General features: G+C 36.8%; 10 protein-coding genes and 2 long non-coding RNA genes across 60 annotated transcripts; 4 read left to right on the forward strand and 8 right to left on the reverse strand.

Moving 5' to 3' along the window:
* The first annotated feature begins 1,766 nt into the window (after positions 1 to 1,766).
* Rpe (ribulose-phosphate 3-epimerase) lies at positions 1,767 to 4,121 on the forward strand. The gene is made up of 4 exons (XM_022061029.1): positions 1,767 to 2,006; positions 2,160 to 2,267; positions 2,540 to 2,761; positions 3,899 to 4,121. The coding sequence occupies exons 1-4, from the start codon at positions 1,767 to 1,769 to the stop codon at positions 4,019 to 4,021; spliced, it is 693 nt and encodes a 230-aa protein (XP_021916721.1). The 3' UTR covers positions 4,022 to 4,121.
* On the reverse strand, positions 3,747 to 7,002 carry LOC110828366 (28S rRNA (uridine-N(3))-methyltransferase). Its single transcript, XM_022061028.2, has 3 exons — positions 6,649 to 7,002; positions 5,572 to 5,813; positions 3,747 to 4,725 (listed from the first exon to the last, which is right to left on the reverse strand). Exons 1-3 carry the CDS (start codon positions 6,937 to 6,939, stop codon positions 4,155 to 4,157), a joined length of 1,104 nt encoding a protein of 367 aa, XP_021916720.1. The 5' UTR covers positions 6,940 to 7,002; the 3' UTR covers positions 3,747 to 4,154.
* Positions 7,003 to 12,018: 5,016 nt separating this feature from the next.
* Positions 12,019 to 31,863, reverse strand: Capr (Cell cycle associated protein caprin family member). Of its 3 annotated transcripts, none has more exons than XM_087360874.1 (12): positions 31,704 to 31,863; positions 25,168 to 25,410; positions 23,816 to 23,977; positions 22,599 to 22,766; positions 19,868 to 19,979; positions 18,911 to 19,158; positions 17,533 to 17,721; positions 15,936 to 16,190; positions 15,278 to 15,527; positions 14,045 to 14,179; positions 13,327 to 13,473; positions 12,019 to 12,673 (listed from the first exon to the last, which is right to left on the reverse strand). In XM_087360874.1, the coding sequence occupies exons 1-12, from the start codon at positions 31,818 to 31,820 to the stop codon at positions 12,582 to 12,584; spliced, it is 2,118 nt and encodes a 705-aa protein (XP_087217000.1). In that variant the 5' UTR covers positions 31,821 to 31,863; the 3' UTR covers positions 12,019 to 12,581. The 3 variants fall into 3 exon arrangements, with proteins under 3 accessions (XP_087217000.1, XP_087216999.1, XP_087216998.1); XM_087360873.1 differs by having other exon boundaries at positions 14,042 to 14,179; XM_087360872.1 differs by having other exon boundaries at positions 14,036 to 14,179.
* Positions 31,864 to 32,447: 584 nt separating this feature from the next.
* ATP8A (ATPase phospholipid transporting 8A1) lies at positions 32,448 to 128,410 on the reverse strand. Of its 26 annotated transcripts, none has more exons than XM_087360846.1 (25): positions 128,210 to 128,409; positions 112,521 to 112,681; positions 95,180 to 95,397; positions 94,001 to 94,099; positions 92,751 to 92,911; positions 92,109 to 92,306; positions 90,749 to 91,023; positions 89,659 to 89,768; positions 88,376 to 88,471; positions 87,667 to 87,792; positions 85,834 to 85,960; positions 83,534 to 83,756; positions 81,558 to 81,678; positions 80,628 to 80,765; positions 78,089 to 78,241; positions 77,316 to 77,513; positions 75,304 to 75,462; positions 73,065 to 73,250; positions 70,103 to 70,366; positions 69,079 to 69,197; positions 68,154 to 68,288; positions 67,961 to 68,062; positions 67,215 to 67,286; positions 44,521 to 44,618; positions 32,448 to 42,139 (listed from the first exon to the last, which is right to left on the reverse strand). In XM_087360846.1, exons 2-25 carry the CDS (start codon positions 112,588 to 112,590, stop codon positions 42,042 to 42,044), a joined length of 3,546 nt encoding a protein of 1,181 aa, XP_087216972.1. In that variant the 5' UTR covers positions 112,591 to 112,681; positions 128,210 to 128,409; the 3' UTR covers positions 32,448 to 42,041. The 26 variants fall into 26 exon arrangements, 21 of the variants coding, with proteins under 21 accessions (XP_087216972.1, XP_087216983.1, XP_087216977.1 ...); XM_087360857.1 differs by lacking the exon at positions 44,521 to 44,618 and adding an exon at positions 49,012 to 49,043; XM_087360851.1 differs by lacking the exon at positions 128,210 to 128,409 and adding an exon at positions 125,418 to 125,822.
* A 316-nt stretch (positions 128,411 to 128,726) lies between these two features.
* LOC110828374 (uncharacterized) lies at positions 128,727 to 131,908 on the forward strand. Its single transcript, XR_002542645.2, has 2 exons — positions 128,727 to 129,194; positions 131,662 to 131,908. It is a non-coding gene; the product is annotated as an uncharacterized LOC110828374 (long non-coding RNA).
* Tdrd3 (Tudor domain containing 3) lies at positions 129,929 to 155,011 on the reverse strand. Of its 3 annotated transcripts, none has more exons than XM_022061060.2 (13): positions 154,708 to 155,006; positions 154,278 to 154,362; positions 153,670 to 153,735; positions 150,482 to 150,642; positions 150,028 to 150,172; positions 149,723 to 149,833; positions 146,744 to 146,869; positions 146,115 to 146,228; positions 143,540 to 143,735; positions 138,237 to 139,309; positions 137,389 to 137,499; positions 136,100 to 136,193; positions 129,929 to 133,403 (listed from the first exon to the last, which is right to left on the reverse strand). In XM_022061060.2, exons 1-13 carry the CDS (start codon positions 154,740 to 154,742, stop codon positions 133,270 to 133,272), a joined length of 2,451 nt encoding a protein of 816 aa, XP_021916752.1. In that variant the 5' UTR covers positions 154,743 to 155,006; the 3' UTR covers positions 129,929 to 133,269. The 3 variants fall into 3 exon arrangements, with proteins under 3 accessions (XP_021916752.1, XP_021916755.1, XP_021916753.1); XM_022061063.2 differs by lacking the exon at positions 129,929 to 133,403 and adding an exon at positions 135,500 to 135,872 and having other exon boundaries at positions 154,708 to 155,008; XM_022061061.2 differs by lacking the exon at positions 129,929 to 133,403 and adding an exon at positions 135,856 to 135,994 and having other exon boundaries at positions 154,708 to 155,011.
* Positions 155,012 to 157,188: 2,177 nt separating this feature from the next.
* On the reverse strand, positions 157,189 to 176,253 carry LOC110828343 (dymeclin). 4 transcript variants are annotated; one of them, XM_087360871.1, is made up of 15 exons: positions 176,111 to 176,253; positions 173,777 to 173,940; positions 171,763 to 171,909; positions 171,045 to 171,175; positions 169,876 to 169,960; positions 168,344 to 168,448; positions 167,191 to 167,330; positions 165,804 to 166,028; positions 164,322 to 164,506; positions 163,901 to 164,026; positions 162,986 to 163,099; positions 162,041 to 162,259; positions 160,477 to 160,659; positions 159,611 to 159,724; positions 157,189 to 158,815 (listed from the first exon to the last, which is right to left on the reverse strand). In XM_087360871.1, the coding sequence occupies exons 2-15, from the start codon at positions 173,914 to 173,916 to the stop codon at positions 158,654 to 158,656; spliced, it is 2,076 nt and encodes a 691-aa protein (XP_087216997.1). In that variant the 5' UTR covers positions 173,917 to 173,940; positions 176,111 to 176,253; the 3' UTR covers positions 157,189 to 158,653. The 4 variants fall into 4 exon arrangements, with proteins under 4 accessions (XP_087216997.1, XP_087216996.1, XP_087216995.1 ...); XM_087360870.1 differs by lacking the exon at positions 176,111 to 176,253 and adding an exon at positions 174,119 to 174,615; XM_087360869.1 differs by lacking the exon at positions 176,111 to 176,253 and adding an exon at positions 174,059 to 174,614.
* Positions 176,254 to 176,883: 630 nt separating this feature from the next.
* On the reverse strand, positions 176,884 to 186,177 carry LOC110837034 (uncharacterized). 6 transcript variants are annotated; one of them, XM_022078780.2, is made up of 6 exons: positions 185,995 to 186,177; positions 183,762 to 183,982; positions 183,284 to 183,435; positions 181,215 to 181,402; positions 180,384 to 180,572; positions 176,884 to 178,340 (listed from the first exon to the last, which is right to left on the reverse strand). In XM_022078780.2, the coding sequence occupies exons 2-6, from the start codon at positions 183,980 to 183,982 to the stop codon at positions 177,636 to 177,638; spliced, it is 1,455 nt and encodes a 484-aa protein (XP_021934472.1). In that variant the 5' UTR covers positions 185,995 to 186,177; the 3' UTR covers positions 176,884 to 177,635. The 6 variants fall into 6 exon arrangements, with proteins under 6 accessions (XP_021934472.1, XP_021934467.1, XP_021934468.1 ...); XM_022078775.2 differs by having other exon boundaries at positions 183,762 to 183,993; XM_022078776.2 differs by having other exon boundaries at positions 183,762 to 185,363.
* Positions 185,430 to 190,904, forward strand: LOC110837036 (methionine aminopeptidase 1D, mitochondrial). 3 transcript variants are annotated; one of them, XM_087360879.1, is made up of 6 exons: positions 185,430 to 185,675; positions 187,244 to 187,464; positions 187,548 to 187,735; positions 187,847 to 187,997; positions 189,585 to 189,695; positions 190,361 to 190,904. In XM_087360879.1, exons 1-6 carry the CDS (start codon positions 185,584 to 185,586, stop codon positions 190,558 to 190,560), a joined length of 963 nt encoding a protein of 320 aa, XP_087217005.1. In that variant the 5' UTR covers positions 185,430 to 185,583; the 3' UTR covers positions 190,561 to 190,904. The 3 variants fall into 3 exon arrangements, with proteins under 3 accessions (XP_087217005.1, XP_087217007.1, XP_087217006.1); XM_087360881.1 differs by having other exon boundaries at positions 189,585 to 189,718; positions 190,361 to 190,405; XM_087360880.1 differs by lacking the exon at positions 185,430 to 185,675 and adding an exon at positions 186,210 to 186,739.
* Positions 190,905 to 193,019: 2,115 nt separating this feature from the next.
* LOC110837035 (F-box/LRR-repeat protein 20) lies at positions 193,020 to 211,496 on the reverse strand. Of its 10 annotated transcripts, XM_087360876.1 has the most exons (12): positions 211,132 to 211,496; positions 210,448 to 210,543; positions 210,066 to 210,133; positions 207,500 to 207,629; positions 207,199 to 207,362; positions 206,159 to 206,316; positions 202,060 to 202,199; positions 201,271 to 201,462; positions 199,341 to 199,442; positions 197,893 to 198,105; positions 197,601 to 197,723; positions 193,020 to 196,814 (listed from the first exon to the last, which is right to left on the reverse strand). In XM_087360876.1, the coding sequence occupies exons 1-11, from the start codon at positions 211,159 to 211,161 to the stop codon at positions 197,631 to 197,633; spliced, it is 1,386 nt and encodes a 461-aa protein (XP_087217002.1). In that variant the 5' UTR covers positions 211,162 to 211,496; the 3' UTR covers positions 193,020 to 196,814; positions 197,601 to 197,630. The 10 variants fall into 10 exon arrangements, with proteins under 10 accessions (XP_087217002.1, XP_021934474.1, XP_021934473.1 ...); XM_022078782.2 differs by having other exon boundaries at positions 193,020 to 197,723; XM_022078781.2 differs by lacking the exon at positions 197,601 to 197,723 and having other exon boundaries at positions 211,132 to 211,492.
* A 1,592-nt stretch (positions 211,497 to 213,088) lies between these two features.
* On the forward strand, positions 213,089 to 214,466 carry LOC147871518 (uncharacterized). Its single transcript, XR_015538742.1, has 3 exons — positions 213,089 to 213,192; positions 213,602 to 213,728; positions 214,354 to 214,466. It is a non-coding gene; the product is annotated as an uncharacterized LOC147871518 (long non-coding RNA).
* Positions 214,467 to 218,157: 3,691 nt separating this feature from the next.
* On the reverse strand, positions 218,158 to 243,299 carry LOC110837038 (acyl-CoA-binding domain-containing protein 5). The gene is made up of 8 exons (XM_022078791.2): positions 243,200 to 243,299; positions 242,949 to 243,102; positions 226,314 to 226,507; positions 225,218 to 225,380; positions 224,566 to 224,729; positions 223,818 to 224,118; positions 221,957 to 222,192; positions 218,158 to 220,685 (listed from the first exon to the last, which is right to left on the reverse strand). Exons 2-8 carry the CDS (start codon positions 243,052 to 243,054, stop codon positions 220,536 to 220,538), a joined length of 1,314 nt encoding a protein of 437 aa, XP_021934483.1. The 5' UTR covers positions 243,055 to 243,102; positions 243,200 to 243,299; the 3' UTR covers positions 218,158 to 220,535.
* Between the last annotated feature and the right edge of the window lie 7,057 nt (positions 243,300 to 250,356).

The raw sequence follows: 250,356 nt of genomic DNA on the forward strand, positions 1-250,356 counted from the left end.
TGCGTTGCAGGCAAACTTCAATAGCGGAAGCGACATCTGCAGTTACAAGTCAACGTTCAGTATTGTTCTGTTTGCTCTGATCGACACGAATTTCAGTTTCATATTTGTAGGCGCAGACTGTAAAGAAAGAATTTAAGATGAAAACATCTTCAGGAATTCTGAACTGAAAGCAAATGAGCATAAAGATTGGTTCTTTCGAAGATGGCTGTCTTTTGGGTTGTTGCGCCGTGTAGTCTGGTAGAAGTATACACAGCCCAATAACCCAGAAGACAGGCAACTTCAGACTCACAGCGGCGAAAACCTCAAATCCTACAATGGTTCTTTCGGTTTTCTGCCACCAGTAGGTTTGACAGGAAGAAAGAAGGCGATATCATATTCCTTTGTTCGTCATTTTTTACAAGAAAATACAAAGAAACTTTTCTCAGGAATGTATTTCAGGGTACCAATCTTAATAATTGTTATTTATAGTCAATGTAGAGCACATAAAGTGGTAAAAAATCTACTTGAACTCACTTCCACTATTTTCCGAGTATTACGAAAGTCACTGTTACTGCAGAGGGAAGAATATGAACTTACTGTAATGACCATAACACATATTTACAACTTTCTGAGGAAAGACACTAGTTCCACAGATGAACATACACCACCTGGTGCATTTAATTATGATATCGTAAACTAGTTGTAAGCTGGAGGAACACGGACAAAGGAACTATGGCTACGTTACTTCCTATTTGAAACAAGTCATGCAGGTGTAATTCAAATTGAAAAGAAATTGCACTACATATATATATATATATATATATATATATATATACATACATCTTTATTACATTCCATGAATCCATAAGATAGTCAGATGACAACAGGATGTGGAAAAAGTCATAATAATAATTACAATACATATAAAGTACAATTCATACTATTATATAAATTTCACATAATACAAAGGGTTCACCTAAAGTAATGATAAGTTACAAATAAATCTACCCATTACATACAAGATAAATTTTCACTTATTTGTAAACAATAGAAATTTATCCACAGAGTAATAGGAATGTGTAATTAAGTATCTCTTTAACGCTACATTAAATTGTGCCTGCAAAATGCAATTGAGGTATTTTTATTCATTGTGATAAATGCAATTTAACTTTAGAGCTTATTACAAAAATGTGTTTTTTTTGCATGTAAATAAAACTGTCATAAAAATATCATTCGTCAAAGTGTGGCTTTGGAAAATATGTCACAATGATGTCTGTCAAAATTACAACAGGACGTACATTCCGCTTCTGTTACCATAGCCCTTCTGTATTTTTGCTTTGTTCTTACAGACGAAAGTAGACTGGTCATCTTTTGGAGTCCTCTTAAGTAGTGTCCATAACTTAGGGAACCTCATCCTAAGGGTCGTTGTTGTAATATTTGGAATTTTTATCCCACAGAAAATGATAGGTTTCGTACAGTTTCACTCCATTGCAAATTTGCACTACCCAAAGAGTAAGGCACGAAAGATAACATTAGTGCAATTACGAAGTGGATGCGACGATAACAGTTACGCATATAGACTTACGCTTACACCTGCTACGTTAGTGTAACGTTCACCAAAGAATAAAAAGACAGCAGCGTGGATCACGGCAGGTTTAGTTATCCTCGAGCGCGCTGCAAACTGTGTACTGCATAGTAGGTTGGTATGTCATCTATGGTAGTTCACGTCTTATACATGAGCACAGATAATACCAAAGTGTTAACAAGTGCACACCGATTTAAACACAATGGCGAAAACCGGCGTGATATGTAAAATTGGACCTTCTGTTTTAAATACCGATCTTGCGGAACTTCACAATGAATCGCAGAGGCTCTTAGATAGCGGAGCAGATTACTTACATTTAGATGTTATGGACGGACATTTTGTTCCAAATATCACATTTGGGCATCCTGTTGTGAAATGTTTAAGGAAGAAAATCTCTGATGCTTTCTTCGAGACACATATGATGGTAACTAAACCAGAACAGGTAAATATTGCAGTTCATTATATTAAAGATAATTTTCAGAATTTTTAAGATAGAATGTTTTTTATATAACCTCAACATTTTACTGTTCCAGTGGACTGAGCCAATGGCTGATGCTATAATTTTTTATTTAACCTCAACATTTTACTGTTTCAGTGGATTGAGCCAATGGCTGATGCTGGTGTAGACCAATACACTTTTCATGTGGAGCCTTGCAGTGATGTTTTGTTTGTCTGCAGAAAAGTAAGAGAAGCGGGAATGAAAGTAAGAATATTAAATCAGTTTATTCTTTATAAACCATTTATGCATAAGAATTTAAAAGGTAGCAAGATAATTCTTTTCACAGTGGGAAAAGCACTAACTGATTTAGGTTTCATGTTGAAAACAACTATAATTGTGTTCTGCTTGTAATTAAACCATCTTTATTAGTTTTTACTTTACTTAAATTATATATCAAGGAAATAAACAGCAAAACATATTGGATACTACTTAAAAGGCAATTTTGTGAACAGTTTTGCATCATTTCTGTGTTCTAGGTTGGCCTAGCTCTTAAGCCTGGAACAGGTGTAGAAGCAGTTCAACAGTATATAGATCAAGCTGACATGATTTTGGTTATGACAGTAGAACCTGGTTTTGGTGGACAAAAATTTATGAAGGACATGATGGGGAAAGTTCAGTGGTTACGACAGAATTATCCTGACTTAGATATTGAAGTTGATGGTGGTGTAGGACTAACCACCATTCAAGACTGTGCTGAGGTATGTTTTTTGATGTCCTTGATAAGCTAACTGTAGAGACATTATATTGCTTCCATATGATATATTTTTCAGGTGGTTGTCAGACTTGTTGATCTGTTACTAAATTGTTGCCTTGTCACATGCTACAGTAGAACATTTTCACACTATGTGTTTCTGCTAGACTTAAAAATTGGTGAATCACTGGAAAAAAAAGTATTGGTTGAAAATGAATAGCATGTTATAGTTAAGTATAGTGCTCTGGAAGTAGGTCTGTTTGTTACAGACAAAATGCAAAAATAGAAATGATCAATTATGTTATGATTACATTCCTGAAAACACAACATTAACAAATTGGGTACCTCCATAAGCTGTAACTTAAGTAGCTTTGATAGAATTACTGCATATGCAAATCTTTAACAATAAAATTTAATGAGGGAACTAATATTAAATAATAGAGGTAAGTAAATATAGGCTTAGAAGTCATATGTAATACCATATATTAATTTTTATCTTTTACAAATTGAGTGCATCCTCCAGCTGCATGTCCACACTACTCAACATTTGCAAATATATTACTATGCTGGAATATATCAACCATATATCTGGTATTCGTGGATGACACAATAGGTTAATCCTAATGCATATGCAAAGTGGTGGTTGCAATGAAAAGTATCAAGAAGAAATATGTATTCTCTGGTTACTCCATTGCTGTATGGAAATATGCCACACAAGGTGTGCAATTCAAGCAACTTTGGAAACATATGATCAAGTTGATTGGGTGTGGAGAAAGCCTGAGCCATAGAGGGTAGAAGATTTTCACTGGATGACGGCAGTGTGAAGCTGCTTGTTTCACCTATTGCATTTCAGCTTCATCTATTTTTCTTAACAGGCCATTGATTTTGGCATCCATCAGAAAAATGTATTGTGTAAAATGGGCCTTAGGGTAGAAAAGCACCTTGCATGTCAGTTTTGGTAGTTTCTTATTAGAAATTATGGATGCACAGTATTCCAGTTTACAATATTTATTAAAATTAAACAATGTTTTAGGAGCTGTATATCTACAACACATACTATATAACCTGAATATGGTGAGCCTTGCTAGCCCCAAAACTTGGTTATATTAATTTTGCTTTATGTGAGATAATGTGTTTCTTCCAGGCTGGTGCAAATATGATTGTCTCAGGTACAGCTGTGGTAGGAGCAGAGGATCCAGGAAAAGTAATAGCAACAATGAGAGACATAGTGGAAGGATCAATTCAAAAATGTCAGCTTGAGAGGTGAAATGTATGGATCAAGATTTCTGTAAAAATATTACCGAGTCTGAGTGAGAACTTAAAATATTGTGTATAGCTGAAGATAAAATAAATATTTTTGTACAGAACACTTTATTGTCCTAAACACTCCATGAAAATCACTACTTTCCCACAGGACTGTTTAATTTTGGAATTAATTTTGACCGCAATTCTGCAAGACTAATCAAAATAGCCTCTTCAGTTCTTATAGTCCTTGACCCTTGCCCAGAACAAGTGTTAAGATAATGGTCAAATACCAAAGCTGGGTCATCTACTGTCAATACTTCATCATTATCCAATGCTGCTTCAAGACCATGGAGACCTCCAAATACAACAACTGCATGACTGTATTGAAGACTTCTCTGGGGAATGTCATCTACTTTGTTTCCCCTCTCAGAAGTTCCAATGGTGAGGTCATATCCTCCAGTGTATGGGGCTTGTGAGAACACTTCCCCTAGTGACTGTGCTATCCGGACTGTGTAACCCCAGTACACCCCTGTCTCTGCTGATGGCAAAGATGGTGGTACAATTATTCCGTGAATTTTTTTTGAACCTTCACGAGATTGCAAAAGCTTCACTGTCACACGGATGCCTGGTGTTAAGTTCTTATCCACACTTACATCTTTGAGGAGACCACAGTTAACAACAGAACCTTTGCCTGCTTTCGCTGGCAGGTTAGTTGTGACACCTTCCCTGAAAATCACAACAGTATATTACAATAACTGGATATGAGGTTTTCACAGTGGTGAAAATGTGGAGTGTGGTTCTCTGAGTTGTGATGCTGTGTAATCTTGTAAATGGTGAACAACATTTTGTTCAAACATTGCCTCCATCTTCAGGACAGAAGTAGAAGATAGTGATACATTCCTCCAAAATGTTAGTAGCCACTTACAAGATGTTAATGCAACTCAGAAGACCATGGTCCAGAGTCTCTAGAATAGTGTGTTAGATAAAATATGTACACCACCATTCTATAAAGCATGATTCATACCAAAGCAATCAAAATGCTGGTTTGTGAATGAAATCATTCCATACTGCATATTCTACATTTTTTACAAATTTGGTCTTTCATTGTCCTTCAGTTGCCACATCATTATCTAGTATGATGCACAAAATGGTACACTGGATGATGCAATAAGTCACAGTCCTTTCCCGGGGGTTACATGTGGCTGGGGCATGATGCTGACCATTCACCCCTAACTAGTGCTGAGGTTAAGAATGAGTAGGAGCTATGCCTTCTCTCTCCCCAAGCGACTACATGACATAGAGCAGGGCAGCTTTACTTACCATAGTGAATTCAGTGTTCCACAAAAAACAATTATTTGTAATAGAAAATAATATTAACAGAATTATGCAGTATGGCAGTATACACCTTGGTATGGCAGTAGAATCAATCCTCTTTTATCAAACTGAGATCTCAGGTTCTCATGGCAGTGAAGATGTCAATTGTGGTCCTCTCTTTTATGAAGAATATAAAGATTCAAATTTACTTTTAGACCAACAGAACTAAGTATAGGTATATTCTCTCATAAACCACACCTGTAAGAAAATTTGTCATTTTGTCGCATGTGATGAGGGGCATCTAATGGATTCAAGAGGCCTGCATATTGCAAGTCTTTATGAATAGGAAAGAAATATTTCCGTAAGTACTGTGGGCATTCAAGATACTGCAATATCCTTGCCAGCTGGATACAACAGTGTCTCACAATCCTTCCTTCCATATCCTCTTGTATAGAATTATCAGCAATATTTCTATTACCCAAATCATCAAACACCACAATCTAAAAAAAAGAAACAAATATTTAATGTTAACTACTTTGCTCATTACCTAGACGTGTGTGGGTTCATGTGTTTTATGAAATTAATCATAACAGTTTACAGCAATGTTGAAGTAATATTGTGAAGAAAAAAATATACTGGACCATACTTTCACCAAACAGTCTCATGGGAATAATGTTGTTTAGCTCAACATCATGTGCTTTACTAAATGTATTTAGAATGGCAATGTAAAGTGTGTTAGATATATTTTAAAAGTGAAGGAACTATAGTAACATAATTCCAACATAAGACATGCTTTGTGTACCATGTTAAGTAGGAACAATATGACAAAAACTGGGCTTAACAATTTATATTACTGAATGCACAATTAAATATTATAACTATACAGAATTAGAAGTATGAAGGCCGATGACCTCATATGGCATAACATTCATAAAATTTCATTGTACTATGTTCAGAAGTTATTCAAGGCAGACAGACACAATATCAGAACTCAATAATTTCAAAATTGCACTACTGCTAATAGCTAATGCCACTCTGAGCTGTCCTGTCCCTAGAGGTAGGGAGCAAGAAATCATGTGAGTCTCCATGTCCCACAATGTCTGGTTTGGAAAAGAAGGCACAAGTGAAGTACAGATTTGAATGCCACTGCAACCCCACTGTTCGAAAATTAAAATTATAAGTAAATTCACTGACCAAGAAGAAACCAAAGTGACAAATGCATATGTAAACGTTCAGTAACTGAGTAACGTAAGATAACTTCGTATGTGTAAATAAACAACGCTTGAAGATAATGCCTGCACAATTTCAACAGCGCAAAATTAAATGTAACCTTACTTCGTCAACTTTAAAGATGCAGGCGGCTCGTGCAATCTGTCCACCGAGATATGTACGAAGTTCTGGAGACTGTGCATTGTCAATGATAGATCCTGGTACTGCTATGCTAAGTGTAGACATGGCAGGGATTTTTGTTTCGCTGTTTTCAATAGTACATTTCGGATCGACGCTTCCATCGTCCATAAGTTTCAGCAACTTCTCTTCTTTCAATTTCTTTTTGTCCTTCTTCAGCCGTTTCAGATCAGTAAACGAATGATTTTCACCTTTAATTTTCCTACTGTGTGGTCCCATTGCAATAGTCTGAACAAAACACACAACCACATATCACAGATATAACACAGGCATGCCTTTGACACACAGATAATATAAACATAGACACCGATATATAACTCAGTCTAACTATGCAAGGTACACAGTTTATTGCGATTCCATTACCGTTATGGATACCAAATAGAAATGATGAACTGTTATACGGCTCCGCATTTAATATGTGCCCACGGATTAGAAACATATAAATTACAGTTTATTTAATATCAGAAATAATTCGCAGTATTAGCCGAAGATGTGGAACACGTGCCTCCACCATCGCCCTGATGATGGAGGCAGCAAGGACCTCTGAAACGTTGGAAACTTCTACCGGACCACACGGTACAACAACCCAGAAGACAGCCATCTTCAAACTCACCACCATGAAAACCTCAAATCCTACTTCTGAAAAAATGTTTCAGCATTTTATGTTATTGAAACATCTTTCTCAATAGCAACGTTAGTGTCACTGATGCCAGAACCCCTGATATTTGGCATTTAATGACAAAAATGTATCAGAATAGGAAATTTTATTCTACATTTCTTTGTTGATGCCCAAACAGAAATATGAGGTAAAGCTGCTACAGATGGTGACATGCCAAATTCATAGATTGGTAGCATAGAACTCTTCACAGATGGAAGCCCACTTAATTCTTAAGTATTCAAAGAGAAAAGGATCATACATACACAAGGGGGTGATTATTAGGCACTGCATGTTGAAGGATGTAATTTAGTTTGTCTTACATTTTTGTAATAGAAGATATACCAAAACCACCACACTTGTGGGTTGGCATGTGGAACATATAACATTTACTTTAATTTTACCTTTTTTAAAATCATTTTCCTTGGTGGTAATTTGTTCAAAACCTGCAGTAATATAAAAAAATCAAAATATATTACATTTTGCTGACATTAAATGTCTCCAGTCTGGACTTACATTAGACATCTGTCAGAAACACTGTGAAGTCCAATTCCTCACTTCAATACTTAAAACATAACTGTATGGAATCTGCATAAAATTATACTCTTTTCTAAGGACAAACTGGAACACGGAACTTTACGTCTGGAAACACAATTTATATCCATGGCCAGATGTAATCACAATGGCTGGACATGATATGCATATTAGAGTTAAGCTTAGTAATTTCAAACATCAGTCTGTTTTAACAGTTCAGAACAATGGCATTTCTTTAATATTTGTATGAACCATTGTTTATCATGCAACATATCCCACAATTTTATTTTATTAGTGTGTTGATTGTTGAATACACTGCACAGTGACAGTTAAACAATGTGCAGATCAAGAGCTAAAAACACAGTTACTGTGGAATGTTTTCTTGCAAGTGGCAAAATTAACACACCAAATGGAAACACCAAAGAACATATAATATTGGCCACTTATCTCTTACAAGATGATAGACAAAAGTTTTTTGTAGCAGTCATTTCTGCAGACTATATACGTAATGTTTCTAAATTGGTTGATATGCTATGTCTCTCAAATCCTGTTGTTAATTATGCAACAATAGTGCCAACCTTTTAGGCACAACACTTAAATCCTACAGTTTATGCATACGTATGGATTTGATTGCAATTTAAACCATCTCAAAGTGCTGCATATTATAGAATAGAGTGTATTTATCACATTTCTAAGCTAGAAATTCAAAATACAAATTATATTATTGAGAATGAACACATTGACCTGCACATAAAATTTCTTTATACACACACCTACTTGACACTTATTTTCAATTATCCAGATTTCTTCCCACATTTTAATAGATTATTTTTTCAATTTACCCTCATAGTGCACATTTATGGCAGTAGAAAATCTTGGAGTCAACTGTATTAGGCTTAATACTGTTAGACATGTTTGTTCAGTCTGCCATTGCTTATTATTATTATTATTATTATTTAGAGTTCTGTCTTACGACAGGTCCATTGCTCTGCCCAAAAAGAGCTCTCCAGTTTTCCCTATTCTTGGCTATTGCTTATACTGAAATGAATACAATCTTTCTCTTTGGTGGTGGTCTGATTACAGAACAATTTATCAACAATGAGAAGTTTCAAATAAGAAAAGTAGAAATCGATTACAGCATACAGGTTCATGTTTGGAATAAACCCCTTTAACATATAATAGAGAAATAAGCAGTCAAAAAGATTATTTAATTTGTGTCAGAGTTCGCTATAGTATGTGCCATATGACACAGCAATATATTTAAGGCTTTGTTTCAATTACAGAAAGCATATTTAATACCCATCCCTCAAATGATACTGAGTCCAACTGAGACTTTGTATCAGCTTGGAAAGAGTGAAGTCTGCAGTGAGTTGACAGAAGATTACAAGTTAGTCATACACAGCTATGCAGTCAGTCTAAAAGTAACTTATGTGTTGAAGCAAAGAACAGTTTGGTTACACAACAGCTTAAGAGTTCAGACTAATAAAACAGATCTGAAGGAAGAAGACCTGATGAAGACATTTGCTAACCACCCCAAGGGGTGTCTGAACAAGGTGGTCTGAGGCCTGACCTATATCTCCACAGAAATGTGATTATGGCAATAAGATGATGCCAAACCGCCTTTGCATTGGTTGGAGAGTACAAGTGATGAGAACCCACAGACAATCCACCAGTTCACTGGTGACACACCTGGCAAGACAGAATGAGGCACTCCACTTCTACAAGGAGTGTAATCCATGAAGCATTTTCATGTATTCCTACACTTCTCAAATGGCAGTGCTGCTGACCAAATAGATCCAAACTATGAAATTTTGCAACATGTAATCCCAACCCAGAACATGCAAAACTTGATTTAAATTTCTGGGAGTTTACTGTTTCCTTTGTCCCAGCTGTCACAGAGAGAAAACTTACTCAAGGTAAATTTCAGTAAACACTGGCCAATTTACTTTTCCAGATGAATAGATGCACTGTTTTTGCACAGAAGATGGTCCAAGTAAAGTACAAGGAGAGTTATGTGGGGTCATGTATTGGTGTTTTTGAAGAGTTAAAAAAAGATACATATTGAGGAGTGCTGGTAGCTTTTGAAGGAGGGGGGAACTCATCAAACATTTATGTGGAACAAATTTTCATGTATTTTGCAATGTGCCTGGCTGATCGAAGCACAGCAGTAGTGAAATGCCTGAAGCCCAGCATAATAGTATATGGGTCACTTGTAAGATACAGGCTAATTTATTTGTTGGCAAGTTTGCCTGTTTCTCTCTAAGTGTAATACTCTTCCTAGATCTGATGCTACTTGAATCTCTGCTGCATGCTTAAGTCAAAGCCCTTACATAAGTGCATCTTCAGAAAGAGGTGAGTTCCTGCAGCAATCTGGTGACTGATGTTTCATGGCACTGCCATGCACAATATTATTTTCAGCTGCCTACATTCTGGGCTTTTTCAAATGAAATGACTCCCATAGATGAGCATATCATTGTTCTGTCTGCTGCAAATAATTCACAATTGCCATTGAAGGACCTCAGATTGGGACAATTTCCTTCACATAGCCTTAAGCATTTGCAGCATTTTCATTGCGTATTTTTCCTGTTGCTGGCCTCCTAACACCAAACTTTATCTTTTTCTCATTTCAAAACCTTCCATTCACTACTCACCTGTGACCCACTAGTATCATGGCAATTGAAGAGTTATGCAGTGTATAAGGGATGTGCATGAACAGGCTTCATCTTGTCTGTAACAATGTTAATGTATTTATTTGCCCCTTAAGTATCTGAAGTTTCCACACGTATATCAAGTAATATTGGCCGGATATGAACACTCCTACTTTTTATTTAGGAGGTCCCAAGTTAAAATCTCAGCCCGCAGTCCAGCCATCCTGACTGGGATGTTTTAGTTTTCCTCAGTACCTCCAGGCAAATATAAGGATAGTACCTTAAATGAGGCCATGATGGCTTCTTTCCACATCCTTTCCAATTTATTATTCACTACCATCCTGTCATGACACTATAATCTGAGATACTGAAAAAGTGTCATTAAATAAACTATAAATAAATAACATCTCTGAAGTATATATATATACATACTATCAGCTGCCTTTCTTACAGTTTTCATACTATGCGTGAGGTTTAACAATAATTTATATATCCCAAGTGTTCAGGCAGTCTCCTGAAGTTTCTGTAACAAACCAGGGTCAATTTAGCAGATGATAATTTATTCAGGTTCATATAGTTTACGATTTATTTAATGACCCTGTCCACGACTCATACTACATAGCATCAAGTGACAGGACTAATGAATAATTATATGGTAAAGATATCAAAGGAAGAGGTCATGACCTAGTTTAACATAATATGCCAGCACATGCTTGGAGGGTCTGAGGAAAACAGAAACAAATCCTCAGGTAGGAAAGCCAGTCTTTGGAATGAGATCTGAACAAAAGCCATCTTGAATTTAAAGAAGGGTGCTAGCCACTGTTCAGTGGAATTGTAACAATATTCTATGAGGTTCATCATTAAAAAAGACTACAAGACCATATTTCAAGATAGTTCAGGTCTTCAAAACTCACCTATAATACATTTTAATATTATCCATTAAAGCACAAGTTTCACCATGCAACTGAATCTAGGTACACACAATTTATACACTACAGTTAAAAAAATGTCTATGATGAGGGACAGGGCCTAAGCTTCTTAAGCATAAATATAATTGTATGAACATGTTACCTAAAGATGAGTTCTCCCACAATAGTACTTCACAGCCTTCATATTACATTCAGTTACATAGCTGTCTTGTATGTATTTTTATTGGAAGATTCAAGAGCTTGTGGGCTGAGATCCACTATAATGGAACTAAATGTGATACTGTTGTGGGGATTACAGCAGCAAATTGTAAGGAACAAATTCAGAAATTATTATGAAGTTCTTGTGATAACTGGGTAAAATAAAGTAATGATAGTAATAATCAGTTAATAATATAATGTGGCGATGATAATGATAAGAGTAATATAATACTAATAATAACAGTGAAAATAATAATCATAACTGTAGTTGGAATAATAATAGCGATAATAATCACAAAGAAACTGAAATGATATTCAAACGCAGAGAAAAACAAACAGTTTTTTTTACATTTAATGAAGAAAAATAAAACTGCACTTACGACATAGGAAACAGTCACTTTGTATGTATTCAGTTGCTTTTTCAATACATATGTTCTCTTTTTTTGGTATTTTATAGTAAATTTTTTTATTTAATGCTTTTACTCAGTTGTTGCCCTGTGAAAACTGCCTTCTGACACTAAACAAATTACTTAATACTCAGAAATTGGTATGAACTTGATTTCTCACTTCTCACGACCAGAACCACCTTCAAAATAATTTCTTGCCACATTCCAACCAGTCCACAATATGTAGCTTGATATTCACAGGACTGTTTGCTCTGCATGATTAATAAAAATACTCTAATGCTGCACTCAATACATTCGCATTACTGAAAAGTGGCTAAATTTTAAAATTGTTTTGCAAATTGGAGCAAATTAAGGTGGAGAAAAAATTCACACTCATGTGATCATCTTTCGCCATCACAAGCTTGGTCAACCACACATTCATGACCACAGAACTTGGTTCAAATGACACAAGCTTTAGCTTGATGAAACATTGCTTCACTTTAGCTACTGACTATTGCTTGTTGCCTCCACCACGAACAAAACTACTGCCACGACTTCCTCGAGGATTGCTGCCACCACGGCCACCAGAACCTCCCCGGGGGCCTGGAAATGGGGAAAACAATTATCTTTTAACCTACAGCATTTATATTGAAAGTAGAGAAAAGAATTCTACATGGCAGTTGAGGTAAATATGAGAATTTGGTCATCAAAACCTCAGGCACTCAAAATTTCAACACAGTTCTTGAGAACCAAAGCATTTAAAATTTCACACCTTACTCATAATGAACAATAAAACTGGAAATGATAGCAAAAGAGAACAATTGCATTACTCTGTTACAGAAGTTCACTCCACAGGGTTGTGAACAAGCCCCAAAACACAAACACAGTGGACGTTGCTGCCATTATGATAACACACCTGCAAATCACTTATAAATTTCCTTTGGATCATGGACTTTGCTCATGTCAGATCTTTGAGAAACTGTCGATGTGACAAACCTCACAAGTGCACATACAGAGCACAAACAATCCTGAATGTAGCTAATGTTCATGCATACTCTTTTAAATTCCCAAAAAGAAGTGACCAAATTTATATATGAAAGTATGTTAAACTGTGTTTGCCAATACTTTGATATAAAAGAACAGAAAAAATGAAGTCAAAAAACTTTGTAACAAATTTTTTTATTCCCAAGTTAAAATTAAACTCATGAACAGTATGACATGAATCCTGAAGAGTCAAAATTTTTAAGAATACTCACCTCCACGGTCCATGCTTCCTCTGGAGGATCCACGAGTACCACGTTTATACCCCCCACCATAACCGCTACTTCCAAAGTTATCACGTTGCTGGTAACCATTCTGGTAGTAATTGTTGCTTCCGCCTTCATTGTTGCGGTAACCATAAGCTTAAAAAATAAACATTTATATATGGCCATGCATTATATATGAAATATATTACATACAACTTGAGTTTACTGATTAATATTAGTAGGATTGCTTTATATAAATTCTCTATGTGAAGCAGACTTAACAAGTTGTTTTATAACATATCTTCATGATAGAACAGAGCAAGAGATGTTAAAAGTATATTTAACACAATGGATGCCAAAAACCAGCACATTATGAAAGTGACAGCAAAGGAACTCTCTTCTCCGTTTATACTTTTTCTAACGGCTTCACAGTTTAATTCAGTTATCACCTTGTCACAGGTTATTATCTAAAATGTAACTATAACAATAACAATAACATTTCGAACATTCATAAATTACCAGTATATACAGTGCTTTAAACATGGTATATGTGGCTTTAATTGTATTACATGATACAGCAGTTGCAAGTTTGACTTTATTATGGGAATTTGTTTGGGAATTTTGATAAATTTTAAATAAAATAATATTAATATATCCTTTGCTTGTTACACAGCACACATCTCATATATGCAGTTTGGAAAATATCAAATGAATATACATTTACCACCTCCTCCACGACCATTCTGGTAGTTGCCACGTCCTCTATTGCCAGAATAACCATTAGATGAACCTCGGCCACTCCCCCTATTCATTCGCCCTCGCCCACTTCCATAGACTCTTGTATTGCTTTGAGTTATGAAGGCTACACAGACACAAGAAAATTAGGTTGTTAGTATCTACATAAGTATATATAATTATACATAAACAGTGAAAACACAGCTGTTCTATCAAAATGTTAAACATCTTAAGCAGACAACACCCTTCATTGCTGAAAAGTAAATCCAAAGAATATATGAATGAACAAGAACTTAAGCAACTTAGGAAACATATGCATCATATAACAACTCTAATGTGTTCACCAGATACAAAAAAATTTTCTGTGGCTACCAACATTACACAGCTGGTAGGCCACGAATTTATTATACTTAGTCGCCGTGAAAGCTTCAGATCATGTTCACCAGAATTTGACCTGCACAAATAACTGTGAATTCCCACCATTAATTCATCATGCAAAATACAAACACGTCTTCATGTAAAGTGCCAATTTTTGTTGACTGATTTCAACCAATACAGGGTATACACAAAAGAATGGTGCTGTTTCAAAAGTTAATAACAAATGTATTTCTCACCTTACACGGGCACAACATACACTGTCAGGCAAGAAATAATTTGTTTATTAACTTTTGAAATCGCACCATTCTTTTGAGTATACCCTTTATTTGAATGTGCCAAAACATTTTAGCACAAGTTCCCAATAAGAAATTTTCAGAAAATCCACTTGGTGTTCCTGAGTTGTTACATGCTGAGACATGGCAAAAACAACAGGTACAATGTTTAGTTGTGAACATATCTAAAATGAGGTTTGACACATTAGGAACTAGACTGTTGTTGGTTAACATGCATCATAACACAAGCAATAGCTCAAATTTTGTTTATTCTTGCACAAAGCGTTATACAACTAAGAAAGAACATGGTTCTCAGAACCAAAAAATGTAGACTGCACTACGCAAAGCTTGTGGTAAACTGAACATTTCTTGTCCATGAATGTGGAATACTTTCCTTTTGGCTTTTCAAATTGTGAGAGTAGGGGTCTAAAATTTTAGTCTATCTTATTTGTGGGCAACAATACTCTTGCACTGCAGCATTCCAGTACCATAGAATTAGCATGAGGCATGCTATTCCTGTGTGAAAGAGTATGATTGGATGTCCTCTACCTGACAGAAAATATTACTGGACTTACAATCATTCTGGTTGGCAGGTGAGGAATTCCATTCTGCCTGTGTTTCAGTCTGCTGATTCCAATCTGCCTGTGTTTCAGTCTGCTGATTCCAATCTGCCTGTGTTTCAGTCTGCTGATTCCAATCTGTCTGGGTCTCTGGTTGCTGACTCCAGTCATTCTGGCTGTTTTCAGTTTGTCCCCAATCACCAGCGGAATCGTCTATAGTCACACTTGTCATCTGTTCAGCCACCTGCTGATGATCAACTTGCTCCTAAAACGTAACAGTAATTTGGCTACAGAGGATAATCAAACTAAGCTCAACTATTATGCTGAAATTAAATTAAACTGTAAATACCAGAATGGCAGCATTTTACTTAAATGAAGATTAATTCAAAGAAAACTTATTCATTTAAAATTTAATATTCTTTAATGCAGAAAATATTTACCTGCTGAAATGATAGAGACAAGTTTCAAACAAAGCCATTACCAAGTCAAAAACAGCACTTAGATTTTGCACAGCATTATATTCATGCATACCATAGGTGTAAAAACAGCGACTGAAACATGAATCCCATCAATGCATATTTTGCGTGCAGCCATGGTGCTTTGGCAGGAAAACCTTTTCTTTCATTAATTAATATCAATCAGACAGCCAATAATAATGTTTGATGACACGTACCTGAGGCTGTTTCTGTGTGCTGTATGGATTTGGGACATTGGCTTGAGGCTGCTGGGCCTGAGACACATAAGCAGAAACTTGTGTTGCAGACTGGTTGTAGGTCTGCTGCAATGTTGCTACAGGAACTGCTGGGCTAATTGAACGATGCTGATGATGTGATGGTGGCATTGGAATTGGTGGTGGAGGATTTGGAGTAGTTGCAGCAAATCCTGGGATGTGTGACTGAGTAAGTTCACTTCCTGATTGATAAACTACCTATATCAGAAATACGATGAATATTGAAATACATCAAGTATTACAACTGTAAAACCATCTTATTCATATAATACCTACCTATGTGGCTGCTGGTTCATTACGCATAATCTGCTAGTTATAAGCCACACATTTTATTTCCACGTCTGCAAATCCTAAAATTATGGAGCAGCACAGAATTAGAATATTTTATGGTGAAATAATCTGCCTGTATTGTGGCGACAGGGAAATGGTGAAAATGCCAATTTCATTAACATTGTTGTTTTGGCAGTGGAGCACGTTGTTGTCCTCGAGTGGGAAACAGTAGATGGAGTACAGGGATGAAAACATTTTAACACAAATTTACCTTTAGTAGTAGCAAGAAATAATCTACACAGGCAAATGTTTTATACCTGGGGGGGGGGGGGGGGGGGCACATGACAGACAGAGCTATATTTATGAATAATAACTCTGCATTCTGAGGGGGGGGGGGGGGGGGTCCTAAGACTGACAAACATGAGCAGACTCCAGTGGTTTGTCACACAAACCAATATTATTCTCATGACTAACAGATGTTGGTGCATGCTCTGTCTCATTTCCTGATTGTCAGCCACAGATATTGTGCGACTACATTAAAGTGTATTTGCATCAGAATATCAGGTAACATGTGAGAGTATGCTCATTGCAAAAGGTTATTACAAAACCACCACAACCATCTTTTTATCTTTTCCTCAACTTCCACCACTGCACCATAAAACATAAGTGCAACATCTACATGTCATACTTAGTAGGTATTTTTTTTAAACTATTTTCAAACTGAACTAGAAATATGAAACTTGAATAACCTCTTCTGTTACAAACAATGACCTAATTATGTTTTATCACCTTTAATGACTAGGTATCAATGCACATTGTATGATGTAAATATGCAATGGTATGTTAGATTATCTTGATAAGAATATGCCACAAGAATAACACAGCAAAAATTTGTCTTCTTTTTGCAGAGGACATGATCTGATTATCTTGAAAACCATCCCTGCAATTTTGGCTTTTAAAGTGATTTCACAAGCTTTACAATTACGTTATTCATTTATAAAACAGCATCTGTTGTTTTGACGTTCATATGTGTAGTAAGCTATCTCTCTCTGAATCTCAGAAATTTCACCACTTTAAATCCTTGGAATTAAAAACTGGACACCTCTTTCATTTCTGAACACTGAATCATGGCATCTTAACCAAAAAGTTCACAATACAAAAGAAATTAGTTTTATGTTTTTGATTTCAACAAAACAAAGCACAAAAATTTCTGCACACCAATATTCATGGTCTCCATAACTGTGAAAGATTATGCTGTAACAAAACAAACCTGTTGTGCCACATTTGCAGGAGGTACAGATGCAAAATTCTGATTTGTGAATGTCTGTGTGGGGATAGGTGCAACTGGAACAGGTCCACTTGGAGGTGGGGTTGGTATTCCTCTTTGTTGAGCCTGTTGACTTGGCTGGCTTGTTCCCGTCAGCATAGCAGACAAATCTGGAGAATCCAACTCTGACTCCTAAGCAACATGGAACTCTAATGTACTATTCACTTTCCTGTCTGGATAATAATAAAGGTAGGCAGGAATTTCAGCTACTAAGGAAAACACAATTCAACACATTACTTGTGATTTTACATCTTGTCTTTGAGTTAATTTATCACAGATAAAAGTTACTGTTGAAAAAGCAAATAAGGAGTAATATTACATCACATATATCCTTTGTCACTCTTTGCTAAACACACATCACATAAAAATGTTCTTGTCACATGAAACTGCTTCATACAACGAATCATCATTTACTGTAATAAAAATCAATAACAACTTTGAGAGGCACCACAAACAAAAATAAAAAGTTGATTCATGAACTGCTCAGCCTTTTACGTGTTTCGAAACCAAACAACAACACCATGAAGAATTTTATTGCATGTTTATAGCATTCACATGGAAACACTTTGTGAGAAAATAACACAATGGACTTATGAGTAAAGCTAGTAAAATTGAGGAGAAAATAATAGCATCAGAGAGTATCATCACTATATAATGTTTACCTCCACCTGTGTGTGCACTGATGATGGCTGTATACCATACTAACTAACTTGATGGCTTACCGAACCCAAAGGTTCATCACCGAATTAACCAAAGCCCTCCACCGAACCCTGTCTGGGGCCAGCAAAATCCAGTCTCCTTCAACTCCTATCTCCCATAGATCACGCCTGACATTATCCTCCCATCTACGTCTAGGTCTCCCCAGCAGTCTCCATGCCCCCCGCCCATCTCATTCTTCTTGACTTAATCACCCTGACAATACTGGGGGAGGAGTACAAATTTTTAAGTTTGTCATTATGTAGTTTTCTCCAGACCCCATAGTCTTCTCTCCTAGGTCCAAATATCCTCCTGAACACCCTATTCTTAAACCCCTGCAATCTATGTTCCTCCCTCAGAGTGAAAGACCGTGTTTCGCACTGCAGGATACCATAACTTAACAAAAATATACCTGATCTGTGGTGAATACTGATGTCATACTTGATAAAATATTCTACTGTGCTTAAAATGTGTCCTCATTCAACCACAACCAAATACTTTACGCATCATGATTCATGGCTGCAGCAAAATGAATTTGAATCAGACAATCACCAATTTAGGCATCTGATGTTACTGTAATAATAATGTTTAATATCATACCTGATTTATACAGAAAATGTCATACCTGCAGGAAATTAAAACTACTATTAACAGAACTGATGACCTCATTCAGAGGCCGGGACTGTTGCAGGGCTGATGCTTGAGCAGGGACAAATGTTGGTGCTGCTGTACTGAAGTACGAGCTCTCAACAGATGCAACAGGTGTTGGGACTGGTGCTACTGATGCAGTTGGTTGTGGCACCATAGGACTTGAAACTGGCATTGCTGCAGTGGACTGGCTTCCTGTTGTAACTGACTGAAGCTGTGCAACAGCTTTTATAAACACAAAACAGAACAGTTTTGTACAGAAACAATAAGAAATATTGAGTTTGAAGCGAACAGAAATAGGTTTAATTACAGCAGCTGCAGATCATTAACAAATAAAATTAAAAAAATATATATATAGTTCAGCAACTGGAAACAGTACCATGATATCACATAATGAAGACAATTATTTTACCTCTTACTTAATATTAGGGTGATAATTCATTAAGTAGGATCTGATGAAAAATTTGTCCAATACAGGTTCCTTTGTTTATTTCTTTTAATTTTTACTATCACATGAAAGCTATGGTAAAGCTAGGATATTACACATTTCTATTTCAGTGAGTTTTTGGACCACTGATAGTTTGAAAATTGCGTTGATACAAGTAACTTTAAAAAATAAGAAATTTTAAATTCTACATAATTTTATCCTTCATATGCCAGTCAGCGCCCGAGACAATTGACAGCAAAAGCGTTAACTTCTACTTTATAACAACAACACCTCATTTGTGCTCTTGCTCACAAGTATTAACCACTTCCATAGTGATGAAACTTTGATGCCAAGTATTAAACTGGAGAAACCTTTAAACACAAAAGTCCTGTCAGTCTTTTGGACTATAAAAACCACTTACCTGAATAATGCACAGAATGTAAACAATTATCAATACTTCTTTTCCAAAATAACACTACATCTTATGGTCACCACTCTACAAATTACCTTGAGGGAATGTTGTATCAGAAGGAGCAACCATCTGTGTCTCTCCAACATAGTTTTCTTCATCTACTACAGCTTCCTGTGAATTCTGTAGTTCCACTTCCGTATTCACCAACTATAAATACAAAACAAAGATAACCACAACAATTACATACACTAAGACTATTATGCAATCCCAAAGGTGGATCAAAAGGCTAAAGATACTCACACATACAATCACTAGGTATACCTCAAACTGCAAAACCTTGTATCTAGTATTCTTGCTCTACTGAAAACTGTAATTCTCAGGGAGAGTTCAGTTTGGTCCATACACAATGAGAGTTTATGAAACAGAAATAACATACACCTAAAACCACTCATGTTATTTCAATGTTAACCCCTCAATGGCAAGCTTGGGTCATATAAGATGTATGTCATAGAGTATTTCCATATACCACAGATTTCACATTATGATCACTTTGAACATGTATGAATGTACACATACAAGGTGTAACAAGTAAGTTCTCAGAATGCCCCCATAAAAGCTGTATTTAATTACATATACATTGTTGTTGCCACCTTCCAAGTTGCACACAAACACACTAAGTCAATGCTCAAACATTTCTGAACTCCTCTTCTGGAATGCTCTTCAGGATGGTTGTCACAGTCCCTGAATGTCAGCAATGTCTGAAAATCCGCGGCCCTTCAAAGTGGTCCTCAGTTTTGGGTACAGCCACAAGTCACATAGGGCCAAATCTGGCGGATGGTCCAATTTCATTATTGGTGGGTTTTTTTTTTTGGGGGGGGGGGACATGGACAGCAAGCATGTTATGAACAAGGGCATTGTCATGATGCAAGATCCAAGCATCAGGCCAAAGTTCAGGTTTACTCTGATGAACAGCCTCATAAACTTGCCAATATTTAACAAGTGAACTCACATATGCAAGCATTCAGGGAAATTGTCACACCTTGTATATAATGAGCAGCATTAGGAGGGCAGAGGGTGTGGATAAAATATATGAACTACACATGCACTTATATCTATACAACAAAAACATACTGATGCAGCATGAGATTATTGTAATACAATGCATCGGCCAGTGGCTCTGCCAATGACAGTTACAGTTAGGACACTTAATTCTGCTGGTAGATGACTGCCAACATCATAATAAAAATGAAGGCAGACAGTAATTATGATGCATGAGATTATGCTAACAATAACAAAACTGAGTTTTTGTTACAACTGTGGCATGTAGCAAATATGAATGAAACTTACAATGGGCTTATCAATGTGCAAGTAATACAAATTAAGCTCAGAGCCAGTGAGCTACTCAATGATGGGGACAAGCTACTGGATCTACTGAAGAAAACGTGTCTAATGAAACCGAAATATCATTAACAGGTGCATCATGTGAAGTGTGTGATAAATGTCGGGTTTCAGAATTTTTAAAACTGGAAAAGTATGAACTCTTCTTAAATGCTGTCATAAAGGAAAGATGAAATCGATGCTTCAACAGCCACATCACCAATAAGTCTGAACAGAAAACAAAGAAGAATACAGAAAATAGAAAAGAATTTCAAGAATACTGAAAAATATTAATTATAACAAAGATTTTGCACTCAATTTAACATGGAAAAGATCATTTTACTGGATGTATACCTGCTATTCATAAAGATGATGTTTCAGCCACATTTTATCAACATGGACTACAGATAACAGTATGTACTGTCTATGTGACAGTGAAATCACCATGTCTTTGAACATGAACGAACTGATGCGATCTGTACTGACAATGGAAAGAAATTTCTGTGCACAGAAATAAACAAATTTATACAAACCCAAGACTCCTTTCCTTAACCTTTTCCAATTAAAATTTTGTTTGCACCCCCCCTCCCCCCCGAATTGGGACCATAGAATCTGAACTATAAATTTAGAATCTAATGTTTAATGTTATATGGAGATTACAGTAAAAATACATGTTCTTGCTACAACAGTCAACAAAAATGGAAATAAAATCAAAAGGTTCCATATCACTAATATTAAAAACCGTTAGGACAAGACCTTGAGCTATCCTTAAAACCTATTTAGTTAATCACACTTAAATCATATCCCCCCACATCTCCATCATTCATCCATGACTGCCATCCAACAGTCAATGTAACACCCACAAAATTCACTGCATTCCCTGACCCCTAATTAATCTTAAATCCTCCCAATTTTATTACCCTAACAATACTATGTGCACTGTATAGATCACAAGATTCCTTGCTATCTCAAATGTTCCATTTCTTACTCCACCTATGTCCCCGAGCACCTCTCATATGTTCCAAACATACCAAAATCATTTAAGAAGACTCAAAACATTTCCCTACCTAAATCATTTAAAAATGCTGCATCATATCCTTCCTATATGATTAAAAAATGTTTTAGCATTTTCTAAAATGCTTTCCAATGAAATAATTTCCTGACTGAAAAACAAAACTTACCTTCATTATACCTGCATAAAAACATCAGAGAATTATGTTTAGTAACAACCAACTAACCAACCAACGAGAAACAAAGTTTCATGTGTGTAATGTTTATCCTGTTATGAATGAACCTGCAATTAAACTACCAACTTCAAATCAGAATAATTTTATAAGTAAGACTCATTTTTAATCCAGGTACTGATTCAATACAAGGTTTACTGTGCATGCAACCATTTTTATATAATAAAAAGTGATGGGAACTCTGTAAGAATGGGGAAACCCATACTTCTTCAGTTTGTTCTTCACTTGTTTCCTCCACCGACTGATCAAAGTAGCCACAGGCATGGATTGCTGTAACTAATTCCTTCAGCTTCACATATGTTGTTCCTAAAATCTCTTTGCTCTTCCCCTCTACAATGCTCAGCAGATGCTCTGCTGAGTGCTGAACTTGTTCCTACAACACAAAATGCAAGACATTATTTTCCAACCGTTTTTTAGGAAACTATATATTCAATGCACCTACAATACCAAGGCAAGCAAGAGAAGCAAATAAAAAGTTATACCAAACAGTTAGTATATCACTAATATCACTAAATTGCAGCCTGACACAGGACACTTCCTCAGTTCCACACTCAATTCTCCTAAAATTCATCGTAATGTTATCCTGCCACTTCCTCCTCCTTCCAAGTGGCTGTCTTAAAAAATGTCCCTTGCAGGGAGACTCAATCCCTGTCTGAAGCAAGCCTTGGGGAAAACCCTGGGATTTTCCCAAGAGGATAAAGGCCTTAGAGGTGGCCTAGTACCATGGTTAGTCAAGGCCTTGAGAGGAACAGTCCTGGGAGCGGTCCAACCTGTGATGGCAGAAACCTTGGGTTGTCTAAGCATAATGATAGCAAAGCTATGGGTTTTCAAAGCACACGAGAGGAAAGTTAGGGAGGGAAAAGTCCCTGTAGTGGCAAGCACCGGAAGCTAGGAACAAAAATGCTGGATAGTTAAGGCTTGGGTGGCAATCCCAGTTAGAAGCAAGTTTGGGAAGGACACTAATGGGGTGCCAGCCCCTCAAGTGGTCTATCTGCCACTGTGGCCAAGCTCCTGGGGGACGGTCACAATGTTGCTGATGCTCAGATGATCTAGCCTGGGATGGTACAAGCCTAAGGATGTCCAAGCACAGTGAGGGCAAGCTACATGGAGCAAGGTCATAAAGCAGGCAAGCCTATGTGGGCAGAGTCCCACTGGGACAAATCCCAGGTGGGGAAGAACCCAGGAAGCACAAGTCCCTGGGTTCACTTCACCACCAGGGAATGCCCTGGGGATTTCCATGCTCTTAGGGGGGCTGCCTTGATACAGGATAGCTGAAAGTTGAGAGACATGGATGAACCTATAAGGTGTTCTTCACTTACACTAAAGAACACCTTAAAAATACAACAAATGGCGTGATGTTATCATACCCCAATAAACTCATGCTGGAAGATATATATAAGCATACAAAGCATTTCCACAGACCTGGAAAGGAAGAGCCCCATCCTCCCTTCCATGTTTTGGCAATACTTCAATATACAGGTCATCCAAGTGTTTCAGATCTTCATCATCCAGCTGCACTGCTCCATTTCGGCCAGCAAGAAAATCCTCACGAACACTCTCCTGACCCATATTATGCAGAACATCCTACAATACAGTATGACAACACTTGTAACACTTGCAATTTGAAAATCAACTACAGTAAACACCAATTACCTGTGAGCAGATTATCAATGCATAACTGTTTGCATGTTACATCTGTGAACAAGGCTTACAACCTTTTTGGAAGTTGGGAGAAGGGTTGGTTTTGGAAGGGGGTACAGACGATGTGGTTGAACAGTACCATTTCTTGTTGCTTTGCAGTCACAAGTGGTGGTAGGGTGGAAAGGTTTGCTCCAATGGTCATGACAAGTGGTTGGTACTGGAAAGGTTTATCAACCCTTGCACTTGAAAGACAGACATGTGCTCCTGGGCATAAATCATCTAAAGAATATGCTATGGTCATGTGTTGTGGAAGTGCACCTGGAAACCACAAAATAAAACTTGCAGTGACTGGAAATGCAAAAAAAGAAGAAAACACGATCACTCAAGGGTGCCAAAATAAGCTGCATCCCTGTCTATTACAACCAGAAAGGAGCATGGAAGGAGAAGGAGTTTTTTTAAACTGGTTCCACAAACAATTTCAGGTTTTCTGAATGATTATCACAGAAAGCAGTGCTGCTCCTAAAAAATGTCTCTTCTCATCCAGTACAGTGCATACTGACTTCTGAAAATGGCCTCACCATTGTGAAGGTTTTGTCCCCCCCCCCCCCCAAATGCCAGATATTTTACAGCCTATGGACTGAGGAACAACTGTGTCCATGAACCAATGGTACCTACTCAGAGCTACCTTCCCAAAACACCTGCAGAAGACAACATAATAGCATTATTGGGGCATTTATGGGGGGGGGGGGGAAAGAGAAGAAGGGTGTTGGATTTTATATACAGTGTATATTGGGCAGTGCAGGACCTGGGGCACAAAACTGAAACTGCCTCTGCTGCTATTCCACTAGCAACACTGTAAGATAAGAAGTACACCACTCTACTGCATGCCATCAACAATGCAATGGGCTTGGGGGTGGACATTTTGAACATATGTGAATTTAATGTAACAATAAAACAATGGGTTAACACCTCAGAGCTTTATTTTTTAAGAAGCAGGTGAATGAAGCATGAATACATTTTTGGCACTCTGTACATGCAATTTTAAAAGAGCATGTCAATTTAATGGTACTCCTGGCCTCATGAACTATTAAGCCTACCACAATGAAATGAATGAAATATACATATAAGCTCACCTGCACCAGAAGAATTTCCTTGACTTTAGCAACTTCCTGCTGAGTTTTCTCCAAAGCTTCTTTCCTTGCCTGCTTCTTATGCTGTTTGGCAGCATCTACAGCAATCCCATTAAACTGCTTACAAAGATCACGAGCAAATTCAAGTGTCTGTTGGACCTCCTCATACTTTGCCACAGCTGCAAGCTGGTCACTGTTCAAGTCCTTTCCATTTTTCTGCTCTTCTCGGTATGATTCAATTTTCCTCTATTGAAAAGGAACAATGACTAAAAGTTTCATATTCTTCTACCATGTTAAAGAATTGACACTATAATATACTCTGTCACTTAAAAAAAAAAAAGTACCACATTTGCAACTTCAATTACTACGAAAAGATGTTCAAGTTCCACACTTACCACTGTCTGAGGTGTACGAGCAATACCAAATATAATACTAGTAAATATAATCAACCACTGTCACAGACTTTTATAGAATCACAAGAGTAACCCTTTCCTTTTTGAAACTTCCTCCATTGTGACATCACAGATTTCACTGCTTCCCCTCCATGCTTTGAGCAGAAACACCACAGCAAGTTTTCCAAATGTATTCCACGAGTTCCTAGCCTTCTTAATGTTGTCATCTGCATGCTCATAAAAGTTGTGCACACCCTACACTGAACACATGTTTCTTACTTATGTTGCTTTGGCACCATGACAACCTCTACCTCTCTTCCTATGTTGCCTAGCATCCCTCAGAGCATGTAAGGGTAGCAACAAAAGGACTGTAACTCAAAAAGGTGTTTCCAGACCCAAGTCCATAAAAATGTTTCCATTCTTCAGATTCCTAGAACTTGCCCTTTTATGTGAGACATTTAAATTACACCCCTAGGTCATTCCATTCACAGCACTAGTATTTCAGCTAATTTCATAGTCTAGGTATCCACAAAATGCATAAAAATTTCACTAGTGACACCTTTAATTATTGCAGTATAATTATATTTTTCTGTTAACAAAAATGCATTAGTGGTACTAGGCTAAATAATTATCACCCCGCAGAAAAGCATTAAGCCTGGCAATTTCTATAATCTGATACTGTATGATGGCTGTTATCAACTTTCAGTAATTCCATGGTTATAAAAAGGAACTCTGAAACAAAAGTCTAATCCTACCATGACAAAAAATAACATACATACATTCTACATGAACAGATCATAGAACTCAAATACCTTATGTCAAATAATGCAGAATTACATTAAACTTGTTTCAAAATTTTGCAGGTTGTGATAAAAGTTGTTGCTTGAATTTACAAGCAATAACATAAATTTATGTATTACTATATAAAAATGTAATGAACAATACTGTAATGTTGCAGAAACAGTACTAATTTGGAGAAAAACCAGGAAAGTGTAAAGACAATTTTCCTGAAAAATATTATGATCAAACAAATTTCAGAGCGCTGATAATAAAATCTAAGATTTGTGGCTGTTATGGCAGTGAAGAAATTGACTGTGGTCTTCTGGGCTGTAACACTGTATACAGTTTTTGGTGGTTATCAGTGTTTTAGAGGAATGAATCATTTCAATCTTCACGGATGAATCATAAATGTTTTGCAAAAGCACTGGTAACTAGCTACTGGACTGCATGGCATCACACCTTAGAAGCCCACACAGATGACAAAAGATTCAAAACTTTACAGTTCACACTATGTCTCAAAGTTGTGGTTGCCTTAACTGGTTGTAGAGATAAAAAGTTTCTTGGCTTTTAGCAATCTTACCTCAAATACATATTTTAGCAGTTTTTATTTCACTTGAATTTATACACAATCATAAAATATTCTTTTAGAAAAGATGGTAAAATGATCTGTATGGTATATTTCAAGATGATCATGGCTAAACTATCTGCAACTGTATCAAGTAAGTCAAGATTCTAATTCATTATCTCACTTTAAAGAATGTTTCACATGCTACTGGCTTATGTACAACTCACCCTACATAATATGAAGGTTCTCAAAATCTTTTTTGATTCATCTTCTAGAGACTTTCAGCCCCACAACTAGGAAAACAAAATAGACAAGAAAAGTCTACTCCGACCTAAACTGTCAATGATCATTCAATGTATTGTGCAGAAAAAGGCTCCTGTCCCTTCAGTAAAAAAACTGTACTGTACTCAACATGTCAGCTGATATCAATTTGATGAATTTTAATGAGATCAAAAGATAGGTAACAAATGTGTAGGGCTAACAAGTGTTACTTCTAACTGAACACTTTTATTTGAATGTAAAATTGAAGAACACTTAATCCTGTAAGATGATATCCATGTAGCTGTTTTGCAAACACATAATTCCACCATCTCTTAAGTAGGAGCTGGGATAGCTCAGTCACTATAGTGATCAGGCTGAGCTGGATGACTAGGATTCAAATGCCAGCAAAGGCAGACATTTTTCTTATCAACTTGCCTAGGGCCCATTAACATTCTATTTAATGGGCACTGTTGTGGTCTCTTTCCCCTGGCAAAAAATATCTAGTGTACAAAGACGACCATTTACCTCCATCAAGTGCTTCAAACTGTACATCTTAATGACAAGGTGCTTACTTCAGCACCAGGAACAATATCTTGCCACTCTAATGTGTAATTATATGAGGGAATACAACACTGCTGGGGCAACATGAATGCTTTGGAAAATGGCACAATTAGTGGTTCATATAAGAGTCTCAGTGCAAAGTTAACATTTTAAAATATAAGAGTATGCTTTCCATATTATTGAATTATTTTCCTCCTTCAAAACACAAAGCTAATATAAGAGGTGTGATCGGAAAGTTTCCAGACTGTGTCAATAGAGGGCGAACCGGATGTAGTACGAGCTTCTGCCGCTAGGGGGTGCGGCCTACATTCATAGTGAATCAGTGTGCTAATTCAATGATGCCATTGAATTAGCATTTGTTTCTTAGTTACGGGCGTTTTGGTAGTGCATTACACCGACCCTCCTGCGATTTCGGAATGGCGTGTGCATAAAATTTTGCCAAAGACTCGCAAAAACGGCTACGGAAACCTATGAAATGCTAAAGCAAGCATTTGGGGAGTCCGCAATGGGTCGTGCACAAACTTTTGTGTGGCATTCACGTTTTAAAAATGGCCGAACCTCTGTCGATGATGACGAGCGTTCTGGACGACCATCTTCGAGCACAACGCCCGAAAATGTTACGAAGATTCGGCAGGCCATTCACGAAGATCGACGTCGTACCATCAACGACTTGTGCGACATTGTTCGGATAGGCTATGGGACCTGTCAGCTGATTCTAAAGGAAGAACTCCACATGCGACGCATCCTGTCTGAGGACCAGAAGCAGAATCGACTTCTCGTTTGTCAGGAGCTCAAAGATCTTGCAAGAACCGACCCCAACTTCCTTTCCAAGCTCCGTGTGACTTCTTCCTCTTCCCAAAGATGAAAATTCAGCTAAAGGGAAGGAGATTTGAGACGATAGAAGAGATTCAGGCAGAATCGTAGATGGTGCTCGACAGGCTGACAAAGAAAGATTTCCAGGGATGCTTCCAGGCTTGGCAGCGGCGCTGGGATCGTTGTGTTCACTCCCAGGGGAACTACTTCGAGGGTGATGGATAAATTTAATACCTGAGATAAGTGTACGGGTTTTTATACGCGCAGTCTTGAAACCTTTCGATCGCACCTCATATACTCTACCAAATACAACAAAACACTTGCCATCACAAAATTACCTGAGCTGAACTAACATCTGATTCCACACAATTTATGTGAACTCTCTTGGAAAATTTCTTGGTCCATTGACAAAAATTGCCTGTTTTGAAATCATTACCTCTCAAGTCCATGCTATACATACTTAGCACTTTCCAACGTGGGGAAGGGAAGTAAAAGAAATTTCTGAAATACTTGTATGCTTATATTCTTCTACCATACCATCTTATTCACCTACTAATTACCTCAATGAAGCAGAGCAATTCTTGGGAAAATAACAATCACAAATATGGTCAAACATTCTATGAGACTTAAGGGTTCATTATGGTCATTAAAAGAATATGACAATGGACCCTACCCTGAGCCAGGTGAATTCATTCCTCATCATAACATCTTACTTTTTTAAGATATGTTTTCATACTATTCATTCATTATGTCTAGGTCCACCATGTGGTTATTTCCCTTATATGCACATCTCAAGACCTGCTCATCTCATTCTTCTTTGATTTTATCCTAAAAGGTGAGACATTTTCTTGACAAGCTGAATGACTGTCAGCTTCTTCAAAAGTACTCTGCTCCATGGGTTTATTTCATGTCCAGTCAATCTCATTCTCCCCAATTTGATCACCATAACACCAGTGAACAGTATCAATTAAGAATGCAATTATCTCAAATCTCTAATTTCTCTTCCTTAGGTACAAATATTCTCCTCAGCACCCTATTCTCAGAGACCCAAAGTCCTTGTTCATTATTATAATTACAAGATAACTGATGTTCAATAATTTTAGCCAAGCAGATATAAATACATATATGATGGCAAAATAAAACAGAATAATGTTTCAGATACAAGATACTGTGGAGTCTTCCTGTCACTTAGCTGAGCAAATAGTTTAATTAAGATTTAAGAAATGTTTGAAAGCATTTGGAGGTACACTGGATTATGGTTAACTGGGACACATCGGGACTAGAACACAATTAAGCGGCTGCCCCAAATATGTGAAGTTGCATGTAAAGAGTTAAAAGATTTGTTCTTTAAGATTTGTCCAAATAAACGGCTGCCCCGATTAACTGATGTCCAAATTTGCTGGAATCTACTGTACATTGACTTCTTGAAGGTGATTATTAACATTTCAGAGTAAAATGCTGCCTCCACATTCTGGGCAGTAATTTAAATAAATAAATAACCACCTACATGACTACATGGTGTCAGAATCCTGAAGACTACTCTGTTTCCAGTAAATACAGAACCTCATCCATTAACTAGTGATGTGGATTTTCTGTAGCATGAACAGTGATGTGGGGTCTGACAACCTAACCTTTTGCATCTACTACTACAAGTTTCACATGTATACACCACAAAAACTCTTTCATAAGAAACCATTTAGTATATTTGCTCAATGTTTTTAAAAATGTCTGCAGGATTTGCATGAAGAGAAACACAAATTTAGGAAATAGAATATTCTTTTTTAGTGTTTCATTAAACAATCCGAACAAAGTGACATTTTGATAGCTCACAATATGTTCTGGTATAATACTTAAAGAAATGATCAAAATGATTGTCTGAGATCAAAATCTGCAATGGATAAATGTCTTGGTGTTGTCACTCTGCATCAGCACATTCCATGTTGCAGTCACTTTCAAATGTGCATTTACTTTCACTCTCAATGTCACTTTAACATTCTTTTAAGTACCCAAACACTTATCCAAGATTGGGATCATGGTATAACTCATTTCAAAGCTCAGGCATGCTTACTCATGGTACATGCAAATGCAGACAATATGTCCTGATATAAATAGCACCAAATGATTAAGGAAGGGAAGGAAATACAAACAGATTTATAAACAAAATACAAAAACATATTGAGAACAAGAAAACACTGCAGGCCATATTCTCCAAAAAAGAGAACATTGCTTCTGCTGCAGTCTCACAGACTGCAGGTCACTGGTGAAGAGTTAAGAGACTATTTTTGTTTGCTCTACAGAACACTAATTAATTGTCTGTGTCTGTGTTCATATACTAAGACAAAATAAAAATGCCTCAGATTTCAAATGGAACTTTGGGTGGGGCAATCCCTGAAGGTCTGATTCCTACTCTAGAAGGGGACCCCTCCCCAAAGAGGGAGAAGCAACAATGATGTAAAATGTGGAAATATACATAACTACCAGTAAAAAAAGCAACATGATTCTCTTGTGCCACACAAATCATTCCTGAATATTTTGATGAATTTGTTTGTACTTAATGATCTCGAATTACTACAGAAATAAAACTGCGACATGAACTAGAATAATAGAAAATGCACATGGTAAAAAATGGCTTTCGCGTGTACTTATGCTTAGCCGCATTATTAACAATCGCTACAGTCTACTGTCGGATCGTGTTTCAAAATCACATCCACGGTTAATGTGATCAGTAAGACAAAGCAAGTAAGCGGTGTCTGAAGAAAGCATAAAGTATTATATATAACTGAAGCGTTTACCGTGCAAATTTTTCGCGCAAACTCCGGACCATGACGACGCTTCATATGCAAGTACTTAGATTCTAAATAAAAAGCATTTAATCGTAAATAAATCTGAAAAGCACAACGGCCATGTTTCCAGTTTCACTGCTATTTCGAACGTTTACGTTACTCCATATACTGGAACCAAAAGTTACCTACATTCCGAAGCAACATATCAATATTACCTATAATTTCATGAGCGAAAGTGATAAATTTTACTAAATTTATTTGTTCATAATTATTACAAGCACATGGTACAGTAAAATATGGCGGAAATCACTACACCAAAATGACAGTTGGGTCTTATTCCACTTGTACGTGCACTTAAACATATAGCTGTAAATTAATACATACCTTTCTCTTCTCCAAATTTCTTATTTTATGTTCAAGTATTATAATTGCCTGTCGGAAAGAATCAACAGCCTCCGTAGAGGCCTGCTTTTCTAGTTTCGCAGTAGCTGCAGAAGGCATCTTCCACGGGCAACAACTCGGCTGAAGTGGTAGTTTCGGTGTATTGCCACTAGAGGCTCATACAATTGCCAACAAAAAAACAATAAACTATCTAATGATCACCAAAGATTATCGTCAAGTTCAACCACGGACTAAACCAAGATGTGAGAATTTCTTGGAAACCATAAGCACCACGTGGTAATCAAGTGCAACTGTGGCATAGATAACCTGTAACGCCATTTCAGTATCCCACACCAACAATGGAGCAAACCTCCCCTCCCCTTCGACTTAATGGCGATCAAAATCGCTTAAGAAAAGGATGACCCTCACAAATCCAAACCCCTTCCCATCCAACGAAGTGGCGCGAAAGCGCAGTACGCACTTGTTTACATTTCTCTGAACATTGATCATAGATACGTTTATAATATGGAGTTTATGGTATATATTCCCATTCAAGGGACACATTATCTGAGGGACTAGTCTTATCTGAGACTTGTTTGATGACATCAAGCAGGCTGGCTATCTTACCATGAAACCATGTACTATAGCCAGTACATTTTTCTGTTTGTCAGAATCAACAATCTGTTGGTGAGACATTGCAAAATATTTGGAGGAACGGTTTGCTGCAAATGAAGACATTAAGCCATATCCTGTATTTCCATTCATCCCGCTACATGTCGTTTTATTTTCCAACATCCAACATACAGGTACTGAGAGAGCCACAAAACTCATATATGACATTTATTTAGAGCCTTTTATAATTGGTGCATTGAATTCCAACAGTGATATAATCTTCTGACATGAAACACAGTTGAAAACACTCAAAGAATATATAAAATGCTCAGTTACTGGGAATGGAATGCACAAAAAACTTACAATGAAAGATTAAATGACAATCATATATACTATACAATCACTAAATTTCAAACAAAATTTTACATATCATATTTGGTGTTCTCATTTAGTTCTTCCTATCACTCAAAATGACTAGAAGTCGGAGGTATGCAAAACCAAGAATCTTGGTTTGGATCAGGAACAATGGAACTACATTTATAATAAAATAAAATGTCAGTTTCCGTGATAATTATATTAGTAAATTGCAAACTAATTTAAGATTGTCTGTAAACTCAATTCAGTCTTAAAGTACTGTTTCCATCATTCTTATGGTTGAAAACTCATTCAGTTTAATAATTTTCACTATGTTGATGTTCTGCAGCTAAAACAAGGCATAACAAAAATAAAAATGTAATGTCCATTCATATCCAAAATTATGATCTAGACAGTACACAAAGGGTTTCAAAGGACATTGCTACTATTTCATTTAGTCACTGTGAACATAAAATAGTACACTGTCTCCAATCGAGAAATTAAGCATGTTCTTAAGAAATCACACATTACACACACACACAGTAATGAAATCATCTTTGAACCTTATACATTTCATACACATTAACATGAATTAGTACATATAGAGTTGTCCAAGCTGAAGTTTCCAGTAATATAATTGATAAAGATTATTATGTTCTGTGATGCTATGTGATGTAATTCTGTAGAAACTGTCATATTTCAGAGTGCTTACTGCCATTTTATCAAGGCAATGGAATGTCAGTCAATATCTGCGAGACTACATGGCACTGCATTCCAGAAGACAGTCATCTTCATACTCAGTGCTGTGAGAACCTGAAATATCACTAAACATAAAGATGGCTGTCTTTTGGGTTGAGTGCTGTGTTGTCTGGTGTAAGTTAACTGACATTTCAGACGTACTTGTTGCCTCCATCAACAGGATGATGAGTCTCATCATCCTGGTGATTGAGGCAGACTACCTCGGTGCTGCAACACAGAAAAGAATCATCCTCATACCCACTGCTGTGAGAACCTCAAATCTCATTTAATATAGTTCATTATAGTTAGAATAAAACTAGATTAACAGTCTGCACAAATATACTGGTACTAGAGATTGTCTACATTACATACTGTAATGAGCTCAGATTTTCATGTCTTAATTTATTTGTTTTATACATGGATGCAATATATAGGGACATGGTGGAAGAAAGTTCTCGAAACCTTAAATAATCAGAATTCAGCCAATTCACCCACATTTTATCATTGTTCCCTTTTCAGAAGGTAAGGCTCTCTTCATTTTGAATTACTGATGCCAAATCAGGACCCTGCTATCAAGTTGTTATGCCTACATTCATTTTAAAACTGAAATATGAATTACTTTCCATTTCCTACTTTACTCCTTGAGAGAAATATATTATTGATGAGCAGATATTGTATACTTGAATATCACGAAGGGAAAAGACCATCTAGCATGGCAGTTAAAGGTTCAAGACAAGAAACATGATATATTCTTTGTAAACATTTTCCCATTTTCTTAATGCCTTCAGAAAAGTAGGGTGTTTTGACTTTTCTGGCCTCTTCCCACCTGGAATTAACTTCTGGGGTTGAAGAACTCATAGTACTCTGAACTATGGCAAGGCCCTCGTATTTCCTGTATGCCCAAAACTGTATAATAACACCACAATTATCAAGAGTGTGTAAAGGGACTTAAACCACTGTGATACAGCTTTCATGGTATTTAAAGCAAACTGCCCAAGTTCATTAAGATGTGTTCTTGTAAACTTTCAAGTTCCAAGTAAATCAATAATATGCTGTTGTGTAAATCATTTCTGTGAAATAATCTTAGAAGACATAAAGATCATGGTCAACATTTGGGCAGTCTCCTTTTTTCAGAGATGTTGTAGGTACTGAACACCATCACAAACTGATAATGTTCATCTCGTTACTGGATGCCACTGATGATAATTATTGGTTACAGTCTTGATGATGCAGCAGTGCATACAGCAAACTGTACAGTGGCAACAATGAAAGAGTTCTTCAGCGAATGCATCATTTCAAAGAATTTATGGTTATAATAACTCCAGAGTTGTCTTCTTCAGACCTACTGTCGGGTAGGGAACTATGTTAAAATAAAAGAATAGAAAACAGTCACTGAAGAACTATATGAAAACAGTGAAATGGGTCAGCAATATCTCTAGAGACTCTATTGTCTCTCAGCAAACATAATAAAAAGCATAAATCTGTGTTACCATGAAGGAGAAGGTCTTTTGTGAATAATTAGTCCCAAATCATGAGTTAAAGTTACAAGTTGCATAACTTTTTGCTTACTTTTTATAATAAGTCTGAAAAAAGCTGTATTAATAAGAACACTACATAAAATAAGCACACACTGGGCAGATTTATATCATAGCCTGAGGATGATTATGTAAGTTTTAAAGAGACACCAATCACTGTTGGTACAGACACAGCACTTAGCATCTTACACATTCAGTGTTGTCTCCAGTCCAGTAATGTTGGACTTGAATTTCTGCTTTATTCAGTCCTTTTCATACCTCATTGTAAAATGAAAAACATTGCAAGCATGAATTCTTTGTGACAAAGGAAATAAACTGTATAGCTATTACACTGCAGAAAGGCATAAATTGTTTTGTCATGTGTTTTTCATTAAATATATATTAAAATGTTATAAAAAGTTGTAGAACTTAATATTTCATGTATCACGATTGCTTGTCAGCAGTTTCAATGAAGTTCAATTTGAGGTTAATGCAAAGTAGGTTTTAATTAAATTAAAGTAAAAGTAAAGCTGTCCCACTATACACCATGTAGGTGCTTTGGGGGAGAGAAAGTATAGCTCCTACTCATTCTTGACCTCAGAACTAGATGGGGGTGAGTGGTCAACATCACAGCCTGGCTGCTCTTTACCCCCAGGAAAGGACCTCGGTACCCATTGGATAAGAGGCTGGGTTCACCCTAGAACTGGTCTGGATGCAGAGGCTAGAGGAAAAATCCTCTGCCCCAGTTGGGGATCGAACCCTGGTCATCCAGTTCATTTTTTTTAAGTCTCTATGGTCAAGATTGACCGTCGTGACCCCTTTCGGGGTTTTCTTGTGAAAGTACCACGGTGGTTTTTCCTTTGCCTTCTGTGGCAAGTATTTACCCACCAGACTGGAAGAGGAGACACAGACAAACATTCATGCCTTGAGCGGGACTCGAACCCACGGCCACAGCGGCCAGGCACACGAGGACCATGCCTCGGACCGCATGGCCACTGTGCCGGCATCCAGTTCATAGCCAGTCACTATACTGACTAAAGTAGGTCTTAATATGGATCAAAATAAAATTGCCTTGTAAATCCATAGTATAAACCTCAAATACCAAGTTCAAGTGAAAACTGTTCAGTAACTCTGGAAATGAACCGTGCAGATGGAAGACAAATTTGATCTCCCAATTACACCAAAGAGAGCCTAACAACAAATATGCTTCTGCTGTGCACACATGATAAATGTGATTATTTTATGACATTTACAAACTCCTTGGAAGGTACAACAGTTGCAAGAAGAACAAATTAACATGAAAATTTAAACGTTTTGGCATACCTGAACTATGTTAATAACGACATATATATTGATATTTCAGTTGATTCTGTAAATTGTCAGCTGTGAGAATATGAAAATATAAAAGTTAAAATATTACTTCTTCGTCGTATAAATAACTATCCTTGACTTTCACTGTTAGCATGTGTGCTTTTTCCAATATGCAGAGTGATTCAGAAGGTTAGGGCCAAACTGAAGGAGCTTATAGAGGGACTCAGACAGAACAACTTTCGATTAGGAGTCCATGTCCTCCGAAGTTATCCTGAGTCTGTCAAGGCCGTTGAAGCTAGGGAAGTCTGATAACATACAAAAGTTATTGCAAAATCGTGTGTTTCCAATATTCAGCATCAGAATTTTTCACATAGGATGAGCTGTTACAGCGCTACACTTTACATTATTAATAGCAAAAATGATGCAAATGTTACCACATTGACATGACAGCAAAAGAAGAACTTGATTTCTGTAGAAACCTGTTTCCTTCACTGCCACTTCTCTTTACTCCAGAAACATATCTTGCTTTCACTGTCATGTCAATGTTGCAACATCACATTAACTTTTTATCACTGATAACAGAAAAAGCCTAGTGCCATAACGGCTTGTCTAGGTAAAAAAATTCCAACACTTATGATTGGAAACACAAAATTTACAACATTTCCCTCTTTATATTTTTCTGTATTTTTCCAAATAACAAAGTTCTCCTATGGCCCTGTACTTCTCTACTGTAGAACTTCTCAAAATACAAAATCTATTTTTTACCACTCTGAAGAGTTCTATCCACAATGGTCCTCACAAATCATAACTTCGTACCTTAAATTTTTTGTATTCTTATGGGATTGATTTATCAATATTTAACCATAAGAATGTAAGATGTAAGCATAATTTCAATGCTCTGTTATAAATGTAGGTTATACATGTATGTCCAATTAATAAGAATGGAACAAGGAATGAGAATTTACCACCTACAAAACTTGTCACACCACATAATGTTGTATAAACATTCAAGTTCCTTCCATTAACTTATATAAATTGTAATATGAATACCTGTACATCGGTGAATAAACCATATCTTCTGCCAATGTTTCAAGAACAATCTCTGCTCTCATCCTCAGGGCTGCCGAGTAACAAATCAGATCCTTTGTTGCACACTTGCTGATGGTAAACTGATGGTGGACGGCAGCAACATTATACTACCTGCCATCCACCACTAGTTACCCATCAGCAAGTGTGCAACAAAGGATCAGATTTGTTACTCGGCAGCCCTGAGGATGAGAGCAGAGATTGTTCTCGAAACATTGGCAGAAGATGTGGTTTATTCACTGTTCAGCCACATGGCATGGCTTGTAACCTGAGAATCTTTAATCAATTTCAGTCACTGTGAAAGATTCACTTTATACACCTGTACATCACTTAACTGCAAACTCCATTTACATTAACAAAATCCTTCTTTTTTTAGTTCCTGGATACTGCAGTGCAATACTGTTTATCATCTTCCTTGGCTATATACTGAATCTGAAGAATATTACTTTAAATTCATAGCATAACTCAAACAATTTTAATGGGCTTCTTTCAAATCCAAAGTTCTGAAAGTGAGTTAAATAGCTTTCTCTCAATTATTTCCTTCACAGGAATGGGCTATTCAGTAATGAACCAACATGTGTATGCAATCACAGGAAATAAAATTACCACTCATTTGTATGCATAATGATTACATGAGTAATTTGGAGAGAAAGAGTGTGTAGAGTTTAATGTCCTGAGTTGCAAATCATGAAAAGTACTAGAATTATAAACTTTCTACATCAATAAATTACTGTATCAATAAAACACCAATCAACTACTATGTTAGCCATCATCCATCTAATTAGATTTGTAACATCCAAGTAATATTTAATCCTTGTGCATATAAATATTTTCATTTACTATTTTAATCTTTAGTGTATAACAGGGGATCAAAACCCCTGTAGTAGAAGATTGCCATCTAGCGTTAACTATTTAACAGTATGCTAGTGTGACATTAGCCAGCTAAATCATGTGTAAGAAGTGATGCATGAACAATAAAGGTGAAAAGCTTAATATGTATCTAGACCAGTGTTCCACAACCTTTCTTCACCTTTATATGTCAAAGGCACATGATAGCACACCACAAAATTTCACCTCACAAACAGGGGGTACAAAACTACACATGGTCATAAATTTTTATCTACATATAATCCCTTGTTCCATAAGAGTGCAGGCATATGAAAACCAAACATAACCCATATTGAAAGAAAACTCTATCAAAGATGAACCAGTGTGTTTGTGTGTGCGTGCACATACATACGCATATTATGAATTATAATTACGAAAGATATTTCCTTTGTCTAACTTTCAGATGCGAATGTACAATTTCTTAAAAAAAATCCACAGCACACCTGAAACCTTGTGGCAGCACACTGCTTGCAGAACACTGATCTAGACATTATTTTCATACATTTCCTGTTGTATCATTTCTTAAAACACAAAAGCAATTAACAATTTATAAATGATTAGCACATAAGAAATAAGTTAGCACACAGACATAAAACATCAAGGAACAATATAGCTTCAAGAACAAAGGATCAAGAGTTGGTTTAACCTTCACAATGCAAAAAATGATTCAAAGAAAGTGAGCATAAGGACAGGAGATTATGGCTTTCATTTACATAAATAAAGCATATGGCAGTCTAAATACAAGTAACATTTGGTTTCATATGCAAAAACTGAATGTAAATGAACACAAAATCCAGACATTGAAACACGGTTTTTGAAATATAACAACTGATGGTAATAAAACATTTTAAAAATATTTCATGTAACAATGTTATGAATGTAACTGGAATATTATCTAATGAAACTAACTTCACATTTCTTGGATATTGGCATATTCTGCTAAAATGGATACGTATAAAGATTAACTTGTAACACTTCACATCCACCTGATCATTATATCCAAGAAGGAAATTTTCAGAATAGTACCTTAACACATCTCTCATAACAAATTTCACAGTTTGAATCATTATCATTATTATTTTTGAAGCTTTAATTGTATAGAATTTTCAGTTACTTTGTTCATCAAACCTTCTTAAAAAAAGATATCTTTGTTTTTACATAATGGATAACTGATTTTCACATGTATGCCAAGTTTAGTTAGTAGCAGCATTTTGTTTTATTAACATTTTATTACACTTCTCTGTGAATCTGGGCAGCTATATTTCTTGTAAACTTAAAAATAAAGTAAGGAACATGGTACTTTCATCTTTCTGACGTATTATAGATACAGTGCTTACTGATTATAATATTGAAATGTGTGACAGCTACTAGATCATAATCTCATTGGAGGGCTAGAATAACTGCTTTTGGTTTCAGTTTCAAGAAAACTTGATTGTCATTAAAGTTCCTTTCTTTGGGCAGAGATGAATATCAACACGTGTTTTACCAAAAACAATTCTAAATGAAGACACCTGAGAAAGTTACAGTTAGATAATAAATTTGATATCTGCTCCTACTACTATAATAGAATGATTGTTCTAAGTCAGGCATTACACTTTAGAATTTCCTCTTTACTTCACAAAACATCAGATAATAAGCAGCTGTATTCATCTTCAGAAGGTGAAAAACTATTCATTGCACTATCTCAAAGAAATGGAAGAGAGCCTCTACATTTAACTAGTTGATTGCCAATGTTCATCAAAATAATATTTAAAATTTCAGTTCCCACTTCAAGGAAAATAACTCCATTACAGATATCACTTGGGTAATGCTGTTTAGAAAAATGATTGCCATTTATTCTGATAATTATAAAGAACACATAAATACACTCTATGGGTAAAGTGAAGAGTTACTGAATATTAAAGCATGAGGCACATAGTTGCAACTGTGATTTAATAGGTTAACGAATTATGAAAAGTGATGGATCACTGTCAGTATAATCCCACAGCTGCACAGAAATCAGTCTAAAAATCACTGCTGTGAGATGGTACTTTAAGCTATAATTCCTTCCTTTCACATCCATTAATACACCTTATGGTTATCATCTCATGAATCAGTCAATGAAAATCATTAAATAACCTAAAAATAATAAGAGAAAGGTTAGATTGTTTGATATAACTGACAGATTTTTTCTTACATGGTTTCATAAGAAATATATTTATTTTTGGCAGTTAGTACACATAATACTTCTTGTCACAAATTACAATAATAAAGAATATGTGCATAAGTTGATGTAGCAGACCATCACTTGTTATGTATGGAAGTATCAAAGAGAAGAGCATTTCCTTGAAGAAAAGTACATTTTTAGGTGTTCTTTACTATCTAACATGAAACATGAATACTTTATGGTCCCGTCCATATGTCATGTTTTTCACAGGGGAACTGAACCTGCATGACTGGGGGTCACTGTTCCTATAGAGTTACTAAACCAGCTTGGCCAAGATTTACTGTTCGTATGGAGGCAATCAACCTGCTTAAGTTGGATGGGGGAGTGAGTATACCTGGAAGTAAATAACCCGCAAGACATTTTTGAAAGAATGACCTACAGGATTTAGTGTGAATAACATTTGAAATGTTAGTGTACTCCAAAGAGTACTCCTTTCCAGTATTGCTGAAACTGTGTACACCATTTGTCATAATCATAAAATCGATATGATGAAAAGTTCAGTTAAATGATTAATGGAACACCAAATTAAAACATGATAAATAAAGGAAGTCAAATTACAAGATACACAGATGCCACAAATTCACCGAAGAAGTTCAAAGTGTGAGGAAATATGTCTCTGCATTATCTAGCTTTCTCTAAATATACCAAATAAGTGTTTACTGCTCTCTGGGAAAGTACACACTGCTTCTGGTAGGATCTGAAAATAGTCCTCATATCCTTATTAATAGTGAAGATAAAATTAATCATACACACCTAAGTGTAAATTGTTTCACACAAGCTTGAACACTTTTACATATACAAATTCAAGTTTCAGTACTTTGTTAAGACCACTTCATATGCTGAATATTATACACACATAATGTGCAAGATAATCTCATGGCTGCTTACTATAAAAATTCACATCAACATAATACTAATATACATCAATAATATTTCAATCCTCAGCACTGCACACTGCACTGAACAGTAATGTACCCATAATAAAAATAATATATATGTAAATATTTTTGACATTATTTATCCACATCTATCTCAACAGTCTTAGTTTAGAACTAATACTGAAAATAAATTTACATTTTTATTATCTTCACTCCTAGAAGCAGATCTAAACAAGTATCAATCCTACTATCACGCTCACTGTAATATTCTTAAGATGCCACTGTGGATGACTCAGAAATGATCATCAATTCTAGCAATTATTCCCATGTTTTTAAAATCCTGTAATACAAACAGGGCACAAGTAATAAAATTAAATATGTGATCGCAGTAAAACATTATTTAAATACAACTTAAAGTCAGATTACTGTATTTCCTCCAAATCAACAACAGAACATTACATAACTTATACACAATTTTTTAAACAAAATCATTATAATGAAATTACTTTCTCACCATTTTATAAAGTATACTGGCACAATGAAAGGATTAAAGAAAAGAGAAACATGTAAAGTGCAAAGTGTGGCCTGAGGTTTAGAGCTGTATTTTGAATGCAACCCTTCCCTGCTCAAGGCAAGCATGTGGGTGGCTGTATGTGACATAGGCACTTCTGGAAAACTAAAAAGACAATAGGAAGCTAACTAAATGAATGTCAGACCTATGCTCATGCAGTACACCTCCATTCCTGTTCATATTTCACATGCCTCCAGGTTTGGGGAGGTTTGTGTTGTATGCACGAATAACCTCTGACTGCGTCACTGCTCCTCCTTCCTCTTGTGAGAATGCAAATCCATCTGTAAAATTGTAAGAATCATAAAGTCACATGTACAACAAAGGGAATGGAACAAAAACACAAGTACACTAGACTGTAGGAAGTTACAGTACAGTGTTATCACAACTCCAGAGTTTTAAAGAACTCATTAAATTAAAGTGAGTGTTAGAATTAACCACAAACATTCAAATGCTTTTCAGCATATTTAAATATGCACTTCATTTAGAAATCCAACAGAAACTTTATTTCAATACACATGTGACCCAGAATTTTGATTCTTGTTTCTTCTTTCCTGTTGCTTTTAAAACATGTCCAGATATAAATCAAATTTGATCAAGAGACCATTAAACTGGGTAGCCTAATCAATCACATTTTATTAAGTGTATGTTCAGTGACAATGTTCCAATTTAAATTTAAATTCAGCAAATGTAAAAATTAAATGTGGCATGAATGAGAAGGTATGTTACATCAGTAAATTTTCAGAGTTTGGAGATGCTGTGGAAGCTTCTTTACACTTTTAACTTCATCCAGATTCACTCCCTTATAGTTGGGAGGCTCCAGGTTCAAATCTTGGTTCGCAGACTGCTATCCAGACAGAAGAGTTTTGTGACTTTCTTCAGTTCCTCCAGGCAAATGCCCAGATAGCATATTAAATTAGGTTATAACCATTTCCATCCATATCCTTTCCAATTCATTATTTATTAAACATTCTATCACTCAGTGATATATAGTGTGATCTACTAAGTGTCATTAAATAAACAATGAATAAAAATAAATTCATTCACATATTCCAATAGAGATGTAGCAGTTTTAGTCAGTTAATTTTCTTAACAAGTTCCATTTGTGGTGGATGGACATCCTAGAACTTTATCTAATTCATTACCCACCTTCTCCTAGCCTGATCTAACAAATTTATTCAAAAGCATACTAAAATGATCTGCCAAACATTAGTACTTTCATACACCCATCTACATGATCTTACAAATAACAATAGCAAAATTTTTCTGCAGCAAATGGCAACTGATCAAACTACTGTCAATCTATTATCTATTGTCAATCACCAGGGCACTCCATTCCGATGATGGAGCTAGTAAGCACTTCTGAAACGTCAGTAAAGTACTTCCAGACTATGCGATAAATCAATGAAGAAAACATCCATGTATAAGGTAATGTTTTTGAAAAGGACAAGAAAAGTGTGAGGTGCATGTGCAGTGTGTATCACCTTACTCCTCACTCCACACTAAGAACTTACAAGTAATTTGGTCCTTGGTCCCATGGTATATAAACATCTATGCAACAGGCCATTCACATCTAAGTCTGTACACCTGGTTACTTCAAAATAGGTAGTACACAGCAAAACAAATTTGTATAAATGGTTATTTATATACTTTTAGTTATCTTAAATACACATTATGATGCAACCTCTAAAGTTAAAATCTAGACACACACACAAAACAAAACAGCATGCAGTGTACTGAAAAGCTTGAAGTTGTGATGCAGCTAAATTATTTCTTTAGTATAAATACAAACATGAACAAAATATCTTCCAAAAAAGGCAAGGGTGAGCTAAATAGATCTCATTTATGAAATGTGCCAGTGCAAAAGACAGAACTTAAAGGGCCATGAAAGAATCTGGTTATACAGCAGTACTAACTAATTAAGTTGTGAATAAATGGATAATATGTTACTTAATGCTGAGCCAACTGAAGATATTACATATCATAGAATAATATGTGAGAATGACTTATCAGGGTAAAGATAAAATACATTACTCAGCAAAATATTTAATACAACTTACGGGAATCTGCATTGACTGATACTTTTTATCCTGATATTATGTAATACAAATACAGAGAATGCAAGACTGGTTTTATTTTTAATAAAAGCAGACCAAGAAGCAAGCACTTTTGCATCAGGTAACTATAATGGTTATAATTGCATAATGTGTAAGGAACTGGTACTGCCAGTTATAGATTTAATATACAAACTCAGTATAGGGCAATTACATGATCATTGATACTTAAAAAAGCGTTATGAAGAAGGTTTATATCATTAGAAAAGCAGAAGACATTGATAAGAATTTATTTTTATATCAAGGACTTAAAGTCTATTAAGCTTATGTGAAGTGCAGGTTTTTAATCATCATTATGAAGGAAATCTTACAGTTCAGTCTGTAAAACATATCAGCAAGGTATAGCAGTGGATGAAGATACGTGCATATGGCTAATTTTAAAATCCAAAAAAATCTCCTACTACTTCTGCCACATATTCACGTCTGTCTGCATTTGGTGGCAACATGAAATTATTTGAGAAATTACAGGTTTAACTTGTCACTTCCCTTACAAACATTTACCATTGAAAGTGTTAACATTTATTTACAGAACACAAGTATGACATACTTACGAGAGAGTTCCACCTCCATATTTACCCGTGTGGCAGAGCGTCTGGTGAATGTAAACACATTGCGCACATTTTTCAGAAGTCGTGCAGTTTCCGTCAATCTGGAAATATGATGACGAAGTGGGATTTCCCCCAGAAACAAACAAAGGGAACCCATCTTATGTCAGTCTCCAAACTGATGATAATAAATCTGCTGGTGCATTACATTGCTGGCTAGTCACAAACATAAATTAAAAACAAGCATTCACAAGCTGATGTTCAAAAGCCTTTTGTATCTACTATTCAGAGATATTCATTATCCAAGAATATACTAATAATGAAGTTAAAAATAAAACCTTCTCTTGATAATCAGCCATGTCAATTGGTTAAAAATCACAGACATTTCAGGGACCATCTCGGTCTCTATTATTAGGACTGTGATGTAACTGTATATCCACTCTGTCTCATATACGTACTTGCACATAGCATGTGTTTGAATCTAAGTGCAAGTCAATGAGGGGCTAATGTGTGTGGAGTCATGTGGAAGCGCGTGACTCCACACACTGGTTCATACTCAGATTCAAATAAAGACTCTGGACAAGCGCATATAAGGGAGGGTCAGGATACACAGTTATATCACAGCCCTAATATCAGGGACAGAGACTGTCCCTGAAACGTTGGTGATTTTTAACTAAGTGAAATGAATGATAGACTGAGAAGATTTTTTAATGTTAGTTCATACAACAAACTTGTTTTTCAAATCTTCCTATGTCTGCAAATATTTAGAATGTTTGCTCTTCACTACTACAGTTTATACTTCTAACACATATTATTATAAGACCTCCAAAAAATGAAGAACAACAGCTAGTTCTTAAATTGGACTGAGTAAGGTGAAGCTACTGGAACCATATATTTCAATAGTTAAGAAAATAAAGTTCAAATTAAAGTTGACTAATAATTTTTGCAGTTATCCTTTGATCACATTATATACACTAAAAATATACATTATCTTGAAATGACTGAAGTTCAATTTAGTAAACTTTTACTTTATGAACTGATGTGTTATTTTTACAACTGTCATGCTTCTTAAAATGATCTGTTTAAGACATCACAAAAATTCTAAAATGACTATGCAGAAACAACAGAAACAAGAAATGACAGTTTTTGAAATGTATTGTGTTACTTGCATGACTGACACTACCTGTGGAAATGATCCTTAATACACAGCACAATGGTTACGATTATGGGAATATATTGTCAAGTTTTAGATTATTTTACCTCAAACATTTGCTACATATTGCTTGGCTTAATTCAGAAATATTTTCACATAGCTTCCAAGGTACTTAAAATTTCTTATAAAACAATGAATCCCAAAATAAAGAAAGAATGCAAGAAATAATCTTGGGAATATCATGTATGTGAAAAATTATAGTGAATAATATAAGATACACAAAGTTCCTGAGGTCCTGTTTTTTTTTGTTACTGATAAAGAGTACTATTTAGTTTTTTGATCTGTCTTTTTCAAAACACTTCCAACTTCTATGAAATGCCACACTTTATACTAAGTTTTACTTTGGACAAGTTTTTGGATCACAATTTTTATTATTTGAAAGGTGAAAATACATTTTCAGCTGAGTTAACCTCTGATAAGACATTCCTCATGGAAACATATATGATGATGACCAAAATTTCACCATAGGCAGTATGACTTTTTTTTCCTGCGGTAGACAAATCACATTCGGCTAATCCTACAATATTGGAATAAGTCTGTAACACATTGATTGTGACAGTGTACAGAAGTGTTAAGAAGTTGCTGATGTGTACAAGATCAGTACATACTGACAAGTACCATTTGACATGACACTCTGAAGAAGGAAAAGTTCCATTCATATAAACTGCAACTATTTCAACACTTCACACAATAGGAAAGCCTGAATAGCAACCAGAACTTTGTGGTTTCCCAGTAAAACTAAAAGAATTTGGTGAATGAAAGAACTTGAGATACACGTGAAAAAAGAATCCACATTGGTTCTCTGAAAGCAAACAGCCTAGAATTAGATGAAACTGGTGTGGCTTATGAAATATGAATTTCAATTATACATTCTGTAAATGTACTCTACTGTAAATGAAGAAAGTTATTTGTATATACTAGATGGGATAATGCCACATGCCGATGAAACTGGAGATAAACCAGAATCCTTCACACAAGACACACCTCACCACATTATTTAGTCCATTTTATCACTAGCTAGATAGGACATTTCCAAGACACTGACAGGTAGAAGAGGGTTGTGAAATAGGTTCTCAGATCACCTGATTTAAATGCATTTAGGTTAGTTTCTGGGACCAAGTCACAGGTTTACACCATAAAAATTAAAAATGCATCTCATATCCAGCATTTAATTAAAGAAGTCTGAAATCCATCAATGAGCTTGTAATTTGTAAACCTTTAGAAGTAGCAAGTAAAGGGCCACTTTGTACCAATATAATGTGGGATAATTTTAAATGACAGCCATCATGTATGGTGGTGACCAAGTAAGTTGGCTCATCACTTGTGCACCCAACTCATATTTTGGAGGAATACAATTTGAATCTTGGCCAAGAATGAGGTGTAAGAGGATTTCTCTGGTTTCCCTCAAATGTTTCCAGTGAATGACACAATCAATTCCATATACTTTACACTTAACTGTGCATAATCATGGATTCATTTCAATTGATGATGCACATCTCAGAATATAATACAATAGGATTAAATATACTTAAAAACTGAACAGTCACACAACTCTCTGTCTGGATATACAACTATGCACCATGACTTTGCTGGCAGAAAATACATGTAACATGAAATGTTGATAATGAATTGCAAGATGTTTTTTCAATTCAGAACAGTGTATACAGTACTTCAGATGCCTCTGTTCTTAATGTAGCCACACAGTTAAACAATCAGAGATGATCTGGTTACAGAGGTGTGTCACAGAACTTTCTGTTCACCATGTGTGAATGTTCTGTAAATTTATGTACCTTGAGCATCGTAAGTGTATAACACAATAATACTGTCTTTACCAGCAGTTATGGGCTTGTCTATACAATCTAGAAAGCAATGTGGAAACAGAAAGGCAGGGGTCACCAACCTTAAAATTTAGTATGGGCAAAGTTATTAATCTAAAAAACAACAACCACAAACTGAAATAATTAGAATACAAACAGATTTCTGCTTGTGTTCTTAACATCAAGACACTTTTGAGAACATTGCTTTGGCACACTCCATCCATAAAAATAACTTGCCCAAAGTACAGGTAATAAATAACTGTCTTAGAAAGTGTCACACCCAAACCCAATGATTAATATAAAATCTGACCACATCTTGAAGATTTTTAACTCCTCTGCTATGAACAGAGATTCAGTTCATATAGCAGAAAACACCACACATTTTGTGATCATCAATGATTATTCAGTATCCAATTATGAATATTTTTAGATTTTTGTAGGCTCCCACAAATCCTTCACATGGCTCCAAGGTGTCTGTAAAAATATGGCTGGTGATCCCTGCTATACGGCAATGCCCGTAATCTCATTACAGCTTTATTAATAAGTTCAACAAACAATTCTACAATTATTTGCTTCTACACAGTTCTCACTCAGATGATGATTACACTTCAAAATGTGCACATTTAACCAAAGATCTAACACTCCTAATGACAAACCCCAGTACTTAATTTGACCCTGAGCCAATTCAATTCAGCTCTCATCCTTACAGCCACGTAAAGAAAGAAGTACTATGTATCCAAAACCTCTTTAACAGGGGGGAGAGGAAGGGAACTCCATCCACCCAAAGAAGGCAGTTTCAACATAAGTATTGAAGATATCATCTTGAAACTCTGACACTAACAACAGCACAAGCTATCAGAACATATACACAATTATTCACTAATGGCAGCAGCAGTAATACAACAAGTTCCATATGATGGCCAAAAAATATGGTATCCAGGTGCAGCACCTAAAAGGTCTCAAAATGACCTCTTGACACTTTCTGTAATACCAATCAGCTTTTTTACCTGATAATACAAACAATATTACTCTACCGAATAATATGTAATTAAGCAGAAATTTAATTCCAGCTCAAACACTGGAATAGCACAGATTTACTTTTTTAAACAGGGTACTTCAATATGGGACCAGAAATTCATGTGACAGAAACATTAATGTATGGAATTAAGACCAGATGTCTCAGTTACAGTTCTGCTTGACTTCCCAATAACTGAAGTTTAAAATCAGATCACTGAGTAGTACATATCAAGGACTGGACAACCAAAAATAGCAACACAAATCAACAACAACACACCACAATCTACATAACTAAAACTAAAAATATAAAACATATGCACACTGATTTAAACAGTAGCAGTGCAAATAAGTAAGCATATGCATTAAACTTGCGCACATTTCAAACAAAAAACATGCTTTTTCTTCTCTCATTCTGTAATTGTGTTGACTCATTTGTTCATTAATACTTACACCTTGAGAGCTGTCCCAGAGCATGCAATGGGCTGAGGAACAATGATGAGAGGGAGAGAAAAGATATGACAAATTACAAACAAATCAACATTACAACATGATAAGTATGTATATTTATGTTGCAAAGAACAAATTAACAAATAAATTTCTTTATTTCAAATAAATCTAAGTTCTTCTGAAAGTCCAAAACTCTGTTCACTTTCTACTCCTAGTATTTCTAACTTAAATGGAACTTACCCTGCAACCAAAACAAAGTACTACATTCTGTAAGATTTGAAGTTTTCACAGCGGTGAGTATGAAGATTTCTGTCTTCTGAGTTGTTGCGCTGTGTAGACTGGTCGATGTTAACCAACGTTTCAGAGGTCATACTGCCTCTGTCATCGCCCTGATGACGGAGGCAGTATGACCTCTGAAACGTTGGTTAACATCGACCAGTCTACACAGCGCAACAACCCAGAAAACAGAAATCTTACTACATTCTGTTTCATATTCTTTTTTATTCTTTGTGTTTCTCCAGACATGGTTAATGATTCAGAGAAATACACTCACAGAAAACTAGGAACTGAGGAAAGGAAGCACATTAAAGGAGTGTCAAATGATTAATACTTGTAAATAATCAGCTTCTTACTATGACTGATTAATTTACAAATTAAATGGTGAATCAATCAGTTAACAGGAATGTAATTTTCCATAAAGAATAATAGCTAATTTAATATTATGTGAACTTGAAACATGTATTTTGGAAACAAGCTATGGTAGGATGGTTGTGGGAACTATCCTATTATGCAACAGAAACACAAAATTATGGTCAGTGATGTTGACTCGAACAAATGTTAGGTTAAATAGTTACAAAAAATAAATGACAATATAAGACACACATATATATAATAAGAACAATACTGTATTAGTAACTGTATAACAAGTTTTATACAAATAATTCAGACTGTACATTGTAAAATATTAATCACCAGAACTACATAACCTATAAAGAATGTAAATTAATCTGGTTCTTTCAATAATTTTCAGTAACAAAAGTTCAGTCTCTGAACTGTAAGATACAGGAAAGAAAAGTCCAAGTATAAACACTACTACCATCCATTCCATGCCTGGAGAGGCACATCTGTACAATTTTGACATGTAGACTAACTATAACTACACTATGGAAGAATCTTGCAAATCCAGTGTTGCAATAAGGCACTTTAAATCCACAGTTCTTGTAAGTATTTACAACAGAAACAAAGCAAACTACTATAGTAGAACTAAAATTAAAGTAACTTACAAAAACATTCAATCAATCCAGGCAAGCTTGCTATGAAACAAATACACAAAGAAATGCAAATCTAGGTTACATTACATAATGCATTTAATAAAGCTACAAAGCCTGTATTACACTGTCCAAATGCAACTGGCCAATAAAATTTATTTGGACAAAATATGTGTATGCACAGTTTGTGATGCCCTGCATGCTATTCAAATGCAAAAGACATGCTTTGCTTGGCCACAAACAAAGCTTCCCTGAATATCACAATGACCAATACAGAGTACAATATGGTGACAGATCCCTCTTCCATGAAGATTTTGTGTATTTATTGTAGTGAATTAACATATATGCTAGCAACACATTCTGTAAACATTTTGCTGTGCTCTAGAAAATGAGTGAACAGTGTGTCAAGAAATAACACACACAACAGACCTTACAGCATTAATATCTTACTGAATACAACTTGAGAAAAATAAAGTACAATGTTGGACTAAGAAATATCGAACATTCATCCAAATTCATTACATGGCCACAGCATACTTGATTAGTATTATTTACGGACTAGAACACCATCCTGCTAACCTGAGACCTAAAACATGAATGATGTATAAAAGTTTTATCTTATTGTTTTGTTGTGTCTCATTGTTCTGTTGTGTCTTATTCTTTTTGTTGTGTCTTATGTTTTTTTCTGTCTCATTGTTTTGTTGTGTCTTATTGTAGGACCACTGCCACCGGGTAAAAACCCATTTGCAGTCAAAATAAATAATAATAAAAATTTCTTTAATTACAAAATTGTGAATGCCTGTCAGTGATGCAGTTTTATGTAACTTTGGAGCCAGTTACTCAAATGGAAACACATACTTAGGACTTAACTTCTATGCTATAAATTAAACAGCAATATTCTTAAGAGTTTTGTTAAATTCACAGTCAAAATGTAAATTACTTCAATTAATAACAATTTTGCACACATTACAATTCAACCAATGACCTTAGTGCAGAAAACTGAAAGATAAAAGACCTTATAATTTGTGCATGTTTCACATAAATAATTATTAATTGTATGTATTGTATGTTAATAACCATGTTTACAAGAGCCTGCCAGTAGTACCTATCCTGAGCCAGATGAATTCAATCCATGTTCACTCACAACTTGCAAGCAAACTCTAATGTTTAAATAGTGTTAAAAATGGGGCCAGTAGAAAGAAATGCCACTTTCTTGGAATTAAAATGGCAAAAAGTGAACCTAGACCTCTGAAATTAATAGAAAAAGTGGAGTCAATAGAATTTGTAAAAATAATGGTCCCATATTAATGTTATGATGGTTGGTACCGATAACATATTTAACTATGGATGACTACATACCAGCAGAAACACATTTTTTGTGCACAGTATAAGAGGTAAATTTAAACCCATATAAGACTGTAAAACTCTTCCATCATTCCATCATACTTCAATCCGAATATGCAATAACTCTTTGAATAAACACACACACACACACACACATATTAATGGAGTTCATAACTCACAAAATTCAGAAAACATTAAACTTTAGGTAGAAGTCATATATGGGTTCAACTAAAACCTCATGATTGTCAGAAACCTAAAATTATGGCAGATGAACATGGCAGTTTTTTTAATAAAGTATAATTGATAGAAGTCCAACAAACGTAGGATATTTATGCATGTACAAAATTTTATACTTTTTATTTCTTTAAAATAATTTTGCATAAACCTAACATCAATCTATACAGGCTATCAAGGACTAATCTAGAGCTGTCTGGAGTTGATATGATTTTCACCTTGTTACAAATATACTGAAAATATATAAATTATGGCATAAAACACAGTATCCTACTTTTCTTGGTCTTTCTGTCCATCACTTTTTACATACTCTGCTCACTGTCTGTTCACTTGAACAACATGTTTCAAACCAACGTGGCCATCATGTTAAATTCCCTGCTTCTGTGTCATTGAACTGAGGGTCTCCTCCCTGATGTCCAGAAATAATGATAACTATACATCAAAATGTTCGCTAAAAATTACAATCATTTTAACATTTAACAAAATTAAATACTTTTTAATATATAGTTTTCATTATTTCTGGGAATAAGGGAGGAGATCCTTAGTGCAATGATATAGGAGGAAACTGAACCTGATTATGGCCACATTCGTTTGAAAAATGTTGTTCAAATGAACAGAGAGTGAACAGTGTGTGTGAAAAGTGACAGACAGAAAAACCAAGAAATCAAGATAACACACCAGGATGCTATACTAAAGGCCTGATCCTGCTTTTACTGTGAAGAAATAAACTTATTTAAGAAATACAAAAGTTTTCATACTCATCCCATTCAAGGGCAATTCATATGCCTGCAAAATTACTTATAAATTTTTATTATATTTTACACCTTCATAGGGATTTATATGAAGAGGTAACAAACTAGTTCAATCCCACAACAACAACAATAATAATAATAATGGTGATGACTATGACTATTTACTTTGAAGAATCCATTTTATAAAATAGTGTTCACACAACTGTCATATCTAAAAATTGTATTATAAATAAAACAATATCATATGCCTCTTTAGACTGAATAAAAAGCATAGAAATTATTTATAAAAACAAAGAGAGGAAATTTACTCTGAATAAATGAAGAGTTACCTGTTTACATTTACTTGTAAATGTACAGAAAAGACAACATAAAATAAAATTGAATTAAAAATATTTTGATATACATTAAAAATACCATATAACTAAACTTAAACATGCATGCAAACATGCTGCCTTAGAAGACCTCCTCAGGGGTCATGCACCAAGCACTGACAGCAGGACGGGTTGTGGTGATATCCAGTGTTCTGTGGTGTGATATCACTCGCCGGAACATAGCCCCATAACTGTTCAACATGCAGCATTCCATTCCGCAAAACACAGGATTTTAATGGACATGTTAAAAGAAATCTAAAGTATTACGTGATATAAAATTTTTTTTAGTAAGCTACTCCAGAGATTAAATGCATGTACAAATTATTTCTGCACCAGCATTACAAGACTGAAACAAACTATTCTTTCAAAACTAGTGTCTGTATGGAAGTAAAAGTCATTACCATTTAGAGTATAATGTAACTACATGGGATTAAAATAAAATAAGGTTGTGACTTATGTACTCATGGGTTTGAAGGAAGTATTTTAATGAAAGTATCAGAACATGTCATAAATGAAGTAGATAAACCAATAGGATTTTGCATCTACCAGACATTACCCTCACATTGAAGTAGGACCTCAATGTAAAACTAAAACAAATAAAGAAAGACTACAAAAGAAATACAATCATTTTCAAATGACTAGTGCAGAGTTGTGGATATAATCAAAACAGTTGCTCCTGGAGCCAAGTTGTTCCATTAGCTATTCAAATAGCTTCAGAATGTGGGTTTGTCACTTCACACTGACATTGAAAGCAGCATCAGTTGAGTTGAAACAGATAGCAACCCCACGAAAAAGAAGTTCTAGCCCTTGCTGTCTGCAGAAAAGGTGTTCTGGCACACACATGGGTCCCTCCTTGGCTTGAGTACCTGGATCATGAGACCACTACTGTGCAAGACTTAGAAAACCTGAAGAATGCTATCTGGATTAAATGCCCTGGTTTGCTTACAAAGGTTATTCATCTCCATAACAAAGCACACCAAGTCAACTGGAATCACAATGCAACTACTGAAGAAGTTTAATTGGCAATATTTTACCCACACACCCCAGCCCTTGCATTTAGTGATTTCCTCCTCATTGGACCACTCAAGAAATACTTCAAAGAAAAACACTATGGACGAGACAATGCGGAGAAAACCGACATGCAGCAGTGGGTGCAAACACTGAGCCCTGATTTCTTCTCTGTGGGAATTTAACTGGCTAACTGCATTACAGCAACAAATGTCTGAATTAAATGGGGAGGCAGGAGTTTGTCTAAATTTATTGTTCTTAGAGCATCTATGACAAAGTAGTAAATGCAAATGTAACACCCCTGGAAATTACTTATCAAACAACCCCCATAAAGAGGTATTTCACTTTGGAATCTAGTGCAGGCTGATGTATGTATAAAGTTCCATAGTTATGCACACCTGGACAGACATGGTTGGAAATATAAAATTGAGAACGATTATATTCTTAACACTTTAAAGTAATATGCTACATACAATCCTAAATGTGCAAGACTTAAAAAGGAACACGTTTAGATTACATTTAAAGCCTGTATGGTGTCCACAGTCTGAGAAAATATTTCTTGAACCAAATTTGGAGAAAACTGTTGTTAAACATAACACAATTAGGATTCTTTAAAAGATATTGAGATAAGTTTATATTTATTCTGATGGTGATAAAGATGCCACACATTTTAACAAAAACTGTTACGGACATCATGATTTTATCTTGTTCAATAATTACTTTCCTTACTGTGATGATGGGTTTACTGCTTTGTATCTATTAGAGTTATACAATCCCTACATTTACTATCAGTTATGGAGTATATGAGCTATAAAAAATTCAATCAATAGGACATACAAAGATAGTGTTGTAAATCAGAGTCGGGTGAGGATATTTCATAATCTGTCACATACACATGTTCTGGTAGCATGCATCTCAAATCTAAATGGCAGTTCAGATAAATCACCAACAGAGAGGAGAATGTGTAATAACTGTACAAAACCAAAGGCTGATGCAACTAATTAAAGTAAGTGTATAAGAAAATAGCATAAAGAAATGCATTCACAATATGCACAGGGCAAAGCATTACACTTCAATTCTAATTAACATTTATCATTTAGCAGTTTAAACACTAAAAACAGGTTTGTGTGAAGCACAGTAGATCGACAGATAAATAAGGTTCATCAATTTTTGTACATGTAATATCTCTGTAATATATTGTATGTCTATGTAAAAAGGCACATACAAACAGATAGTGTCTTTAATGACAGAAGCACTGTGGCCAACTTTATATGCTATTACAATCTCTCCAACTCTAATAACACTTCATTAAAAATTGATGAAAGAACAGTACAAAGAAGAAAAGATGAAGGATGAAAACTGATTTAATTAACAAGATGTAGAGAAAAGAACTGTAAAAAAAGTCTAGATAAATTTTAAAGAACTTTATTATGTTTTGGTCAGTTCAGGAGAGTGGAACTGGACGCCTAACATCCCATAAACAGGTGTCACTACAAATTCCCCTATTCATTTCAAAACTGTCACTTGAGCTCTGAAATTCATAACACAGTACACAGTAAGAAACAAACCAAATGTTTTATTGGTTTTCATTCTAAATTCTATTGCTTATACTGACTTGTTACAGCTATGATGAGTGGGTTTCCATTCTCTGCAGGGGGAAGGAGCTTTCCCTTTGTCACAGTGTACAGATTAGCAATGAGTCAAACCCAGCCTTGTATCCAAAGAGTACAAAGTAATATTTCGCCTGGCATAAAGTGAGTACTACATGAAATTGACTACATTCTTCCTTCATTATCTCCTCCATCCATTTTTTACCTCAAAGCAAAGTGTGTACAATGGAACAAGTTTCCTTTTGTAGAAATTAAAATGTTAATGAGATAAGCCAACAAACTCTCCATGGTGATAATCCGTAATGTGTGGAAATTACATGACAAAACATGACTATACGGACAATGTGAATCCATGAAGCTACTAGAACTTTCTGGGAATAGGGGGGATATCAAAATGACAATATTAATAGGCTTGAAACAAATATAACAGTAACATCAGAGATTTGTACAGATGCATACACACATTTAAGAAGGGTTACAAATCGGGAACTAAGTTTTTATCAGACCGGAGTGATCTGCTAGCAAATTCCCACACTATTTTGAACTGGTGGAAGAATTACTTTTGTCAGCTACTGAACGTATGTGGGATTAATGATGTTAGGTAGACTGAAATATATACAGCCGAGCTATTAGTACCTAAGCCTAACTATTTTGTGGTTGATACTACTACACAGAAGTAGAAAATATACAAACTGCCAAGTACTGATCAAATTCAAGCAGAATTTTTCCAAGCAGGAGGCAATACATTTGTTCTGAGATCCATAAATTTATTCATTCTATTTGGAATAAGAAGAAAAAAAAGACAGTGGAATGAATCTATTACTGGACCTATTAATAAAAAGAGTATATAAAAGACAGCAGTAATTATTGAAAAAAATATGTTATAAACTACATACAAAATCTTATCCAACATTCTTCAGACAAGGTTAACTCTATATAGAGGCAAATTTATTAGCAGCATGGATGTTGACATAATGAATAACCTACTAATCAGATATTTGGCATTCAACAGATAATGGGGAAAAACTGGGAGTACAATGGGACAGTACATCAGCTATTTGTATACTAAAAAAAGTATATGATTCAGGAAAGAAGTATCATACATCATTCTAATTAAATTCAGTATACCAATAGAACTTGTTTGGCTAATTAAAATGAAACCTACTGCAAAGTTCATATAGGTAAACATTTCTTTGATCCATTTCCTATTCAGACTGGTATAAAACAAGGACATGTTTTATCATCATTGCTCTTCAAATTCACTTCAGAATAAGCCATGAGGACAGTCCAAGAAAAAAAACAACAATGGATCGGAATTCAATGGGATACAGCTTCTGGTGCACTAAAGTAATATTTACATATTAATATCAAATTTAGTAACACTCATACTGTTTGTATTGTAATTAGCAAACAATTTGGCATGTGGGTGATGTCACAATTGTAGGAAATTGATAGTGATTCTATTAGTACCTGAAAAAGAGTTTGACTTTGGACTCAACTGCATGACTTGAACTGCTATCCAGAACTAAACCGAGATATACATTTTCAGAAAGGCATGGTCAAGACTTGCACCATGATCTTGCAATCCACCAGTAATTGTTATAACAACCAAACTTACAGCCATTTTAAAGATGTTTGCTACTGGTATTCTGTTATTTGTTTGTAAGAATGGTTATTAAGTGATCTTCATGCTACAAAGTAAAGAGCACCTTATGGGGCAATCTATATCTGTCTCATATTTTTTGTGATAATGGGGATGGAGGTCCTATCATTGCACAATGGGATCCAATGGTTCCCACTGCTGTGTCAACAACCTGACATAACACTGGTGCAAGAATGACCTCAGACACATTAAAGCCCTGGGGACATATTTGCACAAGAATGACCTGAGGCATAAAAAATACCTTGGATCACGTTAGTGCAACAATGACCTAAGTGATGTGGCAAGAAGAACTCTTTCAGAATGTCAGTATACTCCAAAGAGTACAAATTCTGAATCTTGCTCTACAATGTTGTGTCAACTGCTGGGGTTATGTAGCACACTAAGTGAGACATGGCATGTTGCTGAATCAGGAGATATGAGAAGTAATGGTGGTGGCAGCTTATTTAAAGGTAAACTTCTGAAATTAGACTGAACAGACTAAATAAAACCACAAAAGATATCAATATAAATGCAAGTTCCTGGTGAGATTAAAACTGAGAGTATCTTGAATTAGGTTATCAATGTTTTAATAGTGAAACAATTTTGCAGCAAAAAAAAAAGTTTGATGTTAAAAGGTAAGGGCTGATTTCATGTTTCATTCCATCTTTGTGATGAACTTCAGCTCATTGAGAGGCTGAAATCCACCCTTTCAAATGTGCGATATCAAATGTGAAACAGATGTATGTAATATGAATAAAGCATAACATGCTAATAATGTTAAGACTAATACACTTGGCACAATTACTAGACAAACACAACATGAAAGTGAACAATAATGATCAATTTTATCCTTACAAAAAATGTGCCATACAATGAGACCATTTGTGAACATCACAGAGTACTATGATGCAGATTGTAAATGCCAATTAACTACCAAGATATAGTGAGATAAAGAGAGACTTCTTCAGAACAGTAAAACAGACTTCAGTGTGAAACAACAGCTATTTCCACATACCAAATTGACTGCCTTCTTTTCTGTGTCTGATGTGAAGAACCAAGTATCATCACACCATGAGTTCACCACTTCTTACAAATATAACATCAATCTGAAGATTCCAGTCCAGTGAAACTAGATGATTCAATTTCACCACTGCAGTCTGAAATGAGGGGTCTCATTCTGACCCATTATGGAGTTTTATTGTAAACTTAATACTGGTCTCTTAATATTATGTTGATGTAAGCCTGTTTCAACTGCTATACTTGTATATGAACTATGTAACTGAAAATGTCAACAGGGTGGTTTAGCGTGAAGATGATGAGAATATGATAGCAGCTTCATTACACAAATTACCTAAAACCCATCATCTAAATGGTAAAGAGAACTTGAAGTATCAACACTGCTAATAACAAATTATCCTGAAACATTTCTGTCTATGTAATAAAGTAACAAACCAGGCAACCAAACAGCCAGCCAGTCAGCCAACCAACCAATAACTAGTTAGTAAACAGAACTTGAGAAATGCATACATAGAAAGAGGCCATGTGGGAAACATAGGCATAGATAGATGAATAATATCAGAATGGAGCTTAGAGACATAATTGCAAAAGAGAAGACTGAAATGAAGTGGCTCAAGACAAGGTCCAATGGCAGTCTTTCATGAACACAGCAATGAACCTGTCGATTTCTTGACTGGCTTGAGTAACCACCAACTTTACAATGAAAACCCTGCAAGTGAGTTAGATTTAGGTTCAACACTGCTAATAACAAAGGCTGCTAAACATGATACTGAGCCAGTTCAGTCCAGTTCATAACCTTACAACCTATTTCTCTAGAATCCACTTTCACCCATCCAATGCTAACATGACTTAATAAAACTGTACAACTATGATTCTTCCCTGTGACAACTAACATACACCGAGACATTATGGACAACACTATATAGTTCAGTCAGTATAGTGACTGGCTATGGACTGGTCGACTGGAGTTCGATCCCGACCAGGGCAGAGGATTTTTCCTCTAGCCTCTGCATGCAGATCAGTTGGGCCCACCCAGTCTCCTATCCACTGGGTCCCGGGTTCATTTCCCGGAGGTAAAGCATGGCTGGGGCGTGACACTGACCACTCACTCCATCTGGTTCCGAGGTCAAGAATGAATAGGAGCTATACCTGCTCTCCCCCCAAGCACCTACATGGTGTATATTGGGACAGCTTTGCTTTTGCTTTACTTTACTTTTGTTACTTTTTTAAAACTCTCAGCATATCTTGACAGCTACCAGTTTTATACATAGCACACTTCTGCCTTCTGCAGTCATAGTTTGTAACTACTTTCACTCATATAATCAGAGATAATATAATTTGCACAAACTGCTATATCTGTACAAATGGCCTCTCGTAGTAAGAAAAAGGGGCAAGTAGCTTCTTTTACAAAATTTTTGTTCTGATGTACAACAAACACTCTTTGAAGCACAGGGGCAAATATCTTACTTAAAAATTTCTGTCTTAATAAATAACAAAACTTCTCCGAACTTTAATTCAACAATGATGTTTTGTAGTAGTGTTTGACAGAACAAAATTATAAAAGCAAATTCACCTGATGCCTTCAAGAACATGTGTTTCATTTATGCATAATGTCTAGATGCTCTCTAGGAAGCCAAATAAATTAAAATCACACACTGTAATACTCATATAGTTCCATAAATAAAGTTTCATAAAAATCTCTCAAAGGGATCAAAGTATATGTGCATAAGTTAATTTGGCATCTTAAAAAAGTGACCCTTAAAATAAATTATGGTACATGAAATATGCATATCATAATTAGCATATAATAGAAGTACTGTATAAAAAGTATCACTACAGTTTACCAAAGTATTCAATAGATACATGTTAAAATTCATTTATACTCTTGAAATTAACCAAACCAAACCAAACATAAATCAAAACAGCTTACCAAAATTTGGTGTAGTTTTATCATACCAAGTTTAAACAAAACTGATCAAGGAGTATATATACTGTTACTATTGGGCAAATGGACACAGATCTAAAAGGAGTTTTGCAGTCTTTCTTCTTGAAATGCACGTAAGTGTCCTCAATTTAAATGTAGTAAGCAGCATTAAACATTTTGAGTGCTGCACCAGCAGTTGATGCATGCATCTCCTTTTGGTGGACATTTTCCAAGGGATTTCCTACCAAAATAGTATATGCATTTCTCTAATCCAAGCTACATGTCCAGCTACATAATAAGTTCCTTTATTTAACTAATATAAATAATGAGGTTCCATATTATGTAATATCCAATTACATAGACATTTACACCCTAACAACCAAGACCTATGGTTCATCCAGCTTTATGTAAAGCTGCAGGTCTTAAAAGCTTTCATTCCAATGGCAAAGAATGATACAAAGCCAAATTTGCTATCTGTTTCCTCTCAGTGGCCTAGATGGAACAGCATGTCTTTGCTGGAATGTCTTTTCACACGAACAATCTGGCATGCTCTGTAAGACTGTTAACAGTGAAAGTTTTTATGTTTTATGTGATATGAATGTATGCTACTAAGGAATGGCTGGAGCTACTGTTGTAAACCACAGAATGAGACAAATATTTAGGATCAAGATGTAAGTTGGGCTTCAAGCAAAACTAGTGATGCTACAGGCCTTTTCAAAGCTTCAGTTCGTATAGAAATCATGTTTCTGCAATAAAATGTAAAGGCAAGAGTAAATTTACCACTGTAGGCAGACAAGATTAACGCAGTCAGTAGCCCCATAGTACAGGGGTTTAAATCTGTAACACTGCAGTTTATTTTCAAATTACTTCTGTTGTTTATTCTGAATTTCATTATCAGATTCTTCTACTGATTGAAAAGATGAAGAGAAATGTTTGGTTATGATAAGGACCACAAATTTTATTAGAGGTGATAAACAATACTGAAAACTAAAACCACTAGCATATAGCCACACCAGAATATGAACTGTTTATATGAGTTTTGTGAAAGGGTTTGGATTCAAGCTAAATTTATTTTTCTGTTATTTCCCTTTGAAGAAGCTTTTATGAATCTTGTTGTGTTTATATTTTTGTTTAGCTATTATTTTACAACAAACACAGGGATATTGTGTATATGTATCTGTTACTTGTTGTAAAACTGCTTTAATCTTGTATTCTTCTCTACATTAATGGCAGAAAACTTACTCATATTACAAACAATTTAATGACTCTACCATCTTTTGATATTCAAGTCTACAGCTACTGGAATCGATGGTCCTACACGACAATGAGCTTTTGCAGGGGTTCTCAATTGTGTTTGATTACTGATCCTGCCAGAACTCATGATTCTCTTCACTGTGATGAGGATTTATCATATTAGTTGCAGTTAAGCATGTAAAAGGAACTACAAACATAGCAACTATCTTCCAGCTTTCTTCTTGTGAAAAAGTTCATACAGTCTGAATTTTGTTTTATAATTTTAAACACTCAGATATATAGTTTTAAATGATGCATCCTGTTGTGTGTTGATCGTTAGGTTGACAGTCCATCTACACAACAATTTCTGATTATAGTTTCAATGTTTATTAAAAATTCACTACATGTTTTGACCCTCAGTCCAATTATAGCTTATCACTGATAACTACATTTACACAGTCCTGCTTAAATAGGTAAGCTGCTTAAGACACAGCCCATTATATGAAGTCAGCAACCAAAAATATGTATACAAATTAGCGGTCATATCTGTTAGTTTTGAACATGTAAAGAGAACCTTCTGAAGATGACCAGTTAAGGTTGAAACATGTAGTGGATTCTTAATAAACACTGAAACTATAATAAAATATTGTTGTGTAGCTGGTCTGTAAACCTAAATAATAACTCAGATTTGTTATGAGATTTTTTCTTAAATTCTCCATACTTTTCATACATCAAAATATACACCTAGCTTCTATGTGTTTAATTTCAAAACAAGGTTACTTTGACATTTTAACCAGAGCCTAATCACTTTAAATATATATATTTCATTATAATTAAGTATATTTTCCACATGCCCACCACTAGCACAACTTTTAAAAATATGATTCACGTATAAATATATGAGTATAAACCCTGTTTTCTCATTACATAATGACATACATGGAAAGGAAATGGGGAAGAGAGGGTACTGTCTGCACTAAGACACAAAAAATCTGTATGAATGTGTAAGGAGTTATGGTAGGCCAAAACTGTTAATGAAATAAAGGAATTCAATTTCAAAATTCAAAAGAAGGTGAACTGCATGCACATGGAATATTTACAACTTATCAGGATATGTGTCACCTTCTGCTACTGTGAACTAAGTCTACCCTTGGAACAGTAACATCACACGTAATACCACATATGTTTGGATATGTACAATATTCATGCTTATTTTCAATGTTATGATAAAGTTAGGAAATTTCTATAGAAAAGGTAACATTAAAATGTCCTACATATGTTGACATCACTCAGCAAGAACCAAAATGATGCTTTCTTCTTGCAGAAACTGAATTCCAAACATTCATTACAAATTACAGATGGCAAGGCTGGCAAATCACTAATCAACCTAGTCTCTACCCATTCTTAAACCAATATAACATTTTATTATTGCCTGCTTACTGCAAACTGTCATGAAAGGTACACTGTTTTCAAGCCATTTGTTTTCTTGCTTAATGTTTCGACAAGGACATTCATGTTACTGACCATATCTTTTTCTGATATCCATATAATCTGACTTGAGTGGCAACAATGAAATAACATACTTTCACTTTGATTATGATCACTCCACTAGACTACCTTTGGCATTAAAACTACCTATTATATCATACACATGAAATAAACTGTTTATACTTCACTAATTCCACAGAAACCAAGTCAAATTCTGTGGTACAAATGACTAAAATAGATTAACACATACAACTGGTTATGAAGTGGATAATAAGTGTTAAAATCCTGTTCTCTACGTGTTTTTCCAACACCATGTCAAAACAGCTTTGGATCTCACTCAATACTACACACTTACTACCAAAGGCTTATTCCAGCAATGAAGTAGAATGAGTGCGACAGCACCCACATATTTCAACCCACTGCAAAGACCTAGAATGTATGGCATGTTCCATATACAGTGAAACCTCTATCCATCGTTCCCGGAACTATCGTTTTCCCGGATGCATCGTCCGTTTTGTTCGGTCCCGAATACATCCCATATAAAATAATGTTACATTTTCCCGCTTCTATCGTTCCTCGAACTATCGTTTTATCGCATCGATCGTTCAAAAATCTTAGTCCCGTCCCACAATTTTCCCGCAATGATCGTTTGTGAGAATTTAAAATGCTGGGTTTTGAGATAAATTAATACCGAAAGACGCACAATGTTTTTGGAATACACAGTAGCGGTAACCTGTTATGTCGCCCAACCAGCACAGATTCTTTTGGAATGAGGGGTCAGCGGTGCAGGGGTGATAGTTGGAGAGAATGGCAGTGCCCATTGTCAGAAATTTTACGAGTTTAATTAGGGTGCACTCATATTTCGTTCCAGCGATGCCAGATGGCATGTGCAGTGTGAATTTCTTCACAAATGCTTTTATTACAAGTACAAAGGAAAGGCTGGCGGCACTTTTCATTCTTCTGGTTCATCTTGTTTCCAGCGGTTCAGGGTCTTCTACAGCTACGTTTCGTTGAGTTCGGCAGTAATAGTATTTCCATTCTTCCTGTTATTGTCCGCAAAGGGGGTTGGAGTGGTGAGGAAGACGAAGACGACGAATGCGAGCCCGAAGCTTTGCCGAGTTTTGCCGAAGCACACGCTGCATTGGCGAAAGTGAAGTCGTTCTTTTATGCGCGTAATATTAGTGAACGTGACGAAGAAAACATTTTGAACGTGGAAAGTGCTCTGTTTGGTCTAAAACGTAAAGTTTCAACAAACCAGTTGTCCATTAAAGACTTTTTTGGTAAAAAGAATTAACTTTGAAAGAGAAACATTGTTTTTTTTAAAATTTTAATGCTTTCCCGCATCTATCGTTTTCCCGCATTCATCGTTTTTATTTCCCACCCCCGCCGAAAACGATGCATCGAGGTTTCACTGTATATACCTTCAAGGCATACTGCTCAGGCAATGAAGACACTTCTAGATGGAGCTAATTTACAGGGTTTAATAAATTAAATAAATAAAGGCACCAAAGCCTGTCCCAAGACAGGTTGTGAGAGGGTGAGGGGGAGGAGTATCAACCTCATAAAAGACCAGGGTTCAGCTGGCCCAGCTGATAGCACCCTGTAAGGGACCCCACCAGGGTATGAACAAACCTGCTGCCTTGCAAGAAGGCGTTGAATCACCAAAGGCTACAGGAAGAAACCCTTATCAACATTTTCATGTTTTTGGTTGGGAAGATGGGCCTGCCACCCACTTTCCACAAAATATAATGAAGCACAAAAAATCCTAAGAATCATGCAACTAGGGTGCAAGAAATGACCATAACGGCTGTAAAAAACTTGCTATAATAAAAAATTAAATACAGTACAACCTTCATGTCTGGACAAGTGGTTGTTCAAAGAACTAGAAAACATGAGCTGTTGGATGGCTGGCAGACAGACAGACAGACATCACCCCATAAGACTATCTACGTGTGCATTATGTAACAATTCTGGTACAGTCACCAGAACTAGACCCTTGAGCTCTGTTAATCATACCAGTGACACCAGAGTTGACTGGAGGCCAATGACCTCTCCCCTACATGGTTGGATGGCTGGGGGTTCCCTAGGTAAACATCATAAATAAAGTAACCTTGAGATTTCATACAGTCATTTCTGAATGCAGGTCAACATATAAAGTACTCAGTACTGTTGTCTGATTTTAATCAAAACTTGAACATGTTGAAGAATTTTAGTGAAACTCCCCAATATTAAATTTCATAAAAATCCATTCAATGTCAATATGCCTAAAGTTAAATATCAGACCCCACATTCCTTACCTTAAATGTATATCATTCTGACTGCTGTCCCTATACTGAACAATTCCTTGCCAGTTTAAGATATTATATTCCTTTTTATCTGTTGATACAGGCTATTAAATCTGCATTCAGAATACATCTCTCAAACAACTTCATTGTTGTTCTGTGGTATACATTTACAGTTCCCATCCCTAATATACAGGGCTATTCAAAAAGATTGTCAGGGTTTTGTGAATTTTTGTGGGGTAATGCATTAAACATACGACTATTGTCATTACACTGGTGGATAGAGAAACTCTCAAAGTTTTGTTCTGTACTGCCCGCCATCCAGTAGTTACGTGTTTGGCCGCCAGTTGTCAGCTTTTGGAATCTGGCGGCTAACGGTAAGGAGAAGGCATTTTGTACTCTCAAATATCATCAAAGTCGGTCCGTTACCATTGTCCAGTGGCACTTACACACAAAATTTGGGAAGGATCCGCCCTCTGACAATTCCATTCGCAGGTGGTATGCACAATTTGTGGAGACGGGATGCCTGTGTAAAGGAAAAAGCAGTAGGCGTCCCTCCGTGTCAGAAGCGAAAGTGGACCAGATCAGAGAAGCTTTCCAATGTAGCTCTAGAAAATCAACTGAGAGAGGCAGCAGGAAACTCAGCATACCGCAACCCACAGTTTGGCGTGTGTTACGGAAGCAACTAAGAATGAAGCCATATCGCCTAATGCTGCTTCAAGCTTTAACACCTGATGACCACCACTGAAGGGGGGCTTTCTGCACTGCACTGCAACAACTAATGGAAGAAGATGGCTTCTGTGACAGGCTGATTTTTAGTGATGAAGCATCCTTTCATTTGTGTGGATAAGCTAATAAACACAATGTTCGAGTTTGGGGGACGGAAAATCCCCATTGTTACGATGAACATCAGCGTGACTCCCCCAGTGTGAATGTGTTCTGCGCTGTTTCCAAAATGAAGGTATACAGCCCGTTTTTCTTCACTAAACAGGCAGTAACAGGACTGGATATGGTCACTGAATGGCTGCTACCCCAGCTGAATGAGGACAGAGCTGATTTCATACTGCAACAAGATGGCGCCCCACCTCATTTCCATCGAGAAGTCAGGGCATTTTTAAACCAGCACTTACCGCAGCAATGGATCGGACGCGGGACTGACGTTGATCAGAAGCTCCTGTCTTGGCCACCTCGTTCACCGGACTTAACACCATTTGATTTTTTTCTGTGGGGCTACGTGAAGGATCAAGCCATTGTCCCCCCTCTACCTGCGACTATCCTGGATCTGAAGGTGCGTATCAGAGCCGCCATTCTAAACTTCACCGCTGGGACGTGTGTGGGAAGAAATGGACTATCGTGTAGAGGTCTGCAGAGTGACAAAAGGCGCACATATTGAGCATTTATAATGCATGTAAAAAACTTTCAGATTTTTCCTACACAATAAAATGAGATTCGTATTCCTACCTCAATTGTACTATATGTAGTGATTTTTTAAATCCCCGACAATCTTTTTGAATAGCTCTGTATATCTCATATTGAATTGTACAATAGCACTAGACCATGCCTGAACAATTCACACTAAGTAGGATTTGAAGTTCTCACAGTTATGAGTATGAAGATGGTTGGCTTCTGGGTCGTAGTCCCATGTTGTATGGTAGAAATTTACTAACATTTCAGATGTATTTGTATGGTGATACAACCCAGAACACAGCCATCTTCAATTCTTATCAAAATCAAAGTGAAAATATGACTTCAATGACACGTTTGTGAATTTAAATATCCTTCACACTGGGATAAAACTGGTGAAATGACAAGAATGTTTTCCATCTGACATGCACATACGTTAATAAACAGTTAGGACCTATATTGACAAAAGAAGCTACATGCTTGCTGACAGCAGGTTATCCCCACCTACATGTGCAAACACACAGACATGTGAATTACTTATTGTTACACATAGGACACACAATATGGAATCTCTTAATATTATTTGTTTGTTTTACTCTGTTTTATGAGGAAAGTGCAAATGAACTTGCCTGAACACTGTGTTAATCTCTGGATGGATTCTACTGCCCAGGTGCAGGAAATTGATGACTGAGTTTGCTGGACTGTAGAGGTGATACAATGACATAATACTCCAATTTAAAATATTTGCTATCTTTCATATAAAGAAATTGGTCCCACTGATACATCCAAATAAAATTATTTTTTAAATCTATTTCCTCCAGAAACTGATGATATATAAAAATAAACTAATACTTTGATATAACTCATAAAAATACAAAAAAGGCAGATGATATGTTTGTGTAGTTGTTTCCCTGATATTTTTTATGAAGATACTGAGCAAGAAACATGAATGTGTAAGTATTATTTACAAAAGCACGGCTCCATGTTCCAACAAAGCAAAATTTTTAACATGGATATGAAAACAATTTCAGGGAAGGCAGCTGAGAGAGAGAGAGAGACACACACACTAGTAACCCTTTCACTTAACAACCTTATGATGAATTAAGTTACAACTGAAAAGCTGTTCTAATGTTTTAAATTCATATTATATAAATGAGGAAGGCTTATCAATTGATCTCCTTCAAAGTAGGAGATGGGGATCTGAAAGCTGAATATTGCACTAAATAATTTACAGCTTACTTCATGCCTGTATACATGATAATCCTACATTCACAGCTTCCATGGCTACCTTTTTACATGAGGAATTTTATATACCGTAATGCTAATGAGACTGATTCTGTCCTAAAATGTAAACTGGAATATGTTTAGTACTCACGAGTGTTTAGTTTCTTTCATGATGACCTTTCCTGGATCGGCTTTCCGTATTTCACTTTCCCGTACCATCTCTGTTACAGACTTAAATGCTGTTGCATGTACTCTGAAACACGAAGCAAAGTAGACATTACACATAAAACACAACAAAACTCTCATTTACACAATCATATAACCTTTCCAAGGTAGATACTCACACTTTATATGTTATATCTGCTATTAAAGAAGCAAATGGAATAAGGAAGAGACCAAGCCAGAAGACAGGAGACGTATACATCATGCGATCCATCCCCAACATCACTGCTCCCACTGGCAATGATGGCCAAAAATTGCTGAAAAATGGAATATTTACAATTCAAAAGTGAACATTTACTGTTTGGAAGATGTGTTAAAATGGTGTGGATGTGATCATGCAATGAGTTAGATAAAGGTGTCAATATGTCAAGAATTACATTACCTTGACTCTCAGCACACCGCAGCACCAATTAAATTTTGTTCACACCATCCTGTAAGTTCCTGCTATCTACAGCAACTGCACATAACAACTTCTGATTCATATATCATAAAAAGACCCCTACTTAACTGGTGTAAATGGGGCTGGGTGGTATGGCTATTAGTCAAAAAGATGTTTAATATAAACCTACATTCTTAAATTGTAGAAACAATAAATAAATAATTAATAAACAGAAAGTAATGAAAACTGAGTGAAAAATCATCACTATCATATACTAAGTATAACAATGATTTATAAGACACTAGAAAAGCTATAGAATATGTACTTCCATAAAATACTTCATAAAACTTATTTCAGAAAAAATACACATGCCTGTCATACAAAAGACATCAGTAGCCATAGCTAATATATCACACACTTAAACTCTGCAAGTAAACTACAAATAACAATAACAATGATGAAAGTATTGTGTTCTCCAGTTTTGGTTTTAGAAGTATCTTCTTTTGAATATATGAACCCTCTTGTCACATTCTCTCTTGGACTTGAAGATTATAGATGATGGGCCTGTGTTATTTTACACTGTTTGCTTCAACCATATTATAAAATGTAACTTCTAAAAGTTGTCACATAGCCCAGACTGAACAATGCATTTCACAACACCAGCTCACCTGTACATGACTAGGACGATAAACCACGTGGCTATGGAGCCCCAGATAGCAAGATGTGTAAGCCACGTCCATGCATTAGTTACCAGGCCTGCTTTCAGGCACACAGTCACCACCACATACTACAGGGAACATAAAAAACATTACATTACATATAGTGTCATGACCATGAAAAAACTCTGTTGTCTCAAAACAATAATAATGAAACCCAAAATCAAAATTTTGGGTCACAGTTATAAAAGGTTAGAGAACAGGGCAGTTTTTGTACAGCACATTACACAAAATAAAACTTTCCTTACCTTTGGAATTTAGCCACCTTTCTTTTATTCTATAAATTTCTGGGCATTATTATCATATAACAGGTTATTCTGCTAAATCTAATGATATCCAAGACTCTATCTTATAATATAATAGGCAATATTTAATGCATTTTTATATTAATGTTTCATAAGCCCTTTAAACTAGTAAACTAATCTGAAATGTTAATCGGTTACTTTTTTTAACTTCTACATCAACAAATGTTTTAATATATTTCTCCACACTAAATATCTACTGCAGTTGCTTTGCTTTGTAAAAATCTTTAATTCTGCAAATTATTGGTGATCAGTATCACAGTCAGTCAGCCTTTCTATAAGATCTGATATCTGTCATATTTTATCCACTAAAATATGATGAATCTTGATTCTCCCATTTGCAAATATCAATATGTCACAATTTTAACATCAGAATTTTGGATGTGCCAACATTTCGCAGCCATTCTTTGTTTCATCAAGGACAGGTCCAAAGAATAATGTATGCAGTTAACAATGTAACTAGACATAAAATATGAATGCTTTAAATTTATATATATTATAAGAAAAAAACCAATGCAGATGAAGAGTGCAGAGCAAATTTAAGATAATCAGGCTAAATTGAAACTTCCTCATATTAATTACACACAAGATAATCATGAAATGAAATGAATAATGCCATTGGGTTTTAAAGCATGTGTTATTTTCAATGGTTGGTATTAAGAGTGTAGCCTTACAGAGTAAACAATGTCTCCAAGTAGAAGATAGCCTCCTTCCCTGCCATTACTCCATATTACATCCTTCTCTGCTGCTAGAAGAGGTAGCCAGTACAAGAGAATTGAATGACCCAACGCATTAAGGATCCATACCCAGAACACCTTCACATTGAAAAGGTCTGCATTCTGTGATGGCTTGTACAGGGCTGGGTATTTCAGCATTGTTTCAGCAGAGCAAACCTTGTCAAACAAACCCATAGCCAGAGGGGGTGCTGCAGTAAATAACTGAAACACAACACAAGGATTCACAAACTCACAAATACACTAAACATTAGTAAGCTATCATATCATGTTGACATATACACAATGACTGCAACAATTTCAATGTGCAGTGTTCTTATAAAAATTGAGATATGATGCTTTTGTATTTCTGAGTAAATGATCACTTCACACAAAAAATTTAAAATTACTTAGTGAAATCATAAAACAATATATACATAATTTAGAAGTGTATTATAGTTATCTTCCTGTTTACACAAATAAAAAAAATCCTGATTCTGGATTTAAAAAACCCTGATAAATTGGAGCTTTAAATTCCTAAACAACAATTTCAAAGAATGCAATCTAAATCACAAACATATCTTCATTAAATCTGAAAGGCTTAAACACTGGAGCTAAAACAGTACCCTGAACTGGAAATGTAGCTAAAGATGAGCAAAGGACAAGTACTGAAAGTGACCAAGGAGATGCTCATTTGACTACGGTATCACTAGACAGGACAGACCCTTTAAATCACAGTCTATTTAATTCCCATCATTTAACAGAAGCAGCAATTTTAAATTTAAATATTTTCAGATTCAAGCACTGTCCTACTAAGACAAATGCATAGTTTTTGGGTCATAACCAGAGACTCATGTTCAACACCTGTTACAGTTTCCTTTAAAACATTTTCATCATTGTCTACACATTCAAGCACATCAGAAGACACAAACAAGCAGTTTTCCTTCTACTCCTGTGTCAGTAGTTGTAGAATGATCTTGTTTGACACATAAATCATTCCCAAGTTCTTGGTTACAATTACCTCATATGATCTATTAGAAACACCTACCTCTTCAACCGTTTCATAAATAGTCAACCTTGTCATTTCATACTACATCACTCACTTCAGATATCAATTCACTGTTTCTACTTGTTGGAGGGTGTCCAAGACACTTGTCACTTTTGACAGACATTCATCCCCCTTTAAAACAATGGAACTTAAATCTTGTGCTTCGATAAACGTTTCAGAAATGCCAAGTTTTAACCCTTGTCTTTCTGATCACCTCACAAAATTTAATACACATTTGTTGTTCTGTTCTCTTCAGCAATGTTAAATCAACAGGGACAAGAAGACTCAAGGACATGTGGTAAATTTGAATTTAATCCAGTCCAGAGACCTTTTGTGATGCCCCATATTGTGTATGCAGAATCTCAAACTTTTTCACCACAAAAATTATTTTCAAGTTATATGGCAATGCTTTACATAAAGAGTGACTTTATTTTGTAAAAACTGAGGAATATTCTTTAGGCCTGGTTATATGCAAATCAAATTAAGAAATGTAAAAATATTTATCAGAGTGTGTGAGAGAAAAGGACCTGGACTGAAGGCAATACAGCCTACTGCCATAGTCAAACATATGCTAATGCCACTCAGTTAACATCTTTAAGGGTACATTCCCTGGTAAGAGCTTCAATTTGCTTCTCATCTATCTAATGTGAAGATTTGTATATAAACATAGGGAACAGTCTCACACATGTCTGACAAAAGACCACAATATAGGAGATAGCAATGGCTAAAGATCATAATTCAGTACATCCTGTGTTGCTTTCTGGAGGTCCTAACAGTCTATTGAAATTATTAATGTAAATGCTATTTCTGTTCTGAAGTAACCCTTTATTAGCAAGTGGGAACTAGCACTAATCTTCTTTCAATAAAACAGGAAGAAGGGCTGACTTGTCTTTTTTTTCATGTATTGTCATGAGAGTACCAACAGACACAGGTTCTACACCCTGATACTGTTTATTTAACAATACTGAAAGGAAGGATCTTAAAAGTGATGTGGATGTTGGACTGAAACTACAGGCCTACAACATTTCTTCTAATGCAAAATACACATTTATATATGGGATTAAAATTCACAGCAGTACAAATCTCAGTGACAAATTCCCAAGCAAGTACAAGATGATCTTCACAGCTTGAAAGTGGTTGAGTCAGCCAGAAAACTTGAAGAAAATCAACTAAAACAGCATCACTACTTCCAGTAACATTTACTTATATTTTGTGTTAGAACACAATTCAATATTTTATTGAAGAACATAAAAGAACTCACACACAGAATAGCCATGGACATTAACTTTAACCACACTTAAAATCCCATGAATATTCTTAAACCTTTTCTGTTTCACAGTGAATTTGATTATTTGAATTCACAACATAGGGTATGCTTTATTACTTTAAAACTGCATAGATTAAACAGAACATGAAACAAAAGATAAAAAATCATAAAGTAACATGACACAGTGATATAAATACAAATTAACGCAACAAATAAAGATATGAACATAATCCATATCTGGATATAAACAACAACAGGTTGCTAACTTATAAAAGAAGTAAAGAAGAGTTATTTATAGCTTCTCATTGCTCCACTACTCAAAATGTTAGCATTGCACTCTCCAAAATGAAGTCTAAAAAATTCATACTCTGTATAAGTATGAAGAAAACTATAAAAACCTCAGGACAGCTATACCCCAGCAAGACTCAAGCCAGGCACCTTCTAAACTTTAGTAAAACATGTTATTGCTATCACAGGCAGTGTGCAGCTTACATACCATACTTAATATTTATGATACATAGGTAAGCAAGCAGACTGGAATTGGTTAAGATCACATTCAGTTTTCAAGAACAGTTCTGATAGCATGTAAACTTGAAATTATAACTTACCACATTATACAAGCCAACTGTCCACCTCTCAAATAGAATCTGTCCAGACCAGCCAGAATAGATTGCAAACCACAGCTCAATAACATAGAGACAAATGTTTTTATAGAAGCTGTATAGAATCAGTTTGCACATCCGGTTGTAATTCCAAGCACCATGCACAAAGAGGAGCTTCAGCAGGAACCGGAACTGAAAACATGCAAGGGAATGTCATGTTATTTCAATCTACTGCAGCAATATTTGTGACAACATGCAACTGCTTCAGGATGCTAACAAGCTTCCTACACAGAATCTCACAAGCAGTTGGCAATTCTGAAAACTAAGGAGTACCAACTGAAAGCTAGTTAAAATATATGTTACTCTCTCAAGCCATCAATGGATATAGGACACAGAAACCTTTGTATGCTATCCATGTTAGATGTATAATGGAGATATAACGTTCAGGTACAGAGTAACCTTAAATGTTGAATAAAGCATTTGGCCAACAAATGGTGGTCCTCCAGCATCAGGCTAACAACCTTTACCTTAAAAATTATCCTGTGACATTTAACTTTAGTCAAATGTCCATGCATTGCCATACACTGCAAAATTCAACTTGGACTACATCAAAAAACAATCTTCTCATTTTGCTGTGATATACAGATTTATTCTGTGTAAGACCACTTTTTCACCTTACAATTACATTTTTTTATGAAGGAAGAAAAAAGCATAATGGTTAAAAACTTATCTGTTAGCCCTCTGAAGTAAAAGCTTGTCTAAATAATATTTAAAAATTCAGTTCTTACCTCAAATAAAACAACACTTCTCCATTACAAAGATCAACTGGTTAATGATGTATAAGAAAATAATTACTGTTTACTCCAAGAATCATACAAAACAAATTAATACAATTAATAATAGGAAAACTGCAGATAATGATTATCAAAACAGGTGGTAAATGTAATTACCACTGAAGTTTAAGGGGGTTAAGAAATCCACTGAAGTGCCTTGGTACTGGACAGGATCCAGTGGTACATTCTGTGATCAAAATTGTGAATATTTAGGTTTTGTAATAACATTAAATTTATTGAGCAGATGAATTTATACTCACTGTTCATGGAATACATTGCAAATAATAAATTTGTACACAATACAGGAAATAACAAATGTCAGTATGTTTCTTCATTTTTACCTCATGACAAAAGCATATAGGAAAGCTGAGCAATAATTAAATGAAAGATGAATTGAAAACAATGAAGTGATGCTGTATTTTCAACATGGCTATTCTGAAGTGGGTGTGTAGAGAACATTTATTTAATTTGTTATGGTAGCAATGGTTTCCCAGTGAATATTCTAACAAACTAAAACTGTTGTTGTGGTGACATGGGACCCATCTAGTCTTGAACTTTGTAATTTGTTATCAGTAACAACAATGTGGCGATTCTGCTAGCTGGTAAGATCAGAGCAACACCAACACCATACAGTAAGAAATGTTGAGGATTTTGTGTGGACATGGATCTGTAATCTATTTTTTGGTTATTTTATGGAACTTTTCTGACTACAGTGATAATATAACACTGAATAGCATGATGACTGTATTGAACTGAAAAAGATTTGGAAGGACGTTTGCATGGCATGCTTAACGACACTTCCCCTGGTAAAGTCAAGAAAAGTTACAATAAAACTGTTCTCTGGGCTGAGATTCAAGCCTAAACCTTATAGATATAAAAGAATGTTAACCAATCAAAATTACATTTGGTAATATGTATAGAAGAGGTGTATAACTTTTATTAAGGGCATTGTTAAAACAAAATAACAACTTGTCAAGAACATAAAATATTTTGTGGTGAAGACAATAACTTGAACTACTGAAACATAATACTTGAAATTTATATGCTAACACATTATATAAACACATTTACTAGTAGCATGAATGGTATTAAAATCTTCACAGAACTGTAAAATGGATGGCACTAGTAGCAAATCCTTTTATTACTTGAAGCTGGCTGCCTTCTGGAAAGTTGCATGTTAAGTCATTCACTGCCTGATGGAGGATGCAATAAGCACTTTTAAAACATCAGTCAATATCTACCACACCACCTCAAGCAGCATCTCAGAACACAGCCATCTTCAAACTTGTTGCCATGAGGACTTGGAATCTGTCCTCTTAATACTTTTTTTAAACTATTTGAAGATTAAGATTTAATCCACCTTTCATACACTAAAGCTTTAAGATCAAGAGTTTTGAATAAATCCCACTCACCTGTGCTATAGAATAGTCTGATGCACAAGCTGCTTGGAGGCCTTCTACACCTGAGATACCTATTCCAACATGAGCCCTTTGGATCATTGCTACATCGTTGGCTCCATCACCAATTGCAAGCGTAACACTCTTGGTATGTGACGTTACAAGCTCGACTACCTACAATCAGATTAATTAGCTAGGACATCAGTCAAGTCTCATTTAGAATTAAAACAAAATAAAACTGTTTCTTCAGTTTTGTCTTCCCAAAAGGTTATGGTGGAGGTGTATATAATTCCACTGGAAATAAAGATTACAATCTGCAAAGGAACACCTATAACACAGTACAATAAGAAATGTAAGCTTACCTCTATAATTAGTGTCTGCAACAGGCAAACACCAAAAGAAGCTATATAATAATATAATAATAATAATTCATTCACCGTCCATACACAAACTTAAAATGTTGTTAAAATTACTTAAGATTACATAAAATTACAACATTTTTTAAAATTAGATCTTGATACATTTCACATTTGACGACATGTTTCGGTGTATTACACCATCATCAGGTCAATCAATTTAAAAACTGTTTTAAAAACTGTTGTACATCCTGCTCCGCGTATATTGATACGTTTGATTGTTTTGATTTTCTTCCTTTTAATGCTTGGATGTTTATATCGGGTTGTAAGTGATGCGTTGTACGTCCGATATTATGGGGCAGTAGATTGCAACTTTTTTTTTTTATCCATACATCCTTCCATATGTTTGCAGCTTCTAAATGTTTTTTATATGTTAATAAGTTTAATTTGTATTTCTTTTTGTATAATTGTTTGATTTCAGCTTTTATATATAATGTTTCTGCCTTTTGTTTAATTATTTGTATATTAGGATTATTTCCTTGTATTTTTATTTTTACATATTTTGGTGTTATTCTTTCTTTTAAACATAATTTGTTGAATCTAATATTCGCGTTGCATTTCAGTACCTTTCGTTTCAAATTTAAAAATTGATACACGCAATTTATTTGACAATTATATAATTTATATCTTAACTGCGTCATGTTTGTGTTTAATCAATATAATAATTCATTCACCGTCCATACACAAACTTAAAATGTTGTTAAAATTACTTAAGATTACATAAAATTACAACATTTTTTAAAATTAGATCTTGATACATTTCACATTTGACGACATGTTTCGGTGTATTACACCATCATCAGGTCAATCAATTTAAAAACTGTTTTAAAAACTGTTGTACATCCTGCTCCGCGTATATTGATACGTTTGATTGTTTTGATTTTCTTCCTTTTAATGCTTGGATGTTTATATCGGGTTGTAAGTGATACGTTGTACGTCCGATATTATGGGCAGTAGATTGCAACTTGATTAAACACAAACATGATGCAGTTAAGATATAAACCAAAAGAAGCATACAAACAAAAAATACTAAACTAAAACAATCAATCTAGGTGAAGATTGCTGTCTTCTGAGTTGTTGCGCCGCGTAGTCTAATAGATGTCAACCGTTTCAGAGGTCCATGCTGCCTCCATTATCACCCTGATGATGGAGGCAGCATGGACCTCTGATCTAATTCAAGAGATAGTGTTACTCAATTTACCTCTACAGTCATTACACAAGAAACCCTTGTCATAACATGCCAATGTCTACAAAAACTTATAAGTATAGACTGCATAAAGTTACAGAATCAATATCCAATTTTTACATTCTGTTGTGGTTCTTTAAATGCATAAAAGAAAAATATTCCATCACATACAACAATATTCTTAATAAAATAAATGTTGTTGTGTGTGACAGAATTTTTTCCCTTTCATACATTAACAGAATAATTCCATACACAGCTGTGTCAAGTCCGTCTCTTTACCGCCAGCATTTTTTTCTGAAACTCTGAATAACAAAGAAATGTTATAGTACTTACATAGCTATTTCAGTAACAAATACCAATTCTTTGTTCTTTATTTTTAAGACTAAAGCTCTGCCTCTACTGAATATACACTATTTATTCCTTACCTCTGCTTTCTGAATGGGAGACACACGACAACAGATCACTACATTGCAGCTAACACAGAGGTCTAGAAAGTCTCTGCGCACATCACAACTTAGTGCATATTTAAGTGTTTTTCCATCTATCACCAGAGCCACTTCATTTTGTTTCCGCAACTGGTCGCCAAATTCTGAACTGTGCCTTGCAATCACCTCACGTGTGTTCTGAAAAGAAATACCATCAATTGAGGAAATTCAACACTGAGGTAATGGGACAGAAAATGAGTCCCAAGTAAGGAATAAACATGAAATGGAGGTTTTTCTTCCTCTGTTTAGCAAGCAGAATGTCTTCCATTACTTCCAATTTGAGGGTCACAGAGGAGTTCTGACATACATATGAATCTGAAGTGTGAAGGTATGTAAATCTAACAATTAATATGGGAACAGCTTTGGTTTAATTGAAGACCACAAAGCAAACCTTCAAATCTAACAAACACCTGAGACTGACACTGTATTACATGAATTTATGGCAGGTAACTTCATTAATCACATTCTAATGAGTGAGAAAGGTATGATGACTCTGCATTACTGGAAACAATCTAAACACTTTACAACTCCTGTAGTACACATGAATGGAAACCAATTAAATGTGGTATAATTTCACACTTCAAATCATTTGATTTTGTGGAAAGAACAAAAGACATCATATATAGAGATCACTGCACATGATATTTTTATGTGAGAAGTTGGTTGAACTGAAAATGACATAAACTGCATAACTAAAATGATATAAAGCTAACATCGAGACTGTCTTCATTGATGATAAGTAACGGCATCCCATGGACTATCAACTTGCAAGAGTAGCCAATATTAATTGCAGTCTCTTGCTTGTCACCTGTCAGAACCCACACATGGATATCAGCCTTGATTAATGCGGCTATTGTCTCTGGAACCTGGAAAAAGAAAGAAACAAATTTTAATAATCAAAGAGCATAAAACAAACCACATTATAAAATACAACTTATTCAATTGTTTTGATGTCCTGTATTAATCACCTTTGCCCCAAAGTTTTCCAATATTTATGGTAAACATCAGAAAAGTAGTGAATTTTTCTTTAGCCCAATAGCCTTATTTTATAAAGACAGGCTTCTGACATATTTATACCTTGCTCCAGGGTCTCTCTCTTGAACACGTCTAAAATAACACAACTGCTCTAGTTTTTATCAGTATACTGGGCTCAATCATTTATTAAGTACGAGGGTCGCTCATTAAGTAATGCCCCACATTTTTTTTCTCAGCCAATAATGAAGATAGAAAAGTGTACTTTTACATGCTTGAGATTTGATGTTTCCCGCGTTCGTGTACGGAGTTTCAAATGATTCCAACCGATAGCGGAGCTGTAGTGAACTGTTAAAATGGCGTCTGTGAACGACTCTCGTTACAAGCAACGAGCTGTAATTGAATTCCTTGTTGCTGAAAAAGAAACGGTGGTGAACATTCATAAACGTTTGTGTGCTGTGTATGGAAGCTGTGCAGTCGATAGGAGCACCGTTGGTCGCTGGGCTAAGAGAGTTAAAGCTTCAGGAAGTGAAGAAACCGAGCTCCGTGATCTGCCGCGCTCTGGGCGTCCTGCCACAGCCACCACTCCAGACATGTTGAACCGCGCGGATGCCATTATTCGTGAGGATCGGCGCATCACAACTCGACAATTGGCCCAACAGCTTTCAGTCAGCAATGGAAGTGTAATTGCAATTATCCAGGCTCTCGCATATTCGAAGGTGTGCGCAAGATGGGTTCCACGAAGTCTCACAGCAGACCACAGGATTCAAAGGAAAACGATTTCTTCTGAATTGTTGGAGCGTTTTAATGCTGAGGGAGAGGTCTTTCTGTCCCGGATCATTACAGGTGACGAAACCTGGATACACCACTTTGAGCCAGAGACAAAAAGGCAGTCAATGGAGTGGCATCATCCTCAATCACCGAGAAAGAAGAAATTCAAGACAACTCCCTCCGCCGGAAAAGTCATGATGACTGTCTTTTGGGACAGTGATGGGGTCATTCTTGTGGATGTGATGCCAAGAGGTGCGACCATCAATTCAGACGCGTACATCAGGACCCTGAAAACCCTCAAGAAGCGTTTTCGACGAGTTCGGCCTCACAAGCATCCAGCAGAAATTTTGCTCCTGCACGACAATGCACGCCCTCACACAAGTCTGAGAACCCGGGAAGAAATCACCAAATTGGGTTGGACGGTGCTACCCCATCCACCCTACAGTCCAGATCTGGCACCCTCCGACTTCCATCTCTTTGGGCCACTTAAAGATGCTATCCGCGGAACAAGATTTGAAGATGACGAGAGCGTGATTCAAGCAGTGAGGACATGGCTACGTGCACAGGACAAGAGCTGGTACCGGCAAGGCATGCATGCACTTGTTCCACGCTGGCGTAAAACCGTACAAGTTGATGGGGACTGTGTGGAAAAATAGTATGTGTAAAGGAAACATTGATTTATATTGTCACTAAATTTGAGCCATCTTGAATAAATATGTTCCGAGGAAAAAAATGTGGGGCATTACTTAATGAGCGACCCTCGTATTATACAAATGCCAAGTAATTTCACATTCCAAAGTAACTGCATTTGGATACAGGTACTGTTAATACTTGTAGATCCCTGTTACATGATGAAATAATCACCTCTCCCCAATATAAACTGTTCTTCAGTATATTTATTGCAATCTACTTGTCACAGCAACAGATATGTTAATTTTGTTAACCACATTGTTTCCATAATGCCCCACACCATATTACTTCCAGTTTTGAAGTTATATAGGCTGTCCATGTACTTAACAGTCTTCACTTTATTTGGAGACTTTAGGCTAAAAAGTTCAGTGAATAGACTGTGATCATATGATTCTATCTGCACTTTCAGCACTGAAATGCCAATTTAAACCAGCTGTGAGGCTGCGCAAACAAAATTTAAGTCCTGTATCCTAAAGGTTAACAGTACACAGCACAATGAACTCTATAATAAATTATTACATTTAAGTAACAATCTTTAAATAAGACTATGACTTGTGAAGTTATGAAATACAATAGTTACATTTCAGTTTTAAAATAATCCTTGCTTTGAATTAAATACATGCAAATGTGACAATACATGTGCAAGTTTGTTTGAAAGTTACGTGTTTTAAGTGATAATGGTAGCTGTAGTCATGGTGGTACTAACAGACATCACAGTGGTTGTGATGATACTAGCACCATCACCAATCCTAATGCTACTACTACTAGTACTGTCTCCTCTGCCACTGTGACCATCTCTCAATACTTTAAATGTGATACCTGATCCTGAAGTTTGTCTTCAATGGCAGTTGCTCCCAACAGAATCAAGTTATTTTCTATAAGATTTGCAGCATCCTCCAGCTTCCTTTCTCGGTACTGTAAAGATGTACTAGCTTTGTAATATGTATCTTTCCATTCCTGGAATGTAACACCATGATTCAGTTTATTAAATGGGACTGGTGGCTTTAGCCAACATAAGGTGGGGAAGACAATATTGAAATTCTATGCATAGGACAGCACAGTGAGTAAGTAAGCTTCTACCATCCACTGTGATTTTCCAACTCAGGTCCAAGTATCATGACTGCAACCATGCACTTAAGAACCTTTTGTCTTCCTGTCTATCTAAAAATATAATATAATTTAAAATTTAAATGGCTTGACAAATTTTTATAAAACTATTATCAGTTGTGTTAGTGTAAGGGTGTACCATAAACAGCATTTTGGGCGGGGATGTAAAAAGCAATGTCTGAATATCTGGCAGTAAACATTTATCATGGCACCATTACAAGGACAGAAATGTGAATGGAAATTTTTTCCTTTTATTAACAAAAATTGAAAGCTTATATATTATATTAGGAATGTCAGCAACATATAATTAACATCTGTTAACAACTAAAACAGTTTCATCTATGTACTGCGATTTTAAACAATGCAATGCCTTTGAAACATAAAAAGCGTGGAGATTTGCATACAGTGCTTGTTACCTCGTTCTTCACCCAGCACCAAGAACTCGCATGTAACCTGATTCCTACAGTATGAAGTCAAAAGCTCACTTCTCTCTACAACTGTGATCAACAATGCATACAACTTTACCTCATTACTCACTTTATACCTTCTTGGTAAGACGCATGGCCACAGAATCAGCTATGGCTATGCCCAGTAACTCAGACCACACTGCTCAAATCTTAGCAGAAAATCATTCTAACATACCTCATAAGCATCATCAGATACATCTGAAACTGCACAGCAAAGTGTTCGAAGGCCTTCGGTTGCAAAGTTTTCCAAGTGCCTCAATGTCTCTTCTCTGAACAGTTGTCCATCTGGAGCAAGTCTGCATTTTTAAAAACATCCAATATATGTGGTTTCATATAATATTTCTGTCTGATATCACTGGGTATAACAAGTACACACACCTATCAAATTAGTCTTTGAAAATATGAATATAAAATATGTTATCTTACAGATTCAAAACTAAGTTTTCCAGAAAAGTGGTCTGCAGATACAGCCCTGAAAGTTCATTTGATCATATATCTTCAAAGAATAAGCAAATTTTATTAAGGCAGTTTAGGTACAAAATGTAAAATAACAATGAGACAACTATATGAATCTGCAAGTGCCTTTCCTGTTGACAGCAAGTCACTTTTCTGCAGATGATTATGTAACAACATGATGAACATATGACATATATATCCTGGTATATACTTTCTTTTATACCAACACTTTAGGAACAGCTGTAGCTACACAAATATAATTTGGTATGGTGACATACAGAACTGCAGATTCTGTATTGAACATTTTTAGGTACACTTAAAATTACAAACATAGAGACAGCCCAAAACTTCATGTTTATCTCTAATAACGTCAGGTTCTAGTAATCCCTAGTACCAAACCTGCAAGAACATGGACAGACAAGAGAAAGCAACTGTTTAAATTCTTCAAAATGTTCTCCTTCTACATCTGTACAATTCTACAAGAGTGTTACAATGACAGAAACAATTTTGTAAGTCTTCTTCAGAAATCTCTTTGAGTGCTGTCCAACCTTCATTTAAACAGTTCTCGATTTTTGGGAATATGAAGATGTTAGAAACTACTAAATCTCACATATTTATGGGGCTGAACAGGCATATGATGTTAAAAACCTTCATGACAAAGTGTGTATGGTTCACAGACGACTTACAGAGAAGAATCAAATAAGAATGAAATGTAGTAGCAGTAGCAATGGTAATAATGGTAGTGGTCATGGCAGGTGGAAAAGGGTTGAATTCTCACTGCCTGCTTTAACCTGCAGTTTTCCATATTGGTGTGTAGTTCAGTGTAAAGAAAGATACTAAAATGGCATTTCTTATCACATGAATCAGGGTGGTCCAACATTTTTATTCCCTTGGGCCAAGAATAGTTTTCCAATTGTACCAAAGGGCCAAGAAACTCCTCCTGGCACTACTTTTGAAAACTAATAGCCAGTTTTTGTTATCCTTAACAATACTTATTCTCAAAAGATAATTCACCTTAGTATATACACAAATATACACTTTACTGAAATGTTCTCAAACTGCTATAGAGTTACACATTATTTTAAATTATCTCCTGCAACAGCTTGTATCTGACACAATTTTCACCTGGAAACTGGCATTTTATGATAAGGTTTCAAGTCATTAGCAAGTGTGGAACTTCTGTGTCAAGCAGCAGATGAGTTAGGAATCACAATTTCTTTAAATCCTTGCTTGTACAAATCAGTAACAAATTAGTAAATAATTTTGTGGGCCTGATTACATATGGTCTTTGGCTGGATGGGCCGCCAGTTGGACCACAATGAACTGCAAAATTATCTACTCCTGGATAAAGACCCTCCAGTATGGAGTTAATAGGTTGGTAGGTAGAAAAATAATATGGAAAGTGGATCACAGATGAAAATTACAAGTACCGGCATATTTGACAACACAGAATTTCATGAACAAAAGATAAATCTGACATAAAGACAAGAAGCATGAAAGTAACAGATTTGTATGACTAAGCCACAAATTGAATAATCCAAGCATAATAATCATAAATATGCTGTAATATTATGAGGAAACAAACATAAAGATTACAATATATGATAAAGGGGAATAAAAAACAGGATTTATGTTTTACATAAGGCTCTACAAACTATTATTAAATTAAGATGGATGTTGACACGTTGCACATACCTCTCATATATCACTGTATCAGCTCCTTTACAGTAGAGCTTTATCTGGCCGTCAGGATTACGAACAATGACCGACATTCTCTTGCGAGTGCTTGTAAATTCAAGAACGTTTAATATCTCATAGCGCTCACGGGTCCCAAGTGCATCAATCTCAACATGATTAGGTGTCCGTGTGTCAAAAACATAACCAAATTGGCAGGCACCTTTGACTAATGCTTGTTCATCTGTTAGAAGAAACAATGAGTGTTTAGTGCTAATTTGGAAAAGTCACTAAATATGACAGCCGTGATGATAAAGATTAATAATGAACAAGAATTCATCATATAAACCTCCTATATTTTCCACAGGATTTACCCTTTCCATTAGAAATTAAACTTATAATCAGCCCTCATGTTTAATTTGCAGTACATTAGTCTCGTGTTCTTTGAACCTGCAGCTGGAAAGAGCGAACTGGGCTCAGACCATGATGCTGCTGCTAAGGATGATTATGTCACAAATATTTTGGCTAAAGCAAGGCCTATCACCAAAATATCTAACTAGTAAAAGAACTGGTGAGAACTTATAAGCATGTTTTCCTCAAATGTTTCCCATCTGTATACAAAGACTAACCACATGGCTTACGGAACCTGAAGGCTCATCACCGAACTAACCAAAGCCCTCCACTGGACCCTGTCCTGGGTCAACAAAATCCAGTCTCCTTAAACTCCTATCTCCCACAGATTCACCTGAGATTATCCTCCCATCTATGTCTAGGTATCTGAAGCAGTCTCTTCCCCAGGCTTCCTGACCAATATACGGTGCACACCTCTTGTCCCACCCTCTCATTTTTTTGACTTCATCACCCTAACAACACTTAGGGAGGAGTATAAATTTTTAAGCACATCAGTATGTCATTATGCAGCTTTCTCCACACTCCATCATCTTCTCTCCTAGGCCCAAATATCCTCTTCAACACCCTATTCTAAAACATCTATGTTCCTCCCTCTGAAGGAGAGACCATGTTTTGCACCCATACAAAACAATAGGCAAAATTATTGTTTTGTATACTTTAATTTTCAGGTTCTGAGAAATCAGACGGGAAGACAAAATATTTTGAACTGAGTAGCAGCAAGCATTTCCGGAAATTAGTCTCCTCCTAACTTCCTCATGAGTATCATTTTGATTTGTTATTGTTGTTCCCAAGTATTTGAACTCTGTCACACTTTCAAAGGATTTATTAGCCACCCTAAGATAGTTCTGCCCGCCTGTCTGCTGACGACGAGATACTAACATGTACTAAGTTTTTTCTGAAATTACTTCAAGCCCCACATTTCTACTAGCTTCTAGTAAAACTTCTGTGTTCCTCTTTATTGTATTTATATTGTCACTCAATAAATTAACATCATCAGCATATGCCAATAGCTGATGTGTCCCATTCAATAGCAAACCCTCCTGTCTATCTTGGACTTTCCTGATAGCGTATTCTAGCACAATGTTAAAGAGCAATGGAGACAAAGCATCTATACAAAGACTAACAGAACACATAAATTAATAATTATACAGATCAGTGATCCACCTGTGTACAAATATTGCAGTAGCATAGATTCCTACATCAGAGTTTTCAGGCACAACTTGTTGTCATGTTTGTAATTTTGAAGCTACAACTAATGTTACATATGTGGATATATTTTATTTATCTGTATACCAAACTGTTGTCTTCATTTGTAAGTACCTCCTAATCAGGGATAAGCTGACTTCAAACTGCTGTTCACTGTTCTCATTGATAACATAGTCAGACCCCTAAATGGTCAAGGTGGTGGCTAAGACACATGGAAATTGCTTCTTCATGAGAATCCAGCATTCATTTCCTTCATTTCCCAGAAACATCTTTATCCACAATTTTCTTATGGTAATTAATAGCCTTTACTTATTCCCACACCTTTGTTATTTCATGTATAATATCTAAAATAATCCAGCTATAGTGAGTTTCAGCCTTCTCACATGTGATTCACTACTACACCTGTTACTATGAATACAGAGTGCCCCCCCCCCCCCCCCCCCACAAAAAAAAGGATACACAGCAGCAATTTTGATGGGTTTCTGTCAGTCAGTTTCTCATCGCTGTCAACTGTGCCACATTGCTAACAGTGGTCATTCTGAATACCTTCACTAGATTCACTAATTCACTAAGTGCTAATATTGACATATGTAATGGATTAGTTTATTAAAATGTCTTTATTTCATTTATTAAAAGTGTGTATAGGTCTCTTTTGGACACTATGTATAAGTTTAAATTTATTCTAACTCTTACAAGCATCCTACCTGGAGAAGCAGCATGGTAATGGATCTCATTATCATATGCCTTTTCTGGAATCACTGTGTGACACACAGACATAAGGATGAGGAACTCTCTGATATACGGTGCTGTGGGGTGACCTGACTGGAGATTCTGTTAAACAAAAATGCAACACAATCTATCAAGATTTGCTGGTTCTAACGCAGCCTTCAGTAGCTCTGGACAAAAGCAGGGACAGTAGCTTGAAGGAAATACTTTTTAATCACTGTCTTCTGGGAAGCTGTGCCATGTAAGGGCAGCCAGGGCAATCATCCTGATGTTGGAGGCAACAAGTACCTCTGAAATGTCAGTAAACTTCTATCAGACTACATGGAGCAACATTTCACAAGTCAGTCATCTTTATAATGAACACTGTGAAAACCTGAAATCTCACTGATTGTTTTTTTAACATACACACAAAGATGATGAAAAGACAAACATAATAAACCTTGCAGTAAAAAAGTATAATATTTACATATAAAAAAGCAAAGAATACTGTAACATGTAAAGTTAAATGATGGTTATGTATCTTTAAATGGTATATGATGTATAACATTACCAAAGTCAGATTTCAAAATTCTGTGTCTCTAGTTTTGCTTGGATCAAACAATGGGATTCAAAAACGTGTGGAAGACAAGGAAACTGTCTGATAACCAGTTTTTATTAACATAAAAATTCTATAATCAGGATCATGCGGTAACTTTACAATGGTCTCCGTAACTCATTTATATTTTGAATAACAAAGCCAGATTTCAACTTAGAGATTACATCTCTGCTAGAGTAGAGGGCACATTTTGTTAGCACTTCTAAGTCACTATAAACACACACTGTTCATGTTTAATTTTACTATGTATCAGCTATTATAACCACTGATTCTCAGTAGACTCAATTTTCATAAAACACTATGCATATGAACACCTTAAACTGTAACACAATACATTCTGAGGTTATCACAGCTGTGAAGATGTCAACTGTGGCATTCTGAGTTGTAATGTTATGAGTCTTGTGGGTGGTCACCACGGCATCACAACCCAGAATATCACAATCAACATACATACTTATGGTAGTTATGCATTTTACCAAACACACTAAAATTGTATGCCCCTTGCCACATTTAATGTACATACACAAAGTTTTAGAAAGGGCATTTAAGTTAAATGGCATCAAGAAACAGTAAATTTACATGGCATGGTAAGGGGTTATATGATGAGCACATGTGACATGCAGGATGAGTGGGTATGAGTATGTATATAAACACTGAACCTATGACATGCAACTGCTTATCCATGTATGTAATTTTGGTTTGTTACTTATCTATGGATATTTTTCCCCTGAATCAAATAATTATTGAATTTATTGAAACTACATACTGTCATACAAGCAGATACTTGTGAACAAAGTTTTATCTCTCTACACTTCCCACATTGCGCTTTGCCATATTTGTTGGGGGATGCACTAAATTAGAGGAGATACAGGGTTTCTCTTACTTGAAACATACTAAACTTATTATTATAACATGTGTGCAAATTGGTAAGAAGAAAACAATGGTTTATCCATGCTTTTAAATTAAATAAGCTACTTTTCCCTTGAAGATTGCTGAATCCTGGATATTTGCGCCATGTAGTCCGGCAGATTTCCACACCGCAATAACCCAGAAGACAGCAATCTTCAGACTCACCACTGTGAAAATCCTTTTTTTTTTCCCCCCTTCCATTAGCATGGAAAATCAAAACTGTATTATGTAATGAGGATACAAACTCCAAAGTGCATTCTCATAATGTAACCATACAGGGCATGCAACAATGCACATTAAACATTACCTTAACTAATTGAGTCTCATATGGTGTCTCCTCTAAGGTATAAATATTATCAGCTATTGAACATTTTTTAAAGTCCATCACATTCCTTGTCAATGTTCCAGTCTTATCTGAAAATATATATTTCACCTAGAAGCAAAGTTGAAAGCAAATTAGGAAAAAATCTACAAAATCTTAAAAAGGGATTGAATAAATAGTAACAACATATTTACACATAAAATGATTACACTCTTAAAAAAATTCTGAATTCCAATTTAAATCATTCCAAGAACTCCTGAATTTGTCCATCTTCTTGCACTAAGATAAAAATATTGACCATAACATCACTATACCAGTGGTTCGGTATGTATGGTGCCAACAGTAATATCATTCACTTCAAAAAGAAGCATACCAATTAACCTGAGTAACAATAACATTAATAAACAAAACTGAACAAAAATATTATACAAATCAGTGCACAGAACCAAAAAATACTCATTCCATAACATCAAAGTGAAATGTAACCACTGTCTGAGGATGATAATTAAGCATGTAAATATAGCACACACCATTAAAAATTGCACATAAAAACAATTATTTTACAAAATTAAAATAAACTAATAAATATTTATTAGGTCATAAAATATAAAAAATAATTTAATATCAACTTTCATATAAAGCATTCTTAGCTTTTTTAAAATAATATTTTGATCTATACTCTGATAAATATTACCTGTCCTAATTCTTCATTCAAGTTGGAAGTTCTTGCCATTGCTGGAGTGTCACTTTCTTCATGATACATATCAGTATCCATATTTATAAATATAGCCTGAAAGATAAAAAAACAACAACAAAGATTTAAAAGTTGTTATGCACAACATGAAACAAGAAAACAAATTTATCAAGTACATATAAGTTTGTGTACAGGTGGTTCAAATTTGACCTGGAATTTTGATCAAAACACGACAATAAATCATTTTACTTGTTTCATATTAAGCACTCTACTCAAAGAACTATAACTCTACATCTACACTTATACTATCCCTTGAAATGACTACATAAAAAGATACTGATCTGCATCAAAGTTTAGGAGAAACAACAAATCTTGGTCACGTCTAAACTGGTCTCAAACAAACATGCACAAGAAGTTGTAACATCATTTGGTCATGATGTCCTACACTAATATGAGACTAATTAATGCAAGTAATTCTTTCTCACACCTCTAAATTATAATTATTTACACATTTACAGGCCCATAACTAGGTAACTCCATGAATGACCTTCTTCAGAAGCCAACAATCACTGAGCAAATGAAGAAATTCTGCACCATTTACGGATCTCAGAGTTTCATTAACGTGTTCGTAAAAGCTTGGCATGTATCTCTAATGAAAGCCAGATGTATCCAGGCCACAACCTGTTTCTATAATATATAGTTAGCTGCTATCCTACCATTTATACTAATGTCTTCCCAGGTATCTCCCCACTTCAAGATCTTTACAAAAAAATTTATGCATTTTTCATCTCTCATTTTAAAACTGAGATTTGAACCCAGGACCTCCTGAATATGCAGCTGGAGAGCTAACCACTCAACTATAATATTTGGTGAGACAATGAATATTGTAATTTCTTTGGAATAGTGCTTATTTTTCTGCTATTCACTATTAGAGTGTGTGATAGAAAACAGCATGCTTCTATTAATACTTTTGTTTAAAATAATAACATGTATTTTCCTTGAATACTAATCTTCCTATACCTAACAATATATTATTTAAATCTATTCTACAATTACACTGTGTGTGTGACAAAGAAAGATGATCAAGAGGATCACAGCAAGAAAATTCTGGAAAATGTGCACTTTTGTCAACTGTCAAATAATTTTGTTTTTAACCCTTTAAGTCATGGGTAAGAAAGTTTTACTTTTTATGTTTTGCATATTCTTGAATCGTATAAGCACCACACTTAACATGAAACCAAAGACTTGGAAATTTCCAACAAACAAACTACATTGTGTCTCACCTGAACAAATCGCACAACTTCCAACGACACTTGCAGTGAGATGGGAATCAGATTGTTATATAATATGATAAATGTCAGCAGATTGTATCCAAAGTTTGCATTTATTAGGTCTGAAACAAATTTGTAACAAATTAAACATTCCTAAAACAAAAGATAAAATATTAAATATACAGAAACTTTATTACTGTAAAATACAACAAAATTCCAAGTATCACAATTATCAATTCCAAAAATTATACACATAACTCCACTGAAGAAATTTCTTTAGTCACACTAACATTCAAAGTTTATTATGGTTGAGTTGTGGGATTAGAAAAATAATTCAATGCATCGAATACAAAATTCCAGTGATAATGTTTTTAATCAAAAGATTTTCTAAATGATAAATTCCCAGGCAAATAAATTTAGTGAGGTGGACCAACTGCATGGCCTTTTCATTCATCACAGGACTTACAAATAACGGAATCTGTCACAGAAAAACGTTCAAATCATGTATATTAAATGTGAGGAAACTACAAAACAAGATTACTGAAGTCATCAAAGACATCATGCCTGACATGTTTTATCACAAACAAAAAGATACCGAACACAGATAGCAGTTGAAAGTAAAACTTTATATTTCTGAATACAATACTTTTATTTTCCGTCGTTACACAAGCTTATTGTGTAACGACGGAAAATAAAAGTATTGTATTGAGGAACACAAGCATGATGCAATTAAGATATAAAAAAAAAAATTTATATTTCTGGTTATATTAGAATGGTAATTGATCACACATAGTGTCAATAAATTTGTTAATGCCCTAAAGATGTAAAAGTACTTTGTGCTTACTGCACCTAATAAATATCACCTGTAAAACAAACAGATGAATCACATAAAAAATAGAAACAAACAAAACTGATATTTAAATCACCACACATATAATCATCACTACAAAGAATTAATACCAGTTACTACTGTGAAGCGCTTGCTGTTAGGAATTTCTCACTAATTTAAATTACATCAAGTAGTTTAGGAAATTATGAAGTCATTCAATATTGAATAAAAGACAAAAATAAAATCTTACCAGCTTTTCCAGATATACCTTACCATTTATTCCAATGTACCAATCATTGGGGTGACTCGTACTCCACAGTTCACTAAAAACTGCTGATAGGAGGCAAAGAACAATGAGAATGATGAAAAGGAGAAGTATCTGTCTATTGGTCATCTTGTCTACTGTCGATCGTTTCAATGGAGCTGATGTTGAGTTCTTCATCAACTTTGTCTCATGGCCAGTATAAATAACAATACCAAACACCCAACTGGTGTTTCGAAGCATGGCCCCACGCAAAAGAAGTTGATCTGGGCCTAGTGGGAGTGTCCTGTAATGATTTTGTGCAGTGTTTAGTTCCAATCATAACACGTTGAACTCTCTGATGAGATGCATGTATGGATATGTAAAACACTGCTTTAGTTAATATATTCATATTTTTCAGGTGCATTCACAAATAAAACTTGTAATAATGTGCCTACTAACTTCGCCATGTGTCTCTCTGCTGCCCACTTGAAAAATATGAGAACTTCTAAATGGATATTCAAGAAATATCATACTCAGAAGTTCTACTAAAATCTGTCAACACATCAACACATTCAAACCAGACAATAATAACTGGCACTATCCAAATGCAAATCAGAGAGAAAAATTACAAAGAATAAAGTCTTCGTTGTCATAAGCCTGATTTAAAAGCTCTAAGGTATTTAACTGCTTCTCCATACAAGTCACGGGGTGCTGACAAATATGTGCTACATAATTATATTATTTAAACTATAAAAAAATGGAAAGGAGTAAAACTGAATGGTTTCATCCACTAGTCTCAGACAAAAAGTAATTGAACTGTTAAACTTCAGAATGCCATATGATCTGAACAACAAGTGTCCTTAAATGAACTACAATACTGTGTATCATAAGCCGCAGGATACCTTGGAAATGTACTCATAAGAAACTTACCTTTTCAAACTGGTGCCACAGAAACATACACCATAAGACAGAAAAAAAATTGAAAGAATACTTTCTAAAAAACAAACAGCATTCTAAAAATTGTAAATATGGCAATTAGCAAAAAAGGACTGTGGTTCAGGCTTTGAGTTCTTTATGCTCTCAAATACCTAATGGAAACAAAATTAGAACAAGGTACAGTGCCATGAAAGGTGCATTTCTTGGGTGCCTATATCCAGTGATTAAACTCACAAATGCAAAATGAATTTAATTTCGATTATATGGCATACTTTGTGTATATAGTACAAACTTTCACCAGTGAGTTACTTTCTCAGCTACTGGATGTGCTCTGCTCCTGCAGAACAGCATTAGTGTTCTCTCAACATGTGCATGTCAAAATTTTCTAATCCCTTAAAACATTACACTATTACTGGGTCACTTTTTCAATAAACAACAATCTCTAAAACATACTGTTTATTTGTTTCCTTCAAGATGCCACTGAACTCATAAAGATGTCTGTTGGGTAGTTCACACTCTAGAGTACCAGTGAATTGGGTGAGGTCTTTAATTTCAAGCAATCTTGCTGTTTCAGGTATCGCCTGACGAATTTTCAGGTTTGTTTCTCCATCTAGATTTGATGTTTCAATATAACAAATTGCTTGAGGCTCACTGTAAAAAATACAATACTGTTAAAACTGGCAAACAAATCTTCTTTATGGCTAACCACATGACCCCAATAATCAACAGAACCATTCAGATAATGAAGGCAGTTCTATGGTTGTTATTCAAAGTAACAGGCGGAAATATGTATGTTACTATATCCAACAGAAGAAATATTGTTCCTATATAGTAAATATAATGAGCATCAATATATTTAATGTAGAAAAGTAACACCCAACTCACATCTTGCTGTTACTTTAACCAACTTTCTGACAGAAGAATCTGAAACTTCAAAATTACTAAAACAATAGCCTGTCACTAGAGACAACCATGAACTAGTTCCAACCGCCTCCAATTCTTACAATCTCTTCTATTCCTTCTCATTCTTTCAAGATGTTTCTCTATCATTATTCTGTAATTCTTCTCTCATAAACAGAACTAATTGATTATTACCTAGAGGACAGGATGGCTAAATCTGCTGGAAAGAAAGTGTTGTTGTGGACCTTAACAATATCTCCAACTGCCACATTTAGCCACTGCACCCACAGCCAATGACCATCTCGTAACACTTCAACTTTACGGTGGTTGATTTCATCATCTGCTCGATGCCGTTTCTGTTAGATATACACACAAGTTCAACAACATACTACCTAGAAAATTAACTCTAAATAAAAAAGTACATAAATTATGCAGTGGTTATGTTCCTGCACACACTACATACATTTAAATCATGCAAAGGACAAGAGCAGCGCATGGTTTAGGTCACTCCCTTACAATACATGATTAAACATGTCAGGAATAATGTCTGTGGCAGTTTCAGTAATCTTCAGTTTTCTGACATTTCTAGGCAAATCTGTCTGTCCATTTGAGCCAATTCTGATAAACAAGAGAAGAATGAAAATTGCCTACCTTCACAAATTCAGTAATGCAATTAAACATCCTTTCCCTGAAAAGTGTAGTCATTGAAATTGTGTAACACAACATGTTCCACATCATTCTGATTTTGTGATTAACAGCTGAGGATCCACAAACAATAAAACAATGGGACTATTTGTAAGTGACCATCTCCTTGGATGTTGCATCATGTAGTCTGGTAGCAGTTTAATGACATTTAAAAGGTGCTTACTAACTCTATCATCACTTATTACCCTGATGATGGAGGCAGTAAGAACCTCTGAAACAACATAAACTTCTACCAGACTACATGGCACAACATCCCAGATGACAATCTTCTTAATACTTGCAGCTGTGAGAACCTGAAATCTCACCACAATGAGACTATTTGTTACAAACTATGCAAAAGTGCAAACATTTTGGTTGTACTTAAATGTTGCTATACCTAATAAAATTCTGTCTTGCTTAACAGTGCTATCTGAAGTTCTAAGGATATGTAACCACTCTCTACATGTAGTCCACTTTTGAATATCCTACGAGCAGTTATAATAAAATGACGAATGAGGGAAGTTATGAGGTTGACAATGAGGTGCTGCAACCTGATGGCCAAAGTAAGAACTGTTGAACAAGGCAAATTTAATACCTCTAAATGCATGCTGCAGATAATGCATGTGGATATTACGTGTATTCTGGTAAGGAATATGCCTTATTAGTTTGTTACACATAAGATAGACATAATATAAGAACAAAGTATATTCGTCACATCAAAAATAGGAAGACAATGAAAAAGTGAATGTTTTAAAACTCACTATGTCTTCAACAACCTCCTTGATAGCTGATACACTGAGAATGAATATGAGAGGAACCAGAGTTGTGTACCGACCAGTTGGGGAGACATCTGGAATTTGCTAAAAAAGAAAGTCTACATTAATATAGAGACACCACTTCCCAATTATGTGTTCACTTTATGCACACACTATCTAAATCTGATACAGATAGTAAGATTCCTTCAATCAATCACAAGACCTCTTTAACTTAGTACGACAGCACAGAAAAATACGGACAAATACCCAAGCCCTGAACAGAAATTGAACAGATGTGATGCTCACGTAAGACTGCTACTGGAATCAACACAGATCTCAAATATATTAGGTAAATTAGTTAATTGTATTTTATGATTTACATCATGTTAAAATGTCTTAGGACGTAGAAGTTGCTCATTACCTTTTGTGGCAAACTTTTCTCAGTTACTACAGAATAGAACATTTTTTAAACAAACCAAGAAATAGATATTTATGCATTACCATCTTTTTAAACCTTTATTAGCCATATATCATGGTTCATACATGTTCCAACTGCCTGTGTGTTACAGGATCATAATGCTAAACCATTCACCTTGTAGCTAAATTCCAGCAAGCAGCCCATAGTATGATTTAAATCCCACCATACATTAAGGGTTAAATCAACTATCTTTCTGTCAAGAAGACAAGACTTTTTGGACTGGCCAGAACAAATAATGTCAGTACTCGCAATCTTGTTATACTCTTCATTTATACTGACGCTGACACAAATCTCCATGATTGGAGAAACACTTTCCAATGTTTCAAGCACATACTTCAATGCACAGACAATGATTAGAGTCTGGCCATCAAGCAAAGTACATGTATCATCCACTCATATATCTGGTCTAATATGGGAAAGAATGAACGAAAGGCGTTGACCCAGTTCACTGTGCTCACTAACACTGCTGAGGGCTCCCAGTCTGTATAAGTCTCCAATGATCTTGTTCTTATTATGTGTTGCAAGCTCATTAATTTTGTCGTTCAGACATTCCCTCTTTTTACTCCTGAAATACATTGTATAGATTCTCTCCATTTGAATTAACTAATTGATCTAAATATTAATTTGGCCAACGACACCAAAACACAACAGAGCACTTCTACAGTTCCATTTTAATACAAATTTAGTCAATGTATAACAAAACTAACCTGCAACAGTGCTATGAAAAGAAAGAAACAGTTTGAATATCTCCGAAACTGCTCAAAGAGGAAGCTTGGCACAAAAGACAGGGCGCTGTATTTGGCAGTGGAGATGTGGTTATTGCAGTACCGGGTAGGCTGTAGGTGATTCACAAAGATGATACGATGTTCTGTGGTAGTCTCGTCTATAACTTCTGTGACCACAGAATTTGTTTCCACATCTTCATCTGCAAACAGAAGAGATGTAAAACCCTTTCAATATCAATGCAAGCACATACTGGCATTATTTATGCTGTCCACACGAAGCATGTAATGAACAAAGCATATATTTTATTTTAATATTTGCTTACAACACACTACTGTAAGCATATGTTACCAAACACATACCATTATAACTAGGAGGTATTTCTAAGAAATTGTAGTGAACAAGAAAATAGTAATGAGTGGTCACTTCATTTACCGTCTGAGGCATCGTGCTTCGGACCGGTGATACGGAATGCGCGCTGGTTCAAGTCTCCGGGAAAGAAATTTCTCATGAGATTTTCGACCAGTGTATGGGACCGGTGCCAACCCAGCATCATGAGAAAATTGGGGAGCTACAATGGGTAGCGTAATCCGGTCATGGAAATTAGCAATGGCTGGGGGTTCGTCGTGCTGACCACATGTCACCCTATATCTGGTTGGATGATCGTTCACCTCTGCTTAGGCATGTGAACATGAGGCCAGCAGCCAGCTAGTTGGCTTTGGCTCTCAGAGGGCTGTTACGCCACGGATTATATATAATCTAGTTAGTAGTTGTGATCTTAATCCATGACAATCCGCGCCTGCACACAGCAGGCATGACATGGCAATGACTATCAACATTTGGATGGAAGGTCCTACAGCACCCTCCCTATAGTCCAGATTTGTATCCAAAAACTTATACAACAGCGTTTCTTCCAAATGGCTTGTCACAGAAAAAAGGGCAAATAAGAAGGGGTTCCTCTTGGAGAGACAATACCAGGGAAAATAACTGATTTTTCTGTTTTCATAATTTTGCACAGATGTGTCCAAAGTACTTACACAACAGTGTGTCACAGAAAAATGGCAAATGAAAGAAAATCCCTGGGATTTTTTTAATTTTTATTTATTTCATTAAACTGTAGATTTCTTAACGGAGTATTGCAAAAAGAAACATGTTTATTTTTTATTCCCGTTGAATTTCAACGGCACTGCTAGTGACACCGAGAATTACGCAGATTTTAACGAAAATGCTGATACATTCAACGATCAAGTAGACAATGTGTAATGTTTACTAACCATTGTCTGGCAAAAGAATAAGGATAGCTGCTTATGTTGTACATTTAAACTCTGCAGTGAAATAGGCTACACAGATCACTCCTGTCTGCACTGCGTGTCCGATTAACAACCCCTCAATTTTTGCTATCAACAAGAAGTTACCGAAGATGTACGGCCTCTGCTTGACGGGCCACAGGTGAGGGAATTTGTCACCGACTCCTCACAGTGAAGGCCCGGGTTTGCTACTAGGGCAGTCAATGTAGGATTTATTTCTTCCCCAGAGACCTTCGGTTTTACATTCGTTATCAATGCCATCAAAGAAAAACAACGAGTTTTGACCAAGAATGTTCCTGGGATTGCAAAACACGCTGGTATCGTGAATGTTGCTGAGGAATGATAAAACCTTCTCTCTTTTTACGCAGCACAACTGTCTCAACAACGAACAAACCGAAGACAATAAGACTCTGTGATCTACCAAAGGAGACTGTGGGCTTCTTGATAGCGAGAAAAATACAAACATCCGCACTGGTAATAGAATTCTGGTCGATAAATCCAGAGCTAGTAACTTTACTGACTCAATCATAACGATGATGATGATAACCCCATGAACCAGAGACCTTCTTGACAAGCTAATAGTCGCTCAGCTACTTAGGAAATCGCTGCTTTTACGGAATCCGTTCATTACCGAATTCCCATCAGCCAGCCACTGTTTCCTATCCTGAGCCAGATAAATCCCATCCACACCCTATCCTATTTCTTCAAAATCCAATTTAATAATATCCTCATATCTATGTCTCGGTCTTCCACGTGGGATAATCTTCCTTTTAGGTTCTCCGACAAAAATCTGACACGCGTGACGCATCTCCCTTGCGTTCTACATGTCTTACCCATCTCATACTCCATGATTTGATCATCCTATTGATATTTTATGAAGAGTTCGAGTTATTAAGCTCCTCAGTGAGCAGTTCTATGACTCAAAACTTCATTACAATGGGAATAAACCTGATATCCTCGTACGTAAACGTAGTCAGCTCGTTAAATTTGTTCCCGAATTAGGCAGCCACTTCAAGTTTTATCTGCGGGGTTTAACGACGTTACCAGTAGCTTATACTATATAGCATAGGATGATATGGCAAATAATGAATCGGAAAGGATAAGTAAGGAAGTGGTCGTAGCTTTTTTGTGTACACCGGTATTTAACTGGAAAGACTGTGGAAAAAAACCTCAGGCGTGGTAGCTGGTCTCCAGACCAGGATTTGAACCCTGGCCCTCCTGAATACGAAGCAGAGCTCTTTATGTTGTTGTTGATGATATAATAAACGACTCATCTGAGTCTTCAAATCTGCCATAGACAATATGCAATATCAAGTATTTGACAAAATACTTAACATTAAAACAATTAATTATACGGTCTCCTCCAAAAGGAATCGGTTAATCGAAATGTCGATTTTCGGTAACGGAATCTAAGCAATGCAATCGCCTCAAAATGCGTATTGCAAATACCACAAGGTTACTAAAGATAAAGCAGCAGGTAAGGCAGCCAATTTATATGAAGTCACGACAATTTTAAAACCATTTAAGACAAGCACGTATCACCAGCCTTACCATATGCTTAACTGTTTCACACCTACTTACTAGTCCGAGACATGTTTGCCCTGCAAATCCTTATTAACGAAGCAAATCTCGAACCCATGCTGACTTCAAGTGCAAATAACTATTTCAACACTAGGCACAATTTTACTTTTCAACGGCACATTTTAGGCCGTGGAGTGTAGGGATTTCTCAGCGAGACCCCTCCATATTGGATACTGACATCACTTAACTCTCCAACTTGTTGCCAAGCTCGACACGTACGGCGCCGGCGTCCCAGGTGGCACAGCAGCGTCGAAATATGACGTCACATTATCGATATTTATACCACTACACAGCAATGAATACAGACCGCCATTTTCAAACTTGAACAACGTAGCGTCTGTTCCCGAGAATAAAAAACGGAGAACGAGTAGCTAATGAGGGTTAATGCAATTCCCTCGTTCTGTGATATGCTCAAGGTTGATTCACCCCCTCCTCATACTTCCTGCTGATGCGAGATCAATTATTATCTCGGCAACACGTAAACACGTTAACTGATCAAATGTCTGCCTCGCTTTCTTTCAACGCATTTACAGTCGGCGTAGCAAGTTAAAAAGGTGGCCATAAAGCTTGTGTTCTTGAAGACGGGCAGAAGAAACCATATTTTATGTCACGAAGTTTCGTTATAGCCTTCTAACTCCCAATCTCTCTGCAAACCCTGAATCAACACAGCACCCAAAGACCCACTAGGCTCCGCAGAAATTTAACGATCACTTAAGTTTCTCTACGTAGTCAATGTTGAACTTAGGTTGTTCTTTAAACCAGTGTTACGCAACCTTCCGCTGCACACCCTAATTTGGCAAAAATTCGTGACGGGACACCACAAATTTCATCTCACGAAAATGGGGTACGAAACTACAGATGCCCACAAAAATTTATCGCATATAATTCTTGCCCTATAACGATGACAGAATAAGAAAATATACCGTTGAATAAAATTCGGAATAATGAATAAGTCTGTACGAGTATTTTTTTTTCTGTCTGACGACAGGTCCAGGTCCATATGAACAGGATCCTTCCAGCCTTTTCTCGGACTGGGACCTGTTCATATACGTTCTTGGCAGATGATCCAGAAGTGGTTTGCCATTGCCTTCTTCTGTGTGTGAATGGAGTAATTGTTGGGATGCCACGGAGAAACCGGGGAAGCCCCCGGAGGAAAACTCCGTGTTGCCTAGATCACGGCCTTGCCCAACACAAGTTATAAATTCGGGCACCGCCGGGAATCGAACCCGAGACCCCAGGATTACAAAGCTAGTGTTCTGTTCGTGTATGAGTAATAGGGATTCTAATTACGAAAGATAAGATACTGCCTTTGCTGTGACCTCGCGTGTGGTCTTCTAGGTGTAACACCCCAGCGTCACAACCCAGAAGGCCACAATCGACATCTTCACTTTCGCGACAACTTCAAATCCCACCGCACATGCGTTCTGTGTCATTTTGTCCATCCCTTTCATTTAGGCCTAATTCGCTGTAAATAGTTAATCAACAGTACCAACAATAGATTGCACTGAGATACGAATTATTGCTTCCTGTATTTCATTAAACATATACAATAACGATAATTTTTCCAAATAAAATTTCACGCCTCAGTAACGCATATTTTACTATACGATCCCAACTTTTAAGATACAAACAACTTTGATCTTGAAGCTGTTCTTTTGTCGTGTTTAGTTAATTAGCTACAGAAACCTTCTTCGCCGGGAATCAAACCCAGGAATTTGTTGGGGATTGTGGCCTTTGTTTCTATAATCTCTTCTTCGAAATAAAAGTGATAGTGGAACCACGGTTCCGGATAATTTGACGTAAATATGTCTATACGGAAAGGAAGTTTATATATTAGCTTTATTCTAAATATTTCCTTTATACGTGCTTTACTTTTGAGATAAGTTTGATTAAGACATTGCTTATTTAACTTGAATTAGTTACGCTTAAGATGAGTCTGTGGTAGATGAATGTAATGTAAAGTAATGTAATGTAAGGTAAGGTAAAGTAAGGTAATGTAAGGTAATGTAATGTAACGTTTCCTAGGTAACAAAAATTCTGAGTAAACAGATGAGGTTTCCTAAGTAACATATCAATGAAGTTACACTTTTTCGTTTCCCTTTTTCGTAACACATTTTTGCGAATGACACTGACCCTAAAATATAGACGTATTTACGTCAAAAAAACTTTGGTCTAAGAGCCGTTTTTCTATCGTGTTTAGTTTTCAAGACACAGGAATCGAGCTCAGGACATTTTACACCGAGTTTTAACCTGTTTTCTTCCTGGTCTCAAAGAATAAGAATGTCACGTTTGATGCAAATCGGTACTTCATATTCACTCAGGCATTCAGTACGTGGTCATCTGATTTCGAAAGGATGACGTTTCGATGTGTGATTATAAAATTTTGTGAAAATGGTCCATTATCGTTATATAAGAAATCTGTTTAACCGTTGACCACTGCATCATACAACATTTCGGAGGCTGAATGTCTAGGTATTCAGGGAAGACATCTGCGAGACTAATGAGGGATAATGAGAAACTTCCTGCTACCTGAATACGGAGACTGAGCCAGTGTCTCTGGTATTTGAAACCAGAAGTGTTGGTATCACTTCGGCTGAAGGCCTCCATGACTGGTGAAGGCAGACCCTGTGCCCCCCTTTCGATCGTATAGAACTAAATTTTTCCTTTCGTTTTATACAATTTTAAGGAAACTCTAATGCTGCATACATAATCACCATGACTTGTTCTGAGAATTATCTATTATTGGTAAAAGCAGTTACATTTATTACGCTTTCCCTATCGATCTGTAGTTTTACCTAGATAGCTCAGTTCTAAATTTAACAGGCAACGTGGGTGGAGGCCGACCTAATCATCTACATGAAGGAAATTTATACGTTATTAACTCGCAATTAAACAACATAAATATGAAAGTAAAATAGCACACATATAAAATCAGATAATCTTGTCAATACAACGGACAAGTGAAGGTGATTATTTTTTTAAAAATCATTATTAGACTGCATAAAATATAAAAACATTGGTGTATCTCTTCAACATAACATTTATTCACGACTCTTACCTATCTCATTATTAACAGAGACGAGATAATTGTAATTTAATGTGCATACTTTCGACGAGATAAATAAATGAATCCATAGGTTATTCCGTACGGCTAGTACTTTTTACGTAAAACTTGAGATTTTCATGACGATGTGATAGCTGAAGATGAGAGCTGAATATTCTTAGGAAACGTTGATATTTCGCCAAGATTCCCCCTTCCATCTATGGTATATTTCTTACTTAAGAAGGAAATCGTTTCAACGAAACTCCTGGGCAAAACTGCGAACCCTAAAAATATAAATCACGTGCTCAGTGGGCGGCTGCTGATATTCTAATCAATCTTGAGTTAAAGGAACTTGCATCGTTCCACACTTGTCGGGCATTCGTAACTTCGGCTTTCGGGGATAAGCCGCGTTCCATGTTGAGGATCTCACAACGTTTGGGCAAACACTGCCGTTCCCATCTTCATGGTAAATGTTTTTTTTTGGACCAATCAAATCAATGAAAAAAAAGTTACAGTGGAACTACGGTTCCGGAGAATTAGACGTAAATACGTCTACACGGAAAGGAAGTTTATATATTGGCTTTATTCTAAATATTTCCTTTATACATGCTTTACAACTGAGATAAGTTTGATTAAGACATTGCTTATTTAACTTGAATTAGTTACGCTTAAGATGGGTCTGTGGTAGCTGAATGTAATGTAAAGTTTTATAGGTAACAACAATGCCGAGTAAACACGACGTTCCCTAGGTACACTTGTTACACTTTTTCGTTACACTTTTTTGCCGAATGACCCTTCCTTATAGACGTATTTACGTCAAAAACTAACTAAAGATGGCATCCCTCGCTCTCTAAAACCAATACTCCTTTCGAACAGAGCCTTCTAAACTTACAACTGAGGATGTGCTTACGCTAACGGGATTGTTATTTAGGCTGAAAGCCTTGATGTGTTCATAGTAAGGGATCTCGCTACTAGTGGCAGGAGACTCCCATCAGATATTATGTCCTGTGGGAAGAGAACTTTTGTTTGATTAATGACCAGATGACTGAAACCAGAAAAATTGGTACCGCATTAGCTAAAGACGTCTGCAAATGGGGGCAGTCTAGAAGGGTATCTGAAATGTCCGGAACTGAAGGCATAAAGATATGGTTTTTACCAGATCAGACGGGAAGTTTAGGACAACGATTTGGTAAAGGATCGAATGCTGTATACACATCTAGAAAAACCTCGCCGGGTAGCCTGTTCTCGTCGACGTTCCTGTTGACTAGTTGCAACGTCGTGTTATGTCTGAGTCGGAACCCAACTGCTCGTCACATAGCAGACAGCGCTCGTTTACTCCTCTAAGAACCCTCGTGAGTTGGATCTTGTGTCAAGTAGACTAATGGGTCCATAGGAAGACAGAATAGTGGGGTCCTTTCTTGGCTTCAGTATGGATGCCACGCAAGTGAATTTCCAGTACTGCCTGAGGAGGACTGCGTCAAAGACTTTCGTGAGGAAGATTATGGCGCATTTTGGGAAATGTCCCAGGCCCTGGTTCGGAATACCATTTGGATCTGTAACCTTGTCAACTTTGAGTCCCTTAATGGCCCATAGGTCCTCTGAAGGGTTGATTACTTTCAGGTCAGGTTTAAGAAGCCTTATACACACCAACCGGCCAAAAGGGTAACTAAGGGTGAAAAAGTGACGGAAGAAAGTTAGAGCAAGCACGAGGTTTTAGTGACTACGTGGTCACTAAAACATCTGACAGCAGTGATCAAGAAAGTGGCGAAGAATTTTTTTCACGTGGTTCGGAAGAGGTTTAATCTGAAAATTAAGTTTTAATTTGAAAACAACCAATATCTTTCTACAGTTGTTGACGGACCTTGCATACAATTGTACAATACGATATACTCGTAAATTTCAACGCACGGGAAAATAAATGTCATGGATTGAAAGTACGCATATTCAACTGCTGTCTTGGCATCCCGAAATAGAAATAAAATTGAACTTTTCGAACACCGCAGGCCGATACATGCAACTTATGAATTCTTCACGAGATCGATTTAGGTAACTGTAGAAGGTACGTAACCTACTCCACCAGGGTTACACAAACAGGTGTTCGCAAGATCACTACAGAACACTTATGAAACGTTTTAATTCTTCAACAAAACTGTTTCCCAAGAATCCAGTTCCAAAATATGACCGCTGAAATTCCCATCTACACCTTACGAGTTAAAGGCGATTCAGGTCGTGTATTGTCTTCGGCTGAGATGTGTAAATGGCCTAACGAGGAGACAATTCAAGTTCGCAACAAATCATACTTCAATTTATTCTTCGAAATGTGCACCTAATTAATATTTCAAGTAAACAATTCAATACACAAATTAAATTCAACCAAAATTTCCGCAACTACAAACTTGACAAATGTTGTAAGCGGCCAGACGGAGAAAAATGAAAAGTTTCGCTGATGGTTCTGTCTGTGCTGTTGGAAATGTTTATTCGAACACTCCCACAACAACCAGTCTCTGAAGATTTACAGACGCCTACAGTCCTCTAAACCGCCACGGTGGTCTAGTGGTCAGAACGCTAGCCTTGTAATCCTTGTAATCCTGGGGTCCCGGGTTCAATTCCCGGTGGTGCTCAGATTTATAACTTGTGTTGGGCAACGCCGTGGTCTAGGCAACACGGAGTTTTCCTCCGTGGCATCCCAACAATTACTCCATTCACACACAGAAGAAGGCAATGGCAAACCACTTCTGGATCATCTGCCAAGAACGTATATGAACAGGTCCCAGTCCCAGTCCGAGAAAAGGATGGAAGGATCCTGTTCATATGGACCTGTCGTCAGACAGAACACTAAATAAATAAATGATGGCCACGGTGGTCTAGCAGTTAGAACGCTGGCCTTGTGATCCTGGGGTCTAGGGTTCGATTCCCGGCGGTGCCCGAATTTATAACTTGTGTTGGGTAAGGCCGTGGTCTACGCAACACGGAGTTTTCCTCCGTGGCATCCCAACAATTACTCCATTCACACACAGAAGAAGGCAATGGCAAACCACTTCTGGATCATCTGCCAAGAACATATATGAACAGGTCCCAGTCCGAGAAAAGGATGGAAGGATCCTCTTCATATGGACCTGTCGTCAGACAGAACACTAATAATAATACAGTCCTCTAAATGACCCCATCTGAATACAAAAGTAGCTCAGCCTGAAAGGGGACCCAAGCTTACAGGGGAATACACTACAATACACGGAAACAAACTTCCGGGTTCCATAAAAGCTGAACAGCTATTAGCGTCACTGCTTTCTGTAATCAGTTAATGAAAGAACCTTGCAAATAAGCGAAGTGTCACTATTCAAAACCTGATGATTAGCAGAATACGAGGGCAAAAACGTAATTTAAACAATCGGCACAGACCGTAGTAAATCAGCAGAGGTTTGCACTAACCGATTTTTTTTAATTTCATCCGCTACGTCACGAGAAACATTTGGATCGAGCCCGATGTTTATCTCAAAATGTGTAACCGACACACCATCCAAGTCCGAATCCCGATTTATACACAATCTGCCCTGACTATCGTATAATAAATATACACTTCTTTTAATGCATAAATGCAAAGTATTCCACGAACAAACTATTTAACGAAACTCTTTCAACATCTGGGATTATCTTGGCGTTTGAGGAATGATACAAAGATATCGGATGCGAAGTTTATAAGGTGTTACCTCGAACTATTTCTGTACGAAAATCGCGGAGAAAATCAAGTCGGCCGGATATGTTTTTGGGGCCCCACAAAATCACGTGCATAAGATAATCGAAACTGTAAATACGTTTTTCTGCGAGAAAAATAAATGGCCCGAGAAAGCCTGAAATGTTCTACATAAAGTCGGATTTCTACTATTATTACCAGACCGGAAATCGGCCCGGACCCGAACACTATCTGTGCTACGAGGCCATTAGCAGCAGTGTTTTCTGGGTCATACACAGTTCTCAAATTTCGATCTCCTTAATACACAGGAATTCTGTCGTCTGGTTTGGCCTCGTTGCCGTTGGCAACCGTTCCTTAGACTGACGCTTCTAGCTGCTATAGCTAATTTCGTATGTCTGTACATTTCATAGCACGACAGGCCATGCAGCTGTGCTATGAATATTCTTTGCGATATGTTCTCATATAAATGTGAAAAATCTAGGGAAATTTATCCTACACGTGTATCTTATTCTGCCTTGTATTTGGGACGTCCTTCCTGGCAAGTGACGATAGAGTACTCGCAACGATCTCTGCGGCTTCCTTACCTCTTAAAATTCGTCGTACAAAACATGTATTTGAGAAAACATACTTAAATAAAGCACTGAACACGATCGATGGTCTGAAGCTTTCACGGCGACTAAGTATAATGAATTCTTCTAGGGCTATCAGCAGTGTCAGGTGGTTGAATGGAGAAAACACCTAAGTTTCGATAACCATCTTCGTCCTCGAGGAGAAACAAGGTTCTCGATGGTGTTCAACCATCTGACACGGCTGGAAGCCCGAAAAATTAACTACGAGGTGCGATCGGAAAGTTTCAAGACTGTGTCAATAGCGGGCGAACCGGATGTAGTACGAGCTTCTGCAGCTATGGGGTGCGGCCTACATTCATAGTGAATCAGTATGCCAGCCGGCATCATCGAATTAGCATTTGTTTCTTAGTTACGGGCGTTTTGGTAGTGCATTACACCGAACCTCCTGCGATTTCGGAATGGCGGATTTTCATGAACAAATCAAATTTTGCCAAAGACTCGCCAAAACGGCTACGGAAACCTATGAAATGCTAAAGCAAGCATTTGGGGAGTCCGCAATGGGTCGTGCACAAACTTTTGTGTGGCATTCACGTTTTAAAAATGGCCGAACCTCTGTCGATGATGACGAGCGTTCTGGACGACCATCTTAGAGCACAACGCCCGAAAATGTTACGAAGATTCGGCAGGCCATTCACGAAGATCGACGTCGTACCATCAACGACTTGTGCGACATTGTTCGGATAGGCTATGGGACCTGTCAGCTGATTCTAAAGGAAGAACTCCACATGCGACGCATCCTGTCTGAGGACCAGAAGCAGAATCGACTTCTCGTTTGTCAGGAGCTCAAAGATCTTGCAAGAACCGACCCCAACTTCCTTTCCAAGCTCCGTGTGACTTCTTCCTCTTCCCAAAGATGAAAATTCAGCTAAAGGGAAGGAGATTTGAGACGATAGAAGAGATTCAGGCAGAATCGCAGATGGTGCTTGACAGGCTGACAAAGAAAGATTTCCATGGATGCTTCCAGGCTTGGCAGCGGCGCTGGGATCGTTGTGTTCACTGCCAGGGGAACTACTTCGAGGGTGATGGATGAATTTAATACCTGAGATAAGTGTACGGGTTTTTATAGGCGCAGTCTTTAAACTTTCCGATCGCACCTCGTATATATTAAACACGATGTTTCTTCGATTCTGGATTGTTATGTTTTTGGACCTAGTTCGTCGTCTATGACTGGGATTAGCTCATTCTAAAGGACCCCCACACAGCAGGTGCCCCCTTCACTACAACCATCGGAAGACGAGGATAGATCCAGTCCTCGAAACGTTGTGTGTTTTATAATATCATATGATGGGAAAGGCCCAAAAAGCCAACCATCCACACTTTATTTTTTGTTTATTCTCGTCGCCAGAGCCTGCTTTGGGTCTCGGTGCACCAAGAAAAGACACTCAGTCCATTCCTGGCACATGTCCTATCTGCCAAGAAGTAAATTATGCTGAAATATATTAAATGTTGGAAATATCAATGGCGTTCACTATTTTCCTCATGTTTGATGCAACCCGGTGAGGCGTTGTCGATTTGTTTGACACAGGAGAATCGGGAATTGTATCCCAAAACACATGATAGGATGTTAAGTAATAAGGACCTAACTTTCCAACAGGGCCTATATAGCCAAAAGGGCATAAATGACACAAAGGCCAGTTTTGTAAATGTACGTTAGGTTAGGTTACATTAAGTTGGGTCATGTTACGTTGGGCGAGGTTTGGTTGGGTTAGGTTAGGCTAGCTTAGTTTACGAGGGCTTGGCGGATTGATAGGTTGGGCTGATTGTTTCCAAGTACAGTGTGGGCTTCAGTGGCCGAAAGGGCATAAATGACACAAAGGCCAGTTTTGTAAATGTACGTTAGGTTAGGTTACATTAAGTTGGGTTGGGTCATGTTACGTTGGGCGAGGTTTGGTTGGGTTAGGTTAGGCTAGCTTAGTTTACGAGGGCTTGGCGGATTGATAGGTTGGGCTGATTGTTTCCAAGTACAGTGTGGGCTTCAGTGGCCGAAAGGGCATAAATGACACAAAGGCCAGTTTTGTAAATGTACGTTAGGTTAGGTTACATTAAGTTGGGTTGGGTCATGTTACGTTGGGCGAGGTTTGGTTGGGTTAGGTTAGGCTAGCTTAGTTTACGAGGGCTTGGCGGATTGATAGGTTGGGCTGATTGTTTCCAAGTACAGTGTGGGCTTCAGTGGCCGAAAGGGCATAAAATCCCCAATGGGCCGAATGGTCAAAGGGGCCTAAATGGTCAAAAGGGCTTAAAATGTCCAGAGGGCCTAACCGGCTCAAATGGGCTAAAAGGGTCGAAATGGGCCAAAGGACAGTTTTGTAAATGTACGTTAGGTTAGGTTGGGATAGGTTAGGTTAGGCTAGGTTAGTTTACGGGGAGTTGAGTTAGTTTAGGTTAAGTCAGGTTGGGTTAGGTTGTTAGGTTTAATTGGGTTACGTTAGGTTAGGTTAACTTAGGTTGGTTTAGTATACGTTAGGTTGGGTTAGTTTAGGTTGCGTTGGGTTAGGTTAGGTTAAGTTATGTGAGGTCGGATCAGTATGGGTTGAATTATGTTAGGTATGGTCCACGAAGTTGAATTTTTAAAATCACATTTTGCCCATTTATTGTTGCCCACATTTCTTCCGAACTATAGGTATCTTAGTTAATATACTCAAGTCACGTTGAGGTCACTGATAAACGAAGGAGAGAGCAGGGCCACCTCAAAAAAGTTCAAGGTCGTTATTTCTCACCCCTCTATCTGCCGAACTGTAAGAATCTGATGTACCATATTCATGTCAATTTGAGGCCACAAATAGATCAAGGTCTTCTATAAGCCACGAAGAAATTACACCAAGGGTTTGCTGGATAGAGGCTTCTAAAATATCCACGGTCATATCTGGTTAATTTTTTCTCACCCTTATATCTGGCGAACCGTGAGCACCTGAGTTACCATACTCACGTCAATTTGAGGTCTCGTATCAGGTAAGCTCATGTCAAGGTCACGACAAAATCAGACCACGGGTTTCCGAGATAGAGGCCTTCTAATTTATCAAGGGCATCTCATGATGTTTTCCACACGCTTATATCTGCTAAACTACGAATACCTATTTGCCAATATTTATAGAATTTAGTTGTCAAATAGAGGACAATGTCGTGTCAAGGTCATGACCAAATGAACCCAAGGATTTGCAGAGTAGATCCTACTAAATTTTTGTGATCATTTTCGGTTATTTTTTTCTCACGCGTATATCTGCCGAACTGCAGGTACGTGACTTACATTACTTATGTATATAATAGGTCAGATATAGGTCAAGGTCGTATGGAAGTCACGACAAAATCAGTCCTACTGTTTGCGAGATATAAGTTTTTTTAATTTCTCAAGGTCATATCTTCTCACACTTATTTCTGCCAAACTGTAAGTAACTTGTTGGCCATACTCATGTCATAATGAGGTCGCGAATAGGTCAAGGTCATTTCAAGACCACGACAAGATCACGCAAACCGTTTGGGATGAAGGCCTGAAATATTTCAAGAAGTAAAATTCTTTCACGCATATACTGAAGGAATCTGAGTGACCTTCCTCAAGTCATTTAGAGTTCACAGATACTTCAAGGTGACGTGAAGGTCACATTATAAACAGTGGCTAACTTAGATTGGGATAGATTACGTTTGGTTACGAAAAACATGTCAGGATAACCGGTCTCTGGGCCGAGATCTGATTCTGTGGCCCCTCAAATACTTGGGAGAAGAGCTAACCACTCGACCACGATGTTCGGTAAAATACAGGAAGGGTAGAGATTATGGAAGCAACTTCGCAGGAATGATCGTATGAGTAGCTTGTAAAACTTAACCACAGCAACTCTGAACAAAGTTTTGCGTGTTTTACTAAATTACACTGGATAAAAAAATACTCAAACACAAAACAGCTTCCTTCTTTCCGACGATCGGTTTACAGTCGTATTTCCTGGTAGTCAGTATCAAATCCACTCTATTTATGGCATAATCCATGATTCATATTTGACAATGCCACGTTGCGTGCGAGAAGATAATATAAGATAATTTAATTTGTATGGACGTCACTCTCTGTCGTCTCTTGATGTCAAGCCAATCTGACAGGACCCATAATACACCGTCAGGATGTTGACTCCGTGGCTGAAACACGGCAGGTTGCTGTCCAATCAGAATTAGACACTGGAGAGAACAGGAAAGCAAGATAATACCTGCTAAAACATGGCATAGGAATGAAAATAATTTGGGCGGAACATCGGCTTCCTTTACCCCTAGCAATACCAAGGCATTTTTCATTCCGTCGTTTACCAACGGGAGGGATCATTTGTGACCAACACACAAAAATTAGTTTTTCACCCCAGCTTCTTTCCATATCTCTTCCAATTCATTACTCACTATCATCCTCTCATTCGACGCTAACATACACACACAGCAGTCGATGATCGTGCTTCTTATTCTCGTCTAAGAAACTGAGGGCACTGTGGAAGATTTAGTGCCGCAAAATCAATAAGAGTGTAAGACAGCCAACGGCTAACCTACAGTACTCCGTTTCGATGAGCAGTTCCTTACGATCTGATCTAATCTTCCTAAGATTTTATGAGGAACCAACAACTGAACCTCAGTGCCGATTTAACATCAGAAGTTTCTCTTTGGTTTGTCATGATGCACGTAACAAACAAGTGAAAAAATTATTTTTGGACTTTGTCCGTCGTCTAAATTACAAGTACAAGTAGCCCTCGATTTGCGCCGGTTTAGAATAACGCCGATTTTGAAACCAACAAGTCAAAAAGTAAAAAAAAGAATTTACTATTATTTATAACGTTTTACAATGTTTCTCGTACTGATTCTTATACTAAATCGTAATTCCTACATCGCTGATTTTGAATAAAAATTATAAATGCAGTCATCTCTGCAATTACGTAAGTTTCGTTAACGCGAATTTGCTCCAATGAGATCGATGAATCGGTAAAAGCTGTTTGTGAAATGCAAACTTTTGAATATGTGAGTTTGCTCTTATGCAATTTCATTCCTGGCGCTTTAAACTTTCAAAGGACTGATTTACGAGGTGCGATCGGAAAGTTTCAAGACTGTGTCAATAGAGGGCGAACCGGATGTAGTACGAGCTTCTGCCACTAGGGGGTGCGGCCTACATTCATAGTGAATCAGTGTGCCAGCCGGCATCATCGAATTAGCATTTGTTTCTTAGTTACGGGCGTTTTGGTAGTGCATTACACCGACCATCCTGCGATTTCGGAATGGCGTGTGCATCAAATTTTGCCAAAGACTCGCCAAAACGGCTACGGAAACCTATGAAATGATAAAGCAAGCATTTGGGGAGTCCGCAATGGGTCGTGCACAAACTTTTGTGTGGCATTCACGTTTTAAAAATAGCCGAACCTCTGTCGATGATGGCGAGCGTTCTGGACGACCATCTTCGAGCACAACGCCCGAAAATGTTACGAAGATTCGGCAGGCCATTCACGAAGATCGACGTCGTACCATCAACGACTTGTGCGACATTGTTGGGATAGGCTATGGGACCTGTCAGCTGATTCTAAAGGAAGAACTCCACATGCGACGCATCATGACAAATCGCCAGCGCACACCGCCCTCAAAGTTCGGCAGTTTTTGGCCTCAAACACTATGGCCGTCATCCCGCACCCTCCTTATTCGCCGGATTTAGCTCCGTGTGACTTCTTCCTCTTCCCAAAGATGAAAATTCAGCTAAAGGGAAGGAGATTTGAGACGATAGAAGAGATTCAGGCAGAATCGCAGATGGTGCTTGACAGGCTGACAAAGAAAGATTTCCAGGGATGCTTCCAGGCTTGGCAGCGGCGCTGGGATCGTTGTGTTCACTCCCAGGGGAACTACTTCGAGGGTGATGGATGAATTTAATACCTGAGATAAGTGTACGGTTTTTTTTTTTTTAATATAGGCGCAGTGTTGAAACTTTCCGATCGCACCTCGTAATCTCTGCGGAGGTACCGGGGTTATTTTTACTACGCGATTTTCTATAGGTCGGCGTCTTACATGAATGCAACTATCGCATAACAGCAGAGATGACTGCACGCATCAATCACATGAAATAATCGCAGTCAATCGCGGGGACCAACGAATTGCCGATTGTAAGTGTATAAAATATATTTCTTAAATTCCCTTTATTTTATTTACGTTATTTCAGAGCTTTAAACGTAATGCCATTATATTACTCGTCAATGTCATTGACTTCCCATTGATTTACATTATAAAAGAGTTTCAATTTACGCCGGTTCGTCCAGGAACACAATGTTTCGGAAGCTTATTCTCCTTCCGTCTAAAAGTAAAAAAAGGAAATCGGCAGGCTGTAAGGCATTTCACTGTAAAAACCTTATTCTTCCAGATATATCTTATGCGGGTGATTTGATATCGACCTCATCGAATTTAATCGATTCTTATCGAATTGTGCTCCTATCTCTCTTCCGTCGCCGCCGTTGTATTCTTTTCCTGTTTCAATTGCATTCCTTATCGACACAACGGATTTTAGTCCCAACTTTGTCTTCCATTTTATATTTTGTCACTGATAATTATAAATGTTCACTTGGGAGTATCCTTATTTTCCTGGTATTTCTTACATCAAAACGTTGAAGGCACATCTCCCCTGAACAACGACATTTCATCAGCATCAGTATACCATCAGAAACGCATTACGACGCCTCATTCATTTTCTTAAAGTTGGCTAAACATGCAGTGGTTCAAAATAAGAAACTGTTAATTAATAGAAGTTGAAAAGACGAAAAAAAAACCTTATTATAATTTTAGTACATTGCACAGCATTGCGTCAAACAAAGACTGACAAATACACAAATAAATAAATCAAAGCTTGAGTCTTGGGGAGAGGGACCTCAAGCAGAAAATGCTCATGACAGAATTAAGTTTCGTATTATAAAGCTACTACAAACTAAACAAAGTCTAGCAGGACGACTCACAATGTGACACAGCTGTGGGTGTACAAATGTCAGAAATAAATTACGTTTTGAGTGCAACCGCTACTACTGGACAGAAAAGTCATTGGTGTTGTGTATACAGCTCAATAAAAGCGAAAAATCATGGGAATCTTACCTGTTGTGTCCGCGTCGAAGTAATTCGCCTTGAAGTTACCCAGTTCAATTTGCTCGTTATCACTGCGCATGTCTCGTAGCGCGGCTCGGTCATGTGACAACGGCACAGCGGATGTGGTGATGAAGTGTTGCAGCGGTTGGGGTCAGGACCAAGTGGTTCGCCTGAACACGGGGTCAGAAAAAAGCATAAGCGAGCCACCCGCTAACCCTCAAAAAGCAAAGCACACAAGCAACATAATCCATAACAAAATCACATGCTTATCTACAAGGGAAACAGCGGTTTAGTTTAGCTAGCAAACAGCTTACAGCGAAAATAATCTACACATGTAAACTGTTTCTTAATCACACATTACATGTTCACTGAGAAGATCATGAATTTGAAAATGGCTATCCTTCTGGGTTGTTGCACCATGTCGTTTACCAACGTTTCAGAGACCCTGATGATGAAGGCAGCAAGGACCTCTGAAACGATGGCAAACTTCTGCCTGACCCAGAAGACAGCCATCTTCGGACTCACCCCCAAATCCTACTTAGATCATGAATTGATTTCTTATTCACTAACATGGTTAAAGACAAACGACACGATCTTTATAAAGAGCCAGTCTCATTCTAATTGCAAATAATTACCTAATTAAATGGCAAGCATCTATTAATTTGGTGTCTTCGAGTTCAGTGGTCTTGGGAGAATGTGCTGCAGTTTACAATAACAAAGACGCGCACACAATCGAAGAGTTGCAATAAGAAATGTTGGCAGCAGTGATCAGCGTCAGTGAAGAAAAACTGACTGTAGTTGTGCGAAATTTACGATGTTGGCTCCAGATGGTGTTGGCCGTCGATGGTGCACACAGTGAAAACGTTTTAGAGTCGCTCTCAACCAAGACTACTGAACTCAAAGTGATGTTTGCTGTGTAGTTAGGTAAATGCATCCTACGAAATCAAAACCGGAGTGTCTTATTACAGAAATTCTGTATATAGCATACAACTGCTCGTTTTAATTCATTTATATGTACAGCTTTCGCAGATAAGCCGCATCGAATGATGAAAATCAATCGTTTCGAAAAACATTGCAACCGCCTTCTTCAAAGTGGGTAATGGATGGCCAACGAACCAAAAAGCTAACTAAGGGCGGAGTCCTGCGCAAGCGCAAGGCATCGTCCCTTGCTAGGTAACACCATTCCTGCGTACGAAACGCATTGCTGGAAATGGTAAACAGAGCCTTGTAACTAAAACGGGAATTTGCTTATGCTAACGGGGTTCTGTCGTGGCGGAAGCCTCGACCATTCAAACTTGGGTCTGTCGCTGCTGATGGGAGGTCATCCCGTCAGGCAACTTGTCCAAAAAATTTGGTTCTCTGAGGTTTGAACCCAGAGTGGTAGGGGACGTTTCGACTGAAGGCCTCTGCGGCTTGGGGGAGATCACTTCAGCTGAGGGCCTCCGCGATCGGGGGTGGCGGTCCGTGCCCCTATTAAGTTATACCCTGGCATTCGCCTTACAACTGAGGAAAAGCACGGAAAACCTCGGTCAGGGTAGCCGAGTGGACTGACCACTCGTTGCGCCGACTTGGTAATGGATGGGTGTTTCTGGCAGCCTTATACAGAGTGAGTCAGAAGTATGTTTACAAACTTTGTGTGCGCGTTCCTGGATCAAAAATAAGAAAAAATGTTCCTATGAAAATAGGGTCGCAAATTTTTCATTTTCGAAATAATAGCCAAAAATAATTTTCAATGTATGCCTTTATTGCCATCGCTGAGGGTACTCTTCACTGAGAATTGTGCTGGAATTCCGTCTTGTTGTCTTGTTGTATTCAGTGGTGCATCTTCAAGGAGACGTGGCAAGTGTCTTCTTAAGAATCGCCGATATGAAGATCCTCTTAGACGCGATGGAAGCATGTGTGGACCAATAAGCATGTCGCCAACAATTGAAAATCTTTGCTGGAAGCTGGATTCACTTTGATATAAAGTCAATTCATTGAAACTTATTTTTGGCTATTATTTCGAAAATGAAAAATTTGCGACCCAATGTTCGTAGGAACATATTTTCTTATTTTTGATCCTGGAACACGCACACAAAGTTTGTAAACATACTTTTGACTCACCCTGTATAGGTGCGGCAGAGCGGGCTATTGGACAGCAGTCCGTTCTTCCTCTCCATCAATCAACAACATCAAATACCAGCTCTCTTGTTGCCCAGAACACCCAACCATTACATACTCACTCTGATAATGGAAATTGCGATGTTTGCCGAAACGTTGAGTAAAATTCGACGCGGATCATCTCTGAATGCCGAAGGACCTCTGAAACGTCGGCAACAGCCCAGAAGACAGCCTTCTTCATACTCGCCGTCGTGAGAACATAAAATCTCACAAATTAACAAAAATATTTAATTACATGAACACCTTGTAATCGGCAAATGCGTGCTCGTTGAATGGAATGGCGGTTCTAATTGTTTTATCCCGTATAATTAACAAATAATACGCACTTAATGCATGTAACATTGGAAATAAACACACCAACTGTGAGATATAAAAATCAATTAACCAAAGCCTTCACATAGGAGGAACACGTCAGCACCAATAAGAGAATATAAAAGACTCGATCGATTAATTTCAAAACGAACATCATTTCCACAAACCTTACAGGTAAAAATGTGATAACATGATGATGATGATAATAATTATACTACTACTACTAACAATAACAACAATAATAATGCTCACCACGTGGAACACAAGTAACACATCAGTTAATAAGCAACAGAATCTTCTATTCTACCATAAAAATTTGTGATTTGCTGTCGTCAAAAAATGACGTTATCAAACAATGTCACGTTATTTGTTTACTCGGCATTGTTGTGTTGGTATGCCGAGTAAACAAATAACGCTTCTCATTCCGTATTAGGCAAGGGTGGGGTTGGACGTTATTTAACAAATAAAGAAAAGCAAAAGAAAACCTACACTGATAAACGAAGTATTAAATATCAACAGAAACCGATAGACGAAAAACGCGAAATTATCGAGAAAGAACGACTCTAGAGAAAGCGCTCCGAAAGGAGCGCGTTGTTTTAGTCTTATAAAGAATCTAACAAAAGCACGTTACAAAACAAATGAACACCTAATGCGTTAATCGGCAAACTATTTATAACATGTGTTTATACAGATGCACACGCCGGTTGCCACATTACTACAGGTAAATACGCACACAACAGCCATTTCAGACATGCCAAAGATCTGCAGTGGCAAGGCACAAAAATAAACATTGTTTTACCAACAATTTCTTGAGAGTAAAGGCAGTTTGCAGCACATCGGTCCACACGAAACAAAAAGTCTTTCTAATGACACGCGCACTTTAACTAAGAAGCCACCGTATCTTTCTTTAGGAACTATTTTGTGTTTTAGGACGACGTAATGTGAAACTGTATTTCCTTCGTGATAGTTTTGCACTCTATTATCTTCGTCAGACAGCCATTTTACAAGTTAGTTGCGGTATCAAGAGCTGTATCTGGGTTAATACAGCGCCTGTCTCTGGAGGGATGCAGCAGAAAGCATCTGACAACGGGGTGACGTTTCTCGCCGTTTGTTCGGCGAGAGACGCGCATCGCCTCGGCGCTGGTTCCAACGATACTACTGCTGCTGCAAGGAGCGAGGGCAGGGGAGGTTAAAGGGCAGTGCCCAACTATCATCGGCGAAAACATTACATACACGGATTACGGGAAAGAAACTAAGCTATTATAGGCCGATTTAAACATTTATTCCTGGCCTCTACCTAAATCCAATGTACGTCAAAAACGTCGCTGTTTATTCTGAAAACGAAACAAAACACATCTCACATCGCCGGTTCCATGACAAAACCGCACACGAAAATTGCGCACAGAAAGAAGATCACTGTCATAAATGCTCACACGAAAATTACTCACACGGACAAATGCTCACACGTACGAATGCCCATATTCACAATACTATAAGTAATCGGAAGCGTTAACTGGTTACCGTAGTAAACCGACGTTTCGGAATCAAATTCAATAAAATCTTCTCGGGCAATCAGCCGCGTTAACGTGGCTGATTGCCCCAAAATATGTTATTGATGCAGTATTATTATTGACATGACCAAAGAATATGTTTATGCCACTTCGTTTCGGGAGCTTCAGGTTGAAAATGCGTGTTCTGTCGGCCAATAATTGAGATTAACATCTTCTATCGGACACAAAAGAACAGGCACTTTCAGCTGAAGATGGGAGCAGAGCCAGCTCCCGAAACGTACTGGCTTCGTTTCCAAAATATTGAACGATGGATCTAGTCCAGAGAAACAGCAATACTGAAGTAGGATTTGATTTTTTCACGGAGGTGAGTCTGAAGATGGCTGTCTTCTGGGTTGTTACGCCGTGTAGTCTGGTAGAAATTTACCGATGTTTCAGATGTCCTTGCTGCCTCCATCATCAGGGCGATGACTCAAGCAGCAAGGTCCTCTGTAACGTTGGTAAATTTCTACCAGACTACACGGCGCAACAACCCAGAAGACAGCCATCTTTTTTCACTCTTTTCTTTGTTACTGTGGCGTTCAATGGTATGACCTTTCGGAGTGTTGATGAAGAAATCGAGGAATTCAGGAGTCAGTCGCTGCATCCCCAAGAAATTTTGAAACTGAAACGGGTTACAAACTCAAGAACCTCGAGAATATAATTTACGTCATGTCAAATACATATTTCAGACAAACTGTGAATGTTCAGTGGGTGATTACCTTTTTATTAATGTTAATATCACATAAAGACGAACAATTTCATGTTGCAAATGAACATGTCTGGGCGTGTGAGTAAGAATGAAATTTGTACAATGTGAGACAGATGGGAAACCTGTCCTTGGCTAACACCAGCTGTTTAGAGGGAAATGAGAACCAACTGAGTTACTATCTCTGGGTGTAAGCACATTCATATTTCGCCGGACTGTTGTTTATTCAATTACTTAAGGACTTTATACCAGCCGATGATGTTATAAGATACCACACGTCCTTCAGGTTTCTGTGAGACAATGGACACTTACAGGAAAATGCCGGGAGGAAACGAAGACCATTCACACCTCAAGTCAGGACAGTCGGTCTCGACCGAAACGGGAGAGGTACCTCTGGAATACCTGCACGAAAAAGTTCGTAAGCGGAAACAGCATGGTTGCGCAATGCTGTTCGTAGAAAGCAAACATGTCTGTGCGTTGTCTTCTGCCCACACACTAGAATTCACGCTCGGCGCATGAATGTGTGCGTTTATCTGTTACCATAGGACGTGAAATTGTCTGATACTGAAACCAACTGTCTGTCTGAAAAACAGGGATTCGAACCCGTCACTACAACGTCTGAGCGGCATTCGAGTGCAAGTCACTGAAATCGAAAACATTTAACTTCAAACGAAATTAAGATGACGGCCTTCAGGGATAATGCGCCTTAGTCTCGTAGAAGTTTACAGACGTTACAGAAGTACGTACTGCCTACATCACCATAGCGATCAGCAGGGTAATTGCTCTGATGATGGAGGCAGCACGCACCTCTAAAACGTCGGTAAACTTCTACGAGACTATTTTTTTTATTATTTTATTTAGTGTTCTGTCTGACGACAGGTCCATATGAACAGGATCCTTCCATCCTTTTCTCGGACTGGGACCTGTTCATATACGTTCTTGGCAGATGATCCAGAAGTGGTTTGCCATTGCCTTCTTCTGTGTATGAATGGAGTAATTGTTGGGATGCCACGGAGAAACCGGGGAAGCCCCCGGAGGAAAACTCCGTGTTGCCTAGACCACGGCCTTGCCCAACACAAGTTATAAATTCGGGCACCGCCGGGAATCGAACCCGAGACCCCAGGATTACAAGGCCAGCGTTCTAACCGCTAGACCACCGTGGCTATTCTACGAGACTAAGGCGCTATATTCGAGAAGGCCGTCATCTTCACACTCGCCGCCGTCAGAACCTCAAATCTGACATAAAACGTGAATTTTAACATATTCCAAGTTTCGATATCCTGTGATGTTGCATTCTGTCCAATATCGACGAAATGTCAAACCTTGCCCCCTGGAAACATTAGCTTTTACTGCCTTTTGTGAAAAGGTCAACACCCAATTAGAGTCCTTTGTTCCATGCACAGTGAATGAAGCTAGCGATGACAAACGCCAGCCAAGTCCATATTCCCCTCTGCCCACACATTTTATGACACGCTGAATCTGAAGACTTTATATGAAGTAGCACAGCTCAGTGCTGTGTGTACTCCATGTCCAAACTGCAGAATAGTCCTAAAATGAGACACGAAGTCATTACGGCTGTGAATATGTCTTCTGGGCTGTAACGCGTGGACTTGTATGTCGACACAGCCTATTTGGACGAATACACTGTCTCCATTTTCAGCCCTGAAGATGAAGGGAGTATGTTCCCCCGAAAAGTTGATATTTACTTATAGGTCTGGTCAGAAACTGATGCTGACTTGCGATAATTATTTACGTTTTGTACAAATATGCTGTGTTAAAATATGACTGTCTTCTGGGTTGTAGAGCCGTGCAGTCAGGCAGAAATTTACCAACGTTTCAGAGGTCCTTCCTGCCGCCATCATCAGGGCGAAGAGTACTCGTTGGTAAACTTCCACTACACTACACGGCGATACAACCCAGAAGATAGCCATCTTCGTACTCACCGCCGTGACAAACTCAGATCGTGTTTAATATCTAATGCAGGCTCCTGTGAGCTAGTTTAACAAGTTGTGCCTAAACAGCTGCTAAGGCTATAATGTTGCCTGTTGTCCCTCTCAGTCTTAGGAAACAACACACAATAACGATGTTTGAAAATAAATTTGTCAGGGAAAACTCTGAAACCATGAAATATGAAGCAACAGGAGATGGAAAACTTTAAACAACGAATAACTTCACAAGTACTCTTTAACTTTGAAGTCTGGTCTTGGCTTCCACAAAAGTACAGGAATTTCTTGACTAGCTGAGCAACTATCAGCCTCTCAAGAAGGTCTCTGCTCTACGGGACTACAGGTAGCCCTCAATTTACGCCGATTCAGAATAACGCCGATTTTGAAACCAGAAAGTTAAAAAAAAATATATTTTACTATTATTTATAACGTTTTACAATGTTTCTCGTACTGATTATTATACTAAATCGTAATTCCTAAATCGCTGATTTTGAATAAAAATTATAAATAAAGTCATCTCTGCAATTACGTATGTTTCGTTAACGCTAATTTGCTCCAATGAGATCGATGAATCGGTAAAAGCTGTTTGTGAAATGCAAACTTTTGCATATGCGAGTTTGCTCTTATGCTACAGTGAAGGGGAGCGTTACGGCATCCATGAGACCTTATCGTGAAATTTTGAAAGAAGGAAAGAATAAATCACGACAGTCCACACTACATGCCTTCTCTAAAATGCATGACGATCCTCAGCCAGGGACTTCGTCAGAGAACTAACGCCATCGCCGATTGTAAGTGTATAAAATATATTTTTTAAATTCCCTTTATTTTATTTACGTTATTTCAGAGCTTTAAATGTAATGGCATTATATTACTAGTCAATGTTTGGGTGCCGGGAACGCAAGTCATTGACTTCCCATTGATTTACATTATAAAAGAGTTTCAATTTACGCCGATTCCGTTTACGCCGGTTCGTCCAGGAACGCATCCCCGGCGTAAATCAAGGGCTACTTGTACATTACTACTGAAAACAGGTTCACATGCTCCTCAATAAAAAAAAAACTATTTGACCCATCGAGGAGACTACAGGAACTAAGGCCACAAACCCCCAAACTGTCGTAGGTTCGAGTCTCGGTGAACATGTTGGGCTTAAGGGTAATAATAATTTTATGATATTTATCGGTAAGTATCGAATGATAAGGCTTATGGTAAGCTTTCTGGCAGTAACTAATTGTAAGAAATGTTATCATTTGTCGAATTTATAACACTGTGGTCCAGGGGTCCATACGAACGGCTGACTGTGGTCCCAGGTCTATCTATATCCATAACTCGTCAAATGAAAACGAAAACAATGTTATGTACCTTGTGATTCTGCTACAAACAAGTTTTAATGCAAACAATAAACAAAGCAGACTCCAAATTTTGTCAACAGAATCTTCAGAACGCAAATTCACAAGATAGAAGTGTTGGTCTTGGCTGTACTTGTCATTGCAGTCTTATCAGGAAACATTTCGGTTTGGGTGTGGCCCCGGAAAACAGGAAATCGTATTTCGCAAAACCTTTCCGTGTCATGTCGACAGAATTCTCCCAGCAGTAAATAAGTAACGAGCTGTTCCCAAGTAATACTTGCACCAAACTTAACTTTTACCAAATGAGTTTTGAGGTTCTCACGGCGGCTAGTATGAAGCTGGCTGGCCTACTGCCTCCAGCATCAGGGAGATAACGAAGACAGATTGCACCTCCAAAACGTCGGTAAAGTTCTACCAGTCTACACGGCGTAACAACTCAGAAGACAGCCGTCTTCTGAACCCTTACTGGAATTCAATTTGGGATATTCTGAATTGTGACAGGTCTTTTACACTTTGGCCGTGAATTATTTAACGATGAATATGTACGGTGATATGGGAAATATTGAGAGGAAAGATTTGTGGCCAATTTAAATACTTTTTCAGGCATTCTGATGGAACCACTGGTCCTCTTGTCGAGAATCGAATCACTATCTCCTCACAAATCAGATACGTTACAACACACTTCGTCCTTTAGATCAGTTGTATTCAACCTGGGGTACGCATACCCCCGGGGGTACGCGAAGACATCTTAGGTGATACGTGAAATTTAAAAAATATATATATTATTTTATGATAAACACTGAATAATAGATGTAGATTATATACTATGTAAAACTTGAATTATACACCAACAACTTTGGGGGTACAAAGTTGAAGAGAAATTATATCTGGGGGTACGCGAACGAAAAAGGTTGAATACAACTGCTCTAGATTGCTGTAGGACGAAACGAGTGGAAATGTATATATTCCATGCAGTATACATTATATAAATGCCCTTGGTGATGCTTCATTCGGATGTCCATTTAACACATATACAAATATACTGTTGCAAGGCTAATACACGACAGACATGGTCATTTTTTTGTTTCATGAAATATTCACCACATTAAAAACGTTTAAACACGTAAAATTAACAAGACCTGCAGTTTACGCCACGCATAACGAGGAGTTTTAGAGAAAATTCGATATGAGGTTTCGGAACGGTTTTGATAAAACACTTATGCTCGTATTTATAATTGGTTGTTTATGACAGAACCTTTGGTGGGCATTCTTGAGCGCTGCTTGTACACGAGTTTCAAAAGCTTGAGTTTATCTGCTACGACTCCTACATACTGGAATCCCGTTCTTCACGGTAAGATGTATTTATGTGCTTTCGGACCTCCTGGGAAAAAAAAACTTCAAACAACGGAACACGTAGCAAGCCTTTTGTCAGCGTTGTTCTGTGACGATATGTTCTGATGGTAAGGAAACCAAAAAGAAGTAGAAGAACGTTTATTTTTTATTTATTTAGTGTTCTGTCTGACGACAGGTCCATATGAACAGGATCCTTCCATCCTTTTCTCGGACTGGGACCTGTTCATATACGTTCTTGGCAGATGATCCAGAAGTGGTTTGCCATTGCCTTCTTCTGTGTGTGAATGGAATAATTGTTGGGATGCCACGGAGAAACCGGGTAAGCCCCCGGAGGAAAACTCCGTGTTGCCTAGACCACGGCCTTGCCCAACACAAGTTATAAATTCGGGCACCGTCGGGAATCGAACCCCAGACCCCAGGATTACAAGGCCAGCGTTCTAACCGCTAGATCACCGTGGCTGAGAGAAGAACGTACAAGGAAAATTAAGAACTGTGGAGAGGAGTGCCGATGGGACGGATTGCAAAGGTCGGGAGGAGCTGACGGCACGAAAGAGAAAGGGAAATGAAGAAGGATGGTACAAACAAATTGTTTGTTCTCCGTTGAATTTAACGGGCTTTATACACTAGGGTAGTGTTAATAATCGCTTCCACCTGCAATAATACGCAAACTGTACGCCAACTAACAGATTTTTTTGAGTCACTCATTAATCTAGATGATTTAAGCATTTGAATTAAGTAACTCATCAATATTATCAAGAGGAGATTATTTTCTCCCTCAAATAGCATATATCAGAAATGTAGCATTCATAAACTACCATGAATATGAATTATTAACATGTGAAGAGAATATCTGGCTTTGTTCAATCCTGGTCAGAAATAATCTATGGCAGGAAGGTCCTTGCACATTCTGCAAAGTCATCATGAACTGGTACATCAATATTTCAATCAATGCAAAGGTCAATTCTGTGCAGGTTAAATGTGTGTCAACATCACTTAAGGTCAACTGATGTGGGAATTCATTTGAGCACGGGATCACCATAAGCAGATATGAAGCAATTTCTTCAGTGTTAAAAAATGAGAGGATGGAATTGTAATGAATGTCAATCATGCAACATACTAGGGTACCCATCAAATTAGACCTCAACAAAACTTTCTTTTGAGTGACCCAAAAGCTGACAGCCTTACTGCCACAGTAATTCCACTGCATACATGTGATATGGAGGAAACAGCTGATGCCTACACAGCAGTTCTTGCAAGATTGTGAGCTGTTATGGAGAAAAATAAGCATATCCAGCAAGAAGACAGGTAACATCGCCCTCCGACCTCTTGTGATTCATCAAAATTTAAAAACAAAAATTACAGTGGTACCACGGTTCCGGAGAATCTGACGTAAATACGTCTTTGTATTTAAATTATACAATTGAGTAAATAGTTTGATTAAAACATTGCTTATTTAACTTGAATTAGTTACGCTTAAGATGGCGCTGTGGTAGCTGAAATATGTTATAAAATTTCTGCACTTTAGAGTATCAACATTTCGTGCAAACACCGTATCTATACAAGATTTTGATCTAGTAGTACTACATTGAGGATTTGACATCAACATTAAGCCAAACGTTTCCTCCACAAATGTGACAAAGTTGTGACTCGGCGCTGGATCTTACACATCTTCGTAACTAACGATGTTTTTGCGGAATGACCCTTCCGTGTAGACGTATTTACGTCAAAAGAAGACAAGCCTAATTATCTTACACGAGTTCACAAATGCAGATAAAAACATTAAATGTGATGAACAATAATAATAAATAGGAATCCCTTACCTCAAACTTCGTTCAATTGTAAGAGACCACGATGTCCACCCGCAAAAATCAATTTAATCAAAACTAAAATGGAGAGAGTGGAGGGCAGAATCACAGATTTCTTAATAATTCTCATATAAGATAAGTACTTGTGATATTCTAAAACGTTTTTAACAGCACAATATTATCTACTCTACGACGCACTTCTACAAGCGATTCACAGCTCAGCTCTTTCCAAAATAACGAAAGCGGATTGTTGACGACAGTAATGAAACACAACAATGCCGAATAAACAGATGACATAACAATTAGTTTCTTAGGTAAAGGAGTGGATTGCAACACAGTTTATTCAGGCAATTATACAGCATGCATAATAAATGAGAAAAGAGCCTTACGGCATGCTCAGCCAATATTGTTGCAGGCGTGTGTTAGAAATTCGAATTTTTTATGTAATTTGGAACATGGTAGACCATTTCACATGTTCAATCAATTAAACAGCACACTGATGCACTCTCACGTGGACCAATGCCAATCACTGCCAACACCATAGCCTCACACAGCAGATGTACTTGAACACAACAGTGGATCTTACATGAGAGCTGAATGACTTAATATCTGCACATGATGTGAAATGTACTTTCTTTGTTTTCAGTGTTTAACTTGTGGTGATACTATAAACATAAAAAATCACTGAAATTGTTTTAATAACTTAAGAATGCTGTTAAGAAGACTCACTCATGAATGGAGAAAACTATGTATGAGTTTCATATACCATGAATAGCGGAAATGAGAAAGATTTACAAAATCTTTGCCAGGAAGCCTCAAAAGATTGAGATTATGCTGGAGACACTGGCACAGATAGGACACTTAAAATTAATGTTATCTTATCTGTGATGAGTGAATCAAACATGTTCAAATGGGAGAAAAGACTAAACCAATATGAAAATTATGAATAAAATGGTATGTGGATCAAATGAAAATGATGTATTCAAAATGGTTAATAACAACAGATATAAGTAAAAAGCAATTCTTAATCCAGAGGATAGTTACTCTGGGCCATTTGGAAATTCCAGGCATAAACAGGCCAATGACATTTGCACAATTCCTGTCCCTCTAAACTGAATAAGATAGAATGGGTACATATTAATCAAGCCTCACTAATAAAACCGTGAATTTTACATTTTTCCTGCAGCGTCAATTACTATAATCTATAGCAAATATACCACAAAAACACACATAAAACCAGAATGGAACATGGATGATTATTAATAGAACAAAACCTCCAAAAGAAAACAATATGGCACAAAGATTTAATAGGCCTGACAACTAAATAACTGGACTGATTCAGTTATACAAGCATATATATAGAGAAATGGTTATAACCTCTATATTTCCAATGCAAAGAAAATGAAAATAATTTTTACATGTACCTTTTTAAATGGGAATGCCTACTTACTTCCCACCCACCCTGTATATATATATATATATATATATATATATATATATATATATATATATATATAGAGTCACTTAAACTTTAGTGAGTACAGTCACCTTCAAAGTACACACATTCTGACATTGTACATACTGTAACAATAATCAATAATTAACTCATTGGGCTCTTTGAATAAAACATGAATTAATTAATCTTGTGATGATTACAAATAATTATCCTTTACAGTTATGCATAACAAATCTTATAATACTAGTACTAATTGTTCTCCTCTCACACACATTCTACTTCTAGCTCTTTGTCACACACTGTGCACTTCTCCTGTGTCGCTTCTCAACCAGCTTGGTTGACGGTCAATTCTTGACTCACTTGCCAAGTCATAATTTAACTCCACATAGCCAGAGTGACTTACATGTGCAGGTCGTGTCTGCAGTGAGAACTGCCAAGACGAGTTGAGATCGTGCAATTCTATTGTGTAAAGTTCTAGAAACTGTGTGTGCCACGTGATGCAAATCACAGCCTGTAGAAAAGCTGCTGGAAGTGACTCAAGTTATGTGTGCACAGGCCTGGATGACATAAGACACAGCCAGGCAGAGGCTGCAAGAAGTAACTTGAAGTCCTCATAGCAAATGTTCATAACAATACATTTCAACATGTAAGATTTGAGGTTTTCACAGCGGTGAGTATGAAGATTTCTGTCTTCTGGGTTGTTGCGCTGTGTAGACTGGTCGATGTTAACCAATGTTTCAGAGGTCATACTGCCTCCGTTATCAGGGCGATGAATGTGAGGTTTATAAACCTAGCCCCACCCGCCCAATTGGCACATTCATCGCCCTGATGATGGAGGCAGTATGAACTCTGAAACGTTGGTTAACATCAACCAGTCTACACAGCGCAACAACCCAGAAGACAAAAATCTTCACATTTCAACTTGCCTGCCATGTCTGGAAATGTACCAGAAATCATTTCCTACTGTTGTCACATTTCTCTGAATATCGTCAAGTGATTCAAAATGAAACCTTTCAGAGGATATATTTTAGATTCAGGAATATGAAAAGCCATACAGTGTAAAATCATGCGAGTATGGTGGACATATCTGTTCTCTGGCAGAGGAAGGGCTCCTTTACCAAAAATGTTGTGCGGGAAGGTACATTGTCATGATGAAAAATTCACATGACAAGCCAAAGATCTGGCAATCTCTTAATAACAATACTGCCATAATATTCCAAAAGTTCAAGGTAGAATACTGGAAAAAATCATGTTTTGAAATCTCAACATCTTTTATCAAATCTATCTCATAGTTTCTTTATTAATATTCCACTCTTCTATTATTTTCTGAAGAGATGATAAATGATTATTTCTACCTGTTCAGTCACTTTTCCACGCCTGGATCACTTCTTTTAACATGCTGGATGGCCAAGTATTTAATCAATTGTACTGTCTTCCCTTGGCTTGAAACTACTTAAAACACACCAAAACATGTTCTACTCATTGTTCCTGCACCATAAACTTGATCTAACATCTCCAAATGTCAGTGACACATTTCTTCAATGCCTTAAAAAATTTAATTTTATCTATTCTAATAATTTTAATCATTTTTTTAAAACTTAGCCAAATAAAACATTTATTAACTGTAATCACAAGATGACTTGGATATAAAACTACTGAATCACATGGTCGAACACACCAATTAACCAGTGCTGCCAGATGCTGCACACAAACATCAGTCACACTATTTAATTACAAGACCTTGTACTCTCCCACAAAAATATATAAGTTCACAGATTGTGAGGACATGAAATTAATTGAGCAAAATGATAGAAGTGCCAATATCCACTATGAATGTAAAAGTATCATTAGGTTTCTCTACATCTCAAATGATTAATTTAATTTTGCAACATTTTTCAATCAATGTTGAATTTGGGTTCTTTTAAAATGGCAAAAATATTTACATCTATCATGTAAACAACACAGCACATTGATGTTTGCTTTCTGTGAACATAGTGAGATTGCCACTTGGTAAGATTAAAGGAAAATCTAGATAAAATAGATTATCTAATGAGGAACACATCTGAGAATCTGAAAGGCATCAATTCTGGACTTCTGGATTATGTTGCAGTGGAAAAGGATATATGTTCTTCCAAAACACTGGTAAACCACCTACAAGATTACACATTACAACCCACAAGACTGCTGTTGGCACTTGAGTAAGAATTCACAACATGGTAATACATAATAATTCATTGTAAAATAACCACTTCATGAAAAGTCAGTACTAGAAAAGAATTATTCCAAAACATCTATAATTCTAGTCTGGACTGTAGATGAATGATCATGTCTTCAACTTTGCTATAGTAAATTTAACTTGGGCAAAAATTCACAAATTATGAATAAAGTTCATAAAATATATGATGTAATTTATATTTGTATTAGAAACAAGTTCCGTATTTGTGTTTTGACATGTTCTACATCCTTAACTAGGCCTAAAATGGATCTATGGAATGTAAATAAAAGTTCTCAGAAGAGGTTTGATTGTGTCAGAAATAAAACACAAATCATCTAGGAAAAACTGTGCAAGGCTTACCCATAATTGAAAAAAATTCAAGTGATGCTTTAAACATGCAACATAACTATTTCAGTATTTAACGGTAGTCCGTAACCTAATACCACACAAAACATGCACTATACCCAGTTTCTGTCTATCTTACCCACGACAGCTGCATCCAAAACGTGGGTAAATTAAGACTTTAAATATTTCGAAACGATTTTGGTTATTGTCACGGGGGACAAATGCAGCGCAGATATCTGTACCTTTATTTCGTCGCCAAACTTAACCATAACACCACTATCTTATTGACCCTTTAGCTTGAACACAATGGCCGAAGGTTCCTAAATATCAAATGCCTTACGTCTAGTACAACAAAAGGCGCATCAAATGAAACATGCCATATAAAAATATCATGGTTTATTTGATAATCCCGCTTTTCGTACATTTGACACCACGTACATTCCTGTGCCGCCCACATATAAAAAACATAGTGATGGTAACAAACTTCAATAATTCGTTACTTACCAACTAATCTACTCATATCTCCATGCTCGTCCCTTGTTTTGATCATCTCCAACTGAACGCGAATCCAGAATTACTCTACTTCGAACTTACACTTCAACAGTAACACAATACATAAAAGTCTACTTTCTTAGTGTCATGCGACGCCATGTTGTCGAAATTTCAATAGAAGTTTAAATGTCAGATATAATCGTATGTATTTTTGACTAATTGCAATAAAATTAGCGATGTTGTGTCAATATAGAATGTTTCCGTTACCGAAAGGAAAAATATTAATATTAATGTACTGTATAATAAAATATCCTTCACAGCACACGTTATGAAAATAGTGAAACATAATCACTGGATAGTCCCATTTAATTTTAATTCTACAAGAATAATCAGTAGCATACTAAATGACATGTAAAAAACACGTATTCATTTTTAATACGTTATCTCCCACGGCAGCCGATGTATTCTTATTGTATTATGTTATCACATTGTACCATAAAAATTGTTAAAATAGAAATTAAATATTTATCGTAAGCTGTATGAAGACGTATTTGGGAATGTTATAGTTCAGTGAATTGGTAAACTCAGCACTAGATGAGGTGATCAGCCAGCTTCAAAATCCCTGAAATTGTCCTAGATGTGGCAAAGATAAATATTGCAACCCCCTTCCTGGAATTGAGAATTTAAAAGTATCATGAGTGGTTAGAATTAAATGACATTAATCTGTTATTTAGTTATTATATTGCTAATTTGATGGAGGATAATATGAACAGAAGCCCCCACTACAATGCCCCTCTATATATGGCCACCCTTGCATTGCACCCAAGAAAGTCTCAAAATAGAAATTCCTTATGTAATTTCAAAGAGAAGCACCCAGTAAAGTGCTAACGCTGCTAGCTGCCATCTACCAGAATCTGTGGCCATACAAATACATTATTAAGCTTTAAAGTTAGCACCATACCATTTTGTTCTACAAGCTATACTGGAATATTCATACGTATGTAAAAATACTGTACATTAACTCTTGAATTAACACATTAAACTTACTCTGGTATGAAACCGTCTATTGTGTCTTTGACCAGACAAGATAAAATATCATGTAAGGTAGCTAATAAAACCTTTAAAAATATGGCAATGTTTGGGAATGACAGTAACAAATCAAAATCATAATTATGAAGAAGAAAAAGGGCAGATATTCTACCATCTAATTCAGAATCTTTCGTTTTCCTGTTGGCTACTTAAAACATAATGATTAAAATATACAAAAGTATTTCTTTTTTTGCATGTTTTGTACAATTGTGAAACCTGGTCTCAGACATTAACCTTTTCAGACATGCGTGGTCACAGTACACAGCACGACCGACTATGCATCACAGGAACATACTGCCAGACAGTTAAACTCTGGTTTTAAAGTATAACCAGCAGCCATGTAGTAAGGGATTTAAATCCCTTATTCTGTACAGTGAAAATTAAGGGAAGAATACTGATTTAGTGTTTGAGAACAGGGTACTGAGGAAAATGTTTGGACCTACAAGGGATGAAGTAAAGTAGGGTGGAGAAAACTGAATGAGTAGTTACATAATTTATACTCTTCATCTAATATTAATAAGATGATGAAATCAAAGTAGGATGAGATGGGCATTACATGTAGCATACATGAAATATGTTTACTGATAAGGATGGAAGAAATGTAAAGGACCAGCATATGTTTCCAGAGGCATGATCATGAAGTGGTATTTAAGTTAACTTTATCTTTACATGTTATAAATCACTACAGCATAAAATAATAATCACATTTTTAAGGAGTTTGACTCTGTAGCACAATATAAACCATTACAACAGGTAAGAAATACAGAAGAGAGCCAGCTGTCACACTGTGAAGGCATCCTGAGTTCTTATTTAGTAACACTCTGCTATTATGACATGTAGTAAAATCCGAGAAAATTATCATAATGAATTATCACTATATAAGACTCATTAATAATATAAGTTTTGAAATATATAAATGCTGAAAAAATACAAGAAACTGTAAAACTGTATCCCGTTTTAATGAGTTCCTCAATCATATTACTTTTTCTCTGAAGTTGGTATTACTTTCATAAGAATGTAAAGTGAAGGATGGATAGGGAACATAAAACCAAAATTGGTTAAAAGAGTATCAATTAAACTTAATTAAATAATTTTTACACAAAAAATAAAAAGCAGTTCCTTGCCTTTTCATTGAGTGCTCATACATCACCTTCAACTTATGCTAATTGTTAAATATTATTAATACAGTTATTTTCAATCAGTTTCACATTTGCTTACACTAAAATTAATTGAATGTGTGCAAAACTGTAATTTCTTTGTATAAATAAGTTATTTAGTAATGCTTATTACCAATCCATTTGTCCACATATTCATTTCTGAATGCTGAAAGTTATCCAATACATTTTTCTGTTTTCCATATATGAGTAATCATTACACAAGATAGAATTAACACTAGCTACAGGTGGGAAGTCAGAGGTTCACTTTGGTGCTGTTCTACTAACAGAGGGGCACAACAAGGCACTACTACAACAGGATGCACTATGATCCTGTAACCTGGCCTTACCAATCAATCAGAATGAGACTGTGCACAGACATTCATGGTTTCACTACACAGGTGGTCATTCACCTAACAGATCTGGAGATAAAGCACAAAGGCCCTAGTTAGGTTTCACAGTTGATATCTGAATTCCAAACACTAGTTCCATCACCGTTTAAAAACTGTTGAATTTGAAATTCAGAGCATGGCATTCTAACTCAATACTGACAAACCAAGCTCATTTTCTAATAATCATATTGTCTAAGAAATATTTCTTTTTAAGCTTCTCTGTATGCCTGTCATACATACCAGAAACTTTAAACAGAGCAACGAAAATGCTATTTTCAGTTCCAAAACTATGAAACATAACTTGGTGGCATAATCCAAGCTAAAGACAAAGCCTCTTGACATCAGCTTCAAAACTATTTAGTGAACTCCTCTATTTGGTTCATACTCAAAAGCAATGCTCATAAGGATCACTGTTATGCACACAGCAATGCAAAGTGGTGTGATCAGACATGGTAATGAAATCATAAAGCATACTAACATAATTTTATAATGTGTTGTTGATTCAAATAAGCACCTTAACGAGTCCCCGTTATGTGAGCTTGTGTCAGAATTCACACACCCATGCACTAGTCCATTCATGCCATACACATTTCAAATTGTATCTAACACCATTTTCTTACAATTCCTAATTGGCTATCATGAACTGTCCTGTTCTGATTTAGAATTAACACTGCTCACTTAACTTTTTACTTTTACTTGTTTATGCATTTATTTATTCACTTCTTCTTTGTTGTACAATTTATGAAAACAAAAGGTCAATTTTATAGCACTTTGTACAATTTGCAGAACGCTTTCACTGACGCTGATGTTGTACTGTCTCCATTTTCAGGCCTGAAGATGGAGACAGTATGTTTCTCTGAAACAATGGTACCTACTTACAGGTATACATGGCATCACAACCCAGAAGAACATCACCACCACCTTGAGAACTTCAAATCTCTCATATCTTCAGTGACTGCATTTATATGCAGAACTGCCCTGTTTATAACAGTGAAAGTATGAAGAGTATAAGTAAACAGTGTATACAACTTGAGCCTGTCTGTACTTTCATAATATACAATGGATAAAGCAGAATATCAGTTTGAGTTAATCTGACTTAATATATGAATGAGCACTCTTTGACAGGCTCTACCCAACAAAGACAGAGAATTCAGTATGTATCTGCATAAGTAAAGTGCCTAGGATTCATAAAAAAAATGAGGAATTGTATGGAATGGTTTCAGCAGACAGTGAGTGTAGACAGTATTTGAATTTTTCTTCCACGCTGTAATGTTTAACTTCAACTTTCAGGTGTGAGCTGTGTCAAATGCTGTGTATTAACCAGTTTGCAGTTGCCATCTTCAGGGTGAATGTATAGTAAGGTGAGTTCTGGAAGCCTTATATATGGCAGGCTGTAGGCAGCTAATTAGAGGTGATAGTGGTGATTAATGGAGTGGGCTGCTATCCAGTGGGAGAAGAGCATGTGTTTGAGGAAAAGATATGACAGAAAAATTTTCTTTTATGAACATGTGGTAACTAAAGTTGGAGATATTTCCTCAGACACATGCTCTTCTACCACTGGATAGCAACCCGCTCCTCTTCTTCACCAATCAGCAACACCAAATTTAAGTTGCCACCCACTGCTTGCCCTAAATAAAGCGTTGAGAACTCATCACATTACACATTCACCCCGAAGATGACAACTGCAGTGTTTGCCAAAATGCCAGTTAAAACATTCGACACAGCTCATACCTGAAAGTTTAAGTTATATGTTGATCTCCAGCCGCAAAAACCTAAGAACAAGAAAACTGCAATTTTATCTCAAAACATGGGATATAAAACCATATCTTATTTTACAGTTATACAAAAGACTAAGAGAATTGTGTATTGCAACACTCATAAAGTGAGGTATTCTACAAGATATGACAGTTCTTACAAGAACCAAAAGTTTTCATTCCCATTTGAAAATTACACACAGCTGCAAAGTAAAAATATAGATACACACATCAGTTATATGTATGTCTACAATTCATAATTCCAGTACAAACCTTATTTACATTCACATAATGCAGTATAATGCTGTACATATCAGGCTGGGTTCTGGCTGACTCAATTTACCCACACAAAGCACCTTTCAAGAAGAATAATACTTATTAACAAAATTAGTTGGCCTGCACTCATATTAAATTATTGGTAACAATATTAAATATTGTACTCAGAAGTGTAACCAATTACTAACAAACAGTAAAGGCAGAAGTTCATGTTTATAATACTTTTTATATATCATTTCATCCAGTATAATAACTTATAATGTGCTCAATGCATATCAACAACAGCCTATTGGCTCTTTGTACAGTTCTCTAGTAGAAATCCTCTTGCAACAGGATTGTGCTGAACACTTGAATAGCACTGTCAATCTCACATTTAGATGCTTCAGAAGTTCCACATCATCACCATGTTATTTGCGTTGTGCTGGAGGGACATACATCTGCTGCTGAATGCGGGGAGGTCTCCGATCTCGATTCCCTGCACCTTCTCCTCCTCCACTCTTAATGTAAGGTCTTGTGCCACCTCTCCGGAACTCCAAGATACCTGTGCACAAGAAATCATAGATGTGCAGAGAAAAATGATTACTACACCCAGTCCATCCTGATGTAGCACAGAATATCCCAGGAAGTCCTCATGTAACTTTTCATTTTTTTATATATATTGTTTTACACAACATGCAAAAAATGAATGCATAATAAGCAGTAATGCCATATGTTTAAAATTTCAAAACTAACAGGCATCAGTAAAATTTCATGTTGAAGGGTCTACAATAAAAGTTAAGCATATTTAAGTTTTTGACCAATTATATATATATATATATATATATATATATATATATATATATATATATAAAACAGCTTATTGATAACAAAATTTGTACATCACATAAAATAGAGACCTCAATAAAATCTATAAATTTAATTTGAAACATGTTTCAGTATGGTGAATACTTATAAAATACCACACATGTTAAAATCCTATTCACAATAGCAAATTTGTAACAGCCATAAACGAACAAATATCAATGAGGATTGTAAAATCACAAAAAGAATTATCTATAAATCTATGTAATGTGAATGGCTTTACAAAAACAGATTATATATGTTAGTCACTGTCAAACCTGATCTGTGCTCAGTCTCTCAAAGTTTTGAGAACATTAGTCATTACCTAATTCACCAGACTTTTGTTATTTGGTTGGGAAAGTAGATTTGTTTCAGCAATAAAAGCTGTGTATTCACAATGAATGAATATCCAGGCCTACATGGTAAGCAGAATCACAGGTATTCCAATTTGAGTAAACCATACCACTCTTGTTCCCTGTAACATCATGGACACACTGTACATTCTCTGTCATCTTTTACAATATGCAGAACTTTATTTAATATTCTTGTGTCACCAGTATTTGCGTTTACAAGAGTCTCAGTAGCAAAGTGGCACATATTAAAACCAGGTGAAATTTCAAGTTCTTACAGCAGCATGTATGGAGATGACTGTCTCTTGGGTTTCACTGTGCAGTCTGGTAGAAGTTTACCAGTGTTACAGAGGTTCCTGCTGCCTCCTTCATCATTGCCATCACCATGACTCATCATCCTGATAAAGGACGCAGCAAGCACCTCTGAAATGTCAGTAAACTTCTACCAGACTACATGGAGTAACAAATCAGAAGACAGTTATCTTCATACTACAACTATCTTACATGCATATAGAGATTCATTTAGGTTACTTGCAATGAAAATGTTTTTCTTATCTGGTAATCAAAACCCCTTTTTAAAATGATGTACTCAAATTACAAAATTACAGAATATATTTTAATAATTCAAACACCACTTTAACATATAAAACGACGTTTCGGAGATGAGGCTCTATCTCCGTCTTCAGGTTCCTACTCAGTTGGGCCCACTAGATAGAGCTAATCCCTATCTCCGGACTGATTAGCTCTATCTAGTTGGCCCAACTGTGTAGGAACCTGAAGACGGAGATAGAGTCCCATCTCCGAAACGTCGTTTTTCCGTTTTATATTTACTAGACGATGGATAATATCCAAGTAAAAAGTCCGGAGATAGGGATTAGCTCTATCTAGTGGGCCCAACTGAGTAGGAACCTGAAGACGGAGATAGAGCCTCACCACTTTAACATATGTTTGTACAATAATTAAAGTTTAAAATAAATGTGATAAAGCTGTGATGGACACCACTTTAGAAAAACATCTATGAAATACTGTACCAATTTAAGTAATTCACATACTTTAAAGCTGTGTTCATGTGAATTTCAGTCATAGTGAAATGAATGAAAATTTTAAATTGTCCTGTTATAGAATATGGCATTTTCTGAAAGAAGACACAGACAAAAAAAAATTCAAATGAAAAGGTTGGTTCATAGAATAATGAAAGGAAAATTACTTTGTAGGATTTGAGGTTTTCACAGTGGTGAGTGTAAAGATGACTGTCTGCTGGGTTGTTGCGCCATGTAGTCTGGTAGAAGTTTACCGATGTTTCAGAGGTCCTTGCTGACTCCATCATAAGGACGATGAGTGAGCCCTGATGATAAAGGCAGCAAGGACCTCTGAAATGTCAGTGAACTTCTACAAGACTACATGGCGCAACAACCCAGAAGACAGCCATCTTCAGAAAATTACTCTGTTTACATTCAAGAGTTGTTTTTTTAATATACAAGTAAATGATGAACTGTGATTACATGCTCAAGTTCTACCTTGGATATCTGAAAATACAGAACTATAACTGCTGTTGCATGGAGAGAGCTTCTGAATAATATACTGTAACTGAACTTGTACAAATAAAATAACTAACATACCTCATCAATTATTTAATAACCACAAAAAGCTACTCTTAATGACACTTGGACTTGGAGTTTCTTGCACACACATACCACTAAAAATCATTTATCTATAAACTAAACTGATATTGCATTATATTATGTTATATTGTAGTGTTATGGTGGGATGAGACTGTCTGTGTGGAACTGCGGCTGTGCTTTGGTCCTGTTATCCGTCCCCTAGATGAAACATAAATGAAGGAGCACTGGAGGAATCAATGTGCTTGAAGAAAAACCCATCCCAGTGCCACTCCATCCACCACAGATCCCATATGGACTGTTGTGGGAGTGAACCGAGGCCCCTACAGTAAGAAGATAGCGACTAAGCACTTGAGCTATGGCACAGCCTAAATGAACGGCAAAGTGAAGTAAAAGGTATTATTTATGAGTCTAAAACTGTTTCTCACCTGAGAAATGATTCTGGTTATAAGATGGGGATTGCAGAGACTCTGTGGAGTTGAGAAAGGCACTGGATGGCTGAATACTGTGTCCAAGCCCATCCTGAAAATCACATAAGGTCCTTTTACACAGCAACTAAAATAATGAAATCTGATACATCACACATGGATTTCATTTAAATATTACATACAGCATTGTTTGGTGCACAACTCTGATGTGTCTGAGCAGTGTTCCCAACTTTTGGGATATTAAATTGTCATACCTGACCTAATCTTGATTCAATTAGCTGACTGGTCAAGGACTACAATAACTGACTGAGCTGGTTAGTTCCAGTGGTAACATGAGCTGATCTGAGTATTATCACAATGATGAACTTTTGAAAGACCCTCTAAACATTACCTGACAAACAAGGAATATGAAGACCAAGTAAAAGTTTCCAACACATAAAACACAGGCTTTATATTAAAAAGGATTGAACACAGGAAATTTACATGAAAAATTAGCACTGCCTACATGGGTTCATAAATTAACACATATTAACTGCAGAGATTATTTAACGTTTAGTGACATTTGAAGACAACAAAGTATGTTGAACTGGAAAGGACGGAAAAGCAGCAGATGTGAACTATTTCAAAGTATCAATCCACCATTTTATGAGAGAGACTGAAGAAAATAATTAAGTCTCAATTATGATGATAGCTAGTGCCCTGACTGAAACTGTGACCAGTTGCCAGAAATCAACGTACCGGCTGAAGGGCTGTATTTCGAAGGCAACTGCATTTATGGGTTTCTTTGCAGTGAAAAATTTAGATATGACCAACTGTCCTAAATCGTTTTAACACTATCAAATACAAGGCTTGAAAAATGTAAAAAATCTGGTAGCCAGAGATATTTTTTACAAGATAAAAATACATCTAATTTATAGGGTTTTAGGGTACTCAGAGTATTGAAATGTTGGTCTAGTCTCAAGAGCTGGGCAAAAGCACACAGTAGCAGGCAAATCTCATTTAATGAAACTGCATCCACATGCCAAAAAGCCATCTCTCAAGTTCTGAGTGTGAAATTAGTTTCCAGCTAATATTTTCCAGTCACCACTGGCAACTAGGCAACTATAATTTTTGAGGCCTGATTACATATATACTTCATCCTCGTTTAAGTGAAGACATTTTTCTGGAATGCACTCATGCAAAAAAGAAACATTTTATCCTGCAAGAAAGCAGATACCAACAACATAAAAATAACATAATTGAAGTTGTGTTACTTTAACTGGAGATGTATGAAGCACATTACATCTTACCTCAGTAAAAGGGATGCAGTCATCCTGTAGAACTTCTTCATAGTTGCCATATTCAATGAAACGTACCACACATGTACGCTCTGATACACCTGTCACTTCAGCATTATAATACTGGAAACCACAAGACAATATCAGGAGGTGGAAACATAGTAATGCTGACTACTAAATAACAATTCAGAACAAATATCAAACCTCGTTTCTCTGGTTTCAGATGCATCACTATTCTAAACACATCCAATATTTTAGCCAACATTACTCTTGCCACTTTCGGAACGAGTGCCTAGAACCTGGGCAGATGTGGCCCGTGACTTGTTCATGCTCCAAGGTACACACAAGTCAGAGTACAACTCTAATTTGATGGAAGTTGAATGGTTAAGTAGAGAAATTAGCTCTGTTATGTTCCTATCTCCTCTGCTGATGTCATTTGGATGTTTCACATTTACACCCAAAAGACAACCATCTTGAGACTCATCGCCATGAAAACCTCAAATCTTGAATACATTTAATTATAATGAATGATCTTAATAATCTCCTTCAATGTGCTACATATATAGATCTATGTTTTACATTAAAGGACATTGCTGATAAAATTTAGCTGTATATGAAATGGTAGAATGAAATCCCTGATGACAATCAGTTGGTAACAAAAAATAAACACTATAAAATGAGTTGGAATGTATGGTTATTTGTATCGTAATATAACTTTTGCTATACAATGTTTTAGTTTGCAAACTTTCACCCCTCTAGTAACATACAATGTGTATCATAATTATGCAATTTCTCTCAGGATGTCAGTACAAGCCAATACAGAGACACACCACATGCAGAATAACCATTACAAAACTTACCATATTATCTTCCCAGTATTTGGCCATACATTTGTCTCCCTTATGCCACTGCCATGTCTTGCTGTCTGGTATGTACTGATTGGAGGGTGGACCATCTGAAGGAACCATTCCACCATAATTTGGGTTTGAATATATGTTGCTTCCATAAGGAGATGAAGAGGTGATGTTGGACATACTGTGTGAATTATTTAAGCTGCTAGATGTTTCTTTGAATGAAAAATCTATGGCATACATTTGGTTATTCTGGTGATTTTGTGTTCTTGGATAGTTGTTGAATGTTTCATGTGATAAGCTTGCACTGTGTTGATTTGAAAATTTGGCGGCTGAATTAAATGAAATATCCTGCTGCTGGCCAAAGTTCTGAGCAGTTACAACACCTTCAAATTGCTCCCCTGGACAATGATTTGTCTGTGCACCTACTGATGAATCAAAACTATTTTTGTATCCTCCATTTCCCACCTGCTGCTGACTCGTGGACTTATTTCTATCACTGTGGGACACAGTTCCATATGATTCCCGATGACTAGATGCACCAAAGTCATCCCTTGATCTGGTTGCACCACCGTTTAGTGCTGAGTTACGACCAGGCCATGTACCTCCATAATTTGATTCGTTGTATGAACTGGACCAATTCTGGTGTCCATACAAACTCTCATTAATGGCTTGCTGTTGTTGCTGTTGATATCGTTGCTGGTTCTGAAATCTGGGTGGTTTCTGTTGTTGCTGCAGTGAGGACCCTCCTGCATTACTTCCTGTAGCTGTCGCAGTGTGTCTTCCCCTGTCTACGCGCTCATCTCGATGCGTCACATTATTATGATGGTAGTTTGAATAGCTGTTTCCTCTGTCTCTGTCCTTAGTATCACTTCCACTCCAAGATGCTGTTCCTCTCCCTCCATGACTACCTCTACCTCCTCCTTTATTTCCACCACTTCCTCTTGGCTGAGAAAAATCTCCTCGTTCTGGCCGCCCACCCTTTGTGTTTGCTCCACCTTTATACAAGTCTGATGACATGAACTTTCGTTCTGATCCAGACCCACTCCTCGTATAAGCATGTTTTTGGTCCATGTCTTTCTCTGGGAGGGAAAAAATTCCTATATTAGCACGGACAGCACACATTATTAAAACCAACTTTGAAATCTTTCAGCCCTATGTTCCCAAGAGGAATAAAAGGAATTAACTAACTAACTAACTTGACATCTTTGGCACCTCATGTGAGACAGACTTAATTTCAGTTTAAGTTTAATTTGATTTGTTTAGGATTGTAACCATTGGATTAGGCCACTCAAACTCATGGCTCAGAGTTACAACATTTAGCCCTGGCTGATATGAGAAAATTGCATGACCCTCAGGACTTCAAAATGGACATCTGTTATGTCTTAGCTTGTTCTATCTGCTTTCTTATAATAGGAAATGAATGAATTAAATTTTTTTAAAATTATGTCTATATAATATTCATGCAAAGATAAATAATATTCTCCTACAATTACATCCACTTCTTAAAGAATAACAACAGATGGGTTTAAAATATTCAAACACCATTTAACACTTATGATAATACCATAATTTGTTAATAAATACCAGAGGGTCAATATGGTTTTCATTGTATCAAACCCTATTTCTGATCAAGTCTTGTCACAATGGAGGCACTTAATTTGTCTTCATAATGCACATTTTCTTTTAAATATATCTTTTAATGTAGTCATTTATGTAGAAATAACAGGAAATTCAATAAATTCCGATGATTAAAACAGCTGAGGGCATCATACATATAAATGGTAAAGAATAATAAATATTTAGTTGTGATAAATGTAAGTAAAGAACTTCCCATGGCCTGCACAGAGCCAACTTCCTAGCAGACTGACAATAATCCACTGAGAATAAAACAAATTAATGGGAACAGGGTAGCATATCAGTAAGCTGTTGGACTCCATGTGTCAACTTCATAATTCTGAATTAATTGTACCTGTTCTTTCAGAAACTTGGTCATACATGAGTGATCATTCATCACAAAATGAAGTTAATTTCAACTAAAAATAAAAATAAAATCCCTTTCATGAGTGAGAATCTGTAAGAAGTCAAATAGTTATAAACAGTAAAACTCAATACTTCTATTACCTTTGATGCTCAATGTCAATGGAAGGAGAAAAACTTGGACAAGTTACACTAACTAAAATTTTCAAACCATCACAAGTCTACAAACACACTACAAACAAAACCCTGGGTATAACAAACTAATGGGGGGGGGGGGGGGGAAGTCTGGTAATTCAGACCGTTTGTTAAATTGCACAGTTGTTTTTATGATGCCAGTAATGCATCCTTAGACCAAAATTTCCATTACGAACACCATTAAAATGATTAGTAATATGAACTGGACACGTATAATGACACAAGGTCCACTAAAACACAATGTAAAGAGATAATTAAGAAAAAATGCAATGGCCAAAAGCGGGCATTTTCAGTTTTAATGGACTTTGTCCACTGAAACTGAATATGTCCGCTAATGCCTCATGTCCATAAAAATCTGGCAATGCCAGACTGTCTGAAATTTGTTAAATCAAGGGTTTACTGTACTTACATATGTATTAAAAAAATAATTAGGCATATTACATTCAATGGTGGCACATTAAATTCTTTTAGTAATCATTAAAATACAAAACCTAAAGAAGTTCAAAGAGAAAAATTTATTACACCCCACTTTAGAGTGGATTTTGAGTTAATGAGGATGGATTGGAGAACATCTACAAGTTCATAATCATCATCATCATAATCACTATCACTGTTAGGATTTACTTCCTTCTTTCACTCATTTGTAGATTCACTGTAAAGGTCATGCTAATACCTGCATTAAATTATTTCACATTAGCAAATAATGTACACTCCAAAGTAGTAAAAACTGGGAGTCACTGAACTATAGCACCTAATCTAGTTATACAGTGAAACCTCTATCCATCGTTCCCGGAACTATCGTTTTCCCGGATGCATCGTCCGTTTTGTTCGGTCCCGAATACATCCCATATAAAATAATGTTACGTTTTCCCGCTTCTATCGTTCCTCGAACTATCGTTTTATCGCATCGATCGTTCAAAAATCTTAGTCCCGGCCAACAATTTTCCCGCAATGATCGTTTCTGAGAAATTAAAATGCTGGGTTTTGAGATAAATTAATACCGAAAGACGCACAATGTTTTTGGAATACACAGTAGGGGTAACCTGTTATGTCGCCCAACCAGCACAGATCCTTTTGGAATGAGGGGTCAGTGGTGCAGGGGTGATAGTTGGAGTGAATGGCGGTGCTCATTGTCAGAAATTTTACGATTTTAATTAGGGTGCACTCATATTTCGTTCCAGCGATGCCAGATGGCATGTGCAGTGTGAATTTCTTCACAAATGCTTTTATTACAAGTACAAAGGAAAGGCTGGCGGCACTTTTCATTCTTCTGGTTCCTCTCGTTTCCAGTGGTTCAGTGTCTTCTACGGCTACGTTTCGTCGTGTTCGGCAGTAATAGTATTTCCATTCTTCCTGTTATTGTTCCAGTCTATACTTTTGTTGTTGTTCCCGTAAATATTTTGTTATTCCTCTTACTCCTGTTAATTATTTTGTTATTATTCCTGTACCATGTCTCGCCCACTAAAGCAAGTCAGAACTCTTCAAGAAAGATTGAAAATCATAGAAGAAGTGGAGAAGAATCCATTTGAAAAAAGAATCGACATTGCTAAACGCCTTGGATTAGCACCATCTACTTTAAATTCAATAGTTGCAAAGAAGAAAGTAATTCGAAAACAAACTGACAAGTGCGGTAATTCATGCAAAAAAAGGAAATCCGGAAGAAAATCAACTTTCAGTGAGCTAGAAAGTGTCCTCTTCACTTGGTACCAGCAATCGCGGGCCTCAGGAATTCCTGTTGATTGCAAGACCTTGCGGGAAAAAGCCAAGACGATAGCCGCAAGACTGAATATTGAAAATTTTGCAGCGTCGAATGGCTGGATTAGTAGGTTTAAAGAACGACATGGTATGGTCTACAAGAAGTTAGCCGGCGAAAGTGCTGCTGTGGATGTGGAAGTAACGGAGCTGTGGCTCGAGAGACTGCCAACACTGCTGGAGGGATATGAGCCGCGGGACATTTATAATGCGGATGAGACCGGACTTTTCTACAACGCCCTCCCGGATAGGACTCTGGCATTGAAAGGTGAATCTTGAAACGGGGGAATACGTGCAAAACACCGAATTACTGTTCTTCTGTGTGTTAACAGTGACGGTAGTGACAAGCGGGTTCCGATTGTAGTTGGAAAATCACTAAAAAACATGAAAAAACTTCCGGTGAAATATCACGCCAACAAAAAGGCTTGGGTGACAACAGACATCTTTCGGCGTTTTTAAGTTCTCTGGATGCCTCCATGGGCGCACAAGGCAGAAAGATTTTGCTGTTTGTTGATAATTGTGCCGCTCATCCGAAGGACACGACATTTCTACGAAATGTGAAAGTCGTGCAGTATCCAGCAAATTGCACGAGCGTCTTGCAACCGCTTGATTTGGGCATCATAAAATCTTTCAAGCAGTTGTATAGAAAGCGCCTTGTGCAAACAGCTGTATGTGTAATGGATGCTGGGAAGGATGTCAACATGAAAATTGACGTGCTACAAGCAATTCATTTCACAGTGGCAGCTTGGCGGCATGTCTCCCAACCAACTGTTCTGAATTGTTTTCACAGAGGTGGCTACGGGTGTGAACTTCGCGCAGAAGCAGACTCTAACGTCAGTGTGGATGAGCATGATGGCTTTCACGAAGACTGGAATAGATTTGGCGCCGTGAAAGACGTGGTTAAATTTGGTGACTACGCGGCAGTAGACAGCGAGCTTGCTACATGCGGAGTCGACACGATTGATGAGTTGTGTGACGATCGCGAAGGGGGTGGGAGCGGTGAGGAAGACGACGAATGCGAGCCCGAAGCTGTGCCGAGTTTTGCCGAAGCACACGCTGCATTGGCAAAAGTGAAGTCGTTCTTTTATGCCCATAATATTAGCGAACGTGACGAGGAAAACATTTTGAACGTGGAAAGTACTCTGTTTGGTCTAAAACGTAAAGTTTCGACAAACCAGTTGTCCATTAAAGACTTTTTTGGTAAAAAGAAGTAACTTTGAAAGAGAAACATTGTTTTTTTTTAAAATTTTTAATGCTTTCCCGCATCTATCGTTTTCCCGCATCTATCGTTTTTATTTCCCACCCCCGCCGAAAACGATGCATCGAGGTTTCACTGTATACTGTAACTATTTGTAGATTTTTGATATTCCAACTAGAAAACATACCATTCTGGGGAGGGAGTTTGTTCTGAACAAAGTCAAATAATGATACACTGCCTGAGGGTTTTGGTGGCACTCCTGTTTCATCTTCCCTTTCTCCCCGCTTCCTCCGCTCTCGTTCCTCTGCTCCCTTTGTTCTTGCATCTGCCCATGGATGCTCCCTCTCTCGCTGACCATCTTCACGTCTTATACCATCTTGTTTCTTCAGACAACAAAAATCCAGTCACATGTCATATTGATGACTCAACAATTCTATTTCTGCTGAGAAGTTTTACAGTATTGAACAAGATTTGTACATGATCATAAATGATGAGTAGGGAAGGATTCTGATGCAGTCACAACCTGTTTGAATACACTATCTACATACACATCCAAATGAATTGAGAAAATCCACAGAAACAAGTCAGGTTAGCAGCCAGTATGGTAAAACTAGTTACCCTACAAAATATGAGACAGATGTATAACTGCTCAGCCAGGTACTTTGTGACTAGCAGAATGTATGATAAATTGTTAGAAAAGAGAAATTACATAATAATGAAAGCATTTTATACAATACCAATTATTAAAATGAGCCCAAAAATTAAATGAAGTAATAAAATATTTTTGCAAAACAAGTCTTTGTAATATGTCTTTTACCATTCAATAGCCATTTCTTTTGTAACAAACTGGTCACACGGTACAGACAGTAACAATGTGTTCAACCCTGAGCAATTATACCTCATAAACCGGGTTGTCTTCTGATCAACACATTATACTGCCATCACCTTCTGTGAAAAGGTCTAGATCAGAATTATATCCCATAGTGAAAAAGGAGACACTGGATCCATCAAATAATTCCAAATTTATTCCTATGAGATACAAGGCAATCTTTTTAAAAGGTTAGAAAAAGTGTGTAGGTGTATGCGCAGTGTGTATCACCCTGCTCTTCACACAATGCATAAGAAGTCACAAGTAATCTGGTCCCATCAGTGCCACCTCCTTGTTCATTTGTACAGTTAACTGTGGGTGTCCCACATTTTTTTATTTCTTAAAGTTACACAATTTATAAAATCAGTTTTCTTCAGATTTCTTAATTTACTGCATGCTTACATATACTTTAACAAGTGTCCCAAAAGTCATGCAACCCAAAGTTCAAAGTCATGCTATTACAGTGAAACCTCTATCCATCGTTCCCGGAACTATCGTTTTCCCGGATGCATCGTCCGTTTTGTTCGGTCCCGAATACATCCCATATAAAATAATGTTACGTTTTCCCGCTTCTATCGTTCCTCGAACTATCGTTTTATCGCATCGATCGTTCAAAAATCTTAGTCCCGTCCCACAATTTTCCCGCAATGATCGTTTCTGAGAATTTAAAATGCTGATTTTTGAGATAAATTAATACCGAAAGACGCACAATGTTTTTGGAATACACAGTAGCGGTAACCTGTTATGTCGCCCAACCAGCACAGATTCTTTTGGAATGAGGGGTCAGCGGTGCAGGGGTGATAGTTGGAGTGAATGGCGGTGCCCATTGTCAGAAATTTTACGATTTTAATTTGGGTGCACTCATATTTCTTTCCAGCGATGCCAGATGGCATGTGCAGTGTGAATTTCTTCACAAATGCTTTTATTATAAGTACAAAGGAAAGGCGAGCGAAACTTTTTCATTCTTCTGGTTCATATCGTGTCTTCTACAGCTACGTTTCGTTGAGTTCGGCAGTAATAGTACTTCCATTTTTCCTGTTATAGTCCGCGATGGTTGAGGGAGCGGTGAGGAAGAGGGAGAAACGACGAATGCGAGCCCGAACTTTGCCGAGTTTTGCCGAAGCACACGCTGCATTGGCAAAAGTGAAGTCGTTCTTTTATGCGCTTAATATTAGTGAACGTGACGAGGAAAACATTTTGAACGTGGAAAGGGCCCTGTTTGGCCTAAAACGTAAAGTTTCGACAAACCAGTTGTCCATTAAAGACTTTTTTGGTAAAAAGAAGTAACTTTGAAAGAGAAACATTGTTTTTTTTAAAAAATTTAATGCTTTCCCGCATCTATCGTTTTCCCGCATTCATCGTTTTTATTTCCCACCCCCGCCGAAAACGATGCATCGAGGTTTCACTGTATACATATTAAGATTATTAATTACAACATATGTTGAATGTGTGCCTACACTAGCTGTTGGAAGCATGTTTCAACATATTCATATAAACTCTGTGAAGAGTGGCACCACAGATTAATAAGACAACAAATGGTCGACTTATTTGGTACAGCAACATCAGGAAAGTTCACCTGATAGGCCTGTTTAACTGTTATATATGACAATGTTGTCACACAAACAACTTACTTCACAGCAATGAACTTGAAGAAACTGCATCAGTCCACTGTCTTGTTTGACTGACAGCTGCCCGATGTTGCTAATGGACACAGCAAATTGAAATTTTCCTATCACCCTGACAAAATATTTACCTTCACATTTTCAGTTGCATGACTTCTGGGATATCCCTATATAATTTCTTAATTTTTCATCTTAAGTTCACAAAACTAACAACCACAGGAATAAATAATACAGATATCTTCCATCTATACATATATAAAAAAGGTCCTCACCTGAAGTGCTCGAAGTGCTCGTTCAACATTATTTCTATTTTGTCGGAGAGAATATTCTGCTTGTTCTACTGTGAAACCATGATCTACAATCTGTTGGACGTTGTGATCTAAAAGCTACAAGAAAAACACCAATACATGAAAAGAAGATGATGCTTTGGTAATTACAAACCATGTAAGATTTGAGGTTCTCACAGAAATGATCAAGTCCATAGCGGTCTTCTGGGTTGTGACAGGTCTGGACACATACGTGGGTATCCACTTGCTAGTCCACATTACATCACAACACAGAAGACCACCACGGGCAATTACAAATCGGGACAACAGCCCCAAAGCAAAAGACAGAAACTATTCTACAATTAAATACAATATACTCATGCAAACAAGTATTTCCTGTACCCATATGATAACACAATATGCAAAAACAGCATCTGTTACATCAGATTTCAAGTTCTCACAACAGTGAGTATGAAGACAGCTGTCTTCTGTGTTCTTGCATTATGATTACCCTCATAATGGAGGCAGCAAACACCTTTGCAATGTTGGTAAACTTATACCATAATACATAACACAAAAACTCAAAGACAACCACCTTCAGTGCCAGTTATATTTGTTATAATTAAGCAACTCACTGGTTTATTTCCTCCCCCAAACACTTTCTTAGCGCCACCCCTTGCAGCCTCTGCAATTGCATCCTTTCTCTGGGCCTCAAACTCAGCATTTTCCTTGTTCTCCTTGTCTCTATGGTTGTCCAAAGACTGCAAAGAAAGTGTGAGTGCTTAGATACACTGAAAAATGTGCTGTCATATTATTATTATTATTATTTAGTGTTCTGTCTTACGACAGGTCCATTGCTCTGCCCAAAAAGAGCTCTCCAGTTTTCCCTATTGCTGTCATATACTTCACATTAAATACTTTGCAGTGAAAATGCTACTTAATGGTTACCATGGAAATGTAAAACACTTGAAGTGGCACATAAAAAAACCTATTCACAATCAGCCATACTACAAATTTCAAAGTGCTTCATATAACACAATGTTTTCCAAATACATGCGCTTTTCTGGTTATGTTAAATGACACAGACTCCAGCAATGAAAAATATCAGCTCACTAAATATCTGCTATAGCCACGGTGGTCTAGCGGTTAGAACGCTGGCCTTGTAATCCTGGGGTCTCGGGTTCGATTCCCGGCGGTGCCCGAATTTATAACTTGTGTTGGGCAAGGCCGTGGTCTAGGCAACACGGAGTTTTCCTCCGTGGCATCCCAACAATTACTCCATTCACACACAGGAGAAGACAATGGCAAACCACTTCTGGATCATCTGCCAAGAACGTATATGAACAGGTCCCAGTCCGAGAAAAGGATGAAGGATCCTGTTCATATGGACCTGTCGTTAGACAGAACACTAAATAAATAAAATAAAATATAAATTGTGGCAGCAATTTACAAGAAAAAAGTGTATCATACTTACGAAAATATGATAATACTTACTCTATGCAATATGCCAGCCACATTACAAATAACAAGGAGCAAGATAAATGTGAAATATGGTCAGCACAATATTGGCTGAAGGAAAATGTGGATATTTGCACAACTACTGACATACATGTATATGGATATTTGCACCATACAAATGATAAAAGTAAGTTTGAAAACATTACAGTTTGCACTGTGACCTGTGAATGCTCTACCACTAATACCAATTACTTCATCACCCTTGTCAGCCTTAGACACCTTAGGCCCAGTGGCTTGTTACAGTCTCATGCACAGCAATTATTTTAGAACTAGTAACTGCTTTGGGTGAATGCTAAAAGGAAGACTTGATAACAAAAGAAGAAGGGGACGTCCTAGGATGAGATGGATGGAAGATGTGATTGCGGACCTGACGACAATGGGAATTAGAGAATGGAGGATAAAAGCAGCGGATAGAGAAGTCTGGAGGACAGTTGTCAACGAGGCCAAAACTCACCAAGGGTTGTACAGCCAGTGAAGAAGAGAACTGCTTTGGGTCTTATGTTATTATACAAATATGCAGAAACTGTGGGAATTATGTATCACTCACCGAGAAATGGTAGTAAGAATGTTAATACACTCACTGCCAGAACTGGGCATTATATTTATTGGACAGGCTTTTACACTGCTACAGCTTAAAAAAAACCAATGTAGCAAACCATCCCTAACAACATACATATCAGGAAAGACAGCATCAAGTAGGAGGAGAGGTTGCTTGCCAGTTTATTTACATGGCTGGGCATTACTAAATGCCAAGTGGTCCCCCCCCCCTTGTATTCCCCCTCCCTCACTGTCACCCCATGTATTTAATATGCATGGTAATGTTGGACCTTAATGCTTTCTACAGATCATAGACAGTTGTGAAGTTACTAGATGGCATTATACTCAGTTTACTCACAGCCGACTTCTTGGTCTTATGAATGTTTTCATGTGTTTGATGAAAATACAGTCATGGGAGGGAAAAGACTGGAGCACCAGCAGAACATAAACAACAACAACAACAACAAAGATACAGATGATGTCAATACAAGAGCAGGCAGATGAAAGGCAAAGCCTAAATGTCTTGATTTTCATAACACTGTTCACACAGAAGTGGACAACACTGACCAATATCTTTCATATTATGCATACAAAGAAGGGTTTCTTTTTTTATCTTCTGCAGTCTGCTCTCTTCCAAAAAAAGTACAAAGAAACCATTTTTGAACAGTGCTGGTAATCCATCCAATATATAGCAAGTGAGACAATTAATTACTACAGGCTGTTACACACACCATAACTTCAAAGCTTACTAAAGGTGTAGTTTAATTTTCTTGTTCAAGATGAAGAAAAATATTTACATGCCCTGTGTGGAGTTCTCCTGCATCCTGAAGGAAAGGTATCACATTTTCAAAGTCTACTAGCCGGGATAGCTCAGTCAGTATAGTGACTAGCTACGGGCTGGACGGCCGGGGTTCGATCCCCGACGGGGGCAGAGGATTTTTCCTCTAGCCTCTGTGTCCAGACCGGCTCTGGGGCCCACCCAGCCTCCTCTACAATGGGTACCGGGGTCCTTTCCCGGGGGTAAAGCCGGCCGGGGCGTGATGCTGACCACTCACCCCCAACTAGTGCCGAGGTCAAGAAAGAGAGGAGCTATACCTCCACTCACCCCAAACGCCTACATGGCGTATAGTGGGACAAACTTTACTTTACTTTTTTTTTACTAAAATTTTATGTAAAATGTTCTTATTTTCCTTTTCTGAACCAAACTGAACTGAATATATATATTTTTCTTCCAGGAAGTACAGAACACCACCTATTGCCTTCAAGCACCAGCATTTAATTACAGCCTGCTTTTAAATGCCTGGCAACAAATGTGTGAATGACATGCACATTAACAAACATATGCATGCAAGTAGGCATTCACACACTCCTACACATTTAATCTCTCTCTTAATACTTCAATACACATTTTGAAATTTCTTTAATCTACATTTTTCTGTGAGAGGAAAAAATTGGAATAACAACAGACAGTCTACAATTTAAGATACTTAAATGTTTACAGCTTAAGTCTGATTCACAATCTTCTCATTCTGATAATTACAGATACTGTACGACCATACCTTAAAATTGTGGTCTTGCGGACTTGGTCGCAAGATCCTTTGTCCAAATGGTATCCACGGAGGAGGCCCTCCTTCCTCACCTATTCGGCCCCGCGTATGCTTTGCCAGGGTCTGCAATAAAATTTAATTTTCACTGACAACAGTGGATTGAACCATCTTATATTTATTTTTTATTGCTGGAAAAATATGCATACTTCAAAATGCTATTCTCAGTTCAAACATAAAAGAAACCAACACTAATTTCTCACAGAAATACATACTACAATGAAGAAAATATAATACAAAAGAATTTGTTTCCATCATACCCGGTTGAATTCCCATTTTTCCACTAGTGGAGGGACTCTTCCTCCAAGCACTTCAATGTATGATGACTTCAGGAGAAGAATACCATGGGACATTGGAAGCGATTCATTCCTCAGGTATAATTTTGTGCCTGGAGGTGTGTTCAGACTGAAACAAAACAATTACCATAACAGGAAGTATAATTTACTATTCATTTTAAATAATGTCCACTGTACTGAACAAAATCATGCTTTTCATATTTGTGAGCCAGAAATCAGTTAAAATAATTTTCTTGGAGACAAAATATATTAAAAAGAATTAATTATACTATAGGTTTAATTCATACTACAATATTGCTAGGGTAATTTATCAGCAAAACCCTCAGTGAAAACCAGGGTTCTCCAGAATACTTCTAAGAGACCACTGTTCTGATTCTTCAAACTATTGTGACCACCACAGAGACTATTTTTCATGTACCTGAGTGCTGGTACACTTTCCAGTTCCACAGCTTGACAACAACTGTGTCCATCGGTCAATGTCAATCTCAACATTCGAGGAGCTGCTCTTGACTCTTCATTAGCCTTTGGAGCCGACACATTGCGAATCTTCTGTATCTGAACTACTATTTTACCTGGAATCTGAAATTTCATATATTGATAAGCAAAGAATAACATATTAAAACTGGTACATTGACACACTGTCAGTTATTAACTGTAATTTAAAAAATCACCTATAAAGCTGACTTCCATTCAAGGTTCTAATACCTTTGTCCTTCTCCATGTTTAACCTGCCAAAATTCCATCTAGTTACCTGTTCAATAGAAACTGAACTAAATACCTATACCTGCATACAGTAATGGCCCTAACTGTACAAGAATCAAACTAAAATATCACATCTGAATACCAAGCCTGTGTATTTTAGAAAAGAAGTCACTTCACTTGGACAAACAAGAACAATGTGACTGCTGATTCAAATCCCACTTGTGGCATGGCTGTTTGCATGTTTCTACTGTCCTATGTATGCAAAGGTCCTGTGACAGTCCAAATCCTCTGTTCAAGAAGTCCTATCAAATGTCTAAAAGAATTTGTAGTTACATAAGTTTATTCTGAATTGGAACAGGTCACAGGGCTAACTGTAAAAACTGAAGAAGAAAACCCATATTATAGACCTCTATAAGACACTGTAAGCTAAAAAATGTATAAATTAGTAACCTATCCTTGAGTAAAATTTCATCAGGAAGACTTCCACTGCATAAAAGCACTGCATAATTTTTAAGATCTACCACCACACCAAACTTCATAATTATATTGTAAATGGGGGTAGTGTAACCCCACTGCAGTCCCTTGCAAAGCTGCCAAGTTGATGCTGGTGACATTTTATTTATTTTTATTTGTAGTGTTCTGTCTGACGACAGGTCCATATGAACAGGATCCTTCCATCCTTTTCTCGGACTGGGACCTGTTCATATACGTTCTTGGCAGATGATCCAGAAGTGGTTTGTCATTGCCTTCTTCTGTGTGTGAATGGAGTAATTGTTGGGATGCCACGGAGAAACCGGGGAAGCCCCCGGAGGAAAACTCCGTGTTGCCTAGACCACGGCCTTGCCCAACACAAGTTATAAATTCAGGCACCGCCGGGAATCGAACCCGAGACCCCAGGATTACAAGGCCAGCGTTCTAACCGCTAGACCACCGTGGAATGAAAAAAATGAATGTGTGGAGACCTCCAATGTAGCCAAGAGGCACATACACGTGCACTAGCATGGATAGTATGGGTGGCGTAACACAGAGAACTGATGATTTTCTGAAGGTCATGTGACCTTTACCTGCTCTGGAAAGATCTCACTCTCTAGTGGTTAATTCTTGTAAGTAAATAAAAATAGTAAGTTCCAGGTTAGCTAAATTGGAATGAACTGGCTTTGGCCAGAGGACTACAAGTGAAATGCAAATTCAGTCACATAAGATTATGTTAAATCCTGTTTTTCATGCTTATAAATAATCTTCAATGAATGTTTCATATAAACATAATATACCCCCAATTCATCAAAATCTTCAATTATGTTTTCAAGTATCCATTTAAAGTATTGGCTGTGTATTGCTTTGCGATAAAACTGATTACACTACACAAACTTTAACTATTACACAATGTTTTCAATACTGCCCAAACACAGTATGTTAAATGCAATGATTACAAGTTTCAGGAAAACTCACAAAACACCTGAAATTTTGACAAAAATTCATCACGCATGCAATAAATTTCTGGAAATTATATAAAAAATATATCAACAAATTTCATTTAAATATTCATATTTTATTTAACTAGGCTCCTTCAGTATCTCAGATTATATAGAATTGATACAGCATTTAAAAAATATACAATAATCTGAAGAATATGTCAGCACATGAATGTGAGCAGAATTCCAACATGAACACAAATATTCTTACAATGTACAGATATTATGACTACTGTATGACCAATAAGTCTAAAAACCTTGGAAGAGGTCAGAACACTTCATTCATTTTTGCAGCTTAGGTGACCTCTCCCTCACCCTTCTGTAGTAAGGACACGACAATAATGCTGGAGCAAACCAACTGTCAGATTCTACTCACATTATATCTTATAACAGTTTTACTATACACTGAAAAATTATTATGCTTATTACACCACCACTGTTTCCTTCTCAAGGTGAACAACTTTGTTTCACATGTTAATATACCGTTGTCCACATGTCAATCAATCATGTTAAATTTCAAAGTGTGCATTTTGCACATGTCACTAGCTTGCTCATAGAAGGAAACAAATTCACATACTATGCAAACAAAAGATATTAGCATACAGGAAATGAGATAGCAAGCTACAAAGTCATGATGCTGTAAAATAATGTTTATAGCAAGGAAATTACATGCTTCCTTACCTGTTGCCCCTCCCAAACCCCTTCGATCCCCTTGCCTCTTACTTCTCATGGACATGGAATGGGCCAATTTGTTCTGACTATTGTAACTGCAAAGTGACAGCTGGCAGAGGAAATATCTGTCCAAAACTGATCCTAATACTTGGAAACAATGAATAACTTCTCATACCTTGGTTTACTTTGGGCTACAAGAAGAACACTTAATAAGCAAGAGGAACAATCCACTGATGCAATCACAGCAGTTTTTTATATCAAGAAACTGAAAGGCTCACACTTAAATAATGCACTGGCATTATTCAAGATAAAAATGTGACCAATGAAAAGATCCAGACTTGAGATAATATGGCAGCATCTGACATAATAGTAATCTAAGAAGACAACACAGAGTTAAGGTAACATTCCTAAGGAACACCCTTCAAATGCCTAAATATACTACCAGAATAATTTACTTGTTACCTGGAGCACAACATTTAATTGAGGATATACAAATAGCCCACAGCTTCCCATGAACCATCTCTCATTCTTCTTTAATTTTTTCCCTTCTTACAAACTGGTATTTTGATCTTCTTTAGATTACATTTTAGATTACAGTTGTTACAGTATTTTTTCATTTTGTTAATCCCTTTCTGCAACCCATTAACTGTAAATAACCTTATTGCTAGATCGTCTGCAAAAAGTAGTCCTGGAAAAGTGCCAATTCTGGCCCTGTAAGTTTCTATGTCTACTCCCATACCTGCACTGCAGAAGTACTTACACTGTCCAGTTTTCCTTTATTAATGTCCTCTGGAAATGATGCGGCCCCAATTTCCCGGAGATCAAACTGAAACATAAACAAGGAAACAACATAAAGGCAAAATACACTAATAATTTCAGCAAACACATGTATGAAATTAGTATCAAATTATATACATAAAAAATCATTTTATTTTTCACAGCCAGCTAGAAAGTGGAACTACACCATTTTTCCTTTGTGATCTTCACCATGTACCACCTTCTGCCATCCTTACCTTCAATTCACTTTCTATCCACTTCTGATAATTCTCCCACTGAAGTTGATCCTTCAAATGTACTGAGATTTCCTTGCATAAATTATTCCACAAAGATTCAAAACAAGATGCATTTTATTTGTTATCAAATCTAAAAGGTAAAGGTACAGTCCCTGGTACTTCACTAAGCACCATGCCATCAGTGGAAATAAACATGTGAAAGATCACTGGACTTTCATAAAAATTCATAACATGCAGCCAAAAGTATCTTCCCCTTACACTCATATAATACATGCAAAACACCACTCATGCTGAAGGTCTGGTGAAACTGGTAAATAAAGCACTGGAATCACACCGCTGAAAAGTGTTCACTTACATCAAGAGCTTTGAGAGCAAGAGACTTTATATCTGTAACGTTTCCATTTTCACCAATTTGCTGAAGCCCTTCAGCAGACAGGAACCTGTGAGGCACAGAAATTGATTACTTTGTTAACACTTCTATAATACTGAAGTTATTATGGTAATAAAAAACTGGGTTGTTGCACCATGCAGTATTTCGGAGGAATGTACTTCCACAGCATAAAGGCTGCATGTCCTTTCGAAACTATGGCATTAAGCCAAAATATCACATAGCGCAACACTTAAGACCAACAACTTTTCATTAGAGCGTTCATAAGAAAATGGTTCAAATCGCATGAAAAATAATAGGAATATTGCCATATAAATTCAATCTGTCGATAATAATAATATGGCAGAAAATTAAAGTACCACTTTAACGCATTAAACAGATAAAATACTAAACATACCACCCTAGTTCTTTCAACTTGTCGGCGACGTCCATATTGCTTCAAGTAAGAACTTTCATGATCAGGTGTGCAACAAATTTACCCTCGCCGATACCATGGGCATAGTTGATACGCTTCGTTTCTGCTACACTAATAACTTCGAATCGTTAACTAAATGCAAGAATTGTTCAAACTACATTTAATTTAAGAAAATTATAAGTCCGTGATACGTCAACTGTGTCAATTAAAATCCTTACAACGTGATAGTTCAAACTCTCCCTTACAGATGGCAAATGCAGTAATTTGCATTAAGGACTATTAATAACAATGTTATGATGATGATGATAAAAAAGTTGACAGTGGAACCACGGTTCCGTAGAATCTGACGTAAATACGTCTCTGTAATGTATTCTTATATAAGATAAGTACAAAATTATCTAGTCTACGACGCACTTCTAAAAGCGATTCACAGCTCAGCTCTTTCCGCAATAACGAAAGCGGATTGTTAACGGCAGTAATGTAACACAACATTGCCGAGTAAACAGAGTAACATGACAATGCACGCAGGAGTTCATATAAAAGCTGACCATTGTTGGCGGTCCATATTTACATATTGTTGATATGGATCTTACACAACTTCGTTACACATCTTCATTACGATTTTTTGCCGAATGACCCTTCCGTATAGACGTACGTCAAAAAATCTCCCAACACCATCACATGATCGTTGTACATCTTCAAATGTTGTCGATTCAGTTGCATTCATGCATTTATTCTGGAAAATTTGTCCACACTTGTTTCCAAAACATGGAACTGACTGGTCGCATATACTACCATTAAAATTGTACGCCAGACGCCGATAACTTTGTTTCGTCTAGAGGAATAAAATACAGTCCAGATAATTTAATAGCTTTATTCCGAGGTAGTGGATGAGTTAGGTCTCCTCTTCAGGTAGAGGATATTATATGAACAATATCATTCTCTGTCAAAAACTGACAGTTAACATTCAGTCTCCAAAGGGCAGAACACACAACTACCTAAGTTAATTTATATATTGTGTATGTCTGAAATTCATTGATGAGGGGCTACTAACATCTCGGTTTCTCTGGCACAGTCACGGAAGGACATATAATACCATTCACAGATAATACCAACACACCACACTTCGACTACGCTCAGTGTCCTGATTGGTTGCAATAAATGATGTTCATCTCACACACACACACACACACACACACACACAGAGTTCTCCCCCTCTCTCCCCCTCTCGTTCTATGGTGCAGTATAATCTTTGAAAAGTCGATTGTATTGTATGTTCGGTTGTCAAAAAATAGCCCACTTTCGTAATGGAACATAAAGGTTCATCATCGTGTTCACAAAATCCGGCCATCGTACTCTAATCCTGAGTTAGCTCCAACAGTATCTATCTCCCAAAGGTCCATCTTAACTTTATCGTCCCACCCACGCTTAGGCTTTCCCGTCGGTCTCCTCCCTTCAGGTCTCCCAAGTGGGGATATTTCTTTTGTTCCTACTAGGCTTTACAGGGAAACTTTGTTGTTTTTACACCTTCAATATACCTGATCATTATAGCATATTTGTAAATCAGTCACTGGCTAATTACAAATTTTATGAATAAAAAGTGTAACAGTTACTAATATTTAATACTTGAAAGAATACATTCTCATAACAAGTAACAATTTGAAAATATACTTTTGTGTAATAATACCAGAATCAGATTACTACCCAGGAATTTCATAAGGTCCCAACAGAAATTTTTGTTTAGAAAACATCACCTCTGGGTCCTGTTTTTGACAGCTGAGACTGATTTCCATTCTAAAACGTGTTTTGTAAGGAACTCACATTCACCTGTGTTCTGTCAAAATTAGAATATCCAATCAAAAATCTTAAACATATGTTGTTTCACAAAATGCATGCTATGCATCCAGCCCACCTAATATGTCTTCATTTAACACTTTAGAGCCTAGTGGTAATTACATATGCCACCTGCTTTAGAAATCAGCAACTCTGCATTTTGGCCACAGAACAAAAAGAAACTATTTCTATAAACAGCATCAGCCAGTTGATCTTTGTAATGGTGAACTGATGAAGAAGTGAATTTTTAAATATTGTTATCACCAGCTTGTTTCCAAAGTTTCTTTTTCTTCCTCAGTGCTACAGCCCAACAGATGGAACATGGAAAAGATGAGGCAATATCCTAACTAACTAGCCCACTATAAAAATTTAGAATAAAATGTCAGAAACTGCCAAAGTAAGAATTTTAAAAGAAGTTCTGAAATTTTACTGCACTTCTTGATGTTCTGACACGCTACCTCTTACACTATTCAAAGGATCATGTTCCAGTCCAGTGGCAAAAAGTTTCAACAGGTTAGACAACACAACAAAACGCCATCTATTAAAACCTGTACCTGGCAAGATCAGTCTTAATTTAAGAATAAATAAAAATAACATAAATGAGATTCTCTTTACACAAAAAAATAATAATTTAAATTCATTTACAAATATATTCTTACATTCTCCATACAGATTAAGTAGATTATATTGGGATATCATTTTGACCCCAATTGGACAATTAAATAAAATTTAAATGATAAATGTAACAATATTTCTAACACATTCAATATGCACATAATATAGAAAATTACATTAAGAAAGGCATTAACAGTATTTTGGTATAATGATGATTAGACCAGAATACACTAAGAGAGGACCAAATATTACTATAAGCAAGGAATCATATATACTGACACAACTGAACAAAGTAACCGTAGATGAGCGTCTGGAGATAAATTTCACAAGTGACTATAGTCTTTCACTGACAATGGCCACAGTCATTACATTAATTAGACTTGGGGAAATTAAAAGTTCTTTCCTAACAGAGCCCTGAGAAAACAATCAAGCATATGGCATCAGATAACTATGGTTCCACTTTGAAGACTATATCATGAAATTAGGTATTCCATATCAAGAATGCCTTTTAAACACACCAAGTCTTTCAACTCTTGAACCATGGTTATAGCACACTTTTACATCTATAACATTTCAGGATCTCACAGTGATGCATATGAAAATTACACCTTTCTGGGGTACTGAGCTGTAGTCTTGTAGTTGACTGATGTTTCAGAGGTGCAATTCATCTCTGGCATCAGGTCAATAAGTAAGCCACACACAGAAAAAAAGCAGACTAACCCAGGTCAAAACCGAGTTTCATATTGTGTCTCCCCCCTTGCCCCAGGCTGTGGTCACCCCTACTCTCCAATTGGCTCCCATGCTCTGTCTGTCCTTACCTTGATCCTCGCCCCCTTATCCATTGGTTCAGCCAAGTTTCAACCTAGTCCAGCCTCTTCCCATTCTACCAACTACTTTTTTGTGAGCAGCTTATTGATTGCCCTGATGATGGAGGCAGTAGGCACTTCTGAAACATCAATTACCTTCCACAAGACTACATGGCACAACATCCCAGAAGGCTGTCACCTTCACTTTTATGTCCTCAAAGTTGGAAGTCTGTAAATGTATCAACATATATTAACAATTTATTATTATTTGATATATTGATACACATAGTACATTCTCAGAGAAAAAATATAACAAAGAACCAGTTTTATGATACACAAAAATGTGAAGGGAACGGTAGTAGGTAATGCACACTAAATAAACCACTACATAGATGTTCTAATATAAATGTGCATAAACATAACATTTCCTCTTCCAATTTTATGATTCTGATTTCACAGGCTTTGACTCATCTCTCATTTCTTATTTCAATATATATAGCACAATGAAGATTAATATGGTATCTAATGACTATGGCCATGGCAGCATAAGTAACTGGATCATGATGAGTATGGCCACAGTATCTCATAAAAACACTGTCATGCACAAATGCTCATAGTTATGTCACTAATTACAACCATGAAGATATTTCAGAAATCACCAGTTCTCAAAACAATCAACAGACCAAGGGGGAGCCATTGTCTGCAGCAAACAGCTTGATGCTTGCTGGATTCCAATACAGCCCGGAAGACTGACACACCAAAGACCACACATACGGGATAAAAAAGTCCTCTGGTTCATCTTCTTCCACATACCTGAATTTCAGGTCTGGGAATTTCTACAATAAACCAAAAAATCCTATTAGCTGTAAATTCTTTGACAGAAATGTTCATAAATAATACACATAATGATAAGTCACCATCTAGTTGTATCAGAAGCTGGACACTTAAAACATGTTTTAAAAGCAACATGGTGTTTCATTCCACCAGCTATCAACAAGGCTGTTAATTCTATACCAGCCATCATTTGGAAATTTCACTTGTACCACTATATTTCTGGAAGCATACAACATTTATAAGGCACATCAATTATCTTATAATATAAAATTAGTGATTCGTCATCATCGCCAAACAATGATGTCATCAAACAAATGACGCTTCACAACGACGAGATCACCAACTACCAAGACAGTCACATGATCACTGCTCCAGAAGCAGCACATCACATTCTTGAAAATGAAGATTTGACCGACAGTTGGTCTTCGAACAGCGACGTAAAGAACTAAAACATCAGACCTATTCAAGAAATGAAGAAAAGTGAAAGAAGCAATAAGATGGAAATACTGAATGATGTATGATAGATGTTGCATTTTGAAATGTACATCAGATGTAAGACTATTAGTTACAATCTAATGACTACAAAAATACAGAACTGGATAAACTGTGTACAAGTACGGTAGTAACAGTAAGAACAATATAAGAAGCATAAAGCTGATTTCCAAAGCCATTATTGAATCTGTTGATATTTTAAAATTTTTATTCATTTATGAATATAAGACAGCCCCATGCTTCAGAATGAAAATAACATAAAGTAAAATAACTCATCTTATTGGTGAGAAATTTCAAAGAATCACCTTCAGCCTCTCCTTAGGCCATTGAAGGGCCCCATGCTGGACAGTGGCCAGGACCTCAGCCACACTCAAGTCCTTCTGAACTTGGTCCAGCCTGCTGGAGAAGTACAGGATCACCTACACACATCATCACTACCTTCAGATGGATGCTATGATATGCAGGCACACACATACCAAGACTCATAACCACACACACACACAGATTGTGACCACATATTTTATGCCATAATGAAAGTTCCAGGTTTATTTCATTATGCTTATCAACTGCATTGGTTATATGTGTAAAATAAGAAATTATATAATTTTGTGAATGATGAACTGCTAAGGAGTAGAAAGAGAAACACTCATAGCTTTTGCCCATAAACCATGAAAGACCCTAATCCATATTGCTAGCATCTGCTCCGAGAATTTAAAGTAATACATAGATGACATCTCCAATTACAGTGAAACCTCTATCCATTGTTCCCCAAACTATCGTTTTCCCGGATGCATCACCTGTTTTGTTCAGTCCCTGATATGTCCTATATAAAATAATGTTACATTTTCTCGCTTCTATCATTCCTTGAACTCATCTCATTTACTTCTAGCCCACCTGTCTACTAGCCTCTAGTAAAACTTCTGTGTCCTCTTTATTATATTTACATAGTCACCCATTAAATTGCAAACCCTCCTGCCTAGCTTGGACTTAATTACACTTTAAAAGTCAAAACTTTATTTTTCAGAGCTAAATCTAAAACAGAGGCAATTCTTTCTGTGCTGCATGTTTCATTAATATCTGTCAAGAAATCAGATATCAGTGAATACCTTCCCCAAGCTCTGCTTAATCATAAAAACATGATTGGTGTTGCAGCAGGAACTGTCAAACTTACAGCACCAATGTTCTGCACAATGTCCTGGAAAGCAGGGTGGGTGTGAAATGGCTCAAACACATGTTTCTTGTACAGAAGCGTGTATACCAAATTAGGGTTGTGTGCCAGCTGGTGACTCAAGCATGAGTTGATTATCTCCAAGACCATGCGCAGAACCTCTTCCAAGACACCAAGGTCCTGAACCTTGAATCACATATTACTTTTATCACTACAAAAAAATTAACACTTGAATTGTAATTTAGTGAGTTATGTCTCAAATTTAAATATATAAATATTTAAAATAACATAATATTATGTTCCCTATCGAGTACTCGATAGGGAACATAATATGATATTTTAAATCTTTTAATCTTTAAATTTTATTGTGATTGACGGTTATTTAAAATATTTATATATTTTAATACTATTCACAATATGACGCATCTACAATACCTTATCAAATTTAAATATTAAATTACTATTTACTGTGCAGAGTTGTATATAACTGAAGTGGACCTGACAGCCAATTTCAAGGCACACTTTCATTCCTGCAGTGTTTGCAATTGGTACTGAAAAATGTGTGCATATATTTGGAACTACTTATGACAAAATATTCTTTGTAAAACAAACAAAATAAAATAAACTGACAAATCTGACAGTGTTATAATTTTACATATGAAAAAATCCCATGTTTCAAATGCAAAGATTTGTTCCTATAAACATGAAAAACGGTAGATTAACAGATATCAAATCTATTTAATAAATCGTGTAGTTTTCTTTAGTCAAGAAAAAGCTTCCTCTGGTCTTGTGTTTGTCTTTTAAAAACTTTTACAAAGGAAACCAATATATGGTTGGTGTATGACTGGTCTTGTATTCTCAATTATAACCTCAATTTCTTTGCTTATGAAAGTGTTATACATCTACACTTAGAGCAACTGTTTATATGTCTTTTTCTGCACATTTCTATGTTTTATGCTCCCACCTCAAGCCTCTCTAAAACAACATTCAAAGATATATGACTGATGCCTGAAGCATAACACTGGACTGTGCCATTCTACATTTGTTTGACTGTGTAGTGGTTTTAGTAAAGAACTGCATTCATGAGGTTCAACTCTTAAATGTCCCCTGACTGCATAGCAAGGGGCATTTTAACCCTTCCAAAATAATGTTTTTGTGTAGGTGAAATATTTCTGTAAAAAATAATATTACTATAAAACACATACAAAGATGTTGAAGATGACTAAAACTAGAATATAAGTCATGAAAGTGGAGTTTTAGCTTATGATGACACATTGCGAGCAAACATCTGAGTCACAACATGATGCAAAAATTTTAACATAAAATTCCATTTGCAAAATCAACACATCTCATTGATTTCATAACTGAATGCCTGACTGATTAACTGACTTCACTGAGTAGAGTCCTTGATAGTCACATTCTCTGCCTTTTATGGAACATGAATTTTTAATTACCATGTTCACAAGAGCCCACCCCTTATTCTGAGACCCTATAACACCCTGTTTTGTAAAACACACTTAAACTTAACCACATCTGCAGAGCACAGTGGCTTGCCACCTTGCCTCACCAAGTCTGATGGTTTCTCTGTGTCCTCCATATTGACAACTGTGACATGGGCTGACCCTACTGCGTCCTGCTGTTGAATTTGATCAGCAAGGCGATTATGTTTCTTTGCAAGAGTCTCAAACAGGCTAACTAAACGCTGACTCACATATGGATGCAGTGATCGGAACTGACTTGACATGTTGGCAAGTGCAGCCAGGCAATTTGTGTGAAGATACTTATCCTGCAAAAGCAACATTCATTAATACTACAGCTGTGATGTTTTAAAATGATGAAGTAAACAGTCAATAAATTCTTCTTGGTCTACAAGTTGTGTGAGTTTAGAATTAGACTTTTTTGTTTAAGAAAGTCATGAATGAATGAGTGACAAGTGATGCAAATATGGAGCGGTAATTTATACATGAAGAGACCAATATGTGATCAGAACAGAGGATGGTGTTACATGTCTTCATTCCAAAGTGTTGCTTAACCCAATAAAATGTTCTGCTTACAATTACAAGATTGCAGCTGTGCAGGGTAAAACCTTTATCCCTACAAAAGGTAAATTCACTCCTTGTGTCTGAGCACTAAAATACAATAATAAAAATTTTAAGAATACACTAGTCTCTCACGGCATAACAGAAGCATACAAGTCTCATGTTAACTGAAACTAATGCAGGTAGGCCCTTCCTAATTAATTTTTATGGGTCTTTGGCCACTTTGTACAGTAAGTGTTTTGTTCATGAACACATCTCTAATAGATTTTGTTTGGAAAGCAACAACCTAAATACTCTAAAACTAAAGGCACATTCCTTGAAGTCAAAATACAAAGCAAGGCTCTCCCAATCATTCTGAAAACATTACACACAAAATACAAGAATATCATCTGGCAGGGCAAATGTGTAAAATTTGTGTGGTTTTATATAAACTGATTACATGTAGTAGCTTGGACACATCAAGTTTCACTTACTCTCATCTTCAGCATATTGTACTGAATGGTGCGGATCACCACAAGTACCAGCAGACCACCCAATGAGATCTCGGAGATTGAGCGTTCTGTGTACCAGGTCACCCCCTTCAGCATCTGTATAGAACAGTATATACTATAAATTCATGTTTATCAGAGCCAGATTAATTGCAGAATGCACAAATGTTCTCTCTGAAAATGTGACAAAGATGTACTTGGGAAAAATAAAAACTGAAAAAAATATTAAGGTGACACTGAATTTAGAAAATACTGACTGCCAAACAGTACAAAAGTTTATTTTCCAGTTTCCTACCTCAACAAGACTGCAAAGGCACATTTCAGTGCAGAATACATAAACCTTCTGAATATGTTCATACCTAACACATTGTTTGTGAAATCCATATTCAGTGCAGCAGCAAAGTTATGGTGTAACCAACACAAACAAAACATCTTCTTTAGTCAAAAAGTACTGCCAATAAATGACCCATTCCAACCTCAAGATTGTAACCATCTAGCAGTTTTTATGACAAATTTCTAGGTCTTCATCTTCCCACAGGTCTGAAGTCAATTTATTTATTTAAAGTTTAAGTAATAACACTGTCAGTAGCTCAGATTACATAGTGTCAAATGACAGGATTATTAACAAATGATAAACTGGAAAGGATGTCGAAGGAAGCAGTCACTGTCTGTCTGGAGGAACGAAGAGAAACCAAAGAAATCCAGGCCAAGATTTGTACCCAGGAACTCCTGAATACTACGCATAGGTGCTATTACTGAGCTGGTAGTCTATAAGTTGTTTTAAGTGTCCAACTTTTTCTTTCTTCCAACACAAATAAATAAAAAAACTCACATTCACATACACATGTGTGCACACTCACTCTTACATGCCATGTTAATATCTCACATGAGGTAACTTGCCATTTCATGTACAGTCTTATTGAAGAGGTCATCCTCGCTTAGAATGAGCAAGATGATAAGAGACATATATATATGATGAGAATTGCTATCTGGAGCATGGTACAGAGTCTTCAGTACAGGCACCACCTGCAACACATAATGTATCATTGGTACACAAAGCTGAACTTTCTATTAAATGTAACTTCACAACTGTGGAAGAAAAATTTAAAGTTGTAACAGAAGGTGTATATACAAGGTAATAACTAAAAATCAAATGTTAAAAAGAATGTGTCTTAAAATCGATGAAATATGGTATTTGGTTTGGAACATCTTTAGAACTGACTACTTGTCCTATTTCAGTCATGCACAACTTCCTGTTCCCTTGTAAAGTGCTCTTTCCAAGCCAATTCTCTATCAATTTGATAAATTCTTGAAATCTTACCAACAGTTCTATGTCAGAGCGGGACATGATATACGTCTTGACATGTCGGTTGCGGTGAACCAGGAGGTACAGCAGCAATGTAGTCTGGTCTGAGCTTGGGACATTGCAGAGTGTTGTATACAAACGGCCCAGGTCCAGTTTAAATGTAGCAGCTGCCCTAGTTGGTGTTGCTTCATTGCATGGGTCTGCAGGACAATGATGTGTGAAATGTATCTTCAAGACATGAAATTCAACTTTATATAGTGAGCCAGGGTAGTTCAGTCAGTATAGTGACTGGCAACGGACTGGAAGACCAGGGTTCAGTCCCCAATGGGGGCAGAGGATCTTTCCTCTAGCCTCTTGCATCCAGACTAGCTCTAGGGCCACCCAGCCTATCCAATGGGTACCGGGGTCCTTTCCAAGGGCGTGATGCTGACCTCTCACTCCCATCTAGTGCGGAGGTTAGGAATGAGTTGGAGCTATACCTTCCACTCCCCCCCAAGCGCCTTTATGGCATACAGCGGGACAGCTTTACTTACATATATGAACCTAATTTAAATGATAGATGGATATGGCCACATTCTGGGTTGTTTTGCCATTTAGTCTGGTAGAAGTTTACTGACATTTCAGAGGTGCTTGCTGCCTCCATCATTAGGGCCCTGATCATACACCTGATGATGAGAGGGACCTTTCAATAATATGTGGTGCACTATGAGCCAGTTTCTACAAAACCTGCTTAGTTATGAACTGAAACTTCGTAGCCCTGAATATCTCATGTTATGCAGAAATCTGTTTCTTGGAAGTGTAGGAGATCTGTTGATATTATGTAGAAGCTTTTGCCTATATTAAATATAATTTTACAAATAAAATGTCAAAAGGTATAGCTTTATTTTCCAAACTGTACGAACTGATAGATATCAATGCAATTTTTAAGTAGCAGGTATGGTTTCTTACAGATGTAAACATACTGAAGGAGACTGCATTAGCAAACTCTGATTTGCAGATTCTGAATCTTAAAAAGTGCATGTAAGGATGATAAGTAAGTAAACCAAAAACTAAATTTAAAGAATTTAAAGTTTATTTATGCAGACACAGGATTTCACACCAATAAAAATTACGAAGAGTTAAAGAAATCTGTGCACGTTATAAATATCATAATCAAGTGGTTAACCCATTACCTCATTCTCACAATTGCTTATAATCATGTCACTTTCAAATGACAACCCCATGCTAGATCAGAAACCCCCCCCCCCCCCCCCCCCCCCCCAGCTATAAACTCTGCTGGCATACATACATAACAACAGACAAAAATGTTGATTATTAGTACAAACATAAAATTTAGTGCAGATTACAGGTACTCTCTCCAAATTTGATATAAAGTTTCATAGCTTATGATGTTGATAGCTGAGACATTCACCTTATGCATTTTTCAGACACACAAATACATACAACATCCTTGTGCTATGACAATAAAATGTTGTAAAATGGACTTCAATGAGCTACCTTGTGAATTGGAACAGGAGAAGAGAGCCTGTCTGTATGGGTTGTGGAGGTTCTTGTCACTAGTGCAGTGGTTTGCTAGCACAAGTACCAACAGCAGCGCCTGGTTTGACAGTGGTGATTCTGAAACCTCATTAGGCTTCACCACAGTCACATTGTCAGATGATACTGGAGAAGCAGACGCAATGCCACGAGTCATGCCAAATGTCAGCATGTTCCATAGTTCCGCTGCACACAATATCACAGTACCATTACATATGTTTTAATTCAATAGCCCTCAAAGTCCTATCCAAAGACGTGCTGGTATTTAGGATACGCAAACTGCAAAATATCAATAACATATTAAATCTGAAAAGATTATGCTGCACATCTAAATCTAGCATAGTATATTAATAATAGATAATATTATTGTTTTAATTTACAAAAGAGTATCTGATACTAAATAAACCAATTTTAGATGCTTAAAATATCTTGCAAGAAAATAATTTCTTAAAGACATCTATATGCTTGCCTACTGGATGAATGAGAGGAAGGAAGGAAGATGGAAGGACGGATGGATGGATACCAGAAGAAATGTTTATTTTGCAAACTTTTGCTGTTAGAAACCTCTGGACTCAAATTCTGAGGAATCTGCAGTGATGAAAATAGGAGAAATATTTTCAGATTGAAGAACTTAACATGAAAGACCTGGTTCCTCATTCAGCTCTGTGTGTAGGTTTTTCTGCACAGACTGAAGCCTTCACTTCTGCCAAAGGTAAAACTATAAGAAAGCGAGTATATCACATTAAACTTCAGGTCCCCTATGCCAATCATCATGTTCAAAATCCCTCTATCAATGGGTATAATGGAATCTGCACCATGGGTGCCTTCACCTCAGAAATGAATTATAGATTCCCAAGGTCAGCAGAGGCCACTTAATGTGAAGGTAGGCTACATATAGTTCAAAGTATATTGTTAGTCACTATAAATACAACTCGACTTTTATAAATATATGAAATCAAACCCAAAATATTTGAAGTGATAAGCAGCAATCATTTTGAGATGTTATGAATGGAGAGAACTGGTCATTATTGACTTATAAGAGAATACACAAACAAAACTTTTTTATATTTGTTTATGAAAGGATATCAGTATGCATTAAATTTTATCTTGATGGAAATCAACAATTTTAATAGGTTATGGAAAATACAGAGCAGACAGTATTCAGGACTGGTTCTTCTCAAATTATAAATGAATGTAAAAAATATATATATACACACCTGCACACAAACATGTACATATGAACACATATATGCACATGCACGCAAACGCGTCCACACACACACAATTTTCTTGTTGTAAATTCATTAAAACACTAATACTATGAAAAACAGTCTTATTACCAACATACAGGCCAAACCAATCACTACACTTCCCCCTGCAGAACTCCTGTACAGGCCTGGAGGTGCCTTGTCTTGGCTGATAAAGTGTTGGAGGAGGGTTTTGACAAGCAGTGGAGCATGTATCGAGTAGCGACCCTGCATCAAACTCCTGAAACATAGTACAGACTCAATATTCAATAAACCTCCATTTCTTTGATCAACTCTTGAAATTAAGTATGGACTCAAATTTCCAATAAAAATACACAAAAAATCAACTCCTGAAACGAAGGAAGGGCTCAAATTATCAGTGAAAATTGATCGTAAAATCAACAACTAAAATAAAGGACTGAAATTTTCAGTGGAAATACATAATACAATAAACTCTTGTAACACACACAGTACGGATTCCAATGTTCAGTGAAACTCCATGACACATTCAATGGCAAGTATGAAAATAATGGACTGGTACAGGTCCACAGTGATATCACTGGCATGAGTGTCACAATGAGCTCAGTTTATGCGGACTAGAAGCCATACTGTTAATATGTCTGGGTGACCTGTGATAACATGACTGCGGTATCAATGAAATTAGTCAATGTGAGATTTGAAGCTTTCATGGTAGTGAAAATGTGAACTTTGGGTTATGACACCAGGTGGCTACTGACATTTCAGAGGGACCTAGAGGTACATATTTGTGAGAAAACATGGGCAGACTGTTTCCCATTTTTAAACAAGTCTAAACATCATGAAGGATGTTTTGGCATGAACCATCTGTCTGACAGTATAATATTCTAATTTGTATGGTGCATTTTTCTTTTGCTTTCAGCACAACTACAGAACTGTTCATATTCCAATTCCAACACACAATTCTCTAGTTCTCTCCTAAAATTCAACACTACATCCATGTTGCAGACCAAGAACAACATTTCATTAGGAGAAAGCCTGTCAGAGTTACGTGCTAGGAACTAGTATCTCTAGAATAGCTGATAAGGTCTGAGAATCCTGGAAATAAACACCTAACAAAGTTATGATGACCCTATAACAGGCCCAGCAAGCCAATAGGTCATTTTAAGTCTGCTTTCAACAAAGAACCTAGACACAGTGGAGAAGCTCAACTGTTAGACAATCCACATAAAGTGGAAATGTCTTAGAAGAGTCTTCTGATTAGCTAAGACAACTTACCTGTAAATGCAGGACTTCGAGGCAGGTTGTTGTGAGAACATCTGCACAGACAGCAGCACTAGCAGGCAGTTGATAGCCTCTAGGTGTAATGGGTAAGTGAAGTCTCTAAAGTATAACAACAGAACTTCAGTATTAACCAATGGGAAAAGAAAGGAATAGATGCAAAGATCTACTCAACAAGTTGTTCCTCACAACACTGTCACAAAAACAATTTTAAGGTAATACCCTGATATATGCCTAAACTGACAGAGCAAACTAACAAAAGTCCTCAATTTGATGTCTGAATCAGGATTATAACCTGGAACTCCCTAAATAAAAATCAGAAATGCTAAACATTGCAACATGGCAATTAGACCTCCAAAACTGATGTCCTTTATTAATATCACTAAAGGTACTGTTACAGATAGTTTTAATATCAAACAACCTACTTATGAAGTTACCTATGGAAATGTGAAAACTTATTCCTGCAGCATCTGACTGGTTAAATGTCTATGCATTACCAAATAGCAAAAAAACTAAACTTTAGTCCAAAACAAAGAATAATCTTCTCCATTTGCTTTAACATTCAACTTTTCTCTCTGAAATGTGAAAATACATTTGTGTTTGTTTTCAAATTGCAGCAGTCTAGTATAATTTTTTTTTTAAATTTGTAAGTAAATGTCACATGCTTCTGGAATTTTCATGCTTATAGGTGTAACTCTGACAGTTTTGATAAAGATTCACAATTTCAAGCGGCTACAACATTGTATAAAAGTTTGTTTTAATACAGTCATTCCTCCTTTAAAGCATGTTTTCATAACATAAATTGGGCATAATATAACTGATTTAAGAGAGAAAGCTGTTTTCACAACATGGCTGCATGTTGGATATAACACAATCAAAACAAAACAAATAAAGAAATTCAGAGAAGTAAACCATAAATGCAGGTATGAAAACTTATTATGCAAGCATTCAAATTAATATGACTAATTACTAATGAAAATTATATTCATGATTGTGGATCCAAACTCCATACCCCTAACCTTCTAATTCCAATCGAACCAATGGTTTCCATACCACAACATACACAGTGCTTTGCACGAATGCAACTATTTGCATTATAGGAGAAATGGCTATAATGCTGAATATCTGATTGGTGTGTAGGAAATGAATTTCATCTGTATTTATGAGTGTACATAAAAATCTAAACATTATGATAATTTCAGACTTTTATCTTAAAATTATGTTCTCTTAGCAAAGCAATGAAAAATAATGGACAGCAAAAGGGTTAATAAGAAAGACATATACTTCCACTACCCTATAGATACACAAGAATTGTTGCAACCCTTTAAAGCCCCCTGATAACTGTATGTCCCACTTGCTTCAACAGTCAATAACTCTTCATGATGTATTTATTGATTGTATATGATTCTCACTATAAACAGTAATAATATCCTTAAACAATATGACCCAGTTTATCTTTGTGATGGTGAATTGTTGTTTTCTTTGTGGTATGGACTGAATTATTAAATATTACAAAAAACTGAACTAACTTGAGAGGAACATCAACCACTATCTCTATCAAGGAGTCCAGAAAAAGGTCCAGCTGGTTCACATTCTCATCATCACGACGTGTACCTACAACAGAATTACATGTTACTACTCTTTGTGCACACTAAAGGGAAGATAGGAGTACATAATCATCAAAAACTTTAGATCAAATAAAAAAACTTTGCCTGAAATGTAGCCTTCAGTTTTCTGTTTTTGTCTGGGAAAAGTATAATCTTGCTTTTTGACACAACTTAGATGTGTTTGATATAACTGTCACGTGAGGGATCCAAAAACAATTTATAAAAACATCCACTGATGGATAATCTACAGCAGGAGTTCAAAACTCACAGCCTGCTAGCCCATACACATGTTATAATACTGCATCACCCTAAACTTTTTCACCAAAATGTGGTTTTAAATAAATTCTTTAATTAAAAAATGTAATCAAAAAACTCCATTTCCTGTCATTATGTATGAGGGCCACCAAGTGACTATGTACAATTCACAGATTTGAGTACTCTCATCAGACCTTACAACAAAAGTATGTTCTTTTAAGTACTAATTTATATTTTCCTATCATTGCTGATTGATAAATTTCTAATGTAATCATAACCTACAAAGTTAAAACCCTTCATACCATGTAGTAGTATAGTACAGAAGTTGCATAAACCAACAATTTTTACCATTAATGTTAGCTATTTATTTCCTTCCCTGCCAATGCATTTTGGCTTCATGAATCCACCAACAGTTTCTATACATTACATACTTGGTTCAATACAGAAGTCAAAAAGTATATTACATCATATGATTTTCATGGAGGTGGGGTTGAAGATGGCTGTCTTCTGGGTTGTTGCGCCGTGTAGTCTGGTAGAAGTTTACCGACATTTCAGATCTCCTTGCTGCCTCCATCATCACGGCTTACACGTCACTCTGATGATGGAGGCATCAAGGACCTATGAAACGTCAGTAAATTTCTACCAGACTACATGGCACAACAACCTAGAAGACAGCCATCGTCAATAAAAAATGTACTTAAGCTGACAAAACTCCAACCATAGCCAAAATATCCAAACTACAACATAAGAGAAAAACAACCAATATTTCAGTAACAAGTGAAGGAAAATGTGATCACTTATTATAACAGTAGGTACTAAAGCTATTGGCAATGTACCATCAGGCTGTCGGGCTGGGCAAGCCTCAAACTGGCGTACCAAATCTTCTTCTTTCAAGTTCTCCACAAAGAATTTGGTGATACAACGAAGTATAAATAGTGCATTGTAAGTCTGCCAACAGAACATGTTACTGAAACAATAAAATGAAGTTGGTGATTTGAAACTGGAATGAAAAAAACATTCTAAATTACAATCTGTGGACCTGTTTGTTATTAGGAACAATGGCCAATGATGTATATTAGCTTGACACTAATAATCGTCCATAACATATAGACTAGCAAGCTGGTTTATTAAAATATGGAGCAAACACATGACATGATAGAAAAAGGCCACAGCCACAGAGGTCTGCATGGGCCCCACATATTTAATATTTAGAGCATCAATATTTCAAAAACCCAAAAGAAACTTGAAAATTCATCAGAATGTAAAATCTTACTTGTCAGTTAACAGTCTTTCTTGTTTGTCACTTTTCACACACTCAGTTCACTGTCCTTTCACTAGAACAATATGTTTCAGTCCAATGTGGCCATCATCAGGTTCATTTCCTTGAGTTTGTGTCACTGCACTGGAGATCATATTTTCTCCTCCTAATGTCAAGAAATAGTGACCAAAGCATGTTGTTATACTAAACGGACAGCGAACTGAGTGTTTGAAAAGTTATAAACAAGAAAAACCAAGAATGAACATAACATATAGAATGCTACACTACAGACTTACTTGTCAGTCTGTGCTGAGGCAAGCAGCTCTGAGGCTCGACTCAGGAAAACATGAAGCAGTGAGCCAAAGTTACCAGACTGCAGATTGTTTGCAAGTAACTGGCGACATGTTGCATCAATTCGCTCGTCTAATGCATGATGTTCTGAACTATAACAGTAGCCAAAACAGAGTCACAAATGATCCTTACAAAAATATGTCTGAACATGCCAGTTCACACTGTGAACAGTGAAAAGAATTTTGCCTCACTTATTTAACAAAAATGGTACCACCAAATATTTCCTTGATTACTAGGAGCCTTTGTGAAAGTCAAATTAAGAACAATGTTTAAATTGCTTTTCACTCAACTAAGAAAAATTTAATATTGGAAAATGTTCCTTCTTCCATGATCATAACTGAAGCATGCAGGCTTGCTCCCTATTGGTGATATTTATGGTTTATTTAAAAATGCTCTCAATAGCTCAAATTACAGTTTCCATCCCTTACCACATAATTCACACACTAAAAACAAGTTAATTCTATGTGATGTTCCACCTTAATACTCACGTACACTGCAAAGTTTAAAGTTTATTCTGCTCATTACTTTGGATGTATCCAGAATCAATAGCATTAATACATATTTATCTATTATCTGCTTATATAGTTTAGATTCAAATATATGTAAAGTGGACTGGAGTACATTCTACTCATGCTTTCTGCCAAAAAATATAGAGTTAATAACTGCATATGTGATCGTTCTGAGTCCATGTTCAAGACTGGCATATACACACACACACACATTGAAGTATGAAGATGACCTTCAACACTTCATTGTAGTTAACATTTGTCAAACCAAACTGGCAACATAGCTTGGTCCTCTGCTTTTTCTCATATATATCAATGATCTGCCCCAACCATCAACTCTCAATCTAAACCTACACTCTTTGCTGATGATACTAATATTATAATTTCACATCCAGAAATTGACCGTTTTCAAAATTTCATAAACGATGGCTTTGCTAGATTGAACAAATGGATTAAAGCCAATAAACTCTCAATAAATTTTGACAAAACAAATTTCATGAAATTTTGTACTAACAACAGAACTTGTATAAATCTAAATATAGGGTATGATGATAAAATAATCAAGGAAATAGAAACAACTAAATTTCTTGGCCTACAAATTGACAAGAAAATTCAACTGGAAAACGCATATTCAATATGTTATCCATAAACTAAGCTTGGCATGTTTTGATATGAGGACAGTTGCAGTACTCGTGAAAACAAAAACTTTAAAACTAGTTTATTTTGCTTATTCAATTCCATCATGTCATATGGAATCATTTTCTGGGGAAATTCAACAGACACCAAAAAAAGTATTTTACATTCAAAAGAGGATCATTAGAATAATTCCAGGCACTAAAAGGAAAGGCTCTTGTAGGGAATTATTTAAGAAGTTTAATATTCTTCCACTACTCAGTGAATTCTTGCTCTCACTATTATCATTTGTAGTGGATAACATGGAAAAATTTCAAACAAATTCGGATATCTACAATATAAGAACGAGAAACAGATACAACCTTCATGTGCCAAATTTTAATCTCAGTAAATATCAAAAGTTTAAATCACGATAAAAAATGTTTAAGCTAGCGTTAAAAGAGTATCTCTTACCTCACTCCTTCTACTCAGTAGAAGAATTTACATCACCCAAAAAGTCTCAACTATTGTAAATACATGTAAGTAATAATTGTGATGGTTTCTCATCATAATTATTTTGCTGTAATACTATAGTTTCAAAAATCTGTAAAAAGCTGTTATAACTATGTATTTATATTTGTACTAGAAACAAGTATTGTATTTGTGCTATGACCTGTTCTACATCCTTGGCTTAGGCCTATGAAGAATGTAAATAAAATAAATTCAATTCTATTCTATCCAAAAGCATGATATTAAAAATTTGAATTAAAAGAAATTATAACCTACAAAGCTTTAGCTCATAACATGGATATAAAAGTAAAACTGGAGTTCATATTTGTACCTTGTTGCTGGGGGTGTGAAAGAAATTGATAAAAATCTATTCCAGAATGGATTATTTGGTGATATATGTTCTTTCCTGGTAAATTTTTGGAGATATTCGTTGGAAGCAAGGTCGCCGTGTTGACTTGCAGAAGTTCCCATTCTTTCGTAAGCATTCAATTCCGCCTGCATGTAAATGTTAAACACATATAACCTAAACATAACCTCTTCATGCGAGAAATTATTTGCTGGAACCTACTGCCAAACATGGATATGGAATAAAATAAATTTATTTTCGAATGACCTTCTTTCCTCTACAAAGCAGCTGAAATAATGAAGCAAAATGCAAACTTCAAACACTAACTTCACTTGCCACGCACAAACAACATCACTCTTCCACATCGCATGATATTCTCTATCTTAACTTAAAGCAGGTGACAAAGATCCTAAACGGCAAAGAAAGTTTATCAACGTCACAATCTTCCTCTTCTTCATCACAAGATTTAGGCTGATTACACCCTCAGACAATACAACAGATTAGACCAATCCCAAGCTACACAAACTATTCAGCCTTAAACGTGATATTAAATCCCATTTTCCTCGAAATTTGGTCTTGAAAACTCTTCTGAGCAACAACCTAGTCTGACATCTTCGTTTTCCCAAATCACTCTGTATGCCGTCATATTGATAAAGCACTGTTCATCAAATTTTAATATTTTAATTTCATTCTAAACGTCACTTAGCACCATTTGCAGTTTAAATGTTGTGACTTTTTTTCTACAGGATTAGCTGATTTTTGGATACAGGTTTGATAAACAAATCTTTTTATCACTCAGATGTCACTTGTAGGGAGATACCAACATTTCAAAGAAACATACTGCCACCATCTGCAATTCTGTTCTTCTGAAACACTGGTATCTACCTATATGTCCACACCGCATAGCAACCCAAAAGACTAAGACATGATTATGCTGTTCTTCTGGATCTTGGCACCATGTAGACTCATTTAGTAGAGACCAACATTTTAAATAAACGTACTATCTCCAACTTGGACATCTTCACTGCACAAAAACCATCCAAAAGAATGTTATAAAATCCCATCCTTTGTCATTTTACAAAGTTTTAAACCCATTTAATTGTGTAAAAAAATATGCACAAATCATCTGATGCATGGTTCAAAGAGATATTTAATGCCTGTGACAGTTTCCTTCTCAAACAGCCAAGTCTATGCTGAAAATACTCATGCACAAATGCATTGTTACCAGTCATACAAATGCTTCAGTGCATCCTGGGGGTGTGGCTTGAACACCTTTAGTTTTGTTACTTCATTTGAAATATGAAAAGTTTAATAACTGTCAAGGGAATTTTCAATACTGTAAATTAATCCTTTTTATAGTCTGAAAGATAGAATAAATATTCTCCACTCCCCCATTATCAGTAAATCTTACAAGTATTCTCTGTGGTATGAAGCAGTAACATCAACATTAGCATTTTTTAGAATTGTACGAGAGATTAAAATGTCAGACATTCCCCATCCATCCTGTGCCTTTTATACACAAAATGTGTTCCTAAAGAAAGAATGCTAGTCGTTTTCATTACAAGCTTGCAACACTTCCTATTGTTAAGTTTTTTGTGATTGTTTATTAATAAGAAAAGAATTTTACACCATATTAAGTTTAATATGAAATTTTTACATATAGATGCCTGCTATAAAGTTTCTACAATTTCATACCATGCAAAGTCCAAGGAATTAAGTTCATTTCTTCTCTTATTCTTATAGCGTTATAACCCTGTGTGGGTCTTAGCTTGTTTGATGAACTTTTTCCATTCTGTCGTATCATTCACAATTCTTCTCCACCCCCTTACTCCCATCCTCCTCCACATCGTCTATCCATCGTTTCCATGGTCTCCCTCTCATCCTTCTTCCCATCGGTCTCCATTCCATCACTCTTCTAGTTACCCTGTTTCCTTCCATTCTTGCAACATGGCCAAGCCAGGCTAACCTTTTGCTTTTGATCAGCCTCACAATATCTGCTCCCCGTATGATACAATCTAGTTCATGATTCATCCTAATTCTCCAGGAGCCATCACTATTCTGTATTGGACCACAGATTTTCCGTAATATTTTGCGTTCAAATATTCTAAGTTGTTGCTCATCAAAGCTAGTTAATGTCCAGGCTTCACATCCATATGTGACTACTGGTCTTATCAGAACTTTATAGATTCTCAGTTTAAGTTCCCTCCCCAGTATTTTAGCCTTCATTAAATTCTGATAGGCATAATAACATCTATACTCCCATATATTTGATTTGGTTATTTTATTTATTAATAGTTTATTTAATGATACTTTCAATACCTCCAGTTATGTAGCATCAAATGACAGGATTAGTAAATAATGAATTGGAAAGGATGTGAAAGGAAACTGTCATGGTCTAATTTAAGGTACTGTCTTGCATTAAAAAATTGACAGTGGAACCATGGTTCCGGAGAATCTGACGTAAATACGTCTTTGTAATGTAATGTAATGTAATAATTCTTATATAAGATAAGTACTTGTGATATTCTAAAACGTTTTAACCAGCACAAAATTATCTAGTCTACGACGCACTTCTACAAGCTATTCACAGCTCAGCTCTTTCCGCAATAATGAAAGCGGATTGTTGACGGCAGTAATGTAACACAACAATGCCGAGTAAAGCGATGATGTAACAATTAGTTTCTTAGGTAACATAACCATTGTTTTCAGTCCATATTTACACATTGTTGATATGGATCTTACACATCTTCATTAAGCTTTTTTGCCGAATGACCCTTTCGTATAGACGTATTTACGTCAAAAAAAAAAAAACTGTCATCATACTCTGACAAGTATGAAAGTAATAATCTTATACTACCAGTTGGAAGATGGGCTACCTTCAGTCTTTCTCTTAACACCTTAAATTTTCATTTCACCAGTCTTAAATACCTGAACTCATCAATAAAATAGGAAAAAAATTAACAATGAAATTCTGTCAACAACAAATAGCAAGGCTAAGAAGAAACAAAACACACTACAGTGTGGAAGAGCCCAAGATCATGAAGAAAGCAATAAGAAAATATGGATGCATAATAAATAAGAACTGTAATCAATCAGAATTTAAGGACATTTTTTTAATATTTTAAAACCTTCTGAGCCCCTTTGAAGTTACATGTGATTATCTAGAGGTAACAACCCACAGTTTGAGAACCCTAGAATTAAACAAACCTTGCAACATTCCTTGACCAAACAAAACATCTATGCATGCACACACGCACATATATATATATATACAATGCAATATTACATTAAACCAAACATATACAATTACAAACAGGTTAATTTCATAACTTAACACATTCATTCCCATACACGATTCAATCATTTACTTGTACTTTATACAGATTACCATAGCCAACCTTGATTGCACAGCAATATGCCATGAAAAAACAAAAATTATCTCTTTCAGAACATATGTTGCGTATGTCCTTTTATCTTCTGTCACTAGTCAGTGCATGAAGCTATTTCCTGTGATTTCTTGAACACATGTAGATTGTTTGCCAATCAATTCTTCACCATGTGACACTGCAGAGCTTTAGTATATTGATAAAATGGCTGAGTTAAGAGGTAAGGCAGAGTAGCTGGGAATGAGCATAAAAAAATTATGATAAAAAATTGCAAGGACCATGTAACCTCTCAGCTGGATGAGGTGCATTTTTCATACTTTCCTACAAAATTCAAATATACCTTCATATTTCTTTCAGTGTCTGCAGCATGCACTTGCCAGGCTGAGTGAGACAGCATAAGAAATTAATGACAGGAACTTATATGGGTCTCATTGTATGCAAAGGACAAACTTATATAATCAATCCCAGTTTTCTTCTTCAGTAAGGGGTGGTGGAGGCACTGCAATGGGTTCAGGTTCAGTCTTACTTGTCTCACTTTTGGGAGTGCTCTTTTGGTCCTTCCCATCACTTCCCTTCCTGTCTCTTCTGAGCCCACTGGCCCCACCTATGATTCTGGGTCTGAATGTCTCTTCACCTCTTTGTGCCTGCTTACCATAAAAGTCATCATCCTTAACAAAGCGATCATCATGGCCCCACGGTTCATGTTTCTGCCCACGACGAGTGCCCCAGATGTCCTCATTTTGATCTACATCTTGTCTTTTATGCCCCCAACCCTTTCTCCGGACTTGATCGTCTCCTGATGGAACAAATTTCTTACCACCGCTATCACTGCTGCCACCAAATTTAATTTGATCCAAATCTTCTTGTCTGCATTCTTCTCCCATTTTCCTTCCACCTCTGACACTAGGTTTTGCACTAAGCAGTCCTGTCCTAGTTTCGTCACCTCTTGGCTTGAATGCACCATTTTCTATGATAGTCTGATCTACAGACTTGCACTTGGCCAGAATGCCATCTGCATTTCCACCACCCGAGTCCCCTGTAACAGCGTCAGATGTCTCCGCCACACAGGCAAGATTCGCTTGTGTGTGACTACTATTTGTGTCAACCTTGAGCCCAAAATGCAGTCGCTGTAGCTGCATGATGGCATTTGCACCCAGGTGCACCTGCAATCCAACACAAAATGTAAGCACTCTCAGTAAAGGGGGTAGTACAATCTTAGTACAATGAGCCTTTGGGGAGTGACAATTTATGTCTGTTACAATGAAATTTCGCTATAATGAAAGGCTATGAGAAGAAATTACTAACTTAATAATTATTATTTTTAAAAAGGTCAATGAATTTTTGTTCAATAAATGATGCATCACCCATTCACAGTGATATAGGCTAGTGTAAAAAAATCATTTACTATTACAACATAAAACAGAATGATCCAACTTTTACATGATTATGTAAATTATTGTGCATTCTTTGCATAAGCACACATACATGAAGTATTTAGATAAAATATGGTGTGGACAACTAATAAAGAAACATTTCACATTATGCCACCCACTGACTAATGCTGTATGCTGTCATGTTTTTTCACTATCACCACTTTTACGATAACATTCTTGATTATCATCTGTTTCATCATCACTGTTACCAGATTCTGCCTCCAAAAAATGTTCACTCATGCAACATTAATAATTGCTTTATTCCATGCCACACTGCATACTAGGGGAATTACAGCAGTTGAAAGATTTTTATGTGCTCTGTTTCTAGCTGCAATTTGATTATCCCTCCAGTTGGTGCCATTTGCCCTGAAAGAGCACGTTTTTACCAGGTCCACTGCCAGTTGCTATGGTTTGTCCTGTCCACCGGAATGAGCTCCAACTGCTGCAAGCTTGCAACTCTACGCTTTCATATGTGGAGTTCAAAATAGAGAGTTAGTATCTAGGGATGGGGAAAGTAATTGATTATAGCAATGTTACAAACATGTCTCAGATGGTTTAAACAGTTTGGGTATAGATTTGTGTTCAGAACTCAAGCAGCCAGGCGCTAGCCGTATCCAATGGGCATGAGTACAGCTACACTGCAAATGTAGAAACATGGTCAACATCTTCCACAACGGAATGAATTTCTTAAAGTAGACATTGCCACTTGTGCTCTGCTGACTGATGTTATCATGATCATTAAATCATCACACTACAAGGATAGTCATCAAAATATTTTTGCCTTATACCTGTGCTTGCGATATATAGTGTTACATATAACTCAATATCTGAAAGCTGAAGACGACCGTCTTCTGGGTTGTTGGGCCTTATAGGATGGTACAAATCTGCTGAAGTTTCAGAAGTGTTAACTGCCTTTATCACTAAGGATCACCCTGACAATGAAGGCAGTAAGCACCTACGAAACAATGGTATTCATCTATCAGACTACATGGCACAACATCCCAGAAGACAGTCATCTTCATACCTGCCACCATGATAATCTCAAATCTCGCGTATCTTGAAGTCTATACTTTGATTTTACTGTATTACAGGTGACAGGGCAGTCGCCATTTTGCATGTATGATTTTAACTTCCGTGTGACACTTTACAAGTAAGCCATTACTTAATCTACCTGAGCCTGCTGCAAGTGGTATAGTTTATTTAATTCTGCATGTTTAATAATACATGACAGCAACACAAAAGGAAAACATATTTCCTTAAAAGTTAAACTGAACAGGATATTGATAAACATGAGGGGACTCTATTTCCTTGATAAAACAAATTTCATTATCAGTATTAACCTCAAAACAATAGCCAAAAACCATCATGTCATTGAAGATGAAGCAAATCAGTGTGGGCATTCATACTGTAATGTTGGGGGGGGGCAAGAAAGAATAAAAAGGGGGGGGGAAACAAGCAAAGCAAGTTATATTTTTTATGAAGTAAATTTAGAGAATATTTTGTTCAAACGCTTTCACAGTGTTTAACAAATTACTTAAAGTTTCACAATGATACTGTATATTTTTAGTTTATGGGAATTACATGTTGTAAAATGATCATACTTGGCTTCATAATTTATCTACAGTATTGTCTGAGCATTCCAATTAAGAGTGAAAGTGAAGGAAAGTAGTAAGCTTAATCGCCCTGGTGATGAATGCAGCAAGGACCTCTGAAACGTTGGTAAACTTCTATCAGACTACATGGTGCAACAACCCATAAGACAGCCATCTTCACCTGGTAGAACCCTTGTAACTGCCCTGACAGTGGAGAATAGCGATTTGTTGCAAGGTCCAGTGCAAGCAGCAACCAGCAGCGACACTGCCCACTCAAGTTCCGTGACATAAGGGTTGTCCGAACACGCAGCATCAATTCTTCTAGTTCACCTGGCCGGCAGTCATACAACTTCCGGCCATTGACAGCCAGCTGCAGAACAAAAAAGTATAGACCTGAAGCTGAGTTCACCTTAGTCATAAAAATCAACAGGTTAAAACAGTGAAGGAATGTTAGGTAAGAAACTTAAACGTATGCATCACTCATGCCACGAGAAAGCTTAAAACGTATGAACAAAAACATTCCAGAACTTATACTGCCTAATTTTGATTAATCCATGAAACAAAACGTAACTATACTAAACTGAACTAAACTTCAGTGAGAGAAAGTTTGCAGGCATAACCAATTAATAGTTTTCAGCGGAATTGGCTGCTGAAACATGCACCAATCACATGTGCTGTGCCGATGCTTCTATCACATGGTTTCTCAACAGACTGAGGTCTGGCTGCTTACCAACAGACCTTCTTTGCGCTGATTGGTCACTCACAATGAGCAAAACTCGACTCAGCCGCCAATTCCGCTGAAAAACATTATAAGAATCTTTACAAATCTCTAAAATTTTCAGCTGAATGTATCAAAAGTTATAATTTCAAGCTCAATTTCTTCACCTAGTTCTTAAGTCCCCCTTGAACCTTTATCTAACTCCTCATTTAGACAGTTCACTTTGACAATAAAATATAGGACAGGTACTTGTTCTTATGAACAACATTCTTTATAAAACTACAAATGCTGCACCTGAGTTGTAAACAGCTCCATCTCATGTTCCTCTCCACTTAACAGCATATCTTGATACTGTAGTACAGCTAATGCCAGAATCTTTATGGGTGATCCATTCGGAAGACGTACTTGGTGGAAAATCTCACCCAAAAGAGCAATAGCATTCAGAAACTTTAGATTGCAAGCTGTCTGGAGGTGTGCTCGATCTAATGGAACATACCCATAACAAGGATTTCAATAATTGATATAATAATCCTATTTCTTTTAATGCATTACCTAAAAACAGAAGGGAAATACACATTAATGTACTAATTAATAGGGCCAAACAACTTTACATAAAAATTCTTCTTGGGCTACCAGCCATGTTAGGTCTAAATGTAAAGTAAAGTAAAAGTAAAGCTGTCCCACTATACACCATGTAGGCGCTTGGGGGGAGTGGAGGTATAGCTCCTACTCATTCTTGACCTCGGCACTAGATGGGGGTGAGCGGTCAGCATCATGCCCCGGCCGGCTTTACCCCCGGGAAAGGATCCCGGTACCCATTGGATAGGAGGCTGGGTGGGCCCCAGAGCCGGTCTGGATGCAGAGGCTAGAGGAAAAATCCTCTGTCCCCGTCGGGGATTGAACCCCGGTCGCCCAGTCATTAACCAGTCACTATACCGACTGAGCTATGCTGGCTCACGTAAGGTCTAAATGTACTTTTTTAAAACATAGAATTTGAGGTTCTCATGGCGGGAGCTATAAAGATGGTCATCTTCTGATTTGTAGCACTGTGTAGTCTGGTAGAAGTTTATTGACATTATAGAGGAACTTGCTGTTGTTGGTAAATTTCTACCAGACTACAGTGCTACAACCCAAAAGACAATCACCTTCATACTTTTAATATGTTTCAACATATATTGATAAATATGTTTTTAAACAAAGGTTATGACAAACACACAGATTACTCAACATGCAATTCTTTCACATACAAAGATTCCTATCCCACTGTCACATGCTACTACAGCAGAATGAAACCAAGAAAATGTATATCAGAACTATGAACAATCCTTTTATATTTGTACATGGTCCATGCAAATAATCAAAATGAAGGGATTTTGTAATTCTTATCTACATTGCCATCACAAAAGTATTTATAACCACTTATCAATAACTGTTATATTATCACAGGCCTGAACTAATATTGTTTAATTATTCCAAGAAAGAATTATAACATTACAAATACTTATTTTCATACACTGAATATGAGTTTGTCTCAACACTGTAATAAATTATGCACTCAGTTGCTGTGTGTCAGACCATAGCAACCACAGTAGGAAGCAGAAACCAGCTGTGCTATTAAGTGACTTTTGAAAAAATGGATACAGGTTAGGAATAAATACAAACAGAAGAAGAAAAATAAACATATATGTGAGTTGGCATTCCCTGCATTTAAGTTCTACAAAGTAGCATTCTAATGTAGAACAAAAAAATGAACTAACAAACATCGTGGCCAAGTGGTTGACACACCTGCTTTGCACATGGTAGGTTCCAGGTTCAAAACTCAGCCCAGAGACAAGCTATCCTGACTGAGGTTTTTCATGGTTTTCCTCAATCCCTCCAGGCAAGTGCAAGAATAGCACCTTAAATTAGGCCAAGTCTGCTCCCCTTTGTATCTTTTCCAAATAAGTGTTTATTAATCATCCTATCATTCAGCACTATATAATTGCCATAACTGACCTTGACATTAAATACACCATTTTAAATTAACAGATTTCTTTCTCTACCAAAGATTATATTTATTTTTTCCAATGGAACTGTAAAGAAATTTAGTACATGCATTTGCTCACAGTTTTCTTGCTTCCCACCTGGTGCTGCACATTTTAAATCAATAAAACCATATTTTATACACAAACCTCCAAAAACTAATATTTTAAATACTGTTAAGGGTGATAAACACACATACAAACAAGTACATTACATAATGTTCACAATTTGTAAAATCCATTTACTACTTTGAGGAATGACCCTAACTTCAGTAACTTCCTACCTAGTCCAATAACACAATGTAACTGCATAAAACCATTTTTGGATTTTAAACGTCTTACCGTCAAAATCTTTTTGGACAGCAAGGAGCAAAATATTACGTAGCTTGACCCCTGCCACTTCCAGTGATGCCACAGTCCCATATGCTGCGGCTGCCTTCATACCAAACTGTCGGTCTTCAAGACTGCGGTCATGAAGGCACTGAACAACCAACCTGTGTCAGAAGAACAAGCACTAGGATTCTGAAAGTGGTAACTGAGCACATTATCATGGAGAGTGCATATGGGGCTATAACTACAGTGGGTTCTAACTTAAGTGGAGTTCTCTTAATCAGAGGAGAGGAGAAATTATTCTTCACTATACAGAGATGAGAATTTTCATGGTATGTCTGAGAAAAAACCTTTCTTACCCCTAATATTTGGTGTGACAAAACATCCAGTTCAGTCCTAAAGAAAAACTCAGTACCACAATTGTTTTAGAAGAGTGACATGTTTCTTTGCCATGCAGAAAGACAATGCTCATAAATCTAACACTGCTCACCTGAGGTTTTCTTCTGTCTGACACTGGTTCTTTAGCAGTTCTTCTACCCCTTTAAGAGTGGCCACAGATTCATTTTCATCCTGCAGATTGATGCCTTGGACAGCAGCAATCAAGCTATCAACCTCCATATCTACAGACAAGATCAACTCTCCAGGGCGACGTAAAGGTATTCCTTTATCTTGGTTACCTCCCCAACCTCTACCACGACCCACAGAAGTCATCTGTACAGAAACTGACAAAATCTTATCTGAACAACATCACTACTTTACTGTAAAACAAATGATGGACCGAGCAGAAGACGTTTGATACGACACAAATAAAAAATGTTTACAAAATCTACTTAAATTAAATAAATATCAACAACTTTACTCAAAAGCTGAGCAGACTACATAGTGTTCCTTTAAGTTGTCTTTAAAATCAATCAATGGCAGTAGTTCTTTTCCAGAATGACTTAAATATTCAAAAGTTAAACCTCTATATAAAAAAAAGTGAAAAATCATGCATATCTAACTACAGACCTATTCCATTACTAAGAGATTTCTCTAAAATATTTGACAGTTATGTATAAGAGATAGACTTTTTAAACTCAAAAAATGACCTTTCAAGTGAACAATTTGGATTTAGGTAAAGTCTCTAAAGTGATAAATGCCCTTCTCAATTTTACAGACGAAATCTTAATAATAAAATGCATGTTAGTGGAATACTTTGTGATTTTTCTAAAGCCTTTGATTGTATAAATCTTTCTTTATCGCTGGCAAAACAACATTTTTATGGAATTCAAAATAAAAATGGCCAGTGTTTTAAATTGTCCCTACATGACAATGCAAAAAGTAAAAATAAAATCATCAACTTCAAATGATAGCACCTATTCAAATTGGGGCATTATAAAACATGGAGTTCCTCAAGGTTCAACACTTGGTCCTCTGCTTTTCCTTATATATGTCAAAGAGTTACCACCATCAATTAACTCTGTCTAAAACTATACTAAAATTATGCTATTCAATAATTGTCCCTCCACTATAAAAATTCTTAATCACAATATAAAACAGTTTGAGCCAGCACTAAAACAGTATTTCCTATCTCACTCCACCTCCACTGACGAATTTACCTCAAACCCAAAATTCTCAGCTATTATAAATACATGCAAGCAATATTGGGGATGGATGTGCAATTATTTTTTTGGGTAATAATGTAATTGACTGTAAATTACAGTCATAACTTCATAACTAATATTTGTATTAGAAACAACTATTATATTTGTGCTATGACATGCTCTACAGCTTTGACCTGGGAGTATGAAGGATCTATGGAAAGTAAGTAAATAAATTCTATTCTATTCCACTCTAAACTTAAATGATTGCGTCGGAGTATGGTAAGGTTAGGTTGTGTAGGGCAGTTTCGAGTTTCATTCTTCTTCTTACCTTAAAACGGGTAATTACGTGACAATATATGCAGCTACTTTAAACACAAGATCAAAATCATTACTTGTGATAACAACAACAGTTATAACGGCGCCTTTTTGTAACACAAGTTCCACACATACCACAATCGCCCACGTAGACACCGAAGTACAAAAATATACAACTCTGAGAAATGTCAACTCTGCAACAAAATAAGATGACTTGTCAGGGAGTAATTATCTATAAATAATAATATGAATGTCTTTGAACGATGCAGTAGAGAACAGATAAGCAGTAATGATGGATTTGAATGTTTGTGGTTAATACAATCTACTCAAACGCCACCATCTATGTGGTGCACGCTGACCTACAATACGAATTGTGTATGGTAAAATTCAGGTTGTAAAAGCACAGGTGTGAAAATGAAGTCATTTCTTAGTCTAAATTCCGTACTATTTTGTATTCAAAGGAGACGTTTCAACCTCAATAATTTCTGGAATAGACAGTGGAAAAGGTAATCAACACCATGATCTAAACCGATTGTGTATTGCTTGCGAGTCGAAGTCGAAATGGCTACAGCAGTTGTTCCTAAACTGCAATTAGCAAAATGTTTAAGAGGGCTCATCACAGAGAGATGCGATGGCGGCTATTTCCAGTTTAATTTAAACCATATTTACAAAAAGAAGGCTTGCGAGAGAGGGAAACATTGATATCGGCGTTGGAAAATATATATATTAGTCCCCTCACATGCCGCACTTTCGATTTGCACATTGCTTCTTTCTGTTTTGTTTCGTTTTACTAGAATAGAATAGGTTAAGTCAGGTTACACTTACAATTATTCACTATATGGACTTTTTCCATCGTCCTTATTTACAAGAAACCACGTTTCGGAAACTGGCTGTTTCCGTCTTCAGGTGGGGTCCGTCAGACAGCGAGTTTCCACAGTCCAGACTGAATAATTTTAAGCGTAATCCATCGTCGTCGGAACCCTTTAGAATTGAATCAGGTCAGTTTGGCTTGGGATACATACCAGTTTTCTTCCTTGTCAAAAAAATTCTTTGTCATGTGTTACAGTTGCTAAATAGACACTGAAGTAACTCTGGCTTAAAATGGCTGTTTTCTGGATTGTTGAACTTGGTAGTCTGGTAGATGTTTATCAACGTTTCATTCTTCGCCCTGATGATGGAGGCAGCAAGTACCTCTAAAATGTTGGTAAACTACCAGAATACATGGCACTGCAACCCACAAGACAGCCATCTTTGGATTTATAGCCATGAAAACCTCAAATCCTAATTATTCTGGCTTCCTTTCTGAAAGCATATTTGTAAAACACCATAGAAAGAAGAAGGCTGTCTTCAGGGTTGTAGCTCCATCATCAGTTGCTGATGATGGAAAAAGCAAGGATCTGTGAAACAAAGGAAACTTCTACCAGACTACAATCCAGAAGACAGCCATATTTATACTCACTGGGCTGTGAGGAACCCAAATCCTACCATTGAAAGATTCAGAAAAGTATGGATGGGTTGGTCAGATGTGTATCTGGAAGGCAAGAAAAGTACATATAAGGCAGAAATTATTGTAAGTCTCCCACTATCAAAAGTCTAGATCACATGATAAAAAGAAGTTTAAGCTAGTACTAAAGAGTATCTCCCATCTCACTTCTACTTCAGAGGAATTTCTTCTTCTCCTATGCCTCTCTGGTCCATATTTACCTCAACTAAAAAGTCTCAGTTACTATAAATACATGTAAGGAATAGTAGTGATGCTTTCTTGTATAAGCATATAATACTATAGTGGCCTGTAAATCAGTCACAACTATGTAATTTATATTTGTATTAGAAACGGGTATTATATTTTTGCCGTTACTTATTCTGCATCCTTCACTTAGGCCTATAAGGGATCTGTGGAATGTAAATAAATTCTATTCTGTTCATTTCTGTTTGGACTTTCATCTTCAGGGTTATGACACCATGTAATCTTGTATGTAGTTTTTCCAACATTTAGAGGGACCTATCACCTTCATCTCCACCCTGAAGATTGACCTCTATAAAAAGCATAAATCTTATTTCTGTTCATTTTCAGGAGGGATTTTGGCTTCTACAGTGTTGTGAAACCAGGGTTTGTTAGTAAGGGGCACCCAGTACCAGAACACATCAGTCGGCCATCATATTTTGATACATTTGTGCCATCCCCTGCTCCAGATGAAGCAGAAATCAAGACACCAGCACAAATAAAAAAAATAAGAGATAGTTGTAGATTAGCCCAGTTCATACTGGACTCTGTTGGTAAATACATTAAGGCAAGTTTGATAGAACTGCAATAGAAGGATGCCATTTTAGAAGTACCAAGGTATAAAAAAGGAGATGTTTCCTATTCCTATAGGTAGGCTGTACAACAGATGATATTGATGCTATAGTTCACAGCCTGACAATTGAAAATAATGCATACCCATCTCCACTGAACTACAGAGGTTTCCCAAAGTCTGTATGCACATCTGTTAACAACGTAGCATGCCATGGAATCCCTGATGATCGCCCTCTGGAGGATGGTGACATTATCAATGTAGATGTTACTGTAAGTCTAATTGTCAAGCAAACAAGAAATGCATGTTCACATCTTGCCTGGACAAAATTTCACACTGTATTCATACTAATATATTCATTTTATTTGTGTATGATGCTACAGGTGTATCTAAATGGCTATCATGGTGACTGCTCAGCAATGTTTCTGGTTGGAGAAGTAGACAAAGATGGCCAAGCATTGGTGAAAGCTACAGAACTATCACTACAGCGTGCAATTTCAATTTGTCGACCAGGAGAGTACTTTTGTAACATTGGTACTTTCTCCATATAAGTTGTACTTTTTAAGCCTCACATAAATCATGCATAGGACACCTTTCTGAAGCAGGTTTAATTTCTGTATCCAATCACCATTCATATGACAGAATATCTTAATCATATTAATATTTAAATCATACTGATTTTCATTATCCTTTCAGTAACATTTGTGTCACTGACTTGATGTGGGGTGCCAGCAACACACCTTCCTCCATTGTCAAGACTGCAAAACACATACAGAAAACGTTGAATTTGTATGGGAGGATCTGTATAACATGAATAAACAACTGTATATGTATATATGCTGTATGTTAAATTAATTTAACAGTGGGATACAGTGATGTTATTTAAATAGTTTTCTCTGCCTTTCAAGCACCAAGCTGTGATAGTGTCACAAGTGTTGCAACTTATAAACAAGGAATCAGAAACATTATAGCATAACTACACAACATAATTCTGTATTCAGAAGTGTTCCACCATTATATAGATATTCCAATACAAGAGCCAAAATATAAACTATCTTAATCAGTCTTCATCTTATCAATCACTTAAATTTCTAATGTAAAACTGAAATAACATGAGATACCAAGCATATAGCCTTGTTTCAGCTACAAATCTATGTGTACATAAACATGGTATTTAAGACATCTTAAACAATAATTTATTAACATTTTGCCAAATGTCAGATCTGAATAAAGTAAATGTAATTTATGAGAAATAGAGCAGTACTTCAAATATGCTATTAAGTAAACATTTATTTTAGAGCGCTCTCACCTGCCATCTGCCCTAGATATGGAGTGTGAAGTGGACTGGATTGAACTGGCTCAGGATAGAGTCTGACAGGCTTTTTTGAACATGATACTGAACCTTTTGAGTTCCATAAAAGCAGGGAATTTTTTGGCCAGTTGAGTAATTATCAAGTTTTAAACAAATATCATGCATCATGGAGTTATATCAAATCTAAAACTTCTTGACGATGGTGAAGAGTCAATTGAATAAAAATTTACTTGGATATTATCCATCGTCTAGTAATAAAACGTAAACGCTTTATTCGTGTTTATGAATTTTGTTTTCTACATACTATTCTTTTACGTCCCACGGATGGATGGTGTGGTAATGCCTTTTTATTCTGGGACTTTCACTTTTTAATTTGTCCGGAGATAGGGATTAGCTCTATCTAGTGGGCCCAACTGAGTAGGAACCTGAAGACGGAGATAGAGCCCCATCTCCGAAACGTCGTTTTACGTTTTATTACTAGACGATGGATAATATCCAAGTAAATTTTTATTCAATCATGGAGTTAGTCTATGATCAAAAGGCAAGCAATTTTTGTGATGAAATGGACAATAACAACATCTACAATTCAGAAGACATGAATTTATTTAGTGATATTACTTAACAATGCAATGTAATGTAGTTTGGCAGGATATTGTAAACATTTTATATGTTGAAACATACCTTATTGTATGTCAGAGATTATTGGATACCATCATGCCATTAAAGCAGGGTATTATTGCCTGACTTGCTTCTTACATTAGAGAATAGAAGGTTCAAACAGGAAAAGAAAAGAAAGGTGTCTGTTGCAGGGAATGAAGTGGAACTAGTGGCACACAAGGCAGGGTTCACTGTTGTACCATGTTTCACTGGACATGGCATTGGCAGCTACTTCCATGGCCCCCCAGATATATATCACTGCTGTAAGTGTCAGCAAGTAGACAGAGTAAGAGGAAACTGGTTTGTGGTTTTACTTTTTCCATCTTTAAACAAATGTTGGAACTACTCTTTATGCAATGCTTTATAGCAACAAGCCTTACCACCAGGGCTTAAGTGTATCAAAGAAGTGAAATGCTAGTTTGGACAGATGGAAGATAATAAGGCTCTTGAGTGATACCACAGTAGTTACATCTGACAGATGTATTACCTTATTCTGCAGTAGATATTTCTGATCAGTCACAGAACTTTTGTGTTCAATACTTATTATATAATTTATCTACTGTATTTCTAAGGGTATTTTGTACAAGAAAATAGAAAATTAAAGAACTGGATAATTATTAAAACTAACCCTCTTGTCATTATTTGAATGTTTATTTGGAAGCAGTTCTGGTCCTATTCTGGCCACAGAATGAATATTAGTTGAAAGCAGTTCTTTTACTGTTCTCACCACTTTGTGACTATTAGTTAAAGGCAGTTCTGGTAATATTTTGGTTACTTTATAAATGTTGGAAGCACTTCTCATACTATTCTAATCATTATGTGAATGGTAGTTGGAAGCAGTGCTAGTAACATTCTAGTCAGTGTATGAATCCCTGGAAGCTGTTCTTGCACTACTCTGGTAAAATAAATTATTTTCTGTTTTATGCAGATAATAATTACCCTGGGAAGATGGAAGCTGGGATGACATTTACAATAGAGCCTGTACTAGCCCAGGGGTCACACGAAATAGTTATTCTGGAAGATGGCTGGACAGCTGTCACACTGGACAATGGAAGAACTGCGCAGTGTGAGCACACAGTTCTCATTACTGATGATGGTGCTGAGATATTGACTGACCATGTTACATAGTACAAACTGTTATGGTTCATCGAAAATGTGGATGCAGAACAATGTTGCATCATTATGACATTTCGTTTATTATTTTATTAGTAAAACAATGATTATGTTTGCCTGCTACAGTCTTTCAGTCTGAATAGTATTGATGCAATTCTGCCTTCCACTTCTATTAAAATTTAGATATAAAAGGGAAAGCATCATGTGACAAGACTGTCACATTTATTTTCCAAAATATTGAGATCAAGATATGTATAAAAACACACATACATGTACACCTCATTCCACTACAAACATGCAAGCCAGAACAACAAATATGTATATGTGTGTAAGTGGCAAAAAAATACCTGTACATCATTTCTACAGTGTGCATTCTGTTCTTACAAGTTACTCACCTTTACTTCCCAGTACAAATTTTTATTGACAGCAATTTATAATTTCTATCAGCAGAAGGCTAAATTTGTGCTGCAGTACCAGGGTAACAGTCCATTTCAGTTTTATTCAGCTGTGCTGTAAAATATGGTATTTATAAACTACTGGTAAATGTTAACAACATCAAAGTCACATCATAAACAGTCAACAGGGATACAAATTTCTGAACAACGAGACTTATTTGTTGAAATATTGGGTAACGGTACACTATAAATTACTTTTTGGGTATTTTACAGCGCTGTTTAAACTACATGGATTATACACTGTGAAATAAATAGGAAAATACATGAATAAGTGATGTAGCAATTAGATTGTATCAGACCTGACCAAAGAAAGACAAATTATTGTTTAAAAAGTAAGGAAATTACAGTGTTGTTTTGTTGATATGTTTTAGGCATGTTCAGAACCAAAAAATTTAAAAAATGTGCCTTTTATCTGTACCATTCTCTGTTTATCTGTCTGTCTATCCACATGTCATACTTCCAGAACCATTTAACAGATTTGTATGAAAATTGACAGTGCAGTTATGCAATATAAAATGGATGCTCTGTAAAACTATTGTGGAATGTTAGGTTATCTCACAATTTTCAGCAGCAGAAGACACAACTTCCACAAATTACCAAATCAACTTTATCATAGCTGTTCCTAGACATATAATTTATGTACAGGCTTGCGTATTTCGCGGATAATAACACCTGACTTTGGTGAATATGTCGATGTGAGCTACATTTCGATGAACAGTGTAGCAATAACGAATTAGTACTCATAATAAATAAGTATTTTCCCGAGAACATTTGCAGTTTGTTCCCTCCGAATACAAAAACCAATGTTGAATTGGAAGTTTAATTCAATACACGGTGTTACATACTGCCGAAATAATTATAAAGTAACCACTTCAAAAGTAGTATTTGAGGTTTTCACAGCGATGAGTCGGAAGATGGCTGTCTACAAGGGCCTCTGAAACGTCGGTAAACTTCTACCAGACAACAAGGTGCAACAACCCAGAAGACAGCCACCTTCTAACATTTAAAAACACCCGAACTCCAGTACACATTACTACATCTTAGCAAAGTAATCATTTTACTGCAATCCAAAATATCGATCAGTACAACCGAAAATTCTGTTTATATTGATATCTTAAAATACGTCACATATATTTCCCTTCACCGATATATGCCATCTCTTGATTAATCTATGAAGTTAAAACTTCCATGTCTTCTCCCTCTGCCTTTGTTTCCATTTTAATAAGATGGTCGATGATTGAAAGGTCATCAGTCAGCCAGCTCTTCCCTCTCGTAGTAACTCATTGAACCATCTTCTTCTGGGTCATTTCATGTGTCTCTTTCATTTCAATTTTAATTTTGCATAGAACCTAAATATTAACAAAGATCTGATAAAAGAGTTTTCAAAACTCTTTTTATTCAGAAAAGGAATTTTTCATGAATCATGAAAGAAGTGCATTTTTTCTGTTAATCAAATCTGGTGGATCTTAGAGAGAGCTGAGGATCATGGCCAATGGCAGTGGCATATCAAAAAATTAAAAGAAAATCATAATTGTACTGCAAAACCTGCTTACAATAGAATCCCATGAGACCATAACATTTTTTCTTGTTCACACAAATGGCACTTCTAGATAAAAATATTGCACAGTACGGGATTTATAATCAAAATTACAAGAAACATATGTTAAATATGTACAGCACATTGCTACCGAGCAGTGCAAATTTTCAGTATTTCATCCCCCCCCCCCCCCTTTCTCAGCTACATTTAACAATGGTATTCTGTACATACCCAACAGTTGCACATGTTCGTTCATATCTGTTTTCCCTTTCTGTTTGTGTTTAACAGTGTTCAATTAATACAAGTGAATTTATATTAGTTTTCATTCTATATTCTCTGGACTAGACATATTTTCTAATAAAGGCAGGTTTCTGTTTAAGTTCCCATTTTAGATAGGATTAATTTCTTATAAACTTTAAGTTATGAAGAAGCAGAGCCTGCTTATCTGCAACAATTTTATATGGCACAATAATATCTGTAAGTGATTAGAAACATTTTAAGTTTTTATTAACAAAACAGATTTAAATGACATTAGCATAACAGAGAATTAATGCTCTAAACATTGCTCACACAGGAAAGTAAACTCAAACATCAATAGCACAAATTTCTTCTCCATCCATGAAAGCATTTCTATAATATATAAAATCTTCCCTTAACATCAATACTTGTCTGCAGTACAAAATACACTTTTTTAAATAACATGTCTCAGTCTTAAAGTCATACAAACAACACTAATGTCACTTCCTTGGACAAATGTCAGTGTGTCCTTGGAAGACACTAGTCCTCTTATCACACACCTACATTTCATTAATAGAGATAATAAGACAATGCAACAGTTGCTTAAAATATCTACCTGAATCACATCTGTGTGAATCATACTTGTTTTGGCTGTAAAAACACCCAAGAGACAACAGTAATAATGATGATAATAATAATGGAACACAGTCAAGCAATGCATTTGTAAAACTAAATGATTTTTCTATTTTGTCTTTGCACTGCAGTTGGCTTAATAAAGCTCAATGCACTCTTTTAGCAGAACAAAAATACCATCTACATTGGCATGCAGTTTTTAAAACTATTTTTAAAATAATTTTAAATGCAATAATTTTTTATTATAATAATTATGTTCCTTTTACTGTCTATTAAGTTATTATATCACAGGCTTATTGAGGCAAAATTTGTTTTTGTTTATTCCTAAAAACTTTCTTAGCAGTTTTATCACTAACAGGAAGAAGTTGTTGAGTATGGGTAAAGGGACTATTACAAGTGCCACACACTATTTTACGCTTGTGTCTGATAATACAAACTGATACTATCAATGCCAAGACACGTAACAAATGTTCTTGAGACACTTGTGTACACCCAACAAGAAGCCTGCTTGAGGCGCACAAGTTACCCCCACAAGTATACTGGTTGCAAAATATCTGCAAGCCACAGCTATGTCGCAGATGGTAGGGGCAAGGGGTGAGAAAAACACCTTATATGCTATCACTTTCTCTTCCTCCCCATACCTCAGCTGACTGGTCTCCAACACATGTACCTTTATAAACAATACTTCTTTAGCCTCTCTTATACCTGGGTGCTGCCACATAAATAGTTAGAGATGAGTAATAAATTCATTTTTTGGAACAAATCTCAATGCAAGTTCAAATTTTGAATGCAGAGATGAAATCATCTTTGGCAAGTTACAAGGAACCATTTTCTTCACTGTTTCATATCACAGTATAGTATACTACAGCATCATAAAATTTGAATAAAATGAAAACCATCCTTGATGTTACTTTTTGACACTAAACTGATGAAAACATAACATGGTGCTCATAAGCATAATATGACAAAAAATGAAAAAGTATGATGCAAAACAATCAACTGAGATAGGTGGGTAGCTGAAATGAAACTGGTTTGCAGCAATGCTAACGAGTACAGCCGTTCATGTGATACCATGTGTTTGGCATCTCCCAAGAAAGCACTAATAGTCATAGATTTGGGTCAGAAAAAGGCATGAAGGCCTTGGTGGTGCAGTGGTTCCAGCAACAGCACAGGATTTTCTTTGCTTTTCTTTTAACAGGCACATTGTAGGGGTGTGAATGTGCCTAAACCTCAGTGCCATTGAAAGTGACTCATGTAATAAGTTACAATGAAAAATAAACAACAAAATTTTTCTTCTATCCTGAAAAGTAACAAAATTATGGATATGCTATTCTGGTCCCAATGTGGTGCATTAATTTTGTGTGTCATAAGAAATGTGTAAAAGATACAATGCAGTACACACTAGTAAACACAGCCATGAACACAACTCTTGAGTATATTATTGTACAACATTATAGAAAATGTATAGCGTTGAACAGTTGAATACTTCCAGAACAAATTCTGAAATGAGATGAAGTAATAATGGAAAATTATACATAATAACTGGGTAACAGCAGTTTCACAAAAATATGTGACATATACAAAATTATACATGCCTGTTGACATGTGATTGTGAAGCTTTCATCATTACTTAGCCTATATTCCAGGTGAGTCCCAACCATTTCTGAACACTCCTTATAACTCATGTTCCTTCTAGTAACTATATTTTCTCACCAAAAATTTAAATAAGGCTATCAACATTGAAATCAATGTTCCCTTTGCCTTTCATTCAAGACCACATTTGTGGCTGAATGACATTTAAAGCTTCCTCATATTCCACATCAGTTTTATTTATAGTCTTAATTCCTTCACAGACAAACCAAGCAAGCAGATGTAGCAGCAGTGCTATACACATGCATTCAGGAGGTACCCAGTTTTTAAATCTTGGCTGGGTTACTGGCTATCCTCACAGAGGAATTGTCATGATCTTCCTCAGTCTCCACAGGTAAATTCTGGAATAGTACACAGAAATGGGGCATAGCCACCTCCTTCCAGAGTTTTACCCTCTCATGAGGCACTGTATAATCTGTGCAGCTGAAACACCATTATTAAATAACTGATCACTAAATAAATAACTACCAAGGATTAAGACTGCTTCATCTTAACATGTGCTATATAGAGAAGATCTTAAGTTTTGGCACATAAACCCTAAAGGACATTTTTAGAAGCAAAACTAAAACAGATAAAAACCTATTAGAAGCCATTGTATCTTATATAAACACTGGCTTTAGCACTTTTTACCCACCCACCAGTAAAGTAATGTTTTGTGTTAAATTGGACATGTGATCCAGGTTTACGCATGAAACAGATAGAATAGGACCTGTGAGGAAGAGCCATCCAAGATATTAATAAATCTTATACTCAAGAGCTGCTGTTGCTGCAGCTCAAAAAATTCACAATGAGACCGATATACTGTGATTCTTTTTATGAGAAACTCTGATACATAAGTGCTGTTTGCTTCCTCATACTGTAAGGTACTGGTATTTACTTTCAAACACTAAAAACACAAGCTGGTTATTCTTGGGAAAAATAATGAGGATAACAATAAAAAAAGAACTAAAATGTATAGGAATATTTCCCACAATAGGGGGCATAAGGCACACAGACATTTAAAATTCACAATGAGGAGCAAACAGACTAAAAGACAGCCAGGAAGCTAACAAACGCACATCTGGAAACCTCAAATGGGGCACATAGTTTTCAAATCTTTCAGCCTTTCCTTACTACTCATCACTTGTGGTCTATTATCATATCATCAGTATGAGAAGACACAAAACATTATCTGGCACTTGTAATAGTTTTAAATATGAAAAAATTGAAATAAAGTAATGGATCCAGCCACATTATAATCCTGATCCTCTCTTCTTTGTTCATACATTCCTAAGACATTCGCTTCTTAAATTACCACATTTTTCTCTTTCATCATGTAGGGTGTTGAGCTTGCACTAGTCTATATGCAACAGAATGGAGTGGTAAGCACACTCATCAAACACATATAACATAAAACAATTATATCATGGGGGGGAAAGGAATTCTGGCCATACAAGCTCAGTCTAGTTTGGTGTGCACACTGCCCAGATCACATAATGAGCAGATCTTCTGTAAAATCAGATCTACTATCTTATGTCACTCTTAATTAATTACTCAGTGCAAAGAGTGGGCATCAGGCCCAAACCTAAATAAAGTTTTCAGTTGTTTGCAGAAATGTTCTGCACATTAACACTTTGGTCCTGTTGTGCGATGTGTTAGGAACAACTAGTTCACAAGATGACACAGCAGCGGCAGTAGCGTTGCCTGGACCCACCAGCAGTGGGTGGGGGTGTCACAGGAGCAAAGTATGCATGCACCTTGATGTTAGGCAGGTGATTCTGCTGGCCAAGACATCATTAACTGATTTAGTGACTGACATGACATAAAATGAACATTAAAAAGTAAGATCTGAGAGAACTGACACCTCACAGGAATTTGGTCTGTGGGATTAACATTGTGAGTCATTCCTGTGTAACAAAAATGCTGCCAAAGAAGTTTCAAAATCATTCTACATTCATGCACACAATTTTATATGCTGGCCATAGAGTGTGAGACTTGAGATGCATCATGATGTAAAAGTGAGACATATTCCAATTGAGTGCATATTTTAACAAAGGCATTATTTACCACTGTGAATACTGAATGTACTGACCTTATGTTCATTTACTGCAGATAAAAATCTATATTTGAAAAGTTAATCATGCTGCAGAGAATTAGAAATTATATTTTGTTAAATATTGATCACACTGAAAAATATTTCAAATGAAAGTTATAGAACATTATAATGGGATCTATATTTTATGTCACTTACCAGTAATTTCTATAATGGGCTACTTTTGAGAAAATCAATAAATATCAAACTTAGCTTCAAGAAAAGTAGAAGTTATACTGGTCTGACACAGACCAAATAAAATTTTACTGATGCTTTTGATGTAGAACTCATTACTAACTTCATTAAATTTATTCAGCTGTTTCAGAGATGTTATTTATCTATTTGTGGCTTATTTAATGACGCTACCAGCAGCTCAGACAATATAGCAATAACAATAGGATCATTAATGAATAAGAAATGATATGGAAGGAAAGAGTCATGGCCTAATTAAAGATACCATTGTGGCATGTACCTGGAGGGACTGAGAAAAACCACAAAATCCTCAGCCAGGATAGCCAGTCTCCAGACTGAGACTTGAACCCAGGACCTCTTGAATACAAAGCAGGAGTGTTAACCACTCAGCCACGATGTTCAGCTAGTTCCAGAGAAAAGACATTCATATGGTTGAACACAATATTCCCAGCATGCAACTCATAATTCCTGAATTGCTGGCAATACAGATTTCTTCTTTCTTAACACAAACACTTCATTCTCCAAGTACATAATAAAAGTCTTAAATTATAGTGTAGCAACACAAAGCATACCCTGAGTCGCCGTATTCCAGCACGTGTGATAAGCTGGCAGTCGTACAGCTCAATGCGCTGAAGATTATGGCATGAAATGAGGTGCTCCAAGGAAGCATCAGTGATTAGGGGACAGTTGTCCAGCTCTAGAACTGTCAAATTCTCAGCTGCACAAGGGGATGTCCCCAGGTGGCGAATACCCTCATCCGTAATGAGCTCACAATGGGACAGACTCTGTGACATGAAAGGTAACAGTATTATCTGTTGACTTGCAGTAAATCCTGATACACAAATAACCATTACGTTCAGGTTCAATGAAGTGATAATATCACATTTTAAGTTGGGTTTCTTTTTAACATTTAATATTACATAAATGGATGTGAAACCTTATTCTCTCACACAAGGGAAGGGGTTCTAAACTCATGACCCATAAGCCACAAGTAGCCTGCATCACTCTGTACAACAAAGAAGTTGCTGCTGAAGTTGAATACTCAGTTTGAATTGAATAATTAATAAAAATAACAAATCAATAAGTCTGTTAAATAAATCTAAGAAAATGTAAATGTGTTTATAACAGTAAACAAATTGCCATGCCATAAATTTTTAATAAACTTACCTCGCTTATAACTCAGTGGGATACAAACTGTAAGGATGACTGTGGCTTCAGGTCTTAAAATGTTGAAAACCCCTTCTCTAAGGGAAGAATACAGATTGAGGATTCTTGTCCATAAATTTATGCAACTGGAACTCAATGAGTAACTGTGGTTTTCAGGGACAGGTTGCCATCTTAACCCTGAAGATAGCAACTACAATGATTCCCAAAATGTTGGAGAACTATCAAAATTCGATATGGCCTATCCATGAAAACTGAAGTTACAATTTTATGCAACATAATTAAAAAGTATAATATCAAATGTCATGACAAAATAGAAATTAAGGATATCAGAAATGGATCAGATACCTAATTTTAGCAAAAGCATCTCATTATATCACTGAAATACTAAGCAAATATCCTGTAATAAATAAGCAGAAGATAACTGGTTCACTGAATGACAGGAACATTTCTTCTCTTAATGAATGTAAGTCTGCAGCCTGTGAATAGAATGCTCTGGTTATGTGACCATACACTTTTGTTTTACTAAGACCTATTAAAATGTCCTTTTCTCATAAAATCTGAAGATATTTTCTCCAGATTTATAGGTAGTTGAAAAAACACCCCCAAGTACTACTAAAATTTACTTTTAAACTGAAATCTAACCACACAGACTCCTGTAATGGCAACACAAGTTCCTGTAAGTGGTCTCGGAGAGTTATCAAAGGGATACATACACATATCCATTATATAGTGTTTAAGTAACCTAACAGATAACTTTGTAAAAACCTGAAGAGTGTAATGTGTGAAAACTTGTTTCAACGTAGTTCTAGGAACAACATAGGAAGTGACACCAAATAAAAATGTGATGACTAACCAATTTCTCCAGACGAGGGCATCCCATTGCCAGGTGGATTAGAGTTGCATCTGTTATCAGCACACACTCTTCCAGATCCATCTTCTCTAGTAACCGACAACTCTGTAATTGCAAGTCAGTGACAGTCAGAGCTGCTAGTGCAGCAACTGGAATGAGCCTAGACATGTGATTTTGTATGTTAATCACCTGAACAGCTATATTTTACGAAATTATTGCACTAATAGTCAGAATAGCTGATGTACCTATAAACACACTAACATAAAACATTTACAGAAATTGGGCCTATTAAAAAGAAGTTGAAAAAATTATGTAGCATAATCATGAGACCTCATGAAAGCAAGAGAATTTGGCGCCATGCAGATTTAATCATTTTTATGAAATGTGTATGATCATGATTTTAGATTAAATTAATTATTAACTGATATACTAAAGAAACTAGAAACTGGTAGCACAAAGAAAATACAGTATTTGTGAAGCTTACACATGGTGATAGACAAATAGAAAACAATTATACAGTGAAATTTCCACCAGAAAAAAGTACTGTGGATATAAAATGGATCGTTGTGAAAATGTGGGGAGAAAACAAGCCTGTGCAGGATGAATGTAACTAAAAATGTAATATTTAATTCTTAACCTGTCCCGGGCGGACGACGTCCAGGATCGTCCTGGCATTTAAATTCCCGGTCTGCCGTTAAGCCTAATTTCAAAAGCCCATAATTATGGAAATAATAACGACTGATATATGATGTTTGTAGTTGATCTGGTGTGGAAAAAATGCTCTTTCTGATCATGTATTGGCAACGTCGCATTCTTGGATCTCTAAAGGCTAGTCTGTGAATAACTGCATGACCTAAGAGGTTACACAATCTTCCAAAGAACACTGAGCTGTTTGTTTGTAGAGGTAAGATAACTCATTCTCTCAGTCTCATATGACACGATAACTGCTCCAGCGAAGTAGAGAGGAAAAAAAATTATCTGAAACGGTCAAGGGGCTCCATAATATATATATATAGATATACCGTTATGTTTATCTGTGTCTTCAAATATCAACAATTTTAGCACCCCTATACTCAGAAGTCTATAATCAGAAGAGTTCTTAGAAAGAGACGGTTATAACTGCTAAGTATGATGCATATATGTGGCCTTCAGTTCGCTGTCAGAATATCAGCTGGCACAGACATATTTACTCCCGCGTATTATTGACACAGGAAAGAAATTCAATGCCTCAAAGACATTGCGTCATGTGCAGGAACCGCTAGAAAAGGATAAAATCTATGTATTTGGGTAGTGTTGAGTTTTGCTGACGTTTCAATAACTTACATACAACACTCAACGTCTAATCGACTACTACCATTCCTCACACACAGGATGTTCATATTATACGCTGAAATTATAAAACCATCTTTTAAGAGGGTTTCAGTGAAGAATTGATCATTATATGTTATATAGTTCAAACGTTATGATAAATAAAGTGTTTTAGAGCAAAATTTAAATGGCCACCACTCCTCGCCAAGCAGCGCGGAATTTAAATCCCCGCTCAAAAGGGTTAAAATTGACCACTGAGAAAAGAGAGGCTGGGGTACAGGGATACTGGGAACGACCCGTTCTTCAAATGCCTGAGCACTGCGGGTCCCAACTTTTCGCTGGCTTGATCTATGGACATTTGGTAGGACTCCTCGGACGAGGGATAGGCCCGTTGCAAGGCCTCTACCTGTACACAGAACAGCACAACACAGAAAGATGCGGACAAACATCCATGGATTGAGTGGGATTCGAACCCACAGTCCCAGCGACCAAGCGGCAGAAGGCCCATGCCTCAGACAGCGCAGCCACTGCAAACCCCGAGGCTGAGGTACCTTGCAGAATATTATAAGACAGGCAAATATTACTTCTATTACAATCAACATTTGCCCAAATATCTTGAACTCACCCTGGCAAGCGCTTGGAAGCCTGTGTCTGTAAACTGTGAACAGCCAGCCACCTCAATGGTGCTCAGCATGTGGCACTGCTGTGCAAGGACAATGAGTGATGTGTCAGTCAAGTGAGAACAGCCTGATAAACATAGATAGTGTAAACGTGAACAGTTCTCAGCAAGCTGCTGTACTGCTTCATCCTGGATATCCTGCAACACATATTATATACAAGACTTCAAAAAAGGCATACAAATTAGAACAAAAACACACATCTCAATAAATAAAAGAAGTTGTTTTTATTTCTTAGGGTAGGTTCAATCTTCCACCCAGGTACAATAGCCACATAAAATATTAGATCAACCTTAAAGGAGTATGTCAGTGGTATAAAAAATATCAAAAACTATCATGGATATATGAACCTGTAAATATTATATTAAAAGTATTTCAAGATATCTGAAACTAAAATAAAAACAATAGGTAACTTAAATAAACAAGACTGGAAAGGTATAATCCATACTTGAAATATGCATTCTTTTTAAATTCAGAATTAATAATAAATATTGTCAGTTATCTCACATTGACTTTGAGTTTACAATTATACAAATCCTGTGGTGTAAATTTTCACAAAGTCATGTTTTCTTTAAAATCTGTGCACTTCTAAACCTTTAATATAGATAAAATTACAAAAATATTAATTTTTTATCAGCTTTTGTTAGTAGCTGGTCTTTTATTCTTATTGGCAGGCTTTATTGCATATTTTGTACAGGAACCTGGTTAGACACAGCAACAAGAACAAAGGAATTCACCGTGCATCCATGCAAGTTGATGACTTCTAGGAAGTGACAGTGGTGAGCTAAACAGCTCACTGCCTTGTCATTAATCTGAAGACAACCTGTGGCTATGAACGACTTGAGCTTCGGACACCCATGAGACAGAGCCTCTGCACCTGGAATCAGCAAGCAGCATATTCCTACAAATGTTGAAACAGACTTTGAATCTGATGGAAAACTAAAGCAAGTCCAAATGTACACATGGCATAACAATTATGGTACATTTACCAGAATTTGAAATCTGTTAATAAACAGGGAATTTTCTTGCTAGGGATTCTGCATGTCAGAATTCCCCGATCTTTATGAAAGGCTGGTTAATTCACCACCCAGTCACTTTGGAGTGTAGAAACACATGCAAAAATTCATGCAATATGCTCATTATTATTGCACGATTTTCACCAGAATTAGGTATGCAAATTTTACCAAAACTCACCAATATCAAATTTAATTAAAATCTGTTCAGACCTTCCTAATTTGTTACATAAGCACAGACAGATAGACAAAACAATTTTAATAGGTGCTCAAAAGGGATGCAAATGCACCTAACTAGGTGGTGCTTAAGTGTTGAGCATACAATATCTGATAAGATAAACAATCTCACTAAGGGCAGCACTGCTGATACCAAAAATGGGACACGTGATTACTTGAGTCATAAGCAGTCTATAATAATGCCATTTTAATTCAGTTTCCTTGGAAAAGAGAGTAAGTATTTAATCAAAGCATTGTTTTCTTCCCATGTCAAAAAATTAGTGATTGATTTTTACAATCTTGGAAATTCTTATAGAAAAGTTACGTGGAAAAGCAGTTTTCCTAATTTTCAGGATAAAAGAATGTTGTAATACACATGGTGGCTTCAAAAAATTCCAGGGCAAGAATCTGGTGATACTTCCAGTTACTTTCATAATACTGTTTGTCAGTACCTACACACTTCTACAGCGTTCTACGCTCGGTTATAACATTTCTCGATGGTACCATGTGTGACCTGCTGCGTTGCACTCTTCAAAGCCTTTTAAACTTCTTCATGCACTTCAGGCATTACTTCATTGACAGAAATAGGTTAAAAATAACAGTTTCAGATAAATAGTGTATATGGGCAGAGAAACAAAACTGCTACTGAGAAGCTGAAAAAGCATAAATCCCTGGGTACTGACCAGATTCCGGCCACATTAATTAAAGCAGGAGGTGAAATGTTGTGTTCCAAAATACACGAACTTGTTTGCTCAATAAGGAATAAGGAGGAAATGCCATAGCAGTGGAAGAAATCTATTAATGTATTTTATATTTTATTTAGTGTTCTGTCTGACGACAGATCCATATGAACAAGATCCTTCCACCCTTCTCTCGGACTGGGACCTGATCATATACGTTGTTGGCAGATGATGCAAAAGTGGTTTGCCATTACCTTCTTCTGTGTGTGAATGGAGTAATTGTTGCGATGCCACAGAGAAACCAGGGAAGTCACGGGAGGAAAACTCTGTGTTGCCTAGACCACGGCCTTGCCCAACTACTACTACTACTACTACTATGGCGTAACAGCCCAAAATCGAGCCCTAGCCTCCTCTCTTTTTTAGAGGCTTCTCAACAAATATCATTTTTACAGATGTAGGGGTGTCGGCCCTACGATCCAACCCCCAACCTGGAGGACCAGGGTATTTCTCTTAGTCTGGTCCCTACCCTTGACCTGTCCGGCTTGAGAGGCCCTACCGGTAGCAAAGCTACCGCCGGCATAGCTCTCGGGGTTATCGGGACACACAAGCCCCCCACACCACACCAAGGTGAAAATGGCCTTGTCCAACACAAGTTATAAATTCGGGCACCGCCGGGAATCGAACCCGAGACGCCAGGATTACAAGGCCAGCATTCTAACCGCTAGAACACCGTGGCGTACCTATTAATGTACCAATACTTAAGAAGGGTGATTGTAATAATTATCAAGATATCTCCTTCTTATCACCTGCCTATGAAATTTTATCCAGCATTCTTCTGGCAAGGTTGGCTCCATATGCTAATTAAATTATTGGGGATCATCAGTGTGGGTTCGATTATAATAGACGTACAACTGATCAAATTTTCTACATTCGCCAGATACTAGAGAAAAGGTGGGAGTATAATGGGACAGTCCATCGACTTTTTACAGACTTCAAGAAAGCCTATGACTCAGTTAACAGAGAAGCCCTTTACAATACACGGTATACACAAAAGAATGGTGCAACTGTGACTGGCAACTCATTTTTGGACATGTTGGAAAGCTGGTTGTTACCCCAACTGAATACAAATTATGACGATTACATTCTACAACTGGACGGAGCTCCCCCCCATTTTCACAGGAATGTACGAGTGCTTCTCAATTGTGTTTTTCCACAGCGCTGGATGGGATGAGTTTGATTACTGTGTGGATGTATGTCGTGTGACCCAGGGTGCACACACTGAAGGATTGTAATTAACGCATGAGAAACTTGGACAGTTGCCGTCGCTGACGGTGTATGTTGTGCCCGTGTAAGGTGAGAAATAAATTTTTTATTAACTTTTGAAACCGCACCATTCTTTTGTGTATACACTGTATTTCACTTGAATTTGATGTACCTAAGAAGCCAGTTAGGCTAATTAAAATGTGTTTAAATGGAACCTCTAGCAAAATTTGTGCCTTACGATATACCTTCAGGAAAGTTTAAGAAAATCAGGGTGGTTTGGAATTGAATGGGACACATCAGCTGATGACATTAATCTGTTGGGAGATAATATAAATACTATAAAAGTGAACACAGAAACACTCTTAAGGGCTAGTAGGGATTTTGGTCAAGAACTAAATGCATAAAAGACAAAGTACATGATCATGTCTCAGCATCAGAATTCAGGACAGAACCACAACATAAGGATAGCTAATGAATTTTTTGAAAATGTGGCAAAATTCAAGTACTTGGGGATGACATTAACAAGTGAGAATGGCATTCATGATAAAATCAAGAGCAGATTAAATGTAGAGAAATCTTTTGCCCTTGCATCTCACATTAAAAAAAAATACACCACAAAAGTATAAATTTTCACGCTGTGCTGTATGGGTGCAAAACATGGTTTCTCACTTTGAGGGAGGAATATAGATTGAGGGTCTTTGAGAACAGAGTGTTGAGGAAGATATTTGGATCTAAAAGGGAGGGAGACGGATCATTGAAAAAATTGCATAATGATAAACTTCACGGCCTGTACTCTTCACCTGATACTGGTAGGGTGATTAAATCAAGGATGATGGGGTGGGCAGGACATGGAGCATGCATAGGGGAGGGAAGGCCAGTTTGGTTGAGAGGCCTGAAGGGAGGTGGCCACTGGGAAGACCTATGCATAGGTGGGAGGATAATGTTAAGATGGACCTTCGTCATCAGTACTCTCAGCACTTTAGCTGAAAACACTGACATAGAGGCTACAGCCTAACACTATGATACAGAAAATTACATTTCTCTGCATTTACAGCCCACAAATTTTATTATTCAGTAACAACTGTTAACATAACATTTGCTTTCCAAAATGAGCATTCAGTTTTGTATGGTTGTTAAGCAAGGTCCTCTGAAGATAAAATGTTCCAAAAGATATCTGAATCTAAGTAGGATGAAGTGGGTAGTTTAATACATTACATGAAAAGGAACTTTAAGAAGACGCTTGTCTTTTGGGTTGTTGCACAGTGTAGTGTGGGAGAAGTTTACTGATGTTACAGAGGTGCTTGTTGCATCCATCAACATGGCAGTCATCACATAGTGCACTTCCACCAGCCTCACGGCTCAAAGACCCAGCAGACAGTCATCTTCATACTCTGAGAACCTAAAAACTCAGTAAGGAACTTCATGATCCATACAGGTCCTCTATTATCAGGGTAGTGACAGCAGTCAATTAGTATTGTTGGGACAGTGGTATTTAAGAAACTATGATGGGAAGCATATGTACACTGGAGGGAGAGACAAGATATGAATGGCAATCTTCTCGAGGAACCTCATGCAAATTTACCACTTGAAAGACTGTTGAACCTTTAAGTTCTTCTACCAGAGAGCTAGTTAAGCACTAACAACACTACCTACAAATGACTCACCATTTTCTGTAATGTGGTCACACCAAGATATGTTTATGTGGGTAAGAGAAGGACAGCCATCAGCAAGGGCATTGAGCGAGAGATCAGAGATGGCTGAACAGGAGCCAAGGTCAAGGCGCTGCAGCTTAGGGCAGTGGCGGCTCAGCGATTGACAGGTACTGCACATGAAAAATCAGGAGTACAATTATTCTCAATATTCTGATGCAAACTCAAAGAGTATTTACAAAAATTGTAGCTTCAATTTCACCAATGGATCAAATGTAAAAGAAGGTAAATATCACACTCACCTAAAGCTAAATTAACCCTTTAAAATTATACTTAATAAAAAATAAAGAAAGAATTATAGCAATCATAATCTTATTCACCCACTATACTTCTCTTGTAGCTATACAGGTGTTGGTCTAGCTACAGCTTTTTTTTAACTGTTGTGCAGAGTGAGATTGAGCTTCCATGGTACTGGGCCCTATGTTCACCCTTCAGAAGAAACATGAGAGAATGTGGTACAGCAGTGATATGATACTGACAAAGGAAAACTGAAGAGCTCAAAGAAAAACCCAACCCAGTGCCACTTTGTCCACTACAAATCAATCACATGTGAACTGACGTGGCCATGAAGAAGGGTGTATGCAGTGACAAGCCAGCCTGAGCTATGGCACAGCTGAGCTACACGCTTCACTACTACTATAAACAAGGAGCAAATATTAGTTGTTTCTAATTAAAGAAAAAATGTTGACGTAGGAGAAGTAACAAATTAACAGAGAAATGTTCATTAGCTGCATAATTTGTACATCGCATAGTGATGAAGTCAAATGAAAAATAAACACAATATTTTGATGAGAAGACTCAGAAACAGTGATGAAATTTTCAATTCCATCTGCTTAGTAACTCAACTTCTCAAAATACCCACACCATGGAGTCAGTTGGCTAATCATTATGTTTCGCAGCCCATTTCTCAACTTCTCCAGAGGTGCTGAAAGTGTAGTTAATTAAATGCATCTTTCTAAACAATACATATTAAATGCTGTATCAAAAACAGAGACCTGTCTGTGATCTTCTTACAGCCATTGAGGTTTAGGTCCTCCACATTGCTACACAACTGAGCAAACGTCTTCATGGAACCATCAGCTATGGATTGACAGCCACGCAGACTCAACTTGCGCAGAAACCCTCCACATCGACGAGAAATGTTTTCAATGACTGGACCCTATGGAAGGTGCAAATTTTGCAAATCTTACTCTTGTACCAAAGACCCATATAAAGCCTTGGTCTTAAATATTTATTTCTAGAATAAAATAAATATGTTACTGCCACCAATTCAACACAGTTTCTTTGTCTTCATACCTCAACATCAGTTTGAAAGTCAAAAAGGTCTATCCGCTGCCAATTACTGCCATCAAGTGCAAGAACATTCCAGGCCTTGGAGACTTGTGCACATCGACACAATGATACAACGTCTAGGTATGAAAATATCCTGCAAGAAATGCACTGTTTCAGAATGACAATATATTACTTTAAAATTGCATGAAAACTTGTAGTTAGCTATTCAGACATGATTCAGCAATTTATCTAGGCCTCCCACTAAAGTATACACCATGATTTAATCTTAAAACGGGCATGATGTACTCAGAAAATTCAATCTCATTGGAATTTCAAAACAGTGTACAACTGGAAATATTTTTATCCATAAGGAGCATACAATACACATGTCCATCTGACAGTAATGATTGATTATCACAGTTCACAATATCCAGGTAGTGCAAAGGAAGGATGAAAGCTAAGAAATCAGCAAGGAAAGGAAACAAAACACTCACCTTGCATTTGGGAAGAACATAAAGAGACTGGATGTTTCATAGTTATACTCAAACCCTTCATAATTGTATCTGTCACTGAATGTCATGGTCGCGTGGTTAGTACTCCTGGTTCGTATGCGGGAGATCCCGGGTTCAAACCTCGGTCTGGAAACTGGCTGAGGATTTCATGGTTTTCCTCAGTCCCTCCAAGCAAATGCCAATATAGTACCTTAAATTAGGCCATGAATGCTTCCTTCTACATCCTTTCTGATTCATCATTATCATCCTATTATATAGTCTGAGCTACTGGAAATGCATAGTTAAATAAACTACAAATTTGTACAAGTGTCCTCAGAATAACTCACCTAGCAACAGGTAAAATGCGGTCACAGAAATTTCCTTCATATCCCTCACAATTCACAAAGTTCATACTTACCATATCTCATTTTATGCTAAATAATTAAGCTGATTCAGAGTCATTAAAGTAAGACACCAAAATAAAGCCATATTAATAATACACAAAAATATGATATAGCCTGGACTGGTACCAAGCATTCCTTGAATTTAGCCTGTTCTTACTTAATTTCTTTATGAATAAAATTCATGCAATTAATTTCAATATCACCAAGTCCACACATTCTGAATGCAAATGTGCAGTAATACTGAAGAAAACATAAGCGAAATACTGACTACTGCTAGCACATTTGGAAATTATTACTTTTTCAAAGCTCCAAACATTTTAACACCCTCCCCTTCTTACATCATTGTTAGGCACAAATTAAATAAATTTTGAAGGAGTAAACATTCAAAGTTGCACTTACTCTCCAATGTCACTTCAACTTAAGCAGACAATTACAATTGTTTTTCAACATTTCTTAAAAATAAAAGTACATTTCTTTATTTCTTCTTCACATATTTAATCTGAAAAACATTCTCAAAGATGCTGAGTCAAATCTGACAGTATAATCTGTATTAATTATACTGATGTTACATGAAACATGGATTTAAAATCTGACCTCTCTATGTTGATTCAAACCTTTTTAAATTCTTGAAATGAAGAACTGATATCACACATTAAGACACATCTTTCAAAGTTTCCATACACAAACCAATAGCTCTAATATGGTTATAATTAAACCAGAAATATGTATGGCATAGATCTAGATTATGTTGCATTGTCTATGTAAATTAATACGTCTGTAGATCTTTACAAAGGTTTCTTAGATTTCTTTTTTCTTAGTCTTCAGACTCTGAATCTGTTATTTATCATCCCCAATCTTACAACAAACTGTCCTGACAGGATTAACTCTTGATAGACACAGGGGAATAACATGTCATTCTTCTGCTAGTGATTGATATAGAAAGCCAGAAGAGAATCTTTATGGAAATAAAATGCAAAACTTTACATTCATAAAACATGATAACTATTTTGGACAATGTCCATCACTGTAATGTCCTACTTAGCTGTGTCTAAACACCAACATCACCCATGTGTTTTAGGTTTGTCCATCTCCAAAACTTTATAAAAGTATGTGCAAACAAGAAAAAGATATTTCAAGAACTACAGTAACCATCACAATGATCCACATGAGCAACAGAAAAGTGACTTATTCATAACTGAATTGCAAAGATACATCAATGACAATGACAATGATAATGACAGTAATAATAACAACAATAAATGTCACACCATGCACCAATCACTTCCATTAAACATGTCATGTGCTCATATTCTTTGCACTATTGTTGTTGATTCTACTTTTAGCTAACATTACTGGTATGAAAGTAAAAATATTTTTATATCACATAAAGGGCATTCGGATCAAAACATTCCATACTTCTTTGCCCAGACTAATGGAAATGTTGGAGAGAGATGAATTCCAACATGTGACATAGGAAGAGAGCAGTCATAATCTAAAGCACTCTACCAGTTCTTATAAAGGATATGACAAAACCTCAAAAAATCTTATTTACAATTGTCAAACCCTGGCTTCATAGCACTAAGTGGAGCTGAAACAACAGTTAGTCTCGAATTTCAACACCACAGCTTCAGAATATGATGCATTCATGTTAGCAAATGCAGTTCATTAAACTGATGTCCAAGTAAACTAACTCACCTAAGCAGCAATTCTTTTGGCAACTTCTTGTTGATCTGGGCATCATCATCCGAAAAGACTCTGGCAAGCTGTGAACAAGAATAATACAGTTCTGCATTGCTTCTGGCACATGGCTCAAGCACCAGTCTGTTCTCACTGCTACTTACCCTCCTGTCAAATTGCAGGCACTTCACAAAAGTAGAATGTACCATTTTCCCACCAATAAATACAAGCAATGTTGCAGCTTCAAAAATATGGATAAATCTACCTTCATTCTAGGTGGACAATTGTAACACAGTGTCAGCCTACAGTTCGACGTCATCACACACATTGCAAACAGAAAAGTGGGCAGATGGGTTGTTACAAAGCAAGAAGTGTTAGCGACAGACAGAGTTGTTTGTACCTGCATGTAGCTTTGCTTCATAGTGCACACTGAGAAATTAGATCGCTCTTTCTTGTTGCGGCCAACAGATGGCACCCACCAAGGTCTCACCGCAGCCTGCGCAAAAACAAATAAAACAAAAAACAAAAAACACAGGACTAATAAAGATTTAAAATATCAAATCCAATTGTGAAACATTAAACTGAAGGAAAAGTAAAATCTCACACAAAAATTTACGAGTTTGATACAAATACTTCCATTTTGTGTGTGCATAATTATTTTTTAAAAAATTATAACTATCGTCACATCAATTCAGTTAGAAATAATTCGAAAAGGCAATTGCCCCATGTGTCACAACAAAGGAGGCGAGAACATGGACCATCAAGGACACGGCACGTCCAGCACAAAACTACATAATCGTAATTTTAGCGTTACCTTTTCGAAGCTGCAACACTACTTAAGAGTAACTGACAATCTAGACCTTTAAAAGTAGCTAACTGTTATCATTTTAACTGAAAATGAACGTTCGATAGGCCACTACGTTCAACGACGAGGCAACCTTGGCACAGGCCTACCTTCGTCTCAAAATCAGCTGTTTACTCGGCCCTGGGAATGGCGGATGTCGATCGAGTAGAAGCAGCACATTTATTCTCCACATAGTTCTAATATAATAATTAATGACCATGGATTTTAATACCATCTTACCTCCAGTTTATTTCTGTTGGTGTGTATCATGATGGTAATTCGTGGTACTTCCTTTGTTTAGAAATATTCCTACTAAAACCGAAGGTCAACAAAGAATCCAAATACCAGACTAAATATTTTCCGAGGCTCTACACATCTAAACGAGTCTCTGATTGGACGATGCACACGCACTTCTCATCCACACACATTTTGGCGATTTTGCGTAAAACTGGTCCATTCTTGACATCCAACGCGGGTTAATACATGGATGTGTAACTTGAATTGCTCACGAAAGTAGTTGTGATTGCGTACCTCGTTTAATAAGGTGCCCTGGTGACAGTGAGAAGGTAACAAACACACTTCGAACCAATAAATAAGATCGTCTCATCATGCTACATCAGGATTGGTGGATTCATCCCAAACAAAAACAAATCCCTCCTACAGTGACTTGTGTTTACGTCACGCACGAGGTCGATGTACACCATGCGATCAATGACTGCAGGAAATAAGTCAGAGATAATAGAATTTAATCATCATCCATACAACCATCCTACCACGCATGCTATATTACCTTCCCACCTCATTACCTATAATTTGATTGCTCTAATGTTTGGTGAAAAGTATGAATTATGAAATGTTCCATTATGAGCAGAGGATTTTTCCTCTAGCCTCTGTGTCCAGACCGGCTGTGGGGCCCACCCAGCCTCCTATCCAATGGGTACTGGGGTCCCTTCCCGGGTGTAAAACGCGGCCGTGGCATGATGTTGATTACTCACCCCCATCTAGTGCCGAGGTCAAGAATGAGTAGGAGATATACCTCCATTCCCCCCAAAAGGACCTACATGGTGTGTAGTGGGACAGCGTTACTGCTTTTCCATTATTAACCTTCTCAAGTATCCTGTCACGTAATCCCTCTTGCATCTAAATATTTTCTAAAACATCGTGTTCTCAAACATTGTCAATCTATGTCTTCAATTTAGTATAACAGACCAATTTCCATAACCATAAAAACAACAGGCAAGTTTACAGTTATGGTACTTTAAACCTTATAAACTGTGAAACGTTTGTAACAGATTCCACAAAAATTCGTCCCGCCATTCTCTGGTTTTTAATACGTTTCGACGGATATTACAGGTGGATAGTTAAGGTTACGTTAGGTTAGTGTGTTCAGGAAAGGACGTGCATACACTGAGCATCATGGGTAAAATCATCATTCAACCTCTCGAACAAGCAACTTTCAAGTTGGACCGATTGTTAGAGGTTGCAAAGCATGAGTTTAGAGTCGTCACCGGCTAAATTCTATTAAAATCGTCAGACGTCAGATCAGGATACATAAACAATAATGTTGCCTGTTGTTTTGTATGGTTGTGAAACGTAATCTCTTACCCTGAAGGAAGAACGCAGATTGCAAGTGTTAGAAAACAAGGTATTCAAGTAGATACTTGGACCAAGGAAAAGTGAAATAAGTGGGGAATTTAGAATATCACATAACGAGGAGCTGCGTGAATTGTATAGAACACCTAGCATAATAAGGATAGTGAAATCTAGAAGGCTACGATGGGTTTAACGTGTAGCATGGAGCGGGTGTGATTACAGAATTTCTGTGGGAAATCCTTTTAGAAAGCTCCCACTGGGCAGACCAAGAAGGAGATATGAGGATAATATCAAGATAGATCTTGGGGAACGGGCAAGAAGGATGGTAAATAGATGGAGTTGGCTCAGGATCATGTTCGGTGGTGTTAGATCTGCGGCTTCTGCTACCAGAGAGTTAGTCAGATAGCTGTTGTGGTTTTTGTCCGTAGGTTTTCCGGAGTTCAATGCAATGTTTGCCGATACGTTGTTTAAAACCAAATATTCGACATGGTTCTCACCCCGAATTTATACATTAGACATCTGTTATGATTAGTGCGTACTTTATTCTAGTTAACTCTGATGCGCTGCGGATAGATGTCGCAAAATAGCCCCCCCCCCTCTCTCACTCGACTATACATCCAGACCTTCATCAATGGCAGATGAGGGTTTTAGGCGGGTGAAGTGTATGACTAAAATAATAACATTAAAATGAGAAACGCTAAAACAAAGGTAGATGACATAATTTATCTTATACATTCACATTCCACTTTGTACATGTATAACTCCACATGAATTATATCCAGTGCTTTGGTAGGACAATGAGGATGACGGTACTTGAGGTTATGTCCAACAATTTTAATACATATTATTATTATATTTGTTTTGCATGCGAAATTTAACTTTCCTATATTTACATGTAAAAGTCAAACTATTGACTTATAATTACTGTTATACTGTGATTTGTGAGGGTGGTGAAGGTGTCATGTTCGCCTTCTAGACTGTATTGCAGTGTCGACGCTATAGGTGTAGTTGAAGGGACATACTACCTACAATCTGCAGTTGAACATGGTATCTACCCACAAGTGAACATGGTGTTACAACCTTGAAGACCAAGATCAACACTTTTATGGTATTCTAGGAGAACCTGGTAGCAGAGTTTGAAACCCTAAAACAAATGACGGTTGATATGGGCCACTGTTTAGAGATGCTGCAGTTTGTTCGCAAAGACCTTGAAACACTAGCAGATAATTTGGAGATGCTGGAAGGTACTGTATATTCTGGCATGAATTAGATATTGTCACTTTACACGTTAAGTTGTGCTCACTCTTAGTTGTCTACACTGCCACCATCTTAAGGGCCAAAATTGGAGGTAGTATGTTTCTCCAAAATTTTGGTATCCACCTACAACTCCACATAGCATAACAATTTATAAGACCAACAATGACATTTGTTAAGCTTGTTTGCTTAATGAAGTGCCATACTGAAGGCTCATCATCCCGCTCAACAGAACTTAAGAACAGCGGTCCATACTATTTACAAATTAAAATGTCAGTTTTACTGCCTACATTAGAGGTATGAAATATGATAATTATGCCATTTAGCCAGGAAATTCTGATTCAGGTTTTTTTTTCCAATCAATCACATAACAAAGCAGTATTATATAGGAGACAATAAAATTTGTCTTATGTCATGAAACAGAAAAAACTTCTAATGTACAAAGTATTTTTAACAAAATATATTTTCAAGTTAGAAGCAATATAAGGAGTCTGCTTCTTTACAAATGAAAATAAATTGAATTATTGTGTGTGTGTAGATTAACCGATTAAACTATGACGGCTAATATTGTCTAAAAGTGCCATAAGTGTTCATTATGATTTTAATCTCTTTCAGCTCTGAACAAGGACTGGTGTCATTCATGTAAAGAGGAAGAGAAAATCAAAAACAAGAATAATGTAGAGAAACAATGACAAATTTGTATTTAATAAAAATCTATTTTTCTTTAATGTATTATTTCAATTGCATTTTATAGTCCTGAGGTGTGTGTGGCCTAGGTGATTGGTTAATTTCTGGCACTGTGGGTATGGAAAATTTCCTAATCATGTCATCCTGGTGAGCTGTAGGTTATCCTGTTCTCCAGTCCCTGCTGCTGGCTGCTCTTCTTCCTTGTGTCAGCATCAGAAAATGCATATTACAGTGCACCACAGTTGAGAAATTTACGAACACACACTCGTATCTTAGATGAGTTGTTACCGAACGTCATGGTCAAGTGGTTAGCACTCCTGCTTCATATTTGGGAGGTCACAGGTTCAAATCTCAGCCTGGAGACTGGCTATCTTGACTGGACTCTTTTGTGATTTTACTTAGTCCCTCCAAGCAAATTTCAGGATAATACCTTAAATTAGGCCATAACCACATCCTTTCCTATTCATTATTTACTATCCTCTCATTCAATACTATATAGTCTGAGGTACTGAAAAAGTGTCATTAAATAAAATGCAAGTATATAAATTTCCATGTTTGGGTGATTATGATGGTCACTAGACAGGACGCAATTTAATATTGACTCAAAACCATGGAGGGGTATACTTTACTTTTCCACACACACATTTAAACAGGAAACAAACTCACGACCCAAGACCACCAGGTCCCCAAAGCAGTTCAATTGTTAGCATGCATTTTGTGCGACAGTATGTGTGCACTGGTGAACTGGTGGTGGCTCATTAGAGCTGAAACACATATGCATATAATAAAAAGAATACAGTACTAAAGGACTGATGGGGAAATTGCTTGTTCAGATTTATGAAGTGTTATGTGTTGTGACTTATGTCTTTGATTATCCTGGTCTCTGCTACTCTGAGCAGAGTAAGAGTCTGAATTTTTTATAGGAACACCCAGTGAGCAGAATTTCAAGTTTGCTCTGGATATACCCATACAAGTCTTTACAAAATGCACATCCAGTAAGAATATAAGAAAATACTTGAATTATTTGACAGACATTCCATACAGGCATTGCAATGGAGAGCTTTCTCAGCAGGCAAGAGAACTTGCCTTGTTATATGCAGTCAGACTGAATAATGGTACAGACAGCTCATCTATACTTTTTTATTTAACAACACTTTTCAGTAGCTCAGACTATGTAGTGTCAAATGAGAGGATTATAATGAATTGGAAAGGATGCAGAAGGAACTGGTCATGGCGTAATTTAAGGTACTATCCAGGCATTTGCCTGGGGGGACCGAACATGGAAAGTAAAGGAATCTGCATTACAGATTATCCCTCCTCAAGGCTGGATTCTATGTTTTCCTGATGATGGCATGGGCCAGGAAAGTTCACACAACAGACCATACCATAGTGTCACTGGACACTAGCCATCAAATGAATTGTTATACTATAACTACAATCTTCAAACTTAAGATGTATACAGTAAACCATCATTAACACTAGTGTTACATATAACAGCAGAGATAAAAAAAATTAAGACACTCTTAGTTTACCTCACGAGTAATGGTAGGATTGAAAACTGTCTGTACTAAAATGATGACAAATCAGAATGTAAAGCCAGTTTTTGTTTACTTAAAAAGTGATGGCAGAACTGAAAAACATGGCAGATATAAAAATATTAACTTTCCCTCACTTGTTGATTGTAGTCTCCTGGGTTGCGATGCTGTGTAGTCTTGTAAGTGGTTGCCAGCATGTCAGAGGAACATACTGCTCCATCTTCAGATTTGCTCATAACTGACTTTCACAGTCTTTCGAATATTGATAATATTGACAGATTTAACATGGTTGATCCAGTGATAGAATGCACCACAGAACAATGAACTGTGGCCAGAGGGTGCAAAACTATCAAATTTACAAATGAATGATGGTTCTTTTATAAAATGAAGCTTTCATAGTGACTGAACTCTATAAAATTCTCTCAGGCAACAAGCCATGTCAGTTCTAGACAGAAGCCCAAAATTTGTCTGAGAGGATTTTATTGAATTACAGTATGATAGCCAACAACTGTAGTTATAGTTGTCATGTGCACTGAGGTGATCATATACTTTAATATGTATTGAGGTTTAGGAGTAGATCATCAGTGTATTGGATTTGGGACAAAGAATAAGCAAAAATGAGCATCGGTTGTTGAAAGGAATGGTATAAGAATGGCTTAAGAGAGAAGGAAAAAAACCTGATGGAATTTGGAAACTTGTGGACTAATGGACCAAATGCACTGAAAACAGGTGATGTATAAAAATAAGATATCAAAATCCTCATTCCTTCCAGGAATCAAACCCTGGTAGTCCTGCCCACAGACACTTTACTGCTAGAACTATTCCAGCTCACAGCCACCAAGATTGGTAAATTGTAAATTAAAATAATTTGCCAAGTTTAATTCACAAATTTTTCTCATTTAGATCATTACCCAAGATTGCGACCATTTCAAAGTACATGTTAGTATAATCCATGGACGAAACAGATGAATAAACACTACTAACGCTACTGTGTTTCAGTATCTTGAAACATCAGCATAAGAACCACTGAAACTACAAATGTGCATGAATTAAAACACAGGCCTGTCACTGTGGAGACCCATGAATTTGCAGTGGACAGTGCAGCAAAAACTTTTTGTATTCCTCTGCCTATCACTGTTCCACCATTACTCCATACTTACATATCACTGACATGGCTTCACTTCTTACCCACCATTTCTCATTCATTTTCTGAGAAAACAACTTAATTTCTGGACTCAATTAAGCAATCTCCAAACTAAAGATATTTTGACCCTTTGCGGTCCACTGTCAGACTGAGTCCGCCACGTGTTTTACAAATTTTATACATGATCTGGAGTCAAGCTGAGGCTGGTAAACAGAGTCAGCATATCATTCAAGCCTTTTTCTTTGCACTAGTTCTATCCTAGTTTTCCTCATAAGACTTTGTGAACCTTATAACAGTGAAAGGAGACTGGAGAGAAACGTTTTATTGTGGCACGTGTCCAAGGAAGCCATGACTCCACCCCAACAAGTGTTTTGTCATATATCATACAGTGAAGAAATACCATTAGGTATGTAGCCGTCATATTTACTTAAAATAGAAATATTTAAAATTTGATAAAGTTATAAAACAAATATTTCATCTTCCTAGTAGGAAATTAAAATTTTTAAATTATTTTTGATGCATAGAGCAATTTGCCACTGATATAGGCATACAATTCATTCATCTTCTTTTCAAGCATTCTTTATGTATAGTGACTCCATTGTTTACACTTCGCATTCTGCTGCTGAACTTGGTCTTGAACTTACGAACACAAACAGCTTGAAAAGTAGCTTAGCTCTGAGATTATGAAATCAGATGCTTATACATCATATATCTGCATGTAATAAGAGATGTTTACATGTCGCCAAAGTCATATCTATTGACTTAGTCGTGCTTTATTCTCTACCGAACAACAGCAAGCAGAAAGGCACCATTTACTACACATCTCACTAGTGACAATGGTACAGTCCATGAAAAATATTTCACATAGTCAGTATTTCAACAGTAGGAACGGTGATAATTTCAGAACATATTTTCACCACATTTAGCAAAGTTTCTTCCACTTTATGAAAGTTATAAAAGACAATCAAATCCGTTCATAACAGTAGTTGAATTTACATAGCTTAGTGGTATTTAAAAGGGACCGCAAAGGGTTAAATGGTCAAAAGAAGTTAATTTTGTAATATATCCATTATTTATTATATTATATTATGCACACATCTGTAAAATTTTCTACATTCACAAGCAGCATTCTGTGACTCTTATAAAGAACACTATTCCAAATTCGTAAGCAGTTTTTGGCTCAGCAAAAGCCTGCATCACAGATGAAGTCTACATCTTCTAAGTACCAGCACTGACCATTTAAGCCACTGTTATAAACTGTCATTCCAAATTGCTGATCAATAAAAATTCCTAGGGACATACTGTGGAAATAATGAAAGGGCAGATACCTGCCTTTGTTAACAGCTGATCAGCCCTAGTTATTTGCATACTAGCATAATATTAAAAAGGTCTTGGATTTGATCCCAACTGACAATGTTGCAGTTTTTTAAGTACAAACAGAAAAAGTCTTAGTCATTATGGAGGCTCGATAAATAACCAAGGCTTGATTCAAAAAAAGTGCCCAATCACCATCTTAATCTACACTTCTGAGACTATTTCTCCCCAAAACAGAGAAATTTATAATAAAGCTGATCATTTTCCTATTTAGCAGTGCACCTTTCATGCGGAAAATCTGAAAGAACCATTTATGCTCTCACCATAGTTTAATGATGGGTGGGCAGTTAACTGAGCCAAACAACTGTATTGCTTCTGCCTATCTTAACCTTAATAAAGGCCATGTATATTTCCTTAAACATGTACAACAATTTACAAAAGTTACCCAACAACATCACCATAGAACACACAATCAAAGTTAAACAAGAACACCAAGTAGAATAGAAAATGAGAATCAAACAAGGTGCTTAATTAGAATGTTGGGAATACCAGGCTGTGGTTCCCTCTGTCAGCTACCATCCTATCAGAATACCGATGTATGGTTTCTGCTGTCCCAGAAGTACACCTTTTCCTCTTTGCAAAACAACACCAGGATTAAGAAACCCATTTCAGCCCTTATACTTATGTTACATGCACCACATTCCAAACTAAGTATTTAAAATTTTATTGCTAAACTACATTACACAGTGCTGAAATTTAAGTGATAATGGTTACAGAAAGGACAAAAAGACCTTTGGGTAGTAACACTTGATAAGCCAAACCACATGATTATCATCACTGTTTAATATAACCAAATAGGATTTGAGGTTCTCATGGTGGTGAGTACAAAAATGACTGTCTTCTGGGTTGTAGCACTGTGTAGTCTGGTAGAAGTTCACCAATATTTCAAAGGTCCTTGTTGCCTCCATCATCACTCATCAACCTGATGATGGAGGCAGCATGGACCTCTGAAACAATGGTGAAAATCTATCAGACTACACAGCGCTACAACCCAGAAGACAGACATCTTAAAAAACTAAGTTATTTCAAACTGTACAAAACTGAGCACATGCCATGAGAAGGCAATTATAATCACTTGATAATTATCAGCCTGACTGACCCAAGTAATCCGCTGCTGACAGGAATAACACTTTCTTAGGAACACATACTGTTATATTTGACCCTTGGTTTGTGCATATCTGATTTGCATCTACAAAATCTGATAATGTGTTTCTGTGAACACTCTTGCTTCTGGACTACCACCACAGTAAAAAGAATACCTTCTTATATGGGGCATACAAAAGGAATGAAATGAATATTGATCAAAATGCTGATTATAAATCTCTAGTTTTCCTGCAAGAATCATCATCACACACTATGGACTAGATAATTTTATGCATTAAAAACAAGAGCTTAAAGTAAAACAAAAATCACTGCACCCTATGTTTTAATTTCAGTAACAGCCAGATGTAGAGAATTATAAAATATGGGATCCCAAATCTCACTGTAAAGATATGTCTTAAATTTTAATATTCCACATGCCTGTAGCTGAAACTAACAGTTCAGTTCAAGTAATAAAACAGCACACTACAGCCTACCAAGTCACTTTTCAGGAATAGAAAAGAATTTTAACACTAAAAACATTCTAAAACTATGATATAGTAAATGTTTCACAACATGTCAATTGCTAGACACATGAAACACATTGTGGAAACCAGTCTTTGTATTTCCGTGTTTTCTAGGCTCATCCACCCCAAACCTGTGATGTTACATAGGACATTACCCAAGGAATTTATGAATATTACATTTATCACCACTGCATTGCCATATATTACAAACATAGACCCTTCATCCAATAATGATATTATATCCTTGGTACATTTTTTCAATGACTATCGCCCAATTATGAGGGCTCAAAGGTACATAAAATATAATTACAGAGTTAACATATCATCCTTACAGTCCCAATTATTGAAACAGACCTGACTGATGATAACAATAGCACCGATGCTACAGACAATCACAGGATGTTGCAGCTGTTACCAACCTTACAAAACAACTGAACCTGTGATGAGCAATCAAAGGAGCTGAGCACGTGCACTACGTCTCTTCCTCAACCACAGGATGACTGCATGAACAAACAGAGGCCAGAGGATCACAAACATGAAGGTTCTAGGCGAGAGATCTGGGAATGGCCACCATGATGGATGTCTCTCATTTGACCAAACCTGTACAAACATTGCATCAGCCGAATTAAACCCATTATGTACATGTGATGAGGCTAAACTATGCTTGTAGAGAGCCATGTTCCCACACACACTGCATTTCAATAGTGAAAGTACCATTTACAGTAAAACCTTCTCCAACATAGGTTTGTGGATAGATGTTGATCTGTTAAAAAATCTGGTCATTCACAAGTAGCATTTCTAATTTTTTGCCAATATTTCCTTGTATTCCCAAAGATTTTATTTTGCTCTCACAAATTATGAGATTATATACCTGTAATATACAATTCAGATCAGATGTTACAAGAAAATTACTTCCAAATAAAACCTCTGTGTTCAACAAGTAATGCCATCTCACAGCTTAATGTATAAATAACTTCAAGGTATTTCAAAGTCCCCTTCATACCCTTCACACAACAACAATTTACATTATAACTTGTACTTTAAAAATGTATTTTTGCCAAAATAATCACCAAGAAAGTATTTACATAAGAAATACAATCTCCAAGCTCAGAGTTATGTTAATTATACCATGGCTTAATGTGTATGTGATGTGTGTGTATGGGGGGGGGGGGGGGTTTCCCCGCATATGCAAGTGTGGACACACGTGCACCTTAGCTTTTTTAACACTGTTTATGGAAGTTTTTATGTAGAGCCCAAAACTTACGTGTTGTATAATATTTTGCCAAGATCCTTGATTGATTATTAGGTTTTGCCATAGTACTGCTTCAATTTCAGAGGTTACAAAGAATGACTTACTATGGAAAAATGATCATGAATGATAGGTACATAAGAATCTGACAGGATAAAATCATGGCCTATTTAAAGGCTGTACACTGGCATTTGCCTGGATATACTGAGAGAAACCATGAAAAACCTGTTAGGATAGCCAGTAACTGAGCTGAGATACAAACTGGGTACTTCCTAAATATCAGCCTAGGGCTTTGTGGCTGCACTAACCTGCTCAGTTTGTTAAGATTTAAGATCTTCATTATCTAAATGTATTTGTTATCCCAGAATATTCAACCAGTACAAACTGGGGGAGTAAGAACCCAAATTTGAAGTGGACCTCCGTGACATCATGAGGCAATAAACTCTATGCTACATGAAAAGGATGCCTCAAAAAGCAGTATCAATTCTGAACGCAATCACTCCATAACATGTCCTGCTGGGTTGTGAATAAAGCATTCTCCATTATGTTGGAAACATTTTTAAATATCTCATGTTGCTTTCTCAGAAAGAATACTGTAGTTTCTCAACTCATGATCACTCACCGACGAATTATGTAAGGATCCAGAAAGGGCAGAAACCTCCAGACTTCTCACTCTTGCAGTCACCCTATCCAGATCTCTCTGTAGGTGAAGTACAGCTTCACGAATCTGATCTGAGATGTCATTAACAGGCAGTGACTCACTCAATCTGGGCGGTGTCATAACGGCAGAATTTGGGCAACACTTAACCATGGCGATCTGGAGTTCAGTCTGGCTTATCCTCGTGGGTACGGGAAAAGCTGCGTTCATAAAACATATATTTTCTCAGGTTATCCCATAAGTGGTCTTTACTTATTCACCCAATAAAAATACTGTACTTTCATGCATATTATTTATTTATTAATAGTTTGTTTAATGCCACTTTTTCTACATGCATATTCATCACCCTCACTGTAAAAGAATGTGTACAATATTCTGTACATCAATCGACAAGAGTTACATCACATTACTATTAAATCTTGGTTTATGAAGCTGTAATGTTTGAATCAATGCACTAATTTTCTTAATATAACACAGAACACTATTATCATTGTCTCTGTATGCAATGATATTACTGTCTAATGACATGGTGGGGTGACTGGTACTTTTGGCTTGAACTGCTATACAAATGCGGAAACTATATATGGTTGTCTTTTGGGCTGTTGTGCCATGTTGTATTTTGGCAATATATCAGGGATCATTCTACCTTGATTCTTGGGATCGAAGTGATCAAAGTTAGAAAGTGGATGGCTTACAGAGTATTAGCAGAAGGATCAGACCAAGGGGATTGGCCAATCATAGCCATATCTGGATGTACTGGAAAGAGCTCTTTCAGGGCACCAGAGAGGACAGCTGGTCATGAGAGAGAGAATATGAACAGCCCTTTTAAGGGACAGAAAGGAATGCATCATTAAGTAAAGGTCTTATTCTAGGAGAATCTTTTTCCATTGCTTCCATGACCTGCTCATGGCATCTGGATTTCTTGGACGGAATACTGCTGTGATTTAGCAGGACACGTTGGTCCACATTGATGCTGTGTCTGCACTGCATAGTGACTGATAGGCAAGTTAATAACATATTCGATTTTCTCTATTTAATGATAATCATCATGAATTATGATAGTAATGAAGGTACAGACAATGGTGTAGGTGACAGATTTGGAATGGCAAGGCATCAAATGACGGGGGACACGACAAATGTTTCCTCATTGCAGCCAAGGACACAAATTACATTTTGGAAATGTTATAATTTATAATAATTAATTTTGTAAAATAAAGGAACTGAGACAACCTGTTGTGCAGTACAATTCATAACTATAACAAAGACCAATGTTAATGCAGAATACTTTATGCAATCAGAGGAGTGTGATTTTGAACCAAGGTCCTTATCACAGCCTTGGAAACCAGTGACATTTGGTTAAATTTATGCTATGCTTGTGGTGTTTGTAAGCTAGTGGGGATGATTTCCACTGTTTTGAGTGTTTCAAGGATTATTACATCAAGCTGTATTACTGAGGTAATGAAAATCGCATCCTCATATTCTACAGTTACTGTAGTGTTTACCTAATAAATCTGATTAAAACTAGAGAAGTGACAGTCACTTCTGTCCAAGCATGCATATTTTTTGTATGTGTGAATTTAAGTCCCATCTCCTTCATCCTGAAATTATTCAAATTGATTTAAATCTTCCAGTACTGATGAGTTAATGATACCACAAACTTCACTGGTATTTCTTAAGTCTAAAAATTTACTGATCCTGGAGTGCAATTTCCAGTTCTCTGTTTTTCCTTGAAGGCATTAGATATACACTGTAAAACTGCAAAAAAACATCCATTTATGGAAATTAAAATACCCACAATTTTAAACAAAGATAACTATTTCCTCACCCCTGTGTACCCTGGGGCTGTGTCGCTCTCTGGAACGCCCCCTGCTGTTTACTGTCTCTCTTCCTCCTTCTTCTCCAAGACCATCCATTGCAGGTGGCACAGCATCTTCTGCAATGTGGCTGTGATGACCATTCACATGATTCTTAATGGCTACACCATTAATATGACCATTAGGAATAATTTCTGTTGAGTCATTCTTTGGAATCATAGGAACACCATTACTGTAGTAATTTGGTTTCTTCGACCCTGACAGTGATCTCCCAACAGTAGAGTTTTCTTTCACTATACGCTCAGGCTCAGTCTGTATAAAATTTAAACATACAAGTAAGCTCACAGTGGGTAAGAGGAAACTGAATCTGCACTCCAACTTATTACATGAATGTGTAATGTTCTTCTGTAGACCAATCCATAATTATTCACGTGTACTTATTTTTGGATGTTAGCTCCCTTCCAGAAATGCCCATAAGAGGGGTACCGAAGGACACACTTGTGAATTATTTTATACTGATACTTGAAATGTGAAGACTTCAGTAGCTTTGTAGAATCTCCTGTTCAAAATCTGAGTGAAATTGGAGAACTTTAGGGTGCTACTTTGATGCAGTACAAAGTACACACACAGGAGACATGTCACCACCACTTGATAATATACAACCAATAAACAATGAGCTGGAAAATAAGATTTTTGCACATGTCTAAAACTGAACATATCATGTGAGAAAAGCCATACTGATGGCAGAACTGCACTGACCTCTACAGTGTCAATGAATTCCTCCTCCTCTTCATCATCATCTGGATTTGGAGGTAATGGTGAGGCTGAATAGCTGCTTGCTGGACTGGTTTCCAGGCTCGATGTGATTCGCCCATTTGCAGCTGATATCGCAGATGTCCTGTTTGGTGAAGACTCACGTGATACTGGAAAACAATTCCTCCAGTTCTGTGCTGATGTCCTTTGATATAATGGGGTATATACGGTGTTTCAAAATTAATTGATCTTCTGACATATGGCAAATAGCAAACTTACAACTTGTTCTAGCTAAGCAATCAATTTTAAGTTCAGTTTGGGAATGATGTTAAAATTAATAGGTCTATTCCAAGTGATAAAATCTTCTTAGGCAACAAGCTGTGTCATATGTGGACAAAAGCCCAATGCTTCAGAAACTATCTCTGACTCTTCCATCAATTACTTAAACACTAATTTATTTTTTGAGCTGTTTAAGCCAGTTACATTGTAAGATATCCTCAAAACATGAAGACAGTCTTCTGTTTAGGGAATGACAAAGACTGAACAACAAATGCAGTTACCCAGTCCAGTTCTCTTGTATAACAGTAATGAGTAGTTGAATATAATTACATAAAATGTGCAGTAAGCATGTCTGAATTAGTTAATACACTTCACTTACCCAGAGGTGAGCCACCGAGAGGGGACCCAGGCTGTGAACGTATGCGTTCAATCACATTTCCCACCAGCAACTCTAAATCTTCTACAGGAACAGAATCATAAAATGAACCAAGACTTCCCAGAAACGTTGCAACGTTGTCTGTATATGACATAGTTTCCACAATCTGACAAGCAAGAGACACAAAATAAAATTAAAGACAGGAAATACATCACAATTTTATCTGTACACAACAGGCCATGAAATCAGTTACATTTCCAAAACTAGCATCATCTTCATTTTGAAGCACACATGTTAATTTTAAAAGAAACTCAGCAAGTTGATAGAGTTAATTTCTGCTCACAAAATACCCAGTACAAATCTTGACCAAGTTATTGCATATACTAACTATGGTAAAAGTAAATTTTCTCAGTCTCTCCTGGCAAATCCTGTGACAGTACCATTTAAATAGGACAGAAATGTCTCCCTCCAAATTCTCACCATTCACCATCATATTGCCTTCACATCTGATGCTATAACCTCTACAGCTGAAAAAGCAAACTTAAGATTTAAATATCCCTAGATATGGATCCAAGGGGGAGTCAGCATCTGAAATTAACAGCCATGGGCTGTCCCTACATTATACCACCTGTGTATATAAAATTTAAAAATTTAACATCATCTTGTTGCTGGCACATAAGATAATATCTCTGTTCCACTATTACTTGTTTATCTTATGAAAATATAAAAAACATACAATAAATTACAGGGATTCAAACTTATTTTGGAAGATGACTGTCTTCTGGGACACTACACTGTGTAGTCTGGTGAAAGTTTACTTTCATTTCAGAGGTGTTTAACACCTCCATCATCAGGGTGATGGGAGTAAGCACCAGTGCAACATCCCAGAAGACAGTCATCTTCATATTCACTGCCATGACAACCTGACATCTCACATATTAATTTTTAATTAATTGTTTTATTTGACTGAACTACTGAAAGTCCAAAAAGCAAATGCAGAGATGAAAAAGTGTGATTTCACTATCCTTAAGAAATATCTTAGATGAAAATGCGACAGAACAAATAAGGTTCTAAAGAATGACAGCCTCTAAGCATGAACCTTCTTGAGCTCCTCGACATAGTTGTTCATTGCCTCCTCTCGTGACATGTTGCCCAGTTTGTTCCATGCCTCCCACTTCATTTTCTTTACCACTTCCCAGAACGCTGGTCTGGGTGCCACACATTGTCCCTCTGTTGCCTGTTTGAAGTATGCATAGAACCTCAGCATCAGCTCATGAGATGGCTGGTATGAACCTGCAAACCAACACAGTAGAAACAGAATTTCATAGCTTACAGTAGTAATTTGTGGTAAGCCACTCAGATCAGATCAGGTCAGGTCAACTTTCTTTACTGATATTTTTCATGGGTTCATCCATAACCTCAACAAATGCGCTGAAAGTAACAGATCAAAACTGCTTTGCATAACAACCTTCCCTACTCAACAGACATGATCATCCTACCATTTTCACCCGATGCTACATAACTTGGGCACTGAACACAGCACTGATAAACCAAACAACAAAACAAGGGTTAAGTTTGAGATTACATTCTCATAGGAGTGAGGATGATAATGGAGTTCTCGGTTTTGATGCCATGTAGACTGACAGAAAAAAAACAATGTTTCAAGGAAACACAGCGCATCCATCATCAGGGCTCCTTCAGCCCTGAAAATGAAGACAACATGTTCACTGAAATGTTGGTATCTACCTATAAATTTACAGTGTGAAAACTCATAAGAATAACAGTCAACTATCTGTCTTCATACAAGCATCTAAAATATTTTGAGTCTTCTGTTTCCTTCAAGATCATTAATTCTATCTTTCTCATACTCCCTTTTCTTATACCTGAAACTTCTACTAGTTTGACCTCCTACAGTGTTCATATTGTTTACATTCATTTGCCTTGGATCCTGAAATCACTGAAATTAGGCCTAATTCCTTGGATCCAACAATTTTAAGCTCTATTTGTCAAACCATGATCTTTGCTATTTCAAAAAATGAAGACTTTGCCACATGAAAGTCTACTGGACCAGAAAAACGAGTTGAAGAAATGTAATGCTTGTAGAAATGGAGAGAGACAGCAACATGATGTATGAACTGACATACAGAGACCAATAACTGCTAAAATTGATACATACTGATTAAGAAGAGCAGGTCATGAAAATAAATGGAAAGGATTAGATAGAGAGCTTTCTATGCATACTTCGCACAGCAAATATAGTGAACACAAAATGGATAGGTTGTCATAAGTCTCATCCCTGACATTACCACTTCAATGTAATCTGATGCTGGCAGGAGGGCTATACTAGAAGTAGTTGAGCAAATTTAATTTTGGTCTATGTTGGTTAAATATAAAGCCTACTTTCTATGTTCACATCACATGTGACTTTTATCAGCAATGGTTTACTTTGTTCTCCCCTACCCTCACAAAAAATTAACATAAATTATAGATCTCATCAAGTTACACAAGCTTTATTCACATCATTTTTTGATTTGGTAAACATTTAATGAAATACAAGGAAATCTTTAATGGTTCTTAGGTAGTGTGAGTAGCTTTGAAACAATCTAAACATTATTAAATTGAGTATATACTCCCATTTATTTTCCCCTCCCCACTTGGCCAAATAAAAACTGAAACCCATGTATACAAATATCAATTTATTTTGAGACTTTAAGCAAGTTTTAGCAAAAATATACTGAAAGTCAATGTACTTGATTACATAACATTCACTGAAGATTTAAATATTATGTAATATGAGCATTCATAGGATATGGTAGTCAAACGTTCAACACAGAAGACTGTTGAATCAAAGAGACACCATTTAAATTTGATAAACATCTAGTACATGAAGATTTCTGTCTTCTGGGTTATTGTGCTGTGTAGTCTGGTCGATGTTAACCAACGTTGTAGAGGTCATACTGCCTCCGTCATCAGGCGATGAATATTCATCGCCCTGATGACGGAGGCAGTATGACCTCTGAAACGTTGGTTAACATCTACCATACTACACAGTGCAACAACCCAGAAGACAGAAAACTTCATACTCACTGCTGTGAAAACCTCAAATCTTATATCTATAACATGGTTCAAACCACTGAATATACAAATTTAATAACATGAATAAAAAATAAAACTGTTTGGAATTGTCCAAACACCATGGCCAATGAGGTAAGTAAAATCAGAAAGTCCTTCCAGGACACACTTCCATGTTTCTTTTGTTAGGGGTTAAGAACCATTGCTGGCATCTGGCCTCTCCCAAGCTGCTGAATATAAATGTGAACTGCAAGATGCTTCACTATGGCAAGTCATATCAAACTGTGGTATTCTACTATACATACAGAATGACTATCTCAATTATATGTCTTGACCTCTGGCCTATTTAAGATTAACACTTGTAAGAACAACTCTAGCCTTCAAAGTGAGAAGCTTCAAAGCCTTTCACACAAAGCTCAAGGTCTGAAACACAGAGGCAGATATTTTAATCTTTTTTATCTTAAACTGATTGACTTTTGCAGGGGAATAACATATATATATAAACAACATACTAGCAACTGCGCAGATTCATTTGTTTTACATCTATAATAGAATGACAACTTCTTACATCAGTGATCATCTTATGCATTTATTTGTCCCCCCTGGAGGTATCCTTCTTGACCAGTTGATAGCTATTCAATAGTCTTACAAAAGCGTAAAATTTAATGCCTAACCTGTGCTAGTTCAATCCATCATTTCAGCACATTTATCAAAGATCCATTTTAACACAAGCTCCCACCATCCACAAACATCTTCTAAATGGTTTCATCCAATGTGGTCTTCCTACCAAAATTCTGTATGCATTACTTGCTTGCTTACCTTGTTCATGTATGCTATGTGCCTCATTCATCTCTATTTTGGCTTTAATCACCCCGTCAATATGAGGTTAAAACTGCAAACAGTCACGTACTTCACTGCATAAAAATGGCAGGTAAAATTTTCTTTTTGGTACATTTCAATATTCTAATAATGAGACAAACTCATATTTACTTTTCTCAGACAAGCATTATTACTTACTAGCTTAAGCTGAGAATTTATGTGCTTTTTGCAATTCATCTATCAATCCAACAAAACATTATTAGGGTCATGCTTGATAATATTTTCCAGTCTTTTATTCACATTTCTGTCATAACTACTGTTTTACTCATTAATTTATAGTTTAATAACCATATCATTTCTTGTATTAAACTAATTAATTTAAGCAATGATATATAATCTATTGAGATGTGTTGGGGTTGGCATTGTTGAACTGTTTAATGACATTGTTACACTATAATATAACATCACACCGCCACCTTCATTTCTTACTGTCCTGTCTGTTGGTTCTTGCAAGAAAAATATGTAATTAAAAGTACATAAGGTCATCTATTTGGCATTGAAATGACATTGCCGGAAGACACAAAGTTTGACGTCATATCCTTTCACTTTTAGAATTAGAACTTAATGGCAGTAAGAATAATTCACTGTTAATTTTTGTCTGTCAAGCTTATAATGAAGCATGCATAAGACCAATGTAACGTACGAGGTGCGATCGGAAAGTTTCAAGACTGTGTCAATAGAGGGCGAACCGGATGTAGTACGAGCTTCTGCCGCTAGGGGGTGCGGCCTACATTCATAGTGAATCAGTGTGCCAGCCGGCATCATCGAATTAGCATTTGTTTCTTAATTACGGGCGTTTTTGTAGTGCATTACACCGACCCTCCTGCGATTTCGGAATGGCGTGTGCATCAAATTTTACCAAAGACTCGCCAAAACGGCTACGGAAACCTATGAAATGCTAAAGCAAGCATTTGGGGAGTCCGCAATGGGTCGTGCACAAACTTTTGTGTGGCATTCACGTTTTAAAAATGGCCCAACCTCTGTCGATGATGACGAGCGTTCTGGACGACCATCTTCGAGCACAACGCCCGAAAATGTTACGAAGATTCGGCAGGCCATTCACGAAGATCGACGTCGTACCATCAACGACTTGTGCGACATTGTTGGGATAGGCTATGGGACCTGTCAGCTGATTCTAAAGGAAGAACTCCACATGCGACGCATCATGACAACGCGCCAGCGCACACCGCCCTCAAAGTTCGGCAGTTTTTGGCCTCAAACACCATGGCCGTCATCCCGCACCCTCCTTATTCGCCGTGTGACTTCTTCCTCTTCCCAAAGATGAAAATTCAGCTAAAGGGAAGGAGATTTGAGACGATAGAAGAGATTCAGGCAGAATCGCAGATGGTGCTTGACAGGCTGACAAAGAAAGATTTCCAGGGATGCTTCCAGGCTTGGCAGCGGCGCTGGGATTGTTGTCTTCACTCCCAGGGGAACTACTTCGAGGGTGATGGATGAATTTAATACCTGAGATAAGTGTACGGGTTTTTATAGGCGTAGTCTTGAAACTTTCCGATCGCACCTCGTACATCAGACCCTCCTCGTTGGCGGGTTTGCGCATCGCGGTGTATGTCCCTCGCTCTTGCGCAGATGCACGAAGTGATACACAACAGCACACGTCTGCCTACCTGTCTCAGTAGTAACGTGGATATTGAGTTACACCAATTGTACTATGACTGTACTTTTGTTGTTCTTGTGTTCGATCGGCCTGGAAACGTTCGCCAGGAAAGCGGACGTCATCCCAATAAACACCAACACTGATATTTAATGTTTTTGATCATTAATTATATACAGGGTGAGTCAAGAGTATGTTTACAAACTTTGTGTGCGTGTTCCAGGATAAAAAATAAGAAAAAAAAATTCCTATGAACATGGGGTCGCAAATGTTTCATTTTCGAAATAATAGCCAAAAATAATTTTCAATGTATGCATTTATTGCCAAGTATAAGGACAGGGATGTTTGTTTATAACAGATGCTCAAAGGTTGTTCCTCCATTCTCCACACATGCACGAGCACGACGTACACACAAGACTGACGAATTCGTTCGTACACTCCAGGGTTTCCTCGAATCATCTGGCATGTATTCTGCATACGTTCCCATAGGTCGTCATCATTGTTTATGGGTGTTGCATAAACGACGGACTTCAAGTGACCCCACAGATAAAAGTCCAATGGATCAGGTCCGGTGACCTCGGTGGCCATGCTACTGGGCCACCACACCCAATCCATCGCTGAGGGTACTGTTCACTGAGAAGTGTGCTGGGACTCCGTCTTGTTGTATTCAGTGGTGCATCTTCAAGGAGACGTGGCAAGTGTCTTCTTAAGAATCGCCGATATGAAGGTCCTCTTAGACGCGATGGAAGCATGTGTGGACCAATAAGCATGTCGCCATTAATTGAAAATCTTTGCTGGAAGCTGGATTCACTTTGATATAAAGTCAATTCATTGAAACTTATTTTTGGCTATTATTTTGAAAATGAAAAATTTGCGACCCAATGTTCATAGGAACATTTTTTCTTATTTTTGATCCTGGAACACGCACACAAAGTTTGTAAACATACTTTTGACGCATCCTGTATATATTAATTATAATGTTTCGCATGTTTTTGATTCTCATACTAACCCCATTCTTCCCGTGAGGTCTTCACTTCGCACAACGCAGTTTTGCGGTTCACGGAGGTTTTCAAGAATAAACATCAGCGAACTGTAAGGGTGTACTATGCAAGCATTAACTACGAGTTTATTAAAGATCCGTGATATAAGAAAGAAGAAATGTAATTTTAGTGGCGTGTTTCCAGCAAAATCCTGGTAAAAACATTGCTAAATAAGCTGGAAACAACAACGATGCTACTATAATGATGACGATAAAGGAATTAAACAGTCCGAGTTCAGACCAGGCACCAATGGCATAATGTCCAAGCCGAATTTCATGAAAACCCGTCCAGCCATTCTCGAGCTAGTCTATGAATGCAGATGGACATCAAGGCTGATGACGTCATCACGGAATATGACGACATCAGGGAAACCAAGGGAATACCAAATGCAAGCAAAAATAATAATACTTTGTAACACAATGGTAATAATGTTATCCAAAATCTCTGTGGTAACAATGCGATGACATCACCGAGCATGCGCATAGGGCCATGGGTATCAGCATCTTTATGGTCCCACATCACCCTGTGAGCATCCGTCACGTTGGTATTACCAATTCGAGTAAAAAAGAACATTTGACTTTGGATTCTGTTCTAATAGCATATTATTTGTATAAAATTCCATGAAAATCAATTAATCTGTTCCAGGTAAAGCTACCGATAAATAGCAGCATGATCTCTTGTCCTTTGGTTACACAAAAGCATAAATAAACACTAATTAAAACTTAATCATGTTGTGTGCGATTGTGGTAATATAAAAACGTCTGCAAGTAGGTGGCTCTAACACCACTAAAGGTAGTACATAATTCTTCTGATAGGTGGATCTGCCCACAACAATAATGTTGAATGTGTGTAAGAAAAACCAAAGACTACTTGGATGAAAATGAGAAATGGCCATTTTTAATTTGGAAGCTTGCAATTTACACAACTTACATAACAATGTCAGAGCAATTAAATAAATTTGACAAACTTGACATACCTCAGATGAGGGAAGAAGAATACAAACCGGTGGGGAAATGTCTTTAAAATATTTAATATCAATGAGATGGGAGGATAATATTAAAACGGCTCTCAGAGACACACATGTAAGCATGTACTTTAAACTGGTTGAAGGTGTTATACAATGACAGTCTTTGGTATTAACCATGTTGAATCTCTGGGTTCAATTAAGTTGGTTATTGTAAAATAGATTAAGGAAGGCAAGAAAATAGGAAATACAGAAAACGACAGATAATATAAATGGAAATGTAAAATGAAAGAATGAGAGTGCATGCCTATGAAATTGGGATCACGGAAAAGCATGTGTTGTCCGGCTCTGCTACTTCCTGACATCATGTTATACACTTTCCATTACATTTAATTGCCCCAGGCTAGTCATAAGTAGGGCATGGCAACCATGCAAAGAAACAACATAAAATGTAGTAATGTAATGCAGTGGTCCATGTAATGACCATTACCAGACTCACTCTCTATAACATTCACCTCTGTACTGCTGTGAGACTTTCAAAGACGTTACAACAAATTGTGACACTGGTATTATCCCAACATTTGTACAAATTACAATCAATGGTAATGAACTTTTTGGTTCCATAAAAGACAAAGCATTTCTTGAGTACCTGATCATACTATCAGATTCTCAAGAATGACTCTGCTCCACAGAGTTATTTAGTTAGTTAATTTGTTTGTTAGTTATAATAAGAGAGTCTCAAATAATTCGAAACCCATGTCAAACAAATATATATTTGTCTTAACACAACTGATAAATGACTCCTGTATGTGTATTGAATTTTTGCCATAAGATCATCACCCGTCAATTCGAACAGAATAATCAGTGTCAATGTGAAATAGCATGGTTTCGTTTTCTTTATTTCTGTTCCTGTTTCCCTTTGTCCTGTATGTTATAATTAACAATGGTCATGTCAAGTTACTGTTCACTATAATAAATTAATAAATTAAAAAATGTATGTGTGTATGTACTGGAACAGGCTAGACGGCCCAATAAATAAAAGATAAAGAAGATAAATGAACATGATCTTTATATCCACCATCAAATATAGTGGATGAATAGTTAGCATTCAAGAGGTTCTGAGTTCAAATCTTGGCCCACAGACTAACTACCCTGTCAGGTTTTTAGTGATTTTCACTCCTTCCAGACAAATATGAGGATGGTTTGATGAATTTTTCTCAGGCTACCAGCTGTGTCAGGGTGTGGAATGGAGAAAACACCAACATTTCAAGAACCATCTTCATCCTCATCCTCAGGGTACTGAAATTCAGTACTGTGAACTTCACAGTACTGAAAGACAAAGTTGGTTCTTGAAATGCTAGTGTTTTCTCCATTCAACCATGTGACATGGCTGGTAGCCTGAGAAGAATTCATTATACTTAGCTGCCATAAAAGTTTCAGATCATAATCCTTGGAGCCACATAAACCGGTCTACAGACGATCATTAAATAAACCATAAACAAATAAATATTTACCCTTGTTTACCAAAATGTATCTCTGGTTACCATACCTCTTTTTTTCCTTAAAATAATGGATAATTAGGTGAGGTCTGAAGTCCTCATGGAAGCAAGTATGAAGACAGCGTCTTCTGGGTTGTTGCACCAGTAGTCTTGTAGAAGTTTACTGGCATTTCAGATAATTTTGCTGCCTCCATCATCAGTGTGATAAGTACCTGATGATGGAGGCGGCAAACACATCTGAAACACTGGTAAACTTCTTCAAGACTACTGGTGCAACAACCCAGAAGACAGCCATTTCCAATGAAGAATTAATTTCTTTCTGAATAAAGTTTTGCTTAATAAGTGACAACAAGGAAAGCATCCCTTTTAAAAAATGAATTAATGAATTTTAATTTTGGGTGAACACAGTTCCATAAAAGCAGAGAACCATTAGCTACCCCAGAAGATCCCACAGCATGCAGTTATTCACCTTTCAATTAATACTCATACTTCTTGTTTACACTCCATGAATATAATTGTACTTCCTTTCACTAACCAACACCATTACTTAGGTATATGTGGCAACACTGTCACTGTATTACAGCCTGATCTTGGGTGTATGAATTGTAATTAAGAAAGTATTTCCAACACAGAGACCGGTCTTCAAGAGTTTTCTACATGAAGGTCAAATGAGAGTTGACGGTGACTTTCACCTTGCAGTTACCAGCCATGTTGTGCATTGGAAAGCCTGCCTTACTTGTTTCAGGGGCTTCATGCACACTGCCAGAATATCCTGAGTTTAAAAAATATGGTTATGTCTGGTTATCGATCTTCTGCACCCAAAGCCATGCTTTACTTTTGCAACATATAATTTTTTTTTTCTGGTGGGCATATTATAGCACAATGTTTTATGTACACAGGAATTTCATGGCAGAGCTGGTGCTGTTTAACGGTAGTGACGCATGTACAGTAAAAAAGAGAAATGCCAGCGGCAGAAATAAAGTCCTTACAGCGGTGAAGGGGCATTTTATAAAGGATAAGACACAGAATGAAGAGATAAGAAAGAAATAAAGAGATATTTTCAATAAGAGACTAGAGAATAGTACAAAATTCAATGGTCAGAATATCTTCAGAAATTTAGCCCTGGAAGAATGTCAAAACAAGCTTATATGTAGAGACCAAAAGGAAAATAGATCTTGGTAGATCATTTAAGCAATGGGATAATGAAGCTAGAACACAAAATAACCCTAGTCCCTGAAGTGAAGATGACAGTAATGATGATGACAAGACATTCTCATTCCCAATCAAGGAAATGTTTTCCAACTTGTGACATATTATATGACTACTTTTACTTGCTACAGAAAGAGCAGACTATAGAAGTAAACTACAAAGACATCGCTTCACAATTTGTACTCTTCAACAAACATAAGCACAGAGATCAAATCAAGGAGAATAAGATGAGTGGGGCATGTAGTATTCATGGGAGAGATGTAAAATCCATAAAAGAAATTAGTTTGAAGAACTGAGGGTAAGAGACCACTCGGGAGGCCAAAGCATAAATATAAGAACAGTATTACGATGGATCTTAAAGAAAGTGTGTGTGGGAGTGCAGACTGTATTCAAGTGGTTCAGGATAGGGACCAGCTTTGGACTCTTGTATGTACATGTATAATGATCACTGTAGTCCATAAAAAGGTGAATACTTCTTGATTAGCTGAGGAAGTATTAACCTGATTGAAAAGGACTCTGCCCCGTAAAGTTAATATGTGTAAACTTGTTTGGCATGTTTCTGTTACTCTTACAATGCATTTGCAGCTTATAATAGTACCAGTAAATTTTCAGCTGTATAAACATTACAATTGTTTAATAGTTCAATTTAAATTTGTGTGCCACAATTTCTAGCTCTTTTCGAATACATAATTTTAAGAATCTTGCCTAACTTACCTACCTGAAATGTTTCCACCTCAAGTTACTTCTGCAATGCAACTAAATTCCAAATAATAGTGATAAGATTTGGAAAAGGTTAGTTGATGCAACTATATGGAAAGCTGGGGTAGCTCAGTCAGTATAGTGACTGGCTATGGACTGGATGACCGGGGTTCGATCCCCAGCAGGGGCAGAGGATTTTTCCTCTAGCCTCTGCATCCAGACCAGTTCTGGGGCCTACCCAGCCTCATACCCAATGGGTATCAGGGTCCTTTGTCGGAAGTAAAGAGCAGCCAGGGCGTGACCACTCACCCATCTAGTGCGGAGGTCAAGAATGAGCAGGAGTTAGAATACCTCTCCCCCCCAAGCACCTACATGTATGGTGGGACAGCTTTACTTTACTTTTTTATTTGTGCAAGGTAGCAAAGTAATGCACAATTTCTTATATAATATCCAAATGAGTGTATAAAGCCAACCTTAATCATATTCACCTCTATCACCAATAAAATACTTTATTGTAACAAAACAGTTACTAGTTTACCACTTAACGCAGAAGATAAAGAGAAACTTTCAAGAATACATACAAAATCAAACACAGATAAGGGCAGGAAATCTCACTGAAAAACCCACAGGTATTAAATGTGTGATAGAGCAATAAACTGCATATGTGAGTAGTGGTTATGAGGTTGATCTCATGGTATTGAAGTCCACTATTCTTCCAAAACAATTAAGCATCACTTTTAAGGTACACTCATTTTTATTGATTAACCAATGCATACGCCATTTCATAATAATGTATTACCTGCAGAAACTGACATGGAATGTGCTAATGTGCTGTGGAGATGATTTTTAACAATAAATCTAAAGGAATGAAAGATGCAATATCTCGCTTTCGTATCCAATTTTTAATATTACTATTATTATTCTCCTATTTTTGGTATTTATATTTATTATTAGTTTGATTATAAATTCCTTATTTTAGAGGCAGATGAGCCCTATGAGCAGTTCAAGATACCATTCGAGTTTGAACAATTGCGGGACAAACAAAGCTCAGGAAAAGTACCACAAGTGGTTTCACGGTTAGGATTAAAACTACAAACCTCTCAAATATAAATCAAACATGTTACTGATGAGATAACCTGTTTGCTTTGTCTCCTCTACTCTGGTGTTCATATGCTAGGATATGAACTGTTGATGACTGTACAAAAAACAGAGCATCATTACTGAAGTGTTTGCCAGAAGAAATTAAGAAACCATCTAGGAACAAACAAAATACACCAGAAATGTAATGAACTCCCTTGTCTGATGACATACATAATGCAGATAAATTTTAGTGGGACTGCCCAAAATGTATTAATCTTTTACATACATACATACATATATATATATATATTAGAATCTGTTAAGCCACAACTAGATTCATTATTACTTGATTCACTTTCTACACAGTTCAATAACTTTTAGAGCTGTAACAGACAAAACATTTAACCTTATCTGTGAATAAATGAGGACAGACATATGAAAGTGCTGTGCTGTGAACAATACTAATGAAATGCTCATTAATTCTTCCCATTACTGTGAAAGCGGCATAAATATGCTACTGGTTGTGTTAACATGCGTACATGCATGTGCACACACACACCATAACACAAATTAATTCTACATGCCAGCTCACAACTGTTTGTTGTAACAGAGGCAGGCTCAAAACTTTGAGTAATTTAAACATTGGCTAATTTTTGGCTAGCTACTTTGTTCATATATTCCTATTTTATCAACTAGAGTTTACTTATAATCACTTTAAAATAAAAGAATGAGGGTTCCTAAAATATGTTTACCTACTCACCACAAATAACTGGCAAGTGTAAAAACATTTCTGAGAAATGTACTGCATAACTATGGGGTGAATGGATTTCCAAACAGATTAAAGTTTCATTTGTGAAACATTGGATATTGTACTTATGAATCAAGAATAGGGCAGAAGTTAAGGAAGTAGTTGTAGTCCTATCAGAGTATTATTCTGATACTTTTCTGTAGGCACTGAAAAAAAATGCAAGTCAAGATTGTTGGTAACCTGTATGATATATAAAAAATAGGTTCTTTCCAACTCCACCAGCAAACAGTCAATAAACAAGTATTCAAAACATAACCTCCATGCGTGTTTGGGGAAATAAAGGTTCAAATGTTACAATATGTTGCTTTTTCATATACCTACTGAAGTGTCATACTCATGCAGGTGGATCTTATTTTTAATCTTTCCAAGATATGGTTTATGTAAACATGTTGTCAGTAGCTCAGATAACACAATGTTACTGCAATGACTGCAGAACAGTTTCAAAATGAAGCTCATCTTGGCAAGACGTGAAAGGTGCAATTCATACCAGAATACATGGCTTCCACATGCATACTTGCACATTTTTAATTCTATAAATATGCCAAGCTCTTGGAAATCTCAGAATCATGCCTAGCCTAACCTAACCAAACATACAAAGGCAACCAACGGTAGCCAATGAAACCAAGGTAACCATGGTTATGAAGGGAAACATGGTAACCTGAGCAACCATGGTAGCCATAATAACCGAGTAGTTCTCAACCTGAATCACACAGACTGACAGACAGGACCAGCCTTAAAAGATATGCTGAGAAAAAAGACACATTTTGTAATTTTTGACCAAAAAGTCACAATCTCCATTAATAAAATTGCTTTTAATTTCTTTTTAAAACAACTATGTGAACTTGTGAAGGTAACAAAACAAATCAATAATATATGCAATATTGTGTACTTAAAATAGTTTTTCTTCCCCTGGGGAAAAATATAAAATGCTACTTAACACATTTTTGCATCATGCAAGTCTTAAATTCTTGGAAGGCCTCTGGTTTGCTCTGGCTCCTTTCAGAAAAGTCCAGACTTTCAGGCTTCTGTATATATGCATATGCATATGTACACATACATTTTTTTGCCCAAAGTCAAGGTAAGTAAAACCAACATTGTGCTGCATTTTCAACCTTGGTATTAGAAGGAATTGAGTGATCAGTTTCTGCTAAAGCTCCTTTATATGGGGAAAAGCCATCCAAAACAAAGTGATACATGCGATATTTATGATGTTAAATCTCGGTAATTGCGAAAATTAAGATATTTACTAACAAATAAAACAGTGATATTATCACAACTGCATTTATCTTTCCTAAAAAACAAACAAAAACATTGTAACTTTCCCATTACTTTTAGATTATGTATTATTTTGTCTTCATTTCTTTCACTGTTCAGTTTCTTCCTTCAAATATCTTTGGCTCATTCTTAAAATAAAAACTTCCAAGCATGGACGACTAAACTGAGAAGATATCGAGGGCATCATGCTAGTATGACATATGAAAAAACAGTTTACACTTGAGGGAAAATTCTTAAGCTTATTTGGTTCAGCAAATGTGCATTATTAATGTTTACTTGCCCAAAGATAACTGTGACTGTGTAGAGCAGCATCAGCATTATACTCTTTTGGTATGACATACATTCCACTATTTTGTGTTTTTAAGCCAAATATCTTTGAATATGCAAATATACTGATACATCCTTTTGGTATAATGCCCATGTATCATTCACACAAAATATTGTATCTCCTATGAGATTACAATAATAATAATTCCATAATACTTTATCAATTTTTTACATGTTGCCTAGCTTAAACTGTTTTGTAACTCCAAGTTAAAACTAACGCCTGACAAAAAATCATGGAACTTTATCATCCCCAGCAGGAAACCTGCCTGGTTCATGCATTCTTTAATTTTTTTTGCAGTCTATAATCCTGAGTCCTTGGCACTGGTTATTTTGAAGTTTTAAGTCTAATTTATAAACATCCTCATAGTGTTATGCTCTCTGTCTTCCTAACAACTTTTAAACAAATTGACCAAAATCAGAATGAAGGACATGCCATAGGAGGTAACACAATTGTCATATTTTTAAATTCTTATCATGAGTGTCACTCACTGAATGCCATAAAGTGACCTGCTTGTATGAAATTATACAATAAAGGTGGAGGGCCTGTAAAGCTAAATTTCAGCAGGGTATGAAGGAAATTGCTAGATTCACACCTCTGCTGCATTTAACAAAAGGGAAGAGCCTTAAAATATAATTCTGCAGGCAGTGAGGTAGGCCCTAGAAACTATATGAAAACAATGTTTTTTAAATATAACACTTCTGTTTAGCCCATTATGTACGTAACACATGACCACACAATAGTAACTGACAATTCACTGATGACAGGCAAGTAAACTGTGGTACTGAACAATGCGAATGGGAAATTACAAACTTACCTACAAGTTTTATTGGAAATTTGTGTGTCAAAAACTACCAACAAGACAATAACATGAACCTAATTATTAGCAGTATTTATATTAACAGAAACAGTGTAACTAAATAGCCCTTTAAATGGCAAGCAGTATTTTGAATTTTCCTGCATAGTCCCTAGATTTGACTAAAGGACATCAGGAAACCAGTAAGATGGAAGCTGCTCTCAGCTCAATTCACACACATCCAAACATAAAGCACAAGCCATCAAGAATAGTTTTCTTTCACATGTAAAATAACTTCCTGGAAGTAACTTTTAACAGGTTTGCATTTGCATGCATCACTAAGCTGGTAGATTTTCTATTACTTCAGTGTAATAAATAATGGGATCTGAGTCACATCACATGAAGTGTTAGGAGCCAAGCCAAACTCATATTTGGGATGGTCCTTTCTAAGTCAAGTCTTGTATTCCACCACATACAAATGCTGACAAAATGTACAAGTAAATAATTGTTGAAATGATTAAGGGAAAAAAATGCTAAATTCATTTCCTACAAGAAAAGTTTGTGTTGCAACTTCTAAACCTGCATGGTCATTTTCATGAATCCTGGTATGCATCTTATGTGGATCTCAGAACAAAATGTTTTACCTACTAATTCAATCAATTCAGCTGAAATTTGATCAGTACCTGGTGAGAAATATCTTTTAAACTTTTCAACAGCAGTCTCAATCTCAAAACAGCTAAGTTCAGGTAGTAATAGCTCAGGAGTATTATTTCTAGCTGTATAACATCATTAACCCAATGCACATTCAATAACTGACAAACGTGGTGGGGATTTACAAGCACGTCATCATTCTCATCTTTTACCAAGCTGTAGCTATGTTGGTAACCCTTCCTATATTCATTTATGCTTCTGTACAGGTTTCTAAGACAACAAAGATGTATATACAAATAGAACATAAATAAATGATAAAATTAATCTTCTAATGCATAATGCCTAGCAGCACTAACAATGCCCTCCAGTGGATTACATGACAACAAGGTCCTTTCTTCAACTATCCATTTTAAATTTAGTCAGCAAATAGGAATTTTGAACATAATATGTAAAGAAAAGCAAGGTTATTAAGGTAGCTGTAATTTATTAAAATGTCCCTAGTAAGGTATGACAGTTTCTTATTTATAACACATGGACATTAATTTATCCTTCTAGCAGCATGCAAATGAGTATACATGATTACTTGGAGTTTACAAACAACACTAGGAATATAAACATTTAACACATCCAGCAATAAAATGATATTCTAAAGGACATGCAAACTTGACAGCAATGTGTCTTACATCAGAACTAACTGAAATCTACATTTCTCGTTCATACAGTTCAATTATTAAGTGAGTAAAACAGGTTCAATGATAAGGGTTTCATTCTGAGCTGGGGCAGGAGTTTTCTCTTCATCACAATTTATAGACCAGCTCTGGAGATCATTCTTTCAGGACAAAGCAGCTGGCATGTAAATTTGGCCATTCACCTTGATCTACAGCTAACAAGATTGTATGTCGTTATGCTTAAAACCAAATATATCAAACACTCAATATAATGTAACTGTATGAAGCAATGAAACTCCACAGCACTGCAATGGTTATGTACATAAGATTTGGCCTCTCAACCATGCTGAATTCAACAAACAGAATCATATCCACCAAAGGATAATGAATTTAAAACACATTGCATTTATATACAAATGAAGGCCAAGTAAACTTTCAGAAACACTGTGCTTCTTGGTAATCCAAAAACTGGATAATCTTGTTAAAGAGTATTTATATTGGAAATGGGGTTATGAATGTGCTCTGGAAAGGAAATGTAAATTGTTATTCTATTCTTGAATTACACTGAAAGGCGTAAGTAACGTAACTGGCAGAAAATTTTGATGAAATCCATCTCTCCCTCCTAAGCACTCACAATTGATAGTGAGAGTGCAACATCAATTTAAATAACCTATGTCTTGTTCCAAGATTATGGTACAAAATGTAAACTCTTAATAAGCCAAAATAATTACAAATGATAACACTAATAGTGATGGTGGTGATTATTATCATAATAATGTGACATCCGTTATGTATGATATATAATATATAAAGAGCGATAAAATATAAATGCTATTAAAATATTAATGATGCACACAATAACTGATGGTCAAAACAAAGTTAATTTTGGTAATAGGAAGCTAATCAGGGATTAATTAAATAGAATCAGTATGACTGAAAAGAAAATGAAATTACCACAGGGCGGTACACAATGTTCAATTTATCCATATTCTTGGATTAATTTAGTTTCAATATTCCTTAAAGGATAATACAGTTGCATATACTTTTTCACATACTGGCCCAGGTAGCCGATACTGTATAATGACAGTGACCTCTTCTACTTTCATTAGGTATTGATAGCCGAGCTTTGTTATGTTTTGAAATACACAACTTACCATTTTTTGGTAAATTCCTGATGACATTCACTGCAGCACGAAATTTTTCTTCTGTTGTCATTTCTGTGGCACAAACGCGATCAAAACACTTCACAGCTGATAGCATATATAACCTATACAGACACTCCACACAACTCCGCTAGCCGTTAGAAGACTGAAACAAAAGAGCATCAAGCCACGTAATGTAATCGTTCGCACGAGCCGCGCCGAGTGTACAACACAAAAAACTTCAAGTAACGCTATGTACTGACACGTAATTAAGGTTCACTTGTGTTTGCCCTCCCTCTGCTCGCTCGTCCAGCGATAATCGTTTAAGCAGTAAACAGATAAAAATTTATCCTTACATGCTTATGTGTTGAATTTTGCGAGCATGCGCATTGCAACACTAAGTACATGTAATTCGTAGATTGTTAACCTGCGATCTGTTGTACAAACATTCAGCAAAATCTGTCATTTTTGTACACAGGAGAAATCTAAGTTACAGGAAGAGAAGCAAGACAGACAGACAGACTGTCCCTTCGTTCAGTACCTTGTCTCAGGAAGTAGAAACTTTGTTGCACAGATCAACTTACTGGTAGCGGACAACGTGATTCAATGATGGTAGAGTGGGAGCGAAAACGACAGACTTTCAATTGTAACAATGTATTGTGCTTACTTAACATCAATTCTCTGCCGTGGCAGATCAGCTAGCATTAGTTGTACTGGACAGACGCATTTTGATATTTAATAGACCATCACGTGTCTCATGCTATGCTACTTACGCTAATGCACGTATCTGTCAAAACAGTGTAGCACATATTTCGTGCACAATTAAACCCTAAGGTTCATCACCGAATTAACCAAAGCCCTCCACCGAACCCTGTCCTGGGCCAACAAAATCCAGTCTCCTTCGACTCCTATCTCCCATAGATCCCGCCTGAGATTATCCTCCCATCTACGTCTAGGTCTCCCCAGCGGTCTCTTCCCCTCAGGCTTCCCAAATAGTGGACCCAACCAACCAGATGGCTTACGGAACCCGAAGGTTCATCACCGAATCAACCAAAGCCCTCCACCGGACCCTGTCCTGGGCCAACAAAATCCAGTCTCCTTCGACTCCTATCTCCCATAGATCCCGCCTGAGATTATCCTCCCATCTACGTCTAGGTCTCCCCAGAGGTCTCTTCCCCTCAGGCTTCCCAACCAGTACCCGGTGCACACCTCTTGTCCCATCCATGCGCGCTACATGCCCCACCCATCTCATTCTTCTCGACTTCATCACCCTGACAATATTGAGGGATCTGTGCGAAATCTGCCCTTGTTAAAACCTCCAATTCATTTTTTGACGTAAATACGTCTATATGGAAGGGTCATTACGCAAAAACCTGTTACTAAAACAGAAAAATGTGTAAGATCCGTATCAACAAATCGACAACAATGGTCAGCTTGCGTGCATTGTTATGTTACCTAGGAAACGTCATCTGTTTACTCGGCATTGTTGTTTTACATTACTGCCGTTAACAATCCGCTTTCGTAACAAGATGGATGACATTGAAGATAACATTACATTATATTACAGAGACGTATTTACGTCAAATTCTCCGGAACCGTATAGTTCCACTGACAACGTTTTATATCCTTCTGCTTAAAGAAAAAAACGGGCTTGTAGCAACACGCAACAAATAATTTCGCAAGTCTGATTACAAGTGGTCTCGGGTTGGATATGGCGCGCAGGCCGTCAGTTCGGCCGCGCGGGGCTATTGCAGACATTTCAAAGCCGGTAAAAGAATACCTGTTTTAGTTTTACAAGCCGGATATAACAGTTCTAATAATATGGCTACATGTGACTTTATGAGCGAGGTGTGTCGGAAAAATACATGGAACATGTCGGATGTGTCACTTGAGGGAGTAAATTAAAAAGTCCTTCCAATTTCTGTTACTAAATTTGTCACATTACAATGTTAAATAAACCGTTTGTTCAAGAAAATAAAATCGAAGTCCTTATTAGAATTGCCTACACAATTTCTTCGCACCTTGACGATCCGACTGCTTTCGCTTTTCCAAAAGTAAGGCAAATTCTACAAGCTCTTTCTAAAAGGACGCTCCAGTTTTAATTTCATATAATTACCTAATTACACAACGAACATCACTGTGTTTGGCGTCTCTAAGGGCGGCCGCACACCAACTGCGTCAAGACAAACATCAAGACATGAGACAAAAGACGCAGTCTTGCTTCATTCGTGATTCAGACTCGAGTCCGCACACCGAAGTAGCACGTGTCTGCGTATTATCACATCTTATCTAGTTGATGACATGACGTCGTCCAGTGAGGAAGATATTTTAATGTACATGTGGCTTAAATTACGTAAAAGAAGGAAAAGGAAGTGGATTCATGACTTTAATGAGTCGTGTGCGTACTTTTTAGCGCGCGACTTGTTAAACGATCCGGTGAAATTCCAGTCTTATTATCGACTGTCTCCAGAATCCTATAAGGAACTTCTTGAGAGAGTTTCGCCACTATTGAGGAAGCAGGATACAAACTATAGGAAAGCTATTAGTGCTGTAAGTTAATGTTATAAACATTAACTTACCATCTATGTTTACTTCTTTTGAAACTGCATGCCAAGCTTTATCAACCTCCTCCTTGTTTGAGTGGCCCGGGGTCGAATAATCGTATAATACCGGGAATTTCTCAACCGTCTGCACTATCTTAATATGTATTTACTCTTCACTCATGTCGATAACGTACACTGGTGCTGTTCCTTGAGTACTGATGTCTCAGTCTTGACGCACAGAAAAGAAACATGCCGAGTCTCGCTGCACGTGTCTGCAGCATGAAGCTGACGTCAACATCATGACTCAGACCGGTGTGCGGCGGTTTTCATAATCTCATTCGTTTCAACTGTGCTCCTTTCTTTGCGTCATGTCGCAGACATCGTGTCTTGACTGTTACATGTCTTGATGCATGCCGGTGTGCGGCCTACCTAAATTCAGTAGTCTAACACAGTGGTATTCAACCTTTTTTGTTCGCGTACCCCCAGATATAATTTCTCTTCAACTTTGTACCCCCAAAGTTGTTGGTGTATAATTCCAATTATACATACGAGGGTGAGTCAAATGAAAACCGTAAAACTGAGATAAAAATTCGAAATATCGCGCCATTGTCCTATAAGTTGGCAGACATGTTACCAATGCTACAAAGAGTATCCTATAGGTGGTAGTATAATGCAGACAAACAGAACGCCATCACAGTGCCAGTTTGAAGATGGCTGCTCCACTAGTTACATGCACGAAAGAAGAACAACGTTCTGAAATTCGTTTTTTGATCAGTGAAGAATCTTGAAGAATCATCTTCGACCTGCAGTCAGATCAAAGCGACGTGGACTTTTGACTAGAGGTGTCCTTGACATGACAATGCTCGGACCCACTCTGCCGGTGCAACAGTTGCAACAATCCAAGACTTGCACTTTGAGTGTCTTCCACATCCGCCATACTCACTAGACCTAGCCCCAAGTAATTACCACATGTTTGGGCCACTCAAAGAGGCGATGGGAGGAAAGAAGTTCCGTTCTGACGAAGAGGTACAGCAGGCGGTGCATGAGTGGTTGCGCAGACAACCACAAGAATTTTTTTCTAGAGGAATCCATACACTTCGTAAACGCTGGAGGGCCTGTATTGAACGAAATGGAGACTATGTAGAAAAATGATACAGTTGTGTATCGCTTTCACTCAATAAATTAAATTTTAAAAAAAAAATTACGGTTTTCATTTGACTCACCCTCGTATTATATAATTTAAATCTAAAATAAAAGTAAAGCTGTCCCACTACACGCCATGTAGGCGCTTGGGGGAGAGGAGGCATAGCTCCTACTCTTTCTTGACCTCTGCACTAGATGGGGGTGAGTGGTCAGCATCACGCCCCACATCCTAAATAAATTAAATAAATTACATCAAAAATAATGTATTAAATAAAAAGTTTTAAATGAGAAAAATGAAAATCAAGCTATTAAATAACAAATACATTGTTGTCTATCATATAGAAATTAATAAAGGACCAAAGGTATTTTAGCAAAGCAAAATAATGTTTAAATATTTTATCAATTATTAATTAATGTGGTTCAGACCTGTTAATGAGATGATTGAGCTTGTTTCTGCCGCCCAGATAAGAACTTCATAAAGGAGAGAGAGAGAGAGAGAGAGAGAGAGAGAGAGAGAGAGATGACGCTCCCAGATCGAATGTCCTTACGTCTGGCCCTGATTATTCAGTGTTTATCATAAAATAATATATATTTTTTTAAATTTCACGTACCCCCTAAGATGTCTTCGCGTACCCCAGGTTGAATACCACTGGTCTAGAGAGAATTTGCTATATGTAGTTCGCAAACAATCGACGAACTGCAGCAGAGATCGGCGTCGGCGAAGAAACTCTGGCTGCAGTTGTGCAAAAGTTTCGACGTCGGCTGCAAATGGTCTTGGACGCCGATGGTACACACACTGAAAATATTTTTACGCGATCGTCAATCACCCAAGACTACTGAACTCAGAGACATCAAATACAGTGTTACATATTATTATTGAAATTCACGGATCAAGAAACCATATGTTCGTCTGAAACATGATTAAGTTAAACGTGTCTCAATCACAATATTTCCGACGTGTCTCGTTCTGACACGTGGAGTGCTGACATGTGCAGAGGTGGAGTTTTAATCGCCGTTTTCCACGGAGTTCACTCACTTTAAACGCAGACGTGACTCGGAAACTACTTGTGGGTTGAAATCACTACACGTGGCAGCTTTCAAGTACTTCTTTATAACCACTATTTCCCCCCCCCCCCGACTTAAAACATGACACTATTACGAAATATTTAACTTCATACAAAAAAGTGTTGACAGGCATAATTATTGATACATTGACTCGTAACTTTTATGCTTCTGGATGTGACTGGGAACGAACTGTGTCCTTGGCCGGTTGCCTCCACGTGTTTCTTTGGCTGAAGTCGTCAGTTGCAGTTTACTTGACGTAACAGTCACTAATTTTGGTGATCTGAGCACCAAATTAACTGATGATTGCGTGGGAGAGCCTGACTAATATCCCCCTCCTTTCTATTATAGTTTATTTGTCATTTAAAAACTTGTAGAAAGTCATGATTCTTCTTATAACAGATTTCCTTCAGAGGTCACCTTCTGCTGTGCAATATTCTTCATACTGTGTGTGTGTGTGTGTGGTGCAACCACTGTTGGTGCTTCGCTTGGCTATGGCTCTGACAGAAAATAATCGAAATTTTCTGTTCTTTAAAGTATTATATAAGAAGAAATTTATTTTTACAGACGCTGTAGAAGAACAAATCTATTAATATAATAAATTTTAGTTTTTATTGAAAGCCATTAAGCCTGACGGACTTTCTTAGTGTAAATCTGTAGATAGAAATCTTAAAACGCAACTTTGAAACTTAGGAGATGCGTATCTACGTTTACAAACAAATTATATTGATTAATTCCAATCAGGTTGAGTTTAACGGTAGTCTTTTGTCCGAACCCTGTGAAGTTACTGAGACTTTTGCTAAGATCTTTGAACTAGTCTAAAACAGTTCCCACTTGGAAAATTTCCACTCTTTATTACAGACCTCTGAATTTGTATCATTAGCACCTGTCACTAATTTCATGTTCGTAAAGCCTTAAAACGCCTACGACCATCTGAATCTGTTGTACTCGATGATATTCCTACCTTTTTATTAAAGACTGTTTAGAGATTTTCATATCTGTTTTTTAAAATTTATTTTTAATCTTCTCGTGTCTCAGCGAAAATTTCATACTTTTAAGGAAGCAAGAAGCAGCTGTCGTAATGGTTTTTAGAAGAGTAGCAGAGCCTCTCTTAACATTTCTAGATCTATGTCGACTCTCAATAATTTTTTCAAATTATTTGGATTTAATATAGATGGCCGTGTCTCTCATTATTTTAAGTGTAAGACGAATTTTTATCAACATGAGATCACTAAATCCAAATCTACTGGATTTTGATTTTTGTTAATCCTTTACTTTGTTCTCAACACTAAGTGAACGCCATCAGCTTGATGTTAGTGTGTTTGACCTCGTACACACGCCATGCGTCTCCGCAAACCTACTGATTATGGATTGTCTGCTGGATATGTAAATTAATTCCTCAGACCGCCTCGTGTTCTTATTTTGGAGCTCTGCCATTCATCGCCTTTTGAAGTATCCAGTGTCTCACAAGGATCCGTGTTTGGGATTTCTGATAGACAGGCCTTTTCTTTTGTTAAAACAGGGGCCTATCACGCCCAATCTTTGAGCTGCATTCTTCCGTTATTTAATTGGCTTTCCGGTGATCTGAACTGGTCTGAGCTTTTGAATGCGTATCGCAGGACTGACAAGGAGCACAGCAATTGCTCAAGACTATAGAGATAGGCAAACTCTATGCACGTACGTAGCTTACATACAGACTGAATAGCATAGTCTACCAAATTTAACCTAAATTCGTTCAGCGTTCCTCGAGTTGAATCATGCGGACAGATAGGCATATTACAGTTATCGCAACCTCGATACAAGATCATATTTGAGATTGTGGTACATAGAATTATAAATTCAAGCAGATAAAGATAAGTAACTGCTTTTGTTACGCATTAGTTGATTTTAATCTTCATACACTGCTTCTGGAAGCAATTTTCTGAAACAAAAAGTTGTCAGTGGAACCACGGTTCCGGAGAATTAGACGTAAATACGTCTATACGGAAAGGAAGTTTATATATTGGCTTTATTCTGAATATTTCCTTTATATTTTTGAGGTTGGAAGGATCCTGTTCATAATATATGGACCTGTCGTCAGACAGAACACTACAAAAAAAATACATGCTTTACAATTGAGATAAGTTTGATTAAGACATTGCTTATTTAACTTGAATTAGTTACGCTTAAGATGGGTCTGTGGTAGCTGAATGTAATGTAATGAAATGTAATGAATTGTAAGGTAATGTTATTTTATTATTATTAGTATTCTGTCTGACGACAGGTCCGTTTCCTCAGCAGATGATTCAGAAGTGGTTTGCCATTGCCTTCTTCTGTATGTAAATGATGATGAATGTGAAGTAATTGTTGGGATGCCACGGAGAAACCGGGGAAGCCCCGGAGGAAAACTCCGTGATACCTGGACCAAGCCTTGCGCAACACAAGTTATAAATTTGGGCACCACCGGAATCGAACCCGTGACCCCAGGTTTACAAGGCCAGCGTTCTAACCGCTAGACCACCGTTGCGGTCTTTTCAAAGGTAATGTAAGGTAACCTTTCCTAGGTAACAACAATGCCGAGTAAACACAACGTTTCCTTGGTAACCATCTTACACATTTTCCTTACACTTTTTCGTAACACTTTTTTGCGGAATGACACTGACCCTTCCATATAGACGTCGTATTTACGTCAA

Source organism: Zootermopsis nevadensis, unplaced genomic scaffold, assembly GCF_977971745.1.
Source record: "Zootermopsis nevadensis isolate Lab colony 2312 unplaced genomic scaffold, Znev_1.0 Znev_ptg000050l, whole genome shotgun sequence".
Classification (NCBI taxonomy): domain Eukaryota; kingdom Metazoa; phylum Arthropoda; class Insecta; order Blattodea; family Termopsidae; genus Zootermopsis; species Zootermopsis nevadensis.

What these genes read in the sequence shown, in the direction of transcription:
- ATP8A (XM_087360846.1), bottom strand. Translation starts at nt 112,590, where the DNA reads ATGCGCAGTGATAACGAGCAAATTGAACTGGGTAACTTCAAGGCGAAT. An exon ending in CTCCCATTCAGAAAGCAGAG is followed by an intron (nt 75,463 to 77,315) that starts GTAAGGAATAAA and finishes ATCTGATTGTAG; the next exon opens with GTAGTCGAGCTTGTAACGTC. An exon ending in ATCGTCCTAGTCATGTACAG is followed by an intron (nt 68,289 to 69,078) that starts GTGAGCTGGTGT and finishes TCCATTTTTCAG; the next exon opens with CAATTTTTGGCCATCATTGC.
- LOC110837035 (XM_022078781.2), bottom strand. Translation starts at nt 211,161, where the DNA reads ATGATACACACCAACAGAAATAAACTGGAG. An exon ending in CCAAAAGAATTGCTGCTTAG is followed by an intron (nt 207,630 to 210,065) that starts GTGAGTTAGTTT and finishes CATTTCTTGCAG; the next exon opens with GATATTTTCATACCTAGACG. An exon ending in TCAACTTGCATGGATGCACG is followed by an intron (nt 201,463 to 202,059) that starts GTGAATTCCTTT and finishes TATGTGTTGCAG; the next exon opens with GATATCCAGGATGAAGCAGT.
- LOC110837034 (XM_022078775.2), bottom strand. Translation starts at nt 186,022, where the DNA reads ATGGAAAAAGTCCATATAGTGAATAATT. An exon ending in TGGAGCTGTTTACAACTCAG is followed by an intron (nt 180,573 to 181,214) that starts GTGCAGCATTTG and finishes TTTGTTCTGCAG; the next exon opens with CTGGCTGTCAATGGCCGGAA. An exon ending in AGTTACAAGGGTTCTACCAG is followed by an intron (nt 178,341 to 180,383) that starts GTGAAGATGGCT and finishes GTTGGATTGCAG; the next exon opens with GTGCACCTGGGTGCAAATGC.
- Rpe (XM_022061029.1), top strand. Translation starts at nt 1,767, where the DNA reads ATGGCGAAAACCGGCGTGATATGTAAAATTGGACCTTCTGTTTTAAAT. An exon ending in TGGTAACTAAACCAGAACAG is followed by an intron (nt 2,007 to 2,159) that starts GTAAATATTGCA and finishes TTACTGTTTCAG; the next exon opens with TGGATTGAGCCAATGGCTGA. An exon ending in CCATTCAAGACTGTGCTGAG is followed by an intron (nt 2,762 to 3,898) that starts GTATGTTTTTTG and finishes TGTTTCTTCCAG; the next exon opens with GCTGGTGCAAATATGATTGT.
- LOC110828343 (XM_087360868.1), bottom strand. Translation starts at nt 173,976, where the DNA reads ATGTTTAGGTTATATGTGTTTAACATTTACATGCAGGCGGAATTGAAT. An exon ending in GTGGTTGATGTTCCTCTCAA is followed by an intron (nt 168,449 to 169,875) that starts GTTAGTTCAGTT and finishes GTTATACTTTAG; the next exon opens with AGACTTCACTTACCCATTAC. An exon ending in CTCCTGTTCCAATTCACAAG is followed by an intron (nt 164,507 to 165,803) that starts GTAGCTCATTGA and finishes ATTGTCCTGCAG; the next exon opens with ACCCATGCAATGAAGCAACA.
- Tdrd3 (XM_022061060.2), bottom strand. Translation starts at nt 154,742, where the DNA reads ATGGACGTCGCCGACAAGTTGAAAGAACTAGGGTG. An exon ending in CGCAAGACCACAATTTTAAG is followed by an intron (nt 146,870 to 149,722) that starts GTATGGTCGTAC and finishes CTTTCTTTGCAG; the next exon opens with TCTTTGGACAACCATAGAGA. An exon ending in AATACTGGGAAGATAATATG is followed by an intron (nt 137,500 to 138,236) that starts GTAAGTTTTGTA and finishes TGTGGTTTCCAG; the next exon opens with TATTATAATGCTGAAGTGAC.
- Capr (XM_087360872.1), bottom strand. Translation starts at nt 31,820, where the DNA reads ATGCCTTCTGCAGCTACTGCGAAACTAGAAAAGCAGGCCTCTACGGAG. An exon ending in GTGAAGAACAAACTGAAGAA is followed by an intron (nt 19,980 to 22,598) that starts GTATGGGTTTCC and finishes TTGTATTTATAG; the next exon opens with TTGGTGAATACGGAAGTGGA. An exon ending in GCACACAGAAACAGCCTCAG is followed by an intron (nt 15,528 to 15,935) that starts GTACGTGTCATC and finishes GTTACGTTTTAG; the next exon opens with GAGCAAGTTGATCATCAGCA.
- LOC110828366 (XM_022061028.2), bottom strand. Translation starts at nt 6,939, where the DNA reads ATGGGACCACACAGTAGGAAAATTAAAGGTGAAAATCATTCGTTTACT. An exon ending in GCATCTTTAAAGTTGACGAA is followed by an intron (nt 5,814 to 6,648) that starts GTAAGGTTACAT and finishes TCTTTTTTTTAG; the next exon opens with ATTGTGGTGTTTGATGATTT. An exon ending in AATGACAAATTTTCTTACAG is followed by an intron (nt 4,726 to 5,571) that starts GTGTGGTTTATG and finishes TGTGATTTTCAG; the next exon opens with GGAAGGTGTCACAACTAACC.
- LOC110837038 (XM_022078791.2), bottom strand. Translation starts at nt 243,054, where the DNA reads ATGCTATCAGCTGTGAAGTGTTTTGATCGCGTTTGTGCCACAGAAATG. An exon ending in TCTCGGTGGCTCACCTCTGG is followed by an intron (nt 224,730 to 225,217) that starts GTAAGTGAAGTG and finishes ATTGTTTTCCAG; the next exon opens with TATCACGTGAGTCTTCACCA. An exon ending in CAGCCCCAGGGTACACAGGG is followed by an intron (nt 222,193 to 223,817) that starts GTGAGGAAATAG and finishes TTATGAACGCAG; the next exon opens with CTTTTCCCGTACCCACGAGG.
- LOC110837036 (XM_087360879.1), top strand. Translation starts at nt 185,584, where the DNA reads ATGAAGTCATTTCTTAGTCTAAATTCCGTACTATTTTGTATTCAAAGG. An exon ending in TTATCAATGTAGATGTTACT is followed by an intron (nt 187,736 to 187,846) that starts GTAAGTCTAATT and finishes ATGATGCTACAG; the next exon opens with GTGTATCTAAATGGCTATCA. An exon ending in CCCAGATATATATCACTGCT is followed by an intron (nt 189,696 to 190,360) that starts GTAAGTGTCAGC and finishes TGTTTTATGCAG; the next exon opens with ATAATAATTACCCTGGGAAG.